General features: G+C 38.9%; 1 protein-coding gene and 2 long non-coding RNA genes across 6 annotated transcripts; all 3 read left to right on the top strand.

Moving 5' to 3' along the window:
* Nucleotides 1-6,259: 6,259 nt before the first annotated feature.
* On the top strand, nt 6,260-18,980 carry LOC139591396 (uncharacterized). The gene is made up of 5 exons (XR_011679633.1): nt 6,260-6,578; nt 7,747-7,838; nt 8,008-8,115; nt 11,257-11,390; nt 18,897-18,980. It is a non-coding gene; the product is annotated as an uncharacterized lncRNA (long non-coding RNA).
* A 39,396-nt stretch (nt 18,981-58,376) lies between these two features.
* LOC139591395 (uncharacterized) lies at nt 58,377-70,630 on the top strand. The gene is made up of 4 exons (XR_011679632.1): nt 58,377-58,434; nt 64,219-64,289; nt 64,369-64,446; nt 70,201-70,630. It is a non-coding gene; the product is annotated as an uncharacterized lncRNA (long non-coding RNA).
* A 4,823-nt stretch (nt 70,631-75,453) lies between these two features.
* On the top strand, nt 75,454-240,279 carry GADL1 (glutamate decarboxylase like 1). Of its 4 annotated transcripts, XM_071429423.1 has the most exons (16): nt 75,454-75,663; nt 79,210-79,343; nt 169,714-169,883; nt 170,696-170,822; nt 172,495-172,585; nt 173,204-173,310; nt 174,394-174,509; nt 181,112-181,191; nt 181,305-181,359; nt 184,684-184,800; nt 190,926-190,990; nt 191,227-191,308; nt 198,201-198,400; nt 202,618-202,669; nt 205,701-205,790; nt 237,590-240,279. In XM_071429423.1, exons 3-16 carry the CDS (start codon nt 169,734-169,736, stop codon nt 237,761-237,763), a joined length of 1,506 nt encoding a protein of 501 aa, XP_071285524.1. In that variant the 5' UTR covers nt 75,454-75,663; nt 79,210-79,343; nt 169,714-169,733; the 3' UTR covers nt 237,764-240,279. The 4 variants fall into 4 exon arrangements, with proteins under 4 accessions (XP_071285524.1, XP_071285522.1, XP_071285523.1 ...); XM_071429421.1 differs by lacking the exons at nt 75,454-75,663; nt 79,210-79,343 and adding an exon at nt 158,066-158,161; XM_071429422.1 differs by lacking the exons at nt 75,454-75,663; nt 79,210-79,343 and adding an exon at nt 158,317-158,604.
* Nucleotides 240,280-250,774: the final 10,495 nt, after the last annotated feature.

The following is a 250,774-nucleotide window of genomic DNA, read 5'->3' as shown; positions in this document are numbered from 1 at the left end:
TAGCAGAAGTGTTCCAGCCCTCCGATTATTTCCGTGGGCCTCCTCTGGACTCATTCCAACAGATCCATGGTACTGCTGTGCTGGAGACCCCAGAGCTGGATGCATCCCTCCATTGAAGTTGCTGCTTTAGGGGAAAGATCTGTTCAACAATCCTTAGAGAATGTAACTATTTTTCCTCAATCCCTGCATTAGCCAAGGGGAGTGACTTGGTCACTGTGTTTGAAAGCAGAGGAACTGTATTGTCAGGTGTGTTGTGTGCATGTTTTGATCTGAGCACTTTGGTATGCTGTTTCTCCTAAAGGACTCCATTTCACACAGCCACAGAATGAGGCTAAGGAAAACTTCTGGAAGATTTTGAGGTTCAGTTTTGCTGAATCTGGCTTTTAAAAGGCTCAATTTTTGTGAGGTAGGGATTTTTTGTGTGTGTTGGTTGTGGTTTGTTTGTCGTTGCTTTTTTACGCACTGTATTCTTTCTTGCTTAAATGGGCCAATAATATGTTAGAGATAGACATTTGCCCCTTTTCTAGTGTTGTCAGTGAGGCTTTTTTAATGAGCTGACCAGCTGGCATTTCAAGTGAAGGATTTTTTTTTAATTGGTTCATGAACGCAGAGCAAACGCGAGCAGAAATTTGCAACTATCAAGTGTTTTCTAAAGGGTGCTGGCTGATTTTACAACAGGCTCAGTCCTGATCTACTTTTCTGGATTTCTATTCTGTCAGTTGGCATCCTGTTTTTGGTAACAGCAGTTCAGGCTTAACGATGCAGCAGAGGAGCTGTTTCAAATGGCAGTGTTGGACGCTGAGAGAATACCTTTGTGCTTTCTTTCCTTCCTGACCGTTTTTCTCGATGTTAAGGAGCCAAAAAGGACCGATGATTCATATTAGCTGGGGAAAAAATGTGTATATCAGAGTTTTTTTTAATGTATAATTTACTACCAATGTTAACTTTCCTTGATTTGGAATCTGATTTATTTAAAAGTTATTGCAGATCATGGTGTGGATAAGGTTATGTGATGTTTACTTTAAATTTCAGTGCTATAACTTTTACTTGCAACAGGGAGATTATATCATTCTGAGTGTACTGTCAGAGTTAGATCAGACAATTTTTTGAGCACAGACAAGCCCAGACAATGTGATTTATTTGAATGCTGACTAATGGTAAAGTGTTTCTTTGTCATTGGTAACAAATTATATTGTTGCCTATTTATTTTCAAACTGTTCAAAAGGCTGTACTCTTGAATATCTCAGAGCTCGGGCAGTGAAATTTAGTGGCAGCAAAAGCATAGTCCTAGTAAAAACTTTATTAATGTTTCTGTAAATTTATTGTTTGAAATGAAGTAAGGCTTAACAGTATTATGATAAAATCAATCAAACAAATGCAGACAGATGGAAATTAAGAGATTTCTATAGGTAGATGGAAGGATTCAGTGGGTTTGGTACTACATGGTCATGACAGCAATGGAAAGTACATTTCTGTAGAGGAGATGCAAATGGTGCCTACTGGAAACTGCATTCAACCCACACTCATTGCTTGATAGGCAAGGACATTTTCCATTTCTCTCTTTTTATTTTGTCTTATTTTATTTTTACTTCCTCCATCCCCCATCCTGTTCCCCCCCCCCCCCCCCCTTCTTGTGTTCTTTGATTTGTTTCAAGGTAATTTGGTTTGATTTGTTCCACTGTGTGTGGTGGTGCATTCTGTGAAGACAAAACCCACAAAAATGTCCACATTAGTGACTGAGAAGTTGACTTTGCATACTGATTATGAACCATTTTGTGTATAGAAAATCAGTTTCCTATTCTGAGTGTGTAAAATAATGGCCAAATGCCTTAAGGAGAGAAAAAAGTCTTTCATTTCCAAGTTCCCTTAATAGTGGAATTATTCAGGGGATAATGCCAAATGCAGAATTCATATTATGGTTGTACAAACTAGAAAATCTTGAAAGCTGTGGATCTGCATATAGGAAAATGTCAAATGAGAGCTTTTCATTCCTCAACAAGAGCTACCATGTGTCAGTACTGCTGAAAGAATGACAGCAAAATTCCTGCAGAAAAAAAACTGCACATGGACACATCCAGGAAATCAATTATTACTTAGAAGTACAGGCTCATGGTTCATATTTCTCACCAAACTTCATTAGCAACAATTCAGCAGTGTTTAGTAACAGGAGTAGACACCTTAGTTTAGAAAGCCATTTGAAGAGCTGTTCAGGTTTGAAGGAGTAAACAAGTCTCTTTGTGTTCCTGCAGCTGAACAAGTTGTTAAGATATTAAGATATTTTGAGGATGGCTTTAGAAATTAATGACACAATATCTCTTGAAATGAAGAATATTAAAATAGTACAGTTAAGCATAATTTGATGTGGTGAAAGATACTTGATTTCAGCTATGTGCTCAGATGGTCATTGATTTAAAAATGTTCAAATGAGAGAAAACATAACCCTATTGCCTGAAATTATCTTTGGGAACCTGAAGTTTAATACACTTAAAAAATCACCATCTATTAGTCTCCATATAGACAAAAATGACATGAGTTTACTCTAATTGTAAAATGGATTTTATTCAGCAGCTGCAACCCTTTGTGGACATGTGTAAATCACTTAAGCAGTGATACAAGATGGTCTGTAAAGAGTTTTGCACCTGTGTAACTATAATGAGGTTTGTAATTGATTTGAGTAGAAATTGCATAACTGGTGTGTTTAGACAAGGCCTTCATCTGGCATTTAATTCAATAACAGGAGAATCTCAAACCTTCCTTCTTTTCTTTCCAATAGTTTAAATGTGTTGATGTTGCTCCTCTGCTTCTTCTGTCTTAATTATCCTGCTTAATTTGCCTTTCCCATGACCTGTACAGTGGTAGAAATCACTCCAGTCTGCATGCACAGATCTGCTTTTTTGCTCTCCTTAGCCAAGCCCTGACATAATCATCTGCCACCGTAACCTCTTGCATCAACCTGCCTTTACTTCTTGTAAAAAAAGCGGGGCTTTTCCATCTGCTGGGCTGGTGCCAGCCCTGCTAAATCTTCATCCCTTGTTAAAAAACTGAAGCAGAGACACACACTGGGCCGTTCTTTATAGAAATGAAAAATGCCATATTCAATGCTCTACATGTGTATTTTCTAACCCACATACATAAATGCTGTACAACATTTAAAACCTGTGGACCTCTGAAGTACCTATCTTGAAACATGTTTTGTCATCTGTAGTGTTTGCAAGCACCTTAACCAGAATTTAATTGTTCTTGGCAAATCCTGCACTCAAGTGTCTTTGCAAAACTTTCGTTTTATTCATTCTATTAAGAAGGAAAGTACAGCCTTGGGGATGATCAAAAAAGAGTTTTAAAAAAGGCCATTTTCTTCAGGGACATCAGTAAATGGCTCATCTGAAGAGTGATGTTTAACATGTAAATGCTAGGTACCTAGGTGTTGTAGATAGTGGGTCTTATTAAAATGTTTTGTTGGAACAGCAAAGCTGCTCAGGGAACCAGCTGGAGGGTAAAGCCAACCTCTGGGGAGTGGAGTAAAAGTTATATTCAGTTTAAGTATATGAGATCTCTCACTGTTTAGTCGCAATTAAGGTGAATTCTGTTGAAGTGAGAGGGAAGGGCGGAGTACAGGAAAGGCATTCCGCTGTTTGCTGTAACACCAGCTGCTGTTACAGCATCAGGGTAAGATGTGTGGAAACAGCAAAAAACAGAGGGGCAGAGGAAGAAAATTTTTAAAGTAATTTAAAGCCTATTGAAATCAATGGGAGATTTTTCTTCGTAGCATGTTGATCATCCTGGATTTGAATTTTTCTTCATCGCCTCCCTCACCAGAACATTCCACGTAGTTTCTGGTAGAAATTGACTGTAGGGGAAGGGGGAAAGGATTTTATTTGCACATTGTCTGTAAAGTGTTGCCATAATTCATTAAAGCTTAGCTCTTCTGATTTTAGTTTGGCTGATAAGTTTGAGCAACTTGTTTAAGTTGGAAAATTATTCTGCAGTATCAAAGACTACTTCAGTAGGTGATAAAAAAAAATCGTATAGTAAAATATCAGCAAAGAATTCCCCATGCCTGGAAGTTTCACTCTAAGTATTGTGCAGTATTTTTCCATAATTGGGTTTATAGTCTAAATGTGAACAGCCTTGAGGAAAGAGAATTTTGCAAAAGATTTTGTCTAGTGCTTTTCTCTTGGTAGCAATTCAGACTAATTGTCTCCATGCTGTTTTCTAGACTACTTTTAGGTATTTTTCTGGTCAACTGCTGCATTAATAACTGTATTAAAATTGTAAAAGAATTTAAGTCACATTGTTGTGGAATAAACTGTGCCAAAATGCGCTATGCAATACAAAATAGGAGCTTATGGGTGCTTTGGGATAGTGTAATTTCAAACCATCCTTGCATGTAGATCTGAAGTGAGGACTCCATCATTGTCAAGAAGAGAACTCAGCAATGACTAGTTTGACTTTATATTACTTGAATTTCTTTGGCTTCTGCAGTGGCATCAAATGATTAGAGGATGCAGAAGTGAAAAACTGATGTATTGAGGTGAAGTTACTATGAGGTTTTTACTGCCTTCTGTCCACATATGAACTGAGACACCACGTTCTGTGATATATAATCTGTAGGCTTCAGGTCCCCAGCAATCTCTTTTTGCAAATGACTGTAGTGCCTGAATCCTAGATTTATTGTTATCCAGTTGAATTTCTGGTTTTTTGTTGCTTTTTTACCCCCCTTATCATATGTGTTCTGAAACAATGAATCTTAATGTTTAAAATCCTCTCCTGGGGAAACTGACCCCACAGTAATTAATCTAATCCTTACTGCTAAACTCTCTTCTTATGCCTTCCTTTCTTAAATATTTGTTCCACTTTATACATCTTAGAACATTGTAATCCCTATTGATACTCTATGCCATTTCCTGGTACATCCCCCCCGTTTATTACTGATACTTGCTCCCAGACATAAAAAATCATAGTATTTCCAATTAATTTGCATAGAATGGATTTCTAGTTGCTAAAGGAAAGCAGCCACATAAATTTGATGCAAAAATAAAGATCCTTTTCTTATTTGACTGTAGCAGAAGTACTGATGCAAAAACAGGACCAGGGAACAGACTCTTCTGCCAAAGCAGCCAAACCACTGTTCAAGGCAGGGTTCATTCTCCTTTGACATGGCAATCAGCAAGTAATACAACATTTATGTAACAAGCCATGCCATACCTTTTAAAAGCCTCTTTGTTGTCTTCTGATGTGAATTCTGTCCTGTAAAAGTTTTTCCTAGTTTTTGCTTTTGTGGTCTCTGTACTTCTGCATTTAGGGACACTTGGGAGGGAGGAGGGGTTGCATGAGGTTGTCTTAAACACAAAGATACAAAATTGCCTTCCAAATGCTGATTTAGTAACTCTGCTGCCCTGACACATGCATTCAGCCTCCCTGGTCTCTTCCTTCTCCCATCTTGTTTGATATTGTGCCATTTATTTTTACATGGAACCAGTGTTGCTTGAGATCATCCAGAATTGCCAAGACAGGTGTAATAACCCTAATTTCAATACTTTTCCTTTCTGAGCTAGAGCAGATGCGCTTTGGTTTTGCATGAAGGACTACACTCAGTATTGCTTTGGCTTCTTTGTGCCATGGATTTTGTGCCAAATTATTAACCTTCAAAATTATAAGGGTGAGAGATTGGAAAAATCTTCCAACTGTTCCCTGTACATGTGCCTCAAGTGTGGACCTTTATGTACAGTATTCAAAATTCAACATGAGATCCTTTCCAGTCCCATAAACTACTGCAGGGATATCTGTCATGGAGCACTTCTTCCCCTTCCTTCTCCTTCTCCTTGGAACTTGGTGTTCACTCTGTTGTTTCTAACTCTTTACTAACTCTTCCTCTTCCTCTCTATAGCTGATGCCTTGTTGTATTTCTTGGATATATTTCAACTTGGCTGTTGGGCTCAGCCTTGATCTTTAGTGGATCCACTGTAAAGATTTCTGGAACCACAAGTGTCTGGCACAGGGCAGTCCCTGACCTCTTCCCACAGGTTTGCAAGTCCACAGAGGCAAGCTGGATAGGGAATATGACCAAGCTATCTTCATCATGATTTTTTTTGCTGGTTACCAGGATTTTTTTACTTTATTCAAATGTCTTTTTGTTACATACTGTTCTGTTTATACAATGTCATGTATTGAATATTGTGTTTGAAGGCTGTATATATTTATGGAGTCATACAACTTTTGAAAAAATCCTATTTCTTAATATTGAGAATAAATTCAGGAGTTTCTAAGGTAATGGCCTCTTTTTTGGAGAAAATACCCCCATTATCTTACAAGGTTCTTTAATTTGCTGAATTGGTTCTACTTGCATCTCCTTCATGCGACTTCCACCTGAAGCAGAGATACACTTCATGATTTTTATTGCAGGCAGATGGTAAGATTTGTGTGGAGATCCTAGACAATTTTATTGGACTGTTAATTACTAGCATTTGAATTATTAGTATGGAATTATGCTAATATTTTGTTATTTCTGCAACAGTTACCCTTCATCTGGAGAGAAACGTGACTTGTGACTTTCTTGTTTTCTTCATTAGCTCATTGTGGTAGGTAACAATAAAAAGAAGACAGTGTTCAAATACTCTTTCAAAGGCAGTAGAGTAATTCTGCCAGGCTTAGAAAAAATGCAGTGTCATTTCACTGCAGTCCCACCACCCTACTGTGACCTATGGCTTAATGTACACTGTCCTAACCTGGACTGTCAAGTATAAGTTGTATATGGTTTCTTCTAATGTGATAGGAGAAAAATTTTATTAATACAGGCAGCACAGCTACTCACAGCTAGAGACTAGAAAAGCTGTGAATATTCAGTACAAAGACTGACCATCTTTTACTTAATTCTCTGTTTTAGTTGAGAATGACATATGCCTCTGAAGATCAGCCAGGTCCTCCAGAGTATTATAAGCCCTGTCTGTCAGCTTATATATAATGCAATTATAAAACAATAAACATATGCAATAAATAGTTTTGTTTTGGAGTCCTATAGAGGCTCCTAAAAATCCAGAAATGCAAGGTCAAACCCTGAGTGCTTTTAGGCATACAAGCCTGAGTCATATAAATTTGTGATCATAAAAAGTTTTCTCTCTCTGTTACATGTTAGAACAATCTAAAGAATGACAGATCCCCAGTAGGATGAAAAGATGAAATATCAATATTTTAGTTACTCTGCCTCCATATGGTATTATTATCCTTTTACTCATACACCCAACATTATGGCAGCTTGTTTCTTGAAAAGGAAGCAGAAGCAATCAGCTTCCTAAGCACTAGTGCAACATAGGTCTGTAAGGAATGCCTATGCTAAAGGATGAGAGATATAATCATGGCTTGTTCCACCCATCCATGCTTGAGAAATTAATACCTCTCAAAGCAGCTTTTTAATTTGGTAATTAGACATTCTTGTGCTTGATCTTAAGTTCATTTTGGAAGTAGTACTCTTGTAATTTCTAACCATCACTTTTTATTAACTCTTGGGAAGCCACACTTCTGTGTATTGGGAGATTAAGTGTAATCAGATTCCATCTCACTAAAGCACTGCTGTATAAACCACTTCACCTTCTGTTTAACTGAGAAACTGAACATGGAGAGGCTTTATGTTAACAAGGAAAGGATGAATATTTAAATTGGCCAGAATGGTATTATGGCTCTTCTGAGCCTCTTAGTACATAGTTACTGGTATTGCCTCGTTGCCTATGCTTATGTTGTCCTTATTTTCAGGCATCTGCAAGGATTGGGAAATGCTCTGGAGTTATGAATAATACACCAGTAGAAGAATTGGGATGCTAAGTGTTCAAAACAAGCTCATCAGGGTATGTGTGTCATGAGCAAACAAACGCTGCGTTCTACCCACCTTTCTAGTCAACTCTGCATTTTTGGAAAATATAGTTTCTGAGGCCTAACTTACCTGTGGCAGAGCCTTTTCCCACTGGAGGAATAGAGGCCAGTTCTTTTGGTAACAATTCTGTTTGCAATTTTCAGACTGGTCAGTGGACCCTCATAACAGCTGCCTACAAGGAATTTGCCAAGCACCCACTCCCAAGGACCTTTGACTGACTGGAGAAACTGCTCTTCATTGGAAAATGAAAGGTGAAAAGAGCTGAAGACCATTATTCTGTTGCAGTGATTATACTTTTGGTCTAGTGCAGAGTATCCTACTGTGAGCAAGGATCTGCCCAAGTCACGTCTGCTGATGAACAGAATTTAAACTTAGAGTAAAAGAACTGTAAAGATGTGGTAGTGTATTTTGCCTTTTAGACTCTGTTTGAAGTGTCTGTCCTGAAACCTAATAATATCTATGTTTTGTAGGGCTCTGAAGAACAGTAGTACAGATTGGCAGATGTTTTGATCTGATGGGAGCTGAAATTCTATTCTTAAACCATTAATACTAAATAGACCTTAATTTCCTGCACTTCAGCTCTGTTGCAAGAGAATTGATTGTGATATTTGAGACAGAAAAGAAAAAAATTATGATGGTAGTTGTTGAAGATTGTACTTCAGTTTTAGAGAAATGTAAGAAATATTTTAAAACCAAAACTTTTATCCTATGCTTGTGGTGGAGTGAAAAGAAAAATGCCTGTGCTTTAAGGAGCACATATGAAATTATCAGCAGGAGCATTCTTGGTGCTTAGCTACTTGGTTAATCTAAGAACTTGCCCACTGTAACAGAGTTAAATGTTTCTTGCAGTGAGTTTTCAAATTCTTTTGAAGATAGAGTTGCTTGGATTCTGATCAGACTGAATCTGTGACAACAGAACTGGGACTATGAGATGAGAAAAATTGGTAAATTTTCCTACAAGGATTTCTATCTAGGTGCTGTGAATTGTTGCCAGAGCACACTTACAGTGATGTATCTGTTGGACTTGTGTCTTTTATTCATGTCCTTCCTAGAAGCCAGGAAGATGCTGCTGCTACTGGTGTTAGTCAGGATCAGAGTGATAGCCTCTTGCAGAAGCACTTTGGCTTAGTTACTGGATCAAAAGCCATCTTTCTTGGCAGTGTTATTGGCAGTTTTCTAGGTATATTTTTAAAATATCTTTTTTTCCCTCTAGGATAGTTAATAGATGAGCTCTGAAAAAAAATTGCTGTACTTCCTCTAGAGATCAGGATGTCTTGGACATTTGTGTTTTGGTTATTTATCAGGGTGCAATTTCTCTCTAGAAATGGTGAGAACACTTGCAGATTTTGGGTGATAGGGAGAAGTTTTCAATGAGTTGGGAATATTTTTATAAGATCTCTTTTATAAAATCTATTTTTTATGTTTTACTTGAAGACAATAATTTTAAAGTCATTAAAATGTATAATTCTTAAGTTCAGCACTTGAGCTTGTATTTCTCTTTGAGCATGTGAATAACCCCAATAAAGTGCACAGAGGTAATCTTATGCTGAAGTATTTTCGCTGAATTGTGTCCCTAGAAAACTTGATATATGCAAAGAAAAAACATATCTAAATATATGAGCATTGTTCCCAGATTTGGTAGAAATGTTTCTGCTTTCTATATGTACTTATTATAATAAGAAGTTTCCTTTGAATGCAGTTTGAATATAATTTTGCTGTTCAGCAATCCTGATGCAAGAAACATGCCATAAATATCTTGCCCTTCTCTCCCTCCCCCAAAGTTGCATTTGGCAAGTGTATCATGCTATATGTTGATGTTACTATTTTATAAAGAATTTATAAAATTTTGGACAGTAATGACATTTTTGCACTGTTCCATAAGCACAGAGAAAATGTAAGACCACTTACTCTCCTACTCCAATCCAATATAATATTAATCATGATGCCCAAGAAACTCTATTATCACTCTGGAAACAGGATTAAACCACCCTTGTCCTTAAGAGTTATTCATAATTCATTTAGGAAGAATCAGCCTACTGGAGTGGATCTCAAATTTTTAGGTTTGGTGACTGGGGTGAATAAGCTCTCAAGAAGGTGCACGAGATATATCCTGAGGGGGGTAAGTTTATGAGGAACCTGATGTTGCTCAAGGCTCACCAAGTTGTAATAAAGAGTAGCTGATAGGTATAGGCAGTGCACAGCCCAGTTATTACTCTTACTGTCCAGTAGGAAGCTCTGTATGGTTCCAGGATATGACCCTTTTATTCCCTGGGGAGAGGAGAAAGCCAGAGCTGGATCTGTGCATCACAGGTCTCTGCTGTAAGAGTTGAGTAGCTGGGGTCATGCAGAGCAGTGTCTGCTAACATTTCCATGGGAGGATTTGAAACTGGAATCCCAGGAGTCCTTTTGAGACAGGGATCAATGACTGGGACTCCCTGTTCAGTCTGTTTTCCTTGGGGTTGTAGGTAGCCAGAACTGCACGGCAGAGCAGCTCTCTTGTGAATGGTTGTAGGTGGATCTCCAGGTGACAATGTTAAATTTAGGTATTTTGGTCAATATCCCAAGTGAGGCTGGAAAGACTCCAGGCCATTGTGTCATTTCAGGAATTCTCACTGATGTGATCAATCACTGATGTGATTGCTCTAAACAGACCAGTAGATTTACAGCTCCAATTTGGCTTAAATACCTGTGGTGTACCCTTTGTTTACCTGTGTGTCTTTGCTCTGGGCACTCACAGCAAATTGTGTTGGACCATGATCAAATGTAAATGTGTCAGAGTCATGTTTTAGAAGCAAAATTATGATACAGTACAAGTGAAATGGTGCTTAATTATAAATAATTAGTTTTATTTTGTTGCAAGTTTAGAATCATTAGTGGACTTGTCTGAGTTTTCAACCTTAGTGTCTCCTGGAATAAGGAAGGACAGAGTTTTCAAAAGGTGTTCTTTTTATTGGTTAAAAAAAATTATCAGTCATCCTCATTTACTTCACGAATCATGGGATCTAGAGATGGGAAAGACTTATTACTTTATGTAGTCCATTGCCTTTCTCAGCAAAATGGTCTTCTGCCATAAACTTTTCCAGTGCTTTGGGCAATTTAGTTTTAAATATCTTTGCAAATAAACAGCATTTTCACTGCTTCTCTAGGTAAGTTATTGAACACCTTTTTTTTTTTCCCAAGCGATTTCATTATGTTTTACTTTATATTTAGCATACATATATAGATAGCTAGATGGATAGAGATATCTTTTAAAAGACAGAAATTTGTTATCTGAGATTTTCTGGGTTAGATAGAGAAAAAAAAAGTTCTCTCCAGTCCAATGCTGTAGGTACCCAATGCCTCAGCAAATGCTGAGGTTTTGCAATTATGTTTTCATATCTATTTTGTTGCAGTAAGGATCCCCTGAAGAGTGAGAGAGGGTATACTATTGAAAAAAATTCTTTCAAATACATCCTGACTGAAAAAAAAAAAAGGGTCTCCTATTACCATGACTACTTATCACAGCCATTGCTGATTGCAATGACAGGTAAGCAAAATGAGATTTGTAAATTATATCTCTGTATTTTAAATTAATGACTACATCTTTGCTACTGTCCTTAGTAATTTTTGCTCTCAGACACTGCAAATCTTTGTAGGCATTCCTTCTGAACTAACACTGTTGTTGTTGAAACAAATTGCGCCGGTCGTCTTCTTTTAATCTCTCTAAAATGTTAAAGATCAAGTAAAGAAAAACATTATAGAGGCACAAAAATCTAGCATTCACTTTCATTTTTTTTCGCCTTTAATCTAACTGTAACTGCTCCTGCTAGAAGTGTTTTTGTAGCACATCTATTTGTTCAAAAATGTAATGATTTGTCACCTCTTTGGAACAATTTATGTGATAACAATGACTTAGTGTGTAAGACTCTACAACGAGGGCGTGATTAAAAGGAATTTCAGAACAGAAAATGTTTCTTAAACAGGTCAGTTTAAGAAAATAAGCCTAAAAATATAGCCTGCTAAAACAGTTCATATCAAAATAAAGATAGCATCCTCTATTTTAAAATTTATATATATCTTTAATATTTAAAGTTTTAAAATATTATTTTTATTAATTTCCTGAATAGCTAGAATCCAAATAGATATAGGTCTTCCAATAATTTTATTCTTGGTAATAGAATCATTCATGGTTAGAATTGGCAGGCTTAAGTTCCTTAGTAAATGGTATCTTAATAAAATCACATGATTGACTATGTAGCTGTAGATCAGTTCATGACCAAAAAAAGGATTTTTTATTATTGCCTTCATCCCTTAATTTCATACAACAAACTTCTGGTATTTCCCCTCAGAAATGATAAAGTTCTTAAGAAACTGATCTGCTGCCCTCCCTTCCCAAAAATATTGTTGGGACTTACATGCATGCCAAAATGTTTGAAGTACTGAATGAACTTTAAATAAGTTGTATCTGACTTTTGTATACTTTCTTTTCCAAGGATTTTAGCTTCATCTATAGAATATCTATGGAGATATTTGCTCAAAATAAAACCAAAAATGAGGTAGAAATGAATCCATAAGGAAGTAGTGCTCCCATCTGAGTTGTCATTTGCTACCTTTGGTTGTCAAAATTGCTGAGCAAAGTATGCAAATGAGCAAGCTTGTTGCCCAGAAAGTTAAAGATAGAAATCTTCAGAATTTTTGCATTCCTGTGAGAGGCCTTTTGGATCAGTTTCTTGTGAGAAATCTTCCCACCAAAGTTTCAGATGGAACTGAGGAAACATAATGTATTTAATTGATTAGGAATTTACTGGATAACCAGTAGTGGTGAAACCTCTAACCATGAGTAAATGTGATTAGATGCTAAAAAAATTACTGAATTTTCATTAATTAGACTTTATGTCCAAATGCAATTTCCAGAAAGTAAAATCTTATTTCCTTTACAAATTTGTCTTTGTCTCTTTCTGCTCTTATCCTGAGCAATTTTTAATTTCCAAAGCTGATGAATATCTGCAGTCATCTCTCATATCATACATCTACACTCCAGTCTAACAATGTAGCTATAGCTCCTCAGGATACATCTGAGCTGGCTTTAAAACTGCTCTTGTGGGTACCCAGCACAGTGTAGCCAGACAGGGGCTTGGGGTTTCATTTAGGCTGTTTGATTTTGGCTTTAACAGTCTGTGCTGGGACTCATCCTGCCTTGGGATGGACTTTTGTCGTCACTAAATTGGTTAGATAAGTCAGTTTGGATATGTACATCCAAGCTACCCTGCCTAGTGTCATACCAGCATATTCTTGATTCCACTGGAAGTTGTGTAGGGCAAAGAAAGGTCAGTGTGTTCAGATTCCTGTGGAGGGAATAAAGGGATTTGCAACATCTAAGTGGCCTGCAGTAGCTTCAAAGTGAAAAAAATACAATGCAGGAGTTACATCATTGCCTTGAGTGTTTATAATATTTGATTTCTCTCCCCAGTAGATGGATAAAAGACCAAACTCTGACAAGAGTAATGGATTTGAACAAATCAACCTTAAGAGAAAATATTACAGTCTAGAGTATTCGGTCCAATCCCCATGTCATTTAGCATAAAAGCTATCAAGCAAACCAGTACCAATTTCTTATATTACTCCCACCTTCCTTAGATTACTTGTCTGAGATTTATTTTTGCAAGTTTCCACTTTATAGTATATTTTTATTACCAGTGATAGAAATATATTTATTTTAAAACAGGATGTAACAATATTGCAGTGTGTTGCCCTTTGTTCAGTACCATATTTTACTCTTTTCTTCTTCTTAGTAGTAATGATAATAATACTTAACAATTATAGTACCCCATGTATTGAAAAGACCTTTGCTGCCATCAACTTGGTGTCTTGTGTAGATTAGTTAGATATTGTATCTCTATTTTAGAAATAATCTGAGACAGGAGATCTTTAACAACCTTTGAAAAGTATTCCTAATTGTCTCTCACTGCGTTCTTGTATGTATAACTCTAGTTTCCAGAGGTTCCTGGCCTCTTCTGTTACCTTCAACAGGGGAATAAACTATTACTCTAAAAAGAGGAACCAAGGAGGAGAATTGACAGTGTGTCTGCAGTAGAGTAAAATGCTGTTTCCTCTTATGTGCACTCTCCTTCAATCTCCATGGGTTCCATACCACACCCAGCATATACTCCACCCCTCTTGTAGCCACAGACCCACTGCTGCAGAGCTCAGTCGGCAAACCTCAGGCTCTGGAGACTCTAGAGAGTCTCTAGTTACAAAATTTTTCCTTCTCACTTTCTGTTGATCAATCATCTCAGTACTCCTGCATATTATCTGCTGATTTATCCATGACTTCCCTCTAATTGTAGTCCCTTCCTACCATTCTGTTCTCACATTCCTATGCTTGCTGGAAAGTGGCTCAAAAATCTTAGTGGTATAATTGTCATGGATTTATCCATCCAAAGGCATGTTAAAATTAAGAACAGTGTTCCAACATATGTTACTCCCCACACTTGCTACCACCATCTTTTGTATGCAGGAGTTCACATTTGGTTCTGCTTTCCTTCCCTCCTACACTTACATTTCCTATACATGCACACACACACACACAAACATCTGCTTTCCATTCTCCAATCAATAGTATAATTTAGCTGCTTAAATAAAACTTGGTATATTTGGGGTCTGTAGATGTAACATTCAGAATGAAAATATCATGTATTTTATCTGTCCACGGTAAATTTTGTAAAAGGACCTGCCATGAGAGTATTTCTAGTCCAGGAAAAGAGCAGAAGACAGCATGAAAGGCTGTCCTGTGGGACTTTTTGGTCTCTGTACTTATATTATTTTACAATGTAAGGCTGATGACTTTGATATGTTATCTTTAATATGCATTAAAAGTTTATTTTAAAGTTTATTATTTAAAATACTGTAACAAAGTATTCTTAGGATTTTTGCACATGCTGCTTATGTATCAATGTATTATGTAGGATAGCATATGAGGGTTTTTTATCATTGAGGTTTCATCAAAACTGGACAGAAAATAAAATTGGATAATCCTCTTTTTTCATTTGGGGGGATTTTATTTTGTAAATAGTTCACCTCTTCCAGTGTTGGTTTAAGCAAAAAAAATCCGATCTGAAATGGGCTTTTGAACAAAGGTCTAATTTAAATATAGATAGAAAAGGGCAACATTTTTTCGTTTACTGCATTTTGTGCATGCCAGCAAAGTCTGCCAGTACGTCTTGATGATTATTTACAAATAAGTTTCTGTTTCTATCCACCAAAATATTTTCCATCTTGAGAACATAGGCTTCCAATAACAATTTTATGGTTAAAGTTGTAAACCAATTTTTTATTAAGAGCTTTTGATGCTGACTTTCATAAAGGAAAACTGTTTTAAATTTTGAAGTGTGACGTGTAGTCAAAAAGGTACTTGGAAAGGACTCAAGTTTAACTGCACAAGCTGTTTTTTGAGAGGATGGAAACTGTAAAGAAATTGTTCTAATTTTTACAGCAAGAAAACCTTTTCTTTTGATAAACCATTGAAAAATGTCTTGTCCAGAGACTCAATACTCTTGACTAGCGTGAGAAAGAATTGCAGTTATTATTAAGTAGGCAGGTCTTTCCCTATTAGATTGTGTTCAATGCAGTGGAGGTAGTAGAAATGCTTGAACATAAATTAAAAAGAAATGTTTCTTAAACCTTACAAGACCAAGCAGCTCTTTTTAGCAGAACTGTACCCCTGGTCAGCAAGGGAAGCGAAAAGGGCAGAGAGGCTTGCTTGTTTTCATATGTCATACTTGGGTCTTTAAACCAGCAAAGAGATGAGATCTCTGAGCACATCCAAAAGTTTGACACTGCTGAAAGGAGGATTTCATGTTCTGTTATCCCTGCTTCCTCTTCCACTTTCCCTTACTTCTGCCCCAAGGTCCAACTTTTTTTTTACAGCCACTGTTACTTGTTCAACCACTCATGAGTGGATCCAGCTCGTTAAGTAAGCAGAAAACAGGGTGTTTTTTGCTGAACTAAGCAGGCTTTTGCAATTTTACTTGTTATATTTGTCATGAAAAAGTGACTACACATAACAAACAAACAAACAATCACAGTTCTGAAAAACATACAGTGTTTCATAAACCAGAAGGATTACTTGTGTGCTTAAGCCATTATGAGTTCAAAACCCGAGAATGAAACAATTTATCTTTTCTGATGGAAAATAAAATCAGGATATTTTATACCAGAACCAAAGAATTTCTGCAGTTGCTATCACCCCGGAGTAATTGAGAAACAAGGTTATTTTTTTCATTTAAAGGTCTGCATGGATGCTAAGATTTCACAAAGACTAAGTCAAGGTTAAACTGGCTTCCTCTTCAGTTTTAAAACTGGCAAACTTTGCTCCTCTTAACCACTCTGGTTTTAGCCCCTTGTGTTTTCCAGAAAGTTCAGAGACACATTCCATTCTTGTTTGAAAAGATTTTTGTTGGTTTGTTCAGTGCTCTGAAATAAGCAGGTTATGTTTCCTTTCTATTGAAAATCATGATGTAATGGGCAAAACATCAGGAATTTGTAATGAAAATTCTCAAGTTCTTCATTCCATAAGAGAAAAAATTAAAGGTGCCAAACTAAGCTCTTCTATAAGCTTTTTAGGTTTTCTGCTTCTTGAACAGCTCTGAATGTTTTTAGACCATAATTAATGAAAATAATATAATGTCTTTGGCTTTTGGTACAAAGTCTATTTTTCTTTTATTCTTTTAAGTGAGGAGAAAGCACCAGATGAATCTTGTTTTTCAAAACTTGGTTTCAAGTGAATCAACATGTAGTACTTTATTTCTGCAAGTATCCTAAGACTTCAATAAAATGGGTTCTGAAAATAGTTACCCTTCCAAAAGGCCAAAATTAGACATAACATCCTTGTAAGTGCATGTGTTCAAGAGCAGGGTATTTTAAGACCTGCATTTTAATCTAAATGTGTTTGCTATCAGCTACAAAAGTTAGGCCTTCACAGATTGTTCTCTGCACAAGGAAAATCAGTGATTTTGTTTGAGGTATAATATGAGTGCTTTTACCTTTACTAACCAACAGTGGTGAATAGAAGAGAAATTGAACCAATGGTTCAGCATATTTTAGCCTGGTTCCAGCCTTTTTTTCTCCCCCTGAGTATAGATATACTCTCTGAACTGCAATAACTACAACCCACCTACAAGTGTTAAGATGCTCATTACTGCACATGTCACAAGAGGGATTTGAAAAACTATCTCCGTGTAAGGAAAAACTATTTATGATGCCCAGTATTAAAATTTAAGTGCATATACTTATATTAGCTCTCTTGAGGAAAAAGAAATCTTATATAAGGGAATGAAGTTTTATGTACACCCTGAATATGTAATAGCAATTTTTCCATAGGCAGAAAAATCACAGAAGGAATTCTAGATGCACAATAGAAGGATGACAATGATTAATTAGCTGAATTTACAACAAAAGAATTGTTGCACAATTTGACTCAAATATCAGTAATATAATGGAGCTACGTAGTTCCTTCTACCCTGGATATAGGATATTGAACAAAAAGCAGAAAGGTCAGTAATACAATTTGTCCCATTGGCTTTCTGATACAATACAAGAAATAGATTGGTTATGAGTTTTCAACCATGGATTGCATAGATTACAGAAGCAAAAAAAAAAAGTGAGTTATGAGGGATTTTTTTGTTCCTTTTGCCTCCAGCAGTTGAACTTGGAATGAAAAACAGAAAAAGGATACTCTCTTGACACACCAGTAGTTTCCAGCTCTTTAATTATAAATCTTAACTTTGGCCTAAATGCCTTCCAAAATGTTTAGAATTTCCTAAAATCTAAAATGTTGTTTTAGGACTTGCAGAGCAAGCAGTTTTCAATCTGAGAAATACAGAAAAAGCCTCAGTTGGGCATTGTCACAAGAAGACTTATTTGAGAGCCTGTTACTAAATCTTGTCCTTTGGTATGCAGATCCAGAGTCATTGTGATTGCTATTGCCTTTGCAGATGAACAAGCTGTGTTGCAACTGTTTTTAGGAATGTTTTGTTGCCATTAATTTAGCAGTCACTTTTCTTTTTATGGGCTTTCCTCATTTCAGAACTTGAGACTTATCTACATGGAGCAATTTGTGAAAATTAATGTGAGTCAACTAAAGATGTGACTTAGAAATAGATCAGTTAAACGTCATTAAAACCCCTAAGGACCTTCTTATCCAGAATTCAAGTGGTCCTAATTTAATTTAATTTACTTCATCAGTGAAGTTAGATCATTCAAATGTAGTTTCTAAAGGAGAACATCCACATTAGGAATTAATGTAGTTTTACAGCTTCTCTTTAAAGTAACATTTTTAGTTAATTCACTTTCCTGATTGTCTTCATATAAATAAATCCCTAATCCCACAAGTGTTTTTAGTTCTGGCTAATCCTTGACACTACTTAATAAGGGACTGCATAATCCAGATAGTGTCTATACCAATTGCTCTGTTGGAAAACATCCAATTTCCAGTCTCTGCTGCATCTGGTAAGACTCTTCTCTGACTTTACCAGCAACTATAGGGCAGTTGTAAGGCAGGCTAAACCTACAGCAAGAGGGTTTTGTTCCCCAAAATCAATTAGCTGATACTAATACAATGAGACTTCCATCTATTAGCCAAGCTAAAAAGCTTTTAAGCTGATCTGCAGGGGATATCTTTAGCATCTTTATCCAGACTTTCCCTGAGGGGTGAACCATTTTCAGTTAAATGTCATGCTTGAGAGGATGCTTGAACCTTGCTGCAATGCTGAGGTGCAATTGTTGAACAGAGATGGAGAAGTCTGTGTAGGGGGCAATTTAAATTCCATACTGGATTTCATGAGTGTCAGTCAGCAAGGGCTGCATAGGGAATGTATAGGATCAGTATATTTTCAGCAGGCAGATCAGGCATTTAGGTAATTTTAGGTGCTTTGCGTAGATTATGGCATTATATATTTCTCTGAAAGAACTTAATGCTGGTAGGAAATTAGACCATTTGAGCTATGTTTTTAAACCAAATCTGAACTGCTATGCTTTTCCTTTGTTTGCTTTACAGTGGACCTTTGAAGCAAAGACACAGAGATGAGTAAAAATATGGATAGTGATGATACCGTTGAAGTAGAGTAGTGTTTATGGTATGTAGAGATGTGAATTTCTGCCTTGTGACAAACTGTATGATTGATCTTGCTATGCATGTGGGCTGGTTTGAGCTGGGGTAGAGATAATCATCTTCACAGTGGCTCTTGTGGGCTCTGCTTTGGATTCCCCATGAAAACAGAATTGATAATAGATGTTTTTGTTATTGCTGAGAAGGGCTTGTGCCCTGAGTCAAGGCCTTTTTTGCCTCTCATACTGCCCTGCCAGTGAGAGGGCTGGGGGTACACAAGGGGTTGGGAAGATGCAGCTGGAACAGCTGCCCCCACTGACCAAAGGCATTTTTCAAACCATATGGAGTCACGCTCAGCATATAAAGAAGGGAAGAAGGAAGGGGGAGACATTTGGAGCGATGGTGTTTGTCTTCCCAAGTTACCATTAGATGTAATCTAGCCCTGCTCTCCTGGGGAGACTTGTAGCACCTGCCTGTCCATGGGAAGCAGTGAATTAATTGCTTGTTTTGCTTTCCTTGCATGTATGTGTGTCTTTGCTTTACCTTATTGATCTGTCTTTATCTCAACTCATACATTTTCTCACTCTCTTTCTTCTGATTTTCTCCCCCATCCCACCAGGGGGGAATGAACATGTGACTAAGTTGCTGACTGAGGTTACACCATAACAGCATGCATCCCTGGTCATTTGGGTTGAGTAGTTGAAAGTAATGAAGTGGGTGGACAGATGCATCCATCATTTGTATAAAATTGGCCACAGAAACAGTTCTTTTAACTATGCTGGCCTTATAAGCTGCCAAATTCAGAAGAGACTTTTGAGCTGAATTGCTTTTGGATTCTACCAACTACATTGATCAGTTCTCCACTGGCTACAGTGGGAGTGAGAACATCTAGCTCACATGTAGAACCTGATTTTTAGATGTCTAAATCTAGAGGTAAGTCCTGACTTTTTACTAAGCATCACATGGGGCTTTTTGATCTTTGAATCTGTGTACAAACACTAACATGATGATAGAGTAAATTCCACATTAGAGCTCCTAATCTTGGATGGAAACCACCCTGGCCACGGGACAAAACAATCCCACTCACATGGCTAAGTTAGACTTCTCTGAAATTTTGTGGTCGACTAGGTTTGCTCCTGCTGACCTTGTGCCAATTGGCCATGGATGGTCTGTATCACTCCAATTTTAGGGATCACTGAAATAGGAGTACAGACATTTCCCCTTGTGGGGAAAAATACCCGCAAAACCGCAACTGAAAACCAACACCCCAATAATCTTTTGAAATTCTTCTGCTAATTACACTTGTATTTTAGGTCTTGGTCAAAAGAAGACAGTTTTAGTGACTAGGTACCAATTGATTTTACAATAGTGCAATAGTATCGTCGTTTCTTCCTTGGGAACCAAGTTTTCCAAAAAGGTTTCCTATCCACATGTTTAAAAAGGCCCTCAAACCTAGCATCTGAGCTCTGATAAATCATAGCCTGAGGTGGTCTGGTTGGAAAATGAGAAGCCACTGAATAAGGAAAATGCTGAAATTTCACTCTCCATAGGGATTACCAGTTTCATTAGCCTCGGTGAAAACCACATTTCACTAAATTTAGAGCTGCAGCAGAGCTCAATACAGATAATGCATTTAATGTATGCTCTGGGCAGTGAAGTTGAAACTATTTTCAAGTAATTTTCTTCAGTGCTGGATGCAGCCACCCTGGAAGTTTCCTGATAAATTAGAATTTTTCTTTCTCAAAACAGCAAGTGACACTGTTCCAAAGCACCTAACATATTCTGTGTTGGTGAAGGTGTACCATCATTTCCCATAGAGTCATGTTTTATCACCACCTGGTAATATAATGTCACAGTATGATAGCACATGCAATTTAAAGATATGGTTTTCTCCCAGTTCTATAGCCATGTCAAACTAACTTCAGTAAAAAATGCAGAGGCTTTACTTTTTTCCTTTTTTTTTTTCGCACAGGAATCTTAACTCTACCAAATTAAAGACAGTTTGGGTTTGGTGGGGAGGCAAAAACCCCCAGTATATTCTCCTTAGAAAAATGAAGATGTAGAGATGGTGTATTTATACAAGGCAATAGAAGTGTTCAAATAAGAAAAGTGATGATATGGGAGACAAAGCATAATTCTATGGCAGAAATGGTTTAGTTTTTTCATAATATTGTTAACTGTGGAAGAATGCCACTGTATTTTACTGTATTATGGGCAGACACTAGACATTTATCTCATTTTTCATACCATCAACTGTTCAGTTTTCTGCCCTGAAGCCTTTAAAAATTACCTTTGACAATGCACAAGTAAACTCAATTATGTAGTAAATATAAACTTTTCAATAGTTAAGATGATGTGACTTCATGGCCCATGACTATGTCTCATGGTGACAACAGCAATCAAACAATACTAAAATGAAACAGAAGTTTATTTGGATGTTTATGTTGGTTCTGGGGAGATTATTTTTAACAGCAGGATTTATACTTCTTCCAGATCAAATCTACAATTTTCTAGGACAAAAATTTTTGTCTTGTAGTAAGTTTTTTTGGCTATACATTTTAATAGAATTGTCTAGGTGGTAGTTTACCAATATTTAAGAATTTGGAGATCTGAAACAATTCTTTGATGGAAAAGACCATGTGCTATTAGAAAGAAGATGTTATATGTCCCATCCATGTTGGATGGCCACCTTATGTGCTCTTTATTTCAAAACAGAATAAGTGCAAATACTTGTACAGGCTTAAGACATAGGGGAGCCTGGCCAGGTAGAGTTAAATATGTAGTGATAGAATTAATACAAGGTGATAGAATTAATGTCTTGTGAAAAGACAACTGTTTTCAAAGTTATGTGCTATGTTCTACATGGCTGAGTAGTAACTAAACCCTTCAAGCCTCTTGCACACCATTTCTCTAAAGGGCATGTATCTCTGTAAGAGATTTTTAACAGACTTGCAGTTCTCAGCAGGGCTTTGTGTTCCTTGTGACTGGAACAACAGCAAATTGCAGTCTTTCCCATATTACTAAACAGGCAGGAGTATTGCATAGAATAGAGCTCTACTATAGGAAAGTTGAACTGATCTACTGTATTTTGCTTTATTTCTAGTGGGCAATTTATTTTGAAAGGCTCAAGGGTAGCTGGAATTAAAGGTCTCAGAAATAAATGTTTTTGTCCTTGTTGTTCATTTAAACAGAGGGATTATCTGAAAATTGCACTGCTAGGGCACATACCAGTTTTTTAATCTTTTTCACTTTTTTCCCCTTGGTATGAAGGAAGTGGTAGCTAACAAATTAAATTGTATTAAAAGGATTCCCATGAAATATATCATAGCAGCAGTAAGGAAATCTGTGGTCAAACTTGGAATCAGATGATACAGATAAACATTCATGAATAGCTCTGTCTCAAACCCTGTAATTTATGGTTCACAGGAATTCTGAACCAAATAAGCAAAGCTGAGGCACTGTTTCATATTAAAATCCTGACTAAATCCAGAGGGATGAATTTTAAGTGTGAAGTCTGACTCTAGGGATGGTGAAGAGCTGTCTAAGAGTGAGTAGGTTTTTGGGGTGGCACATGCAATCACTGTTTCCATAAGACCTAAACACTGAGGAGTGCAGAGGCATACTACTGAGAATTATTTGGCTTTTTTCAAACTTGATTTAGTGGCTGAAAAAGTGTTTTCCAGATAATTGCTGAAATGGAGCCAATGCAGTGTCTACTGTGACCTCCATATGGTAGATTATAGACTCTGCTAGCAAAGGCATTCCTTAAAAGATTTTTAGAAGAGGAGCTCTGTATTCTGCTCTAGTGAATTGCTCAGGAGAGAGTTTTTCTTGCATTCCTTGACCTCTGTAGAAGAGTAATGACATAAGGGAAAGAAATACACTTCTGGTTGTAAACAGGTGGATCACAACTATCTTCCTCTTGCTGGGAGCCCAGTAGCAGCACCTTTACTCATTTAGCAGATGTAGGAAAAGAAAACCCCAGTCTGCAGGGTTGGGAATTACCTGCTGCCTACTAAATTCCCCAATAGCTTCAGTTTATTTTGACTTTATTTTGTCTCCTAGATTGTGATGGAATGTTACTCATTGTGCAACAGGTGCCCTTTCCCCACTAGAGCTAACAATGTAGTGCAGTGTAGAGTTGTCATATCTGTGGTTTTCTTCCACAGGTGGCTGACAGGTCAGCTAAATGTTAATGAGCTGTCTTTGCCTCTGGATCTAGGCCCTCTCAACTGCACAAACTTTCCACATGCTGTTCTATCAGACTATATTTTCTTCAAGGTTTTACAGATCCTTATTGTCTCCTCACTGCTTCCTTTCAGTCAGTCTGCTTGCCTTTACCCTTCTCTCTATTACTCTAGTATGGAACCTACTCCAGGTGTGAGCTTGGAAGGATGAGGACAAGGAAATGAATCTTCTTGTCAGGAAGAGAAACACTTTGGGCATGCTTTTTCCTCTTTTGTGGTTCCTCAGAGGCATCCCCACTTTGATAAAAGCTTTGGTTTTTAATTCCCTTGCTGAAAGGGACTATAAAATGCAGCTTTCACCAAGTGCTGTGAGATGCAGGTGAGATGAAGAGCCAAGTGATTTTAGTATTGGAAGAGATAGTTAACTGCCCTTCTTCAAAAACAACATTTGTCATTCTTTTATGTAATGGACTTGTTTGTGCCTCTTGAGAAAGAGGCACTAATAACCTACCATCTTTCTTAGGAAGCCAGTTTAAGGAATTGTTTTCAGCATCTCTCTGAGTGGAGTTGACTACAAATTAGTATCTTTCGTCCCTGAAATGGATGTATTTTCTATTATTATTCTGTCACACCAGAGCCTGTCTGGTACTTGCTGTGATACTGCTAATATTGTGGCACCTTCATTCCACTGCTCTCTGGAAGCAGTTACCACTTGTCTACAGTGTTAAGATGAATAAAAGAGAAAGCCTTTAATATGGTGTCTAAGGATAATGATCACCAGAATATTTTTCTTCAAAGACTTTTTTTTTTTGCTAGCTTTGCCAGCATTTTTTATTCAATCCCACTTTTATTTATTAATAAAAAGCATTAGTTTACAGAAATAAGTAAAGACAGCTAAAGATAATAATTGTTGCAAGGATATAGTGGTGACATAAAAGTATTTTTTCCAGAAAAATAATGAAACAGAAATGAGATTGATGAGGGTTTGCAAGTAAGCTTGCTGCCTCTTGAAATGTTAAGCACTATTCTTTGCCAATAGTGCTGACTGTGTTGGTTGATTCTGAAGGGAAGATGTGATTAAAATGGGCAACAGCTCATGTCTAACTACCTTCCCAACTCCAAAGAAGAAAACAGAAGAAATGAAAATAATAGGGGCCAGAGCTACGGACTAGATGATTTAAAATAATCTCACATGTTTAATACATGGAAGAAACGTTTTGGAGATTGTGTAACCTAATGGTTTTGTGTTGCCTTTTTTTTTGTTGTTGTTGTTTGTTTTTGGTTTTTTTTTATTTGCTATTAATTACAACAAACTCAAATACCCCAAAACCTTGGACAATAACAAACCTGTGCCACAAAACAGTCAATTTTCCGAACAGTGTTGAATGCAAGGTTTTGAGTATTTAATAGGATCCTCATAATAAGGCCTTGGAATTCTTTGTAAAACTCATCCTTAATCACAGAATGAGTTGAGTTGGAAGGGACCCAGAAGGATCATCAAGTCCTACTCCTGGCCCAATATAGCACCATCCCTAAGAGTCACACCATGTGCCTGAGAGTGATGTCCAAATGCTTCTTGACTACTCTGTCAGGCTGGTGCTGTGACCACTTTCCTGGAGAGCCTGTTCCAGTGCCCAACCACCCTCTGGGTGAGAAACCTTTTCCTAATATCCAACCTTAACCTTCCCTGACACAACTACAGACCATGAAGAAAAGCAACAAGCTAAGATAGGATAAATGCGTGGGTAGCAGTTATCAGAGCAAGTAGAGCCATATTTGGCCATGTGAACTTCTCATTAGATACTTTATGTAACTTAGCAGGTAGATACAAAGACATTACAGCTGTTAAAAGCTTCTGGCTGTACCTGCACATTTCATGTGAACTTCATGGCCCCAGATACTTTGAAACCTTGAAATTGTATGTCTCTATTACAAGCTGCAGTAGGATTGAGTGGGCCTCAGAAGATGAGTTCATTTTGCTGACCTCCATGATAAGATGCATTCTGAGGGCAAATCAGTCCCAGTATCCTGCAGCACATCCCTGAAGAAAGCTTATGTGCTCTCAAAAATACATGGGGTTTCTCTGCTAGATGCACTAGTCATGTTGCTGTAGAGCTGACCCTTGAGTAAGCTTTTGCAGGGAAGTGCTGTGAAAAAGTGACTAATTCAGCTTGAGTCTGAGATTTAGGCTATTTCTACACAGTTGTTGAGATGTTATCAGTTAGCTGACAATTTATTCTCTCACCAAGCTATAAGTAAAGCAGTAATTTTGAAGTTCATAGTTTCTTAAACCTTCTGATTCCTCACATCATGTTTTTCTTGGCATTCCATTTTATCTCTTCTGTTCAATACTGTCCTCTTCTGTAATGTTATTGTTCTGTGCTTTGCTTGTTCTCTTTGCTCTAGCTGTGCCAAGCAAACCCCTTGCCATGACAGTTCACATTAATGTTAAAAACTGACTTCCAAAAACCTGAGGTTTTAAAACCCACTCTTTATTACAAAAGTTCCTTCCTAGTTTATAATTTAGAAATCAATTTCCCTATAGTGTTATGGACACTCCAGAAGACAAAAGAGAAGGTCTATCCATAGAGCTAATGTGTAGGCACACAGTTTGTGGTAATTGGGAGTGGGGCTGTGGCTGAGCCTCATCTCTAATGGGCTACAACTGTGAAAAGCAGGTGAACAGCATTGAAAGCAATGAGACATGGAGTGCCCAGATGCACTGACCAACCACCAAAGGGAACAGAGGGCACACAGGTGCAATGCATGAACATGAGAGGTATAAAAGGTTGTGCCAAAGAACAAGAAGGGTGGACACTAGCAGCCTTCTGAAGTGATGTTACTCTGTATGGTAGGGCCTTAAAGCCTTCTGAAATTGTATAGTGATGCTCTGTATTTTATTGCTGTTTTAACTGTGGTGTATGCTGCAACACTGATGGACACCAAAATCAGTAAGAAAAAAAAATTGTCTGTCTGAATGTATATGGATGTTGATAGTATTTACCTGATATTGCCTGCTTAAAACTGCTCATACTCCTTTGCTCTCATGACAAAAGAAAACACTGTGATCAGTATGACGATGGAGTTCTGTTGCAAAACATTTATTTATTTTTGAAGAGCAACTGTTCCTTTTTAAATAAAAATCTGTATGAACAGAACACATTTTAGGATTATGATAAACAAACAACCCTGAGAATTTATTTTTTTCCTCTAGTAATTCACAGGTTGAATGTTTGCTCATTCAAGCTATGTGTCTTTGTCTGCCATTGGTTGCCTAGTGAAGGGCTAAGTGTAGTCAGTGTGTGTCATGCCTACCCAGTGTAGGACATGTGTGTCCCTGTGAAAAACACATCTGTTCTGGGCAGGGCTCTGCCCAGTTCAAACAAGGTGTGCTGCAAGCTATGCAGCTGCTGAATATGGTGCATGGTAGATCATCCTTTAAGAAGATATATTTTGAACAGTGTTCCAAAGCTTTATGTTTTCATTATGTTTCTAATTGACTCTTGCTATCTCAAAGCCCAAATCTCTTAAATGTCCTTTTTACTATTTAGGCAATTTGGCTGCTTGGTATTAGGTATCTATAACTGAAATAGTTGACATGTATATGCTTGCTGGAATTGCACAAATGAAAGGAATTCAACATTTTAAAACCATTCAGCAGTGATAAAATTGGATAGATCTACAATAAGCTATGATATGTATAGATTTCATGTTTCAGACTTCATGCTGGTGCTCTTTTATTGCTAAGATGTTTATACCTATATAGCTATCATTTTAGCAAACACCTCTTGAATTGTATAAGCTCTTGGGTAGGAAAGCTAATCTGGCAGAAAGAATGAAAATATTTGTATCAATATCTATATTTATAAAATTTTTACTGTTGGAACTGAGAAGCTTTCACATTTGTTTATGTTGGAGAGCTGTAAAAAGTTTCTCTCTCCTGAGAGAGGGAAATAGTACCAGGTTGTTACTGCCCTTCACAGAAACACTGCAGGGAAATACTTCTAATACTTCATGATTCAAGCTCTAAAAGCAGTTTTGTACAAATAGGCAGTCTGGTCATGGATCTCCAGTAAATTAAAATCCCAGAAAAATGCTGGAAAATAGAAATTGCAAGTATGCAGTGTGCAGTGCACACTTCAGTGTGTCCTTACTTATAATTTTTTTATGACCTGAGGTAATCCAAGTGAATTTCAGATAATGGTATACGAAATGAGATGAATAAAGGTCTGCTCTTGGAAGGTGTTATTCATCAATCAATTAACTGAGAAAATTTTTAAAAATTCTCATCCTCCTGCTTCAGCTATGCTGGAATAAAGTGTGACACCCAGGCAGTTAAATTTTCTCCTTGAAATATATACCTTGATACAGTGCTTGAACATCCATATGCTTTCTGAGGTGAGCAGATGTGGCCACTTCTGCAGTGTGAAGTAAGGAAACATGCTATGTCTATTCTCCTGGAAAAATACAACATGCCCTTACATACATACTAATTTTTAAGTAAGATTGAACATATTTGGATGAATGAAAAACAGCTGCATTTTCTCAAAAGGCAATATAGTCTTCTTTTTGTAATTGGTGCTGTATCATACATTTATAGCTGTTTGTTTAATTTTTTAATGTGAAATGAATCTTTAATTTCTGGCTTACAGTGAGTAACACAGTGATTTAAGCACAAGGTCTAAAATGCCATATTATTTCAGACTGGCCTGAATTATTAGGGGACATTTCTAGATTAATAATTTAAGAGTCCTGCACAGTAGAGAATGCATTTACATGGTCATGTTTTAATGCTCTATTAAAATATTGTGATATATTTTGCTATGTTTAGCTGCTTGAGTCAAACACTAGAGGAAGATCTTAGAGTTTATTTTTAGTAAGTATATGTTTTAGAACATCTCTATACGCATTTCAATTTAGAAATAGTAATGTATAAATATTTAACCTAAAGTAATTTTAAATGTGCCTTTTATCCATTTCTTGGTGATACCATCATAGTCTATGATCAAAGAATAAATTTCAGTATGCTAAAGGTTCTTCCATCAGCATAATATACTGCTTTATCAGGCACAGTCTTTTTGGATGTCCCTGATGGTTGACACAGTTCAAGTGAGATAAGATCTAAAAAGACAGTGATGGATTCAAGTAAAGCTTATCAGTTCTCAAATCTGCTTATTTTATCTGTTTATTTTTGTATTATACATGCAACATGAGCACAAAGTTTCCAAAATTTAGTTTCCTAGGAAGTAAATAAAGTTGTGAGAGCTAGTAATTAAAATTGGCTTGTTTGAAAGGAATTCTGTTTAACATAGTTTCAGTCTTGCTTAAGTGAGTATGTAAATATAAGGTATTTTCCAACCAAGCTGGAAAAGACAGATTTATTGGACTAACAGCTGCCACCACTACTGATAAGTGCTCAGCATCTGACTTCTCTAGCTGCTGTTAAACCACATACAATTCCTTAGGCTGGGAAAGTAAATAAAGATAACGGAGTGCAGTAATCTGTGTGAAACCAGGGGAAAGAACATGGGTTGCAGGGAGCTCTCAAAGACCACACATAAGCTAATCTGCATGCATGTGGCTTTGCTGTTAATTGCAGCCTCAGCATCTGTGTAAATAACTTGTTAAAAAGCCAGGTTGGTGTTATAAACATGGAGTCCTCTGGTACTGTTGTCCAGTACATGGTGCAGAAATGTGTCAGCAGCAATAATTGCAGAGAGACACACCTTCCCCTTCAAATATTATTAAATGGAAAACAAAACTAGAAATAAACAGGTGGTCAGGGGAGACTTAAAAAAATTTAACGGTGACTTTCCAGACAAAATTACCTACACAAACTAGGAAGCGGTTAAAATGCAATTGAGCACGTGCACAAAGGAATAAAGATGAGAAAATGACTGTAAAGGTTTTCTCTGCTGTCTTTCAGGGAAAAGATGGAAAAAGAGGCAAATAAGATGCTGTTGTGTCTGAAACACTGGGAAGACTGATAAAAGTGCTTATTGAGTAGTGTGACCCCACAGAAGGAGATCATGGATAAGAGGCTGTTGTGCATCTTGTTATTTTCTACTCAAAGCCAAGTGGAAGAGGAAATTATAACAGGACCTGAGAAGTCTTGTAGCTCCAGAAACTCTGGAAACATTAAAGATTCCTTGCTAATGACATATTTGTATATGGCAGACGAGTTTCTTATGAGAAAGACTGTCAGGGAACATATATCCTGTGCAGCAGAGCTACTTTCACTAACCACAACCATGGCAGTCTCCTGGGAAAGTATCAAAGTTATAGTGGCAACTAGGAAAAAAGCCCAAACCAATCAACTGGCTCACAATAAAGAAAGTGATGAACTAGGAGACATTGAGGCTGATAGTGTGGTTTAGGGCAGACATCAGAAAGCAGCATGAAAAATAAACAAAACAAGTGCCCACTCTGTGGACAGGCATATAAGGACTAGAAATACTTCTTATCCTGAAGCTGAAACTAACATCATAGTGGTCAGCAGCAGTATGGGTAATGAAAGGAGCCTATTGAAGTGATTGCCATGTGTACATGATCCCCAAACTAATGTATATCTGTATTCATGCCAAATAATGTTTGAAGATCTGTTATTAGACTGGCAGCCAATTACATTCCAGCTGCCTTGTAATTCCAGCTGAGCCTGAAAAGTGGTTAGATTTAGGAAGAATGCCTACAAAGTGATCAAAGGTAGTAAAACCTTCCTGAAGTCAGTGAAGTGAGTACATATTGTCCATGAAAATCCACCCTCCTCCAATGACAAGTTATTTTTTAGAATTTCCAGTAGTCCAAATGGGACTGTACCTCCCACTGTTGAACAGCAATGAAGTCCCTGATGGAAAAGAGAAATGAAAATTGTCTGGCAGCATGCAAATATATTTCAAGGAAAAGGACACCTACAGTGCAGGGTTGTTTTAGAAGTATACTCCCATGTTTACTGTATGAGACAATGAAATGTTTTTAAGCTCTCCATAGAAAGGAATTGGCAAACCAACTACCACACTATGTACAATAAGTATTTACAGCAGACTACAGTGGTAATGTAGTTCCACAAGAAATGAGGGAGGTAATATTCAGATAATATCAGAACCTGTACTGAAGTAACACTAAAAATAAGTCATTAGCCTTATCCAAAGACTGTGGGTATAGGATCTGTTTTATCCTAAAAATACCATTTTAGGTGGAATGAAGTACATGTTTTGATATAATAAGGCAAGGCAACTACCTTTACTGTTAGCATTAGGCTGACTGCAAGTAGCTTTAAGTATCTGTCTGCCTTCAAAGGAATTCTAATGTTAGTTGAAATATGCACAAGAAAAATCTTAAGACCAGGACTGATGACATTCTTGAAGGTGAATGAGGCATCAAGGACCAAGCAACACATAATGTGAAGGCACAACAAATTATGAGCGAATACTGTGGAAGGTACACCAATGAAAACCTGGTCAAGGAGAAGGTGAGAAGAACTGAGCTCTGTAGATTTCTAGGAAATAATTTTCAGGCTTTGAGATGCTATTAGGAATATGTAAGATTGATGAGTGTGAGGGAGGGCAATAAGGATGAATAACTGTCTTCCTAGATGCTGCATGCTCTTAGAAATAGCCTTTGATACAGGTTTTGATATGTAGCAGTCCAATGTAAGAAGAGTTGTGTGTCCAAGAACAAACATTTGAAGAATAAAAGTAGTATAGCCAAGGTATTTGCCCAAAGTATTTTTTCTGCTGAAAGGCAAGGATGCTGTGGTTACTAAATGTACTAGCATCAAGAGACACAAAAAAATTGCTTCAAGAAGGAGTTGTGGACCAAGTAGTTTGCAAATAAAGGTTTCCATCAGCTCACCTGAATGTGCCAGCACTGTGAGCATCCCATCACAAAAACTGCATTCCAAGTTGAATGTTGTATAGACTGCAGAACTATGTAGCATGGAGCAAGAGTCACTGTTAGTAGCTGACACTGAACTGGCTTTCCTGAACACAATGCACACTTCTCTGAGATGGATTCCAGCAATGGACTGTACTGTTCTATTTGCTTCTTGAGAAATGGATGTGCTCTCTCTCTCAACATAATTCTATACCCTAAATGGGGATTAAGGAATAAAAGAGTTTATACTTTGGCATTGACCAGATTGTGAGGACCACATGAAGCTATTTCTTACATGACATGATGGGTGTACTGTGTGGTGGGGACATTTTTTTAATAGAGAATTGAGTCATAATCATAGGAGTTGGCATGAAATGGACAGCAGTTCATATATGAAATGAGAGACATCACTAGGTCTGTTCAGAGAGCTGCCTGCTTGGCAGACATGAATATCTAATTTAGGGCATGTATATTACTGGATGATGAATTCAAAGACAATATGTGATACAGTCTTTACTAATCTCAGTTCTGGCAGGAGGTGAGAATGGATTTGACTTCTGGTAACAGTCACCCATAATACAAGACACACATTTCTGAGAAGTGCCTGATGAAGGACATGCAGGCAAGAGCTCTGCCTAGGGAGCAAAACACCCCAGGGGTGTTTTGAAAGTATGTGTTTGGCCTGAGATTACTGTACTCACGCAACAGTCCACACTGTGCTACAGCTGGATTTAACTAAATTGACATCAACAGGACTTGGAGCACAAGGGCACCTTCTTCATGGGTAGCACAAAATGATGGTACAGCACAGTTGGTGTGCTGTACAGACAGGCAGGAGACTGTTGATTTAATGCAAAACAGAAAGGAAGGCAGACAGGAAAAGATCCTAACAGATAAACTAGAGAGTCTACGGGAGCAGATAAGGGAATGCAAAGCTAAACACAGAACAGTGAAATGGGTGAGTGAAGGTCTTGTTGTGCCCAGATGGTCAGGTTTGGATTCATGCAAAACAATGGCATAAGGCAGCAATACAAGATATGATGGGATCCTAAATATTTGTGTAACAAATAAAATTGAAAAAACCCCAGGATTTTGGAGCAAATCAGGAAAAAGTTGTGTTGACATGGGAGAGACAGAATAAGTTAGTAAGAGCAAAATGCAGAGAACACCACGGTGCAGAATGCAGAGAGCTACTGTTTGGAAGCCTGTAGTCCAACAGTAGCTGATAAAATAAGAAAAGATTAGCAGACAGTGGGGAAAAAAATTATTAGACCCGCTTGTTCAGCCTGAGAAATCCTAACTGATCAGCAGCTATATTCAGAGAAAAAACTATACTCTTACTGTGGCCTTCCTGTTGAAAACACCTACATACCCAGGAGAAAAAAAAAGAAACTATCCTGAAACAAATCAAATGTATTATAGACATCTTACATGAAACAATAGTAACCTTCCATTTGGACTATTCCTTCAGTTTGGTCACTTAATTTCACTTAGGCCAGAAATGAAACAGGAGATAGAGAATAGTAATGAGAAGGATCAGAGGCATGGATAGAGTTCCATACATGCAGAGATTAAAAAGATTAGGGTATTTACGTAACAACAGAGATGAATAAGAGGTGAAATGAAAGAGGTGTATAAATTATTAATGGTTTAAAGAAGGTCGAGGAGGTGCACCGATTTAACTCTCTCAGAACTCAAGAACAAAGGGTTCATGATAAAATCACAGCCTTTCAGTTTTAAACTGATAGCAGAAAATCCTTTTTAGACAAATGTGGCATCACTCCCTCAAGATCTGAGGCAGTGAACTTCATGGCATTAATAAAAGGGGCAGAAAAAAAAAGAGCAACGTTTCTTGCTAACTTGGTCGATCATCCAATAACATTTGATCTGAATATTTAAGAATCCTTAATGTATTGATCCTTACAAAATGCAGAAAATGGCTTCTAGTGCAGAAAAGTATTATGCCACTAATTGACTGAACAGAATTGGCACTGTGGCAACACTAGATGATTTGCCTCGGACCACAGACAGAATCTTATGTAGAGCAAAACTGAATTTTAGATTGGTACTTTAATATGTGGACAATCTTTATTTTTGCCATTATTTATTTATGTTGGTGGTGCACAGTTGTTCTGATACAGCTGGCTGCACAGCTTCCTATGAAAGCACCTGGGTCATGTGTCACAGTGCTTTCCATAGTCACGTGTCCAGCACCTAATGGACTGGAGGATTTGCACTTAAGTTTGATTAGTCCTTGTGGAACTGGGCTTACTGAACATGCCCAAATCAATGAGGTTGGGTATACTTGCAGGAAGTGGTGCTTCCCTGAAGCAATGGAAATGTTGCTGATTCTCCATGCAGCATATGTTTGTCCGTATCTATCAAATAAAGCTTTGGCTGTTTTTCAATGCCACCTCCAGAATCACTGATTTATCCCAGTCCCTGCTGTTTGCTTTCACAGAAGCCTTTCACTGACATTGTCTCATTTTTCTCTGACCAGCATGTGCTGGGCTGATGGAAAAGAAGACTGGGCATAGTGCTCTTCAGGTGGCTGGCAGCTCCCTCCTCACTTGTGCCTCAGGAAAAATAAGAGAAGAGAGTAGACAGACTTGATCTGTTTTCACAAGTCATATATAGTCCATGTTTCTAGATGAGTATTGCCAGTTAACAGTGATGTTTAGTGTATGATGACAGTAATATAGCTTGTGTTAAAAATATTCAAAGAATGACTACTATCTGGGATCTAAGTTTTCAGGTTGTAATCTAACTTCTACCTACCAGAGGGGAGGTAGGAACTTTATGCATCAGCATGGTATCAAGCAGCTCCTTATTAAGGAATAAAGTTTAAACTGTTGCATGAATTATCTGCCCATGGCTACTATGGAGGACAGGATAACAGATTTAACAAACTGTTACTTTGATTGAATGCAAAAAACCTGAAGTATAGACTAGTAAAAATGCAGCAGTGAGCTATTTGGAAGTTAATGGTTCTTCCCTTGAGTGTAAAATGGTACAATGCACCCTTTACAGTGACATGAAACACAAACAATGCAAACAGAGTTATTTTGTTAATATATATTCTATGTCTGTGTTCTTGGTTCTGCGTGAGCGTGCAAATATAAATACAAAGCTTTTCTGAAAAAGACTGTTAGGATATCTGTGCTCAACTGAGACAGAAAAACCCCAACCCCAAAAATCCCAAAACCCTGAAAAAAAGCAGCGAAGCAAAATCACAACACAAGATTTTTGCTTCTAGTTCAGAACTGTTGCTTTGCTTCCAATAGAGACAGACTAACAAAGGCTGCAAATTCAGCCCAAGGAATAGGGTTTGGCCAAGACCTGCAACTTTAGGTTCTGAACTCTGCTATTACACCAACCATAATCTTGTTTCCTAGTAGCTACTCTCCACTTGATCTTCCTTTTATTTAATGGCAGTACAGAATTTCACTGGTTACCAATGCCAAATAATGACACACCTGGTTCTCTGTGTCCACAGAAAATACCTCAAAAATTCATCCTGATTTTGCCTTCATTCTTGTCACAGGCTGGGGGTCTATTTAGCTGAATATCTGAAATTGCATCACATGCAGTGGGAGTGTGTGCTATACTTCTACATTTATCCTCAGAGAAATTGTGGTCCAAGAGAAGAAGATATTCTGTTTTTCTAGTAAATCTGTGCCTCACAGCCAAGATAGATCCTTTTCTTCAGTTATTTTTCACTAGTAATTTCCTAAATTTCTGGCAAAACCACTTGCAATTAGATCCTCATGTAAACAGTGTTTTAGTCCAAGTTCTTCTTTCCATTACTCCTGTCCTCAGACCATTCCAATTTTAATCTGCAGTGACTTAATTTTGTTTTGTATTGACAATGCTTCCTTGTTTGAGTCATCATACCACTTACTTATACGCCATGATCATGAAAGAAAATTTTGAAACAACTCACCCCAGAACTGATCCTTGAGTAAGTACCATTAAGCCCCTTCCATTGTCAAAATGCCCCTTTCAAACTGTCAGCTACCCAACAGTCTATTTCCATTTTTCCTTTCCATCTAACAGTTCCTCTTTTACCTGTTTCTTCTCTAGCGTTATTTATTAATTTCCCACAAATTTCCCAAAAAACAGCTGGACCAGCTGTTTTACTGTAGGCTGGACAGATAATGTCTAAGAATTTTCTTTTAATGCCAGTTCTCTTTAAGAAAGGAATGCTGACTTATCCACCCTTGAATTCATTTTGTATTTATTTCTGATAGCAGCATCATCTATTTGAAAGCACTGTGTTCTACTGAGGTCCAAACAGTGCAGTAACTGGATCACTTTTTCTTTTTCACTGCTTCATAAACACAATAAATGCTGTTACCTGTTTGTATGACAACTTGAGACATTCATTAAAAGTATTTTTTGTGTGAATGCATGTGCTAAGGCTTTCAGAATAGCAGCTTGGAAATTGGTAGATGCTGCAGAAAACCCCTGAGTTTTATTTCTACCTCCTCTGTGGTCAGTACCATCCTACACTTGCATTCCCAATATCCAGCTTTGCCTCCAGGACAAATTCAGTGCGCTTTCTGTAGCCTGAGGAAGCATTAATTTAGTTTTGGATCTATTCATCTTGTTTTTCACCCTATGTCACAAATTTGGGAAGCTGCTAATCTTGGGGACTTTCAAGGCTGTTCCAAAGGATCCACCCCACTGGTGCATTGTCTCATAATATGGTAATTTTGAGAGCATTTCAGCCAGATTCTTTGTAATTGAAGACTTGGAAGAAAATCTTTGCCCCAGGAATAACTTCCAATAATTCAAGCCAACACACTTTAGCTTTTTGTCAAAGCCTCTTTGGTGCTCAGTGCATATACATACATACATATATAAATAAAATTAAATCCTCAGTTCCTGCGAGTCTCAGCCAGAGGCCTCCTGATTTTTAATTTTTTTTTTTAATAATTTGTTGGAATTTAAATAGTGAGGAGGTTTTTCAAAGACATGCCTAACCTACTTTTTTAAAATCCATGTATCTACGTCTACTGTCTTGAGCAAGGCTTTAGCTGCTAGCACACCTAAGCACTTTTGCTCATTCTTGTCTTGGTCTCTTCCACTGAGCTCTGAGTCAAACTTTCCTTCATGTCGTTTTCTGTGGTGTTCTACTGCTCAAGTGTTGTCTGTTGTTTCTTGTGCTTTTTTAATGTTTCATTTCTGTCCTGTAAGTTCTTTGTGGTCTGAAATTGGTGTGTAGATAAGAGCAGCTTCCTGCATTGCTAAAAGGACTGAGCTGGGGGACTGGCTTGTCATGGCAGGATTTTACCTCATCAGGCTCCAACTCTGCCTTTACAAGCCCTGTTCTGAGTTCAATATTCCTATCAAAATAAGCAGCTCAAATAAAGGTAAACCATCAGAATCTTAATTGACTTGGCTGCCTCTGCATTAGTCCTGTAGCACTGCTAGTACCTTGAATGTTGCACCCTTCTGTCACCAGAATTGATGCATAAACCTTTGCCTACCACCTGCAATATACATACACATCTCTTGTTAGCAGAAGCAGATCTCCTTAGCAGAAGAAACTGGATTTTTTTTTTGACTTGCTGGCCTGGAGATCATATCTCTCAAAGAAACATCATTCTTCACTGTGATTTAGCACTTCCATGGGGGGCTATGCTAAATGACACAAGACCTCTGTTGGTGCACTGGCATGCATAGTGACATGGTGACCAAAATAATAATAATGTTGTGGGAAAAACTACAGTGTTACAGAACATGAAGTGTTAAGTGCAAGGGGTACCTCATGGATCTGGGAAATCCCACAGCATAAAAACACAGATAAGATCTCCACCAAAATAACTGAATTTCTTTTGTAGTCAGAGGGACTGACAGTTGTGAAGAAGATTAGATCTTAGATGATCAAATAGGCATTCATAGCAGGTGTACAAGCCTCATATTTGCCAACAGGAAGTCATGATATGCAGACATTATACAGGAACAAACATTTCTTTTGGTGACTAATTACTCCAGGATTTGAAGTGAGTGTGGGTTTGTGTCGTGTGAGTATAAATTCAGCATCTCATGCAAGGTTAGCCATCAGATCTTTTGGATTTTGCTTTAGAAGAGCAATGACCACTGATTGTGAGCAAAGATAAATGCCTGAACTACATTTCAAAGGTTTGTTTCAAAAGAAATCATAAGTCTATAATGACTGCTTACTTGATAAATTTCCTGTTTCATTCTGAAAACAGATCCATGGTTAACTGAGAGCATCTACATGTTTTCATTTTGGTTCAGATGATGCTGTTATTTTTTGTTTAGAGGTAGAGGGGGAAAAGAAAGAAATGTAGCTTTCAGCTAAAGTTTACACTGTAAAAGTTATTCTCATTTTGGGACCAATTCTTTATTGATGTGACTCATTAAGAGGACTCTTTTCACAAGTTGGGATTATTACTCACTCAAGTAAATGAACTAAAATGAAGGCATTATCTTTTAAGATTAAATGATAAAATCTATGAATTAGACACTTATAATAGAACCATTAACAATTTTTAATTACAGTACAGATACCAGCCATAGCAGTAGTACATGGTAATACCTACTCATTCTTTTGCCTGCTCTTTCACCGTGACATATCATTATGGAAGGATTATTTAAGTCCTATTTTTAGATTTAGAATTATGCAGACAGAGAGCAACCAAAACTGGAGGTGCTGTGTTCACAGCTCACATGTTATTTCAGGTGGTTTGAGCAAAAAATAAACACAGTAAAAAGTAATTATGCTCGTGCTTTTGTGCTCAGAGGGGCAGTTTATGAGGCCCAGAGGGACTCAGGGTCAAATGCTTTGTGGTGTGCAGCCAGAGAACAGTCTCTGGACTTGTTAAATGACATTATAATCTTAACCATTCAAACTTGGTGCCAGAAAAGGATTTGGAGGCCTCTGGTGGATCTTTGACAATGAGAAAGTTATGACAGATTCAGTATATATTTTTAAGGTCTGCAAGATTTGTTTGTCCATGCAGCCTACTCAAAAAACTGAGAGATCAGGTTTGGGACCGTGTTGACCAAATTAAGCACTGCTCCTAACTCTCCATCTACAAACTGTGTAATGCATACTGTGGATAATTGATTGCTGCTCAATATGGATTCCTAGGCAGGCTCCTAAGTCCTCTTTGTGCACTGTTATCATGTTCCCTAAAAGTGTTTGTCTTTCTGTCTGTCTCAGGTAACTGTTTTATTAAGAAGATACTGCAATCTTTCTGTGGAAGGACCCTAATGAAAAATAGTATAGGGAAAAAATACCTCTATAAGGATGCTCAAGAATTTGGGTAATGATTCTCTGATGAAACATACTTTTGCAAAAAAAGGGGTCACTTAGTAAAACTAGAACTTTCTGCAGAAACACACTCATTTTCATGAAGTGTCTGCTGGGTGAAAGCTTTCCAGGTGCAGAGACAAAGACTCAGCTCTCCCATCATCAGTTGATGGCACTTATCTGAGATATGAAAGACTAACAATTCAGGGGCATAAGTTGGTTTAATTATCAGCTCTATAGAGCTGTAAGCTATAGTAAAAGCTCTATTACCTTAATTGGCAGGATGTTGATTGGGAGGTGCTTTTCCTTGCATGCTTCTCTTTCAGAATTCTGGCTTCTGAATATGGTGTAAATTAATGATGTTGTAACTTGTGCAGAAAAAATACTCACTTCTATGACATCTGAAGTAAAACACCTGATTTGTTCTTGTTTCTAAATACCAGCTATTTTAGGTCTGATACAGAAGTTGTTTCCTGTTTTCCATTTTCTTGTATTATTTTTTTCTAGTAGATTGTGTGGGCTTTGAGTCTCAGATGATCCAAATTATTTTTCATTTGTGTTGAAATGAGAATATTCTTGCCTTGGCATTATCAAAAAGCTCATAAAAAAGAATGCATTGAGATATTTGTTTAAGGTTTTTTCTCAAAATATAAGAAAGGTCTTGCTGTCATAAGATGGAAAGTAGTTGGAATTTTTTATAATAAACTCCTCTTTTGTGTGCAAGATGTAAAAAAAACCCTGCCACAGCCTTGTATAAATCAAGGTTGTAACATTTATTAATATCTTCTGAATATCCATGGTCATTTTTTCTGTGGAGGTGTCTTGATATGATTTGCCTTGACACTGTTCTGCTGAGGAATAAATAAGAGAACTGAGAAAACACAGGATGATGGAGAATCCGTACAGCATTTAGGACACACAAAGGAAATCATTTAGTGCATTGAACTTCTAAAAATGCACTTTGAATTGCTGTTTATTTTTTAAGATACAAATTCACCTCTTCTAATATGGGAAAACTAAAAAAATAAAATTATTCTCCCCTCCCATAGTTCCCCATAGAGCCTTAACCAAACCTCTCCATTTGTGAATTTCTACATTGATAGCCTTTATAGCTCTATTTTCTAATTCCTTATTATCTGGGCATCAAAATATGTGCCTAGATCTGTTAAGATCCATGTAATTCCAACTGCAGTGCACTTCAGGATCTGTCTTTTTGGTTAGGTGAATGGCTAAAAATTATAGGAAAGCAATGTATGTGGGTGTGTTAATCTTCTACATGTGTTACTGAAATGAAGAATTGATATAAAGATTAACAGTCTGACATTAGTGCAAATAAAAATTTGGTATAGCTTTTTAAAATACAGACCCTTTTGGCTTTGGTTTATGAGACCTGTCAAAACTTTACATTATCTTTAAAACAAATCAAAACAAAACAAATCAAATTTCCACTGAATCATTCTGATATTACTTAGCTCTTTTGCAATACAAAGTAGCTACCAAAACACATGATCTATAGGGCTAGAAAGAACTGTGTGTTCATCATTGATGGTAGGTAAAACCACTCAAGCAATAGCATCCGAGTTGTACTGCGATATTCAGTGTTCAGGCTGTGCCAAGCATCTCTTATTTTTCCCACTGTGTTTTGGACTTGTAATTGGGAAAAAATGCACAATCACGTGGATCTGGTGTTGTTCTTGTTGCTTAGAAATACATGACATTTTGGAAATAACAGAATTGTGAATTTAAAGCTACTTCCACACAAATGTCACCTGAACAAGCAGTGCTTCTTCAACAACAGATTGGATTCATGCAAGTGCCATTAGATTTAGGAGTCACATTCAAATTAAATCAAAATTCTTTGATTGTTAAATAAACTACTAAATTCAGGGTAATGGTAACAAACAAGTTAATAACCAACATTAGATGTGCCTCATCCCTTATCCTGTTTTAAAGATAAAAACAGTGACTAATACCATATTAAGCAAATTTTCACCTCTCTTTTAAATTTTTTTTTTATTTCTCCTTTTTTTCTATGGAAATATCTCAGCATAATGCTAGTGGATTACTCTCTTATGGTTCCTCTTTAGAGAAGCCAGTCTAGGATGTTGCTGACTGTGTTGCAGTATTGCCCTGTGTGTAGATTACCCCATTATTAGAGATGTGGGATAGAATATGATTACTTCTCACCTTGGGATGTAATTCTATAGAATGGATCAAGTCCTGCACTAACTAAAAATTAGTGCATGTAAGCATTCACCTTCTTCCTCTCACTTCATTATCAGCCACATTTTTAAACTAGAATTTAATTTTATCCAGGTGATTCTGCTCTGCAGTTCTTCAAAGAATTAAGTCTTTCTGCACAACCCTGTTCACACTTGCCTGCAGTAACAAAAGCAGGTAAGAAAATGAAAAAAAATTTCAAAATTTTATCTTTTTATTTGTTCCATATTGTATATGATATGCATTCCGTTACTGAGGTACTGTATTGACAGATTTAAAACTTCTTTTGTTTATCAATGTAAGGCACAAGGTGATCTATTTTCTGGCTAGACAGTACTCCCCAATGGAATGCAATCCAGCAAGCAAGGCATCTGACTTAGGAAAAATTTTCAGTTATGTTTTGAAAACAGTGGCCAAGCACAGTGGCCCTGAGCTAAAAGTTAACCTTTGTGTGCCTTTTTTTATCTCTGGAATGAAAATGAAACTGTTTCCTTGTTTCCAGATAAATTATAATGCTTACATCTACATCAATATTTGTACAGTTTTCTGAGATCTTGAGAAAGAAGTTGCCTGTGTTGTTATTATTTTATTACTCTACCTTTTGAATTATGTAACTGTACTGCTTTTTACCCTCTGAAAGATGGATTTTACTTTGAGATTTCATAATTGTCTCCTATGACAGTCCTGCTTTGAGAATTAACATCTTAAAAAAAGAAGGAATTTAACTCTTATTCTAAAGGAAGCTATTTAGAAGTTTTTGGATGTAAAGAGGTGAATAATTTGTATACATACCTAAATTTGAATATGAAGTTTGTCTGAAAGACAGAAATGCACTGGGATAAAATATGTAATTAATATACAGATTGAAGTTGCTCTTAATGACTTCTCATTTGATATATGGTTTCCGTTGTTTTCAGTTAGTTCTGTGTCAGCACAACTTTGCCATGTTTTTTTTCCAAAGGACCCCTTGGTTCATTCATTAAACAAGATGATCCTGATCTGGGGTTTATTCAAAGCTAAGTAGCAATGGAGGCTGTTGTCTCTGAATAGTCTTTTATTGTGTCAACATTCCTTCTTTTGTTCTATTAGTGATTTTAGCTGTTCACGTCCTGCTCTTTTGTTTCTTTTTTTCAAGGACTGTGGGGTACAGGACATTCCAATTACCAGCCCATAAGTCTCTGTTCTTTCAGACATCTCATAGACACATCCTCAAGGATATCTCAAAGAAGTGAATTTATAAAGAAAAAAGGTTAACAAAGTAAAAAAGAAAGCATGATCTTGGTTGCTTAGGTTTTTCTTGCTCTCTCTTCCCAGTATTAAAGGCTGATTCCTGGGCTAGTGTGTAAGAAGTAATGAATTACTGTTTTCAGGGGCAATGAACTAAATGATAAATGCCAAATGTCTAACCTACTCTCTATTACAAATGTTAACCACAGCACATTGGGAATATTGATGTGTAAATAAACAATAAAAGAGTGTGAGAGGAAATCATGACTCTGGTACACTTAAGAGCAGTAGATACTGTATACCTTGACTTCCCAGAGATGCTCACTGAGGAGCTGAACTGTGGGCTACATGAGCAGGCAATGAGGGGGATTAAAAACTGAGTGGATAGCTGAGCCCTGAGGGTTGTGGTCTGTGGCACAAAATCTAGTTTAAGGCCAGTAACAAGCAATGTGTCCCAATGATTGATATGGATCCAATACCCTCCCTTGAAGTGTTTATATTTTTCTCTTGACCTGCTGGCAACACACTAATTCAGCCCAAGGAAATGTTACTTTTTTTTTTTCCTGCAAGGGCACACTGCTGGCTTATGTTGAACATGGGGATGATCAACTCCTTGCACCAAGAAATTCTGGGGGCCACCCAGCTGGCAAGCAGCTTGGAAGAAAAAAAGGCCTGTGAGTGCTCATGGTATCCAAATTGAACATGAGCCAGCTATGTGCCCTTGCAGCAGAAAAGCTGCTTTATTGTTGGGATGCATTAGGCAGGTCAAGGGAGGTGATCCTTTGCTGAGGCCACACCCGAGAGTGCTGTGTCCAGTCCTGGGCTCCCCACTGCAAGAGACATGGAGAGAGTCCAAAGAAGTGCCATGAAAACTGTTAAGAAACTGGAACATGTCTCCTGTGAGAGAGCTGTGAGAGCTGTGACTGTTCAGCTCAGAGAAGAGAAAGCTGAGGGGGATCTCACCAGTGTATACAAATAATCACAGGGAGAGGGCAAAGAGGATGGGTCCAGTCTCTTTCCAGTGGTACCCAGTGACAGGAACAGGGCTGATGGGCACAAACTGAAATGCAGGAGTTTCCCTCTGAACATTAGAAACCCCTTTTTCTCAGTGAGGGTGACAGCACCAGCACAGGTTGCCCAGAGATGTTATGGAGTCTCACACACTGGAGATACTCAAAAGCTGGCTGATCTAGGGCAAATTCTCAACATAGTATAGGAGGTTTTTAGGATTTTCATTAGTGTGTGTGAGAAAATGTCGTTATATCTTGAAATGTCACAGAGTAAGTTTACCTCTAAATATGCTGTGACAAATACAATAAAAAAATTCCAGACAGATGGATGTCAGAATTAGATATATTCTTGTGTAGAAAATGAGACTGCCCCCATGGAGACATTTTTTGTAAAGAAAATTATAATAAAAATGTGAAAATAATTGAAAACTGAAATACAAATTCAATATACATTACTTCTATTATTGAAACTTCATGCCCTTTAACTCAAAAGAAGCTTTATAAAATATTATGCTGAACTGTGGCAAGACTGAAGTTATTAAAAAGGACCATAGTAAAGATACTTCTGCATTAGGAATTGAATATTTTTTGTGGGAAATATGGACTGAGAATCACTAGTGATAATAATAGAGTGGACATGTCAAAGTACATTTGGACACCCCTGATATCTGAGCACAGTTATGCAGAATAGTTAATTCAAGCAGCACTGTTCTTATTACTAAAGTAGAACACTTAAAAAATTCTAACTCTGCAGATAACAGAATTTATTCCAAAAGTACTCTTTGATGTATAATTAGGTAGATATAATTTTTTTTCCTCTGTTAAGGTTCTTAAGATATCTTATCTTGAAGTTCGGCTGACTTTATAATGATTCATTGTAGCAAAAGAAATTATATCATGTAGAAATATTTTTACTGTGGTAAAAAGGTCTAAAACTAGTCTCTTTTGCTATCCACAATTCTCAGTGAAATCCTCCTCCTGAAGGGAAGTAAGAAATATAGGAATACATTGTTGACATATTCAGGAGAAGTCAAATGAAAGCCCTGGAAACAAATCTTGCATCTGTTTCCTAGAGGAAGAGTAGAAGTATAATTTTTCTTCGTAAGGGATATTCACAGCTATTTGGAATATCACCTTAGAGGATTCTTTCTTTCTGTTCTTGGGGCTTTGTTTTCCATGATCCTGCCTGTGCTAGAGCAGTTTGTCTGCTAGCAAACTGTATCTAGTAAATCAGCTTGCTTCCCATGAGCCACTCTTGCACCATCGTTGTCCAGGCCTGGTGCCATGAGGTGTTGGAAGTTGGAAGAAATGAAAATCTGATCCAGTCTCCTATTTTACCTTCTGATTTTTCAGTAGGACTGCATGATTATTCTCTGTAATGAATGCACATCTGTGCACCTTCTAGAAATTTCCACAGAATCATGGAATTGTTAAGGTTGGAGAAGGACATTTCAGACCATCAGGTCCAGCTGTTTAGCTCTGCTTGCCTTGCTTACCTCTGTTGAGTTTCTACCTTGGGTGAGCATGTGCTAAGCAAGCCTCTATTGTATTTGTGGGGATCCCCAGACAATGGAAGGAATGATCAATCTGAATTTGTGTTCTCAGAAGGCTTATTTATTATTTCATGATACTATATTATATTAAAGAATGCTATACTAAACTATACAGAAAGGATACTTACAGAAGGCTAAAAAGATAATGAAAACTCGTGACTCTTTTCAGAGCCCCAACACAGGTTGGCCTCAATTGGCCAATGAGTGAAAACAACCCACAGCAGAAACCAATGGAACAATCACCTGTTGGATAAACAATCTCCAAACACGTTCCACATGTGAGCACAACAAAGGAGAAGCAAATGAGATAAGAATTTGTTTTCCTTTTTCTCTGAGGCCTCTCAGCTTCCCAGGAGAAAAATCCTCAGCAAAGGGATTTTTCCAGAAAATATGAATGCCACAAGCCCCTACTCCCTTCCCACCCATGTCACCTCTTGGTATGGCCTTTATACCTCCTGGTCCCATGTCAGGGCACCAGCTACCTGACCATGCTGCACAGCCCATAATTCCTTGAGGAATTATGAGGTATGTGCAATGGAATTTAAGGTTAGAATATATGGACTATTCCTACTGCTGTGTGTTTATGCTAGAAAGAGGAGAAGGTGAGAGAAAGTCAGCCTGCACTTGTGTGCTGAGGTTTGGATTGCTCCCAGAGTGCCAGCTTGGATCATGGGATTGAGTTAATCATCATGTAAATCTTGGAATTTTGTTGATCTTTTAGACACCCTGACATCTGGTATAACTAGGACTTCATTTGTTACCTGTTGAGAAGCAGCTTTCAGGTGAGGAGAATGGACTGGATGCACCACAGCACGTGTTTCAGAGGGAGCAAGCTGCTCTTCTCTGTGCCAACTGGGATTTCCAAAATGTTGGATGGTTTGTGTTGAAGTACATGGAAATTGTACACAAGTCAAGGAAGGTCAGAGACAGAAATAAATGTGGCCAAGGTCCTCTTTTGACAGAATGGGATGGTGCTTCTGAGTCAAGCAGATACAGTAAAAATTGTTATTCAGTCGTCTGCCTTAAAAATGGGGCAAGATCCATGGAGCAGTTCCAGTCCTAAATAAATAGTTCTGCCTGTATGTCTTTGGCAATAAGAGACTGTACTTTGATTTCAAACTCTTCAAAGCATTTCTCTATGCCTACCAGCACAGTTTCCTCCTTCAAATAGCACTACTTATCACAGTCAGGAGTGGATCGTCCTCGCAGTAGTGGTAAAGCCATGTGGTGAGAGATAGATGGTGTTACTGATTTCAACAGAAGGTGCCAGACTCTGAAAAATCTGAAAAAATCTAATAATTATATGAAAATTATGAAAAACTATATAATTATGTCTGGTTTGATATATGAATATGGGCTTAGGAAAGTAACTATATGGGCCAGTGTTACAAAAAAAAGATTATTTATTCCTTTGTTTCCTAATGCTGTTATGTTTGAAGAAAGTTAGTTTAAAATAATCCCTTGGGAAATAAAAAAAACCCAGAGACACAGAAGCAACCTAGCTTTAGTTTGCTCTTTTGTACAGCTTGTTCATTTTGATTGTATCTTGGTATAAATCCTTGTCATTAAGTGCTCCTATACCTTACAGGCAGCTTTTGATGTTTCCTTCTGAATGAATTGGATCCATTCCAGTAGCAGATACTGTAATACTTATAATTTACTTTGACAGTGGATTATGTGGAACTGAATGTCCTAAGGCATGCAAGTAAATCACATCAGCCTCAGGTTCTCAGCCATTGTGACTCTTGCTCCTTTGATACTGGTGCTATGGATTCCTTTGCTTGTTTGGTTTGACTTGATTGCCTTCTCTTACCCCTCTCTTCCTTTACACTCCTACCCAATCACTGACTAATTTCTTCCTTGAGTTTTAGAATTCAGTGGCACCTCAAGGAAAGTCAGAAATGATTGAGTGCAGGAAAAAAGTAAAGAGGAAGAGAGGTCCCCTTGCTGTGTTTGCAGGCAGTGCAGTTGCAGTGCTGCTGATGAGAACTAGAAAGTGAAACTGTATGGAAATGTGGTTCTTCTTTATTGATATTTTTCTTCTCACTACCGAAAGAATTAATTAGTTGAAGGAGTCACATGGGACTCTTTATCTGGACATCTGTGCTTTTACCTCTTTTTTAATTCAGCATCAGGGCCTCTCAGTTCCTTGAGCCTCATGGAAGTTCACTTTTTTCACACTTGACAAGTATGCCCCTGCTGTGTCTCCTTGTGTTCTCATTCAAGAATAAAAAGATGGGATGACTACATCCACTCATTAAAGCTCTTCTAAGTTCTTCAGAAATCCTTTGATTCACCTTTTTCTTTTGATAGCCATGATCATATGAATCCATTTTCACCTGCTGTTGGTGAACATACTCCTCTTCATCGCTGTACCTGTGTTGTCATGCTGGGCATGATTACGTCAATTGCAAACTAGATTGAAAAAGTGCAGAGGCTGCCTTCAAAGGTTTTCAAGTATGTTAATATACTCCCCAATCCATACTCCAGTTGTGTCAGTGATGCAGGAAAGTTCAAGTGGAAGGAAGGGCACTATTAGTTATGGGTCAAATGACAGAAGAGCAGACAGTGAAGTACATCCTATGTTTACCTGAAGCCAACTGCTAGTCTTAGTTGTGCTGGAGCTGCAGTACAGATAAATGTCTTTGCTGAGGTCCTGGTTTCAAACATCTGCATAGGCATGAAGGAACCCTCTGATGTGTGTAAAAGCCTGTTCTGTAGTTATTCCTGCCTGATCAGATGCTATGGTTCTATCAGCCCTCTGGTCATTTTCGGACTGATAGTCCTGGAACTCCTCACGTCTGTCTTTCAGGAAATAGTCTGATGGCCAGGCATCCTCAATGGCATCTGCACCAGCAGAGGGGGAATAGGTATCTTTTCAGATTTTGTCTCTACACCGTGACATACCTGCCACTCCTACTGTCAGAGTCCTCAAGTGCCACCAACTGAGGGACATCCTCCCAGCAGCCTTGCCGCAGCATACAAACACAAGGAATTGCGGTGTGTGGGAAGTGCCCTGGCAGAGAGTGCCACACAAAACTGTGCTGTCTTATTCACCCAGGATTAATTTGCAGCTGTGGCACGGGCCACAGCAGAGACCACAGTTTAGCTAATAATGACTGGAACAAAACCCCTGGTGTCTCCTTGGGTAGACAAGTCAATCAACAAACATAGGTTAGGGGAGGCTCAGTGCAAGGTGACCAAATGAAACATAATAATAGATTATGATGAAACTTAAGCAGATCGCCTGATCTCATGGTATCCTTTGATTTAAAACTTTACAAAGCCATGAAGTATCTCAGTCTGTTCCCTGCTGGGTAAGTGTCTGCCTTTTGCTTTTCACTTAATGCAGTGAAAATAGGAGAAGCATACAAGCTCTATTGTGGAGCAGCTTTTTAATTTTTTAAAATAAATTAAATTCTATTAAGCTAATGGATGGAAACTGTAGATAGAGTGTGAATTTTTAAGTACAGTGCGACTTCTCTCAATTTTCCCTGCAAATTTTCCAAGGGTAGTATGAATTGCTGAGGATAACTAACTGTGCATCAGCAATAGCTTCAATAGCAGCTAAACTCAAAATGTTGAAGGCTCAGCCTTTATCACAGCACTGAGAAGGTTGCTTTATTTTAGAACCTGTGCCAGCACTTGAATCACAACAGCTCAGAATGACCTTTCACCATAACCAGCAGTTTACATCCTCTGTACCCTCAAGGACAAGCTGAGAAACTTTTTAATGAAAATGAAAGATATTTGGAAGTTTGCCACTAGGAGAGGAGAGAAGAAGAATTTATGGGCTGACTTTGGGGGAATACCTCCACATTAAATTTCTTGGCCCTTCAAAACATTCTTTCCTCCTATGAAGTAATTACCGAATATTAGCAATACAGGTAAAATTATTTCTTTAGATTTTTGGTACTTTTATAATGCCCCCTTTTTTACTATTGAAAAATGTTAAGAGTAAAATAAACCTTGGTCTTCCTCATATCTTACTGTAAGATTTAGAAGGTGCAACTAAAATGGAAAATTGAAAAAATGCAGAAGGGGCTTTTTGTTGAAGTGAGAGGAATTTCTGTTTTCTTTTAGATTTTTAGCCTCAGTCTTGTGAACTGCTCTGAATAAGCCATGTCCTATGTCAATGGTGAGTCTCACTGATCTCAAGTAGTCTCAACAGGCAGCAGTTTCCTGGATCAAGGCCTTGTTTATTCCTGTGTGTGCTGAGATGTTTTGCACTGAAATTTTAGTCTGATTCCCTAACTGTTGGGATTCCTGTAATGGATGAAATTCAGGCTATTACTTGTTTTATTTAGAAATCAAATTGGACATCTTGGACAATAATATTTTTTTCTGTATATTTTGGCACTTAGAACCAAAGCAATAAACCTGATAAAACTCTTTTGAGATGTTCCTGCGTCAAAACATGTAGAGAAATTCTCTTTTATACAGTTTGATCTTAAAAGAGACTGACAGCAAACCCTTTGATACTGATTTGCAGAATCATGAACAATTTACTGGTTTTGTTACTTTAAGCTGGGTTTTTTTGAGTCTTAAATATGCTTTTTTTAATATGAATTGGTTTTAAAGGAGCATTATAATTCAGTCTAATTAGCTATAGTACTGGAATCTGTGGAGCAAAAGGTTTTACATTTTCCATTTGGATTTTTGAAGCTGTAGAAATACTTCATTTCTTCCAAGGATAATAACTAACTATTTCTGAGTTACCTCAGAGTACTTCCTCAGGTAGGACTAAATTTCAGCCATGAGTAAATCAGATATTTATAATAGTTTTGCATTTGGAAATATTTCCACTTTTGGGTCATTTGTAGGTGCAAAAAACTATTGGAGTTAAAAACTTGGCTAAACTTGGTTAAAAACAAATGGAAATATTAGTTTTGGCCTGTATCATGAGAATGTTAAAAAGTATTTAACCCTACAGGTTATTTTAAAATGGGAGTTTATACCAGAATTGTGGTATTATGATTTAAGAATATGTTGGTTTAATTTAAACACATTCCTAATCAGTTTAAAGCAAATTAAAATAATCTTGCTTTAAATGTAGTGGATTGAACTGAGTTACATGCAGTAATTTATAATGCACACTTAATCAAACTGGTGCTACATTTTATAGACATCTCTGTAGGTTTTCATTTAGGTGAGGAAAATTGGCACCAGTACCACTTGGTTTATGCCAGCACAGATCCCTGAAAAACATAGCAGCTTGAACAAAATGCAGTTTATTCCATTTTACCTTGGTCATTTAGCTATTTTTCTTGTGCAAGGCCAGACAAATTTTCTCTGTTCTCCCATTCCTCATCCAGTGACACACCTTGACAAGACATTGTGCATCAGCTGATGTACTGTGACTGTGCACCTGCCCAAGGAGAATGATAAATTATGTGAATCAGCTTAGGTTTCATAGAGAGAAGGCCAGGCTACCTTTGATTACCTCACTATTTGCTGTGGTCTAAGAAAGCTGACATGGACTGAGGCCATGGGTCAGCTGATACTCGGTAGCCTGTTCCTTTACTGCAATTTGTCTGTGTAGCAATTTCTGGGGGTTTCCAGACAGCTTTCTTTGTGTACCTTTAAAACTCCTTTTAAATGCTAGCCTAAATTAAATGGAATCTATTTTCTTCTTTTGACATGCATGTACCCAAATTAGGTTTCACTGCTTTAATCTTTTATTAATTTAAAATACCTCTAAATACTTCTCTTGCTTTACATCACCTTAAGCTGTGTGTTTGCACATACCTCTAGGAGTTTGCAGTGATACAACTGGTTTGATAGTTACTATAGAACTTGTGTTTTGCCAGTTTTTAAAATCTAAATGAGCAAATAAAGAAGTAATTTGATCCAGATATTGTCATAGCTGCCGTAATAACACTTGTGTGTCACCATTGTGTAAAAACCCCACAGTATACAGAATTAGTAACTGTAGATGTAAAGAGATTGGAAATTCTGGTTCATGTTTGTGCTGTAGCCCTGCATGCAAGGTAACTACTAATAATTAAATCAGGTAATTAATCATTGCTATAGTAAAATCAAGATTGCCATTAAACTGCAGAGCTCCTATGATATGCTTGTCTGCTTTTTTTCATAGCTGAGTGTAGTAACTTACCTTATTGCTATAAATAGATCTCAATTCAAATCCTCTTGCACCTAGGTCAGTAACCTGGTTCTCATCTTCTTTTCTTTCCCTTGGCATCACAAATATAAAACTCAAGTAAAACCTTTTGTTTTTCTTTGCTATTGTTTGCAGCTTGAATACCATGAATGTGCAGAAATCATGTGGTTTCCCTAGCAAGTGACTATGATGAGCTTGGAACTGTGTGAACAGCAGTGATAAACAGTTGTTGACTTCTTTGAGGCTTTTTTTTTTTTGTGTCAGAATTGAGATGTACCCCATAGTATGGCTCCAAGGATTTGTTCCAGAGGAAAAGAAAAGCTGAGCCAGTACTGCATTTTTAATGGCTGAGTCATCTGCCTCTGTCCCAACACCAGAATCTCATTTTAGGACTCTGAAATTCAAGTTTGTTTCCACTGGTAGGTCTACACTCTGTGTTAATGTAATTTCTATTATTGTAGTAGCTGATAACAGTGATTTTTGGATGTAATTGTTTGTGAGATTGCATGGTGCCTTTGACTGAAGGATTTCAAAGTATCTTTGAACAACATATTTAATGAATCACTACCTCAGCTTTTACCAGCAGCTTTGCTTGAAGTAAATTATGGTCTGTGCACCTAGAGTGGGCCGTGACCTTCTGGAAGCATTACTTGTTTACAGTTTTTCTCTTCAGCCTGCATATTTGCATTTCTAATTAAGGGAGCGGTATATCACTTTAGCATGTAAGAAAAAATACCTCAGGTTTATCATTGTTATGGCTCACATGGAAGTGATTGCTCTGCCTGTACAACAAAAAGCTCAATCTGAAGAGATTTTCTTGGATCCTCATAAAGAAAAATTGTACAAGTAACATTTGAAATTTACAGAATAACTGCAAATTTTGCTTCAAAAGAAAAAAATTTGTGACATGAAGTATAATGAAGTGGTGTTCGACACCAAGAAGGAGTTGTCAATGCATCATAAAAAGAAGATTCTGTACACTCCTGAGTTGCAAAACACTGTTACTCATGACATCCCAAGGTGTATAAATGTGATTAATTTTTAAGGTTCTGTTTATTACAGGATCATCTATTAGCATTTAATGAGAGTACTGTCAAGACTAAATAGGAAATAGTTTATATTTAAAGGGATGATGCAATTTTAAACATTTTAAAATTAATAATTCATCTTGCTATTATGTCTTGATCCTATAACTTGTCCTGTGCATACAACTTTTCTGTCTGAGGGGAATCCCACTAGCTTCAGAACAGCCCACTGGGGACAGTTGGATTTGTTTGTCTGGGATGCCATCTGAATCCAGGCCAAGAAACACGGTCCTAGCACTCCAGGCTGCTTATTGATCTGGTGACTGTGTTGGCTGTAAGAAGGGAAAAATAAGTGCTTTTTTTTCTGTAGGCTTTAAGTGTCTGTCTCCCTTGCTGATTGCACCTCTGAAAATTCAGGTCTTTATCATTGTCCAAGAACAACTGTCTCCTTTTTCTCCTGAAAAGCTCATGACAAGACTAAATGAGGATTTAAGAGAACTAGGTTCTGTTTTTAGCTCTAATAGTAGCTTGTCAAATCTTGACAAAGCTTTTTGCCTCAATTTCCTAATCTGTAAAACAGGCATAATGATACCAGCATCTTTCTTGTGGTGCTTTGAGATGTACTGATTAAAAATGCTACTATGACCTTTTCTGTAGCTACTGTCCCCTTGTAAAAGGCCTGATTCTGTTAGATGTTACCTGAATGGTAATGAGACCACCTCTTAATGCTTAGCAATGTTCAGCCTGTGCTCAGTACTGTGCAGAAGCAGGTCCAAATAATGATCTTGGGTTTTTTTGCTTTTTTGTTCGCATCAGGCTCTTCTTTATTTCACCCCATTACAGGACTGTGTTATATTTTCTATTTAATGTTTTGTAAGTCTTCAGCTAAACTAACAGGAGGGCATTAGTTTTGCATCCTGTTCAAAAGAATTAGGAGTGCAGCTAAGCTGATGCCACCACTGTTTCAGTGTTAAATGACACATGCTTTCTCATTGTTAGAGGCTAAAATATCTGTGAGTCCTGGGCATAACAGTTAATTCTGACTGCAGCAATGCTCACTAATACTAATGAGTGTGGGTCTGATGTATGACAGAATGCTTTTCTGCCAAGAAGCCACTCATACCTCCTGCAGCTGCTGTTCTTGCTGTTCAGCCTGGAAGGAATTTTATAGACCTGTTCTTCTAATTCCCCAGAAAAAAAAAAAAAAACCCTACCCAACAGTGTTTCAAGAGAGAGGAGGCTGAAATTAATTCCAAGTAAAAATGTTGACATATTAACAGGATCCTTTTGATAGCTTCTTGAGGTGAAGAAATACTAAGACATGAATGTTTGATTTCTTTCTCTGACACCTCCTATGCCCCATCTTCCAGATATGCTTTACTTATACTTAGTTAAGTGCACTTATTTGGTATCTTGCTTCTCAGTTTGTACTCCATTTAAGCAAATTACAAACTGCCCTCTAGTCACAAAGCTTCTCAGCTGAAGCGATTTAATAATTCTACTATGGAGAAGGTAGAGTGAAATTTCTCCTGTCTTGTGGTAAAGGTAAAAGTTTATTCCTAGATAATATTGTTTTGTTGATTGCTTATGAAAATAAGGCTCTTGTATTTTTTCTGAAGTTGTGGGACAAGGTGACCACAGTAAGGAATCCAGTATTCCACCTACTTCTTATAGTTGCAGAGATAAAGAAAAAGTAAGACTGAAAAAGGCAGCAGTCTGATTAGTTAAAAGTGATTATAATTTGTTTTGCTGTAGGTCAACAGCTGTCTAAAGGATAAGATCAAAACCTCTTCTACTTTGCTTTCTTTGGTCTTGTGTTGAAATGGTTTTATTTTTACTACTTGGCCCTTTTCCCAGGGATTCTTGGGAATTTAGCTTGAATTAATTGGAATGCTTTTTTTCCCAACTGAAGAGTGAATTGTTCTAGGTGTAAAAATTACACTTGCTTTATTAATGATTCCTTTACATGGCAGTGTAGAGCCTAAAGGCATCAAATCAAGACTCAAGTAATCCTGTTTAGAACTTGGCTGTTTGATGAAGCTGCAGCCCTTTTTGTAGAAGTGCCTAATTTTATGAACCAAGAAAGTGAGATATTTCAGGAGGTTTCCAGAATGATTTCTTTAGGCAACAAATTAATGGCAAGAGTCATGAGAGTCAGCAGCAAGGAATGGAGGCAATTGGTGCAGGTATTGAGCAATCTGAAAGGAGCCAATAACAAGGTGTAACTCAGAAAATAATACATAGAGGGTGCAAATATTTTCTATGTAATTAATAGACAAAGATATAATTCTCTACGCTTAAGGAACTGATTTGTTAGTGGGGAGGGAAAAGAAATTGTGATGTTCAGATTACAGGTTTTGTGAGTTGTGGTGTGATCAATTTTTCAGAATTTTATTCTCCAGTCTCATATGTGGCCACCTCTGAGCATGCACAAAATCTTCCTTAATTGCTTCTGACTTGCTCTTTGGTTTATGTCTTATAAGCTGATCTATTTGGTGGTGACTGATGAGAAGAGGAAGAAGGGGTTATTTTAATTTAAATTAATCTCTTTGTGACAGCAGGGTTTGGCTGAGAGGATCTATTTATTACTAGGACCAGCAGGTCAGGTGGCTAAGAGTGTTTCAGTACTGTTTTAAGTAAAACACTCTTTAAAATACACACAGCCTGAAATTCTGACTTCATGATTGATTATATAGCTGGGGGCTTGGATGTTTGGTGAGTTGACCTCAGCACCAGATCTGCAGAGCTCAGCTTCAGACAAGGTTCAGTTTACAAGGTGTTTTAAAATTAGCTGGGACCCACATTGTGGCTGCACAGAGATTTGTGAAGGCAATTGACAAATGAAGAGCCCAGGGATAAGTATTGACTTCTTGTTTCAAGAAGGAGTATTGGTGTTCTCTAGCCTGAAAGCCCTTGACAATATCTTGTGAAATTATCTGTTTTATGGATCATTGCATTAGAGAGGCTCCTTATGCCTTAATTTCATGTTTGTATTACTGTGCTGATGAATTATTGTGTATGACAATGCTCTTTGTAAGGAACCATTAGCACAAAATGTTTTTTTTTTGACTGCAGGCCCAAAGGTAGAGATGCTCAGGTAATTGCATGCAACACCCATCCTGCTCCCCTAAATTCCAATTAGCAAAAGCAGGGAGGAGCAGCAGTTTGATGGCCAGAAAGCACCTGGGCAGTACCACACAGGGGTGCCACAGGTGGCTGACACTGAGATTGGAAGCAGCCTGGTGCTGTTAGGATAACAGAGGGCCTGTGCTCTGCTGAAGGAGCTCTCCTTCAGCAGAGTCTGTTGATTCTCTGGTACAGAAAGACAGGAGCAATGGTGTGGGGAACATGCCCCTGTCAGAACAAGAGCTTCTCTTTGTTTTATGAGCATCATTTATGACTGTGACCTTCACTGTAGAGGAAAAGTATCTATTTTATGGTAGTGGTGAATGCATCTAGGAAGCAGTAAGAGGCCAATCAAGGTCTCAGCAGATGTTTCTATTGTGGTAGAATAGAAGGGTTGCTACTAGCAGAATCACTGATTTTTATGTGAGCTCTGCTCAGCTGCTGATAAAGAAGGAGAGACAGGGACAACATGGGAAAATTTCAAGTAGATGATGAAGGAAAATGATAGTGCTCCAATGCTGTAAAGGAGATATATCTGTAAAAGAAAAGAAGGTTAGTCCAACATCCTTCTGCAAAGGAAGGGCTCAGAGTGAAATAAACACAGGCAGGGGACCTTTCTCCTTTTTAATGTCTTTATTAAAAGCGATCAGCTCAGCTGGGGAGAACAGACAGGTCCATGCTCACACTGCTGCTGCTCCCAGGAGTGACTTGGAGGAGCACAGCTTTGTTCTCTGGTCTGTGGGCACAGCTGGCATGGTCTCTCCTCACAAGAGCATCATGAAATTCCTTTGCTTTCACTTCAACATTCAAGGTCTTCTGTCCAGCTGACATCTGCGGTTAGGGTGAGGGGTGAAAAGGATCTTAGCAGACACTAGATTCTGTTCCTCACACCTAGCCATCACTTTGATTTGTCACTTTTGTGTTGGCTCGTTGTTTTTAGGGGTTTCTGGCTAGGTTTGGTGAGGGGTCTCTCCCATTGCATGCTGGTTCTGAGGTCATTTGCATGCCGACTCGATGTCCCCTCCTCTTCACCTTCTGGGTGCCATCCTCCAGGGAGCAGCAGGGTGTCACTTGACAAAAGGGGAATTCTTAACCATCAAGGACAGGTGGTTAACGAAAATGACAGGTGATTACAATAACAAACAGTTAGAACTCCACCCTGGCAGCAACTGGCCCAACCTGTTAACTCTGCAACCTTTACAAAAATGGGCAGCTTTTCTACTCATAACAGGAGGAATATGTTTTTACAGTATTTTCAAGTATTTGTGGGGTATTTTTTGCAAGTGTTGCAATGCTCTGGCACTAGCTAAAATTGAAGTAAGTGTTTGTAGAAATTCTATTGAATGATTTGTTTATTAATTTATTTTTATCATGAACCAGAACAGCTATGACTAGGTGTAATTCTGGGAAACCATGCCTATCAGCAGACTTGAGTTGGACCTTACCACTGGTTCCTGGTCCTGAGCTTCAGGACTAAAATATCCCTTCCAGAGAGCTTTAGAGAGGACTTCTGTATCCAGAAATTTTCCAGAAGACACCCAGAGTAAAGGCAGTATTTAGAATCTTGCCAGATTCAGCTGGCTTGGAAATGTGTGGGATGGAGCTGTTGGGTCCAATTACTGCAGATTGATGATTCCCTGTGAAAGGGACTCAGCCACGATAAGATAAATAGTAAATTGAATTTCCTTTACATTTTTTCAAAATCTTTAATAGGAAAAATTATATATATGTATGCAAATATTTCCTAAATCCGTAAAGAGATGGGGCCATAAATAAAAAAGATGGTATGTTCTTGCATTTATTTTTCCATGGGCAAAAAGATGTTTCCGTTCCTCTAATATTTTTCTGCATTTCTCAGTTTTTAATAATTTCAGAATGGAAAGAGAAGGGAATCCTAAAGTGATGTTAGAGATGATCAATTCAGACTTCTCACCATTTGCCTGTCATCCATCTGTCCCGGTCCCCAGAGCATGCTGTTTCTTATTGATGCAAATGGGTATGTTTCCTGCAAGCACTTCAATTAAGACAACATGTTTTCTTTTTACTTGCATTTTTCTCTTTAGGAAGTCAGCACTGTAAATTAATTTTTAACACGTACCGAGAGTTAGCATTAAAGGAGGATTCTTTTAGTTGATATGTTTGTGAAGTACATTTTTTGAAATTGAAATATCCTTAAATAGATTTGAACAATTTTCTAAAGTTTCTATTTTTTTTTTACTTATTCACTGCTGTCTTTGAAATAAAGTGGCCCGTGCTCCTTCAGTGATCTACAGTTAATGCCTTTGATCCCAGAGGGGAACTGTGCATTTTTCATTCTTTTTTTTTTGGGAAAACTTAGAGGTTTCTACCTTTGTGAAGGACCTATTTATTCTCCTAGAGAGCTCAAAATCTCTGCTAAACTGGATCTTCTATTTAAAGGCTTAGAGCCTTGAAGTTGTTGTCTCTGCTCAAAAGAACAGTATCTCTGCCCTTATGAGTCTTCCTAACGGTGGTACATTTTACCAGCTAGTGAGTCCTCTCTGATAAACACGACCATAAGTAATAATATTTTGTATTTTTAATTGGTAGCTGTTGGCAGATTCCATTATCTGTTCTTAACTTCTTGGCTATTGTCAAGCTAGCTTGGATTCTGATGTTTTACTGCCTTGCAGAGTGACTTGGTTTTATTGGCTTTGTAGAAAAAAAAAAAGTTGTAAAATCTATGTTGAAAAAGCAGTTGGGAGGAAAAGAAGTTGTTCAGTTTTCTAAGAAAGCACGTGTTTTGGGTTTTTGAAAGTGTGGTTCTGTCAAACTTCTTGGAGCAGGAGACATTTAAGTGTACTTAGTACAACTCCACATATATCACTTAGGCAGGCAATGTGTGAATTCTTATTCATAACTGAAGTGTCTGTCATTAGACACTGATTTGTAATATAACGTCAATAGTAGATAAAATTGGTACCTGGGCTCCTATTGTATTTTCAAGGCTTGTTTTTGTCTTTATGTAGTACTGATGACACATCCATTTAGGAAAAAGGAATTTTTATTAGTACTCCTTCAGCAGAAAGGAATTTTGGCACCTACATCAATGCTGATAGTAGAGAGCATCTGCACTGTTTGCTGTGAGCATGCAGAGAAAGAGTTGACTTCGTTTCTACAGCAGTTATGTCTATAATTTCCCTCGATTGCAGTCTACTTTCATTCAATTTGTGCTCAAGGGCCCTTCACATAGAATGATTTCTGCTGGGTGAAAGATCTTGCTACAGCTGAGAGGTCACAATATAATACACTCTATTGATTGTAATGAATACTTGGTATTTGCTGTATGCAGGATGCATGGAGGAATCCATTTTTAATCCAGAAACAACAGTAAGATATAGATTGATTGTATCTACAGCTTGCAATTGAATTCACGGAGGCTTGGTTTCAGTTTTGAGTGGTCTGTCACCAGCTTAACTATACAAACTCTTTGGTTTTTAAGGTTACCTTTGTATGACAGCCGTTTTGTGGTGTTATCATTGCCAGCTGTACATGTAAACAAGGGCCTGCAGAGGAGATGGTTGTGTGACCATTAGTTATTTCCCAAATTCCAGAAAACAGGTAATTTAATGGAATTTGAGAAACAGGATTATAGTTCTCATAAAATAAAAAAGTATTTGCTAATTCTAACATGAACTCTATCTTTCCTAGCAGACAATAAATAAAAATAAATCAGTTCTATTTGGGAAAGAAATCAGAATCTATGGGTGCCTTCCCAAAAGACAGAGGAGGATGAGGACAAGACTATTAATTCCTCTCCTTTCTTTCTTTGTTCCCAGGACTTACTGGACCATCTGTGTGCTTCCTGTCTACACAGGTCGCAAGTGCTCAAATTGTTCCCAGGTAAAAAAAAATCACAGCTTCTGCTTTAAATTCCCTTCTCTGTGCATTTGTGAAGGAAGGAAAAGATGCATTTATGAGTGTTGGGGAAGGCTGCAGGTGGTCAAAAGCATTCTTAGTGATGAAGTGTTCCTTACGTTGAGCAATACAGCTGGAGACAACACTTCTCAGTTTTGTTTGTAGGTCATGGCAGCACTTGGTGAAGGGGAAACAACTGTGCTGTGAGATCTAGAGAACTTACAGATTAGGCAGTCAGGCACTTACAGATATAGAAGATTCCTGGCTATAGTACTGCACCATACTGCTTGAAATTACTAATGTGGCCATCCCAGAAACAGGGCATTTTTCCCCATGTTTGAATTCAGTCTCTTTGCATAAAACCTATTTGTATATTCAGGAGTTAATATGCTAAAGGAAACAAAATTGTGTATATTTTTTTTATTAAAACCCAATAAAGTCCTACTTAAAAAGGAAAAGGACTGCAATAAAACCTCAAAACCCTTATCCAGCCAAGCTGGGACAAATCAATAATGATATAAATTATGCCAAATTGTTGACTTCAGAGTCACGATACATCTGCATGCTATGGGTGGAATTTGTCTCAGAGGATTTACCATACCAAATTAGGCTTGATATCAATCTGCTCTGCAAACTTGTCTCTGAATGTGGCCAGCAACAGATGTTTCAGAGGAAAGGTGGAGGGAACCACCTGCTTCATATAGAAATGGAGTTAATGTGTTCTTTGCATTAGGTGCCCTTCTGAGTTGTGGTTAGATACAGATCTTAGTCCAAAAGCAGAAAATGTATTATTACTATTATAATCATCATCACAAAATTTATGGAAGCTAGATATTTTTGCTGGTTTTATATATGCAAGTTTGCTTATAGTTTTGAACAAAACTCTTTCTTTAAAAGCTGTTTCAGTATCAGTAAGTCTTTCATTTGTGGCAAGAACATAAACCTGTAACTACAGAGAAACTGAATTTCTGACGTAGGCTCCGCAACAAATAGCAGTAGGAGAGGAAGTGACAAATTTTGGAGCTCTTTTTAATGGGATCTCATATGTAGGAAGAAGGTTTGAAATTATTAATTTAATGTTTTACAATAGCTGAAATACATAATGAAGCCCTTTACAGAGTTTCTGAACCTTCTGCAGCAGTCTTGCTTATTTTCATGCTCAACAGAATGAATATGAATTCAGTTAGACTATTGAGTTTCAAAGTGCATTTCCTATGCTTATGATTCAGATCAGGATGGATGGAACTCAGGTATCCATCAAATGCTATGTAATAATTAGAAGTGTATGAAGAAATTTGGATATTCATTGTCTACATGAAAGAGTGATTCTTAATGCATAGAAAATAACAAAAAGTTACAGAAATGCACTGTTTTTGCTTCCAGTTTAGCTGCTCACTTGAGCAGGAGTTTTCAAGAGGAGGAGTAGGGAATTAAGTGTGCTGGTGTGGGCTGCAGGATCTCAGAGCTCAAGGTCAGATTGTCTCAGAGGAGCAGTTGTGCTGCAGCCTCTTTAGACTGAGATGAATGAGTGTTATGAGGTGGAGAGCATTTTCCAGATTGTTTGAAGTTTGTGGCTGAAGGACAGTTGTGAGCTTTGGCTCCTTCAATGTTTTAGGAAGTTGCTGGGTAAATGCTCTTGGCTAAATTAGTTCTGCTATTTCTGTCAGTTATAATTCTTTTTTCATTACAACTGTCTAGCTGTGCTTTACCTAACAAAGTTACATCCCTAAAAACTACATAGCAGCACACACAATGTCAAGCTGTGGTCTTCCAACATGAACCTATTTACACAAGTAATATCAGGTCAAAAGCCCAAGACACCTAATATTTTTCTTTTACAGAGTGGAAAAATAAAATACATCTTAGAATTTTAATAAGTAAAAAGAACCATCACATGAGGTGTACAGTATTTAAATTTGAAAAAAAGAAAGAAGGAAAAAAAAGCCAGAGAATATCAGGTAGAGTGGCAGAGCTGAGACTGATTCTTTTCCTCTCTTTCCTTGTGCATTAAGAGCAAACTGATAACAGCAAAAGCCACATAGTCCACTGGAGTTTCTCTTGTGCCGCCAAAGGCAGGCTGGCTTCTAGGACTGCCTGGAATTCATGGTTGATGTGACTTTCACAGTGACAACATGTTGCCACGAGTGCTAAAGAATCATAGCTCATCAAACTCAAGAGATGGTGCTGTCTCAGGATTTTCAGCCTGATCTGAAACCATTGGAAACCCCAGGTGGCTTTTGTCCAGGTGATGACAACATGAGGAGTTTTCTTATCTTGTATCTTAATGATTTTTAAAGAGAGAATTAGCAGCATTAGCTAGGAAGGACCTAGCTCCCCTGTCTGTTACATGTACATTGGAACTCTGAGTTCAAAAATTGGTGTGTATGCCAGTCTTCACAGATTACAGAAGAAAAAAGTCTCACTAATAACTAGTTCTAACTTGATTTTAGTTCTTAATTATTCCTAAGGTGCTTAAACTGAAAGATAAACAAAAAATGAAACTGAAACTTCAAGGACAGATAATATTTAAATTTGGCTTAAAAAAAGGGACAAAATCATTGTACTGAGGCTTTTCCTCCTTAATGTTTAAGCTGCCATTTCTTCAGTTGCTTTTTGACTGTTGGATATATTTATAGCCAACTTATATAAAACTAAGAACAGAAAGTCTGGTCCTCCTTTTAAGAGGCTTTTTTCGTGCTTCTTTTTTTTAACATTGGGAAAATGAAGTCTGGTTTTTAGTTTTTATATTGGAAGGTATGGTTTGGGTCAAATTTAATGATGGCCTTGTAGTCATGCAGGAATCCCATCCTACGCTACATCTAGTCTGATTTTTTTAAGCTCATGGCTCCTGTTGTTTTTGATTCTGATAATTAGAAAGCTCTTTGCTGTAGATGTCAGAAAATGCCTCCTGTTTTTCTCTCATATCTCTCCTTAAAACTGTCTATTTTAAAGCAATATCCCCTAGGACCTCTGGCAATATATTGGCTACATACATAAGGAGCTAATGTACAGGAAAATAAATGCTTGTGGCTCTCATTGTATGGTCAGCAAATGTTCTTATATGTGTTCTTGTCTCACAGATTATAAGCAAGGATAAAACTGGTAGGCAAAGAGGAGATGGTGGAGACACATGATACTAACTGGTGTATAATGAACACAATATGAATTGCTTCAAAGTGAAACACTTCTAAGACATGGAAGAGAGGTGTTGAGTTTTGACTTTATTGGAGATTTGTCACAGATTGAGTTCTTCAGTGTAATAGTCCACTAGAATTAGAGTAAGTTAAGATGAGCTGTTACATGTTGGTGAAGATTGAAAGTTTTATTCTTTCACATTTATAGTGTGGTTTTCATTGAAAACCCAGTCAAAGGGTTCATAGGCCTGAATTCACCTATGAAATTGTAGTCATTCATCACAGAACAGAATAATCTTACTCATATTCTGCTTGAACAGAAAATTGGTCCTTGAACATGATGAGGGCCTGCACTACCCAAGCCTTTGAAGGAAGAGATCTCTTCCAACTCACAGCTAATGAAAAGCAGAGTTGAGCTCTATTTGTGGGCTAGCTGGTCTTCCACTGCTGTGATCTGTGGCCCAAGCTGTTCACACAAACACTTCAGGGTAGCAGACCTGCCAGGCAGCAGGTGGCCTGGTGTAAGGTGCTTGAGTCCCAATAAATAGTTGTATCTTTTCGTATCTGCAATATCTGATGCATTAACCCACAAATAATGAGACAAATCTTTCTTATCTCATACAATAGAGCTGAAACCCAGACAATAAATACAGCTTCAAATCTCCCCATCCCCCTTTTACAAAGTAAGCTTCATTTTTACACAGAAATGAAGAAAGTCATTTGCTGCTGGCTTGGGTACAATGCTCTTGTTATCAGACTAGAGTCATAGCTGCAATAGCCTAGTGTAGCAGAAATGCATGGAAATATTATTAACTTCCAAATTAAGCACAGTATTTGTGAGTTGCAGTTGGGAGCAGAGGATTTTTAATTAGAAATCTTGACAAGGCTTAAATGAATTGTTTTTGTCCCAGTAAAAAGTGTGGCCTTGATAAATTTCTGCTACTGAAAAGCAAGTTAATTTCCCCTGTTCAATTCTTCTTTTAGTGGCTGTTATACATCACAGGAACTAATTTATGGGGGGAACCACTGAGTGGGAATTGATGATTATTTTAAGAACAGATCTGCACAAAACTACTCACATGAGTAAAGCAGGCTGGGATTTGGTTCCCCATTCATACTCCACAAATGCTATTACCAGATGCTTCAGCAGCTTGAATCCCTTCCCCCCATCTTTGTGGCATATAAGAATGTAGTGTAACCCAAGGGTCTGCACTTCGTTCTCTTACTTGCTGGCTCACGGGAGTGCTGGCATCAGTTTTGTGCTCTATTGCATTAAATAAAAATAAATAATTAGTACTCTTTTACCAGTTTTAAACAGGTTAACTCTTAAACCTAGAGAGAGGTGCTGTGTTCTGCTTGCAGTAGGAAGCAGATACCAATAGAAGCTCATGCCACAGCTGCTTATCACCACCCTTTGTGGTGTGAGATGCTATCACTCATTCAGGGCTGCCAGCAATGCCTAACCCTCTTCTATCAAAATGAATCCCGTCCAGCTACATTTGCAATGTAAACTGTTCATGTTCAGGTGGGTGTTGTGGCCAAAGCAGGTTAGGGAATGCATAAACAAGTAGATGCAGGGGACAATCCACAAGCAAGGCACAATCGGCTTGTTTCTCTCTTTCTGCTGGATTCTGTTATCATGACCACATTATTGTCCTTTCCTAATAAAAGCTGGTGTTTTTCCAATCAGTTTTCCCACCTCAGGAAAAATGAATCCTGGTGAAAGTCTACAAGGCATCCACTTTTTTCCTTGTAAAAAGGCCTTCTGGACTGATACCTGTTAAAGCCACATGGCTGCATGGTCAGAAGGAAATGTTCAGTGGTCTTTGTTAGAACTAGCACAGTCACAGACCATGGCAGTGTTTCTCTAATGTGTTTGGTTGTGATTTGAAAATGCCACTGTTGCAGGAGAGGCAGAGGAATCAGAAACTCTGCTATTTTTCAGTGGAGCACCTGCCCTGTTTGTGACGCTCTCTCCAAACCATGGAGAGGTGCTGGGGGAAAGCACAGAACAGATATCTGGAGAATAGACCATTTCTGTAAAGGATGAGTTTTTTTTTCAAATGCTGTACATGTTGAAGGCTTTGTCAACAGTCCCTGGGAGGGTGTAATAATGATGGCTGGCTCCAAAAGGCCAGCCCAGGCTGCTACATTTATGCAGACATTGCAGATTCAGCCTCTGGAAAAGTCTGTGGTCTTCTGAACACACAAAATTCCCAGAGCAGTCAATGATTTCAAAAGCAGCATTTGGCCTCATGCTGTCAGCTTCAGTAATTATGCAATTCAATTAAATTCAAGTGGGAAAGTCACTCAGGCAATTTTGAAAAATCATACCTTTAATTAAGAAGAAGGAGGAAACAAACATTTTTATCTATCTATAAATATATAATGTACATACAGACTGTAGTATATGTTGAAAGTTTTGCTACTAAGGATGATTCCATTTTCCCAAGCTGTTAGACTGTGCTCATCCCTGTGGCACATGACAGCCTTCTATTAGTGCATTAAGCCATATATCTTACTTGTCTCTGACATACTTATTGTCAGGTTCTTCTTCTAGGAGACAAATCTTGTCCAATTAGGTCTCTTATTTTGATGGACCTGAGGGATTTTATTTATTTGTTTTCTTTTTCAGTTTACATGATTCTACGTAAATATGCAGATCAGGGAAGATCAAAGGATTTTGCCTCGCGCTTGAAACAGAAGGTACAAAGGTCTGCCAAAGGCTCATTAATCCATGACTGATCCTGGGCTTTCCAACTTATCCTCTCTTGCTTTGTCATAGGAAGCCTTACACGGGGCACTTGGAGTGCAGAAGGAGTGTGCCCTGGCTGCCAGCCAAATGAAAGGAGACAGCTGAGAGGTAAGTGCTAATGCTGCCGAGGGCTGGGGGATCTGAAAATAGAAGGAAAATAATTGCTGCTGATGCGAATTTTCCAGCATACAAGTGAGAATATGAGGATAGAGCCAAATAAGTTCAGAAAGGGTTTTCACTAACACCTGCCTGAAACTCAGCCTCTGTCAGGCACAGAGGGTCTGTCTTAGTTTAGATCAACCATTCAAGCACTTTAATGCAGCATCTACTGCCAGGTCTCCTCCACAATCCTGTTGAGTTTGGGACTCTCTCCCTCTCTCTGTGTTATATTTTGGCTCCTTCATAGCAAAATTATTCTAACTTTAATCTCTAACTCGTCAAAATTCCGATGCTGGTTTTCAGCATCAGTGTCAGCATTTTCTATAATGCCCAACCTGGGGTAAGATGAGGACCTGCACAATTATCAGAAGACCTCCTTCTCTCCTGTGCTGTTTTAAAAGTAGCACTTCTTGGCATAACCTAAGATGTGTCCTAGGCAAATACTCTGTCCTACCTTTATTTACATGCACTTCACAGCATTTTGTGCTGCAGTGACAATTTTAAAGGCAAATTATTTACTCTCTCAGGAGAATAATGCCTGAGAAATTCTGCCTGAGAAATCTGGGGTCCCTGCATCATTCTAGGCAGTTGCACAGTACATGATTGCTGTGATGTTGAGTAGGATTATCAGCTTTTAGGAGTGTGTGACCACCAGTGGAGTGCATGGACTTGCATACCAGCTTTTAAAAAGAGTGAGTGAGCAGCTGGTCAGCTTGACTCTGGTGCTCTACAGGGCAGGTAGGTAATCTGACAAACTTGACATGATGTGACACACCAAAGGTCAGCACAGCAGTGGGAAGATTGAGGAAATCTAAAAAATGGTATCTGACATATACAGATACAACCATGTGAAGTCTTCCTTCCCCTGCTTCAGCTCATCATGATGCCCTCTTGGAAGGGTTTCTCCAGTTGGCAGAAACTTGCTAGTTCATTTGGGAGAACTCCATCATGAAGCTGCAGGGATTTAGAACTATAAACTAATATAAACATATTATAACTCTTTCCCCTCCCAGCTGATGTAGACTAGCCTGCAGCCAGAATGACTGGATGGACAACTGAGTTCTCCTGGTTTGATCTAATTCCCCGGTCTTAAAAGACAACTACTTTGAGTTAACCCAAAGTAGTATATAACCTGTTAACTTTGAGTTAACCCAAAGTAGTATATAACCCAAAGTCTGTATATAACCCAAACTTCTCTTTTATCTCATATGTAACAAAGGCTTTAAACTCAAGCCTTTGTTACATATGTGATAAAAGAGAAGTTTGGGTTATATACAGATTTTTGATCTGCAACTTGATTTAATTGTGGTATAACGACAAATGATCTCTTCCACTGTATACAGCCTGAAAGAGTCTTACACAGAAGACCATCTTTTACCACTGTGACTTCTGTTGTGGAAGAAGGAGCTTTGGCTGGAAGGGAGTGAGAGCCCCTGGCCACTTTCATTACACAGGTTCTGGGCCAGGCTTCTAAACAGAGGAAAAACGACAAGGGTTTATCAGCAGCATTTTTCCTGGCATGTTTTTTCAGCTGTGACTTATTTCTATTGCTGCTCTCAGCTGGTGAGATTTATGAAAGAAATATAGCTAGGCTTAGGTAGTACTAGACTCAAATAAGTATACACTGACTTTGTTAAAGTTTATGGTATGAGCTTGGTGCTACTCTAACTTGGTAAATGGAGATTTGGTTCACATCTAATTCACATTTTCCCAGTAATTTTACTTTACTCCATCTTGCTTATCCTTAGTAAGTCAATATGTTATATGTACATATATAACAGGTAAATGCTATCTGTCTGTCAGACATGAAACACTTGCCTTCCCCTAGAACTGTTATAATGAGATATATTTGCCCTCAATGTAACATCTGATGATCTTGAAATATCCTAACCATATAATTTCACGCAATTTAGCCAAGACGACATAGTTTATTTTTGAATATAATTTATTCTCAAGCAGTCAGTTATTAAAATCTACTAGAGAATGCATTTAGATCTGTTTTAGCAGTTATTTCTCTTCCACACTCCAGAAAAGATTTAAAACATTCAAGTATCTCATTTCAACTCCATTATACTTGTGCTGCTTGCTTGACAAAAAATGCACTTTTCATAAACACGTTTCTCTTGTGTCAACATTTAGAATTGACTGGGAATCAACAGAACAGAACTGGCTGCTAAGGCCTCATGTGAGCCACAACTCCTGAGAGCTTGTGCTTTGAATGTGTATCAGCTCTCCTTCAGAATCAGCGGGGTCACTGCAGTCCCCAAAGCAGTAACACAGGGCCATATACTGCCTTTTACCTCTTCTGAGTGTGTAGGAATGCCAATCAAATGGCATCTCCTGAGGGATGGAGTGGTCAGAGGATACGTGTCCAATTAGGCTCCCCGGCACTCACCAGCTGCAGCTGCTGCTGCAGCGCTTTCTGTGCTATGAGAGAGAAGAAACATGGTCTGCTGGCAGCTGCAGCCTAAAGGATATCCTTGGGACATCCCCCAAAATGTTTCTATTATTTTCAGCAGGTTGTTACCTGCCGTAGAGTCTTTTTGGTATCTGGGATCAGGATCTCCCTTTCTCATGCTTGGATTAGATGATCTGAGATGGACTTTTCCAAGCTTGATAATTCAATGATTCTAATTGATTGAAATAGGCTCTCTCTCTGTGCTCCTGGAAGTGCAGGCAGTCTATGTTCCTACAAAAATATAAGGTTTGAACACTTAACAGTACAGCTCAAAAAAACTTTTTAGTTTTTTTTTAATTTTTTTTTTTTTATTTTCTTGAACTCTGAATAGATAGGGAAAAAATGGAAAAAGAAAAAGGAATTCTACTCTACAGACTTGAAACATATATGGGCATGATATTCATGAGCTTACTAATGTGATTGTCATGTCCTCTACACAAAAATCATCATTTGCATTTCCCATTTAAGAAATTTATATTCTTTATAAACTTACTTGAATCCTATAAAGAGAGCTGACAGTTCCTAAAGAGAAAAAAAGACCACATTATTATTATGTCACTTCTAGAAATGCTAATGGCAGGATGTGAAGGACAGCATAATTATAGTGTTGCTCTAGTGATTCTTCAGTAAAGGCTTTCTCAGTACTTTAATTATAAACTACATATTTCAGCAGTTTAACTTTCTAAATTCTCAGTCAAACACCCTTTGGGTTTGAGTCACACTCTGTGGTGTTTGTTGTTGTAAAAAAGCCTCTTCTACTCAAAGGCAAATTCCCGTGCAATTGGGAGCAGCCACGTCTATGGAGGACAGCTGGGCTGAAGAGGAGGGGCAAGGAAAGAGCTCTTTTTCTGTGTAAGAACAAAACTGTTATTGAGAAGTAGGTGCACTGAAGTAAACAGAGGTGATAAAACCCTTGGAAGAGAACCCAGGGAGAGTGTTAGGCATATATCAAGCAAATTTGACAGGCCAAGCTGAAAATCTGCAGAATATGTAAATGAAATCAGATGAGGTCAAAGCACAGCAAGAGTAAGAGATTTCTGCAACTCTCTAGACAGCATTATAGGGACCTGCTACCTCAGCATATCTAAACTTAGGAAAGGAAACTTAACACAGGGAAAGAACAAAACCTTCAAAATAACACCTTCTGAGATGCTTGTCCAGCAGGCAGAATTCTCCATATTCTAGAAAATTATTTTTTTAGTTGCTGAATCCATTTGCAAAGCTTTGGTGGAGGAAATTTACTTTTCAGGCAATGTATACTGAAATTCCATTGGGATTTGCATGCAATATTTTCAGACTCATGCCTATGAATTTATGAATAAGAGCTGACTTACTATGTGACCAAACACTTTCCTGAAGCAGGGCCAAGAGAAGGGACAGATAGTTCTGTTCAGCTCTTTAAGAAAGAAATCTAAAAGCAGATAATGTAATTTGAACAACACCCGTGAATTTCTGAAAATTGGAAAGCACAAATCCAATGATTAGCAAGATTCCTTTGTTCAGAGAACAGCAATTTGAGAAGCCTGGTCTGCAAAGCCTCAAAGACCTCATTAGGAGCTTGTAATCCTTAGTTTGTTTATAGACTCTTATAAGGGCACACTGACAGTTTTGCCTTGAGAGCTGCTTGTCCTTGGTGGGGGAAGAGTATGAAGGTCAGAGTTTTAACTTTTGTGGTAAGACAGTGTGTTGTGATTGATTTCAGTAATGATGATATGGGAGCTGGGGAGAGGGATTGAGAGAGGGAGCAAACACCTGCTGTTCTGGAATAACTTGCAACAGTTTTTAAATAAGAATGGGTAATACCTTGATTTCCTCTTGTTGCTGTTACAAGCCCTCCCACGCTCACCTATCTTTCTACTTCAAGCGAAGGATTTTTGAAAGTGGGAGGTCTCAGAACAGTTCAAATATTTAATTTCCTGTAAAAATTTTATTTTTGCTCCTTGACAAGGAAGGTAGAGCTGGCTTCATTCTGAGAAACCACAAAATTCATGGGAAAGCTGAATATATATCAGCTTTAGAAACATTCATTTTCTGAGGACTGTGCTACAGCTGGTTTTCTCCCCCTTCATTCTCCTGCTGTGAGATGCAGTACTCTACTGTGGAAATGGGAGTGCATTTATGTGCCTGTGTGTGGGGATATAGCCAGCATTCAAAAAATCTTAACAAAGATTTATGAAGCAAATTATGTTGTTTGTTAAATTCCCAGATGGAAAATCAGAAACTCTGAAATGGTGAGTAGAGAGGGTATCAGCAAAAAGCTGTGATTCAGGCAAATAGAAAGCCTCATTATTTAATTCAAGATGAATTGGTATATTCTTTCACTAATAACAAAAAAGGTGTTTTGCATTGCATGTGTCCCGCCTGCTGCCACCCTTCCTGGAGTCATGCATTCTCCATTTTTGTTTGTTTGCTACTGGTGTAGGAAGTAGGTGACTTAGGGAGGGGCAGTACCTACCTAGTGAATCTATAATAATGCTGATAATAGGAGGGATATGCTGCCACAAATTGTTGCAATGCAGTTGATTTCAGTCTAGGAATTAGTAGGCTTGGGGGGAAAAACTGGCGGGATGGGACTTGTCACAAGAGAGACTCACAGGCTGCCAGAAGGCTGCAGTACAGGGTTCAAAAGTGTTAGATCCCTCCCTCCTCTCTTCTTTCCTCTCTTCCCCAGACCTGTAGGTCCTCCCAGGCTCACAAGGGTGGCAGCACTGATGTTCTTCCTGGGCAAGGAAAAGAGGGGATCCAGTTAACTGGGTGGCAGAGCCACCCCAGTTCCTCCTCAGCTGTTTGCTGATCTGCCACTACTACCCCAGGCTTACATGGGGCAGAAACAGTTAGCACTGAATAGAGACACCATGGCAGAACCAGCAGCTATAAATTTTCTAATTATGTGGTGCCACACATTTTTGAATTGTGATACTGCTGTGTCAACAAGTCCTGCTTTGTCAGTAAGGTCTTTGTGCTGTGACTAACTGCTGCCTCATGAAGCACAGGGGAGCTGAAAGGCAGTGTTATCTGAAAATTTCTCATTTCCAACATTTTGTTTTCAGTAACATTTCAGTCAATGTTTCTGAAAATCAGATTATTCTTCAGTTCAAAGGTTTTCCTTTTAAGTGCTGCATATTGTGTTTCAAGTAAAAATGGTATTCACCAGCACGCATCCTTTTAACTAACCAAGATGCTTCTGGAAATGCTGACCTACCTCTTCTGTGTACTAATAAGAAATAATAATGTTTTCTTTGCAGGAATTCCAGCTGTTATGGGGAATGATGCTGCAGAAGGACTGCTTAGTTTGGAGCATTTCTATTCCAGTGGTGCAATGGCAAGTAAATCAACAGGTTTCAGCAATCTGTATTTGTTAGTCTAGCCCAGCAGTGACAGGTGGGTAAACTGCATTTCTCATTGACCTGTCTGTTCATGCTCTGCTCCCTCCTATAGACAATGGTTTTGCATCTCAAGTAAACAGAAAATTTTAAAATTGAAAAGCAAACAAGTCATTGCCATTGCAGGTGGGAGGCATTCCTGGTCTAGACAGCTACAGACAGTGGCTTTTTTTGGCTCTGTTTCTCTGTAAATTGAATCCAGGGTGCTCAACACATATGGAGTTACCAACAAATTTGCAGTATGTGGGCAGCAAATGACAACCCACAGCTGTATTTTATTGCTGCTAAATTTTATTGCTGCTGTGTGCTCTGTGTTTTCTCCATGGTATCTACTTTTACCTAATTGTAGCTATTAAATCATAATATCAGATTAGATATTATCTAATAATTATCTATCAGATAACAAGACCTTTTTAGAAGACTGAATGGAATGGCAATTGGGCATAATGCAGATGACTCTCTTAAAGTTGTTTCTTTTTCTCTTCTTCCTCCTCTGGGAAGTGTCCATCATGAGTAGAAAAGTTCCAAATACTTTTCATTTGATGAATCCATAGTTATTGCCCACTTGTTTCACCCTGCTGTGCTTCAAAGTGAGAGTAACTGAAATTCTGTAGCAAAACAGTTTCATCAGAATTTTAAAGAAAAAAAAGTGGAATATTTTAAAGCTCATAAATTATACAGTATGAGGATATTCTCTAAACTACCTTTGTATACTCTGATAAAGTTTCTTACCATTCAGAGCTGCAGTGGTATGAGGCCACTAATGGAGCAGATGCTCTGTTATGACTAGGAGGAAAAGAGGCTGAGAATTCTTCTCCTGCTGTGGTGCAGGTGGAAGTGTGACAATACAAGCTGCAGTAAAGGACAAGACTAGAAATAAATGCATTATTTGAGAGAGAAGGCAAGGCATTAAAGACATAAAAAAGGCAAGGCATAAAAAAGTCCTGAAACACCTAGTGATGTATTTGTTCAGCAGAGCTTTTAAAAAGTGCACTAATGGCCCATTTTATCTATCATCCCAAGTCAATGAAAAACGCCCATTGACTTAAATAGGCGTTGGTTTGAACACTGAGCTTTTACAAATAATTATACTCACTATACTGAACTTACCAGTATTTCTCTTCAGGCTGAATGCTGCTCCCTCCTTTGTGTGCCCTGACTTCAAAAAATAAACAAGCATTTCCTTTTTCCTACCTACATGAACTGAAGCCGTGGTGCTCTCACCACTACTCCCAAACCAGCTGGCAGATGTTGAAGCTTTTTAGATTGAAGCAATAGTCTGGACCCAGAAAACACTGCTGGTGGGAAAACCATGTGTAAAGTATGTCTTTGTTGCATATCATACTGGAGCACAGTTGGTGGCTTTGGAAACCATGGGACTTCTGAAGGTGAGTTTTCACTTCTTGCCCTCAGGCTGTTGTTATTTTGTCCCCAAAACTGCCCTAATCCACACTTCCCAAGGAATCACTTTTAAGTACAGTGGCAAAAAGTGTTCAGTCCAGTGCACTGCCCCCTAACCTGTTTTTTTTTTTTTTTTCTCAACTGTTTGAGCCCTCTCGTTATTTTTTTCCTTAGTGGTTGGGCCATTCTTGGTTTTCTTTGCTACTGTTGTCCATTTTGATATATATTGAAACGCTCAGCAATACATTTTCTCATCAGAAATCTGTCCAAAAATTCTGTAATAGCTGATGAAGAATAAATAAGATGGTGGCTGGGAACATAACTGGGTTCCCTCCAACCTGCTGTGCTACTTCTGCTACTAGCACTAGTGACAATAGTAACAGCAATAGAAAAATCCCAGTTCAAATTCTTGCCATCCTCTTGTCTCAGACAAAGGCATGATGATATCGAAGAGCATAAGCTGGTTCTGGAGGGCATGAATGAAGGCACTGCAATGTATCCTACAGCTAAGCATCCACTATTTAAGTTAGTAGAGATGCCACCTTATCTCATGTGGACAATGAAAAACTCACTCTGAAGACTCAGTAAGACAGGAATAGCTTACTGAGGTGAAAAAGGACCTGTCCAGGCTTTCAGTGTTAGGAGATTTGTGTGTTATCTGTGATGATCTCCTGGAAAAGTATTTATACCTGCACTGTACTGCCTTTTGGGAACCTGAGTAATTTATAAGTTTTTATGTTTATATCTGCTCAGGACTGATAAGAACAGAAACTGAACTATTTATCCACCTGCTCTGTTTTGAATTTACTCTTTCTTAGGAATATAATCCTTCTCTCATACATAATCCAGAGGTGTAAACTAATAAGTGAATGAATTACAGAGTCACAGATTTGGAGAATAATTTAGGTTTTAAGGGATGTCTGAAGCTTTTCTAATCCAACACAAAAGATATCTGGTTTATGTGCTTTTTCTGTCTCTTGGTAAAAAGTAGAGCCTCATGGGTCACTAGGAATGTCTTTTTGGATTCTCTGTATACCTATATTTCAAAGTCAGGAGGGAAAGGTTTATAATTTAGAAAAACTAATTTAGAGCCTCCATACAAAAATCAAAATATTATTAACTGGGCAAAATATTAGGGAAAGTTTCACAGTGCTTGCAAGGAGGAAAATGATATGTGAATTTTTTTTTGTTGTTATTTTCAAGATGGAAAACTTGATGCACAAGGCGTTATTTATACTTACAGACTGGTACTTAAACAAATAAACTGATCAGAGATCTCCAGCTTGGAGATGAGTTACTGAAAATAAGCAAAGAACTAAAAAGAATCTGTGTGGATTATACAAATACAGAAATATCTTTGTGAAGTGCTCTACAAAGGTATGTGATAAAAGAAACTAGCACAAGGTATTCAGAGGTGAACCTGACAGCAAATAGACTAAAATAACTTTTTTTTTTTTTTTAATTTAAACTGATTTGAACCCAAGGAACTCAAAGGTCTTTGTTCTCACATTAAAGATTAAAAAACCTTGGCCATCTCTCAAGAGCTGATGTGGAATGTGACAGTCATTTGCTGGCAGGCTCACACAGGATCATGAGATGAGGTGGTGAATATCATCATGAAGTGCAAACAGTGTCATGTTAGGATAGGCAGGATATTATTGTGTGATATATAACTGGGCCAGCACATCTGATTTACTTCAGGTGGTATCAGAACAGGTGCTTTACAAACATCCAGAGCTCCTGCTCTCTGTATCATGTGTGCTAGTGGCTCTGCAGCCACCCTTGGTGCTCTACCTGTCCTGCTCTCTTCCTGGGTCAGGTGGAGGAAGGTTTCTTACAACACTCCCTGAAGCATAAGCATGGTACTTAAAAAGCCTTGCAATCAAAATAAAATAGTGTTTGCTACTTTTGTCACCGAGTAGTGCTTTATAAGGCTCTGATACTTGGCTCCCCTGAGCCATCAGAACTCTGTGGAGCCTGACACGGGTGGCCAAAAGTGTCAGGCAGCTCTGTGGAGTCTCTTGAAGTGATGTGAAGTTGCCTTGACTGTTGGCAGTTTGGAAAAGAGCAGCCTGCTCTTCAAAATGCTGCATTCTGCAACAAGAATTTGAAATAATTTTCTTTCTTCTCAAGTCCCTCCTCCCTTTCAGGCAGATATGTGCTTAGTTCCTAGGAGCAAGCACCATTTCTTAACCTATTTCAGAAGAGCTTGTTTTGATGTTCCTCTCAATGCTCTGTTGCATGAAATTAAAGGGAAACCCTACTGTTACTTTACAAAAGAAGAAACAAATATGTTCCTATCTGAAGATAAAGAAAGCTGGCATTAACAGAGTAATTATTACAGGTATGTTAGACAAAATTATTAACTTCTTTATAGGTGATTGTTGCAAAGGAGATGTCTGCATCTGCCTTTCCCATTTTCTATGTTATGAGAAGAACTGAAAAAACAACTGTGCAAGTCCAGTGGCAGCTTCGGAGGGGGCCTTTGCCACCATCTATTGGTGAATGAGGGGAAGAGGCAGAGTGAGCTGACCTTGCTGATGTTCCCTTCTCTACCCAGTGCAATATTTGTTTCATTTGGGGGTTCTGGGGTAACCAACCTGTGTTTTCTTCATCTTTCTGTGTGAGAGAGTGCAACATGACTGTAGTTATGCCCCCTGACTGGAAAACTGTCATAGACAAAGCTTAACAGCTGGCCTGTTGTCCCACACACCTCTGAATGGAGCAGAAGGGAGCATGTAAGTCACAGAGAAGAAGGATTTTCTAGTGTCAAGTCTCTTGTTAAATAATTTTGTCCTGGTTTCTGGCAATGGAATAGGGCCTATTTTCTCTGCTGGTTTCAAGAAAAATCACGCTGGAGCTTGAGTAGAGCCCCATTGCTGCTGACAAAGCTTGGAAGAGTGCAAAGCTAGAGCAATTGCTGGCATTCCTGCACAGTCCACTGAGAGAGGAGCTTGTGAAAGGACATCCTGCACAAATAAAATGTTTGCAGAATCAGTCCATGCCCCTAAAAAGACAGGCAAGAAGAAAAGTGAAGAGGGTCAGTGCCAGAAGCTGAACCAAAAGTAAATCTGCAAAGTTGTCTCTGGATATGAAATCAGTCCATTTTATTGGATTCATCAACACTGCTTGCATATGCAAATCCCTCATGAATGAAGCTTTTGTAGTGCAGGCTCCAAAATGAATTCAGGTAGAGTCAGTGACAGCAGTGGATGAGCAGAGAGACAGTTTAAAGGAGTTGCTTAGTTTTCAAATCAACAAATTGCTGTGATTCTACTTAATCCATCAAAAAAAAAAAAAAAAGGGAAATAGAACAATCTGGCAGCCAGGCAGGAAGATAGAATAGTAAAGGACATAATGTTCCAGCTATTTTAGGATCCATTGACACTGTGAAACTGATGGCATCAGAGAACAGTTGTTGAACACATTTGGGGAACAGCTGTGTTATTGCTGAAGTGTAAAGACAAAAGTGTGTGTAGACCTGTCGGGGTGCTCGAGAAGAATAGTCTGGTGGTGGTGAGGAGAGGCTTCTCTTCATTGTTAAACCATGCTCTTACTCATTTTCCTGTGAGTAAAGAAGGACTGGCAGAGTCAAATGACTTGATGAACACTCTTTATTTCCATGAAAATGACAGTTATCATATATAATAACTTTGATAGCTGTATCAATCTTTCTTAAATAAGATTAAATAACGTGGATCAAAAATGTGCCTTCAACATTCATTCAGAGATGCTCTGGTCATTGTTAAAGTATCTCTGTTCCTTGAATAAGACATTTACTTTTCCTTTCTTTTTCCTTTTCTCTCGGTGGGGCTGCTATTTTGCTTGAGCTTCAGAATGGACCCACCACAGGGAAATAAATTGAGTAAAGAAATGTGTCTCATCTCAAGATGATATGAAAGATACTTCTGAAGTTATCTTAAGGTAAGTTTTTGTTCTGGAAAAGATTTTTTTCACTGTTTCACTCACTTATCAGAGCCTCCCTGCCAATTCTAACCTGCATGATGTGTTTGAAGTCTGTATACATTTGTTACTATTGGATGAATTGCTTTGCAGGAATTTTAATATATTTCACATTGGCTTATCTACCTGTTCGCAGCCACATACATGTGCATGTACAGATGTTGGACAAGGATTTGCTGTAGCCAGGGAATAGTGAGCAATCTGTGGTGGTGAAAAGATGTCACTTCAGGTCTGCTGGAGCGCAAGGGCTCTCAGAACTACTTTCAGAAATACAGGGTCAAACAATCTCTGCTTTTCCCACTGTCTCAGTGTGAGAGATATGACTGTCATCTCACTACTGTTTTGTATCTGAAAAATTAGTATTTCCCCCTTACTGGATTATTGGTAGTTTCTGAAAAAAAGTGTTAAAGTAATGTCATTGACTGCGTGCAAAGCATGAGAAGTATAACATTGATGTGGAAGTTACTTAGTAGCAGTTTCTTGTAATTAGGGTGTCTTTTGTGTTTTCTTGTTGGTAGCACAGTTGCTTGCACTGATTGTGTGCAGGCATATTGCACATTTACTACTCTGCTATGTGAATAAATGTCCAATTTACATTAACTATGATGTCCTTTACTAATGCAGATGAGAGCTCAAAATCTTCAGAGGAGCTGAAATTCAATTTGTGAAGATCAGAGCAGGTGTTCCATCTCTCTTTAGTCTATATTGAGACAGCCAAAATGCCACTACAACTTAATCTTGACTCATATTTCTTGCATTTACAGCTATGCAGTCTAGGACAATTTATATCAGCCTTTTATTTTTTGTGGTGATTTAATGTCTTTACGTTAGATTATGGCTTTAAATTCAATATGTTCTTACTGTGCTATAAATTCAAAACACAAACACGGTTCTTGTTCCTGAAAGCCGACAGATGAAAGAGAAACAAAATAAGGAAAAGAAACTACCTGCCAAACTGTGTGGGAAGAGAGAAACAAGGAGTATATATGTTAAAAAACCACAAGAGAATAAAAAATGCCTCTTTTTAAGAACACGTGGATGTAGCACTAACAGAGGAAAGGAATCTTAGTAGGGTTATTATGACATTAGTCCTTCAAAATTTACCATTCTTCTACCTCTTTGCAGCATTGCACCTTTTCTCAATTGGAATGCTGTGGTGAAGAAAGCTTTTAGTGCCCAAAAGACTTGTGGGACACACTCAGGGGGCATGTTTGCTTTATGCTGGAGAATCTGAGTCATTCATTTGCTGTTTCTCACAGATCCTGTTTGCTCTCTTTCTGGGGAAGGCAAAGAGTTTAGCATTCCCTGGCTGCAGTGGCTCTCAGGTTTTACTATGCTGATATTTACCTACCTTAGGTAAATATATTTGGTTTAGTAGAAGAAAACAGAATAAGGAATGGGATACTTGTCTCTTTCCATCAGTCCCTCTCACAGATGCTCCTATGGGAAGAACAAATTCTGCCTGAATAAATTGAATATGACCTACTATGATTTAGGTTATAAAAGTAAGAATTTCAGTAGTATCGTTGATATTACAGGAATATCTGGGTCTATTATGACTGAATTTGGGGTTTTCTAGCTTACCTATGACATTTATATAGGCAAACACAGTGGTGTTTCATTGTTTGCCATTCACAGAATCACGGAATGGGTCAGGTTGGAAAGGATCAAATTGGGGTCATCTACTCAAGCTTCCTGCTCAAGCAGGGCCATCCCAGAGCACATGGCACAGGATTGTGTCCAGGTGGTTCTGGAATATCTCCAGTGGGGAGACTCCAGGACCTTTCTGGGCCACCTGTTCCAGTGCACAGTCACGCAGCCAGTGAGTTCTTCCTTGTGCTCAGGTGGAACTTCCTGTGCATCACTTTCTGGCTGTTGCCTCTTTTCCTATTGCTTGGCACCACCAAGAACAGCCTGGCTCCATCCTCTTGGCAACCCACCTTTAGATACTGGAAGACAAAACTTCACCTTGTTTATAGATATTTTACACTGTTGATACATTGTCAGATACATTATTGACAACATTTTAGAGCATAGTTCTATGGAGGCTTTAGTTTGTTTATGTTGTCTTGAAAAAAGGTTTCGTCAAAACACTTGAATATGGAACATTTAATTCAAATCAGTTATATTTTGGATTCAAAAATATTTCCCTGTTGGCTCATATTTTCCTTTCCTCATAATGGGACTATGACAGTCTCATCCCTTGTGAGAGAAGATCTTTAATGATGGAAGAGAAAATGCAGCTAGGGAGCACAATGTGTGGGGGAGAATGAGAGCATTCAGCAACCAGTGGATTGCCTCCATGGGGTATTGTAATAAAACAACCACATAAAAGAGTTATATTTCCATATATAAAAAAAAAATGGAGACCTTTCCAGCTTTATAATGTTTGTTATATTTTGCACATGAAGTAAATATTTTTTAAGACAGGAAATTGTTTAATGAAAATGCTGTGTAGCTGCTAAAATATAGATTAGCATCACAAAAACTACATTTAGGAACTGGAAGAAATTTGAAATAAAAACTGAGAGCATCTTATCAAAACTTTATTTCTAATTTTATTCATTTTTATTTTGGTCTATTAGTAGCAACAACACATAAAGTTCCTTTTCCTTGCAAGGGTCTAATGGCTCTTCCTGGTGTTTCTACAGTTTTTGTAGGTTTCTTAGGAACTCCTAAACAGTGTTGCTGCTTATTCAGTCTGTGGGATACCCTCTCATCATCCACAGGACTGCAAATCAATTTGGATCTTCTTTGTATGCTATCACCTCTGTGAAAAAAATCATGTTTATTTCTGGGTCTTTGAGGGATATATAATTATTGAGGCAATATTAACACTATAACAAGCTGTAAGTTTATCAGCAGTCCAGTCATTCTTGAAAATCCATCTGACCTGAGACATCCAACTGGCAAAGGTGCTTGGAGAAATCATAGCCAGAAATGAAATAAAAATAATGTTCTAAAGGGAAGGTGCTTTTCTGATCAGCAAGAGGGGGATTAGGAACAAATTAGAGTTTTGATTTCCTATAAGAAAGTTAAATTAATAAAAACCTTTAGATTCAGTGGGTTTTTAATGTGTTACACTCTGCCTTGTTCAATTGAGGCTCCCCCACACTGTAGTTCTGACAGTTCTAGCCTTGACATTTCTAATAATGCTTTCAATACCTCTTGAAAATTCCTGTAAAAAAGGATTTATGTGGTGAGTTAATCAAAGCAGACTATATAGCAATGTGTTTTCCTCCCAAATAAATATCCATGTTCTGTTACTGAAGTTGATAGAATAGTTGATGGACACTGGTGACTTGCTTCTTACTATTCCTATGCTACTGGATTTTTTTTTTTTCATTCAGAAATGCATAAGCAGGATATGTATTTGGTTTTCTTCCTAATCTTGCAGCTGATTGTCTAAAACCTCCCATCTGTGGCTTATGCTGGTTGAGCATACAAGCACTTGCTTTGATAAAAGAGATGCTGCAGAGATTTGATGCAAATGAATTTTTCATGCAGACTGTTTCTGTGGGGCTGCTGGCACAAAGTTCCCAGGAAAAGCACATGCCTGGCAGAGCTGTTGTAACCCAAAGAAACCTAGATGGTAGCTGGTGAGGAACAACACGTGCTAAACAACAAAATCTTGTTCTAAGGTAAGGCTCACATGGAGAGTGGTGGCTCTCTATCCAAGATGGGCAGCTGTAGACTGTGAGATAAAAACCTCAGTTATTTTCATAACCAGCTAGTCCAAGGTGTCTCCCACTGTATATATGAATGTTGAAAGATCACACAATGTAAACCAGGACAGAGACTACCATGCTAAATCCAGTGGCCTCTAGAGCAGCAGCTCTTGCCCCTCTTTCTTCTTGCAATCCCAGCTGATTAATCTGCAGTACTCTGGAGGGTTCAGTAGGAATTAGTATGCTGAGAAACAAAGGCATTTATCACCACTGAAGGGAAACAAGAAGTATCAACAGTTGCTTCTATTAACAAACAAAGGTTGGTTTATAGTGTTACTAGTAAAGCAGTGTAACCATATGATTTTCAGAAAGGTTACTTAGGTTACGTCAGTATTTGCCTGGCTTCTTTTAAGCTGTCCCTAAATTATGGAAGCAGGGAAAAGAAAAATAACTGGAAATTTCCCAGATGTGATGCCTCAGGCTTTGCCTAGAGTCCCAGGTTACTGCTCATCCATCTGCTCTTTGCAAGAGAAATGCTGATTTGCATTTGCCACAGGGAACACATTTTCCAAGGCTTGGCAGTAATGGTACCAACTGCAAATCAGGGTCATTAACAGTGTAGCAAGAAGTACCTGCAGCACTGGGTCTCCTAAAAATGCCTTCAGGTCCACAATTGTCATTGTCACGCTACAATTTTTACTCTGCTCAGTTCAGAGGGTTTTCCCCAAGCCACCTTTAGACAGCTTCAGACAAACTCAACCAGCCAAACAAGGCCAAGCAAAACTTAAGGCCATACATTTTTGTGCCAATATGGAAGGAAATGTTATAAACAGACACACAGACAATCCAGTTAGTCTAAGTAAGTGGGTAGCCACACTTATCTTTTCTCTACCAGAGGAGCCTAAATGTGTCTGTGTTCTGGACAGTCTCCCTCCACTGTCACTCCCCACTTACTTTTACTGCCTCAGCTTCAAAGTTTGCACTGACTAGCAAATAGGACTCTCATCCTCTTCCCTGCAGGAACTTAATCTACTCTCATCTTTTTCAAAGGCTTGAGTGTCTTCAATCCTCCATGGTCTATATAATTGAGAATTGAGGCTTGGAATATAAATGTGGGGGCTTGGTGTCTGGATCTGGAGACAGACAGGGGGGCCAGCTGGCTGGCTAGCTTCTCGTCTCCAGGGTGGGCTGAGGAATTTATATTTTAGTATCCTGTGGGAGCTACTAATGTCACATATTTAGTGTTATAGAAGAGATGAATTACCATGCATTCTCTAAATTCATGGTCTCCAGTATATTACCAGTTTTCAAAGGAGATTTCACATGACACATCAGTCGTGACAGTTCCCATAGAAAGATAAATAGTCCAGTACACATCATCCACATCTGCCTTTAGTGTCTGTACCTTCAGTGACATACAGTCCATCTCCCACTCATTCCTAGAGAGCCTCTGACTGCATTTGCTCAGGGCCTCCTTTTGGAGAACAGCAGCTTTGTCCAGTCAGCACCTTTGGCAGAGAGCTACCAATAGAGCTGCTCATTGGAATTAGTGCACCATCTGCTCTCAGTTGGGTTACTTCCTCATGTGGATGGTGCCACCCATTTGTGGCACTTGATGCTCTCAACCCTGTACTGAATGAAGCTGGAATAATTTTTCACTATCAGCATCTCTATTCTATATCCCTAGTGAGAAGGACATGGATGTGCTGGTGGATGAGAGGCTGGACATGAGCTGGGAATGTGGGCTTGCTGCCCAGAAAGCCAATCCTATCCTGGCCTGCATCCAAAACCATGTGGTCAGAAGGACAAGGAACAGGATCCCTTCCCTTCCCTTCCCTTCCCTTCCCTTCCCTTCCCTTCCCTTCCCTTCCCTTCCCTTCCCTTCCCTTCCCTTCCCTTCCCTTCCCTTCCCTTCCCTTCCCTTCCCTTCCCTTCCCTTCCCTTCCCTTCCCTTCCCTTCCCTTCCCTTCCCTTCCCTTCCCTTCTTTGTAGGATTTTTCCTACATTGCACAAGTTACTAAACCTTTCAGCAGTGATATTATTTACAATCTTCCTTCATCCTCCTGTTCACCCTTTGCATTACCTTTTTAAGACTTAAACTAACCAGGGAATTAATGTTGTGCAATTTTTTTATAGAAAGCTCTCAGTAATTATTGGACTAACCAAATAATTAAAGTGTTAACATGTGTCTTTATAGTATTTGATCTAGCAAAGCATTTGAAATGTGGGAAGTATCCTCTTGAGAAGTGCAATATTCACTCAAGTATATGCTGATTTTAGAGTCTTCTCTTATGAACTGGAAATTTAAATGTTGCTTGAAAAGACCTCCTAGTGAATTTATTGACCTGTTGTTAGGAGTTTGACGTGAGGGAGATCACCTCCAATTAACTCAGAAATTAAAAACTGTTCATAGCATTTCCGATCATGAAACTTTATGCAAGCTTCTTAAAACACACAGGAAGGATTTAATTATGTATCACAAGCTGAGAAGGTGTATAAGTGTTTGCAAGATTGGATTTTTGGATAATAAATCCTTCAAGGCAGAAATTTTATTTTAAAGTACACATTTGTACGTGAAAGCTGTTTCAAAACAATCTAGAATGTGACTTTGAAGCATGCCAGCTATTTTTGCACCAGCTCCTCATGTGGCCATTCTTAATCCAAACAGAGAATCTTTCTGAAATTGCTTCGAGCTAGTTTGGAAGTGGATTAGTAGAAAGGCCTCCTTGCTGGGGCATTAGAGTGAGCACAGGAGGAGAGGGCCCATGGAGCTGCTTTTGTGGGGAAACTCTGGCCAGGCTGTTTTCCCACATTGACACAGCTCATCACAGTAGGGCCCTGATACTGACTGGAGCTCTTCTCTGCTCCTGCACCACATAAGCATTTATGATTGACAGCACTGCAGACTATTGAGTTGTTTGAGCTGTTTATAGCTGCACTCTTTTTTGAAACATAAGAGATATCTCTTTTGGGTAGATTTCCTCCTGGTAGCAAACTGTCACTTCCCAGGTTTTGTGCTGCAGTGAGATGAATGCTTAGAAAGCAGGATATACTTGATTTTATTCATAAAGCATTGCTCATGTGATGGAACATCCTGGCTCCGTCTAATTAAGCGATAATTCACCATGGGCAGGAGTGTCTTTCAAAGCGGTTATTGACTGCCTCAGCTGGATACCTGAAGGGCTCCTGCTGCAGGCCACACACCTGGAAGAGCATTAGTCTTCTGGGAATTTATTTTTCAGGATGCTTTACTAATATTAAGTAAGTCATTTTGTCCTGTGTTAAGGTTTTTCTGCTTATGTGGTGTTTATAATCTACACTGAGAGTAATGCCTGGCTTCGTGGAGCACAGCAGTGTCTGTCTGACAGTGATGTGAGAGCCAAGAGTGCAGTCATTTCCTCTTCCAGGTGTGTTACCTGAATGGGGTCTGTTTGCCCTCCTTAGAGGCTAAACTTTGCTGAAGGATGTATGGAGCTCTGATCAGGGCTTTACTAGTGCTTGCTCTCTTTTCTGCCTTTTGTTTAGTTTTTGTGGAATGAAGCTTCAAAATCAAATGCAAGAGAGAAAGTTCAGAGTGTAGCATGATTGGAGAACAGAAGCATACACAGCCTCTGAGAGAGAGGAGAAAAGGGCATATTGAACCATTTGTGAAAAGATAAAGAAGAAATTGTAAGTAACAAAAAGTGCAGAAGAGAAAAAGGAGAGTGAGGAAGCAGGTAGCATCTTTAATGGAACACCGAAAAGCTGAGGATAAAGGAAATACAGTTGCAAGAGATGCTGAAAAAGGATTGCTGGGCCATGAGAAGGTGTATGATTGGTATGATTTGTGATGGAAGGGAGGAAGTCTGGAAAATATCTGGTTAGAAGCTGTGTGGATAGCTTTGCAAATCCGAGATCTAGAAAGGCAATGGAAGAAAAGGCTCAGAAGCTCCAGTGAGTTTAGGCACAGGCAGGAAGGAGCCTGGTGGCTGAGGGGATTAGGCATTTTGGGGAGCTGATCTGTTGTCCTTAGGTTATAGGGAAAAGTGCTAAGGCTGATTAAAGTATGAAGATAGGAGCTACTGCTAAGAAGGCAGAAGGTAACTAGGAATGACTTTTTCATGCAAAGGAGCTTCAATGTCATCCAGGACTTGCACTGAGATTTGATTCTTGTTCATATACCTTGGCAGCTGCATTTTGGCTTCATAGGCCTGCAGAGGCAGGTTTTGTGGCAGTAGTGAGTAACTTGTGTTTTAACCCTTCCCTTGAAAGAGTGCAAGAAAAGTATGAGAGAAGATATTCTTTTGCATTGCTGAGCCCAGTGCCTCCACAACCATAGGTCCTGTGGGCCTTCAGGCCTGGCACAGAAAAAAGCAGCAAACAAAAAAATCTTTGCTTTTACTCAACAAACTCAAAAAATCTTGAGTTTATATTCTGTTAAATTTGTGAAAATCATAGCATCTGAGTTACTTAATGTAGCAAATTCCTGTGTACCTCTCTTGCTTAATGGGGTCTTAGTATGAAATCTTGTATTGCATTATGTTGTCAGGAAATATCTTTTATATGTCTACATAAAGTGTATTTGAAAACATAGACAAATTGTGGGTGACAATGTACATGGTGAATTATCCACCTGTAACAGCACTTTTGAGAGTCATTCCTCTTCCCTCACCTTTATTCTTTCTCATGGAAAATACCTTCACCCTTCTTCTCTCTTGTGCAGAAGATAGAGAACACCAGACTTAGAAAATCTTGTTAATTGCAGATTTCTTCTTGCTCTTTTTCCATCCCAAAGCTAAAGGAGATGGGCTGGAGATTGTCAAGGCACTAGAGGGTTATGGAGATAGTCTGTTACCTGTCACTTGCATATAAGTACAGCAATATCTTGCTGTAGCCTGCTGTAGACTGCAAGCATTGTTTTCCTGTTGTCTGCTACTCATGGTGGTCATTCAGGACAGGAAAAGTGAAATGTTGCATGGAGTTATTGGGCAGCAAAGCCAGCTTGGGTCCTGTCACTGCTGCACTTGCATTTCTTGTATGGCTTATCCTCCATTGATTCAGCTGGTTCCTGCTACCACACAGCCACTTACTAATTCTTCCCCCACCCAGTGGAATGGGGGAGAGAATTGGAAGAGTAAGAGTGTGAAAACTCATGGGTTGAGATGAAGACAGTTTAATAGGTAAAGAAAAACTGCACACACAAGCAAAGAAAAGCAAGGAATCAATTCACTGCTTCCTGTGGGCAAGCAGGGGTTCAGACATCCCCAGGAAAACAGGGTTCCATCACATCTAATGGTTACCTGGGAAGACAAACAACAATGCTTCAAATCTTTTCCCTTTCCTCCTTCTTCCCCCCTATTTTTTTGTATGCTGAACATCATGGCATACAGCATGGAATATCCCTTTGGTCTCTTGGCTGTATCACCAGCTGTCCCAGCTGTGTCCCCTCCCAGTTCCTTGTGCACCCCCAGCCCACTCTCTGTGGGGGTGGTGTGAGAAGCAGAAAAGGCCTGTGTGAGCACATCTGAGCAGTAGCAAAACCACCCCTCTGTTATCAACATGGTTTTCAGGATAAATCCAAACCCCAGCCCCACACTATCTAGTGTGAGGAAAATTAACTTAACTGCAGCCCACTGCTGTAACTGACAGTCAGGTAATAATATGATTAAGACATAAGATTTTATTTCTCTATTAATCACAGAGTTTGGCTTTTATGGTCAATATATTTTGTTTATAGGGTAGGCAAGGCTCTTATTTTGTTGCTTTAATGTCAGGCTAGCAGAAAATGTGTCTCTTTCTAAGTCAATAAAGAAACCCCAGCAATAGCACGTGCTTGTGTGTGTGTAAGATAGTAGTTTTTGCTGTCACAAATATTCTTTAAAATAGAAAGTCTTTTCAGTGCTAAATTCAGGGTTTTGCTGTTGTAGAAGTTTAACAATCTTGGAGAAGGCTACACCAAACCAAACCAAACTATATCTTTTCCAGGCCTGGTACAATCTTCTAGAGTTAACTTCCTAGATGAATAAGTGTGTTTACTTTCATTGGTTGGGACAAGGTCATGATGGCTTTAGTTCTGTGGCAACTGGATGTAGCCAAAAAGTGTTAGAAAAAATGTATCAGTTGCATCAGTTCTGCACCTTCAGAGGGTATCTAGGCAGACTCTGCAGTGAAAGAAGGTGCTGTGCACATTCAGCAAACCAGGAACAAGGCATCTCCCTGGCCTCATGATGATCTAGGAGCTCATAGTGGCATTAGAGGATTTCTCCCATTCAGTCTGTCAGAACCACACAGGCTGAACAGTGATGTTTTTATCTGGCAATGTTCAGATAGGACAGACACTGCTCAGTCTCTAGTTGAATAGGTCCCACACCCCTCTGAGTAGTGAAATGTGTCATTAGTTGTGTTTTGGGCATCAGCTCATTGGCTCTGTGACATGGTAGGCAGGCTGAGACCATCATGCCATGAATGGGTTTGAGACAATTTTCCTGCTAAGAGTAGATCTGGTTTAGTGTCTTTCCCATATCCTTGTGTTTTTTTAAGTTTTGTGCTGGAATCTGCACCACAGATGAAACAGGTTAAACAGGTCCTCTGGAAAGTAAAGTGGCTTGGCCCCAGCTGCACCCAGTCCTGCCTTCTGGGGTCAGTGAAGATGTAAGGCGGTGAGAGTAGAAGCCCTTCCCTGAGAGGGCTGGGAAAATGAGAAATGTGGAGATATGAGTGCTTCCAGAAGCATTTGCATGTGTAAACTACAAGTAATATTTGGGCTGGGTTGGCTAGAGTAAGGCTGTTGCCTACTTGTTCCCTGCAGCAAGCTTGTGATACCTGGCTGACAAGTGTCACAAAACCCAAATGAGTAACTGCAGAAAGCTTGAATTCAGCATGCCTTTCCTTGAGTGAATTTCCATTTGCATTTGTGTCACTTGTTCAGATTTCCCCTAATCTAATGGTAATTTCCATCCTCTGAAGAACGGCAAAATAATCAATCTATTTGACCTTCCTTCAGGTGATAGATGGAAAAGCTTTGAAAATACTGAGCAAGGCACATACCTGCACCAGGTGATGTATTGCTGCCCCAGGGCCACCTGGAAGTTTCTGCCTGAGACTATCTATCCTGTTTGCATATCAGCTGCTCTAGGAGAAACTCTTAGAAACCTGATAGGAGGCCAATATAAAGGAGGTGATTGTAAAGTCAGAGAGGAGGTGAATACAAAGTCAGAGAGAAATGTTCTATATTTTCTTCCTTTGAGGTCTGTTTTCAATATTTTCAATGTACCAGTTCAGCTGATAGAACAATCTCACCCATAAAAACTCCAACCATTGTCAGCTAAAATGGACCTTGAGCAACAGAATATCTGTTGCCTGCCTGAAATGAGTCTCTTGTGTTTAGTGTACACATGACCTGTTCTGTAGACTACTGAAGGTGATTAATCTCCTTTGTTCTGCAATAGAATTGTATTAAGATCACAGAATTATTTAATGAGGTTTAGCCATGGAGATACTAATCTGTATCTGGAATGTGCTCCTTAAGCTGTTCCAACTAGATCTTCAAGCTCAGACTCTGACAATTAAGGTGAAAATGGTTTTGTCTGCACAGGACAACTCAAGAATTGGAAGTAATTAATGGATTTAATAGGTGGATTAGTTAAAACAGATTAATTCCTGAACTTCTTCCAAAGACAATTAAACTAAACCAAGTTAAGGCCACTTTCATTCTGAGTAAAAGCATCCACTTGCCAACTTAATGCAGTTTAACTAATCTTATTAAAAAGTGAATTAGGATTACTTTTCCTGAATACTCTCCCTAGTTCCTTTGCATTAAAGCATAAATGACTTTGCCTGTGCCTTCTTCAGGGTTTCAGGGCTTGGTTGAACCTGACACAAAGATTAGATCCTATGATTAATACTCAGGAAAATATCTACATGGCTGCTAGGAATAAAGTGAATAGATTTTTATGAAGTTTGATGTGCAAAATTAGAACATTGCAAGCTATGCATCTTCCCTTTTTTAACAGTGTTTGTACTGTGGAAGCTTACATGCAGAGTGACAAAGGCATCTAATTTTAGCAGCAGACTGGATGGAAGTAGCATAAGGGGTGGGCAGGTTGAATCACCTGAATTCTTATTCTTCTAGGATCAGAGTACTCAAAGGTGTTATGATCCTCCTTATGTAATCTGATTTTCTGCTATTCAAGGTTAGCAGGTGAGTTGTACCTTAAGTCCTGCTGAGTGCTGAATGACTGGGAAAGTTTTGAAGTTCTTCTCTATTATGTATCTTGACTTTGAGCTGGTGTCTGCTCAGGTGGAGAGATCACTCTGTGTGCCCAGCTCCCTGGCTTTTGCATGAGTGTGGCAGAACCTTTGTCTCCTGCAGTTTCACTCTAAGGAGTGTGGCTTGTTCCACTTTTTATAGGTCTAGTCCCAATGGAGACAAAGTACTTGGAACTTCTGCATTTGATCTGGCCAGTTTGTGGCAAATCTGGCTTTGCTTAGCAATGCTGTGGTTAAAAGAAAAATACAGTGCTGTTTTCATTTTATTTTGTATTTGTTTGTTTCCTCAGGTTAGTAATAAAAAAACTAGTTTTCTCACTTTAAAAAGAAGACATATATATTCAGTATAAAGTTGAAAATTACACTATCAGCTCTTTAGCACAGTGTGTATGTAACTATAAAATGCTAATTGTTGAAAACTGGTGTGCAATGCAGCTTACTGACTAAAGGTCAGGATTGCAGAGAATCATTACCACTATTTAAGATCACAGAAAAAAAGCATTTTTAAAAGCATGAGGAGGCAAGTTATTTTCTTTCTCTGTGTATTTGCTCCTGTTTGAATATCCTACAAGACTGCAATATGTAGCTCAAATTCAGCAACTGGTAGCACCAGAGTAGAAAGGGGGCTGTGAAAGCACATCTATTGATTTTTAGTGTGACAGTGTGTAGTCTCAGCAGTTGGTCCATGTGCTCTTGTGTGGGATATCAGTGCTTAAAATCCTTATGATCTTTCTGATTTTGGCGAGAGTTGTCATGTGAAGAAGTCGTGATTCCCATCAGCTGAATTATAATGCAAAATTATGCTGCTGCTTTTTTAGATCCTTTAAACCATGATTCTCAAAATCATCCTAAAGCTGTCCTTGCTTTATTGACTTATGTCTCTCTTGATGGAAATGGATTATTTTTGATTGTAAGGAGGTTTGAAAGAATAAGAAGGACATGTGCCTTGTGAAATGTTTGAGAGAATGTGTCATGCTATGTTTGAGCCAGTCTCAGAAGCAAGATGGGCACATTGTTCCAGTGTGGTGCCTGAGCTCACCAGACACATCTTCTTGACCTGAGCTAGTTACCACACACAGCTCTGTGTCATGCTTTTAGATTCTCTTCCTAGAAACTCTTGTGTGTTACCTCATTGCATGGTGTAGTTAGGCCTGAAGGAGACACACCAGCTCCCAATTAGGTGTCTAGAAAATGTTTGAGTAAAGATTTGTGAAGATGGGAAATGACCCTATCTTAATTAACACCATGACCTCTTTACATCACTCAAGGAATGTAGAATGAATTTAGAAGGAAGGAAAGTGTAGCTCAGAATTCCACAGATTTCTCTTCTCTGTTACTGGTGCTACAGGAGGGCTTTGGTCTAGAATATTTTTTGGTTCCTAGACAAAAAAAATCTTCTCTACAGTGCATGTTAAATAAAATCATAATAATTCTCTCTTAACAGACAGTCCACAAACTGTTTTCTCATGCACCTGTGGTTTTTTTACATGACTTTGTTTGAAAGGACAAAATGGGTATCAAAATATGAAAAGTTTTCTTCCTTGACAAATGGCCAGGTTTTACTCAAGAGGAAGGCAATGCACTTTAAATGGTGATCTGTGGCACTTCCCCTAACTGGTTTGATCTGATCTGTTACTAAATCCCAACACTTTGTAATGCAATAAACTCCCATTCTTTGATTACATCTGTCACCATCAGCAGAGCACTGATCAGAAAAATCTCACTTTGATTTCTCTGGGTAGTGGATCAGATGCAGCAGTCGGACGGAGATAAAGAATAAATGAACAACACAAAAAAGTGAACTTTTCATCTCTGTCCACAAAGACATTCTTTAGAACTGCAGATATTCAGTTCGTTTTTATTCTTAGAGTGAGCAAAACCTTTCTCTATACAGTAACTGAAAGTCACAGAATAATATGAAATATCTTTTGTAAAAAGTATGTATCAATGCATACATGGTGATAGGGTATTTCCAGTTGGTCCTTCTGGTGTATAACCCTCCATACGCATGCATCTGCAGTCTCCTAGCCTGTTCTTAAAAAACAGATGCAAGTTGCAAATCTGTTCAAATGCCAGCATCCTATCTATCAGTCTTCTGCATTTTAATCTGATTAGAGATAGTTGAAAAATTTCAGACTCTTAGATCTAAGATTTCAGGCACTACTCATATCCACAGACCACCTCTTGGCATGCAAATACCATATAATCTCTGGTGTCTCCATTCTGAGATCAGTGGTTTGCACAACATAAGAACTCTCAGTCTCAAAATATTGCTGGTCCCTCACGCTTCTGTTGTAACATGGACAAATTCCAAACTCTTTCTTCGTCTTCAACACTATGGAAGCTCTAGCTATGGTATAGGTATCTCAAGTGTTCAGAGTAGTTTCTGTCCAGAATCCCATCCCACCCCAAGATCTTCCTCTTCTGAAGTTGATATAATTGCCTGTGCATGTCCTGAGCTCACAGCATATTCCCATGCCAGTACAGGTGTAACAGATTTTAGGTGCCTTAGTCAACTGCAAACTGGAATAGGATTTGCAAGCTCTTAATCAATGAATGTTTTAAGAATAACATGAAGAAATTGTGTATTCCTCTTAGCTGTACTTTTAAATAGAAATATTTCCTTGAGTTATGGATTTGAGCTATAATTTTTCATGTTGCCTTCCATATGCATGCTGTTTCTGTGATTTGGGTAAGTGATGATTAGAGCTATTCTAAAAGTAACTGTTTTCATATCAGTAGCAGGGCTGAAGTGAGAAAGGACAGGCACATTAATTATACAGCACACTTTATTTCCAATGCCAGCTCCTGCTAGGGCAGGAAATGTTTCTTGTTACTCCAGAGCCTCTTTTGGCTCATGCACCTTTGGAGATGGAAGCCGAGGTATTTTAGGAAGTTTCTTGTTCATTTAAAATAAAATGTACAGTAATTAGACAAAGCAACCAGTGCCAAATGCAGTGCATCACATATGAAATACTTAATTACAGAGAAAAGTTATGTGTTCCAATTGATAGAGTAATCTGTACTCTAATTTACTTGTCTTACAACTCATTACATCTGAGATATTGATTTTCCAGTAGGTGGCTTTACAGCATTTTATCTCTGAGTCCTTGGTTTGAGTCTGATCTGTGAAGCTCTCTCAAATAAGCTTGGGAAGCTCAAACCTCTCTATTAGGTGGTGCCTGTGGAATAATCAAAGTAGACAAACTTCAGTAGTGCTGGTAATTTGTAAATAAAGGGCAGGCAGAAATGAGTCACTTAAAATGATGTGTCTTTTGAGACTTATAAGATGATGTCCTAGCAGGTAGCTGAAGTGAGCAGTGATTACTTTTTAATTATATGTACCTTGACTTTCAGGGTTTAATATCTCATTTATTTCAATTATACTGTGTGAAGCTTCCTACATTAAGCCGAAGGGGGTAGAAAAACTGAAATCATTAAACCTTGTTCTGAACTTTCATAAAAAGTTGAACACCTTGAGAGTGTGCTTCACTACATGAAGTAGTAGCTCAATTACAGATGAGATCAACTGCTAACCTTGGTGGGGGAGACATGAGAAACTATTAACCTTTTTAGCAATTAGCTAAAGCACTGCATTTTGAGGAGTTTTTATAAATCATATTTTTCAGAAGTTTTCATGATTTGTAGGTCTTGAACATATTGGCAAAAGTTATTTGTGCTAAGCAACTCAAAGCAACAAGACTTCATTGATATGAATCATGCTCCCTATATTTTCTTTGTGGGAGTGTTATTTGTTTGTTTTGGTTAATTTCCTTTTTGAAAAACAACTCACTGGGATGTTATATTTTGCATTTAGCTTTTTTTTTTTTTCCCTCTGAAGCAAATGGGTAATTTCCAAGTTAATATTTCCAAATTATTCTAATTTATTAGTGGACACATTACACTATTAAATTTCCCAAGTAACACTGGGATCTTGACCAACCTCATGATCCATTTAGAGCTATATTTCCTAAGACCAGCAGTATCCAAAACTGCATCTTTTAGAGAAAGATTAGAATCTAATCTTTCATTGGAAGATTTGCAGTTATATCTCAGTGCACACTGATATCTGAAAGCAAACAGATTGGTGTTACTGAAATGTAATTTTTTCAGGTAGCTTCTTTTTGATCCTAGTGAAATCTTTCTTTCAATAATATCTCGTGGAACTGAATTTCACGTGTTTTATCAGTTTTAAAAATCTCTTCTGTTTTAGGATGTTTCCTTATTAGCTAGGATCCAGTTACTGCATTTTTTTATACATTACTTATTTCATGGATATGTTATATTCCCAGGTTTTGAGTTCTTTTGCTTTTCAAACAAAAACTGTATTTCTTTTTCTTTGTTTTCAATCTTTCCAAAATGGAGATATTTCTGTGTATTTAGTTGTTTTTATTGCCCTTTCCTGTTCTGTACTACTTGTGCTTTGGTTTTGGAGATATTGGATGACCAGAAAGCAAATGTGATTGTGCTGTTGATTTCATATAATGGCACTTTGATGTTTTCCAGATTGGTTGTTATCTGTTTCTAAATGAAGGCTAAGAGGTTATTTGTGATTTTCATACTGCCATTGGACTTTGTGCTATTCAGAAAGATGTCTAATTCTTTTTCTAAATGATTATGGGCACAAGCCATCAGAGCATGCAAGGAGCTCATCCTGTTCCTTTCATTATTCAGCATTCAACTCCATTTAAGATGCATTTGCTACTAGGTCATTCAGTTCCCTAATTACATTAGGTTCCTTAGTCACGGATCATTCTGTTAAACATGTGAGCTAGAAGAAAATAAACAGGTTCTCTCTCTCCTCAAAAAAGACCATTTACTTTCCCCAGTACCAAATTTCAGATCACTTGCATTTTTTAATATTTCTTTTCAATCTTATAGTCACATGGGAGGACACCTGCCTTTTGGGAGTGCCATTTCTTTTCAAGGGATGTCCTCACTTAAAACCTTAAGAACAGGGAACAGAGTGCAGGCTGAGAGTCCAAATGATTCCAGTCCTATTGATTATTCTTACATATAACTTATTTCTTCCACAGGATTTTTGTGACAGGTTTGAACTAGTTGTGCCTTCAACATTTTCTTTTTAAGATGAGATCTTTTCTGAAAATGTTGCCATGAGGCTAAGTGGAATCTGGATTTTATTTAAATTTTGCCTCTCTGTACCACTTGGAACATTGTTTAGTACAATGGCCGCCAATCCTTTTGGATCACTGCTATATCCTGTCTGAGTGCTGCCTTTCATTCCCCCAATATTTAGATTTTTCCTTGCTGTGTGGTGATGAGAACCATCTGGCACCCGAATTAGGTAGTCCCAGCAGAAGAAAAAGGTTCTTATTTATCAAAGGAAATCTTGCCCATTTAAAATGAGGGACTAGCACACGTTTCAGTTTCTGACTTCCAGAACAAGACAAGTGGTGTAGTGCAGGCCTGAGGTACGGCAGCCTGAATATTATTTAACACACAGAATGAGGCAATTTTCTAATGAGATCACTGAGGATATCATAAGGATGTGTCTGTGAGATCATGAGTTACTGGGCTACTGGAAGCAATATAGCAACCTTGGGGTATAACTTGCCGAGAGCTGATTAGCCTTGCTGGTGTGTCTAAACAAAAAAACTCATGTATTCACTCACAGCCTTGTTTAGGGCTGCATGAGCATGTCTGCAAAAGCTGTAGCAAATTTCTGCTTTAGGAGATCTAGTTCATCACTTCAGTTTGTGTCTTTTCTTTCCCATGGTTGCTGGTTTCGTCCTACAGTAAAAGTTTATTAAAACTAAGAATTGGGAGCAGAATAGTTTATATTTAGAGTGTAGAAAAATCTGGAGCTCATTTAAGTGGTCTTGCTCAGAAGAAGAAAAACATGTCTGCCTTTCAACCAAACACTTGTAAATTATTATGGTTTTGATTTATAAGAATTCTTTCTCATTTTACACATCATCATGTAAAGCTGACCTGCATGCCTAGGTGCAATAGACCAGAAAAACTGAGTGGAATAATAATAAGAATAACAGAACTATAAAGCTTGTCATGTTGGTATTTGTGTTCTCAGTGTCAGTGCTGCTTGGCATCATGACAACCCCATTTTTATCTGTTCATATCTAAAATTGACTAATTGCCAGTTTTCAGCAGTATGCAGAAATTTAATGCATCATTAAAAGATCACCTAAGAAAGATTTTTGGAAAGTGGTTTTTCTTTTCATTTATGCCTCTAAGTCTATCAGGATCTTAAACTTTAAACTTGTATCTAGTAAAAGTTTCAATTCATTTTGGATGATAACCGTAAACAGTCCCTAATTAAAAGTGAAAACAAAATAACAGCAAAAGTATTTGTTGCTGTGTCTTCAAAATCGCTGCAGAGGGCTGCAATGCTTGGGCACTTTTTGTTCTACCTTTTGTTGCATTTCTGACCTCGGTTTTTGATTAGTGCGAACGGTGTAGAAAAGTTAATGATCTTTCTTGTACATGCTAAGATTGTGGCACTTTATAAAATTTTTGCTTTCTCTCTAATCTTTACTGCTCCACATTCCCTCCAATCAATTAGTTCTATGAAATCTACTTCAACATCTCTATCAGTGGTGAGAAAAATATTATTGATTTCAGTGTGCAATCATTCCAGTAGTTTCTTTATGAAGCATTAAGCTATCAGAAGCTGTGACCTTGCAATGAGAAAGCAAAATCTCAACAAGACATGAATCCTGACCCTGTGTGCTGTTTCCATAACAATAAGGTGGAGCATGACCTTGACCTTATCTCAGAAGAGCTGTTTTTGAACTTAGATTCAAACAGTGAACATAATAAGGAAGTTAATAACATTCGTTCTCTGTTAAAGGAAAGGAAGACAAAGGCAGACATACTGTTCTTTTTTGTCTTCTTCCTCCACTTTTAAAATGATGGATGTGGGCTATAAACAAGTCCCTATCCTACATTTAAAAACATTTTTTTGGTCAGCTTTTGTCTAGAGACTTGCTAACAGCTATTTAGCTTGCCCTAAGCAGATTAGAGAAGTCATACAGTAGATCTCTCAAGTTCTCTATGGACCTGTTCTTGCCTAGACTGTGGATAATCTGCTGTCGTGTTATTTCTCTTATTCCCAGCCTGTACCAGGTGTCTCTTAGAGATTACCTATATGAGGAGTTGGTGAGAAGATTGAGTGAAAAGTGCTATAGGCATGCCACGCTGTCTCTGTGAGACCACTCCAGTGTGCACTAACAGCACAGCTCATATGAGCTGGTTTATGTGAGGTGGAGAAGGTTACCTCCTGCTTTGTGCAGCGTGTCTGTAGAGGCAATTAACCTGAGTGGCTACTGTGCTGAGAATTTGTGCCCATTGTGCTGCATCCACTCAGAAAAGCCCCACTTTACTGACAAGCATTTTATTTGGTGTGAACTCAGTTAGAAACTTCATTGTCACCAGCACAGAACAAGATGAAACACCTAAGAAAATGGAGCTGAGATTGTATCTGTACTGCATGCTGTATTTGTGTGTAAAATTAGAGTGGCTGGATGCTTTGGTACTCTAGATTTTTCGAATACACAATTGTATGGGGTGGTGGAAATATTTGGTGAAAAGCAAAATGACTTGCAGGGACTGCATGAGAAGCAATACCAGAAAAATGAAACTGTATTGTTTCCACTGTATAATGGAAATTGGTAACACAGGTACTGATAGAAAGACACAGAGACACATTTGCATAATTTTATTTTGTTCCTAATATTCTCATAACACTTAACAGAAAATATTCATGTCAGAAGTTGAATGGGAAGCATTGTTAAGTGGTTGGAGTACATGCAATGTCCTTGAAAGTTAATTAAGGATGTTTCTGAGTCTTGGTTAACTGTGTAGTTGAATAATCCAGAGCATCTTTCTTTTGAAAAGAGGTATCTAATGATTGTCAGGGATCTAATCAAGTCTTTGCAGTACTGACACTTGGGAGACTGCTGGATCCTATTTTATGGAGCTCACCTACTGAAAGCTTTTGTCTCTACAAATGGACTGTAGTGTTGTTTCTTCCCTTGTGTCTCTGATGACTTCTTATCTTAGGTCTAAAATTGGCCATAATATCGCCAAACATTTGTGTACGTCTAGCACCCGTTCTCACAATTTCAACTGCAGATGTAGTTGGACCATAATTCCTCTGGGAAGTTGAGGTAAGTGCTCTGTATGTGCCTTTTGGAAGTGACAAGTACCCTTGATTGCTTGGGGGTTAAAAAAGAGCCAGAAAACAATAAATCCTGGATATGTTTCTATACCTCGATTTTCTTACTACTCTGAAATGTATTTTGGACTCTTGGATCTGTCCCTCTGGGATGGTCCAGAATTGCTTTTTGTAGTCTGTCTGGTCTCCCAAGCTGCTGAATCCTCCCAGTTTAGCTCCTCTTTAACCTCAGTCCTTCCTGGAGCTAGACCAGCATTCCTGCTAGAAAAGAATGTTCCTCTTATCTCCTTCCCAGAGCTCTCTCTTCTTACATTACAAACCTCCTTTGGTTTCTCTTTGGTAACTTTTTTCTCTTTCTTCTTTGGTAACTTTTCACTGCCCAGAATTCCCATCTTACAGATGGATAAGTATAGCATTAAGCATCCTCCATTAGTTTCCTCAGTAGGGAGAAATACATAAAGACACAGAGGCCTTTCGTGAGGCAGTGCTTTTCTTTGCACTGGATTCAAATTGCTGCATAGACTGTTATGTTTGGATTTTTCAGATAGATCCTCAATGGTTTGGGTTTTTTTTTTTTTTGTTGTTGTTTTTTTGTTTGGATTTTTTTCCCTCCTTTTTCTTTTTCTTTTTTTCCCCTCTTTTTTGTTGTAATATTTCTTAGATGTTTCTGAACATAGGATTATTAGCAGCCTTTACAAGTGTAGTGGTCCAAACAGGGATACAGAATGCTTTTATGGACACTTTGACATCCTGGCATCCTTGTTTGTCTCATTTCCTTTACACAGAGGGTGCCTGTACACACACTTGCTGTAATGCACTTACACACCCATGCCAGCTCCAACCACTCTGTGCTTGTGTGTGCACCCAAGATAAAATGAGGGAGGGTCAGGTCACAGAGAACACAAATCACTAGAAACTCAAGGTATTTTAATCCTTACCATCATATTCTCAGGAAAGGTCCCTGGGTTTTACAGGTCATATTTTATTGGATTATTTCTACCAAGTCTGAAAACAAGATGTGATCTCTGAATAAAGTGTCTGGTTAATAGGAAATTCATGATTTTATCTATTCTGAACCCTTACATTTAGCAGTCCATGGGTTTATTAGTGTTGAGGTCCTGATACATAATTTGTTTCCTGTGCCACTTTACAGCAATGTTTTCATGGCTGAATATCCTGTAGTATATGTGTCTGTAGCTTTCTGTTTCTTACCCACGTTACCTCTATTTACATAAGAAATATGAAGTCACCAGGTTGGCTTACCACATCATAAATGAGCTTTGACTGGCATCATTGCATGTCCAATATGTAGGCAATCCTAAAACTCCTGTGGCCCTCTAAAAACTGACCCACAATTTTCCTCCTGTAGCTCCTAAAGAGCTGGGTACACAGATGAAACAAGGCTGTAACATGTAACATTTTTAGCTTCTTAGACAGACAACTCACCATCACCACCAGCACACACACACTCAAACATGCTACTGACCTCTTCAGTAATATTTTGTTTTCCACAGCATCTTTTCCTTTTGTTTCAGGAGGGCCCTGAAACACCTTTCAAAGGACTGAAATATGCAAAGATGCTGCTCTCTGCTTTTCAGTTGTTGTTCCTGACTTCATCCACCATAGAGCAGAGTGAAGCAAAGGGGCAGTGTGGCATTCTATCTTACTTCCCCATATCCATATGCATCTGGAAGATATTATTTTAGGCCTGTCAGCTTTTGCAGTGATAAGTTAGCAATATAGATCACATATAAGCTGCATCACAATGATTTTTAAATGAGATTTATTCATTTAAAGTGGATGATAAATGGTTTTCTTTTATCAGACTCTGGCAAATGAGATTAAAGCAATGTTATTTTCCTGGAGTAAGAGAACAGCTGGCACAAAGTTAATGTCTGTAGGTTGTACTGTGCTTGCCTGACCTTGCAGAGATGTGTAACAACAATGGGGAACATCCAGGTAGTTTTTCTGCTTCCTAAATCCTGTTTATGTTTTACAACCAGGTGCTACCTGGAGTACTGGTAGGCTGTGGGTTATGTGAGCACTGTGAGAGGCTTTGGCAGGAAAGGCCAGCGGACAAGACAGCACAGTCTGCTCCAGCTTTTCAGGGAATCATGTATACATGCCAAATCTCTCCCAAAACTGTGGGAAGCACTGCTCTGTGTTTCTTCAGCATTTTAGAAGGTCTAGCATATTGTACAGAGTATCTTGAGTATGCTCCCCTCAGGGTTAGCTCATCCTGCTGGGCACTTGGTCTTGGTCTCTCCTGGATTCCAGGAAATATCCTGATATTTCCCCCCTGATTCAGATACCATGAAGCAATGTAAGAACTGCATAAATAAGCCTTACAGTCCATTGCAGTTCTCAATTTGTATGATGGCACAAAGAATTTGTGTTGCATGCCCTTAATATGACATGAGTGGATAAAGGGAGCCAAATGTATATGGACTTGTCAGCATTACTTTCACAGAGTAGCTCCTGAAATGAACTCTACTGAGAATTTTTTTAGGAAACAAGTTGGTTCAGTCTGGGGCACTGGGAGAGCTCATTATCTGGGAGAGCAGTGGATTTTTTCCCCTGGATGAATTCTCAGTCTACAGGATAAAACTTTTCCTGTTGGTCTTTATTGCGTTCAGGAAGAGGTCCTGTCCTTGTCCCTGGAGCTTTCTTGGCAGGAGGTTGGCTGTACTGAAGAAGATAACAAGGATTGCAGAGGGTTGCCCTCACAATAAAGAAAAGTACTGGAGAGGTCAGGGAAGAGCTGACAATGACTGTAGAGTTCTTCTGTTCCACTGACTCCACAAATTTCTTCCTGTCCCAGAACTTTGCAGGTGTGCGAGATGGAAGGGAAGATTTGCAAACTGAGAGTGATTCCTCTCACATTGTGTTTTGGTAATACATCTATGTTTCCTTCTGGTGATTTTGCTCAGAGGAGCTATCCTGTGGTACATTTATCTGTAACTTTCTCTTTCTTGCCTCTATTTCCTCTATTGACAGAAGAAATAAAGTCACACAGTCGGCTTACCATATGTCATTGGCGAATGAGCTTTGACTGGCATCTACTCCAGGGAAAAAAAGACTTTGTTATGCAGAGTACATGGTTTGTAATCTCCTGTTTCTCCCATGACACTTCTCTTCAGCATCTCTCCTATGAAAAAGAAATCCAATTGCCATTGCTTGATTTTTGTCCTGCTTCTCAGATGTTATTTTTCTAAGAATTCCTAGCTATGAGTCTGTCAACAAAGTCTGTAGCTGATGGCATTTTGCCCCATCTGTCACAACTCTGTACACTTTGATAAATTAGCTGTATTGGATTGCAGACTTAAATTGGAAAGTAGTACAGAGTAATAAGTTATTTTATTGGTTTCTTCCTTTTGATCTTGGATTGCTAGTCTATAATCTACTCTACACCTACTGATCTGAGCATTTGCTTTGCTTAAAGTAGCTGTCTATTTCAAAGTTTTGGGTTTAGTCCAGTGTTGAATATCAGGCCACACAGTGGGCAGGAGAGGAAACAAATTAATTCCCTGTTTTATTTTGAGGCAATACTCTATAAATCTCCAGTTTGAGAAGTGAAGTCACTTTTGCACACTCAGAACAGAACAGAAGACATGCATTACTAGACCCTCTAGACCTGGTGATGGTTCATCAGTTGTCCCTTGGCATCCCTTTGGGTAGTCATGCACAGCACACAGGACAATTGGAGACATGAGGTGCAAGACTGAAGACTAATTCAGTTAAATTCTCATGCAAGATCCTCCTACCTCTTGCAGTAAGTTCTTATACATATATAAAAAATTATGTTGGGGCTTTTCTTCATTCTGGGGAAAAAGGAAAAGGATGGTCCCCCATGAAATGGAAGGTTAGTAAAACATCTAAAAGCACTAGATATTTTGAAACCCCTCTGTAGACATATGTATATAAACAGGCTCTGAGAACTGTTGAGAACAAATCATCCTGCTGTGCTTCTGTGCCTGGTGCCTATAGAAAGAGTTCAATAGGAGTGGTCTGTGTTAATCTTTTGTGCTTGGAAATCTGAACTCTGATGTTCAGCTCCTCAAAACATACGAGAAACAAGGCATATTAGTGATTCTACTGAGCAGACAAAAATCAAAGCCTGAACAACAGAGAAAAATGTTCTCTCTTTTAAACCCCTCTTCAGCTTTTCTGGAGAACATCACTACAGGACTGGCCTAGAAAGAAAAAAGCAATTGGGGATTTCAGAGTGCTCAATGTCCTTGCAGTGTGTATGAATATTGCCATTAAAGGCATGCTGAAAATAATCTCCTTTGAAAAAAAACATTGTTAGCAATCAATAGGAATTCATGAGTAGAACATTTTATAGATCAGAAATTGAGATTAGAACAGGTAAAGGTTATAGGTCTCATATGCTCATCAGGCTTGGTAGAATTCAGTTTTCTTCTAGGTTGAATAAACTTTATTTGGGACTGTCTTATTTTAATAAAAATTAAAAGACATAGTGAGAAAGTCTGAAGAAAAAGTATGTTGTAATTTATGCTTCAAAATAATTTCTAAGAAATTTATTCAGACATAGAACTAGTTCTTGCTCCATTTATGAGATAAAGAATGCACTGGTGGATATAAGATGTGAAACTTAAAATATAACAAAATATAAAATAGGAGACATCGAGTGTAGTACATTTCTCTGTATACTGACCCCATTCTGTTAATTTTTCCTGTGTATGTTTTTATCATTATATCTATAACTGTAATTTGTGAGGTGTTTCCTGTGCACATGTGGAGGGCGAAACACAAGAATGAGAACACCTCATTCAGTGTGAGATGATTTTTAATCTATTTTGCTTCATCTCATTGTTCATTAGTGATACAAATTGAACCCAATCTCCAACTCTGATGTAACTTTGCATATTTAAGTTGGCCAGAATTTCATCGCAGAGAGCCTTGAATTATATAGCTGATTCCAGTAGACCAATCTAACCTCACAAATCTGGCCAGCTTTGTGCAGGAGTGTGTGTGTGACTCTGTACATAATTTTAATCTTTGGATCATAAATAACTTAGTGGAGCATTACAATAGTTTGTTTTCTGTAATTCTAATACTGCAGCTCTTTTATGTTGGGTGCTTGGCCTCCATCCTACTGGGTGGATAACACAAATAAGCAAGCACCTTTAGGTACTTCAGTTTCTCTGAAGGGAGGGGTTTCTTCCCCAGCTCCTTAGGTCCCTGTCAATTAAAAAATCTTACAGGGTTATAACTGAGACCTATATTGCTTTGAAATGAGCCCTCACTTTTAAATGAGATGCCTACCCTTTTGATCTTTCAGTTTTAAAGTCTTTTCTCTTCACCCTAATTCTAGACCGACATCCTCTTTCACCTTTGCTCATGGAATAAACAAACATTATATTTTCATTGCTTCTGAGAAGGAACAGGGAGACAATGGTAGAAACAGTGTTGTGGCTTCTCACAGGTAAAAGAGAAGGGCTGTGTGATGTTAGGGTAGAGAATTAGGGCATGGCAGAGAGGAATTAATCCCCAAACACCTGTAAAAGGTGTTTAAATACAACAATCCTCGCTTCAATGTATTTGCAGTGTGAATTAGTATGTGAAAAGTGAGCTGCTAGTGGTGACAGAGGAATTCTGGTTGAACTTTGCCTTTTTATGTGGCAGAACGGAAAGGGGTTATAAAAAGCAGCTTTATGGGGTGGAATATAAAAGTAATAATTCATGTAGGTGAATGGACAGATCTTGTTAATTTTGAGGCATTATTTTAGTTTTCTTGTCTTCTATATGTGACTGTTATTTTAAGTGATGCAGAGAGAAAACAGCAGATGAGATGGGTAGATGGTGGCAGTAGAAGGGATATTTGCAATAGGATTAGGAAGAACAAATGGTGCCCTTTGGCATGATAGAAGGGATTTAACATTCTGGGCATGAGGAAGTGTAGAGAACCATTAGGACAAATGGCCCAGAGATTGTGGGTTTACAGAGAAGGACAAACATGAAAAAATATTGTGAACTACAGGATTTTTCTGAATGCACAGAAGTGCATTAAATGGAAAGAAATTTTAAAAGATGGTATTGTGAAAACCATGATACAGGCAGGCAAAGCAACCTTAAAATGGCTGAAAATTATAAAATTTGTTCTAGTTGTAGAATGGGACTGTCTGAGGAACTCACAAGGGGTGGTGAGCACAACTGGATAGCAAAGCAGAGAATCTAATTCAACAGTACCAAGGAAAGCTTGATAAATGCCAAAAGAGCTTGTAGAAAGCATAGCTATGTCAAAGATGTGAAACATTCTATGATTGTGATCATCACATGAGCTACGGTTCATTTTTTCTATCAAGCATGTAACACTAAATCTTCTGATTTAAACCTATTTCAGTTTGTATATAGCTATGACAGATCTAGAGAAAAGTGTAAAAATTGGTGTCTTTTACGGTTACTATCATTAATCCTTTGGGGTCAGGCAATTCTTTTGTTTTGTTGGGTACCAGGTCACCACTTGTACCAAAATTTGGTTTGCCCATAGGTTATTGCTCTACTTAAATAAACACAAATTTATAAAATACCAGAATTCTATGTCCTAAAAAAGGCCTGTGATGAGCTGGATAAGTAACAACTGAAGCAACTTTTCTGATGGCAAATTGTGATTTTATATGTCAGCTATTTCAGTGAGAGGGCCATTCAGATGAAACAAACAGCATTAGCTTACATGTTACAGCTTTCCATTAAGGATGCTCTCATTGGTAGGCATACTCAGTGCATCATTTACCATTGATGTAATTAACAAAGTATCTTCGCATGTTAACGACTCTCAAAGCTCATTTCATGGCACAACTGATTTGACAGCTGTCTAAATTACAACAATGTGTGTTAATATTATATTTTCTTATAGCTGGAATTAAAGTTTGTCTTTGAGACCAAAATTACTGTCTCAATCTGTACTTCACAACACTAACTTTGACATTGATAGTCTGATAAATTGCTCAAAACAATTTTCAACCAGTCAGAACAGATATGATTTTCTTCACTTTGGATGAATATCAAAAGTGTTTCGATCCCCATCCAACTGTTTCATCTTACCAGATATTACTTGATAACACAATGTCATTTTGTAGTGACAGACCATAATTTTGTTCATATTCCAAACATTGCCCTTTATAGGATATAGAAGCAATGCTTGAATGCTGAAGTTCATTTCACAACTTACAATCTAAAATAGTATCATAAACTCTCATCACATAGAATATCCTAGTGAAGGGTTATTTTAGGAATAGTTTCAGAAAATATGGTGTGATATCACACTTTTTAGATCCAATTTTTAGGTTACATAAATTCTGACAAAAGAGTCAATCACAAACAGAGGTTGAAAATCCACTGAAGCAATGGAACAAAACTCTTGGGATACGGGTTTCAGTATCAGCTAGTGATAATTCCGAAGGAAAAAGATTTTCTGCAAGTGCAGTTTTCTAGGATTCTGAAATGAATCAGCACAACTAGAGATCATTAAAATATAAATACAAAAGGCCAATTGTCAATAATATATCCTATACTTGACAAACATGAAATCCCTGACATCCTGTCAGGTGTATTTTAATTTCAGTCTTTTGTGTTAACCAAAATACCTTTTTTAATGAGTCAAGGTAAAAATGCTCATGAGTCTTGCAAACTTTTGATAAGATTAAATCATACCATATTTTACATAGTTTAAAAATTTTCTTTTTTTCTTTTTTTTTTTACTTCACCTTTCTTTTTTCTTTTTTAATTTTGACTGACATTGCAGTAACATTCCAGAGCATACGTTTGTGCTGATGACAACAGAAAGTCTATACAGGAAATTTTTTGAGCTCTCTAAATATAGATGACAGGATTTTAAACTACTTGACCACATGATTTTCAGAGATTTGAAGGGGATCTGCCTTACTGAGGGGGGGGGGGGAAGTTAAAGGAAGTTGAGTCAGAATCATGCTGATATATTTTAAGAATCCATATTCCTTTACTTCCCAGTCTTTTGTCTAAGACATTTGGTCACATTTATCTCATTTTCTAGATAGAGAAGACAGTGATAGGTCAGTTTCTTGAAAAATTTTCTCTGCTCTTTTGTGTCGACTGTCAAGAGTATATTTTATAGTAGTTACCATTCAGAATAACATTTTCTTAAATTTTGTTTAGGATCTAAAAATTACCCCTGAAGGCATTTCTTGACTATATTTTGGAAAAAGGAAATACTATGGGGCAAGAACAATAATTTAAACAGTGGGTAAATTTTAGGACCTGCTTTCTGTTTTTAATGGATAAAATAATATAAAAGCCACCATGTAACTGTGGTATCTTCACACATCAAGCCTTTGTACTGCAATCACCAGTCTAAGAGATTCTTTCTCTACAGCTGCTACATCTTGTATCTAAGCCACAACATTTCTTATTATGGGTAATTTACAGGATAACTTAATTAAATAGGTGGCATTTGATAGCAAAAGTTGACTGTTAATCAAGGCTAATGCGGTGCTTAAATGAACTGGACTATCTTGCCAAGATGTGCTTCAGTCATATACACTGTGAATGTTCCTCAATACTCACATTGCCTCAGGGCTTTTTCCTTTGTACACAGTTTTACCCTGCCTATACTGGTGACTACATGGTGATCCTGTAGATCCAGGAGTTTACTTGCAAAGAACAGGGGAATACCTGGAGGAAATAATATGTACAATTACTCCTATTACAGCAGCACAAATGATCACAGTTCTTCTGCAATAGGTGCGTTATATATATGAGGGTGGAAAGGGTCTCTGCCTCAAATGGCTTGCTAAATAAACACAAGTAGGAAAAATTAGCTATTATTGTCTTCACTAACTAGAATTGAATAAAAGAGTAATTTACTGACTGGCCCTAGGTCATGCAAGAAGCTGATGGTAGTGCTGCTGATTAAATGTAAGCATTCTCCGTTCCAGTGCAGGGCTTCATCCAAAAATAAATCCTTATTTGTTAGACATCTGAGTAAGAACATCCTGATAGATATCCTGACTATTCTTTCTCTAGAAAACATTCTCATAGTGCTAGGTTTAATTTTAACTTTTTTATTTCTTTTAAGACCCACAAATCTTTAAACTTATATTAAATTATTGGAAGAAGGACTGAGAAGTGGTTAAAGGTGGTGTATACACAATAACTAAAATACTCTTGGGATTCAGCTCAGTTTTATTGCATTTAGTCGGCTCAGCCAAATAATATATATCTAGTTCCAGGTATTTGCTTCTTGTCTCAGTTTGTATAGTGTTGGTAGGAAATTGGTACCATAGATATTCTTTACAAGAAGAAATGATGTATGTCCCTCCAAAAAACAATTTTGAGCAGCTCACAAAAGCTGAGAAATGCTGGCTAATTTTCCCTTTGATTTTCTCCAGTGCTGAGGAGTACCCAGGGTACTCAGGGATACCCTGAGTTCTCAGGGTATTTGTTGGCTGACCTTGCAACCTGGAACATCACAGTCTGGTTTTATATCTTGCAGACCAGTTGACAACCTCAGTTTGGATGTGCTATAAATGTGCGAACACCATCTGTATGTGTATTTTAGTAAAGCTCTTTTGTCTTCTCCCTCCAGCACAAAGCCTTAAGGCTTTTGATTATTCCTTCTGTGGTTTGCTGCGGGCTTGATAACTGAAGGATGATGTTAAAGTTCCAGTCTGAAGAGGCCTGTCAACACAGAACTCAGCAGTTTGCTGTGAGGAAGGGATGCATGGAAGAGAAGCTGCATTATGATTCAGTGTATTACCACAAACACCTTTTGCTTATGAAATGAAATACTCCATTCAACCTAATAACACTTTTACAACATTCACAGTGGAAGATGTAGTCTGCTGCTGCCAGCCTTGATAGAGCAGATGTTACAACTTTCATCAGGTTTTCATGAGGAATGTCACAGCCAGAGCACCTCAGCGTGGAGCATTACCTGCTCTGCCATTTGCCAGAGCTGCTACAGAGCCCAGGCTAGAACACTCCTACAAAATTTGTTTCGGTTATGCAAATACCTGAAAGAACTGAATGAGAACTGAAACACTTTTTTTTTTTTTGCCACCTGTTGGGTGCAGGGCTTTGCAAGGGAAATTTACTCATGGACCTTGTAGTCTTTGATCAGCTTGACTGACTTTTCTTGACAGGAGAAGCAGTTGTTCCATGCCAGTCCCACACTGGACCTCAGCAGCGGCTAGGTGAAGAACAAATTGAGTTATTACTGTCTTCTGCCTGATTTTATGGTTCTTCTAATGTGCTGATCGTTGTTTTATCTCATCACTTAATAATTTGAAAAAATTAGCAGCAACTACAATATGGATGTTAGCAGAAGGACCGGGATTCTTGCCTTATGAAAAAAACAGGGAGTAATGCAGGTCATTCTCTGTTAGTTATTGGATTGGAGTGATTTGTAGGTTCTCTTGGATATATATGAAAATAAGATTGCCCTAAGGACAGCAAGGATATTTAAGAATATTGTCTAAATCTATTTACAGATACTGAATTCTAAGTTCTGATGCTTTATCTCTATATTTTGATATGATGAAAGCAAGCTGTCTTCAAAATTTTAAGGAAATGCTATTATACCACTGTATAAATCCTCATTAGGCTTGGATCTTGAATGCTTTAAACAATTCTGGTTCCCCTGTCTCAAATAAAATGTAAAATAGCTTAAAAAGTTAGTGAGATGAATAACAAAGATAATCATGGGTATTGAAAAATTTCCATAATATGAAGTTAAGTATGCTAACACTGTTTAGTCAGGAGAAAAGCTGGCTAAGGGACAACAAGCTAGAAGTCCCTGAAGCTTGACATAAAGAAGGTAAGAGAGTTCATTATCCTTTCCAGTGCAAAACATGGAGATCTGAAATGAAATTAGAAGGTGTGAGTTTCACAGCAAAAAGAAACCTTTCTGAATATAATGGGTAATTCAGCCAAGAAAGCTATCAACACAAGATGCTGAAAAATGTTAAGGTTTTATAGAGCAGTTGATAGATTCATGAAAGAAAATTTAAGCAAGGCTGCCTAAAGAAAATTCTTACATCTGCCTCAATAAACTGCAGGAAGCTGGGGAAGTATTGTGGGTAAATGTTTATTTTCTTACACTCAGGTCTAGGCAGAGTGGTAGTGGCCAGTGGCAGAGTTGATGATGTGGCAGAGATCCAGCATGGTGCAGCTGTTCTTTCCATTTCTGTGTCCTGGAATCAATATCACTGCTAGAAATGAGAAATTTACTCCGTTCCTGAGATGAAAAGTTCTATCTAGATAAAAAACTCCATTTTCTAAAAATAATATATTCATGAGGACAGATGCATTTTTTATAGCAAACTAGGTAGCTGTTGAATGATTGCAGAAGAAATTAAGGCAAAAGTTTAAAAGGCTAACGTTTTGTTTTCAAGTAGTTTGTTGCGATGTACAACTGAAACATCAGCATTCAGGGCTGCCTCTGCCCCAGTCTGGGTCTGCCAAGGCACCTGGATGAGTTAGGCATCCCCTTCTTGCTAAGGTTCTGCAGAAGTTGGCATCTTTTTGTTTGACCTTCTAGAAATCCTTGACTGAATGCCTGTGCACAGTGCTGCATCTGCAAATTAGAGCCGTATTATTTGGGTCACATGTAAGAAAACCTGGCCAGGTATCTTAACAAGGCAGATTAACATTCATCTGACACACACATCCTGGAATAGTGAGCGCTTCTTCCTCACAGAGATGCAGATCTGAATAGCAAACACTTCCTCCTTTTGTTTGGATTTGCTGTTCACCTGTGCTTTGATTTTATGTTCTGTAAAGATATTCCAGAAGCATTTTTTCTTTCTAATGACTAGATAAATATAAAGAAAGACTAAATTTTGAATCTTTCATCTAAACACCAAGCTCTATCTCTGATTATATTTCTGGATTAAATAGCTTTTTTTCCCCTTAGAATTTGTTTTTTGTTTCCCAGGCTTACTAAGTCTTTTGCAGTAATTCTAGAAGTAAAACAGCTACTCCTAGCCATTACTCCATGATACTCCTACCCATTACTAATTTTCTACATGGCCAAGAAATGTTGAGGATTTAATGCTCAATGTATCTTTGGAGTTCAATTCAGATATAAAATAAAAAGAATACTGGTTTACAATTGATTTTACTCAAGTAACTATTTCCTAAGCACCATTATTGTATACAGTAGGAAATAGGTATAGCTATTTCCTTAGAATAAAGCAAGTTGTGAGGTCTATCATAAAAGGCTAAGAGAATGCTGCCTTTGCTTCACATCCCTTTTAACTGCCTCTATAAAATTTAAGGAATTGCAATAAAACTTGGGAAAGTGCTTTGACTGGTGAGCATTATTTGACAGCACTTATGAGATTACTATGTGCACAAGGCCACTTAGAATGTTTGAACATAAGAAATTATTTAAAATTATATTTATTTTCTGATTTTTTCTTATTTTTACCTTTAAATATCTCTCAATCTGCCTTTTTTTTCCCTTTCCTTGAACAGAAAGATCTTTAAACAGTTCGCTGCCTCCTTGGCATTTCTTCATTCTGCTTTTCATTTCATGTGAAGTCTCCTGGGCTCTGACCAGTTCAAAACACAACTTTGTAGTTTTCTGTGGTAAATGACTGACAGTGTTGGAAATTATGCTCCTTTTCTGACAGACAATTGTATTCACACTGCTAAGCAGTGTTTGGACTGAACTTTTAATTTAACCCTACTGGCTTTTTTTTTCTCCTTCTTTCAGCATTGTCTGTATTGTGATTCCTACCATGGCATTGTATCTTCTGTTTTTGAAGCAGCTGCAGTTTTTTTTGTGATTCCAAATGAATCTTTGGTGAGCAGTTTGGGGTCTGATGAAGTATTTGCTGTTGTACAGAATAATCTGAGACATTCATATTAAAGCCAGTGAAAGGACGGCTCCTGCCAGTCTCTAGGAACAGAGACTGTAATTTTTTGGTGTCTGGTAGTGACTGATATGGTGTCAATCAAATTAATAATAAAAAAGAAATGCTAATAAGACTAAGAGTTTTGTGAAAACTGTAAACAAAGCAGCTGAAAGATGAACATAGCTGGAGTTTGAACAACTCTTTTATGTTAGCGTCTCTATGCCGAAATTTTGGCATGTCCATGAGAAGCTTAGGGAATTTTTTGATACACTATGAGTATCTTCCTGATATTTCACCCAGAAGAGAGCTATGCATAGATCTCATTAGTTCACATGCTTAAAATTCCTTGTGTATTTTGATGCTTCCAGTCCAAAATATGCAGTATAGTGCTGCTGGCTTTGTGAGTGTTGGATTTGTGGGAGTTGTGAGATATTTCCATGAGGCTAACCAATTCTCCCTTGGAAGAGGTGTGCAATAGCTGTTGGGGCAGTGTGTTTTACTTTGCTGGTCAAACATCTGTACCAGCTCAGGGCTATAATCTATACTGCACCAGCTACCTCCATAGGAAGAGAGAGGACAAAGTATGTGTGGCCTCCACCTCTACTGCAGACTCAGACTTACTGCCAGGATGCAACACAGAGATATCCCAGCTTGTGAAGAGGTTCTCTAACTCAGATCTAGCCCCAGGCATTGTTATTTTCAGGCCATCCAGGCCCACATAAAAATGGTTGATGCTTAATAAAGAACGCAGTCCTAGGTCCTGTGTGAACAGTCTTGGCAATGTATAACCTTTCGTAAGTAATGTATTTACTTTAATAACTGGGAAACTTGGAAAGGTAGAAACCTTTTAAATTAGCAAAGTTATGAAATATTTGTGTATATAAAAAATAGAATTAATTTAGTATCTAGCACAGACAGTATGCCATGTTTTCATTCCAATATAAGAATTTATGTCATTTGAAAGAAATTATGCTCTTATCCATATGTCTCTTTTCTACACAACTCAATTTTGGGATATGTGTGTATTAGAGTCTTAAAAATGGTATTATATTTATATCAGTTTTATTTGTGCATACTGCAAGTGGGTGTATAAATGTCTTCTGAATGTTATTTGTTACAGGTCATCCCTTGCTTTGAGATGAGAAGTGCACTAATAAAGCTTTGGAAGTTCAAGTTCAAATACGCATTTTACAGAATGGTGTTCCAAGATGCCACAAACACCATTAAAACCCCAACTTTGCTTTTCTTTTCCATCTACTCACCTAAAGGCAGTATGACCACAATTCTCACATTTACTCATGTTATATCAGTGCACTTCTAGTGCAAGTTACAGAATACCTACACAGTGTCCTGCAGGATGTGTTTCTCCTGTGTGTAAAAAGATGCCTTACTTTGTTTCCATCCATCTAAAAAAGAACTAGAGACTTGACCATCCTCCATTATATTATTATTTTGTAGTTAAAAGATGACAACATATTCCACTATACTTGTCTGTACTTGCATGGTGTGCAGAATTATTCATCCATGCTGCACTATAATTAAGCAGAAAGGCCAGTTTATCTTGAGGTGCCTTTTAACTATAAGTGGTAAATCTTCTCAGAGTGTGGAGTGCTGTGGTCTGCTCGAGATTCAAAGGTCTGTGAGGAGTCCAAAGAGCAAGAAGCAAAATTGAGATTGTAGTTTAAAGCAGCCTCAGGAACATCCTTTCCAAGCAAACATGAGCAGCTCAAAGCAAACACTGATGTCTGGAACTGGGTGATATTCTATTTATAGGCATGGTTGCAATATAATATATGCTTATCATACAATTATATAAATACTGTACTTTTATAATACAATTAAATTGAATTAATTTAGCATATATTAATAGTCATACTAGCTATAGTCTCCTATATTAGCATGATCTAACTCTCTTTTTATATATGATCCTGATAAGGACTTGCACAAACAGAACAGTTTTTTGCCTATATGGATAATTACAGTAATAACCACTAAATGCATTTATTAATCACACAGAGCAGGTGAAGGCTAGCTCCTTTTGTGTGCAGCTGCTCTCATGAGCCTTCTGGACACAGAACAAGAGGGAGGTTGTTAAAGAGCTCATGGACTATTTAAAAGGATATTACCCTTTTTCTGTATATTGCCTATTGTAGAGTTCACACACCTCAGAATGTGCTATTGCTAAATAACTTATTGACTCTGAATAAGGCACTTTGATGCACATGTGAGTCTAAGTCTGATTTTTTTATGAGGTGGTTCTGAAAAAGCAGTGTGATTTATGTATCTATGTATCCAAGTCAGTGGAGAAAATCTACAGTCCCACATCCCTTCCTGTAATGATTTAAATTCAAAAGTAAGTGTTTCAAAATTTTTTTTTTTTGCATTTCTGCACGTACAATTCTTAGCTTCAGCTGGCCAAGTATTAATGTGAAGAATGTCCCTATGCACCCTGTCTTTCAGATTTCCCAAGTAACATGATGTATCACATCTGTTTTCTAAGCAGCATCCTACAAAGAATGCAGAAGCTACCTTAGATTTGAGAGGGTTCATGGGAGCGATGACAACAGTTTTTAGAGTGATCTTTTAGTTTATTATATGCACAGAGCAGACACAAAAGGCAATCTGAATTAAAGAGGATGTTGGAAAAGTGCATGAATTTTTAAGAGTGGGATAAGCTCACCCACCTTTTGTTTTCATGGCCAGAATTTTTCCCATTATTTAATTTATTCCATCTCTGGCTTCTCACTTGTTCTTTCATTTTCAAGATGCATGTATTTAATATCTTAGCTGCGGTAAGATTCTGTGGACTTTAAAAGATTGAAGCATTTTTAAGACAATAGTGAAGGACAATGACTGGAGGTAGAGGGTATTTCAAATAAGCAAAACTGTGAGGGAAGTAGGGATGATGGAGATGATAAAGAAAAGAAGAGAAATTTTATAAATCTCTTTAACTGCTGCCCATGTTCACATATTTTCATTATGAAATTTTGGCACTTCTTTCTAGCTTAGTCTTGCTGTTCTGGTTGATATTTAGCCCTGGTCCTTCAGGCCTCTTGGATAGTCAGTGACATTTTTTCCAACAACAGAAGAAATGTCTCACCAGCCTTCAGTTCTCTCCATTCAGCTTGCGGCTGCAATTGGGCCTCACATGGGTGTGAGCCCATAGTTTGTTAAGATAATTGCACAGACTCTTTCTTTGCCTTTGCTAATAAACTGGCTTCTACAACCTCGCTGCTTTCCCCAAATCCCACAGCTGCCTGCAGTTCCAAAGACTCTTTTGAATGGCAGGTTGCAGCATCCCCTTGCTGCACAGAATGCAGAGCATGAAGCTTCTGCTGTGTGTTGACTGGTGAGCACCTCCCTGTACAAATAGCACGATCATTTCTGGGTCATGCTCAGCTTGCTCCTTGCTGCGTTCGTGGCAGAGTTTATGGGTGGAAATAGAATCTAGAGCCACATTTATTTCTCTCACTTGACTTCAGCAGTTGTTGGTTGTGGATTTCTTTTTGTGAAATAACAAAGCTTTTGATTGACATTATTATGCTAGGAAGACTAGGACTGTATTTATTGTGAATATGCAAAGCTATAGACAAAATATAGAGCATTTTGACTGTTTTTCATGATCTTTACACTCCCCCATCCTTGAAGAAAAGTAAGTAAAAAAACAATGGACTTCCTTTGGAAGTTGTAGGGTGCTCAGATTCTATAGTGCTAAAGACTTACAACTACACAGAAAACATAAAAATGTATACCTACAAACATGTCAAGAACTTTTTCTAAAGTAATATTAATGACACTTTTTAATATTAATGAACTGCTGAAGATAATTCTTTTGTCATATAAACTTATGTATTACTACCATTATTCTGATCTTAATTGATTCTCACATAAGAATTACAGTTGCTAATTCTGTATTCATAGGAAGTGAATTTCTTCATTAATAATTATTTTATGGCTCATTTTAGCTGTGAAAGGACAGTCTCACTACATTTTCTTTACCTTCCTATTTCTATCTTTTCAATACCACCAATATGTAAATTCAGCATGTCAAACTTCTGGAGAGCTCTGATTTTTGTCTCCCTCTTACCCTTCAGTCTGTTAGCCAGCCAAATAGGATTCAGAGGTCATATTTTTAACCTGCTGTTGCAAAACTAGACTGAAAGGTGCTGCTAAGCTACACATGTCTAAGCAGGGAGGTTTGCAATGTATTGAAATGATGTCAGAATTTTTGTTAGCACTGATTTCTGCATCTTCCACAGGAGAAGTTAGTGACAGAAAGAGCAACTGAGAGGCAGTCCATGAAAAACATTTAATTATACTGAAGTGTCTCTTTTGGTAAAAATGAGGTCCTTCTCAAGTAAACAGGGAGATGTACAGCATCTAAAACTCCTAAAAGCAGGCACACTGACCTGCTCACTGAGAAATTAGTGCAGGGTTGGTGTCTACTATTTCTCTCTATTGAGGGTCATTTTTTCATCACTATGTGGTGGTGGTGAAAGAAGAACTATAATTTTCTGCAGCTGATATAAACAGGTTTGTTTTAAGGGGTTGATGTCTGCCTGACATAACCCAGAGGACAAGCATTCATCTTTTTTTTTCAGGATGGCAGGTGAAAACATGCTTTCCCTTGCTTGATCTAAGTGGATTTGTTGCCCTTGCCATGTGTGCAGTACTAAATGAAAACAGTGTTCCCTGAATAATAATGATGCTTTAAGCTAGTAAAGTTTGACTATTTTTAAATTATTCTTTTTCTCTGCCTAAATCTGTATTTTTCATCCCCTGAAAGCAAGAGCAAAAATCTGAAACATTTAGCTGATTGTGATTTTTAAAAATGCTATCTAGAAAACAGGTTCCCTGACACATATGTGCAATTATACACCTCTGGTAAACAGAACCAGATCATCCACATTTCAGTTCATTTTTTCCAGCAAGGAGATTTTTGAAGACTTAGTGAGTTGAAAAGAGCAGAGCAGGCAAAGCAAGGGATTGCATTATCCATCCTTTTCACACTCAGCACGTGATGTTTTTCTGAGAAGCAAGAAATTTGTTTTCCAAAGACATTGTCAAGTTCACTGAGATTCGCTGACTCCTGGTAGCAATGTAAGCTTGAGACAGCAATGACAGGCTTTATTTCAGGACACTACATATCGTACAAAATAAGCTTCCTTCAACTGGAATGATGTCTGACTTACAGCACCACCACCATGAAAATTAACAGACACATAGATCAGCCAGGCAGTAAGTGTGCAGGATTTCTGATCATGCACAGACATCTCCTCTCAGCTTTGCTGGTGATACTTTCCACAGGCAGCTTCTGTTTGAGGGGTTATCCTGCATGTGAGCACCCCGTGTTCCCTCTCCAACCTGTCCTTCCAGGAACTGCAGAGAGAGCAGAATGCTGCAGCAATATTCGGGCACTAATTATTTTTGCCAGCAGGAGCTCATTTTGGCCTTTGATTTTGAGCTGACACTTAATAGATAGGGCAGTTTCAGAATTGGGTGTGTTTTACAGCACTTGGCAAATGACTGCCTAAATCACAGGTACAGCTTGCAATTGCAGTGATATAAAGCATCTCTCTGTTTACTCTCTTTATTGAAGATATGTATTCACAAAGAAGATATATTTTTTCAATACAATGAACGGTATATTGGCATTGATAAGGTGAACTTTATGGAGAGAAATTGAGTAAATGTTATTATCATTGCATTACAGGCAGAAACTGAGCTTGCATTTGGCTGCACAAGACGTATGCCTACAGGGAGGGGCAGCCTGAGGCAGCCCTGTACAAGGTAGAGCCTACAGAATGGGCCAGGGCAGCTGGAGTGTGTAGGGATCCAGGGCTGTGTCTCTACTGCAGGAGAGACTAGGGACAGGAAATGTACCCTTGGGGCTGCTAATGCTTGTTTTGCAGTCTGGCACTGTTTTGTGTTGTCAGGACCAGTTTTGTTTTCCTCTCTCCCTAATGATATCCTAAGATGTTTTGCAGCTTCAAGGCTTCTGTTAAACCACAGATAATGCAACCTATAGCCTGCATTTTGTACTGATAAAGTGTTGTTTTGATGAGTTGTGACACTGCCATAGCATTATTTAAAATGCTCTGAATTGAGAATAATACACAATTAAATAATGTTTATTAAATCAGGCTATGGGGCAACCACAGGTGACCAAAAGGGGGACTCTTGGCAAAACATTATGCAGAGTGATGAGGCAATGCCACACAGCTTGAACGTTATTTAGCAGTGTGGGTAAGGTCCCAAACCTTAGCTTGGTGTATCTGAGCTGATGGAAGGTGCTGTCTGCTACTAAGGGTGATATCTGTGGTTATTTTCTAGCAGTCATCTCATTATCCTGTGTGGGAGCAAGAACTGAAATTAAAGACCTCTGAATTTCTAATTCTTGTGCTCCTCCTCTGCAGAAAATGCTGCACTGAAATACAGTAAAAGAGTAAACAACACCTAAAGAATGTAAAATGGCGGTCCCTGATGACATCCAGTTTTTGTCGTCTCATCAGTTCAATGGAGAATTGTCAGTAGAGCAGGAGTAATTCTTCTCTCTGAAGCCCCTGGGAGCTCTGACTTTATTTGCAGTAGAAGTTGGATTGAATTCTGAAGTAATAAGTACTTTAAGTCAAATGCATTACTAAAATTATGTGCTACGGATGCATGAGGGATTAAAGAGTTTAAAAATAATGATTTACTCAAGTCAGCCTTGAGGATCAAAGCTTTGGCTTCAATGCTGTCTCAAGGTGGACTTCAGTATCTCATGGGATAGTTTCATGGCTCAATGCAACACAGATAATTTGGCATTCCGAGCTGTCAACACCATGGATTAATAAAGCATTTAGAGTATCTTTTAAGTTAATATTGCAAGCCAAGTCTCATGCTCTTCCTGAGTGCTACTGTGTTTGTTTCTGAAATGCAGATTTTTGTTTGTTTGGTTTTGTTGTTTCTTTTTTTAGGAAAATATCCTTGAAATTGAGAGTAGGCGATTAAAACCAGCAGGAAACGTATAAGAGAATTCTTGGTGGTCTAATAAGGGATTTAGGGACTCCAGCAGGGGAAAAGTATTTTATAAATTTAATATGAGGGTAAATAGTATTATCTCTGTTTTGCAAATGCAAGAACTTATTCAAGATCATTATTCATAGTCCTTAAGCTTTTGTGTTTCTTTTCTTAGCTAACTACATCATGCCCCTGTCTCCAGCAGAAGGGCAGGAGGATGCATAGAAACTGAACTTAGCTGGGATTATCTCATAAAGCAACCTTAAATTTTGGCAGCAAGTCAAAGGTTTACAGCACATCAAGAAATGAAACATGAGGACAGTTCGTGGTGCTGCTATCAACTCTCGCTCTATCAATGTCCAACAAGCAGAGGTCAGAGTAATTATCTCCTAGTCACTTTTGGGGTCTTTGTAGCAAATGAGGCACTCAGATTGTGCTATGGAAGAGCACTGCAATGCTTGGGTAGTTTTGGCACAAGGCAGTTGCTCTGCAAGGCTCCATGGCCCTCTCACAGCAAGCTCCTGGCCTGCTCTCAACTTAGGAGGAAAGGATCTGATGGTCACTGTGCCTGGTTCCTCCCACTGAGCCTTTTCCAAAGTGGGAAATATCTTATTTGCTTCCTTGCTGTGTGCTTGTTGGAGCAGAGTTCCAATCCTCTCAAATGGACCTCTTAGGAAATTGATACAGTGAACGTTGAGTCCTTGTGCTTTGCACAGGTTTGGTGCCTTAAGCTGAAGGTTCTATTGACAGATCAATGGAGTAATTGAGAAGGGTTATATAGATAAAATTAACTGCTAACTTCTAATGTAAATATGAACATTTAGACAAATTGGGAAAAAGGGCAAAGTGACTACCTAATTATTATGAAAAATGGTATTCATGTTTTGTACAATTATGGCTATATTAAGCCTATTTCAAGCAACTAATATGCAGATCTGATTCAGAAGAGATTAATTGGTGATATGAACACTTAAGCTATATAATTTACTCTGATTGAAGAGGCAATACTAAAATGTGGCATTAGCAGATGTTGGATGAATTTTTGCTCTGAATCCATCCACTGAAAATGCTAGGTAAATCTCCCCTTATTCTAAACGATTAAATACTCTAATTTCTGGATTTGACTTGCATCTCTGTTTTGTTTCTTTGAATTATTAGTCAAGAGTCGTTGCTGTGGCAATAGCTGGTTCTGTGATGAAATGAAGCACATTCCAGATTCAGCTGTTAAGGTCTGTGGGGGCCCTTTGGCAGGATCCAGCAGGGTGCTTATTAGAAAACACCTGCCCCTTTCTGTTTAATATTCAACGCCATATTTTTGTTCTCCACAAACTCGCTGGTTATCAGAGGGCAAGTCTCTGGGCACTCCACTAGTTGCCGTGAATAATTCACTGCCACTCTTCTCACCCTAGAACAGAGAAAACTGTGTTTTGTGTATCATGCTGGCACCAGAAATTCCCTTAATCTAAATTTTCTGAAACAAAAGGGAAGCTGCAAGTCATCTCCTTAATTCCATTGACAATGAAATAGTTAAATACATTTAATTCACTCAAATTCATCGGTTCTGATCCAGAACCAGAATTTCATCTGCACTGTGTGGATGCCCCTGAAAATTGAAGTAAGAGAAGAGAGAGGTGGACAGATTACAAAACGGCACTACCTCAAATACACATCATAAAGCCTGATTATGATTAGAGTTCAATTGGAGGCCAGCTGTATATATAGGGAGGTATAGCTCAGTTTCATTTGCCATAGCACAGAAGTCGCACCTGGATGCCAGTACGCATGCTATGAAAATTTGCCTAAATGCTGTAAAGTCCTGAAGTATTAGCAGAGCAGGATCCTGTAACAACCGTGTCCAAAAAGCCTAACTATGTGCAGCTAACACAGATATTAAATTGAATGCTTCTCTTACTATTATAAATGGCTGCTTTGCTGTCTATGTCAGCAGAGTTGTGGCATTCATCCCGTTGCTAAGAATAAGAATAAGATGACCATCTGCATTTCTGCAGAGTGATGGCTACCCAGAGCGAGTTCAATAAAAGAAAATTATGGCTTTGTGCTTTGCTACAGCTGATAAATCACGAGCAGGTCTTACATTGAGGCGAGAAATGAAAAATAGCGTTATGTGGCAAGACTTTATTGGGTACCAGCTGAGCAGGCACTTGAATTGTAATACCCCCAAAATGAATGTCATGCAAGTGGTAAGTAATGACCTGTTCATGAGGAGCTGGCCATGCTGGGTTATTGGGACACTGGTGGATACATGTCAGGGGCCCCAGTGATTGTGTGAAAACAGTGACAGCACATACGTGCCAGCTATGAGGATGTTTTCCATTTTCTTCCTTCAGAATAAATCTCTTCAGTGCTAGTTCTGCATATAATTCCTCTCCCTTTCTGTGACCTGGGGTCTTCTGGAACAGCCTATTCCTTTAGCCTAAAAGACTGTGTCCTGGAAATCAAAGCTGGGTCAAAGACAGCCTCAGGGACCCCTTGGAGGTGGTATAGACCTTCTTTTTAGGGTTTGAATATGCCTGGGGTTCTCTCACCACATACATCACTCTAAAACCTCCAGATGTCTTACTTCTCAAGTCATAAAAGCCTTTCTCATTGGTGGGGACTCTAAAATCAGCTGAAACCTAAGTAGGAGTTTTTGGTATCCCAAATCAGTTCTTCCTAAAGGCAGTTGATTTTCTGGTCGTGCTTCCTCTTTCAGTTTACTTTGAAATCAGTAGTTAAGGTTCTAGTAGTTTCTCCTTAGTTTAGTTATCCTGAGTGAGGAGTGCATTGCATGCATGGTTTTGCAAATGAACAGAAATAGGTGCTAAATGAAGATGGAGTAAATACTATGGAAAGTGGGTTTCTAAGTAGAGTTTTGACTGTTATCTCATAAATATTCATTGATATCTACAATATAGTAAGGTGTTTTCAAGACAGTAGTAAACTAAATGATCATTTAAAGGCTATTTGTAGCCATTTACTTACAATAATAGGTAAACAACTGCTTAAAGACAAATTCTGATCTGAATTTAGTAGGAATAGCTTAAGGAGCCTCTGATCAAATCAGGTGTAATACAGATCCTACTGTGGCTCCAGACGTGCAGAACTGCACTCCCATCTATTTTCAATTTTACAGTCTCTGCTTAAACACATGGTGATTGTCACTCAAGAAATGCCTCCAGGTGGATTTTCCCAAAGGACTCAGCATGGTGTCAATGGGAACAGTGCTTTAGAAAACATCAGCTTGAACAAATATTGAAAAACATAATAATCACTAAAATTCAGTTATCTAGAACGCAATTCCATGCGCTGTGGAGGGAAAGGAAGAAAAACGAGAAAATAAGTTTTTGAATCTGAGATTATTATTCTTTATTGCTAATTAATAAGTGTTTGGGCTGTATTTATTCTGTAAAGGCCCACTAGATGTCAGCACATATCTAGGCTACCACAACTGGAGCAACAACCATCTGGTAGTAAAAAAACCCCTCTGCCCTGGAATTATGTAATTTAGACAGCACATAGTCACTGGCTCAAAGTGTTTTGTTTGACTTCATGAAGATTTTGGGTACCCCCACTGTAACAGTGACTATTTTGGTCATCAAAATGGGGATTTTATGCATATTACTTTTTGTTCTTGTTTTGCAAAACACTTTCATTGCCACCTCCATTTGGTCCATTGTCTTTCAGGAAGCACTTCTCATGTCTACCAGGTGCAGCTTTATAATGAGGATAGCTAATGGTTTGCTTTTATTTGAACATTTAATGGCCAAACTTATTTTAAACGTGAATATGAGAATTCTGTTTGGAGTGGCAAAACCTCTGAATAAAACTTCAGACATATTTTTCATAGCATAATATGACATGAGGCAAAACCCCCCACACCATGTGTATTACATGTGTGTTCCCCTCACCTGTCTTTCATGTAAGAAATAATGGGAAAAAAATCACTCTATTATGCATTCAGGCTATTTAAAATGCATAGACACAGTTCACTGCTTGCAGTGTTTTAAAGCTAGATCAAAACTCTCCTTGATGAATTTTGCCACACAGTAGCAAGGATTAGTATTCAACCATATATATGTTCATATGCTGTGCATTCATTACTTAATATTTGTCTAGATCCAGTGTCAAAATAAAGAAGAATTTGGGTGATTTTGGCAGGTAATCCATTTTTCTTAACCATCCAGATCTTCGGGACAAATGTGTTTTGGAAAATATGACATATAAACTGGAAACTGTTGTTTGGGTGTTTTCCTAATATGGTGCAGGACATGGTTCTTAGCTGTTCCAGCAATTCAGACCTACAGCTGTTGCTAGCTGGAGTCAGGGGACATCAAGTCACAACTGAATGAGGCTGCACTGAGCTGTAGTGCAACCCCTGCAGCTGGTCAGGTATCATAAAGTGATCCATGCTCCTTGCTCACCCCATTTCATCAGACACACTCAGCTGAAGCACGTGGGCTGAAACATCTAACTTACCTGCAGATACCATCTGAGCTGCTCCCTGAAGGTACAGAGGAAGCCTAGGGATGGGATGCCTCAGTGGAGGGCCTGAAGTTACTTGTGGTGAATCTGGGCCCATAACATGAAGTCATTTGGCCCTTGGCCCTTAAGCCTCTAGCACTAAAGCCTTAATTTCTGCGTTGCCAGTGTGTCTCTGCTGTGGTGGGGGCACTGCACTTGTTCCCTACACTGAGTTATGGATTCCTGCAGGTTCTGAGGTTCTGGGGAGCTGCAGAAAAAGCAGAGAGGCTTTTTGTTGGCTTGGAGTGGCTCCAGCCTGTCCTCAGATGTGACCTGGCATGAGAGGTGTAATCTCATAGCAGTTGCAGCCATTCCATTTGCACTTAGCATATTTTACTAAGTCCCTGTCCCAGCACCTGCCCAGGGTCTGCAGTGTGTGTTTGCAGCATGGCAGAACGTTCATCAGGTTTCCAGGCTAAAGTGCATCGCAATAACTGGCCTCCCCAGGATGCCTGTGTTAGTCAGAGCACCAGCCTGTGTGAGGAGGTGCCTCATCCTTGCAGTAAAGCAAAGCTGATAAGGAGCTGACCAAATACAAGACAGGGAGGGATGCAGAGTAAGGGATAACTTGGATTCAAGAGTGAGATCAAGTCTGCCACCAAATTTTGCTCACAGAAAATACATCCTGCTGACCTAGAAACTTGACTGACCTTATTCACACTATGCTTAAGGCAGGTTGCCTAGCAGCAGAGATCTTAGCAGAATTTAGCCACAAACAATGTCTTGCTGTCTCATGTGTTAATAAAATTTAGGATGCATTGGAATTTCCGTGCCAAAAGTGGAAGAGAGCCCCTGTGGATCTCACACAAGAAAAACAATGCAAACCTAGGTAGGCTGGCTTTATTGTTCCTGGAAAATGAAGACTATTTTGATTGTGCTTGACAACTCGTCTTTTTTTTCTAATATGAAATAAAGGAATTAATATTGTTTTTAAAACAGATTGCTTTGAATTCTGAGTATCTGAGCAGGTTAAAAATACTGGTAAATGGGAAGGAGCTGAGGAGGAGTAATACTTGGTTTAAAAGTAAATTTCATCGTGACTACTTGCATGATTTCCTATCACGTGAATCCTTGAGAAGTCCATGAGGAAACTGGATGAATAAATGTGAGTATTGGAGTTTATGAATGTCTGCCTGGGATAAAATCAGTGATTTTTATGATTTTCTTGATTTAGAAACCTGATCCAAACAGCTTTTTTCCCCTTATCACAATCCTGTGCCTTTTTCATCCAAAGCAGAAGGTGATTGTCAGCAGTGCTAATGAAGGAATGACAGAATCCCTTTAGCTGGTCATTGAGTGAGAAGAGGTTCAGCAAAGGGGAAGTGAACCTTGCAGTTTTCCAACACATTCAATATTCCCTATTACTATAGCATCAGCCAAGGATGAGCAGGGAAGTTTTTGGCTCACCATTGAGCATTCTCTTTCTCAGATTTGATCTTTCTCCATGATGGCTTTTACTTCTAAGGAAAGTTTTTTGGTTTTTCAGATTTTAAAACCAGAAAGACAAATAATGCTCAAGAATTTTAAGTCTGGTGAAAGGTAGGATGGTAATTTTCAGTGTTAATGCAGTACCTGAAAACATTTTAATTTCTGTTTGGTTCTAGAAGATGGGCTATGGCATCAACTGGTGGAAGCTTGAATATCTTTTCTGCAGTCTATGCTGGGAATTAAAATTGGCAGATAATTTTGTTAAATAGCTCTGCAAACTGTTGCAATGTGATGTAATATACACATGTACATTGTTTCTTAGTGTTGTGTTTGGCCAATAAGAGCATTCCTCAAAAGTAGCATACTCAAAATCCATTCTCATGTGTCCGCATCACTTGAATCAGGCCTTCTCTTTGTGGTGAATCTGTACATTTTTCCTTGTTAGCCCTTCATTGGTACTCAAGTGTTGTGTTCAGCTTTGTCCCATTTTGTGAGTAATTGTTGGTTAAAAATAAAATCAAACCTGAGGTTTTCAGTCACTATGTTTTGCTCCTTAGAGGAGAAAAATATCTTCCTTCCTGAAAGAAAAATATTGTAGCAACTGATTTCACATCTCCAGTTCAGACATGAGGTACAAGTACAAGTAATAAGCTATGTAGGGATCTCTTTTGTTCAGTACCAGATATCAGTTGTTTTTCTAGCTTTATTTTTGGTTCTGGAATAATACAAAAAAAGAGAATTTTGTAGTACTTATTCATGATTGTGGATATTGGGATTCAGAGAAATAAGGTATGTCTTTCTAACAAGGAGAATAATTAATCACTGGAAATCATTTATGTAGAATAGTGTTGAGTTCTTGAAAATTTCTAATGTAGAAAATTAGAATTCAATGTTTTCTTTTGAAAGATTTCTTCAATTTCAACTGCACACAATCATTGGTCTTGATGCAGTAACTAGTAATTGGAAATCTTACGGCTTTTAATATTTTGAATTTCATTAATCATTAATCCAAAATAATTGGCTTATTGCTAAGAGGAAATAGTCTAATAACAGTATCAGAGTAAGGTCCTTGCCTCTCAAAACCTTACTATAAGGGGATAACAGGATCAGAGATTTATTGATTAATTCTATACTTTTTAAATGACAACCTTTCTCCATGTAGATTATGTTCTCTTTCTATTTATAGCATTTCACTGCTCTATGACTCTTGCAAAGAGACTTATTTTTTCAGACTACCTTAATCAGTTATCCATCATGACCACATCTTTCTGAACAGGACTTTTTGGGGATGCAGTGCTGTCCTGTGTAAGTATAAACCGTGAATCTTGGTGTGTCATGGCAGTCATAGGCTTAGAGTACTTTCATGTCCTGAACCAGCAGAGGAGCTCTGTAAGCTGGGTGACTGCACTAGTAAACCCCTAGTTATACATTCTGCAGGGGTACACGTAGCTTTACATGATGAATCAGCCAGAATGAAGCTGGCCATTAGAGTGTGCTTGATGTTAATTGAAGCCGTGACTCATTCATTTGCATTTTCCCTTCCCACAAAGAATATTTAACTAAGACCCTTTGCTCCTTATAAGGTCTCTAAATCTGTGTCTAGCTACATATCTGAGAAGCTACTGATCCCCGTGGTTGATCAGAAGCTCTGCTATCACATGGGCATGTACAGCACTTTGAAATCCAACTTGAAAGCTGACCAGGGTTTTTGTGCAACCTGCCTTTCTGTAGCACACTTTTGGGATTCTATGGCCACTGGTTACTCTGCATCTCTTTGCCCAAGACCTACTCCTCTGTCAATTTACTCATCATGAACCCACACTGCTGAAGTAAAAGTCAAACAAAGACAGTTTTTCACATTTCTCTTTTTTTTTTTTTATATCCCTGCTGAAAATTAACTACAGAACAAGTTGCAATGAGCACACCGCTTGCCTTGTTACTGTAAATGCATGCAGTAAGTGACAGTCCTGGGCTCATTTTCAATTTGAATTGACCAGGTATCTGAAGGATAGAAAGGAAAACATTGCAGACAGTGACAAAATTAGTCATATGTTACCCAGCAGGCAGGGTCCAAATAAAGATCCTGTCTCCACAAGGCAGGAATGGGTTGGCTAGAAATCCCTAAATATGAAAGTCTTGCAAAACCAGAATGTCATTATAAAATGTATCCTTTTTTTTATACCCTAAGAATAAAAAAATCCTGTGGTGTTGTGTAGTAAGGATATAATTTTCAACCAAGTTCTGCAGCTTGCTTCAAGAAAGGTTCTTCACAAGATTTTTTTCTGCTTTTCTATTAGATTCTAATGGACTATAAAAACTGGGGATTAATTTGGCACATTAATTGCTAAAAGATTAACACTTTTGTAATTTTTCTAATAATTTAGAAGTGAATTATATAGTTGCACTGCAATCATTCCACTTAATTTTACCTCTCATGTAATTTTTCTCCCAGCATTAATTTTGTCCCTGTTGCAGCATTCAGCTCAGGACAAATCTCACTGCACTCCATTATCTGACCAGTCGAGCCTGCAGAAACAGGGAATCTTACTTAATTAGAAAAATGCACTGATGCAGAAAAGGTACATGTAACTTCTTGCACCAGCTATACCTTTTAAAAATGCATCATTGCAAAGATGACAAACTGCCATCGGTTCTTTGATCTGAAAGATTTTCAGGAGCTGCTGGAATCAGAAAGTAGAAGGACTGAAGCCAAAAATTCCTTTTATGTCATATTATGGAATAGATGTATAAAGAATGACTATATTGGGAAGCACCAGGTGAGAATTTTTAGAAGCTCTTCAAAGCCATCAGTGAAATCTGATTTAAGAGTCCCACTTCATTCTCTGCTTGCTAGTGTTCCCCAGGTAAGCTGTATTCCAATGTGCTTCACAGAGTTAAATAATATAGCTACCTGGATAAATAACAGTAGAAGGAGTAGTCAGCCACAGCAAATTATAGACTTGGGGAACAGCTGTTTTTCAGCTGAGATTTAAAATGAAATGGCAAAATTACAGTGCATTATTCTACTCCACAGTGGCCAGAGGATTTCAGCAAGGTCCACCACACCTGAAAGCTATCAATCAGCTAAGAGGAGTGACTGGAAGAGTTCAATAACCTGAGCCCTACTGACACAACCTCTATTTAAAATGAACCTTGCTGACACCAGATCAAATGTAACATGACATTAATTTTCTTCTTTGTGACCTTGCTTACTGAATGTGCTGGAGCACTTAATTCTTTATGCTCACATCAGAAGGAGCTAATGGGAGAGTCGAGTGGTAGCCAGGCCTTCAATACCCTGTCCAGCAGAGCATTGTGTGAGCTTGGGCAGTTCATTCCTGGAGTAGGGTCCAAAGTTGGACAGTCCTTGGTTGTTGGCAATTGTGATCTGTTTTCCTCGATCCTGATACCAAAGCAGGTTTCCAAGTCACTAACTACAAAGCCAATGTTCTTGTGGAGGTGAAAAGAGCAAACCTGGGCATGAGAAATACAGTAGAAATATCTCAGTTTACACCTACTGAGAAGTATGATAAAGCAGCTGTAGCTGATCAGAGTCTGTATTCTTAGCTCAGACACAAATCATAATCAGAGACAGTTTTAACATTTTGAATAGTATGGGGAGAAAAAGATGGAGATACATGCCATAATATATCATCTGAAAAGGTCTTGTAGGCATAGTCATCAACTGTTTAAAGATTTCACCATTCATATATCTTTTTAAACGGTCCGCTTCTTTCAGAACCTGTACACTTAAGATTTGACACACTTCAGCCAGAGAGGTGATACCACTACAATACCATATCCCAAGCCTAAAGAAACACAAATAATGCTATAAAAGTTACACACATTCTACCAACGGCTCATTTTTTTTACTGCAGAAATGTTGATTTAGTTAGATCCTTAACTGTCTTTTCCCTGTGGTACCCTCAGCATCCCAGTAACAAAAAGCCATCTGCTTTTTCCAGCCTCCATTTAACACCCGAGCAGGGGGAGTCATGCTGTGCCCAGCATTATTTGCACTCATGAGAAAGAAATGGGAATATGTTCAGTGCACTTTTTAGGGTTTGCCTAACAGCTTTGGAAATCAGTGGCAAGATTCACCCTGATGTTAGGAGCTTGTACATATATATATTGCTCATCTAAAATACAATATTAAAGGTGCTTACCATAGATTTCTCCTTCTACCACAATAAAAACCACAAGATTCACTCCACAGAAATTTGGAGGGGTAAATGTCCTACTCTGGGTATGTTCTGTGCTCATTTCAGAGCCTGATAAATGGTGAACAATGCAAACTAATCTGCAGTTATTTTGTGGGAATAATTATTGTGTTAATACCAAAGACTTGTATGGGTGAAGGATATAAATGTTACATTTGATGAGAATTTTACAAGAACACCTATCTTTATTAAACTTAGTCAGTTGGTGTTGTTAATGACATTCTGTGAATCAGAATTTGTGGAAAAGAAAAAAGATCTGTATCTGTACCCTCTGCATTTGTAAATGTTCACTTGTAAGAAACACACACATTCAACATTTGAGATGCTCTGCTTTGTCATTCCTGCAGTACAGCTTTTCTTACTTAGGCCTAATTAATTTTTGGTTTAATCTTTCTGTGCTTGAAGATACATGGGCTGAATTTCGCTCATCATCCCACCCGCTTATGCCACTTGTGTCAGGTTTGAATATGAAAAAGAAATCAGTGTTGTAGAAAAGGGATAGAGCATAATGACAAAAAATACTGTGCAGCAGAGAATTATTTTTTTAATATTAGGGCTAAAAGGACAACTGTTTTGCGGAAATACAATTAAAATTATTACAAGAAAAATGCTCTGCTCAGGAAAATGATAAAAAGCAATTGGGATCAAACAGATAATTTCAAGGGGATAAAAATCACAGCAATGATAAATGGAAATGCCTGCTGAATTTACAAGGAGACTAATTAGGCATATACTGTCTGACATTGCTTCTCATTGCCCAGTATCTCAGAGTATGACATCAGAAAGGTATGAAGAAATGGAAAATATTTGTAACCCATACATTGTGAAGATCCAGTGGGTCTATCACAGGAGAAAGAACAAACTGATGTATTCTAAGTAAGTGTTCCACAGAACTGGTAGCTGAAAAGAAGTTTTTAATCACCATCTGCCAGCAAGCACAATATTGAAATACACATGGTGGTAAACATTTTGGAATCCATAAGTCTTTCTGGGCTGCCTTCCTAAAAAATAAGGAAAACAATTTTGATGTGTATTTAGCTGGTGAGCATTTGGTCACCCACAAAGTCATCTGCTTGAAAATGTTGTCTTTGCATTACTAAGTGCCTATGAGAAGTGAATCTAGCATGGAAGCATGTAGAGGAAGAGAGGTATAGATGCATGGCCAAACTTGAACAACATTTATGAGTAAAACATGCATAAAGCCTAAATTCTCTCTGACATTGCCCTGCACTTTCAAATTCTTTGGGGTGAGTAATGAAATGTAGGTGAGATTGGCCTTTTCCAATTGTGAAGCTTTCAGGAGAGTGACTGTGAGGAGAATAAGACCCCTTTTTTGTGTCAGTGTTGGTGGTAACAGTGGGAGGATATATCTGCAGAGAGCTGTGATACTGTCAGTAATGGAGCTGAACACAGTGCTCACTGAAGCTTATCCAAAAGCCCTGTTTTGTCAAAACCAGCCTGTATGTAAATATTAAATGCATATTGAAAGTATGGTTTTGAAAAACCTTTATTTTTAGCAACAGGAAAGCAGAATAGAGAACTGTGTTGCCAAGACATGATATATGTACTATATACTTCTGGAATGGATTATTATTTTCTGAAACTACTGCAGAAGTCACATGTTCCCATGACTGAAAAGAGAGCACTTTTTAGAATGCTTACACTGAGAGATAAAAGTTCTAGTCCAAGCTTCTGCATGAAATTAAGATAATCTTAGTTCCAGTAGTTCTTAGCCTCCCCATCAACACTGATTTGGCTTTCAGACTGCTGTTCCCTCTTTTAAAATTGATAGCCTAAAAGGATCAAAGTGTTCTGCATGAGTTCAGGAAATGGACACAGAGCTTTATTTTTACTTCTATAAAAACTGAGTCAGATGGGTATGATAGTCTGATTTTCTAAGGACTCCACTCCATAAGATGGATGTCAGCACATGAAGGAAACAAAACCCAAAAGTAGTCTATGACACCAATAAACTTAGTTTCTGGGTTTGCAGTAGAATATCAAAATTGCTTTCACCTAATATTTTATTCTCCTCTGTATATTCCCCTCAGCAAGAAGTTGGCTCGTGTCCTGTGGTATATACAGAAACAATTAAACCAATGATGTACTTTGAACTGTTAGAAGGTTCCCAGCTCTGATTTCACAATTGCCAGGTATGGGTAATTCTGTGGCCCTTTGAAGGCTGAGTGTGGAATGTGCAATCTGGATATAAGGGTGCCAAGGTAACACAGACATTAATTGGTGAATGTGTTGCCAGTGCAAGCTTGAGTTTTCATAAGGGTGCTAATATCCAGGCTCAGGGAGGGGGAACACTCAAACTGACAGTGTGTTAGAAACCCCACATCATCAAAAAAGCTGCTGAAGCAGAGCAAGCAGGCCAACACAGCTCCAGCTCCTGGTACTGCTCACTGGTGTCCGCTGGAATGTGTCAAACAACTGAATATGAATGGGCTCCAGTGGGAGGTATGGCCTTTTCCTTGCAAATATTTCTTCAGCTCTTAAGTTGCCCCGCAGCAATAATGCTTGGCTTTTTATAGAACACTGCCTGATTCATTGGCAACCTTTAGCTATTTTATTGATTTAGCATTTCTTCAGAGATGCAGTGAAATATATGACCTGTGGACAATGTGATTTTTTGAAAGCTGATGCTGATGTCAGGGATATGTTCTCTGGTTCAAGCTCTGCTGCCTCTGGAGTTCATTAGAAGTTGTTTTAAATATGCTTTCTACCCTGTTTATGAACTATATTTCTTTTTTCACACTTGGTAAGGGTGCTGTTTTACACTGCCTTTAGTGTGTATTTCAAATCTTCTTGGCTGAATTGAGTCATTTCACGGTGAAGTAAGCGGAATGCAAGAGAAATATGCCATGGTTGGGACACTGTGGCTTAGTGCATCAAAACCAATAAAGAATGAAGAAGAGGTTGGGAGGACTTCTAGAATCTATTTTATTTATTCATTAGAAGTAATGAAGCAAAATGTTTATTGTTTGTGTCCTCTGAATGTTAATCTGCTCAGCAGTTGAAATCACAGTGAGAGGTGATAGCAGGCTCTGATGGAATTGTGAACACAAAGCTAGTTGGTAGGATACTGAATCAGAAGCTAATGAGCAGGCAGGGCTGGGATTTGGGGTGTGGTGAAAGTGGATTCACCACACAAGGATTTTAGGAACAGAGGCACAGACCTGAGCAGCTAAGTTTATGTTGAAACATGGGTGGGTTAACTGTGAAAAGTTCTGAGCCTGCAAGAGCTGCCACTCACCATTTGATGCCAGTGTCTAAATGTAGCTCCAACTTCGGGTTTCTATTTCTGAAAACTGGCCTAAGTCTTGGGGAGTTTATAATGGTGCTGCTAAGGACAAAACCTAGCACAGCAGAGATAATGGTATTCACTGTCCTTTGGCAGATACTTTGGTCATATCAACATGTCAGGCTGAGCATCCTTCAGCTCCTGTGCATCTGTGTGTATCAAAAGATAATTCCATTAAAGGACGTCCTACTTTTTCCCTCCCCTTCCTTACACTTGCTTTATCTCTCCAGGAATCCTCACAGATATTATGATTGCAGCTGCTGCTGCTCAGCTGCTATTGCTGCGCTGTTCCCATTTTTCTTTTACACTGTAGAGATGGAGCAAGCCTAAAGTTGCTTCTAGTCCATTGAAAGCTTGAGCCAAGAAGCTCAGAGACAATGTAGTATCACAGCACCACTCCACACCATGCAGGGCATAGCTCAGTGACAAAGCTGAATAAGCAGGAGAGAAGCCTGGAGTTGATACATGTGGATTTGGTGGCAGAGGCAGTAGCTGTGGTTGCCACACATGATTAGCAAGATGTGAAAATAGCCTCATCTAGAAGCAGAGGGATTTCCAAAAGTGATGGGTCAGGTTCATGCTAGAGCCAGCGACAGTGTAATACAGAGTGAAAGCAGCTGGCCTTTTCAAATTCTGTCATGAGCTGTAAATCACAATGTCCCTCTTCTCATGTAAACAGACCTACTGTAACAGCTCATCTCTGTGAAACTTTAAATAGCCAGGCTGAAATAACTCCTGTGTCACTCCAGGTTTGTGCTGATGCATAAAATTACACTGGGATGGAAATACCATGGTGAACCAGACTGGAACACAAATGGTTGTGACTTTTTCATGTTTGCCTAAAGCCAGATGATTGCTGGTGAACCAGAAAAGCAGAGTACAAGTGCCATGTTCTTCACCTAGCTTCCTGCAGTGGCCAGCTTTTATGGCTGGTGAGGACTGCTACACTGAATGGTTGGTGTTGGTGGGTGGATTAGATTTCCCAAAAGAAGGTCTGATGAAACCAAAACTGTGGGCCCTCCCTGCCCATCTCACCAGCACAGGCCACAGAACTCAGGGTTTTGTGATTGTGATAGGCAGAAGGTGTTACACGCCCTTAGGAGTGGGTGAGAATTTGTCTGAGGACCTCTGCTGACCTCTGAGGACCTCTTTCCCTTCCCAAAAAAAATGGTGTCTTAGAATTGATTCTGATGTTTTAATCTTTAAAGCAGGAAGCAGTGAGAGCAATAAAATTTAATCAACAGAGCACTTGTTTTATCAAGTAAATGGATAATTGTGACATTTGACATTCTTATGAGGCTCTGTATCTTGAACATTTGCCTAATTATCTCCCCCCTTTAGAGATTCTGGTCAGATTCCTGTTTAGCAGTTCACTGCATGATCAGATTCAGCTTTTCTGAAACATCTTATTGTTGTTTTTGTTATTGTTATGTAGTGCATTCTCTTGGAAAGGTCAAGTATGTTGTCAAATATTGTACTAATTTCAGTTTTCATTGTGTCAGAGCCCTGGACTTTATTAAGAAAACACATACTGTGAGTAGGTCATTCCAGTAACTAGCTCCATCCAAAAGAGCAATGGAATCACTCAGTTGAGATGTTGAGAGAATCCCTGTACAGTTAAAGGGACCCTCTCAGGATTCCTTTTAACTCTATTTTCTGTGTTCCTTGGATCACCCATTTAGAGCTAAGGTGTCTTTGCATTCCAGAAGCATGCTTTTGGCAATGCATCTGTGTCACCTAGCTATAGCTGTCAGAAGTGAGGCTTTCATAAGGCTCCCTTCTAGGTTAATGGAGGAAAAAAACATCTCCATGCAGTAACTCATCCCCAACACCTGCAATAACTAATCTAATGAGGAGTGGAATTTCCCTCTGAAAGCCCTGCTTCTCCCAGCTGATAGAGAAACTGTAGAAAATGGCCCAGACCAGACATTCAAGACTTATACAACAAAAGCTAGGAAAAAATTAGGTCTGCCTGGGCAAAGTGTTGTTCTGTACCTGACAAGTCTGTGCAGGTTTCAAAAGTGACAGGACAAATGCATGGACTAAAAAATAAAAATACATCATCAATAGTTCAGGAAGCTGCATAATGCTAATGCTTCCCATCCATTTTTGGATGGTTTCTCTACATGTGATCTCTGTTTTCTTCCTTAAACATCCAGTTCTGGCCCCTGTCAGAGAGAGGATTCCAGCAGGAAGGACCTTGGGACACATCTGCCATCAGCTGCTACTACACTCCTGAGCCCCACCTACATGGAACATTTCTTAGTGTTCTCTCAGGTGTAGTTACAAGGGATTGATGTTGTGTGTTTGGAGAAATAATACAAGGACTGTGTATGATCTGAGCTCCCTTCCTGCTTCAAATAGTCCACAGACCATGTGCCAGCCCTCGGCGTGAAGTTGGCATTGAGTCCACAAAGTGAGCTGGTTTCCTGAATAGATGAGAAGGCAGGTGGCAAGCCAAAAAAAACTAGTTTAAAGCCTGTGAATGGAGAATGAAAGGCACAGATGTGTAAAGGAATACTCATATTATAGCTCTAGAGAGACATTAATGAGTGTGTGTCCTAACTATCATGCCAAGGTTATAAGCCCCTGCTTACGGGCAAGACAGATCTAGTTTGTCTGGCTCAAACACTGGCAGTTCAAACTCTCTCTTAATTACAAGATTTATGCCTTTGCCTTTATCCAAAGAAATGAAAGAGTAGTTCATTCTCTCAAGTTCCATTGCTTTTGTTCTCATTACCATAAATGTAAAGGTGCCAGTTAGAGTTGGTCAGACATTTTTATAATTAAAGCTTTAAAATTTAATAGTGAAGTGAATGTTTTACACTTTGGCACTTTGGTTGCTCCATCAAATATTTTGTGTGATCTTCATTAGAGTATGAATACAGTGGGGTGCTGAAATACTTCAAATAATTTGTCCTTGGGGTCTCCTTCTCTTGATCTCTGTTTTTGTTTTAAAAATTGTTGTCATGTGGTGGAATGGTTTATGAAGTTTCAGCAGTGTCACCCAGTAGTACAGAGATTAGTCCCAAGTCCCCCACAGGATAAGGAGTCACAGGCGTATGTTATGTGTGGCTGGCACTCCTCTGAATCTGCCAGCATGTCTGTCATTTGTCCCAGGGCCAGTGGAGAGTAAGGATGGCTCATTTAGCATATTGATGGCAGGGCAACTGGAACTTTTCACTCATTCAGAACATGATTTTCCTTCTTGTAAGCTCACTAGTCTGTCAGAGCGATTTCATTTTGAGGTTTCTCTCGCAGCTTCCAATTTGTAACACCAGGAAACATTTTGGTCCTGCTGGTTTTGGTGGGAAGAATCACAAAAGTATTGCAAGTGAAGCTACAAACATCTCTCCTTTTACACCTCTGACCTGGTAGATGATCTTGTCTTTTCTCCTCTTCATCCTCCTGCCTCCTTTTCACATGCCCTCATATTCTCTTGGGGTGTTTCATCTCCCCAGCATTCCCAGGGATGCCTGATGTGCAGAAAGTGCCCACCTGGGGGTGGTTCATGTCTGAGGCATTTGCTCTCTGCCCCGTGTGTCCTGGCAGGTGGAGCTCCTTCTCCAAAGGCAGGTGAGGAGGCACTGCTATCTCTACACACAGAGATCAGTAATTTCCTTACCACAGCAGCAGTGGCTTTGGGGCTCTGTCACTGCCTGCCTGCTGAGTTCAGATCATTGTGTACTTTCAGGGAGACGTGGGAAGAGCATTCCCTGTGCTTTGGAAGTTACTCCTTTTACAACTCTGATTCTTCCAGATAGGCATGACTGTTTATATGAAGAGGATAAATAAACATGTGTTTGTTTTGAGAAACATGTTTGTTTTGACAATACAACATCGTAGAATAGATTTAATTTCACTGCAACATTATCAATATTGATAGCAAATATCTTGAAGGCAGAACAGAAGGGTAATGTATTTCTTCTTCTCTTCTTATCATCTTTGTATTGTTTTTCCTTCAATTTGATCCTGATGCTGCAGTCTGAGAACCTTTATGCAAAGCATGGAGACAACTTAGGCTCTCATCAGATTACTCATTGCCTTGCAAAACTGGATTTTAATGGGTACTTGAGGTCATATTGGGAAAATATTCTATTGGGCTGCTCCATGACAACATTATTTTAATAATTGAATCCTTGAAAAAAATGTGCTTGCATGCTGATTGGGTCAAAAACTGGATCTTGCTTTTAGAGGATCTATGAATCTTTTAAGAATGCCCCACTGAAAGCATAATGTTTGTATGTCCAGCAAAATTAACATAACCTTTTAACCAAATGAGGATTCTCTCTTTAACTGCCCTTTTTTTGAAATAGCACCAGTACCACATGATACTTTTGATGAGTTGTACCACCTAAGCAGTGAAATGGAATAGAAAGGAAAGTCCTCAAGAGTAAATACTAAAAAATCCACATGGCTTTTCTGGCTGTGCCTACCAAGCAGTGAAGTGGCACAGCAGGAGCACACTTACCAGGAAGTATCATGTACACTAAGGGCACTTCTGCAAGAGTGCAGGAATTCACAACACCTCTCTCTTTCACTAAAAGCCTTCATGAAAACAAATTTTTTGTGCTTACCTGTGGCATTTCTGCAGTTTTTCAGAAGAGTTATTCATATTTATCCTAAACTTTTGGGAGGAAATTCAGCTCCATTAATGAGCCAGGAAAAGGTATATATGGCCATTATCTCTCACTTATAGCCTTGTTTTGATGGCTTAAGTGCAATTTTCTACACAGAGATGAATTTTATTCTCCAGTAGTTCTAAGGATGCTGTTAAAATTTGCTATATGTCACACTAAAAGGACAGCTCATCTTATGGTCCCTGTCCTTAACCTTTTTTTACACATACACAACCTATAAAATATCTTTACCTAGAGCAAAATTGCATCCTGGCTGCTTCCTACTTTCTTTCCTTCAATAATAAATAGGTCGTATTTTGATGGTCAGAACAATATTTGAATTTGAGATTAATTCAGCAAATTCTGTTGGCTGCAACAACAACAACAAAAAGCCTAAAAAGAAGCGATGGAAGTGTTGACAAGAACAGTTCTAATACTTTCCAAATGTAAGTATTTTCAGGATTAGAATCACAGAATCAGAGAATCATTAGGATTGGAAAAAACCTCCAAGATCATCAAGCCCAACCATTAATCAGAGATTTCATTCAGAAGGGAGCTTACAACAATAAAGAACGGGAGGTATCATCCCATCCTCCATTAATAGCCCCAAATCCAGTGGTTCTTGCTTGGACTTTGTATGAGGAAGTGTTAAATCTAGGCTCAACCCAAATTACAACAATGGTTCTTACATCTTGAAACAGCACTTGTTATCCATCTCTAGGATGGTGTGTATTGACTCTTCCTGACGTAATATTTTTAGTGTGCATAATACAGAAACATTTATTGCAGGAGATGAGACAGGTCAGATAGCTTCCTTTACAAAAAGGCCTGAAGCGATTCAGAGTGATTTTCACTGTCCCTCTCTGATCAAGCAAATATTTGGATATGGTCTATGCTAAAGATAATATTCAAATTGAAAACAAATAGGTTAGTGTTAAAATACTTTTGCCATTTCTTGGTTTGGAGTCTGAACTGGAAAAAATTGGATTTTCTTTCATTTTTATTCATAACTGGGAAAAGCTTCAGAAGAATATGCTTTTAGTAATGTTTCTATTAATTATTATGTGCTCTGTTAAGCATTAGAGCAGGAAGCTTTAAGCAGGTTAAACAGTATAGACTGCATTATGCAAACACAGCTGTTGCAGTTGCAAACTCCCACCAAAGGAGAGGGAGTAAAATCTTATAGATGTTTTACCACCAATATATAGCTGGATCACCTTAATGAACTGCAGGGTAACCTGGCCTGTAAAATTTTTCTGTGAATCCTTTCCCAGTTTCCAGGGACCTGAATGCTGAAAACAAACCAATAACTAGGCCTGTTAAAATGCTTAAGCTGGCTAAGTATGAACAGCCCTCAGCTCAAGAGTCAGTGAAAATTGTGTTACTGAAACAACAGGCTGGACAGATGACCATTAATATGTAAATAACTGGTCATTCCCTGTTGAGCTGTAGCCCCTTTTCTGGTTTGTCAAGGATAAGATTGAATTCAGTGCCCAAGTAATGGAACTGGTGGTGATAATTATTGAAAACCAGCATTGCTGTTTCCTTTGTAACAATCCTGCTATGTGGTAATGTTTTTTGGGTTCCCAAGTAGTATTCATTTTCATATAGAATTTATTTTTGGTGCAGAATCAATATTTTTCATCTTGTGGCGATGGAAGTCTGCTGAAGTAGGACAAGTTACATGGCTTTCGCTGTTTTTTGTTTCCAGAGGAATGTATCCTGAAAGATCTTCGAAAGTGTGTTCCTTAATATAGGCTAAATTTCTCTCTGCCTCTGGCATTTGTAACACTATATCCATTCAATTTATGATGTTTAAAATTAAACTTCTTCTATAATTTTGGTAGCATGACTCAGTTCTCTTTTGAGATTTCCCCACATACAAAGTTTCCTCTTATTAACAGATGTATCAACTATCTTATACCAGCTCCTCCTTCCCTGTCTGTCACCCTCAGGAAACAACACTAAGGGCTTCTGCTTGGATTGTTACCATTTCCATTGGGTTGCTAAGCACATTTTACATGTAGGCTGTCATTTTTTCCTTTGCTTGCTTTTTCCCTCCTCTCTTTCCCGCCTCTTTGTCTCCAAGTCCATTTGTAATATATTTGTGGAGTTGCCCTTCAGCTTCATTAATGCATTGATTATTTTTTTTTGTTAATTTATCTAATTCCCAGTCAAATGAGGACATGGTACTTGTAAATCATTTAGTTCCTCATTAATCTCTTCCAGTGCTGGTTCCATTTTTCAGCTGTCTTCCAATTTACTATCTCTAGCGAAAAATATCCACTGTTCCCATCACTTGTCACAAGTAATGTCACGGTTGCTGTGGATCCATTGGCCTGAATAATCAACATGATTTTTTTTATTAGAAATCAAAATATTTGCTGCTGCTGTAGAAAGCCAAATCTTTAATCCCATGCAAGGAAGTTCACTAAATGAAATGCACTAAACAGAAGATCTAAAGCTTGGTCTGTTACTTTGTGCCAAGTCCTATTCATTAGTTTTTCTCTAACAATAGCTGTAGAATATTAAGATGCAGCTGAGAGCAGCAGAAACCCCAAGAACTGCATCCTTATGCCTTGATACCTCACTGGCAGAAATCCTGTTGAGATGAGAGGAATAAGGACTTCAGCATTCACTTGAGAGTAGCAGGTATCAGCTTAGTCAGAACCCAGAGATAAAGAATTCTCTGCTCCTATCCTCAACTATAAACATTGGTATCACATCAGGCTTACAAGCTGCTTATGGGTAGATTGGCAAGACAGGCGGGGTGCCTGCTCATACAGCAAACTGGCAAGAAAATAATTTTCCTCTGAAATGGAACAGTGCTTTTAAGGGCAGTAGGTGATACTCCCCTTTCCTGGTCAGCAGCAAATGCTGCCCTAGCAGAGTAAGAAAGAGAATTAGACTGAATTCCCTACTGGAGGGAAGGGAAGGGCTGTTGTTGCCCATAACTGTTTAATCAGTTTTGTTGCTGAGGCAAATCTATCCTTCAGCTGTAGAAGACTTGACTCGTGTCCCCTAACACTGCTCTGGACTCTGTGACAGCTTTGCAAAGTGGCTTTCCCTGCATTTCAGATATTTGCAGTGTACTTTGGTGTGAGCATATATATACTTTGGGATCTTTTAAACATTTATCTCAAACACTGTTATCTTATTTTGAAAAGAGGCAGATTTTACCAGTAGACTCTTGATGTCACTCATCCTGACTTTTTCCATAGCCTTTGTGCAACAGTCACTGAAAACAACTTCAATGCCATGGTTATTTTAGTTGCTATCCAGTGACTCATCTTCCCCTGGCTGTAATGGGATTTAAGGAGCATTTAATGCTCTCTGCTGTGTATAGGGTAATTGCTTGGACAATAGAATGATAAGCATCTTCAGTTTAATATAAATAGAGATGTTAGACTGATGGAAGAATTGAAATACATGGGCATTTTGTGTTTGAGACATCAAATAAAAAGCACTGCCTTTTCAAGAACAGAAGTCCTGCATAGGAAAAATCAGGCCACAGTGTTTCTTCATGTGGCAAAAAAATATCAGAGGAGGTGGAAGAAATTGGTGTAGCTTTGTTTGTAAAGTATGTGCTGGTTAAATTGCTCCCCCTTGCTGATCTGTCTAATCCTCTTAATGAGGCTAGGTAAGCAAAAAGGAGGCAGTAATGATGCTGATGACTCAGAGATTTCTCTGTGTGGAAGAAAACAAGCAGAAGATGATTGTCTAAACAGAACAGCACAGTGACTCTCCAGGTGTCCTTTGCACCTGTAAAATGGTTGCTGGATGGCAAACTAACCAAGCTCAGAGGCTCCCAGTGTTCCTGGGTACAAGTGCTAGAATACAAATTTGTACATTGTGAGAGAGTGAGATTTGCTGTGTTTCGGCCAGCTTTCTGCTTGCAAGATGCATTTTTTCTTAAGCCTAGATTTGTGTTGATCCTTTATGTTTGAAGAATGAGACAGCAGCAAAACAGCTCAGAGGCAACAACCAGCACACAGAGACACTGGGGCACTTTGTTCTGCTCTGATGAGTGGAATGTAACCCATCTTTCTCACTGAAACTGCCCTTATCTGAGGATAAGAGATGGTACTTGTTTGACTCTCCCTAATTTGTTTTGTTTTAGATGTTAGGGGTATGCTTTTTATTTAATGATTCTCCCATGTGAAGTTCTGGGACATCATCCCTTCACCAATGTTGACTGTCTATTGTAACTTTTCATTGCAAAATTTGTAATCACTCCTGTTGACCTGGGACTGCAAACTCCATGGAGAGAATGCTGACCACTAGGTGACAGAGTTAAGTTACTTTCCTTCACTAAATGAGCTTTTAATTTTTCATGCAAATTGAAGCTAACTCAGCCAGAGAGGTTGTAAGAACTTCTGCCCCATAAAACAGGCAAGCACTTGTGGAAAGATAAGTTTTTTGAGGGGCTAGTTGAATCCCATCAGGCAGAGGATGGCTGTAAATGTATGTTTTCACTTGCTGAATTTACCACTAGACTGTGGTACAGAAAGGGGAGCAGGGTTCTCTGCTAGCTGTGCCTCCAAAGGAGCGATAACACTCCTCCTTTAGACACGCTGATAGTCCACCAGCTGGATCACCCCTCAGATGGAACAACAACTGGTGGAACCCAGCAGGGCTTGGCACTTGGCTGCCAAGTGATGTTAAGAAGCTGTGTGCATGGCCAGAAGGTTTCCAGAGACTCAGGGAATACTCACATTTACGCTTGAGTCCCCTGAGGGAATTCAGGGTTTATATGCCAAGAGGGGAAGGAGACAGGCAGCAGTTTTATGTATCCAGGCTTCAGGGTAGGGAGGTAAATACAGAGAGAAGTGAAATGTATATGCCCCAGCCCTTCTGTGCATCTGGTACTTAGTATCTATTTCACTTGAACAACATGGCCTTCTGCCATTGCAGCCTCGTGCCAAGAAAACCCCGGTAATATATGTTTGGTGCCAGCTCTACAAGTTACACAAAGAAAACTACGTAGAAGAAAGTTTAGAAGATCTGAATGATTTCTGCAGGGGATTATTTTTTTTTTACCTGCAAGGCTTAATTAGTAGGATTCCAGATTGTAACAGTGCAGTGCTTGAAAACATGTTGGATTGCATTGAGACAGGTGTTTTTTTTAATGGGATGCAAGTTTTGATGTTATAGTGAAGTTGTTGAAATATCCAGCAGCGCTTCTTCAGACAGCTCCAGCTCATGTGCAGTGCTTTGAATATTGGAACCCATTTTGTTGCCGGTCAGAAAGTTTCACATTTGACTTCCTTCTCTTCACACAGTTCTTACATCAGATTTATTTTTGAATTTGTCACTATAGAAATCTACACAACCTTTACCGTAATCTAGAGTAGTTGTAGCAGGGTCAGTACAATGCATACTCAAATATACAAGGTGGGTGAGATCATCAGAGGCAGCACTGAGCATCCCCCGTGCTTTGCCTGGGGAGGAGCTGCTACCCTGCTATGCACAAGAAAACAGAACAGGCCACAGTGCATTTCACAGTGCAGAAGGCTAACTGAGCACTGCCTAGTATTTTTCACTTTCCATCCATACACTATAAAGCAAAAATGTTGGAAGACATATTTCTAGCAACTGTGAGTTTTTGCACATTGGTAAATACCATAGTTCTCTTCTGCTTGTCAAGATGTACTTCTTTTGAGTGTGGGGCTTCAAAGGAGGCCATTTAGAAACATGATTTTCCAGTCTGGATTGGCAATTATGTGCCCCCCGAAAAGCAAGTCACTGAGACTGCAATTTTGAAATCCTGCTAAAAAAATAAGCATTATCTCTCTCTTGACATGTCTGTGCACTAACTGCTGGAAAACAGTTAAATCAAGGGAATATTTATAGCACCAGTGGGAGAAAAAAGTTGGTCCCTTAACTGTGACAGAGCCCATTTCAGTCCTGTCAGCTGTCTCTGTTCTTAGCTGAACATCAGAAAGCAAGTGGTGGCTTCGTGCTGCTCTCTGCTGCGAGCTGAAGCTTCACTCAATGTTAGTGTGAGTCTCTTATTAGACCCTTCTGTCTATACTGGCTGCAGCTTCCTGCTTTTGATCCCTGGTCTCTTGAATCTGACATCCACTTGTCCTCTCGATTGTGTAGTGCTTCATGGAAGTTTTCCAGTCCATCTGTGAGTAGGAGATTTTAAGTATATGCTAATTTAATTGTAAATTATTGACAAGATGAATTCGGAAAGATCTGTTTGTATGCTTTTGATACTGGAGAAATCTGATCAGATATTTTCCATCAAGGAAGCCTCTTGTCCTGGTTTGTGTGCTTCATTGAGGCTATCTCCTGCTTGGCAAGTGGTCTAAGAAACTGAGAAGCAGCCCCCACAATATCCATAGATGCACATACATGAGGGGTACAGTCAAGTTTAGGCAGCTCAGGCAGACTCATTATGATGCTGTTTGCACCTTTAGCTCTTCAGTGACAATCATCAATTCCTTTCCTGCAGCTTAGGATGGAGAAGCTCAGTGAATGTATTGGGAGACATGCTGAAAAGAGCCCAAAGAACAGTTTTTAAGCCAGTTGGATATGATTAATTAAAACCACAAGTGAATTTCCTTAGCTAAACCTAGCAGCAATCCTTCTTTGACCTTTTGGTTATTGTGGGTTGTTATTAGGATTATTTTTAGGATGTTATTAGGATGATTGTCACTGTGATTGAGGGCCCCAAGCTTTTTTCCTCTTAAAAGGATAACATGTTCTTTTTATTTTACATTAAGGAAATCACAGACCTGTCACATCTTGCAATTGCTCAAAGGCTCCTGCCTGCTCCTGCCATGACACTGCATCTCATTTTTCTCACCTGACTTTACTTAGCCATCCACTAGAAACACCCTGTCCTTTCTCCTGCTTTGTGGAGGCTGGTGATGGAGGATGTGCATGACCAGTGTGACCTGCACTGTGCCTGTTGTGGCACCTGATGTGTGGGTTGGTAGAGAGGCAAGGCCACAGCACTACATGGAGCACAGCTACACCCTCCCATGAGATTCCGTATTCAGGAGCCTTTTGCCAGGGTCTTTCCTTAATCTCCTTTGTACAGATCCCTGCTAATTATCTCTGTTGTAGAGAATATAGTTTATATTTCCATCCTGCAAACTTATCAGACTTTGACATATGAGAGTTCAAAAAAAACTTTTTTTGTCAGGTCCAGAGACTGTAGTGCCGAGGCCCAGAGTTCCTCCAGTTTGCTGCCGGAAATTAAATCCAGGCTCTTTGATTCATGACCATGTCTCTTTCCTATTATACCTGAGCACTGATACCCTAAACACTGAATTCTGGAAATTTGATTCTGAACTTCATGATCTTGGCCTTTCCACCTGTGTGCACATACCCAATGTCCTTATATGCTCTGAACTGGTATCTCTGTTTAGGGATTGCTGTCTAATATTTCTGGGACTTGGAATTTGCTCTTTTAGATTCTTGGCAGAGAGACCTGAAGCTGTCCTTCTGCTTTATTATTTTGGCCTTTAGCCTTTGTAGGGGTATGTTCTTCTTTCCTGAGACTTGCCTTTAGCTCAGCAACTGTGAGAACTCTGTGATTTTTCTCATCTTTTGTCCTCTACTTTTGTATGGACTCTGACCTGGTTGCGATATGCAAAGGTCACTGATATTGCAGAGAATGAGAAATTTTGGTGATTCCTGAGAAATTTTGGTCTTGATGTTCTTTTTTCCATTTCCTTTTCCAAGTACTCAGCATCTTCCTTTTTCTCTTAGCCTTAATTTATCATCTCACGCAACTTTACACTTTGCCAACTTCAGCAGCATTTTATCTACTTGATGATGTTGAAACAAATCAAAATGTCTTGCAGGCCCTTGATTCAGTTGTAATATTAGGAAAAATATCCATATGGAGAACATCTCCTGAAGATGAATCAAAACAAGATAGTGAGATACTGTCTTATTATTGTTTTTAAAACCACTCTATATTCACATCCATTGCACTTGGGCATAGACTGCTGAAGCTGAAATTGTCTTTGTTGGAGTAAACATTTTGGAAAAAATTTACATGAGATCATTAATGATTCCAAAATACAACAGCTGTTTTTATTTCTCTTCCTCCTAAAAAAATAAAAATAAAAAAATTGGTGACTAAACTTTGATTATCTGAACTCTTCCAGTGAAAGTTTTACAGATTCTGTGAGAAGTGTCATATGATTTCTATTGTTGGGAACATGTTCTAGTTTTATCACACCTAAATATATACCTATTCTATTTCAGAAAACTTTTTTAAAAATAGCCCCTCTTGGCCACATGTCAATGATTAAAATTGCTTCAGTCTCACTGAGTCTCCTGAGGAGACTCAATTAGACTGAGCTCAGAGTGAGATCAGAGCCCTTCGTCTGGTAGATAAGCACACCTGTAAGAGTACTGCAAATCCTAAAATGCATCTGAGGTCAGCTTCCTCTCTGACTGTCATTGGACACAACACCAACAAATGCAGAGGGCTTTCCAGGTGGCAATTAGTTCAGCAATTTGGCCTTAGGATGGGCCTCTGCTGCACAGTACTGTGAATATTGTATTGAGGCAGTGTTTCTAAGGCTAGACAAAGCTGGGGCCAGGTAGTGTAGCTTAGCTCATTTTCACATGGCTAAAAACTGCTACACTGTGGTCGGAAAGGACCTCAAGGATCATCTTGTTCCAACCCCTTGCCATTGGCAGGGACACTGCCCACTAGATCAGTTTGCTCAATGTCCCATCCAACCTGGCCTTGAACATTTCCAGGGATGGGGCATCCACAGCTTCTCTGGGCAATGTGTCCAGCACCAGGCCAGCTTCAACAGTAAAGAATTTCCTCTGTCTATATATTACAGTATTTAGTTATTATGATTGAACTTCTTGAGTGTTTTATGTTCCACTGCAACACATTGTAATGATGAGCACTGTGATGCTAGTGCCATAATGAGGCCAATTAGCAACAGGGCTGACCAACAAAGAAAAGAACGTTTGCTATCAAAGCCTAACAATTTCCAGCAATAGTAAGGAAACTTTGTGAAAGTGCGAATACTTAGTCCACTTACAATGTCCATTGTCTTTGAAATGGTTACATGTTCTGTGACTATGCAAGTGTAAGTGGAGTAAGATTGGAAAACATTTGTTTCTTCAAGGGAGAAAAAACTATGGCCCTTTTGCCTTAGAAGTGTTGCCCCACTTTGAATTCCAAGTAGCTTCTTTTTTGGCCAAAATAGTTAATTCCCATGGAAACTCTGCATTTGCACGTCGCTGCTCTGAGCCAAGTCCTTTCAGGCTTTTGTCTTGAGGTTCTCTGTCCTGTACAATCCTGATCATGTGGTCATAATCCTGTGCTTCAGTGCATGCTTTCCCTTTCATCCCTAAAAATACATGGGTTTCATCTCAGTCATAAGGTGACCCAACCAATACATCTCCTGTCACCTCATTTATTTGTTTAATGGTCAGAACAGCCCAGCAACAAATGTCAGACCTTTCACTCTTTGACTTACAATTGCAGAGGGAAGAAGCAGAAGTTCAACATGTGGCATGTCAGGGATGGACAGAGAAGCATAGGTCTAATTAGAATTCTGTAGGTGATTTTCATCCAGATCATTTTTTTAAATCTTAATAGGGCAGTACTCTTTTCATAGGTCTCTGATCTGCAAGACATAAGTGTCAAAATCTATCAGTGTTTTCTTCCTCTGTGTTGTGACTGTTAATTTATTTTTCTGCCTTTTGAAGAATAATGGTCATCCACTCATTTGGGTTAAAATATAAAGTCATCTGGAAATCCCAGGTATTTTTTTTTCTGGAAGACTCCAGTTAAAAGGCTTTCTGATAAAGAATGAAATTGAGAATATATTTGAAATATATAGTTTTTTTGTTTGTTTTATTTAAAATTTTTAAAAAATATTTTATCATTTGGAGGTTAAGTTTTATTTATCCAGGAAGAGATATGAGAAAAGAGCTTTTTATGGCATTGTGTAGTATGTGATTGTCTCTGGGCCCTGCAACTTGATCTTGGCAGAGGGATTTATCTGAGTACTGTACAGAGGCACTTGAGGTCACGGGGGATGTTTGTGTATTAAGTAATGAAACTCAACACTCAGACCTCTGGGGTATGACTGGTCTGCTCTCACACATGCAGATGATGCAGAGATGCTCACCCAGTGTTCTGCAGAGCCCTCCACCAAGCCACTATGCCAAAGAGCTCCTGGCTATGGCTGGTGGACAAAGGGTTCACTGGAGTGAGGCTTGGACTAAAAAGGTTGGTAGTTAGTAGTCTGCAATGTGTCACACTGAAGACTTTTGTAACACAATTATTCCCAGCTGAGTTGCTCACAGGAATGGCTGGTGTTGTCAGATGCATGGGGATAGTCCTGCACAGAGGTTTGGCAGGAGTTGTTTAGTAATAAGTAGCAATAATCCCTTCTGACAATAGGGAAGCTCCTGACAGGCTTGTTCAGAGACTGATGAATTGGTTTACTCAGCCTGTCCCCAGGAGAGCAGAGGACAGGAAGGTGTCCCACTGGGAAACCACACAGTCCTGGTGGTGAGCCTGAGCTGGATGCAGCTTTTTGTCACAGATACCTACACTCAGACCATGGCCAAAGAAATGTGACAGGGGACAACAGTTTATCACCCATTTGGTGAGGCTGATGGAACCGTGTGTTTGCAGTTAAGACTAAGTGGGCTGCTAAGAAAACAGCTGCAGAGGTTTAAGATCTTATAGTTTTCTTGATGATTGCTACTCTGCCAGCAGTTACTACTGCAGTGGGAAACCTGGCAAAAAGAAATGTGTACCCATGCCTCTGCCATTTCCATCCACAGTCAATCATCTTAGTGGAAACAAGTGTCCTTTGGCATTGCCAACTATCAGGTGCGTGGAGACACCATGGGATTTTGTTTTAAACTTTTTGAGCAGGGTTGAAACTAATACACCTCATGCTGAAATTAATTTTAAATTGGCTTAAAATCATGTAAAATAATGCTCTTTCATTGTCAAATTAAATCCTCAGATTCATATCTAAATACTTGGAAATGTGAGCAGTTGTGGAGATTTTTTTTTAATCAGAATTATGAATTTGTTGCAGACTGAAATAATGTACTTTGGTAATTTGCCATCATAGATGCATGCTACTTGAATCTTTATTGCAGCAGATCAAATTCTTCTATGCAAATGGCAAAAAATGAAATCCAAGAAAACTGCCTTCATTAAGGTATAAATGAAACCATTTGCCATACTTACAAGGACATTCCCAACCTGCTTTTGGTATAAAATGTGTCTTTTACAGCTTATCTTGGCACACACATCTTCTGCTCCTAATTATGAATGCCTTGGGGTGGCACCAAATAAGCAATAATTCCAGCTGCTCCTGACAAAAGAAGACACTGCTGCACTGCATTATTTCTCTGATGAATGTATCTTCCCAATAAGCTGAAGCAGGCTTTGCATCAGCAACATCTGCAACAACAGGGAGTTAGAAAGTGGGTCAGGTATATTGATGGTTTGGAAAAGGAGAATGGATGAAGGAGGGTGTGTGTGAATGTGGATCCACTTTTGCCTTTGTATTTTCCTACAAATACCTTGCTAATTGATTCAGGTCCTCTGGTGACAGCCACAGGGGAAGCTTTCAGTATAAAGTGCTTTACTTGGAGCTTCGGTAACCAAGGCTGAAAAATCTGACTCTGTTAGAGTTAGTAGTAATTCATTTTCTTGACTCATATGGGGACAGCATTTCTCCTTGTAATTCCTGAACAGGTTGAGGGCGGGATCTAGGTAGCACATTAATTGTGCTGTTTGTCTTCAGCACTGGCTCTGGAATTGTGCATGTGACAATGACAACTTGAGGTGAAAAAATGTCTAAAATAAGATAGCAAATTTCAGGAGGGAAGGGATTAAAATCTGCAGCCAAAGGGTTACAATCACCCAGTGAAAAAGGTAGATGGAGACTGTGTTTTGAGCCTGGTGTTAACATACCAGGCAGCTGGGCAGGAGGACATTTTGTGGAAATATCTGCAGTGTGATGTTTGATTCCCTGCGGTAAGAAAGGAGATGGTGGAAGCAGCAGCAGCTGCAGTCAGACTGAGAAATCTCTGCTTTTGCTGTTTATTTTAACAGCAATATTGAGTTTATGTTGTGTTGATGGCTCTGGAGACTGTCTAGCTCTTTTTTTGCTGGCTGGGCAGGGTGGGTTTGGAGTATGCTCCCTTTGAGCTGCACAGTAAGTTGCCTAATGTATAGTCTGTAAAGCTGTAAAGACCACCTTGAAGGAAGAAGACTCTTGAAGGAATCACCTCAGCCATCATAAATATAGTCCTTTGCAGTAGCAGGCAGCCCTGTGATAAATGTTTAATACAAGTAAGTCAACAGAAATGTGTATATCCCAGGAGCCACAGAACTTCCCCCAAACTTGTAATAACAAAAGGCCATACTATAAAAGGCAGAAACACAAAAGCACACCACATGACAGGCAAAAAGCAGAAGAGATTGGGGCAATACCAGTGTGTTCAGACTCTAAAGTACCAGGAGAATTTGTCCTTTAAAGAAGTCTAGAAGGTCCTACAAAGTAAACAATCCATCATGTTATTGATAGAGACCAAAACCTTCCAAGCCTTTCTTTCCAATCTAATTTGGAAGGATTTTTTGGCTTCATTCCTGGGGACCAGCTTAACCCTTGGTGCCTGAATAAGATGCATCTTGATTTGGACAATTGTTCATCGTCCATGTCCATTCTGGTTTTTAGTGGCCTCTATCTTCTGAGACAGCTAATTAGATTCTGTGTTAGTATTGATGATCCTGGATACAGTGATAGTGAGACACACAAGAAACTGGACACAGACTTTTAGATGCATCTTATGTTGACCATTAACCCACTCTTAGAGAAGTTGGGTCAAACCTTGTAAAAATAGTATTGTGAAGATAAGCTAACATTTTTTTTAAATGTTTGCTTGTTTTTCTGTTAGATCTTTCTGCAGGGTGAGGGAGAAGGAGCTCATTAGAGACTAGCACAGGAGTGTTGTAGGCTTGTTTCCCTATGTTGTCACTCTATGCATCTGTCTTATTTTTCTTTGTTGTTGTATCACAGATCAGATGGAAAATCTGTCCTTTCCTATACATTTTTTATAAATTAAACTCCTTCCGGTAGAGCTGCTGTCAAACTAGGTTAACTTTTAGAGTCTCTCTCATATACAATGTCTGTTAAAATTACCCTTTGGGGTTTCAGGGCCACTAAGGGCCATATGCTTGTATCCTTTAAACAAAAGAGAAGAAAGCAGAAGTGTTGACATTGTAAACAAGAAAACAAGTGAAAGCTTCAGCACATTCTTTACACCAAGAGTTATATATTGCACTCTGGAGCAGGACTCAGAGAAGAGGAGTCTGTCAAAGAGGCATTAGATAGAAAATGGCACTGCAGCACACAAATCACCAGGTAGTTCCCAAAAGACAAACTCAACTCTAGTTGCAAACCAATGAAAAGTCTCATGCATAGTTCCCAACAGGTGGGAAAGATTTGGTTTATAATGCCTCAATATACCAAAAGTGGCTAGAATCTGGAAATTCCCTGAATGGAGTTCTGTTATTTAACATTCTGCTGCAACATTTTTGTTGAATAGAATTTTTTCTTGCACTGTTAAGGGAGAAATACTAATTAACTCTCTCAATTTTTGATAGCTTGCCTAATTATGAAACAAATTAGTGTCTAATTTTTATTGTTGTGAGGATTAGAATACTGATAAAAGCCTCAGAGTAACAAAATGATAAATACGGGTTCTTCCTAATGATTCTGGACTGGGTCAGACATTTAGGTATTTCTTCCAACAATCTTATATATGCTTTGGAAAGGAAAAGAGAGTACTCTTTGGGGTATTTTTTTCATTAAACCAGTTCTTAAAATTAGCCTCTGAGAAAATGAGAACAATTAAGTGTGCAAGTTACTCAGGGCTGGAATTGTCTAGCAAAAAGTCCGGTTTGCTTTCAACAGAGGTTTTGCTTGAAAACTCTAATGGCACAATTGCTACATCCATTCTAGTACTAAGAATACTCAGGAATTTGTTTGACATCTGTAAAGAAACCAAGGCGTCCAGAACAGAACAAAAGCTCTTATTGTCACTCTGCCCTTGTAAATGAACTGAGTTACAAGAGGCTAGCATTAAAGAGTATATTCATGCATTTACAGAGAAGGGTCAAAAATAGTGGCAGTGTTGTCTTATGATGGACAAACACCATAATGAAAAACAAATGGCCTTAAAGAGTCATCTTGTAAAAGTGGGAGTAATCTGAGATATCTAATTTTGCTACAGTAAGTCAATTTATATTAGGGAGCTATACTATTTATTGAGCAGTTTTAAACTATAGGGATTGACCTTTGAAGTGAAATCAAATATCTACATGATTAAGAACAATTATCTGTGTCAATATATGTAGCTCTATTTTAAAAGACATTATTTTAAAATGTGCTGGTCTAATCTAGTGATTTAACACTTTTAAATACCAGTGATAAGAGAATCTGTTTGTTGTGCTGTTTTTTTTTCTGTGTCTGAACTGCTGCACTGATACCAGAAGTGTATCTAGACAAACCTTTCAAAATGGGTTGCTTCTGTGCAGGACGCAACACAGAGGATGTAAAATCACATATGTTGGTTTTAAGTTGCTCTTGGCATTAAATGTTTGAAGATGGTTATGATGCAGAAGGGAATGCAATGGGTTTAATGTGGTATAGTTGGTTGTGAAGTATAGAATTTAATGGTGTGTTTCTCTCTAAATGCATTTTATATTTCTCTGTACTGCTTTATGTAAGTAGGTACTGAAAGAATATGTTGAAATGATGCATTTTCTCTTTATTTAATTCTTAATAGTGTGTTCATACATCTTGGTTTATTTATTTGTCAGATATTCCCTATAGTTCAGTTTATTTGTAAAATATTACTGGGGTCTTTTCTAAAACAAGGTGGAAGTTCATTTTATTTTCTTTCCATTTCACTGCTGACAGGCCTTGTATTTTGTGACTAATTTGTCTCCATTCCTTCTGATGTACTTGTAGAGTAAGTCTTTGTATTCTTCCATTTTGTCAAGCACAGAAGACTCTGCAGTGTTGTCATCTCTACTATTTTTAGTACAACTGGTTGAGTGAACAGTCACTGTTGGCATTCCTTTACCTGTTCAATCCAGAGAGATCCCAAGAGAAAAGAAGTCTTGGCAAAGAATGCAACTAAAGTTTGAATGGATTATGTCTCAGGAAAAAATCAGTTCTAAATGATCAAATTAAAAAAATAGTATTGTGAATAGTGATTCCACTTTCCTGCCTGAGCAGCCTAATACCAGCACATCCCATGAAGGAGTCTACATATCTGAAAGATCCAGGATTTTAAAACACTTTCCTCAACTTGCAGTTGTTGGTTTTCAGCTAAGTTTTTTCTATTTTTCTCCCCAAAATTTCTCAAAACCACTGTATGAATTTCTGTTTTCAGGAGACCAATTCACAAAATCCTAATATCTAATAGTGCTCCAAAAGCATTTGATGGTGAAAGAGAAATTACAGCACATGGGCTCCAGTTCAGCATTCAGCTGTATCTTTGCCAAATTGAAAATGTAGCTGAAAAACGTGAAAACAACTTTTTATTAAGTATTTTTCTATTTTCTCATGTTTACACTGCCATTTCTACCTAGAAACTCCAGTTTCTTTTTTATTTATATAATGGTCATATCACAAAAGGTCTCCAAAGGTATCCTTGTCAGAAGGATTCAGTCCAGGAATAAAGTTGTGCTATACTTATTAGGTGCCACATCTTGTATTAGCGTCTTCCTCAGGATTGTCAAATCTGTCTCAGGATTGTGTCAGCTCTATCAGCAGAATCATCTGGCACTTTCCATGGTGTTTTCTTTGGAAGAAGTGGTCTTCTGAGTCCTTGAGAAGCAGAAAGAGGGATTATAATGTTTCGGCAACAGGAATTTGTCTTTTCTCCTAGTTAGGAGCTGACATTTCCATTTCTTTTTTGCCCTGCCATCATGTAAATTCACTGACTCATTCCCATGCTCAAAGTGGGAGATGTGCTCCGTGTGCAGGGATGCAGGAGATGGGAGTTCAGATCTTTGACTGCTCAGGAGTATAGTAAACTTTCAGCAACACACTGGTGTTGCTTTGACTCTCCTGTCCCCTATACTGGCTGCATGAAAAGCTGTTTTCTTTAATCTAACAAAGAGGACTTTTAAAGTTATATAAGAGCTTAGAATGCTAAGAGGAGTGAGCTGCTTAGCATAATTCTTGGCCTGAGAGGTGCTTTTATTTCTTGTTTATCTCCTTTGATCTCAGAAAAGATGCTTTGTCACCAACTAACCTTTTCCTTTGCTAGTAAAAAGCTGCTGTAGAAATAACAACCAAAAAAAAAAAAAAAGATTTGCAAATATTACTGACATGCACTGTACAGTGTCCAGCTTCCAGTCATCTCTTTCCTGGTCTTAAGCTTGATTTTTCAAGGTCAGCTTGTTACATGTGCTACCTATTTGCATCAGGGGTACAGCTCAGTGCTGTGAAAGCTGTGTGAAAACCAGATGCAAAGGACAGACTCAAATTGCAGTTAAGTATGTGCCCACTGGAAATAAGTGGTCACTTCTCTTTCTGCATGGGGGACTTAGATATCAGAACCACTTTTAGTTGTCGCAATCACAGTGTTTGGTGTAGCTGTGCTTTTTAACAAAGCATATACTTAGACAAAAAGGAGCCATTGAAATACTTCTGCCTGTGCTAGGGTGAGGGAGCAGACATAGACCAAAAGTGCCTTCTGGTTTCACATAGCTACTACTATGCTGAAGTTATGCCTTTCCCTACTGCTGCTCCATTTCTCCTGGAAGACTGAAAAGCAATAAGCCACTTAACTGAAACCGTCTCTCTAATCAACATGCAGTATTTAGGCTATCTAAAACATTCCACCATTAAAAAACCCCTTTGTTCTGGGTGTGGGATGGTGACAGCTGTTTGCTTCTTGTCTGTTCCTAGTCTTTGTATCCCAGCCATGACATCAACTGTTATAATCCGTGAATGCAGCAATTTCATTTTACTTCAGACTTCTTTATCCAAAACAGGTGTTCACATGAAGAGAAGAAATTGTGCTCATTGCAGTGAAATTGTCAAAGGTCAAATCAGGTTTGAAGATGGCTCAAAGAAGCTTGTTTTTCGGTCCTCAAATGCAGTTTCATGCTGCTTGGTGTATATTGTTTGTACGCAGAATTCTACATTTTCCATGGAAGCGAGAGTTGGGAGTAATTTCATTTGCAGAACCCACAGGCTAGTTTTTGCTAAATAACATTGCTCAGTGTGGTTCTGAAATCGCCTGCTGCTTTGCATCCTTTTAAAATGTTATTTGGTCTGTGACTCGTGTTTTGCAACAGGAGAGAATTCATGTAAAATCTGTCTTGAATTGATACAAACTTCATTCTTTCCTGGAGGTTACAGAGATGGGAAGCTGAAGCATTAACACTCCTTAGCATGGTTGCATGGCTCTGGAAGACAATGGATGTGTCTTTCACTTACAGTCTGGTGTCTCTATCTGCTTCCAAATGGTTCCACATCATGAGCTGCACTGGATGGAGTGCTAGACCTGTTAGAGTGCATTTCTTGGACTTGTTTTACCTTCTGGGGCCTGCGTGTTACAAAGGACAGAAATCTTGATTCTAGAAACCATATTTATGCCTTTTATTTTATGGCTTGCTAATGTGAAAATTACAGCCTTTGCTGCAAAGGTATTTCAAGGTGGCATGTACTTAGCCTTCTCAAAATTTCCCAGTTTAATTTTTTTTTTGGAAAACCAAAAAGGATTTAATTTTTTTAGGTGTGGAATAAACATGTAAGTTACTTTAAGAGAAAAAAACCCAAGGTATATAGGGTTTTCTTAAGATTCTTGACACTTCAAAATGTCAAACTGGAGAGTTGCCCATTCTCTCCTTCATCATCTCTACCTCTGTGCCCTTCAGAGTTTATTGTCTCAGGAATATCTAGTGAAACCTGATTCAACAGTAGCTATAAAAACAATTAGGAAAACAGACATTGTGGGAGACTTTAATTATGATGTAGCTGACTGAGGAGAGAAACCCTGTCTATTTACTAATTTCATCTTCAACTTTTGTGATATTCATGTACGGGTTTTGTCTCCTAACTTCCAAGATAACCCAAGGACTGATCTTAGATCTGTTCAGCCAGCCCATACAATCCTTTGCCACCCTCCTGTGCAAGGCAGCACTCCAGCTGCAGGGGTGTGGGGCTCCAAGTGGGCCACGGGCCAAATACCCAGCCTTGAGCAAGAGTCTGCAGCTTGCCCTGAGCATTGTGTTACTTTTGGTACTTCTTCAGAAATACCTAATCCTACTAATTTAGAGATAGCTCATACAGGCCCACTCTAGCTGCAGTGACCACAGTAGAGTAATATCTACTGTATTTCTCTATTTTTTTTCTATTCCTCTCTGTGATCCCCTGGCTTAAAATAGGTTAAGATTCTTGCATTAAAAATAGAAAGAAAAAAGCTATGTGCATGTCTGTATATTTTTGTTTATTAAAATAAATCAAATACAGACACATAATGAGGGTGAAACTACCTTGCTTTTTTAAGCTATTTTTCCCCTACGCTTTGCTGTCTAGTGAAACACAGTGAAATAGGCAAAAATGGGTTATATGTCTATGAAAAGATTTTGGTAATATTGTAAATCATAGGAATGAAGCTTATCTAGACATTTTCTTTGTAATCAATGAGATCTTCAGATAAAATTAGGGTCTTATTTCTATATCCTCACTTTTTTTGCAATTTTCAACTGTGATTTCCTCATTGTGCCTGTTCCCTCTTTGTCTGATTTAAATGGCAAACAGAAGCCTTGCTCTAATCGGTTGCTCATCCTATTTTTAATTTGCAGGAGCATTTTAATCCTTCTGAATTACAGAAGGGGCAAGCAATTCCATAAACCTGAGTAATGAGATTTGTTAAGCATTTTTTCACCATGAAGATGTGAAACTGTATGCTGATTCCCAAACCTTGAGAGGTTCCTTCTCCTACGACATTTTAAATTCTTTTACTTCCCACCAAAATCAACATAAGAGAAGGGATATGACATGATCTGGTTTGCCAAGATTGATTAAAGGACAATGTACAAGACATACCAGTTATTAAAAAATAGTATTTCAATTTTGAGATCAGGCACTGTAGGCAGTCTACTGTTTAATAATATATGTTGCATGGCTGCTTTTATTAAACATGGGAATAATAACAGATCTCTAATTCTCATTATGGACTTGAATGAACAGCAGTCAGCCTTGAAAGGTTTTAAACAGACCTATTTGGATTACTCTACTTTTTTTTTCAAGAAAATACAGATGTGATTTAACAGATTTAAATGCACAACATGGGTATCTGATCTGGGTCTGAGAAACCACGAAAGATTTGCCAGGAGATGGAGTAAGTTTCCATTTGAGCAGCAAGTTGGGATAAAGCTAGCAGGATGAGGTTGCCACAGGCTTGAGCAGGATGTCCAGCCCATGCCTGCAGTGGAATGCTGAGAAGTCCTTCCAGTGCCTCTGGAAGTGCCTTCCAGTGCCTCTGGAAGAGCCTTCCAGTTCCTCCAGTCCTCTGACTCTTTTAGGCTGCTGTTTCCTGCTCATCCTGCCCCTGGCACCACCAGCAGGGACAGCGCTGAGTCCTGGCATTTGTCATGCCCTTGCCCTGCCTTGTAATGATCCAGGAGGTTTTGCTGTTTGTGAACTGCTCCCCATCTTCCCTCCATCCAGTCTTTATTATATTTGTGACCTCTGGGCAGCTGCAGATGTGCTGTCCAAAAGAACATGTGGCCTATTTTTGTGTCAAGGGAATGACATCTGTTAATCTCCAATTTGCAAAATATCATCTCCAGAAAGAGTCCTGTACTGCAGCTTAAATTCAGTACTCTCAAATTCCTGCTGGCTTTGTTGTCTTTGCTGATGCCTTGAGGGTCCAAACCTTGGCAGCTGATGTTTTGTTGCTTTGATGTTCTGAACTATGTGCTTTGCCAGCCATCTAATGCCATACTGTTCCTTCGAAGGCATCAGATGCTGCAACTTGAGAACCTACTACTTCTTCACTTTACTGTGTAGAATGATCAGTCTTCACCTTTGGTTGGCCTCCACTAGCACAGCAACATTATTCCCCTAGGCATCAAAAAGGTAATGAATGCCCTTCAGCTTCTTAATGCTTTTTCTTCCCTGTCTCAGTTACCTGCACCAGGCTACTACTCTTTGAGTTCCATAGGTGATGTTGACACCAATGGAGGTAACCATGACACTTCAATTATTAATGACCTCGGATCTGGATCTGATTTTCACAAACTCAGGGATCCTGCAGCTTTTTTTTTTTCCCCTCCATTTGTAGTTGTGAATTCTTTTTCATTCTAAAAATGAAGCCCACATCTTCTTCTGGGGAAAAGGCAGAGGAAGAACTGAGACCCTAATTTATGCACCTTTCAGGTTAGATTTGGGGAGTATATGGTAATTTTAAAAGCTTCAATCTTTAAGACCATCTAAGGACCTGGCATTTTTCTAAGTAATTTCTAAAAGTCAGGACCAGTCACATGGTATTAGAATTTGCTTACCAGTATTAGATATTGCAAAATCTTTGAGCCTCTTTTGGATAATATTAAGTTTGTGTTTGGAAAGCACCCTTGTTCTGAATTTTGGAGTGGAGAATTTAAAAAAAATTACGTCTGATCTCCAAAATGAACTTTCCGTCTTCAACAGAATTCTTTCTTCCTTCAGTAAAGAATGAATTGTTATTCTAATCTTCTGTGTTAACTATTTGTTTACAGCATTTGGGTTGTGCATAGTTTAGAGGAGGTTCCTGACTTGTTGAAAAGGTTTTGTGCTCAGAGAACAAACTTCAGGCAGGGGGACAGGTAACGAGATCAGAAAGGCCACTGAGAGCTTTCAGCTTTGTAACATCAGCAAGTGTATGTTGTAACTTTGCCATATCAGCTTGGTAAGCAGCAGAGAGAAGATGCAAGTTCACATCCTGGCAAATAAAACAATTTAAGAAGAACATTAGTTCATTAATATTTTAATGCAGTTCTCAATAGTTTATGTGCAACACAATTCAGTTGTGTGGTCCTGGCTGCTTTCAGAGAGGTAGACATTACTAGCTGTGTCAAACCTTTTTGTCTCCACTGCATACCACAGATCATTATGGGGGATCATAGCTTCAGGTGAGGTAACTTGATTCATTTATGCACAAACTGGGCAGGAAATCCATAAATATTTAAAACTGAAAATGTATATTTACCAGTGCAATATTGCATATTGAATTAGTTATCTGGTTTGCCTGCCAGCATTTCAAAGTTTGTGTTTAATTACCACGTTACCTAAGTCTGATGGCCAATCTGTTTAATGGATTCATACTGCTGCCCTTTCCTTCAGCTTCTCCTTAAGCTCTTCTGAGCTCCTTTTTGACACAAATGAATTGAAATCTTGTCAGCTTAGTGCACTGACAAATGAAAATAGGTGACTAATGTTGATTATCTTTTGGTATTTCATATGCTGCTTGCCAAGAGTGTCTTATGTACTGTGATCATTTAGAATCCTACAAACTCAGGGCAGTCATTTTTTTCAGACTGATTGCAGTCAGTTGACAAAGAATATCATCTTGAGCAGATGCTCACCAGTAGCCAATCCTTCTTTTAATTACTTAGCATAAGAAGAAAAAATTAAATAAGACACAGAGGACCATTTAGTCATATGGTCTGATGTCCTCTGTATCCCGTGACATTAAATTTCACACATGTACAAGCAGTGAGAGCAGTAGCAGTAGCTTGCATTTGGCTAAAACCTGTCTTCCAGAAAGGCACTTTGTCCTGGTTCAGGGACATACAACCATTAAAAATTTCTTGGTGCCTTTATTAGCTGCTCCAGTGATGTGTTGTCACCTTAAAAAGAAAAAATTTGTGCTACATTTGAATTTGCCTACATTTTGTGCTACATTTGACTTCAGTTTCTACCACAGCTTCTTGTTATGCCATTCTCCACTAGATTAAAGAGCCCTTCAGAATCCAGTATTTTTTTTCTGCATCGAGGTACTTATATGCTGTAATCAAGTCAATCATTTTGATATGATAAACAGATCGTGCTCTTTACATCTCACTTAGCAGTATTTTTCTTCAACTCTCAAATCACATTTTCAGCTCTTAATCTGCCCCCTTCTACTATTTTTCGACCTTTTTTTTCAAAACATGGGCAGGAGCACAGTATGCAAGATTGGTATAATCAGTGATATATCCAGAGAGTTCCCTATGTTCCCTATTTCCTACACCCTTGATGCAGGTCAATCCTTCCTTTTAGCAACATCACAGTCAGTGTTTAGGATGAGCTGGTGACTATGGCCCCTAAATTGCTTCCAGCGAGTGCCATCACCCTCTCAGTGCACAACACCTACAATCCTTCAGGTTTATTACAGGGATTGTAACAGGGATTTAGCTACAGAAGATGCATTTTGTTTGACAAGATACAGTTTGCCACTCAATTCAGACTCCTTCACTTGGTTGCTTGGCACCTTTGCCATCTTTTTCTTTTTGGGGTAATTTTCAGAGAAAAATACCCATTGAAAGAAGGTTCCTTTACTTTTTGTTGCTTTTGTCATCAGTTGACTAGGCCTTTTTGTCATCAGTTGACTAGGCCTTGCCTAGTCAATTTAACATCTGCTTTAATGGTATCATGGGGCACCATGTTTTCTTTCAGACTTAAAATCTGAACCATCAGTATGCACATAATCAAACAAGCAATCTCATCGAAGAATGAATTTAGAGAAGTTGGATTAGACCTGGTCTTCATAAAAAAGACTGGAATTATTTCTATTAATTGCTTTGAAATATTTTTAAATGAAATTATTCTCCCTTTATTATTTAGGGTGCCAGTGTTGGCCTGTATTTTCTTCTCATTGCACCTGCCCATTTTTTGACTACTGGTATAAGATTAACACCCCTATGTAATATCACAAATCATGATTTTCACCTTTCTTAATTACTAGTGGGTTGGAGCAGTTCTTCATAATCCCCTTGAGATACATCTACTTGTTTCTTTTGTAGCACAGAAGTACTTATAGAACATGTTTACATTTTACACATCAGCACAAAACCACTAATGTGGGCTAGTACCATCACTAGGTTTCTTTTGTTCCTAACACACTTTAAATTTCCTATTTGTCTTCAGCTGTCACAACCGTGGATATTTTTTCTTCCCTATTAAATTATTATTTTCTGATATGGTAACTTGCAATTTATAGCAACTGTAATTTATATAATTTCTCTTTGTTTTCCATTTGCTTTGTGATTGCCACCTTTGAATTTTTATGGTAAAGTTACTGCTCTCTGTGATTGCAAAGTCAGTCTTTTGGCCATTTAATAGATGCTTTATGAGAGCCTTGCTTTTGACATTCACACTAAATATGGTTTTTCTTGTCAGTTGTCTCTACTGTTATTCTCAGTTTGGGGAAATTAGCTCTTTGAAGCAGCAGAAATGCATAGTTTTGGTTGAGGCTGTCTTTCTTTTACCCGTGATGAATACAATCAGACCACAATTGCTTGTTCCAAGGCAACTACAAACTCTTAATTTAGCGATACCAATCCCTTTTGCTTATCAAAATGAGGTTCAAATACTTACCTCTTGCAGTGTAGGATATCTATTGGGCTGCAAAATTATCTTCTCCAATTGTACAAGTTATTAATGGCTTGGTAGAATCTGCTGTTAAGCTACAAAAGGGCTACACTTGTTTCCCAGCAAATAAGAAAAATTAGGATACTCCTGTGAATAGATGTTCAATTCACATGTGAATATTTCACTACTTCCAAACATCTCTGTCAAATATTAATCATGATCCAATTTTAAGGGGAGGCATAACATTTTGGGGATATTGGTTTTTAATTTTTGGACACTTTCAGGCCTTCCTGTTACAACAGTGCTCAAAACCAAAGCTTGTTTACCTTTTTCTTTTAAAAGGTAGCAATTAGGAAGAAATTTATTTTAAGAGGCAGTAATTAGGAGGAAATCAAGGGACGAAGATTAAGAAGGCCTGTGTTATGCTGTGCAGGGCATGTGTCCTGGAATGAACTGGAACAGCTCATTGAACACAACTCATCCAGAGCCCTTATAAAACTTGGTCTGTTGAGTTTGGAGAAGTAGAATGAGAGGGGACATCACTACAGCCTACAGATTACTCGTGTGGGGAAGCAGAGGGGAAGGCACCGATCTCTCCTCTGTGGTGACCAGCAACAGAGCCCGAGGGAATGGCCTGAAGCTGTGTCAAGGGAGGTTAGGTTGGATATTAGAGAAAGGTTCTTCACCAGAGTGTTGTCAGGCACTGAACAGGCTCCTCAGGGAAGTGGTCACAGCACCAGCCTGACAGAGTTCAAGAAGCATTTGGACAGTACTCCTGGGCACATGGTGTGACTCTTGGGAATGTCCTGTGCAGTGAGCGGTAAGAGTTGGACTTGATGATCCCTGTGGATCCCTTCCAACTCAGAATCTTCTGTGACTGTGTGACAAATCCCCTGGGCGGGCGGCGGTGGGCAGGACGCGCCCTGCTCAGGGCTGCCGGCCTGCCGGGGAGCCCTCAGCTCCGGCGGGGGCTTTGAGGCACCGGCTCAGGCTTTAGGGGCAGCGAAACAATCCCGTTGTCACAAGCAGCGGCTGCCACAACCCCTCGCTTTGGCAATGAAGGCAGCCCGGGGCCGTGGCCGGCCGTGCGCTCGCCCTGCCCCGCGGGAGGGGCGGCCCGGCCCGGCCCGGCCCGGCGCGGCGCTCCGAGGGTATTTATAGCGGCCCCGGCAGCCCGGGCACAGCGGAGGCTGCGGCAGCGGCCAGGGCACAGCGGGGCCGCCCCCGCTCCTCTCCGGTGCCAGCGCGACGCCGCGATGGAGGGTAAAGGCTGGGGACGCTGCCCTTGTCCCTCCTGTGGCCCCGCTTCTGCCGGGCTGCGGGCGGAGGGGCTCGGCGCAGGCTGCGGGGAGGGAAGCGGAGCGCTCTCTGCCCCGCTCGGCGCGTTTAACACTTTCCTCGTCCTGCGGGGCTCCTGCAGCCTCCCCATCGCCGGTAACCCCGGGCTTGGCGGGGAGAGGGGCCTCGGGGCAGGGGGAAAGGGCAGGGCCGGTTCGCAGCGCAGGTGGAGGGCTGCCTGCCTGCTGGGCATCCTCCTGTAACCTCCTTTTGTTACAGTGCAGCAGCAGCGTGGCCAGGATGGCTTAATAAGGTGCAGACTTTGCAACAGTTGTCATAAAAACATTGCAGAGCAGTGTTTTTTGTTGAAATAAGTGATCTTTAAAGAGTGGTGCCTTTAATTTAAATTTTTAATTTTTTTTCATCAGGCGCCAGAATAACATAGTGATATACAGCAATATAGGGATTTGCTTTGGAACAAAAGGTCTCAGTAAGGGAGAAGTTAATCCTGTTTTGTAAAGGTGTTATCAAGTTCTTTGCCCGCATGAAGAGGAAGGCCTTGCATCATTTATGAAAAGTGAACGTTGACCATGTATTTATAAAAGCTGGGACTGTGGATGAAGTATGGCTAATACAAAACACTGCTGGAGGAGCTTAGAAAATGCAGAGATTAAAAAATTAAGAAAGGAGGAAGTCCTTGGTGTTGTGAATGGAAGCTGATTGCTAAGTCAGAAAATAGAAAAAGTGTTTGCAGATGGCTCTCCCCCTCTCCCACAAGATCAATATTCTTGATAAGAATTTCTTAACTTATCTCAAGTTGTAACTCTCTTATGAAAACCATAAAAATAGAGACCTAATAAATGTCTTTTATATTTTACTCTAAACATGGATGAAACAGTGAAAAAGCTTTTATTCCGAGGTTGAGAAGTCTCTTGCATCCGTGGGTCATCCAAATTATTAGCACAATATTAGTTAAAAACATCTCTGAACAAAATAATATTTTTGAAAGAAAACTGCATAAACTTAATATTTTAAAAACAGTGGATCCCCTTTTTCTTTATTTGATGTAAATTGAAGGAGCATTGTAAAGTTACATGACAGTTCTGGTGTGTAGTAAGTATGTTCTGGTGCCTGTAGTAGTTTCAGGCGGTACTGTAAGGACAGCTGTACTATGTGAGTAGCAGGGGTAGTACTGTATGAGTGACAGCAGCTCCCAAAGTCATTTGCTTCAGATGCAGCTTATATTTATGTCCACTGCCAAAACAACTGCAAAGATATGTTGCCAGCAGTCACTAAGACTGAGATCCTGGTGGTTTAGCTGGGTAGTAATGTTCTTGTTCAAATTTTGCCTATTGTATGCTACCAAAAGTACTAATTTCTTTCCTAGTTTCCTTCCAAAACTATTGGCTTTGGCTGGTAAGACAGAATGTGTCTAATGGTAATGTGATCTCCACCCTTGTTGCTGCAGGTTTTCCAGTCTCACCTTATTCATGAGTAGCATCTGTTATTTCTTTGCACTTTCCCTCTCATGAGGAATCCTTTACTCTCACAGACCTCTCTTTCCTTTGTCTTCAGTGATTTGCTGTGTTTTCTGCCAGGTTCTATCTGGTGAATGAGCTTCTCCCAAGTGGGATGGTGAATGAGGTTAGGCTACTTTGTAGCCTTCTCTGGAAGCTCAAATTACTGTAGAAATTTGGCTTTGTGGTTCTTGAGGTTGTACAACTTTGCTGCCTGCTGAAATATTTTTTTTTCATAAGCAGATGTGAGTCCATTGTTAAAACTAGACCTTCTGAGCTGATCAGTGCAGTTCTCCTTTCAGTACTGATATTATGGGCTCTTAGCTTTTACAGTCCTATTGGAAAGCCCCTGGGAGAGAGGCTTAAGGCACCTGCCTGTTGCAGCACTAGCGTTGGGTTTGCTTGCACAGCTGGAGCAGCTGGAAAAGGAGAGTGGAGACTTGAATGTGCAGAGAGTTAACACTTGCAGAAGCTGCTGGGGTGAGCACAGCGGGAGCACTCTGAGGGGTGGCACTCTGGGTTCTTTTCCTTGTTGTATTTTTTCCCCCCTTTTTTAAACCCCCTCAATGTATCTGAAAGTGACCATTTGAATTTCATCTTGCTGATTGCTAGTTGAGCCTAATTTCTCTCAGATATCACCACTGTCCACAGGGGAAGCATTAATGACTATGCATGGATGAGTAAGAGGATTTTTTTTTGGCTATGCTTTCATTCACACAAAAGACAGCAAAATCCCATTAATGAGAGGGGGCCAAGTTGTAAATTCCTACTCCTAGCTGCAGAAAGGGATCTTCACTGCATATATACTTCAGTCATTTGGCATCAGGGTAGTTTTCCAAGGTTGATTTGGCATGGAGAAAGCTTGGAAAATTCTGTAGTTGGAGAAAAAAAATAGGTGAGATGTTTTCTCTGGGGCATAAGACTCAGTGTGCTAAGCAGAGTTTCAAGCAGGTTGCTAGCTCATCAACAGATTCAGAGCTGGCAATCACAAGAGGAAGGGAGCAGCCAGCATTTGTGCAATATTCTGCCTTTAAACTTCTGAATTGCTGGTGGCTCAGCCTGTAGTTGGAATGAATGGGGAGTTACGTGGTTTTATACCACCAGCAGACCGGGGAGGTGAGCTGGCAAACATTTTGTGTAAGGTGTTGCCATGTTGCCATCTCAAGGAGCTGTAATGTGAAGCATGGTGAAACACCCTGGGAGTTAGGGAGACTTTAAGGCGCTGGTAATGTGACACTCAGGTTAGTATTTTGGTCAGAGCAGAGGGATAGGATCTCTCCTGTGTCTTAAAATCTGATCTGATAAAAGAGGTACTTGGATCTTTCCTAATATCACTTCATCAAAGGAAGGGAGACATCATTTTGCAAGAAATGAAGCTTGCATCAAATAAAGCCATTTTGTGTGAGTGCATCCGTGGTGCTTTAAAATTAATAAGAATTTTCTTGGCAGTTAATGAACATTTAGTGAAGAAGCTTAATTTGACATTTGAGAAGTTCAATAAATAGCTTTTCTTTCTTGATTAAGGCGTCTTTTAAACTGTCACTTATACAACCAGGAATTGTCACTTTTTAATGCATTATGAGATCTTCTTGCATATTGATTCAGCTATTATTGCCTATTAAACAGTTTAGATTTCGTTTGCCTTAATTTCCCTGCTCTTGACTATTTTAAGCTGCCTGCTTCTTTAAAGATCATTTCTATTTGCATAAGCATTTATTACGTATTCAAGACAGAAAAAATGGACACACTGAAGTACATGTCTGTATTTCTGACTTCCTCCTACTCTGTGGTCTAGTTTGAAATAGTTTTTCATGCTTATCCCAGATGTTTACCTCTTCAAGCTTTGCAGAAATCAGAAGTTAGATTTCTTGTGGCTTTTTTTGCTTTCTCTCATGTCACAAGCTGCAGAGGTTGTAGGAGGCAGTTGTTGAAAGCATTGATAAGTCCAGGATACTCATCAGGACATGGCTAAGTTTGGGCCACTTCCCCCTTTTTGTTCTCCCATCTGTGCACACAAGTAATCTTATTTTAGCATTACTGGGGTTTATACATATGCAATGAGGGAATAATAAATTGAAAAGGCAAATTGTTCTTGCCTTGTAACGCATCAGTAGTGGTTATTTCTGTTAATAATTATTGTCAGGCCTCATCTAAGGGTAATAAAAGGTGTCTTTGACCTGATTCAAATGTAAGAATGTCCATCTCTGTTACCATTTCTTGAGTATATGTGATCTTTATTTTTTTAATGAAAAATGTGTCGAGTGTCAGCAAATAGAATTGTCTTTCAAAGTAAAAGACACCGGACCAGAAGCTTTTCAGTATCATGAATGTCACGAGAAAGGTGGTTCTTAGTGACCACAGTCTTTTGTCAGCAAAGTAGCAATGACTCTACAAAGTGGTTGGTTAAATCTAGATAATTTGGAAATGCTTGTGTCTCTAAAGCTTAGCTATCTCTGCCCTATGTCACATCTCATCTTACGTATGCTGAAAAGCCTTATAAATATGATCTTGTCCATTGGCAAATGTCAGGGTTTCAACAGGAAATCTTGTCTTTAAGTGGCTTGGCATCCCTCTGCTGGTTACACTGCAAGACAGCTTGCAGGGTCTGACTGAGCTGCTTAAACTAATTTTTCGCAAGCAGCCCTACTCCATTGTTCAGGGATTACTGAGCCCTCTTTGGGGCCAATATATCACGTTAAAAAGCTCTGGCACCAGCCTGAAGGGGAAAGAGCAGGTGACAAATGCTGTATGTACCTGGTATTTGGTTACAGTGCTAATGCTGAGGTCAAATGACTGATTTAAGTTTTGGCATGGTCCCAACAAACAAACCCCAAACAAAATAAGGTATCCATTTTCTGGGATCAGTCAGACTACAGGCAGTGTGGTGGCTCTCTTTGTGTCTCTTTCAGCTTGCCATTGCTGAGCCCTAGTGTGCACAGCAGGATCAGATCTGGGCTTCCACCAGGCACCATCCAGACTGATGCTCTAGAAAAGGATTGCTAGGGTCTTCTGCTGGCCCCTGCCAGTGCCATGCAGCAGCCTGGCCTCTTGCAGCTCAGGAGTGTTTTCCCAAAATCAGGTAGTAAACCCACGGTGGGCACAACCTGAAATGGTGTGTCCAGAGCCCTGCTGGGTCCCTCATCTGTGTGACCAATCTCTGCTGCTGTGACCAACAGCGTTATAACAGCCTGGGCAAGGCAGCTTGCTCCATTTTGAAAGTGCATTGAGCTACTTTAAACTACTTTTACATTGAATTGATAGGCTAATAAATTATGAATATCTATGTAGGAACTAGTTCAGAGAACCTAGTGGTCTGGAAAGTTACATTCTGATTCACTATGCACTAGCTTCCCCATGCTAGTAAAGAAGGGCATATCTCAGAGTTATGTTGTAGGCATGAGTTATTGAACAGCAGCTGGAAATCCTTTGTAGGAAGCAGAAAATATGGAAGTGTTTATGATATGAAAAAGTGAGAGGAAAATGCTTGTTTTGACTGTAACTTGAATGTGCAGGTAAAACTTCCGAAAATGAAATTTAGACTTTTCATCGATTTCTACATTTTAACTTGCACTGAGTCCCATTAAACTCAGTTTTGGTAAATTACTGCCTTCTTAGTTGATTTTTGAAAGACTGGACCTGAAAGTTGATTTTATATTATGATTAAAAATATAGTTCTTGCATGAAATTGCATGCTGTCAGGAACCCTTTTAAAACAAGTTGTAGAACTTCCATTTGGATAAAAAAACTATTTGTGTTTTCATTTAATCCTTTTTTTTCTACTGAACCATAAAAGTGTCAGGGATTCTGTGTGTTGTATGTGGGTCACACCTGTATTCATCATTTCTGTTTGAACTCAGCCTCCTGAAGTTAACTCTTCTATACAATACACAGTGGTTTGATTGAATGTTGCAGTTTCAGTCACTTTTCCACTGAAAAAGGAACATTCATTAGATGTTCACCATCAATACACAACTTTTAATTAAAATGAAAAGAGTTCTGTTTCTCAGATACTTCCTACACTGTTAGCTGGTGTTAAGTGTTAGAACATATGAGAAGGAATCTCACTGGGGTCAGGGAGTTGGGATTTCCATTTCATAGTTGGCATTTGCCGTTTCTTGGTTTTGCAGCAAGGTGAATTCCAATTCTCCACAGCCTTTCTTCCTAATTGGAAATGTTACAGCACAAATCATTCCTGCACTTATTGGTTAGGGCATTGCAGAGTTGTTATGAAAAATTAACATCAGTTCCCAAGGACTGGCTGCATAAAAATGTCTGAATCTTATATTTTAACTTTTACTTGCCCTTTTCTTTTTTTTTTTTTTAAGCAAATCCTGCCTAGGACAGCACAACAACAACATGTTGTGAACATCTGACTAGAAAGAGTCCCTCCTCAGAACTCAGGAAGTTCCTCTGAAAGCAGGACCTCTGTCCTAGCATGGTCCTCACATTCCCTGTCAGATATTCATCTCTGTCTCTCCTCATTTCATTCTCCCAACCCTTTCTTTAGGAAAGGGAAATTCAGGTGTGGGATGGAGAATAGGATCCATTTGTAGTGCTGTTGCTGTTCAGAGCTAGCAGTGAGCTCAATGAGTCTATTCAGGGGTTTTGGAGCCCAGACACAAGCACTTTGTTTTCCTTGGGTCCTTCTCTATAAAGGTCACATTTGCCTTTTCACAGTCAGAGGATTCCTGTGTGGGGGTGCTGTTGCTGGCCTTCTGAGGGGAAGTACCCAACTTGTTCTCTATCCACAGGCCTGGTCCATAAATCTGCAAAACAATTGCATAAGCCCTACCATACACGTGCCTACTCCTTTTTTCCCTATGGATAGCTTTTCCAGGGCAACAAGTAATTTTATATACTGGATTTTAAGAAAACTGTATCTCCTTTACTTGGTAACTGGCCTGGGAAATCAGTTTATGAAGAAACAATATATTTTTGCCCTAAGACTGGAGTGGTTTTACGTTATTCATATGTACAGAAAGCAATGATTAAAGAAACAGAAGTTGCTTTAAAGATTGTTTATACCAAGGGACTCAAATAGCTGCATAGTGTGGGACAAGTATGTTTTAATTCTTTGATACATGATCTGGCACCACAGAAATTCATGAAACATGGTGGAGTCTTGATACTGAAGGCACTTATTTTCTTTTGCTGGACACACTGATAGAAGACCCATGACTAGATCATACAGAATGAGAAATTTAATTTTTTTTTTTTTTGCTGATTAATGCTGGCAATTACTACTGCATTTGTTGCAAAGTAGAAATAGGCCTTTGGTCGAAGCCAGATTTTTGCATTCCCTCAAATAGTCAGTGGGCCTAATACAGTATGAACTGAACAGGATTTGGCTCTGGCATTCAAGCATACGCCACTCTTTCACAAGAACTCCCTTCTGTTTCCTCATTCACCTTGTGAGCAGTAAATCTTTTTGATAATTTCATTATACTCTCCCAAATATTGTTAGAATGGGCCAAGTACAATGCTTCAGGTTCTTTTTATAGTGCAAGGATTGAGCAGTCAAATATAGAAACAGATGAAGCTTTTAAAATATATGTAGTACTTACATAAAGATATAGAAACATCTGAAAAAATGTTTATTTTTTTCCTGTACATTATTCCAACTCCAATTAATTTATGTTTGCTGCTGGGAAAATAATATTGATCATAAAAATGAAATGCTGGTTGGAAATACTTAGGCTTCTGTAATAGAATATTTCTTTCAGGATGAAATATGAGAATTATGTGCTTGATTTTTCTGCTGCTGAAGCCAGTGGCTGAATGCCCAATTGCCTTCAACTGGAGCAGAATTGAGTCTTCTCTTTTGCAGAAAAATATCTTTAACAGTCAGTAATTCTTAATCTCTCTGTTAAAGCACTTCCATTTGCTAAATTTTTAGTTCTGTTTCAAGCCTGGAGCCATTTGGCTGAAATTGTATTTGATGTATTTTCTGGAAGTCTGTTTTCTGAGTCTGCTTCAGAGTATGTTTCTGTATTCTCAAATAGGAAAGAACATATTTATTACAGTCACATCTCTAGATGGTTTCCCTATCATATTTGAAAACAAAAGAGGTGTATGTGACAAGATGCTGTTTCTATGAAGTGGGCTCTCCCACTTCAAGGAAAGTGATGTTCCTTTAGTGCAATCTGATGCGTCTGACACAGATATATAAAAGGCCCAAAATTTTTGGAAAATAATGTGAGCATTTGATGAATATTTTTTTTTTTTTAAAGACACAATATGTATCATCAGCATAGTGTGTGTTTTTTAGCTTGGATGCTGAGCTCTGAGAATGTGTTAAAGGCATCTATTCAATTGTAACATAGAAAGTGAACTGGAATATTTCTGGAGGTTTATCTATCTAAAGCATAATAAATTGATCATTGGCCTCTTTAAAAAATGTGATAAAAAGAAAAAATATTGTGGAATTTCAGATGTTTATCATCTACTTAGTTTTCCTCTTCAGGGTTTTACTGCAACCAAGAGGACACACATTAATTTTTTGATAGGGAAGAGTTTGATCATCTCATAAGGACTCCAGAAGTTGGATAACTACAAGTAGAAGATTAAGTATCATCAATTGCAGAAAGATCATGAGGGATGAGAAGAGTGTACGTATCCAGTAGTGGTTTCTGAAACCTGAAGACTATCTTAGAGAAATGTGTGTGCTTGGGGCTTGATTTAACACCTGATTGTGAAGTAATTGCTAAATGGTGAAGTTTCTGCTAATTTCAGGTAATGGTTTTATGGTATATTCCAGGGCAGAATTTGCAACAAATTCAGATTGAAATGATAAGTGATAACAAAAAAATTATTGAGGAAGTGGTAAATAATTGCAAGGAGTATTATTCAATGAATTAAAATATGGGCAGAATTACAAACTCTTTGCTGGAGCTTTGCACAGGTGAAATGCTGTTGAAATGAAGTCTGTCTTCCATCTCTTCCTTCTAAGCTCTTTGCTTTGCCTTTTTTTCATAGACTGTGCCCAAATTCTGAAACAGATGTGGGGATTAAGAGTAGACAATCAACCATTTTCCAGATCATATCTTCCTCAGGATCCACAAAGCATCCTAGGGAGACTGTAAAACTGTGTGTAGAGGGGAACAGACCTGCTTCAAACAGGAAGCTGTTACACCTATGACTCGGTTCCCTAAAGACCTGGTAGAAAAAGTAATGTAAAGTTCTGCTGTTGCAGAATTCCTGCAAAAAGATCATTGTAAAGCCATGGAAATATTAGTATCTTATCTCTGTGCAAAAGTGACAGGAATAGGGCTAAGGGAGTTACCAATAGAAATCTTTTTCACAACTCTCTGCTTCTAGCAGAGAGTTTATGGAGAACCAAAAAACCCCAAACCAAACCACTATACAACAACAAAAATACCCCAAACCAACAAAAAAAAGGAGTTAAAGAGTTAGTGAGTTCTCTTGCTCTGCCATCAATTCTGCTTGTAACCAAAGGAAGTATCAATATCTGTGCTCTGCACTAGATATTAATCTCCCATGGAGTTCTTTTTTAGATCCTGTCCTATTTTTCATAGAAACAAAACACCTTTGGCATACATAGAGATCATAGACTCTCCAGGTGATGTAAAGATTAAAATTCTTTTTTGTATTTATGTTAAACTCTAAATAGTACTTGTGGCAGATATTTATGCATCAAATAACTAAGTCTCAACACAAAATTAGTCTCTGTTCTCTCTGCCCAAAGCCCTGATGCCTTCAATTTCCTGGTAATACCCAGAGTTTTAAATCTTCTAAAGTTGACCTACTAGCTTGTGTTTCCAGAGATAAACATCTAAGACTTTTTCAAAGCTGCAGTTTCTTTGCAGTGCCTCTGCTGTGGTGTGCTGGAAAGCATGATGAGAACTGATGTTTTTGATGTCTGTGATTTTCCCTCTTTGCCTGTTGAAGATTTAATACTCTTTGCCTGCTTGTTCTCCGTCTGTCCAGTAGGAACATTTATGCCTTTCCTATAACAATGGGCTGAAGGCTACTCTGTTCAGAAAAAAATTTAGTATGCTGCCCATTTGGATTAAAAATAGAAGTAATTTCAGATAGGCGAGGGGAGGGGGTGTGTGTGTGCTATTTTTGTTGGCAGCATTATGAGAAGTGTGAGGTCCCATCTCATGTTAGAATTTTGTCTTGTTTGTCATATCTCCCCTGATAAGTCAAAGTGAACTGAATGGTTTCTCTGAGTCACCAGAAAATAAAAGCTCATGGGATTAGCTGGGTTTCTTTCAATCAATGGAGCTTGAAGTGATGCACATTTCTAAGCATCACTGTTGTTCTTCTAAGTCCTCCTGAGCATGAGGAGCTGTAATTATGATAAACATGATGAATGTGTCAGACTACAGTGCCTGACAGTCCTCTGGAAATTCAGTTGTTTAGACCTGTGAAAGAGCCACCTGTCTTCTCTACTTTGCAAGTGGAGCAAAAAGTAAAGCAATAAGATAAAGCTGTTTTGGGCACAGAACATACACCCATTTCTCCATACACCCCAGCCTTGCCTCATCCTCACTGTAAATGAAGACATCCCATGGTGGCAGTGCTGCCTGGCTCCATAGACCTCAGCTATTCTAAAGCAGGATCAGTGAACAGATAGTGCCTGTAACCCAGATAATTTGGTTACAGTAGTTACCGCTTCTCCTTTCAGCGTGATACTGTTTCAAATATCTATTCCCTCCATGTCTTCAAATGTCTCAATTTCAGCTTCATCCTCATGCCGGTGAAAAACAAAGTCCTGATCTTGCCATATGAAATCAATACATGAAAGAGATACGTAGTTGCCACTGTTGGCCAGTGTCTTACAAGCATCTTGGATGAGCTCTCAGGGGTAATGCAAAGGTGGAAGTAAAAATGTGTCCAAGGAGGAAAGTATGTCTCCTGGGTAAAGGTGAGGGAGGGGAAAGAGATCATCACTGGAGAAAGGAATAAACAGAATAAACAAGATAATCTGCCCAGCAGATTATTGTAATTAATGACTGAGGGCACTTAATGGGATAAGGGCAGAAAGAAGTACAGTTATGTGGCATTAAAAGGGTTTTTTTCCAGGGAGTGTGGGTCAGTGAAGCACTCTGCAAAGAATACAGAAGACTCTGAGCAAGGGGACTGGCTGGTGGGAAGGAGCAGCAAAAGATACAGGAAACAAAGCTGAAAGTTATTTCATGAAAAATTGGGAGCAGAGGGATGGCTTGTGGAGGGAAACATTTTCAATTAAGAAAAATGCCCATTATCTTTCTCTGTATTTCTATTTGTACAGCTGTAACATGTTCTAAGACAGAACTGCATTTTCCTCTGTGTTTGGAAGGTCCCTTGCATGCTTTTGTATGTTAGAGAAAGCAGTAGGTACAATACAAGTAGGCTATTATTGCCTGCAGAATAACTGTCTATGTTTGAAGTAATCTGTTTGGGTTTTTTTGTCTGTAAAGATTCTTGCACCAAAATCTAGGATTTTTGTATGGGTAAAAAGTCCATGTGAGGTTTTTCTGAAGTTGACTAAATCTCCAGCAATGAAAGAATATTTTTTTTTATTTTATTATTTGTTTATCCTTGCTTTAATTATGAGTTATTTCTCTTACAGTTGGTGTTTGCAAGCAGGAGATGCTCCAGAAGAAGAATGCTGTTTTGGTGGATGGGGTCATCCTAAATGGTCCAATAATGGACTCAAAAGCAGGAGAGAAGTTTGTGGAAGAGGCGTGTAAGATTATAATGGAAGAAGTTGTACAGAAGGCGGATGATGTAACAGAAAAGGTAAAGCCACAGAGTGTTGTTGAGACTTTGTAGTGAAGGTAATGAACAATAAATCAATTTTTTATAAGCTCTATTTTATTGCACTCTAAGTAGCCTCAAAATTGTTTCTAGTCTGTGCTTGGCTCCAAAATAAAATACAGCCTTACAAATTTATAAAGAATGTATTATAAAACATAATTCCAATAACATAATTACTATACATATCTACCAGTAAATGATGGTTCTTTGTTATTTTTAATCTCTGAATACAAAGGTCATTTTCTTTGAGATCACAAATGACTGTAGTGTTTTTCATGTTTGGAGTGGGGTTGAGTTATTTGTTTTCTCCTCAGAGGCACAGGCATTGGAGAAAGAGGAAAGTGGGTGTGGTACCACCATGAAAGGACAACATTATAAGATTGCTGTGGGTTCTGCAGAACCTGCTTAAGAGGCTGTATGGGAAGAGGTCCTGCAAATAAACTGTGCTTGCCTTTGGGCACGCACTGCTTGCCCCCACTCCTTGGCAGAGCAGCATCTGAAATGCTGTGATTACAAAGCCTTAGCTAACAACAGAATTTGAGCTGCAGGCTTCTTTCTTTTCTGCCTTTCAGCATTTCCCACTCTAATGTTCATGCTTGAGTGTTGCCTGAGACATGATTAAACCAATATCCCGTGAGGCCAGCTTACTGGATCTATTTTCTGGTGGCACGCTGCCCTGCCACGGGAAGTTTTGTGAAAGCAGAGCTGAATGGGGTGATTACTTTGTACTCTATCACCTCTTGCTCCTGGCTGGACTGTTCACTGATGGTGTCTGCCCTGCTCCCCATCACTAGGTCTGTGAGTGGCAAGCCCCCGAGAAGCTTAAGCAGATTCTTGACCTGGAGATGAGGGACACTGGAGAATGTCATCAGAAGATCCTGAAGCTCTGCCATGATGTTATAAAATACAGCGTCAAAACCAGTAGGAATGGGGTTTAAGCACTGTTGCTCTGCATGCTAACTTAGATGGGATAATCTTTACAAACCTCTGTCACCTTTTAGGGAACTGGGAATGTGAATGTTTGTTTCCCTTCTGCCTATACAAGTGTGCAAACAGTTGCTTAACTGAATTCTGGTCACCATAGGCTTGACTAATACATGTCATAATGGCAAACTAATCAAAGGTAATTAATGTAATGTCCTTTGCATTAATAGTAGATTCTGTCATTTTGATGTCTTGGGAAAGTCACCTAGACAAATGATATAACAGTCTAGCAAAACAGGCAGGAGAAGGACCTTTTGGTGTGATTTCCTGCTGTCTGAGTGATGAGATTTGGAGTGGCCATCATTGCCCTCATATGTTCTTAGTGATGATGACCCTCCATTTATTATTGTTCTATTTGAGCAATAGTCTTGCAGGTTGTTAATTTGCTGATAGGCAGTAATTCCTGTTCCAGATACCATGAGAGGAGAGCCTGCAGTGTTTCAGAGACAGTACACCACAGCTCTGCAGGATTAGTTCTCTATAGCTAACCTTTCTGCAGCGTGTGCAGGGTAATTCAATCTTGGTGAAAAGGGATGAACAACATCTGTTCAGGAAATGGCACTGTGAATCAGTAGCTCAGGATTTTAGATGTTATAGGGCTTAGGCTGTATTTTGTTAAATAAGAAAGACATTTGATATAGTTTGTTGTGCATTTCTGGGCTGCATTCCCTGCTACAGTCACTGCTGCTGCAGAATAAAACTGTAAAATAATTTTGAGAGGGAACTTATGATTTGAAAACCACATCAGAGTAGTGATACTGATCTGCAGGGGTAGTGTACTAATAATATGCAGATATAATTACTGAGTTAGTGGAAGACATTTTGTTTATATTGCTTTTGCAAATTGCCTTTAGATTATAATATGTCGCCTTAGAAAGGACATGGTACATAAAAATATGCTCTGCAAATAGTCTTTAATTTGAGTATAGACATTTATTGAAGCCCTAGTTATAATATAAATGGAGCCATACTGTTTACCTGGTTTTGCATGGGAAAATGCTGTGTGCTATGGATTAAAATTTAGGTGGTGACCCCACTGTTGAATGGAGTTGTTTTTATAGTCAGCAGTAGCATAGAATTTTCTCAAAATTAGTAATATCTCAGTGTTTAAAGGAGGGTAAATAAATTCTCTTAACTTCTCATTCATTTTAAGTGTGCAGCAAAATTTTCCAAGCTTTTAGACTTCCTCTCTCTCTCTCTGTGTTGAAACTCTGGAGGGAGAAAAGGCACAGCTGCTTGGGATCCTGTGTTCTATGGCTTAGCAAAATTTGGCTGAGCATCGACTGTGGCCTCTCAAAACCACTGTTTGAAGGCACTATGTATACTCAATTGTCAATACCTTTTATTTTTGCTTTATAAAACTTGTGAACAACTCACGATTATTCTGTGCACCACTTGCATTTCACAAGACATGTTTTGAAGCTTCAAAGTACTTACTAAATTTACTTTCAAAGGAATGTCTAACTTTAGGAAAGGACAGCAAATCCAGAGAATACTGAGAGAATGGAGTCAATTGTGGTTTGCAACTATCAGCATTCAGCTGAGAGGGAGTGTGATGTATTCCCTTTTCTGGTATATCCTGTCATTTGCTTTTCATCTGTTTTTTCAGATCATCCAAGATTTTTCAATCAGCTGTATGCTGGAATAGATTATTACTCATTAGTGGCTCGTTTCATTACAGAAGCACTGAACCCCAGTGTGTAAGTGTGGTTCTTTGTCCTCTTGATGTTGAATTAGTATGCTTTTTGGAATAACAGCTTTTTTGCTTCCTTGCTTCTGATTTCTGTTTTCAGTGTTACAGAAGAGGTGGGAATTGTGCAAGACTTTGAGTGAGGGAAACCCTCTGATTTTGATTGGCTGAAGTTGGGGTTTATGAGGAGAGAGTTTGTTTTTTTTTTTTGCAATGCTAATAAACTTAGACTTTTATCTTACTTAGTACATAAAAATAAATGAATCAGACTTAACGTAGTTGTTCATTCCTTTGAGGCATTCTGCACACAGTTGAGTGCAAATGGTTACCTGTCTACTGTTTACCTGCAAATGTAAAGCTGAAATTTAAGCATCTGACCTACATTAATAGAAAACTCTGGTGTATTACTTTGAGAGTGGAAGTGTCAGTGAGATGCTGCCAGAAACTAAGCAATTGCTCTATTGTATCAGATCCATAATGTTTTTAGTTTGGATTCCTACTGCTGGTGGTGATCAGCTGCTGATAGATTAGAGAAAGGTGCAAGAAGCCTTTATCTAGTTTTAGCAATGCTCTGTGCCACGAGTTATCTAGTTTTAATACCAATTACCATGCTGTTATTTCTCTTTAGATACACATATGAAGTATCCCCTGTGTTTCTGTTGGTGGAGGAAGCAGTCATCAAGAAAATGATTGAATTCATAGGCTGGGAAGACGGCGATGGTATATTTAATCCAGGTAGGAACATTCAAGCGGAATCATTATAAATGGTCTAATACCATTAATTCTATAAACATTGGAGTCATACAAATTGCATATTTGAAAATGCATGCAGAAGTGTAGTGATAGCCAAAACTATTTTATTTTTATTTCTAGGCTTATCTTATGTGTTCCTAGTAATAATTCAGCAATTTTGACCAGTGAATGAATGAAAACACTTCTACATTAAATATAATTATATCGAATTATTTGAAATTAATTGTTTGTAGCTGATGCCCTTCCTGACCTTATTAACAATACCAACAGCCTCCTTGGAATGAGTCAACTGAGCTGACAGACAGGGAGATGATTTATGTGCTAGATGCCAATCCATGGTGCCTGAGGGCATAGATCTTTGTATCCTGCTTATGAACTGTAGGAGCAAGAATTTACATGTTCTTAACTCCTCCAAATTTTTATAATTTTATTAAACGTTATAATAAGGCAGGCCAAACAGATATTTCTAAAGCTGCTTGATAAACCATGTTTTTCAAATGCCCTTGTTTTGGCTCTAGTTTTATGTAACGGTTTTTGTTACTGCTTTGGCTTTGTTCTTCTAGGTGAATAAAACTTGTCCCGAGTGAATAAAACTTGTCCAGATCTTACCTTGCAGATCTTTCAGTTCCCACTCACTGTGTTTGTTTTTGTTTTTTTTTTTTCCAAAGACCTTTTTTCTCCCTTGGTCCTCTGAGACCTGGTTGCCCAAGAGATCTCCAAGGCTCTGAGCTTGGTGCAGGCAGCTGAGCTTGTTCTGCTGCAGTGTAGAGGGGAAGGTGCTGTGGCAGGGTTTTCTCTGTTGGGAAGGACTGCTTGGGCACAGCTCTTATTCCTCAAAGAGGAAAATATCCCCAAAGAGCATCCAAACAGGCTCTGCTTCCATGTCTGCTGCAGAGCCCAAGGTTCATTTTATGGATGTAGCCTTCAGGGGAGGAAATAAACTGTGATGGATGCATCACTAGGATGCCTGTGGGGTTTATTTTTCCCTTAATGGGTCAAGCTCTCAGATGCAGGAAAGGTACTCATACTATGGCTAATCCAATATTTGTATGTCTCTTTTTGCAGGTGGCTCTATTTCTAATATGTATGCCATGAACTTAGCAAGGTACAGATTTTGCCCTGAGATAAAGGAGAAAGGGCTCTCAGGTCTGCCAAGACTAGTTCTGTTCGCTTCGGAAGAGGTAAAATGAAAACAAAGAAAAGCTTTTTGAACTTTATTTTTTTCAGTAGCTGCAAAATGATATTTGCATATCTGATGGAGCACTGGTAGAATAGTTCTGACATCAGTATATGATGTGGAATATTGGAGCAAAGTGGGGAAGTCTGATGGTAAATTTCCCTGCAGAAGCTTTCTTGCTTTCAGAAAACAAACACAGATGTTGCTGCTTTGAAAACTGCTGATACAAGAACAGGTTGTACATGGGGTAAACCTGAAGCAGAATGCATGTGCTGTATTGTGGAGGTCTGCAGCATTTGATTTCCCACAGCATAAAGTCTAGCAGGAACTGTAGGTGGGTTTTGGATGTCAAAGGTTTTTTTCTGCATGTTTAATTTGTACTAAACTCAGTACTTGTGGGCCTGTGAGATGGCTCTCTGCAGCTCCCATTTTGCCCTATGCCTGAATATACAGATTGGTTGTGGTACAGAGTCAAACCCACCATATGCCTCTCAGAAAAAAAAATTCTGGACCTTTAGACATTTTTTCTTTAAATAATTGAAAATACCTGGCCAGTTTTTAAAGTTTTTGAATAATATCAATCCAAAATGCCTGTGGGATATTGAGTTACATCCATACATTTATTTGGAAGGTAGATTTTGGCGGCTTTTTTCTCTTCCCTGTCCCTTCAGTTTTGAGAGCTTATCATTTGATTAGCGTAGAGTTGTTATTAATTCTGACTCTACTATATAAAATCCCCAGTGGAAGCCTGCACAGAACCTTGTTGTATTAGAAAATATGGACTTACTAGGATAATTTTAGCTCAGACGTTTATGCTCCAAACAGTTTGCAGTGAGAGGCTTATTTTGAAGAACCTGAGGGATGAAGGCATTGTATGAGTTTTCCAAGATAACATGTCTTTTGGAACTGAGCCCACATGTTCTAAGTAAAGGTGGTTTGTTTGTTTTTTTCCCCCCAAAAATATTTTTTCTTGTTTGCTTTCTTTTCTTTTTCTGAAAAGTGTGTGTATGGAAATACATGCCAGTTCATACTTAATCCCTCCTGGTACATCTTCAAAATAGTTAAGAAGGAAAAAATGAGTTTGAAGCAAGTTCCATAAATGCTTTTGAAGTAAAGCCCATGAAACTTTCATCATGAAGTAATGTTTTATTTCATTGCAATGGTTTAACTACAACATATTTTCTTACTCTGAAATAAGCAAACATTTTAATTCATGTCAAAAGAAATTTTAATTGTCTGCCAGAATAAATTTATTTTTATGTCTTTGCTTCACCAGGAAAACATAAACTTGACCAGGAAAAATAAATTGGTAAATTATTTGTAAGGCCATGCTTTTGATCTCTAATACTTTGCTTGCTTCAAACAATTACTATTGAGTCTTTAGCACTCAATAATCATTTACTGTAAAACTGATGCTTTTAATAGCTAGGGTGACTATTTTCTAAGATCACTAGTGTTTATTCAGTGTTATGAGGGAGGAAATGGGCATATTCATTTATAATTATTTTAGATCCACCTGTACTGAGTCCAAGCTAGATGACTTTTTGGAAAATTTTGTTCAGATATGCCATGTTGAGAATATATGTAATCAGTAGCCCACACTTGTGACAAGTATGGAAGCACTGGTGTCATACAATCCTAGTTCTTTTATTATTGTTTTTATTTTGAGTTTTTGAGTCTTATTTAACATTTTGCACCTTTTAATCACAGAACCTAGAAATCATTTAGGTTGGGCAAGACCTCTAAGATCATCAGGTTCAACCTTTGACTGACCACCACCTTGTCAACAAGAACATGGCATTAAATGCCACGTCTGGTTGTTTCTTGAACACCTCCAGGGATGGTGACTCCAGCCCAGGACTCCTTCCTGGGCAAACTTCCAATGCTTAACCTTTCCTGTGATTAAATTCTTATTGTCCCCTTGAACCTCCCCTGGGACAGCTTGGGGCTGTGTCCTCTCATCCTGGCAGTGGTTGCTTTGGAGAAGAGCCTGACTCCTCCCAGGCTACACTCTCCTTTCAGGCAGTTGTAGCGAGCAATAAGGTTGGTCACCATCCTTTTCCCAGGCTAAACACCCCCAGCTCCCTCACCCACTCCTCACAGGGCTCACTGTCTAGATCCTTCACCAGCTCTGTTGCCCTTCCCTTGACATGCTCCAGCCCCTCAATGTCTTTCTTGTAGTGAAGGGCCCAAAACTGAACACAGGATTTGAGGTGTGGCCTCACCAGTGCTGAGCACAGGGTGACAATCACTGCCCTGGTCCTGCTGGCCACACTACTGCTGATACAGGCCAGGATGCCATTGGCCTTCTTGGCCACTTTAGCACACGCTGGCTTGTGTTCATCTGGATGGCAACCAGCACCCCTAGGTCCTTGTCCACTGGGCCCCTTTCCAGAGATTCTTCCCCATGCCTCTAGTGCTGCCTGGGGTTGTTGTGACCCAAGTGCAGGACTGGGCACTTTGACTTGTTGAGTGTCACACCCTTGGCCTTGCCCGTTAATCCAGCTTGTTTAGATTCCTCTGCAAATCCTTCCTATCCTTCAACAGATCAATTTCCCACTCAGCTTGGTGTCATCTGTGAGCTTCCTGAGGGCACACTCAATCCCCTCATCCAAACATCCTCCGTTTTTGTTGGATTTTTTTGTTTGTTTTGTTTTAACTGAAGAGGTTCCTGGAGAAGCAAATTGTCAACCCTCCCAACCAAACAAACTTGGAAAAGTAAAACAAAACTTGGAGAAATTAACAACCTGAGTTTATCTTCATCAAAAATCAGGCATGAGCATTGGCATGGAGAAGCCATGAGGTTATAATGAACAGTATTGATAAGGAGTCAAAAGACATGACTGTTCATTCAAGGCCCTTGTGCCATTTTAGGCCTTGGCTGAAATAAAATGATTTTTACCTTGATTTGCTAAGTCTCTAAGTTTCAGTTTGGCACTTGTCAAGTTGAAAGAGTTGCCCTGCTGCAAAGCAGGGGAATGCACAGACTTTCAATGACTTATGTGATCTGGGGCTATGTATTTTTGGTATGTCCTTGGATAATATAAAGATGTATATTTAATGCATGGCCCACCCAAGGTCCTCGCATATTCTGCTTGGCCTTCAGGAATAAAAAGGCTCCTTGTTCCTGTAAGCAAATGCTTAGATATTCAAAGCTGTGGTGATATGCAGTACGCTGTTTATGCTGCTACTCTGTAATACTTTTTGCTGGACCATAGCAGTATGATTCCCCTTGAGACAGGAGCAGCAGAAGAGTAATTGTTATATCCCACTTTCTGGAGGCATGATTTGTGGTTCTGTAGGAGATAAATGCTGTTCTAGTTATAGGTATCAGCCCACCTTTTTATTCCCTTTTGCTATCTGAGTCCCATCTAAACTTTATTCTGGCACAAGTATGTGCTACATTGATCTGAAAGGTAGAAATCTGATAAATTTGAGGCAAGTAAGGGTAGAAGAGGATGTGTAAACAGTTGAAATGTACATGCTGATGTGAGCAGTTTTTTTAGATTAAATGAAACTAAATTCCTCCCCAGTGCAACTTGATCATGAAAGTAGCAAAGCAAGAGAACACAACATTAACTTATCATGTTGTCCCCTGTTGAAATTACAACAGACAAAAATGAGTAATAAAACAATCTCATAATCAGGTAATTGCTTTATGCAATCATGTTTCTAGGAAACTTTTTAAAATCAAGAAAATACAAATTTGTCTTCTGTTTTGATGAGCACAGGTAGAAAGTACCTTGTCTTTACAAACATCATTAGGAGATGAAAACTATGCCTAGATATAGGTAAAATAGTACAGCAGCGCATCTTAAATGCACCAATGTTCCAATTTGATCTTGTGCTCTAAGATGGTAATTTCTTACTACAAAATGGCTACAGCTTCAATAATTTGTCCAAACAAATTAAACTGTGAAAGACATGCCAAGAGTAACCTGAACTCACAGTATTTAAAATAATAGTTTTAATCTGGATATTTCTTTCTCCTTTTTTTGGAAAGGGAACTATGAAAAGTGGATTAATTGGTGCTCTTGTGACTGTAGCTGCTAAATGCTCTTTGGTATATTTTTTCTTAAAATGATGCAATGCAGTTTAGCATAATGGCTTCTAGTAATGAAGAAAGGGGAAGAAATTCTTACATGTTTTCCATCAACATAACTGAAAGACCTCTTTTTTCACCAAAGAAAGCATATCCTAAGTCTATGTAGTATTACGGGTCTTGTTCTTTTTCTGTCCTAGTGAAAGACAGAATTTTCCAAGTAGTACAGAGGTTCTTCTGGAGGAAAAATAATTTCTCTTGCAGCCTGTTTGTTTTTGTATTCCCTCTGTTCTTCCTTCTCTTTTTCTCAGCTTTTTGGTATAATCTCTCAGGCACTCAGGCCTCTTTTATCTTTCTTCCAGTATCTCATACCATTGTTTATAATAAAATATATATTTTACTGATTGTCTGCCTACTAGTATTCTGAATTTGCAGGTCTTATTCAGTTTGGAAGGATCTGATTATTCTTGGTGATTCATACCTTTCATTTGAAAGTAATGGCTAGAAATCAGTGATTTCTGGCAACTCGTATTTGAAGTGATTCACTCGTCAGTCAAAAACATCTCCAAACTTCTGCTGAACAACACAAAGCCACTTACAATCATTATTACCTTTATTGATGTAATGTAAGACTAATTATCCACCTATGTATGTTATTATTCTTGCAACAGTCTAAATGACTGAGCCCTAAAGGCCTTGTGGATGTGTCATGTTACAAATTAAGCTTTCTTAAAACTACTCAGTAGCATCATGTCATTCTATGCCTTTGTTTAAAAAGTGGGTGATGGTGGGGGAAACCTCTTTGTCATAAAGAAAAAGAGCCCTCTGAGATCATCCATCTCATCAAAATAAGCGTGACAGGCTTTAATACCCTTAATATATTCATGCCCACACATTAAAATGTTGTACATTTTTCTTAATTATGTTCTGCAGTAACTGCATTTGTGTGAACTCTCAGGAAGAAAATGGAATTAATTAACCACCTGGCTTCACCTCCTGTATGAAAAGCAGCAATTCCAGACATCTTTGTGTTTGCTGGAGTATGCTTCATTTTAACCCTTCAGTAATAATGTGTAAAAGAGACAATCTTATTTTTGTGAGGAGGGCAGTGATAATCCAAGGGTTGGATGGTCTTGGTTCTGAAAAGAACTCTCTAGTCCTATGGGATGTGGTGTACTCTCAAAGGTGACTCCACTGCTATAAGTGGGTAGTTTTGATGTCCAAATATCTTTGGGTTAAGAAGTTTACTGTATCTTGAATTCCCAGGCTAATCTTGAAAACAAATTAAGCAGAGATCAATGTGCTCTTGTTCTGGAATAAGCCAAAGTGTTCTTGTGCTGGAATAAGAGTATCCATAGCAGAGCAGGTCCTTATAAAGGTGAACGCTGGAAATGTGATTAGATAAACCATTAATGTTTGTTGAAAATAAAAAAGTTTGTAAAAAGTGTATAGTGGTCTGTGGGCTTGAATAGCATTCTCACCTTAGTCATTTTACCACATTCTGATTAAATAAACACCCATTTCTAAAATCCTCCTTTGCACTCCACAGGCTTCATAGACTGATGCCCTTTATTCAGTGCAAAGTGAGAAGTGGGCTGCATGTGTCTGTGTACTCATTCAGATATGTCTCTGTGATGAGACCTAGCTAAAATTCTTTGCTAAAATAGTAACTTAATTTTCTGAAAAATGCAGGCTGGTCCACACTGGGACCTTTTGCAAAATTCACAGTAAATTATGAAGATGTGCTAGGTCCTGTCTAAGATCTGCTTGCTTTCACAGTCATGTGAACTACACACCACCATGATTTCCAGATCTTTTTGCAGTGATAGGATGTTGAAAGCCTTGCAAATCCCCATTATACCTCATCAGAAGCTTTGGTAGGTCTTTGGAATTGAGCTCTTTGATCCTGTGGACATGGGTTGCTGAATTAGACCATGGGCCAGTTTAGCAGAGTATCTTGTCTCTGGCAGTGGCCATCAGCTGGGGATTAGAGAAAGCATACAGAATTGTTACAAACATAGAGTAGTAGAAGCTTCAAATATACATCCTAACTAAGGGTCCAGTTTCCAAGGAGTGGTGCTCTTGGACTTTAAGACCTAATTAATTGTTTCCAGGCTGTTGAGTTAAACAGCCTTTAGACCCTTTTCCTTATGCATTTCCTAACTCTTACACTCATGGATATTTTTGACTTAGTTCTATTAAAACATTTTGAAACAATTAATAATTATTCTCTGATGACACTTCAAAGTTTCTACTTTTCATTCTAATGCAGAATGAGCTCTAAGAAAAATTGTATGAACTAGAGCTTCCAATTTTTTTCTTAACCCTACATTTTAAACATGGTGCACAACTTTTTTTGTTTCATTTTCTCCAGTTTTCTGTGTGTGTTAAGTGCAAGATGGGCTTTGTGATATGTACCTTATCAGTTTGCTTTTTGTGTTAGAATATGCTGTTGTCATGGCTGTTAGATGCTGTTGTACTTGCCACTGTCCCCTATGTTAAGGAATTTGTTTCTCTTGTTTAACTGCGTGTGTACTTTTTTTTTGTGCCTCTCTCATTTACAGTGCCATTACTCCATGAAAAAGGCAGCCTCCTTCCTGGGAATTGGTACAGAGAATGTGTACTTCATCAAAACAGATGAAAGGTAAGAAAGCAAAAGCCATGACTGATCTCTGAGCCTTTGTAAAATGCAGTAGTGCTGTACATAACTAACCTGTTTGAATGTAACTGAAAAAGTTTTAAATCTGTGTCCCTTAGAGGTAAGATGATACCTGAGGAACTGGAGAAACAAGTCCAGCGGGCCAGGAAAGAGGTGAGAGGGGGAGAGAGAGTGTGAAGGAGAGAGGAGTGTGTGCAGACTGTGTGCTTGTGTCTGGGTGAAAGGAAGGAAAACTAAGAGTGACCAAAATCTTAAAAGTAGGGCAGTTAATGTAACAATGTCTTTCTTACAGGTGCAATCTGTTTGCCCCAAACTTGTGGAACAAGCCAAGGCTTATGGGTTCTACACTCTTAGAAGGGAGGAAAATTCCACAGGGTGTTTACTGCTAATGAAAGTCCCGAGTACAATGCTGCTCTGAAGTATTTAGCACATTTCTTATAGGATTTCTTTTGCCCTTGATCGTTTTCTAAATGGATGCAGTATGTTTTCCTAAAACGGTTTTTCAGTTAATTACAGCAGCTATTGCTCTATTGCCTCTGCAGTGAGCAACAACTGTAACATGTGGCTTAGTCTCTAAAACTGTCTTACAAGCTTCAAGTGCTAAATTCTGTCCTTTCTATTATTCTAGCGAGAGTGCAGAGAAGTGCCTCTTTTCCCCTAGGGACTTTGCCAAGTAGGAAGGTAAAGGCAAGAATTTGGAAAGGCACTGATGTGTATTTGGACAACATTAACACACATTCCCACAATCTGTAAGGCAATCCTTACCTATAGTCAATATAATTTATTTTAGAGAGCTTGAAGGACTGACTGTGACTTCCAAGAGAATCTTCTTTTGTCTTGGTTAGCTCACACTCTTTCCCACTTCTAGCATGTGCATCAGAGCAGTAAAATTCAAAGCTCAGCCCTTAGTCCATGATGAGTGAATACAAAGCAGCTAGTGCAATGTTTATGGCATGGATGATACTTTCCATGGAATTCTGTCTTGGGAAATCTGCCTTTGTGCCTGCCAAGGCAGCCCTGTCCTGTCCTGCACTGGCATGGCCACAATAGCTTACAGTAAGTTCTGATTTGGATACGTTTTCTGCCAAACAACCATCTCTTACTTGAGTTTCATGCTGGATAGCATAATTATTGATACATGGGGGCTCTAATGACCTAGCAAACTCTCTTTTTTGCCTCTTTCTCTACTTTGCATTTTCTGAGAAAGACAACCTGTACTTTACTCATTTGAGCAAGCTGGGGGGAAAAAAGGGACTGAAATAAAATAAAGCAATGGGAAGCAGGCTTGCAGGAGAATCATCTTTGCTTTTGCAAAAACAGTATTCTTGTTTGTTCTTGTAACAATACATGTAATGGTCATTTGAAAGAAATCATCTGGCATTTGTGATTTTTTTAAAAAGGTCTACCTTAGTATGGTACCCCACAATTTAAAAATAAAATGCTCTGCTTGCAGGAAAACATGATTTCACTTGCATTTTAAAGGAAGTTACAGGTGTATTGGAAGGTTTTCATTTAATCAGAGCTTCAGTGTGTCTGTCCAACTGTGTCTGTTACAACTTTTACAGAAGGACACTTCAGTAAATTACTGTAAATATTCTAATGACTCTAGACAACAGAGGATATATTTGCTGGTGATTGAAGCACAAAATGATCACTGAATATGAAAGGCAAGAGTCTTCTCTTTTTAGAGAACTTAGGCAGGAAGACTAGATTAACTATATTGTCAAGAGTAATAAAAATGTAATTCCCTTCTTTGTGGGAAAAGTATGATGGTAGCAATTACTGGAATTTGTAGATATCTGAGACTTGTCCCTGTATTCAGTTGTGCTACCAACTGGCTGCTTGAGAACCTTTGACTTTGATGAAGCTGTGGGGCAAAATTGCTGGGAACACTAATAGAAAATAGATGCATTGGATACATCTTTGCCTCCCTTGCAAGAGTTCTGTACTCAAGATTCAGGCTGATTTGTAAGTTTGATTAACTATCGTGGTAGCTTGTACTCAGAATAAATGGCCAAGAAGTGAATTAAAGGCTGGTAAGTCTTTGTGAATGTATGGGATTCATTTAAGTTTATTCCAATGTTACTTTTCACTGCTTTAGCCATTTGTAAAGAAAATCTAAAATACAAATAAATCATAATTATGTACCATTCTAACATTCCTCTACACTGTAAAGAAGGATAAAACTGTCAGAGTGTAAATGTGATATAAGCCTGTCCATCTCTGTAGATGCTTAAAGTGGCAATATTAAAAAAAAAAGAAAAAATATATAGTATTTCAGCTGGGTGAAGATACATGGAAGACTTGTGTGGAGTTAGATTTTTCAGCTGATGTCTGATTTCACTAAAGCTCCATTGAGTTACACACTTACATCATCTGAGAGATCTAATTCACTGCAAAGGAACTTCAGTGATCCCAGCTTGCACAATTCAGTAACACCTTGAGTGCCTCTGCAGTAGGTGTGTTGTCCTTCTGCAGGCCAGGTGCTGAGCTGTGCAGAGCAGCTCTTTCAGCAGGCACTTCCCAGCAGTGAGACTGCACAGTCACTGCTGGGGCAGAAACCCTCAATTTCATGGAGCTGCTACAGACTCCACCCATTCTTTTTGTTGCTGCAGTTTCTGCTCCTAAGAAGACCCCACACAGATCTGCAAGGATCTGTGAGCTGGAATGCTGCTAGCTGAAGGGAAGCAAAGATGGATGGCTGTCAGTGGCTGTCTGAGACCCTGAGAGCCTGACAAAAGCTTTCCTTATCCCACCTGACTGACCTGAACACCATCTGAGATTTCCAGCAGTCTCTCTCCTAATGTTCAGTTACTGCCTTCAGCCCTTCTTCTTTCCCAGACAGGAGTGGGAGCAAGGGAATAGCACTGAGCTGCAGGTCAGGTGTGGGATCAGACAGCAGTGACTGTCCCTGTCATGGTGTGCACCAACGTGGCTGAAGGCAAATCACCTTCCCTAGCTGAAGTTTCCTCTTCACCAGGCAGAGGACAGGGGTCTTGTAGAGACAGTGCAGGTGGAAACCCTAAAGGGATGAGCCCTTTCCTTGCATGGGTAGTCTGCTGGCTGAGCTAATTGCTTTATTTTATCACTCAGAATGACAGCATATATGGTAGTGAGATGTGAAAGACTGAGAATTGAAAATCAGTGTATAAAGAGAGATGTCATATATCTGGTATGTTTTGATTTTGACAAAACTAGCATATGTCAAAACAGTCTGAAGCTGCAGAAGTCTGCCCTGGAATGGTGTTAAGTAAAAATGGAAAACGCCTTTTTTTAAATGAAAAAAAAAAAAAAAAGAAAGAAAATGAGATCCAGCACTATTAAATGCAGTGCCTTCTGCTGGGAAACTAAAATGTGGATTGTCACATCTTTGTCCTACATTCCTAGATCTTTTTATACTTTAGCTCTACAAGTATACAAGGAAGAGATGAACAGCGCAAATGTTAACTTTTTTTTTTGTTTTGAATCCTATTGCAGGGGTCAGCACCATTTCTTGTCTGTGCTACAGCAGGCACAACTGTGCTGGGAGCATTTGATCCTCTGGATAAAATTGCTGATATCTGTGAAAAGCATGGCCTCTGGCTTCATGTTGATGTGAGTTTGTATACTGCATGGTTTTGTTTAGCACTGCTTTTTTTATAATTGCTCTTTGACTGTTGATATTTCTTTTTTAGAAATTGGGCTCTAATAACATTTCTTTTTCCTTACATAGGGACCAGAAATGTGTTCTGATTTGACTCAGTTACATATGCTGCAAAGCAGCAAATAACTTGGTTCTGACAAGCAGCCAAAGCCATTTTGTTATTGTTGGGTTATATTTCAAAATTATTTTATAATCAATTTCTTCTTCTTACTACCTCCTAAAAGTGCTTCAAGAGTGATATACAAACATAAGTTTTGATTCTCCCCACATTCTTTTGGGGAATAGACACATTAGAATTGTATGTAAGGTTCATACAGGTTAAAATAAAGATACGCTTTCTGACTCAACCAGTCATAAATTATTCTGTTTCATATTTGCAGATTTGAATTTCCTGTATATATCCTTACATTTTCCTACACTGTTCAGAAATTTTTCTCTTTAAAAAAATTCTTTGTAATTTTAGGTTTGGATATTAAAATCCTGTAATGAATCTTTTTTGAATAATCACTGTGCCTTTTTATGACTTGAAAGAGTTAGCTGTAGATGTATTTTTCTAAAGATAGGCCACTTCATATTTTCTAAAATTGCATTCTCTTTTTAATTGCAATGCCACAAATCCAGAATTATAGTTGGCTAGATTAAAAGTTATGGAGCAATAAGAGAATCTGGAGCAATATTTGTGGAGATTTCCAGACCTGCTCTAAATTTCTGAAATGTTTGTATAATGTTGAGTATCTAAAGAAAGATCACGTAGGCAGTGATGCATGTTTCAAATAAATGTCTCACAGTGATTAATAAATAAAATCACTGTATGTATGAGTCAAAAGAGTTTTCTTATATTCTTGGAGACAAAAATGCAGAATTTAGGCCTAATATTTAAAATGTCTGCCAAGCCTCATGGCTGCGTGCTGCTGGGAAGAACTCATCAGATTTTCAGCAGGGGGGCAACACTGCTGTTACACAACTCTCTTGTGTGTCTGTGTATAGCTGGTGGAGAGAGGGATGTGGCTGGAATCTGTGTTGGACCTTAGGTGAGTCAAACAGATGTGGTTGGAGCCATCTCCAGTGGCTGTAGGAGAGCAGTGAGCAGTCTCTCTGTAGCTGAACTCAAATATGGTGGGATGAGCCTGGGTCCTGTTCTGAACCTTAGTGAGTTGTTAGTCTTTTGAAAAGAAATAACTTTATTCTTCTGATTTTGCCTCATGTTAAACTAAGGTAAAAATGTCCAGAAATATCTTTTTTTTCTGTTTTGAAATGACTATAGTTGTCAGATATTAATTGTTTCCCAGTAGAAGGATAAATGTCCAGTAATAAATTTGGTTTACAGTCTGGAATATAAATTGTTCTTTTAAGATGTGATTCATGTTGTGAGCCTCTCAGTGGTTCTCAGAAGTTCTATCAGTATTTTCTCTATTTTTTACACTATATAAAGGTGGATGGCTGCTTCTCTATTTTTTTGTTGAAAGTTTTTAGCTGTATTTATAAGAGGACAGGATATAGGGAAAGACAAAGCTTTCCACAGAGGTGACAGCAGGCACACATGTACATACAAGTGTGCTATGGTAAAATGAGCAGACAGTCATTCTTAGTGTAACATTTTTTCCCTCACAGCACCACTAGAAAGAGATTTACTGAAATTGTATCTGAACAGGTACAGTGAGACTGAGTCTCTACCATATAGAAAGACTATAAGAAACACAGAGAAGGATTGCTTTTTTCCTTTTACTTTTTTATTTAATTTTTTTAGCAAGCATACATTTTACCACAATAGGATAGCATGTAAAATTTTTGAAATTTTTGAGAATCTACAATCTGCTGAAAGGTCTGGCTTCTTGTGGAATGATTTACACATTATGCAGTCTACAAAGTGTTCTGCTGTTTAGGCCTGCTGTAACTTTGGAGGAAAAAAAAGCACAGTACAATTAAAACAAAGAGTAAAACCCAGGTTAAGTGCTGTCTAATGTTCGACTTTTCATGTATCATTAACAAGCATCAGAATTATCTACTGCAAGTGCTCTCACAAGCTGTTACTAAGGATATCTTATATGAATGTCAGTGGTGTTTCTTCCAGATTTACACTGATTTATCTCATTTCAGAATATTTTCTGATCCCAAAAATTGATGTGTTTGCCTTAGGGACACTCTTTTCATTAAATATGAAATGATAAAGCTTGTGATTCTTAGGAAGGGCAAAAGGGAGAATGTCAACAGAAATTCACTGAGCTTCAGGAAGATAAATTTCAATAAAGCCAGAAATGGTAGATAAGCTCTGACATGAAGACAAACCAGAGAGGAAAAGCGAGTTCAGGAAAATGTTTTAAGAAGATAATACCAGTAGGTCCAAACTGCCCTGGCAGTCAAGCTGTTCAGTCAAGCCTAAGAGCAAAGGCTATACCAAGCTTATTTTGTTCACAGTGCAGCATTCCACTTGCTTATTGTATTTTAACCTCCATCTCTGATGCCTTTCTTAATAACTTGTTTTGTATCATCAATATGCCTCCAGCATTTGTGTATGCCATGTACTGTCTTCACGTAGCTTTAAATGCTATGTGTGAGTATTTTTTCCCTGGTGGTCCTGACTGACTATTTTTTTTTCTCCTATTATTAGGCCTGTAGAGAAAATCAGGCTTGACCTCTTAGCCCATGGTTAGGTAATTAGCTTAATCAGGCAGTGCACACTGTGATTTCCATCATTTAGCTGTAAATGATTTGTTGCATATGAAACAGAAATTTTCTCGTACCTTGTTACCAATTACATTGTGTGGGACACAGGTTGATAAGGGCTGTGTTTTGACCTACCCTGTGTGGATCTCAGTTGCATTTGTCTTAAACAAAATGTGTCACTATAGTTTGATCAATCTGCCCTCCTTCTGTAGTCCCTTGGATGGAGGAGAGGCAGTCAACCTCACCTGTTGACTTTGCAATATCTCATCAAAAAGCCAGAGAAACCTGCCAAGCTGCAGTTCTGGTAGTGAGTGAAAACCTGGCTGGAAAACCATTCCCACAGTGCAGTTACCAGTGGTTCTTTGAAGGGAGAAAAACATTTGAGCAGGGTTCCTCAAAGGTCTGTCTTAGGGTAGAAATTATCTGATATTTTTGTTAAACCACTTGGATGAAAAAGAATGTGCTGACAAATTTGAAAATGACATAAGACTTCTGACAAAGGCAGTGGGAGGACAGGATTAGAAATCAAAGGGATTTTGACAATTTGGAGAAAAAAGTGGAAAAACTAGGCTACAGTTCAACAGAGATAGAATTCTAAGCTGCAGTAATCAAGTACACAAAGACAGGTTGGGGAGTGTTGACTAGATAGCAAATCTTTACTGTAAAGCCCAGATATTTTCCTAGTTCACAAATCAGTGATATTTTCAAATAGAGTTAAATACCTTTCAGAATTGAATAAAGGAGGTACATAAAATGATTCTTTCTTTCTGCTTCACATGCCATCTGCTTTATCTAAATTTTGTCCAAATAAAAAGATGCAGTTCAAGAAGGCCGTACAGGAGAAAGATTAGAAAATGGGAAACCATGTAGATAAACAGAATCATGTTTAGAAATTATGACCAATGAGGAAAGATGGAAAGCACTGATGTTATTTAAACTAGAAAAGCAAAATAAACAGAACATAATAGTCTACAGAAGCTTCAAAAGGCGCTGCTGAAAGAAAAGGACTAATCTGTTCCCTGACCACTGGAGGTGTGACAAATGGTAACATTGCTTAGGACTGACACTTTAAATTAAAAAGGTGTTATTCCTGTTACACACAAATTAAGTGGTTTAACTGTGCAGCCTCCATCGTTAGAGAGGCCTTTAAAACCAGACAAAGCCAGTGATTTGCAGTATCCTTAAATGCCTTCTCCTTCATGGTGTTTTGTGGTTTTTTTGGTGGGTTTTTTTGGTTGATTTTGTGGTTTTTAGGTATTTTTGTTGGTTGTTATTGTTGCTGTTGGGTTTTTTTGTTGGTTTTAGTTTGTTTGTTTGTTTTTTTCCAGCCTTAAGCACTTCTCTTTGAATTGGGTAAAGAATCATGGATCACAAATTCATCTTGTATTACTGTGGCTCAAGTAGATTAATATAATTTCTCTCATCTAGATCTACAGTGGTATTCTTTTAAAAAAAAGGCAGAGAGGAGGGCCAACAATGCTGTGGAGGCAGCAATTGCTGGTCTCTCTCTGCACTATATTTTTCACTTCAGTACTAGCTACATGTGTAATTGATTCATTGATTAATAATCTCTAAAAAAGATGTAGTTGAGAGAAATGAGAGGAGTAGGGCTGATCTTGCCTTTGGAGTGGCACACTGTTGAGATGACCTCTCAACTGCCTTTTTAGTCCTGTTTTTCACAAACAGTGTGGGAATGTCAACTTTTTCAAACACAGAAATTTTGGATGCAAATTTTTTAATAATGTATTATATTTTAAAGAGTTGTTTATAGGTTCTGAAATTCAGGGAATAACTTAGTGACTGTTTTGACTTAATGGAATCATAGAATGAGAAGAGTAATATTTGTCTCTTGTATTAGTTTGATTGTCATCCCATAGCAGGGCAAATTTGGACTACCTGGAGAAAAAAAGTTGCAAGTCATCGTGCTGCAGGATTACCATGAAGTTTGAGGCAAAATAATTTCCTACCTTAGGTCCTACCTGTAGTCTGTGCAGCAGCCCTTGTCTCAGGAAGGATGCTGTGAGCATGACAATATAAAATATGATTTGATCTATTAATGTGTAGCATTAATGAGGATGACTTTTTAAGACAAGTTGATAACTTTCATCTCCCTTGTGAGCCTTTGCCAGCCTGTGTCCCAGAGATAACTGATCTCGTTCCCAATGTATGGCCTGTGAAGCAAATACCAATGACAAACTCATATATCAGCTATCACATATTTTTATTTCAAGGAAAGAAGAAAAAAACAAAAACCAAACAAGCATATATTTTCTATGCTTAGGTCATGAATCTTTACATCAGCGACTTTCTTTTTCTTTAATTTTTTTTTTTTTTTTAAATAAACTGAGTCTAAATGTTTTGTGGACTGATGTCTTTTGTGTGTCTCTGAAGAGCTTTGCTTCCTTCACAGGTAGTTTGCTTAAGTGCATTCTGCCTTCATGAGTATTGAAAATAATTTTATATATTTATTTATCTAGCAGTAACTTCTCAAATGCACTGTGTGACATGTTTCGTGTTTGCATGGTCTCCTCACCTTTCCATTGTGGATAAATGTTTTTGTTTGAGAGCTGAAGGCTCACAGACCTGATTCTTTCAGAATTCATGAAAAAGTATCACATTCCCTAATTCAAATTGTCCAGAAATTAAACACATGTAATAAAAAACTAGTTGTCTGGGTTCCTTCTATAGTCCCTGGAGAGACACATCTGCCAAATGTATCACCCAAAGATGAATGTCTAGGTTAGATGGAAGTAAAAAAGGAGTTTCAGTGAAGAGCTCCTCACTACAGAGAAGGTCAAAGTGACTCTTAGAGCACACACTTAGTTCTTAGATGAGCTGAGGGACTCTTCAGTAATTTTAAGCTCATTTGGGTTGCTGGTGACAGAAATGCTGCTATTGCCCACTGACAGACTTTGCTTTTCATATCTCTGCAAAATCTGAGCCTGGCCTTTGCAATTGCCAGAGAATATCACTGCTCACTGTTTCCCCTGTGAAATTCTCAGAAAGGAATTGGCTAGCAGGAGGAAGATGTGCAAAGTGGGGCTTTCTGCTGTCACTCAGAGTTTAAGGCTGGGGGAAAGGAAGCAGCCACAGCTATCAGGTATTTTTGGTATCAGGAGTGAGTCTGGTTATGCAAGGACATTTCAGTTCATTGCCTTTGCTTACACAGAAGGGCCACTCTGGTTTGTGGCTCATGTTCTGGCACAGACCACAACCTCCTCTATTTCAGGCATAGCCCCAGGCTGCTGTCTTTATTTCAGGAGATGTAACTAAAGGCAAAATTTAGCCCACTGACCGTGTAGTAAACAAAGCTTTAAATGAGATAAGACACCTTTAGAAATTATTAGTTGAAGTATTATCAAAATAGCTTTATACAAATAATATTTTCTTGTCTTGATAAATGTTCCAACAGGCTTCTTGGGGTGGCTCAGCTTTGATATCAAGGAAGCATCGCAGACTTCTTCATGGTATCCACAGGTAAGTCAATTGAATCTATTTACTAGGGATTGAGGTGGAAGTTATGTGGCCTGTTGGCTTCCATAAGTGCTGCATTTTTAAAAATATTTGGAGAGATTTCTGAACCTTTGGTGGGTGTGGGTGTATGGGAAATCTGATTTGTCTGCTTGGATTGTGTTTGGTCTCTTTTGATTCTTAAGTACCCATGATTATAGATGCAATTTTCACCTCCCTTTCTCCATTTATGATTTTTGCAGAGCTGATTCTGTTGCCTGGAATCCCCATAAAATGCTGTTGGCAGGAATCCAGTGCTGTGCTCTTCTGGTGAAAGACAATTCTGTAAGCCCTCCTGACCTTTTTTTATTTTGTTTTTCCTTTTTTCCTTTTTTTACTTTTGTATTCTAATAAGCTGTCATTGCTGTAATATGAAAGTGGAAATAATTAGGAAACAGCTGAAAGTCAGTTTTACTATACTGCAGTACAAAGGCTGAATTATATTTTTTTGAATTTCACCACTTAATTAATAAAGAGTGAATAAAAGAGAAGGGTAAAAACAATCCAAATCACTGTACTCACAAGTGGTCAAATTTTGCAGCTGGTGCCCTTGCCAGTTAACTTCTGCACATAATTTGCATTCAGAATGGAGTATTTTGTCACCTGGGCCTGGCACACTCAGCCACTGAGCTCATCAAAGCCCTCAGAATAGCTGCCATCCATCGGGACTGCAGCAGTGCTGCGTCTGCTTAAGGCAGGCAGAGCTCATCTGCACCTCCCCTTGCACGGGAGGGAGCGCCAGACTGGGACAGGGATGGGAGTCAGAGCACATCCAGGTAAAGGTGCTGAGCCTTCTGTCCACACTCTGCCAGTTTTTCCCCATCAGCAGGGTGATTTAGATTGCCCAAAAGCCATGACTAATTTAAAGGTCTAGCAGGAAAACAGCAGAGCTCTGATCCCAAGATGACTCTGCGATGTAGCAAAAATCCCATCTTGTGTCTTTGTGGCATTCTTTTATCTCAAAAAAAAAAACCCAAACAAATGGTAAGAGGTTCATTATTTCAACCTTCATTTAAAAATCAGACTTGCTAAAATTTATGCCAACTGCCCACCATTATGGTTGAATTTTACCTTATACTCCATAGGTTATTACAGACTGAACCTCACAATGATATTGAACCCCTAAGGTTTGCATCACTATTTTGTGGCCGTGGTTTGTAAATTGCTCATATAAATCTCTGTCAAAACAACTGATATTTTCTATTCAGCTGCTGGGGTTATGTATCCATGCAATTTGCTATGAACTTCTTTTGTTAAGAGCTGATGAGGACCAAAGTGTGTACTTGCTAATCAGCACTCTCTTGGAGCTGATTCCTCTAGGTCAGGGGTGGGACCTGGCAGGACAGCAAGAAGAAGTGTGCCACCTCATTTCCTTACATTAGAGCCTGTGGGATTGAAGAGGATTAGATTTCAGGGTTACCATGCATCACTTTATCTTTATTGTGAGCTGAAAAACAAACAGAATAAAGTTATTGACTAAGATTAATGCAGTGTCTTAATTGCAAGCTTGGGAAGATTTCAATGCTGTATTTTTAACTAATTAGGCCTAGTACATAGATATTGCCCCAGGTAATGATTAGGCTACTTGGACTGAAAAGTGGAAATTTCTCAGGAAGAAAAAGGAAAGAAATTTAGAGGATTGGACTGTTCTAGCTGCTCTAGCCTTTCAAGTCACTTTATGAACACTGTTCCAACTTCAGGGCTCTGGCAGCCTTTTTGTGGTTCCCTTCTGTGCAGTGTAAGGTCTGGTAGAGTGATCCCATTCCCCTTTTAAACCACAGCTAGGCAATACTGTGTTAGAAATACTTGTAAAGTTGAATCTTGGGTCTTTAAGGGGTGACAAGAGAAGTATTATGGATCACAGCATCAGATCCTGTTGCAGAGTGAGACACGTTCTGGAATGCAGAAGACTTGTCAGCATTGGGAAGAAAGGTTGTTTTACTCTGTGTCTACTTCCTGGGAAATCGGCTCTTACTCATTCTGTGTATGTGCCAGTGAAGTCTTTATATGCAAACAGACACACATACAGATTTGAGTACTTTCTTATTAACTAGCTGGAATATAAATCCTTAAGAAAAAAAGATCAAATGCATATTTGAGACACTTTGACAGAGAAGTGTTGCTTCACTTTGATCCTCTCCATACCAGAAGAGGCAGCTGAATCCAGTTTCCCATTAAAAATGCTATTTTTGCACCAGTAAGAGAAGGGAAAAGTACAGGTATCAGTTTCTCACTTGGGAGCTTGTTCCACTTCTTCTGAAGCACATAAATACCCATGGCTAAGATGAAGCACACGTTTATATGTGAACATAATTCCTTTACACCGTGGTTAGGATACATCAGTGGGAAAAGGGTGCTGAGATGTGAGCTGGAAGAGTCTGGCACACACTGCTCTGTGAGTGAATGTTCAAGGAACCTCAGGTAGATTCTGAAGTTCTGAATTCTCCAAGAAATCAAAGCAGCAAAATGTTAATTATGAACGTTAAGTCCCATTTATGGATTACCCTATCTCTGTTTGAAAGACGGATTAAGGAAGCTTTGTTAGCCCATCTCCGCATTTACTTTGAGGTCCATTTGGAAATTTTGAATACTTCAGAATTAGACTTAGTTGATGATAAGTGAGCAAATTAATCCCCTTCAGTTTTTCTTCTTCTCCTTCATACTTTCTGTATGAAAGATAATCTTTAGAAGATGTCATCACATTTCAGTTGTTCTGGTAACACTTTAATTTCCCATAAACACAAGTAATAGTGGCCTTTTTTTGGTTTGGGTTTTTCTTTTGACATGTTTCTTCATGGGGTTTAGCAGTGTTAGTATGTTTAAGACACTGCAACTGGCTTGTTAGAATGAAACATTGTAATTAAATATTTTCCTGTACAGATTAAAAAAAAAACTGAAAAAAAAGATTAACTGCAGTGAAATGCTGATAAAAGCATATTTCCCAGCTTTAGTGAAACAAAATTGGAATATTTCCAAGGAAGGTAGACATACAAAAGAGATATAAGTGTTTGGCTTGATTAGAAGAGAGAAGCAATTTCACCAAAGGGAAAGAAAGATTGGCTAATCCTTTGTAAAAGCTCAGATCAATAGCTGTAGTTCTTTAGTGCTTAAAGTACTCAGGAAGTGCTCAGCAATTCCTTTTTCACTGCCATGCCCCGAGTAACTTTCATCACTTCTCCAAGATAGTCTTAGTCAGAAAACACTTGGATTGCTGAATCATGAATTGCAGTGACTCTTTAAATGCAAAGCTAGATAATCTCAAAACAGTGGTGAAGCCAGCTTTGGTCTTATATGTTCTCAAAATGCTAGGAATTGGTGTTGGGTTGTACATACTCCCTTAAAAACCACAGAGCCACTCCAATTTGTCCTTGCTGTCATCCATATCTGTGTGAATATTATCTACATATTAACAGAGAACTGTTTATCACCAGTGCCAAAGTTCTGTGACTCGTGAGAGTGAAGCACTAGTTTAAGTAATTCAGAATCAGTTCTAGGTAATAAGGAGAATTTTTACATATTAGTTAAGAATAAAGTCTCAATGTAGCTAATGAAATCTCATTTTAGTGCAGAATATAATTGATTAAGGTGATGATGGCAGCCATCCACATGTAATCTTTTCCTCATCATTAGCAATATAGAGATATCTACCTCCCTGATTCCCCTCCAGAGCAGCTGCAGGAAATGCTCTGTTCTCATTGCTTTTGCTTGGGTTTAATACAACTGAGAGCTCCTTCTCACCTTTCAAAACACATTGCTATAGTGTCCTTTTACACTACACTGCTCTTGACAATTTTCAAGTATGCTATTCAAAAGATTGTCCTTATTGCCTCAGAAAAGGCAAATCAGGGAGAAGCTTGTCTTGGGGAAAAAGATATTTTATTAATTAAATTGAAATTCACTCTTAACTAGCAATGGAAATGGAAAGAGATCAGAAGACTTGCTGTAGGTAAGTCTCTTCAATGAGAAAAATATATTGAATTATGAAACTGGAGCTCTTGCTTTCAGTATCAATATTTTTCCATCAATTTTCTATTAATTAGAATACACAAAAGCTCTTCATAGACTTCATCAAAATCAAAAACTCTTTGAAACTTCATAGTGGACTGGGGCCTCTATGAAAATAGTATTTCCATTTCCTAAACTTTAACAGACTGACAATAAGGCTGAGAACTTGCATTAAAAAGGGTAGAAAGATGAAAGATGCTGAAGAAAGAAACTCCAAGTTGTCAATGGGGCAGTTCTAATGAAACTTTTGCAATTCTTCTGAGCAGATGTAGCAGCTCAGTTACTGTGTGGAAAACTGTTGGGACTGAGAACCCTGAGTTAGAAAGCATATTTAAAGCATATTTCTATCTTGTGTTTTTCCTTCTACTTTTCCATCGTTTGACTTGGAAAATTGAGGTGACTTTTTTGTCTTCTGTTCTCTTTCTTTTCCCTTCTCTTTCTCCTCCACCTTTCTTTTTGAATATTTCTCTCTTTCTCACAAAGGATGATTTTCATTTCTTTTCCTCTCTGCTCTAGTGACATGCAGGAGGATGTCACTGTACTTGCCTCTGGAGATTGATAGTATCAGTATCTTCAGCAGGATTTCTTCATCATTTTGCATTCTTAGTAGGATAAGCAGGTAGAAAAGGATCATAAAACCACATGTATTGTCAGCTTCAGATGCACCAGGAGATGAAGACAGTACCTGCCTTTTTTTTTTTTAATTTTATAATGAACTACATTACCAACAATACAAGCTGACTCAGGGCTGTTAAAATATTTGTTGCATTTTCCTTCTAGAGCATTTTTTTAAAGCTATGTATTCTACAAATGTCCTATGATCTTAAGTGATCTTCTCAGTCTGTCGTAATATTGCCAGCTTGTGATAAACAATGGTTACTATTTATCAGATGACAGCCATGAGGGGAACTAGTATTCTGTGACATCCTCTATTGTGCAGCTGCATTGCATTCTGATAAGGCAGAAGATAGTGCCTCATTGATCAACCCTGCTGTACACACACTGCAGATACATCATTAAACATTTTAAGTCAGTAAGAGACAAAGCAATTAGCTTAGATTTGTGGATGTTGCTGCTTTTTTGCTTGTTTTTTTCTTTTTTTAAACACTGTGTCTAGTAAACTTGTTATTCTCCTGGAAGTAAAGGTATGAAGGTCTAAATGAATGAAGCACAATGTCTTGACAGAATGACTCCTGTTTCTTGTTGTGCAGCTGCTAGCCAGAGGAAAAAAAGTTGCTAGCCAGAGGAAAAACACTCACTGCAAAAGTATGGATGCCTCAGCGCTTGACTATTCTGTCGTTTCTTATGTCATCTTGCCTCTCTTTATTTGAGAAAATTGCAAAGTAGGTGTTAGAATCTTATATGCTGCAAAACACAGCATCCATCATTGGCTTTCCAGCTGTGGCTACCCTGTGCTGCAGCTGCATGTTATCACTCTGCGAAGGGAGAGCAGACACCAAACCCTTTTTTCCCCCATAAGGGAAAAGCAGAGCAGACACCAAAACCTTTTTTCCCCCATAAAAGGCTGTCATAAAAACTGCCTTTTCACCAGGCTGAACATGCTGCTCCTGTGACTTAAGAATTCAGACCAAATTTGCTGTACTTTTATCAAATGTTACAATGGGATTGTCAAACCCATACAGATGCTGTGGAGAAACCTTGGTGGTCTTTTCCTTTAGTGCTCTATTAATAGGTGTAGATGGAGTTTTTTATTTGCTTTGCTTTTTTGGAGGGAATTGAAAAGTCTAGGAGAGAGGCAGAGTTATTCTGTGTATGCCAGTTCGCTAATTTTTTTTTTTTGTCTTGACCTTTTTACTCCATTTTATTGCCAGTCCCAAAGTCATAAGTAGGATATTGGAATGTAGAACAAGAACTGTACCTCTGTTGTGGGAATATGACACTTTGATCAAGAGTGATATCAGACACGGTCCCATTTTAAAATCAGAATTGCAGCAGATGCAGAGAAAAGGGCAAAATGAGAAATGCTTTTTTTGTTTGCTCAAGTTGAAGAGTGAGATTGAGGTGGAAAATGAGTTGTGCTCTTCTTAGCACTGACAGATCTGTGTTTTCTGTCTCCTGGGCACCTCACAGGGCCACGCTCCTCTCTGTTCTTGTGACCTGCTTTCTGCCAGCCCTTCTCTCTACTTCATAGTTTTACAGAGTATATTTTGGTATTTCATTCTTCAACCAACAGCCAGTCCTATGTCTCTTCTCTTCCTCTGCACCTTTAAATCTGTAGCAGCCTCTGTGCTTTCTGTTTCCCAGCCTTGTTCTCTGCTGGAACCTGCCACATCACTCATTAATCTTTGTCTATTTTGTGCTGCTCATCTCTGCTCAGGTTGTCCCTCAGAAGCTGTAGGTTGGAGATTGCTGAATAAAAATAATTTTATTTAGAAATCATGATTAGCATATATGAAAGTATATTTTCTTAACTTTATTTTCTGAAATGTGAAAGAGAAAATGTCACATGTACTAATCTCCTTGTGGTTTTTCTGCTCAAACAGCCAGCCTATGCTAAATCCACAGTGACTTTTTGGTGGTAAGGGTAAAACATTTATTTCTTTGGGCTAAAATCTTCCCTACTTGCAACTAACTAAAGCTGGAATAATGGATTGAGCCATTTGTGGATACGTAGGAATTTCCATTTGTGAACGTGTAGGAAGTTCCTCAGGAGTTGTTCTTGATCATGGTGCTTATAATTCCAAGACTGTGGGTACAGTCTCTGTATGAGCCATTCACGTGGATTGGACTCAATGGTCCTTATGGGTCCCTTCCAACTTAAAATAGTCTGTGATTCTGTGATCTAAAGACTGGTGCAGGTGTCTCCTTGTTCTGTCTCTTTAACATCCATATATGTTTTAGGGCAACTGTTTCTGTAGTACCCACTCTCATGATTTCTTCAGATCTGAGTAAAAATTCTGCTTCCACCTACCGCTCTTCCATGACATTATGAAGAAAATAATCATAAATAAATATTGGTTGTCAGTGTGAATTCCCTGACTTTAGGCTCATCCAGGCTTCTTAAACCACACCATAAACTTTGGATGTTATCCTGCATATCCCGATCTGTTTGATAAGCGTTTGATACAGACAAGAAAATAAAGGATTTGGCTTGTGAGGAGGTTTGAAAATGCTCATCACCAATGGAAGTCTCTATTGTGTTTCTTCACAGGGCCTCCTGAAGAAGTGCTACTCTGCTGAGGCTGCCTACCTGTTCCAGCAGGACAAGTTCTACGACGTCAGCTACGACACTGGGGACAAGTCCATTCAGTGCAGCAGGCGTCCAGACGCATTCAAATTCTGGCTGATGTGGAAAGCACTGGGAACTACAGGCCTTGAGGAGAGAGTGAACAGGGCACTGGCTTTGGCAAGGTATCCCCTCACAGTTTTGAGTATGTCTAGTCTGTTTGATTGGCTGAAATGTTGTCACTGCTCATACTCCATATCCTGGAACAGACCCCATTGTTACATTTTGCCTCTGTCCTTTTGTTTGTGTATAATAGGTGGAAGTAATAACAATAATAATTAGTGTTATTACATTTGATACAATATTTAATAGTAGTTATTGCTTTTAGCAATAAGCATAAATGTTGGCAAACATAGAAGTCAAAATTAGGCTATCAGTCTGTATTGGGGAGCATTTATGTTACCTGGACTACACACATAGGACAGAGTTACTAAGACACTTTCTTCTAGTTCAACTGTGTGTTCTGGTGTTGGTGTAAAAGAAGTTCTATGCACCAGAATCCAAGCTGTGTCTGGCAAGAACCAAAGTTTCCTGCTCACGTCATTCCTCGTGAAAGAGGAAATCCAAAAAACGGATCATGGAAAACTCATATGAGGACACTGTGTTAATATTAGGATGTATCTAAACAATATTGTTCTGACATACTGAGCAGTTTTTCTCAAGTTTGCTGAAGTTCTTAATGCTTACAGTATTACATTTACAGTATTACATTTCTGTTAGGGACTGAAACAGCTTTTTCTTGTGATCTTCCCCACACCTGTCCTCTTCAATTTCATTAAGTTTTTGGTCTTGCAGAACTGAGTTTCACAAGTGAATTCAGCAAAATTCTTGGTAGAAGGTATTTATAAAGTGATGGTGATGTCCTTGTTTCTGGGAAGAGACTCCCACACACAGGTGGTTTTCTCTTCTCTTAGAATAAATAATTTTGACAAGAGATAATGGCCCACTAAAAAAAGTTCACTTTAAGTAAAATATTTGTTCAGAATTTTTACAAGACAAAGCACAATGAAAACTACACCAAGCTAGCTACACACTGCTTTAAGTCAAATAATTGGTATTGACATTTTACTTTTTATATGAAATAACAAGTAGAAAAGTATTGACTATTTACTTCAATCAAAATTCAAGGAATAGTGTGATTCTAATGAAGTTACCTAAAGAGAAAATAAAAATATAAAAATGCCCCTGACCTAAACCCATAGTGGATTTGAGAGGACTAAAAAGAAAGAACCAAAACTAGTGGAATCAAAAAAAGTTGTGACTTTTTCCTCTGCTTTTTTTCTTTAAAGCCACTCAGTTTTTTGGCTACTTATGTCTTTTTTAATATGTTCTGGTTAAATTGCACCTTGTTTTTGTTGCAAAGCATTGTACTGTTCTTTGTCTGTTCAGAGTAAGTAATTATTTCCACTATCAGTAGGAGAATTCAGCCTTATCAAGGTCACTGGCCAAGGTCATTTGACTGACTGTGTAGTGATTAATGACCTTTCTGAGATCGATATTTCTGTTCAACATTAGGATTCAGATGGTAACACTTCTAAGGAGTGACTGGTTTGTCTCTTCTGGTTTTTGGTTTGTTTTTCCATTAGGAAGAAATTTAATTTTTAGACATTGTCTGATTAAATAGATTCTTCACAGTGGTGACATTGCCATCTTGAGTTTGCATGGACACGGGCACCATACCAGGTTTACCAACTACTCAGCCATGCAGCCATTCAGCCTTTCTCCTCATTTGTTACATTAGATGTTACTTCAATTGCAAGGGCAGTATTTCACTGCTCCTGAACAAAGACCTGGATTAATTCTGGAATTAGTCCATTGACTATAGAATTTAAGGGCAAGATTGGTCTTTTTTTTTTTTTGGGTTTTTTTTTTTTTTTGCTTATAGCCAGGCAGAACTGCAAAAGTTTTAGGGTAATTGCAGGTTTGTATTTCTGATGCAGCAAACTTTGCCTATTGGCTATTCCAGTAGTATCTTCTTGTTCTGGAGATGAATCATGCTTTCAGGGTATTAAATATCTCAGGAACATTGTGATGCTGTCTATTTAGAAAGGCTTGCTTTTTAAATATGTAGAGTAGAGCATCCCGCTGATTGCTTCAGAATTTTTTTGTGTATTTTCTTCCCCCCAATTATCTTTGATGTAGGGATGTTGCTTTATAAAGCAACACTAAAAAGAAAAGAGACATAAACTGCTTTTACAATACAGCTATAGTTACTACATAAACATCTCTGCATTTTATGCTTCATCTTCTTTGGAATTTTTCTGCCTGTTTCCTCTTCTGACACCCACTGTTAGCAGACATATGTCTACTTCCATGGCAGATCTCCACCCCTGATTTTCTGCAAGGCTTAATCACAGCAAATGACATTTCTCTGTGTACTTTGGTCTTCACTAAGACTCAAGCCCCTCTAACATACTACAATTGTGACATGATAATAAAACTTCACTGTCAACTGTGGAGAGATGCACAAAGTAAATTGCTCCACTGCCATCAAATGATCCTGGCAAGATAAATCATGGGCAATGGATTTTCTAACAGCTGCCTTCTTAGGTTATTGGCAGTGTAGTTAAGAACATGATTAACAGTGCTGTGAACCTGACTGACACCAGGTAGCCTATGTCAGATTTTATACCTAGGTGATATAAAATAAAGGCACTTGAGGTAAGAGGGAAAGATATTAGCATTGCAAAATTGCTCTAACAATTCAAGACCTTAAAAAAAAAGGAAAGTGATTATGGATAGGTTTCGCTTGCATAATTTATTAAAAGAAAAGGATTAATTGAAGGCCACTGCCATATGAATAGCCTGCTGATGTTGTTGAAATTGGTTTTATGGCACAGACAAGCATCTTGTAATAAACAGGACAAGCAAGAAGCAGCAAGCTTGTTTGACATAAGATAATTACCTTACAGATAATCATGTCTCTTGACCTAAGCAGCAGTGTGGACATTAACAAACAAGTGCACACAGGAGGATCTGAGCAGTGATGGCAGAAACGACCAGAACCGTGACTTGTTCCAGGGAGAGAAAACCCCTCCCCAGTGCACAGCACAACAAGAGCTGTGCTGTGGGCACTGGCCCTCCACTGCAGCAGTGCCTGTGCTGGGGTGTGTGCTGGGAGGCAATGAGTCACAGGCACAGCACTTGATAATGATAAACAGCGTGACAACTCCCCAGGTGCTGTTTGGAAAAGTGTGTGCCATCCAGGGTATTGCTTATTGCTCGCCCAGCCAGCCTGTTTCTGCAGCATGTCTGCTGAGGAGAGGCAGTGCAGAGTCAGCTGTGCTAGGGGTGTCCCTGCTGGGAGCAAGTTTCAGGTGTGTGCCTAGGACCAAGGAAGGTTATTCTCACAATATTTCTCACCAAAAAGAATTACTGGTGTGACGACCAGTAATGCAGCTTCAGACAGATTTGTGCACAATCAGTAGTTTAACTGTGTCAAGTTTATTAATGTTAGACAGCAATATCTTCAGGTAAAAGACTAAAATTTTGTTGGAATGGAAAAGCAGTGTGAATTTGCAGTGAATTTGAAATTTTTCTTTGTGAGGCTTTGAGGGGGGGAGAAGAAAAGAGAATTCCCATCTACATCCTCTTTGCTTCAGAATTTCTGTGTGATATGTGCCATGGCAAAGTTGTGGTCATGTTTTAAAAAAAATTCTGTAAATTGGAGCTGTTTGTATCCAAAATTTTGATTCAAACCCACCTCTCCATTGAAGGTGTCTGTGTTTTCCACATGTGGCAGGTGAGAAAGAAAAGAAATTCCCATTTCAATACCCTGTTAGCATAGGAGGTCCAGGGATTGTTGTACATAAGAAATGGCCCACTGAATGGAAAGTTGTGCTGTTGTACTATGTGGAATGTGGGCAGTACTGGGAAAATTGCTGAGCTTGAAGTAGATTAAAAATTTTAAATTCTGGGCTGAGCTAAGAGATCCTGGTGGTAGTAAAATGCAAGAGGTGTCAGAATGACAATGAAATACCATGGCAGCCCAGCACTGGCACTTGTGAACAAGGGATGGAGGTATTAATTTGCAGTGGGAAAGTTCACAACCTGATGCAAATAGGATCAATTTGTGCCATGTGGCTCTGCTGAAAATCTGTGCCTGAGGACAGAATTTGGCTTCTCCTTAGTGCTCCTTGGCTGGCTGTAGCCTTCTTTTGTTTCCAGGAACTAATAGCTATTGCATTTTCACAGCAGGTAGAAATGAGGTTTAACTCTGTTGTTTTCTAAATGTGGAAAAAAAAAGAAAACCAACTCAAAAAAGGAATATGTGTTGGTTTTTTTTTTTCTGTTCTCTGTGTGTATTGTTCCATGCTTTAAATCCCTATTTTTTTAATTACAGATATCTTGTGGAGGAAATTAAAAAAAGAGAGGGATTCCAGCTTCTTTTAGAGGTAAGTGAAATGAGAACTGAACTGTTATTATTGTTAGGAAGCCTCAATTGTTTGATTTTGTTGCTTTTAGTCAATTACCAACTTGTATTTAAAGTATCTAATCTAGTCAGTTTATCTATTGGAGGTCCACAGATATGATTGAACATACATAACATGGGCTGTGCTCCCTACCATCATTCTACCTAATTTCTTATCTTCTGGTCCTGTATTGCCTCAGGGGGCATAGAGACCACTTTTCTGTGAGAGCGAAGAGGCTGGCTGTAAAAAAAGCAATGCTTGCCAGACTTACAAATAAGATTGTGTGCTGGACGGAAAAATAGTTTGATCCTAAAAATGGATTTTTCATTGTTAAAGTCCATGTTTTTTCCCCTAGTTCTGCTTTGACTCCCATCTTCCTAAAAGCTACCCAAAAGTTGTGTGTTTCACTTGTTTTACTAAACCTGTCAGCTTATTTCCTGTTTGGAGAGCTTGTTTGGGGGAGGGTGGGTGTAGGGAATAGAGCTTGAGTACTGCTTTTCCACCTGTCCTCAGCTCTTTGGTTAGTGAGGCTGATATTGGGGGATGTTGCAAATACCTGTCATTTTTATAAAACCCTTTGCATTGTTGGAAGTGTGCTTGTATGAAAGACAGGCAGCTGTGTGGGGTCAGGAGGAAGAGAGTACATGGAGGAGGATGAGAGATGGAGTAAGTGCCACCATGAGCATTCCAGGTTAGGCTAGACAAAATACAAAATATGAAAAATATTTTATACTATTCATACAATATGAACTTTTCTCTTTAACTTTGAAAACTGCTGATTAGTTGAAGAATTTTAGGCCAGCAGCACAGGATGGGGTCAGTAAAGTGGCAAGTCTGTTAAAAGGTGTCCATTTCTTGTTATTGTGGACCTTAGCAGAGAGCCCAGATCTGCTGTAGATGTGAAAACTCTTGCTAAGAGCAGAGGCTGCTGTGTAGTTCCTACAGTAATGGGGCATCTGGATTTAAAGTGGGTTTGAGAGGAGTGTTGTAGTATGGACCATGAGAAAGAAGTTGATCTTCTTGAGTCCTATGAGTTTTTCTGTGAGTTGGGAAGTTGAAAGGATTAAGAAAGTTTTCAGGAGTGCAGGGGATAAGCAATGAGAATTCAAAGAAAAGATGCTATGAGGCAGCAAGGCCCAGCTGTGCAAGGGAAGATGGGCTTCAGACAAGGATCTTAGGAAAATGATCCTCTGATACATGCAGCGAGGAAAAACCTGTAATGAGAATTGCTCTGTGGCCTGGAAATGCCAACTTGTGCTTGAGTCATCTTGAACTCTTCTGTGGTAAAATTGCTTACCTGCTTGAGTAACACCTGTGACAAGATACTCAGAAATAGAGTGTGAAGCATGGCTGGGGGTTGTTTTCTAGGATGAATGGTGTTTTCAGAGGGTAATGATATGTTTGATGTGTGAAAGGAAACTGAGATAATCAAGGAGGCAATATAGGCAAAGGCAATATGGTAATGTCTACCATCTGTCTGCTCCTGCCATCTGATTTTAAATAGTTTTGCAGTAAACCCCGTAACACTGAGCTAGTCCTTGTTCTTATGGAGAAGGCACTGCCTTTTCAGAGTCTGTGTTTACATGTGTACTCAAAGCAAGCTCTTTGGGGGAAGAAATGGGACTTTAGGAACTGGTCTTTATTCCATTCAGCAGCAGCACACGACAGGTTTGCAGCTCAGTTCCTGCTGACAATGATATTCTTCTTGATGATTTCACTGTCTTTAATGCATTCTTTGAATGAAGCAGAAAATGGTATGAGCAGCTCTCAGTGGCCTTTCATGGAAGAACATCTCAGTTGGTGGGATCTCCTCATTCAGGAGAATGCCTGGGATTATAATAGCAGCCACATCCACAGCGGGGCAAAGAGATCGGGTTGTTCAGCTACCAAGCTCCCTTTTGGGAGTGATTTTTTTCTTTCCTCTGGTGATTTTTTTCTTTCCTCTGGTACTGATGAGGATGGCATGTGGGAGAGGAGTGGGGTGTGTGAGTTCACAATCCAAATATGGATTATCATAATCCATATTAAAATCTAGTTGCCATCTGAATGCTACGCTGCAAGTAGGGGAGGTCAAGATTGACTTAGTGATTTAAGGGTTGTGTGAGATGGCATCACAAAGTGTATCTATTCCTCATATTATTGTTCTCTATACAGGTAAACAAAAAAAAGTTCCAAATTAGCAGGAAATGTATAGACATTGGACCAGCCTGCTGGGAACATTTTCTCAATCATATATGATACAGAAACCTCATAAGCACAAAATGCCTTATTTTATAATGCGTGGTGCACAGCCATGGCTGGGAGCCTTGCAGGAAACTCTGCTGAGTTTAAAGGCAAAATTTCCCTTGAGAGAAGCAGGCATGTGAAGTCTCAGTCTTTGCTCAAAAGGCCTGCTTAGATATTAGACAGGCTACATACAGGATATGGTGCACACCCTGCAAGGGATCTTGAGGTTCTTATAAAATGTGGAAATCGAGAAATTCAGCATTAACTCCAGCCCTGTATAGTGTGCTCTATGATATGAGAGGAGATTGGCATTGTTCAGTAGAAAAATGATGAGGTGTGAAAGTGTTAAATGGTCACAAAATTGATTTTTTGTGTTTTGTATAAAAGGCATAATTGGAAATTTCCATGTAAAAACCCCAAAACACTAAAAAGAAAATGTATTCTTTAAAGTTGCTTCAAATATGAATTCTGTAACTTACCTTCTGTGCCTCTCTTACACTTTTTCTAGCCAAAGTTTTTTACTGAGTAAAACAGAGTTAAAGATGGATATAGGAAGAAGAAATTAAAAAGCAGCACCTGGCAGCAGGAAGAGGAATGGATGATATGAAAAATTATTTCTAGTTTCAAAAAAAAAGGAAACCAAAGGTGACTTGGAGGAGGAAGCTTTAAAGGAAAGGGTATAAACTCAAAGGCTTCACCCTCACAAAAAATAAAGCAGAACTCTTTGAAAAGCTGTGATACGTGTCCCTATTACATCTTATAAACAATCACTTGTTCTCTTGTTTAGCCGGAGTATGCAAATGTCTGCTTTTGGTACATTCCACCCAGCTTAAGAAAAATGGAGGATGGACCTGAATTTTGGCAAAAGCTGCACCAGGTGAGTGTCCTGTGTTACCTGAGGCTTACTGATTAATCTGTGTGCCAGATAAGAATGGGAAATAGCCCTCGGCTTTGCTCACCATTAGAACCAGTCAGCAGACTGGGGATTTAATTCTTAGATGTTGGTAAGATTTAAGTTTTTTATTAGTTTAGACAAATCTAATTTTTTTTTCTTAGTATAAGGGATGTAAGCATTAACAAGTATTCAGCTTGATATCCAAGCTTTTAGCAGCTGGCAGAACTGAGAGAAGAGGAACAGTGTTGGAGCATCTCCTATCTAGACAGATTATTCATTCATTACCTGTTTCATATACTTAGTGCTGTCCTTGGAACTTGGCTTGCATTATCTGTGATAATCTATGATAATGCAAGCAAGGAAGTGCTTTAAGAATATATATCTGATGTTGAACATAAATGGCAACAGAAATACAATGGGAAAATTCTGTGGGAAAAGCTTCACAGATGAGTGTCTTGGTAACTCTTTGCCATGCTGATAGAAAATCATGAACGTCTTGGAAAAAAAAGCAGCAGTAAAATTTTGAATTTACTAGTGGAGAATCATTAGTTAAGACTTAATTAAGAAACCACTAGACATTGTGGTATTGTGTTTTACTGAATTCTGTGAGGAATTGAATTAAATTCATTTTTCGCTCATCTCTGGAAGAGCTGTGGTGTTCTGTGCTTATTTTTTCACAGAATTTGCTACTAGAAGTTTAAACTAGAAGATAGATGTGTATATCATCTGCATACTATGTAAACAGGCATACATACTTTATATACATGCTTCCTGTAACATCTGCTCTCATTTCAGCAACTTTCACAGGAATCGCTTTCAATTTTTGCTGGAGTGACTTTAGGAGAGAGATCTTCCTTAACCCCCTCTGTATTGTTTTGGAAAGTATACTTTTGTAGCCCAGATCCATGCATAGCCACAGTATGGAGGCAAGGGCTTGGCATTTACCATCCTTTCACAAAGTTGTGTTCCTTTTGTTTGGGGCTTCCCGTCCTCTCCTTAGGGTGGAAACCTTATATGTGAATATGTGTGTGTATATATATGTGCATGCATGTATGTATAGAGTGTATACAGAGCTTTATAACAGCTCATCTACTCATGGAGGAGTGAGGATTTGGGAATGAGCAACTGGAAGGCATAGAAGAAAAAATGCTGCAAAGGTCACTGTTTGATTAATGTGGCTACAGATGGGACCAAGGAGGGAAAGGATGAAGCACAGCAAATGGCTTTGAGCATGTATATTTGAGTGGCTTATGGAGTGTAACTTACTGTCTCTTTGCTCTGTTACTCTATGGTGCTTCTAGTCAGGGTTGGGAATAGATACCTGCCTTTATTTTATGTACCAATATAGATAGATTGATTCTAGAAGTACAGATTTCCTAGCAGTGTTTTTGGAAAAGAACTTGGAGGGAAAGAAGCTTGCGTGCAATTTCTTCCAAGAACTGACCACTGCTGCAGATCTCAACCACTCTTTTCATGGGCAAGGTGACATTTTCTTGATTCTTATATCTCCTCTGATGAAAACCTAAGAAATCCCAAATTCTAAGACACAAACTATTTCTCTCTTCCCCATAAAAGCCTGAAAAAAAAAAAATCTAGTGCAAAAGAGACAAAAGCTTCCTAGGAAATGGCACAAATTTCTCTCCTGGAGGAAACAAAAAATGATTATTGTTAGTTGTGTTATTTTAGACACTGCTGGGAAGTAGTTTGACACTACAGAAGTGAGCCTGTTTCACAGTGAAAACATGTTATTTCACCTTCCTGATTCTCTACAGGGATAGGTCTGGGTTACTCTACTTTTTGGATGCTGAGGGCCAGTTTGGGGCACAACATGTATCAGTGAGCAGATGAGATGACAGCACTTGATCAGAAAAAATAAGACTGACTTGACTTTTTCAGCTAAGATCAATTTGTTTTAACATTGCTGATGCAACCATCATGGTTATTATAATACATTAATCAATACAAATATATTGCTGGACAAGAAGGAATCCATCCTGATCAGCAAGGTGTAAATGATAAGAGCATTAAGGCTGCAGAGGTTGTTACATGGTGCTGTTGATTGACAGATGGGGCTGTGACAGTTTCTTGATTGCAAGCAGTTCCTGAATGTTCCCATAATATCATTAAATGAGCATTAAAATGCTTTCATTCACAATTTCTCTTTTCACACCACATTTTAACATCCCAGTTATTCTGTTTATCCAGAAATCAATCTTCCTTTTTGTAGACCTGCATAACTGACAATAATTAAGAAAACATATGTCTTAAAAATCCCTAGGGCAAGTAATTAATTTTATTAAAGTACTTGTTCAGCAATATTGTTCAGAATAACATGCTGTCTTCTAAAACTAGTTACATGAGTTTTAGTGCTGGTGAAAGTTGATAAGCAGATGTAAAGTCCTCAGCTTTGTGAAGAATTTGCATAGTCCTATGCAAAATAACCTTGGAGGTTTTCTGCCGTACTGGCTCTTCTCCAGTTTCCATGGCCCATTTTATATGGAAATGTGTCAGGACTGACTGGATTGTGGTGTGATACCTGAATCTGATGTCAGCCTTCTTGTTGTCCTACATAGAATGTGTCTCTCAGAAGCTTAATTTTTTTTTTTTTTTGGGGCTGTTTGTTTGTTTGTTTGTTTGTTTGTTTTAAATTCTTGAGCCTTCAACTTTAGCTGTGAAATTTGGGCTCTTCAGAATCTCCTACATTCAAAACAGAAGGGTGATAGAAGCCTGAAGGATTTGGAACAGTCACTAGCTGGTCATTTGATTCATCACCTGAACGATTTAGGGAGTGAGAAAACAACACAATGGTCGGGGAAGTAAAGAACAGCATGAATGGCACATTCCTCTGTTATGAGTGAAATTGGGAATTCTGTGCACATCCACAGTCTGACACTGCTTTGATCTTTTGGGATTACAGCAGCAGTTGGCTGTGTAGTGAAACTAGTTCTGTAAAGAGTGCAGCAAGGCTTTGGGTGCAGTCAGCTGGTCCAAGGCAGTCCGTGCCCTGAGCACTGAGCAGCGTGCTGAGGCAGTGCCCACGGTATAGCCCATTACCGACCCAGTGTAAAGTGTTTTCCAGTGCCATTCTTTACAAACGAGGAGAGATTTTTTCTTGTAGAAACCCTGCAAACGGGCCCTCTGTGGTAATTGAGGAGTGGCTGGTAGAGCCAACTGGAATTATATGTCAGTGGTGTTATTTTGTCATTGCAGACTGGGGCCTGCTGTCTCTGACCTGGAGCTGACATAATTGTCGGGATGAAGGAGCGATGGCTTTGCCAGTGCTGTATGCGCCCCCCAGTGGGAATTTCGCTCCTTTTCCTTGGTGACACAGTGGGATTTATTTTGTTTACTGCTGAGAATGGTCCGTGTATAACGGGGTCACGGTGAGAAAAGCTGAACTGGAAAGTGGAAGGCAGAAATGGGAGTGAGGGAAGAAGTAAAAGCACATAAGCAGATATAATTTCAATTTTCATATTTTCTTCGTACCTACAAATATCTCTACACATTCTTGCAACAATCGTCTCTTTAGAAAAGTCAGCTTTCTCAGCTTATACTGAAATGCATGAAGATAATTTAGAATTGTTAGTGATAGCATCTCTGGAAAGCCTCCTGGCAGCGCAGAGGATGCTAGGGCACAAGGAGGAGTTTGGAGGGATACATTTGGAACTGTTCTGTTGCCGTCCTGCTGCTAACCCAGTCAGCCAGCCATGTCTTACTCATTCTGGATCAGTTTGTAGTCTGGTGAAACTCAGACATTGGTCTTGCAGACAAAACGACAGCACAGAAGTAACTGTTTTAACAGACCCCTCCTCCTGCAGGACCCTGGCCTTGCCAAATGATCCTGGAGCATGACTGTAGGTAGAGTACTATGTAATGAATACTGCTCAGTAAAGAAGGCTAGTGGTTTGTTGCTAAGTACCACTTTAGACCTCAAAATCTAGGTTCAAAAAGCAGCAGTATGTTTCTAGTAAGCCTTTTGTGATTTACTAAACTTTGCCTGCTCTGTAGTTCTAAAAAAAACATATGCTGGAGTATTAGATTTCCAATGGTTCAGTAAAGCTTTTATACACAACTGTTAGATTCAGTAACTCAAAATTCTAGAATCTCAGTCTCAGACTCCACTTCTGTGATGCAGTTGGTGTTTTTTGGTTTTGTTTCCTTCCTTTCCTTTTGAGGATTTTTGGCCAGGTAATACAAAATTTATTGGCTGTAATAGAAGGCTCAGGATGCAAAGTCATGTTAAAGTAGTAATGTCCTACTAAAGCCTGTATAGCTTGGAATGTCATTTTGCCCCTCCTCTCTTCACCTTAGTGAGAGGTAACCTTATTCCAGCCTTTCTCTCCTATTTTAGAGAAGAATATATCTGTTATCTGAAGGCATATTTGCAAAATAGCCTGTCATCCTGAATGGTGTTGTGATACATTTGCCTAATGAGAGATTTCATCTCAAAGCATAAATGTAAGGAGGTTGAAGAGGTGTTGCCTTGGCAACCTCTGAATCTTGTGATCTTTGTAGTATAAATAAAAAAAAACCCCAACCTAATCAAGAACCAGATTCAGCCATATTTATGTATTTAAAATACCTATTGATTATGGTACAAGATTTGAATGGGAAGGGAAAACAAGACCTCCAGTTGGTTATATTGACAAAGTTTGTTCTCCGCATTTTGGAAGAACAAGAGAAAAACTACATGAGTTATAAACACAGTATTGAACGCAGTGAAATCAGGTCTATGCATAAGAAAGGTCCTAAATATGTCACTGCAAGGTATTTCTACTTGAATTAGATTTGTGTGCAAAATGTTATTTGATTTGCTGGCATCCCTGTGTTTTTCTTACTCTTGAAGAAGGAAACAATTAAATTATTATTTTAATGTGTGTGTTTGAAGAGTAATGGCAGAGACAGGGTTCTGTGAACTTTCCTTACATAAAATAAGTAAGGTTTACAGTAGCAAGTAGCCTACTGCCTCTAGCATCTAGCTCAGTTTGACACCAGTTTTGGTGGAGGGCTGCAACAAATGATAAGAAAAAAATGGTAAGATTTGCACAGAAATATACAGGAGTTAGATTGGCCAAATCATTGGCTTCCATGACAAGGTGACCAGCTTAGTGAGGAAGGAAAGGCTGTGGGTGTTGTCCATCTAGACTTCACTAGTGCCGTCCTTCAAGGTCTTTGCTTTCTCTTAAAGCACCCTTCAAATCTGTTGTGGACTTCAAGAAACAAAAATCCGCAGGTGGAAGAGATTGCTTTGGCAATCTTCTTTTTAGACAGAGGATTGGTTGATTGTCATTTCAGCATATCAGATGGGACCTCTGAAGGGGTTCTTTGAAGAAATTTGATTTGTCAGGAGAATCAAGGTAAATAAAAACTTCAGATTCACCCTGTAAAACTTAAGGCACTTACCCAGGCAAGCTGCTTGAGGAACTGGCTGGTTTCCCACCATCTTTAACATGGAGAACAAGAAAGGGAGCTCCCAGATCATGACTTAGGCAACCTGCATTCAGAAGCACCCTTGGGAAAGAGGTAATTATTCAGAAGGGGAACCTAAGAGGTGCCATGATCCTTGATTGGCTGCATTCTTTCTAAATACAGGTAAAAAGAATCTAACACTAAATCCTTAGCATGCTGTGTGCTGTTTTAGATTTCTATTTCACAGGCTTCTGGAGAGAAGGGCTGCAAATCTCCTCCTGATTGAATGGACCAAGCTGCATTCTCAGTGTTGTGTTCAAGAGGGGCAGAAATGCAGCATTCCAGGAGAGGTGAGATCAGGGGGCCCCGTGGAGGCAGGGCTGCAGGCAAGGACCTTAGGGGAGAGAGGCTCAACAAGCACTGAAGCCACAGAATGAGTAACAAGAAAATAATCAGGATTTAGTTTGTAGCATCACCTTCTGCTGACCATTCCTCAGCAGAAGGTGATGCTTAGAAGTTTAATAATAAATAGGCATTAATTTTTTTTAAGTAGCAACATCTCTTATTTTGCAACTAATACTGCGTAATATGCATAGCAGGTGAATAAAATTTTTGTAGTTTGGCTGCATATAAATGACTGTTATTGTTAAGAAGAAAGTTCTAAGCTTTGATAAATGAGACAAAACAGTACAGTATAATATAATAGCAGAGAAAAATTATAGCAGTGTTTCAGTACCTCGTTAATGAGGGATTTGCACACTTTCCCTTTTAATATGTGTCTTCTTCTGCAGTTTTATATAACTCATCAGTACAAAAGTAACTGTAGCTGTTAATTAAACAGGGTATTTAACATTACTTTGTTTTACATGTATTCTCCATAGAATTGGGTTATAAGAATACAAAAATAATGTTGTTTTTTTTTAAAAAATGTTAATTCAGAGTAAAGTATTTTGGTTTCTGAGTGTGTATCTGATTATAACTGGAATTTATGTTTTTTTTTCTCTTTTGTATTTATTCTTGCATGATTACTGAAGTAGTAGTGTTGTCTAAAGTTCTGAATTGGCTGGTGAAGTCTTCATCAGAAGTAGGAGTCAATGCACTTGACAGTGCCCATTTCACCTTAGGACTCCACGCAGGTGTTAGGGGAACTTCAGTTTATATTTTACATTGGTGAGGTTGTACACCTGCCTAACTTTCAGCCACATATAATGGTGTGTGAGAGTGACCTGATCTCACACTTGCTCTTTCATGGGATATCTGGCATATCAAGTGTGTGTATGGGGCTAGAACAGAGGTATATTTCTATGACTCTATTCTAACTACAGTAGATGTAATAAGGTAAGACAAGGCTGCGAACTGCTTCCAGCCTGTGCTTTCCATAATAGTCCTAAGTGATACTGCAGTAATTCATGACATGACAGTCACATTTCTGTTCTAGCTTTCTATTTTGTCCCTTATTGCAGACTGACTTTTCAGGGCTGTGTAGTATCAGTTGGGCTCCAGTGAAAGACAGTCCCATTCATGCAGAAATCTTTACATATGTTAGGCCAGTTGTGCTTGTCTCAATTGATGCAAATAGGCAACAATCAATGTCACTAAATAATACATCTGGCAGCAAAACAACTCTATTTTAAAAGCATTGCTGCACAGCTGCTAAAACTACACCTCAATCCTTGGGAGGAAAAAAAAAGAGAAGGAACCCCAATGATTTTGATACTGAATGGTTTACTGGATGAGAGTGCAGGGCAACCTTTGTTAGGGACTTAACATTGAGCTGTGCATGTTCAAGGCACACTGGGGACTGGGGTCTCTGGATCCCTGGTGCTCAGCCTACAGAAACAATCAAAGCTGGTGGGAGGGAGTCTGCTGCAGCTCCATATGTTGCATTCAAGCTGAACTAGGATTTAATCTTCCCCAAGCCACCTGCAGAGTAAGATTGCTCAGATCTCCAGAGATGAAGTAGGTTTCCCACTAGTCATTTCTTGCTTGAAATCCTTTTAAGGATAACGGAGGGCCCAATAATTTCTCCATGTGGTAATACACATAATGGCATGAAATGAAGCTGGGGGCAGTAGACAAAGTGGAGAGAAATATTGTTAGGAAATAAAATCACAAGAGACCCACAGATTCAAAGTAAAGGACCACACCTTCCAAGGAGGTGACTGCAAGGTGTGTTTCCATCATGGTATTTAATGCTCTGTGATGATACCTTAGCTGGCTCAAGTACCAGGAGCCACATGGCCACAGGCTAAATCTGGTACTTAATTCAAGTTTAAAAAGGAACAGTTGACATGACTGTTCTTTCAGGACCAAAGCAAATCACCTGTGCTGGTGGTGGTATATGTTTTGTGTAGGTGTACTCCTTTCCTACAGGGAAAACATGGGTTCCACTTGTCCAATATCTTACAATTTTTGCAGGCTTAGACCTGAGCGTCACTCTAGCTTTCAGTTCAGATATTGAAATGAGCCTGTTTTCAAATCTTTGCAGTGCTAAAAGCTTCACATATAATGAATCTTTCTGTTTCTATACAGGAAGGTCCAAAAAGTCTTATTTTGTGAGTGATAGGTCGACAGAGGTGGTGGGGATTCAGTGGAACTGCATTCTCTGCTTTATTGCAGACTCAATTTACTAAAGGGCACTTAAGCACTGCATAAGAGCTCCTTGCTATTTTTGTGTGAACAAAGACAGTAATTTTTAATTTGTATGGCTTTCAAATAGATACAACCTGTTACCCAGAGCAGCAGATGCTTTGCACCCATTGTTAAGCATCTCTTAAACTGTGGAAAGGCCAAGAGGGTAAAACAACCCCATTTCTTTTCCAGAAAGGTGAATGTTTGGGGGGACTATGTGAAAATGGTGCAATTCATAGAAATTAAGCAGCTAGTTGGCAACAGAAAATTGTTTTCTCTGTGTTTGGGCACAATTGAAAAAGCTAATCTGAAAACTATGTCAACTATGACATTTTTTGAAAGCAAATGTTAAACTATTTTCTGAGTATAGAAAAGAGAAGGGAATTTATAATGAATGTAAGGGTTTTCATGTCTCTTTGTTTGTTTGTTTGTTTGTTTGCATTAAGAGCACTACAATGTCATCCTATTTTGTACCTTTCATCATTTCCCAATAGCATAACAAAAATAAGTACTTCTGACTTGGAGTCATGTTGCTCCACAGAACAGTATTGCATTTTTGTTCATTACTGCTACAGAAATGAAAAAAAAAAATCGTATTTTGTAATGCAACACTGTGAAACTCTTTAGAACTGTCCATTTGCAGTGTTTCAATGCAAATGCACGTGTGTTCCTATGCATACACACGTATATGGGTGTGTATTTACCCCCTGGGATCATATAAAGGAAGATTATTATTGAAAGGGAGAGGATGGAACAACATAAAGTATTACTCACGTAACTTAAAGTATTACTCACGTAACTTCATTGTAAAAAAAACTTGTAAAAGGAATCACAGAACAGTTGATGTTTGAAGGGAGCATTGGAGGTCTTTGAGCTCCTGACACCTAGAGTCAGATGTCCAGGACAATGTCCAGGTGACTTTTTACTATCTCCAAGGATGAGACACTCCATAACCTCCCTGGGCAGGTGTTTCATCACCCTGACAATGAAAAAGTACATTCAGATCCCTGACTACACAGCACTTGTTTGCCCAATCAGCATGTATTTTCCTCTGCTTAAATGGGACTAATTACACTTCCTTTGCTTCATTTTGGAGTTAGAACATATTGGCTAATATTTTAAATGGCCTTTTGTGCCTCTCTGGGAAGAGAGCTGCTTTTAGCAAGAAAGCAGAGTTTGAAGACACTCAGCACATTTTGTTCTGCCTGACCTTATGCACTTTGTTCTCCTAAAGCAGCACTGTGCTCCTGAATATCTGTGCACCCCTTCATTCTGCTCTCTCGGTGCCATATGCACATTAATAACCAATGATAGAAGAAAAAAAAGTTCGAGTTACAGGTTGAACTCCAAACTACTGCTTTTCTGAAAGTATCATAGATCATGTTTAATAGCCTGTGGATCAAAATGAAACCCAGCATATATCACAGGGGAACTCAATAATTGAAGCATTCTGGGAATGTCTAAGTACTGGAGTGCTGAGGTCCCAAGAAGCTTCATTCTGTGCTGTTTTTACCTGAATAAAAGCCCTATCATCTATTATTTTATAACAAATTTTAATAATATTTTAATGCACTGACTTAGATTATTTTATCTGACATTCAGGGGAACAATAAACTCCTTTTTTAGCCCCTTCCAACTCCTAATTTTCTGCAAATGAGAAAAACAGTCCTTGAGAGACATTAGCATTTCAGAGTATCTCCAGTACACTTGACTCATGGCTATCTCATCTCTGTCCTGGGTGTCTGCAGAACAGTCCCTCAGGAGCACTGAACATGTTCTCTGGGTCTGTGAAGCTGATCTATCTGTCTGCCAGCTCTGAATTTACTCCTTTCATATGAGAAGCCTCAGGGGCTCTCTGAAGGATCCTAACTGGTCTCCTGGTGATGGGAAAGCAATAATTTGCAAGCCTGAAGCTGCACAGGTGGTACTGTGTGGGTATGGTGAGGATGTATAGTTTTGTCTCAGAAAAACAGCAGTAACAGAAGGGTTTTGTGGACTTGCTGCTCTGCGGTTTGCACAAGGGATAAATTCTTTTCCTATTTAAATGTGGTAGAAGGAAGGTTGACTTTTCCAGCACCCAGGCAGAGAAAAAAAACTTGGGATGAAACTGTAGGAATCCTGGCAAGATTGAAACCCTTGAAGCTTTCTTGACTGAGTATTACAGGGCTGGCGTGCTGGGGCTGCAATGTGTGCCTGTGCCAGAACTGGGCTGGTGCAGGCTGTGCTGGCTGACCTGGAGCCCTCGGGGCTGGGGCAGTGAGGCAGCCCTGCAGCCCAGGTCACTCCCCTCTCATGATATTTAATGGTGCTCCTCGAGGACCATCAGGTTTGCACTGCATTGTTTCACCCCGTGCCTGTAATGCTGCTCCTAGAGCTGCCTTCCTGCAGCTGCCCAAGCTGTGCCTCCCTGGCCCTGGGAGGGTTTTGGGATGCAGTTCAGAGGGTCTGTACAGCGGGAGTTTGAACTGAATGGGGTTGATGACTGAGGTGATTTTTAGGTGAGCATTTTAGGGTGCACTAGGGACTGGTAAGGGAACTGCCCACCAGAGCCACTGGCTGGATACATGATGGCTATATATATTCCTTTATGATGGTTATATGTACTAATTAATCTCACTAATAATTGGTATTTCAATGCTGAAGGGTAAGTGTAGGATAACAGTAATATCTACCCCTCCCCTTGCTCCTGAGCATAGGGGGAATCTCACTGAGAGTGAAAGTAAAGAGCATGGCCAAGCAAAAATTATTCTGAGTAGTTGTTAATTGTTAATGCATGATTTATCTTGCTTTTGCACTAGTTAAACTGCAATGTGGAATGGAAGGCACCATTTCTTGGTGCCTTTCCCTCTGCAAGGGTGTGGTAACAGGACTTTCTCTGAGTGCTTTAGATATAAAGGTACTTGAATATCAGAATTTGCAGGTGGATAAATGAACAGTGAGTAGTAGTGTGGTCTGTTGGTGGTGATTTTTTAAATGAACCATTTCTACACTACTCATTAAAGTTCCTTCTGGTTACAAATCTTTCTGGTGGTATTGGTGGGGGTGCCAGCCCTGCCAGCTGGTACCTGCTGTGGTTTCTGAATGAAACAAGTGTCTTCTAGCATTCTGTTGTGTTTGACATGCTCAATAAATAACAGCAGTGAATTGACCATAGTGCAATAATAGTGATCATAAGATAAATAGCATAGTGATTTTTTGGTGTCATTTTCTAGTGAGTTGGACAGAAGGAAAATAAAGTCTTTGAGTTTCACCCTTAATTAATGGACTGCTACAACATGAGTTACTATGTGTTTGATGGAAAATAAGATTTTTTTTCCTATTTTATCAGCCAGAAAGGAGCAGCTGCTGAACAGAATAAGTCTTTATTTTGCCTCACAGTAAACTTCCACTGTAGTCTGAAACATGGGTGACAACTTCACCACTGGCTTAGCCTATCTGGGGAAATATTCACTCTGTTATATGAGGCATAAATGGGGAACTTTCATGTCAGTGGAGCTTCAAAGGATGTGGGCTATTGGGCAAGTGCAGCATCTCTAAAAAAGAATTGCAATTCTTTTATTAATTTATAGTTCACAAATATTCAATAATAGAATGGTTTAGAGGTTGTTTTAGGGTACTGTCATTGTCTACTTGGCCAGCTCTGTATTTTGGAGACTCTTCTCTGGGTAGACCAGTGACTTTTGTATAAGCACATCTTCTAGAAAGGCATCTATTCTTGACAGGAAAACATCAAGGAATGGTAAAACTAGCACATTCTTTGGTCCCTCCTTTCAATAGCTAATTAGCCTTCCTGTACAAAATGGTGGCGAAAAAATACTTATCCACACTAAAATAGCCTTCTCTAATGTGTTTTTCCCTTTTGCTCATAAGTTATCATCAAGTCACCTCTCATTCTTCTATTTATAAACTAAATAGATTCATATCTTTAGGTCTTCATTAGACATTGAGTTATTTCTGTGGCTGTCATCATCATCCTTCCCATTTTTCATTATTGTAAAAAACCCCAACAAATATCTGAACTATGCCAGCACCTCTGTTTCCACTACTGTATGTGGAGATAAAATTGTCTCCCTAATAACTGTGCACTTGTTTATAAAATTGTGGATCATATTACATTTTTTCTTCTACTAGTATTTCTTTGGGAGGCTCTGTAAAAAAAAAAAAAAAAAGGTGATTAATGCTGAAATGAAAAGTTTTCTTGTGTGCATAAATGACAAATTTGAGAACAAAATAAATTCTCAGGACATCTTGGGTGGTTTGGGGTATTTTTTCCATTGGCCTGTGGAAAACAAACTGACATCCCAGATAAACCAGTGGTCCTATGATCTGTGAATCTTTGTTTAAGAGCAATCTTGACTGTTTTAAAGCACTCACATAAATGACCTAATTACAAAACTTTGTAGTCTGCCTCTTGACCGAACTTTTAAAAGCTGATTTTGGCTTGGGTGTAGAGTGGAAGCAATTGCAGAGAAGTCAGTTTCTTACCAGGAAGGATTTTTGGCTTCTGATATGTGACCTGGAAGCTCATATGAATTTTGTTTTATTGTTGACTGCTACAGTCTTTTCAGAGTCACTGTTTTTGGGGTAGTCATCCATTTTGAGCTGTCTCTGGGTTTTTTCTTTGCATGCATAACTTACCTTTTGAGTGAGTTTGAGCAGTCCAGGTCTGTGCAATGGCTTGTCTTCCTCATTTTTCTCCCTTTTTGAGTCTCTCACTTGCAAATGGTATCAGCTGTCATTTATTGACTTTCAGAAAACCAACAGTGAGGATCAGCATCAGGGTTAATCCTGATCTCTGTGGAGTCTCGCTAGCAGTAATGCTTGATTGACATTTGGTTTTTCCTGTGTAGGGAGATATGCTAGTTATTCAAATCTTGCTTGGTTCTACTTCATTCCTATTGTGTGGCCCTAATTTTTTTGTGCTGTTCCTGTGTGAATTGTTCCTGCTATTTTTCATTTAAATGGCTTGTGTAAGGCTTTCCCATTAATGCTCTAAGTGCAAATAAATCATCAGGAAAACTTGGAATATCAGCAAAATAATGAAGGTGGGCTGACCCAAAAAAATGGTGCTTGGCAAAGATATAAATATAACTGAGCACAAAAGACTACATTTTGAATCTGTTTCTATAAATTTTAGAATTTCTGTGTATTCTTACCCTTTAACTCATTATAAATTGAATCCACCATGAGCTTTTCTTTTTTAACTTCAGGTTCACCTTGACTTAAGCAATCTTATTTCACTCAGTCTTTCTCCTTACCACTTCTAATAGTAGTGCTTGTTTTCTGAAATTGCCACACTATCCTCAAAAATTGCCCACAGTTTCAGTGAACTGTTTTTAATCTTAGCCATCCAGGCCGACAGACCAAAAAATTTCTCTGCAGTAGATCTTTAGCATCCTGATGGCTGCTGATGGCTTGGAAAGCTCATCAGATTTGTGGTAGGAATCTCTCCTGGCAGAAAAACAAAGCTTATTGAACATTTCTGCCTTGCCTGCATTTGTACTGATTTAACCATGCATAGGGCTTCAGCCATCCCTAATGTATGTACTAAACTGCTTATTCTTTCCTTAGTCCTGTCAATCAAGGTTTTCTTTTCCTTCTGATAAATTTTCTTCATGTCACATCTGTATTGATTGCTATCTGATCTGCTTCCCTCTTTCAGCTTGTTAAATATTGCTTTGCTGTCCTTCCTTTGCCAATAAATCGGGATGGGCTTTTAGATAAAGCTGTCTTCTTTCTTGATTGAAGGATTGCAGCTTTTGGCCATCTAATCTCTTCTTAAAGAGCTTTAAGCCTTCATCTATCTTTTCCACCTGAAGTTTTTTTGAAATTAAGTCTGTTAAAGCAGTCTTTGTGATTGTGACCATCTTTTTCCTTAGGCATCGCTGAGTATAGTTAAGTTGTGATGATTTCACAGGGGGAAGAGCTGATTTATAGACCAGTGAGTAATTTCTTTGAGCCACAATATGGTTGGAAATGAAGATATATCATACTGGGTCTGCTGGTCAGTTGGGACAGGGTGTGCAAAACTGATTGTTGTATGAATTAGAGTCTGTGGATGTGATGGGTCGATGTGTGGTAACGGGATGGGGGTGACTGCTGGGGAAGGAAGGTGAGAAGAGGCCTGTGCTGGGTATCCATGTGTCTTGGTTGCTTGAATGATGCCTTAATTTGATTAATATAATGTAGATTTGTACAGCCATCCCATCCCTGGAAAGATTCCGGGTCAGGCTGGATGGGGCTTTGAACAGCCTTGATGTAGTTGAAGGTTTCCCTGCTTGCTGCAGGGTTGTTGGACCAGATGACCTTGAAAGGTCAACTCAAACTATTCTGTGTAGCATTTGTGCTTGTGAATCAGGCTGTTTTTCACAACCAACAACAGCTATGAGGTGGTTGTGTTGAGTGCACTGCCCAAGCTGCCAAGGTGCTGTGCTGGAAGTGGTTAGCACCTGGCTGGAGGACCTGCCCTGGATGCCCCGCTCTGGATCCCAAGGATGGGAATTCTGCTGTGTCCGTCGCTGTGTCAGGGCTCAGGGCTCGGGTCCGGCTGAAGAGCTACACGAGCAGTTGGGGGTCCCCTCTGGAGCGCGGCTTTTCCAGGATTTCCATCCGCAGGCAGTGCTAGAGCGCGGTGACCATCGGGGGGCACCAGAACGACAGCAATGCGCTCAGGCTGCTCGTTAGCGCTCGGGCTGCTCATGTCCCTTTGGTGCTGTCACGGAAAAAACCCGTGTTTGAGGGGGGCAAGAAATTCCTTCCACTTCTTGAATCAACATAATTTCCTCAGTAATACTGCAGGCTCTGTTTTGAAGGCATGAGCTGTTAAAGAATAAACTATCAAGCATGAGTTATCTCCCACTTTCTCGGCAGCACTGGCTTTTCTTTTCTTTTCTTTTCTTTTCTTTTCTTTTCTTTTCTTTTCTTTTCTTTTCTTTTCTTTTCTTTTCTTTTCTTTTCTTTTCTTTTCTTTTCTTTTCTTTTCTTTTCTTTTCTTTTCTTTTCTTTCTTTTCTTTTTTCTCTCTTCTCTTCTCTTCTCTTCTCTTCTCTTCTCTTCTCTTCTCTTCTCTTCTCTTCTCTTCTCTTCTCTTCTCTTCTCCCTTTCAATCCTTTGTTTAAAGTTATATCTTGATTTGCAAGATTTAGACTAAAAATTTACCTTGAATAAGATGTATTGAATAGTTATCATTGAGAGATCAGTGTCTAATAAAATGTGAAACTTGTGAGGATTTTACAGTTCCTCCTAGGCATTGGAGTGCCTTATACGGAGTCTGAACACAGTAATACTTGAGGAGTTAGTATACATTTTTAACAGTACTTGAGTGCTATTTTTTTTTTTGTTTTGTTTTGTGGGGTTTTTTGTTTTGTTTTTGCTTTTTCTCTGAGAGTTCAGCTGATGGTCTGAATTTCAGATGTAAAGGGATACCTATAGACATTATTTCTGGTTTGTTGCTGTATGAGGTTATTAGCATGGGTAGATATTCTATAACTACTAGTATCTATAGGCTACTGGTAAGTCATGGTGTTGAAGCATCTTTGAGTGCTCCTTCACCTGGCCTCATAAGAAAATTGGGGAAAGGAAGCATTTTTTCCCTTAAAAAGAAGGCTATTCTGCTCTCTTCAGGCAAAGTCTTCTTCCCAGTGTCTCCTGAAGCTCCTGCTAATTTTTCATGGAAATTCACAGTATTAACATTTAATATTGAAGGTATAAGCCTGTTTTAGTAAAGATGTATTTTCTGTTTTGATCTTTTAAAGTAAGTTCCTGAGGGTGAAGATACTGAGTTTCTGTGGGTGGTGCCACAGTATGACTTCTGAAAAGCGAGTCTCTTATCCAAGAATTGGCCTTGGTTGGCCAGCACTGCCGAAAAGTGTAGTCCAAGTTGTCCTGAGTCATCTACAATGGTCAACACCTAAAGCTGCCAGGGGCTTTTATCCCCAGTGGTACTGATAGTCTTCCTCTGCCCAGTCATCCTCCTGGTTTACCAGGCTTGAAGTCCTCCCCATTGCATGGATAAATGTTGAAGTACAATCAGAATGTGGGCTATAGGTGTAACAATGGACACAGTTAATTTTTGTAAGTGAAGAATTTTGCAAATAATGTGTCTGACTTGACAACAAATCAGAAAACAATGAAATGAATGTAGCATTTAAGCACATGGAAGAGGCTTGGTGAAAGGATTCCTTGCTTGAAACCATGTTGCTCCTTCTCACTAGGTAAGTTGGATTGATAAAAACACTATTTCACCATGCAGGTCCTGCTTTCTTTATATCCCTAGACCATCGTAGTCAAGACTACTAGAAAACAGAATTTTCATGAAACAACTGACTTTCATCAGGCAGCTAGGGGCATCTGGAAATTCCCGCTTTTTCAAGTTCACTAAGCCTATTTGAGGTCTTCTAGAAATGATGAAAAGAATTGTTAATCCTGCTGCTGCTTAACTTTAAATCAGTAAGTCAGTCCTTAAACCTTTGCAGTTCTTTAATTTATGCACTAGATGGTGATCAAAAGCAGCCCAAGTTGTGTTCTCCCCAAAATCACAGCTGACATTGGAAAATGAAAGCACAAGACTGACAGATCTTCCTGCCAAGCTTTTAAACTTTTCTGGCTGTCCAGTAATGATAAATTTATTTAGTAGAATCATCTTAGAGATTAAGCTAGAGGTGCTGCTAAATTCATTTATCCTGTTCTAACTGTGATTTTTTAAATCAGTTGTTGGATAAAAGTGTAGGAAGTGCTTCTCTCTGTCAGATCGTAAAATATTAATCAAACATTCCATAACTTCAAGCTGGGGTTAGTGTTGTTTCCATAATAAGGGAATTCAAAAATACTAGTTCTTGAAATAATTGCTATGGATTGAAACTTAAGTCTCTGAATTTGCAGATTGATTACCATTGGCTAAGACAAGGTAGTAATGAAAAAGCCGGGGGGCATTATTCTGAAAACATGATTACAGTTTTTTATAAGATTAAAAACAAACCAAGGGAAAACCATTTCTGTACTGCCCACCCTGAAATGATAAAACCTGCTCTAGTCCTGCACTTTCAGATTACTACTGGCTTCAAGGGAAGATTGCAAGATGTGTTTTGGATTCTGTAGCTGGAAAAAAGGCATTCCACTGAAGAGAATCAGTCAAAAATATTCTTTTACTGAAAAAGGCAAGGTATAATATTCAGGAATGGAGGCTGATAGGTGGACCCAGACATATCTGGGACAAGGGGAAATCTAGTACAGTACAGTGCAGAGTGACTGTAGGTAGAATATATCAATGGTGCAGTGTTTAGATAGCAAGAGGGAAATGTACAAAACACAGGACTGTAAGATGACGATGTACAACACACACTGGAATGTACTACAGCTATTATGGGCCAAAAAAATATAGTTCAAATAAACAGATAAAAGAGGGAGAGCATCACATGAACAGTAAATGTTAATAGCAGGGAAAAGTTCTTTTTTGTTCTCTGTATAAATCTGTAAGAAAGCAGAAGCCTGTCTTGTGACTAGAGCTCAGAGCCACTCACATGCATACATCCTTCCTCTGGCAAGGTTAAAAGCTGGTGGAAAGAACCGTAATTCTGCTCCAGTGTGGGAGGAGGTGCCATGGGTGATGGCTATGGCAAAAGATGCAGTGCTCTGGAGCCACCTCCATGTATGGAAAGATGGATGAGATCTGATGGTGCATGGAGCAATGGCATGGCTTAAATTAGGCTTAAACAGAACATCTGGGTTGTCTTTTCTTTTTTTCTTTTTTTTTTTTTTTCTCCTGAGGCTTCTCTTTCACAGGCACTGAGTGCAGAGTCTTTAGCCTAGAAGCTGGATATAGAGATCCCCCTTGGATTTAACCTCAGTGTAAATATTTGTGACTCTTTGTGACTTCTGTGAGGCAGGCAGTGAAGGCACAGATCATCAGTGGTTAGGAAGCTGGATAGCAGCAAATACGTATCTGCTCACAGGCAATTGTAGGGTTAAAAGAGCAAAAGGAAATTTGATGCAGCTACAACATGTTTTACACTGATATCTGTGTAGCAACGAGGAAATGCATGGAAAAGCAAAATTCCAGACAACTGAATTGATGATATGATTCATACACTGACTTTTTCACTCAGCACTCATCCCAGTCATAATGAGAATCATCTGAGTGGAGTAAAATAACCACAGTTTGGAGCTTGTAGGAGGGCAGTAGCCTATAGCCATGCTAGATGGCAGAGTCATTTGCTCTGTAGCCTGTTGGAGAACTGTGTCATGTACAAGATGGAGCTTTTCCTTTGACTTGTTTTTTGTGTTTGTGTTTTTTGGAGGCATCCACTGCAACCCTGACTTTCATTCCAAAGTGGTCCTGCACAGCTGCATGTATACATTTATGTAATATATGCATGCACATAATCTGTGCTTTCAGGAAAAATTAATCTTTGCATGTGCACATGGCCAGCTTGGCAGCAGTGCACCAAAAGAATTTGTATGTGCTAAATTTATAAAAACTGGCTCCAAACATAGAAGGGAAATAGCGTCAAGAGAGTTGAGGCACACCCTTAGGATGGTGTTTGCACGTATTCTCACAACTGTTCTTGGTTAAAGATGGCTCTTGCTCAAACAGCATCAGAAATGTAAACCTCACATTGCCTCATTCTCTACAATTTAAGTTTTTGATCTTAGAGAACTTAACATGTGAAAAAATAATGAGGTAAAAACATATGTGTATTTAATCCTAGTCTGAAGTTGCATTTCAAGTTAATGCCAAATGAAGCTTCACCCCAGAGTTTTCTAATGGTCAGTGTGCATTTGTGGGACCAATGGGATGCCCCTGGGATAAAATGTGAATTGTTTCTTATATACAGAAAATTATTCAAAGCACAGATCCCTACCATTTCAGTGAAAACCACAGACTCACAGAATGGTTTGAGTTGGGTTATCAGCCATGGAAAAGACTTCAGAGCAGAGGCAATTCGGTATAATGTCAAAAGGTGGCTGGCCTTGGGGCCCAGCAACATTCCTCCTTTTTCAGCCCAATAGGTGTGAGAGCACTGTGGTTCCCTGTCCTCAAGTCCAGTGAGTACACAAATTCCAAGAGGTGCCCGTGTGCACACATGTGTGCATGCACGCACAAACACACAAAAAACATGTGATATACACACAGCTGTCTGCAGAGGTCAACACAGAGAGCACTGGCTTTACCGGCATGAACATCCCTTTGAACACATCTAAAATCATGTCATACAGACATGGGCACTGCAAACAATCATATTCTCTTCAGCTGGTAAGGACTGAAGTCTTGAAATATATGTACATTCCTTTCTCTCTAGTAGCTGGTTTTGGAAATCGTAGCTGAGTCTCTCCAGTTGCTGACGCCTTGGTTGCAGGTATTCAGACCTCCTGTCCTGCCATCTGGCTTGTCCATCTTGGAGTTTATTAATGTTCACACACCCACACAGAAGAAAGAAATTTGATTCAGTAAGAATTAAGGATAGTCTGCAGTGATTAGGTGTGGGATTGAGATGGGTAAGGGTGCTGACCATCTGTCTGTTTGTATCTGCCCTGTTATTCTTATTTTCCCTGTATTTTCATGTTCAAAATCACTTAGGTTGGAAAAGACCTCCTGACCTCTCTCTGTTCATGCCTTTGGTTCTGCACCTAAGCATCGCATAATGCATTTTTCACACTTGGTTCCCCTTGAATCTTCTTGTACTCTGGATATCCCCCCTCTGTATTTCATCCAGTGCAGCTTTTGGGTCAGTCCACCTCAGATTAGAAACAGCAGAGGAACGTGGGTTTTAGATAGCTTTGATTCAAGATGAAATATCTGCATGGACTTCATCTCACCTTGCTTTAGCCAGCTAAAACTTAGGCAGAGGTCATCCTCTGAATCCCATGTGGGAGGAGAGAAGCTTTTCCAAACTGAGCCCATCTGTCTTAAGGCCTGTCTTTTTCTAGGACGAGATGAATCACTCCCTAGCAGTGCCTCTTTTTCTCCCTTAACTAAAGGCAAAGCCTAGATGGCTAGCATAGGCTAGATGTCTAACCTTTACACTGCCAAAAGGATGGGAATAGAATCCTACTTGCACATTTTATCCTCAGTGCTGAAGGCTGTGTCTCTGGGTAACATGTTGTAAAGTTCAATGTACCTAACACTTCCTCTCAAGCTGTTGCTCCCCTTATGTGCGAGGCTCTTACAAAAATAACCAGCTGCAGTCTGTAAACAGAGTGGGTCCTGAAGGAAAAATACTGTCAAAGATCAATCTAAGTCAATATACAGAGGTGGAACTTGGGAAATTGTAGTCTGTGTTAGTGATGTGTGTGGTATAAAGAAGATGGAGTGACCAGGATTTGATTTTCTGTGATCCCTCACTGAGCCTTCACCAAGAGTGAAGCTCACATCAGTCAGCAGCCCTGGGTGTGCACTGTGGCAGAGCTGGCATCTGCACTGCAAGGGGGGCACTCTGCATCGCATTCTGCTGCTGCTGTTCAGCTGAGCCTCCTCCAGAAAGGAAACCTCTTTGACCCAAATTGGATGAGTTTATGTGCATTCTGCAAGAATGTTTGCAAGGCCAATTTGCACTAAAAATACCCTGTCCTGCTCACTAATGTACCTGAGTAACGTCTAGCTTGGGCATAGAGTTGTGATTAAGATCTCAGTCATTATTTCCTTTCTATGTGACTCAGTTCCTTTCAGAGATTAAAGTGGAGATAATAGTATTTCTTCTTATCTAAGAAGTACATTGAAATGTGAGGATAGAAAGCACTGTAAAACTCCAAAATAGAAGGAAATTTTCACTTATAGCATACTTAAGAGTATGGCTCGTTTTCCTTTTCTCTTTTTCTTTTCCCTAGCAGTAGCTACGTACTGATTTGTGTCTCTCCTTCTTACCTGCCTAGAGCATGACAAGTAGATTGTTGTGGCCTTAAGAGCATCAGGTTTTTAAGACAAATGAAAAAGTTTGAAATATGGCATAGTTAAACAGAACCTTTGATTCCTTAGCTGTGCTGGTCCTGGCAGAACAATGTAAGAAAGGTCTATAGTAGCATGAAGGAGAACCTAATGAAATGCACAACAATATGGTCATGATACAGGAAAATAAATATTTCTATCCCCATATATTTAATTTTATCCAATATTATATGATTTAATTATCAAAGCACAGTAATAATGACCCATGCAATACTAATGACTATTGGCAACAAGGCTCAAGAGGACACACAGTCTAATTAATTTTAATAGGATGGATTTAATAATACATTGGATTAACATCTGTTAGAAGGAAGTATAAAGATTTATTGTTCTCTGAATAAATATTGACCTCTTGCTCTCAGGTCAATAAATCTTAAGCTTGTGTCCACTTAAATTAGTATCTACTTATTACGTTAGCACTCTTCTGTTTCCTATCACCAACTTCACTAGGAGGAGAGGGGAGCTGCTCTTCTCTCCTGCTGCATCAAACACTTCTTTCAGGAACTGAAGGTAAACATTGAATTTGCAGATAGAAGAAAAAAGGTCCTTTCTTCACATAAAACTGTCCTTCCTTGCTGTTGCTTCATAAGAAATTTCAGAAATGTTCAGAAAAAATCAATTACTATTAATGCCGCAGAAAAAGTGTACAGCTTGCATCATCTGTGTGATTAAACAGTCTTTATACTTGTGTGATGTGAGTGGTGTCAAAAATATTTTTGGGGATGAGTGGGAGGAAATCCTGCCCCTTCATGTGTTGTGAGATACAAAGTTGTTTATAGGACTTTGGATTTCATTTTGTGCTTCAGATATTTAAGTACAGATTCCTTTCTAGCTGTAAGAGTTTCAGGAAGAAAGAGATGGAATGTGTTTCTTTTTCATACATACAAGGGAGGGGTTTCTTGTTACTCTCCAAAGGGGTCAATATGGTTAGAAATATCTACAAGTCTAAGAAAATTATAACTGAGAAGCATTTCTCTAATCTAGTTGAAACTTGAGGCTGATATCCATTCAGCATATCCATTCAACATATATTCAGACCTTCCTTTCAAATTTAATAGATAATTTAATGAGTGATATTTATAAGGAAACATGGGTTAGTCTAACTCCATCACAGGTGAATTTAGCTATAAAACTCCCTGTGACTTCAATGGCAGAATTCTGTAGGTGAATGTTGATTAATGTTGAGAACTTTTTCTAGGCAAATTGACCAATCAGAAAACTTCTAAATTTTTGTAGGATGATTATTTGTATTTATGGAGTTCTGCAGAACTTTTTCAATAAAGGAAGTGGAATCTATCAGACTTTAATGGATAAGTTTTGTGTAGCAGATCATAATTGCTTTCAAAGCTCAAAACATTGTTCTTGCTCTCTCTCCTTCTCTGTAAGATTATTTGTGCTGGTGCAAAACCCTGACAAAAACATGCAAGTACTTCACCCTGCTTTTATTTTCTGATTGTGTGTGATTTATAGGTAGATGTGGCACTAAGGGAAATGGTGTCATTTACCATGGTAAGTAGGGAATACCTGATCAGACTGGTGAAAGAATACAGTCCTCAGAGCAATTTGGTGTACAGGAGCAGAAAATTTCATCTGTGCCTCTGAATACTGAGCTATATCTATATCTCTAAGGGTTTAGGCCCAAGGTTAGCAGACCTTTTATTTCTGTGTTTTCCTTTGAGGTAACAAATCCTTGGAAAATGGTTCCTAAATTTTGTGCCCAGTCTACTGTTCCCCCTTCAAGTGACCTTAAATTATCTAGGGATTGACTGCAGTCTAGCTCTACTTACCTCAGACTGTTATTAATCATCATTACCTATACTCTGAGTGTTTAGTTTGCAAATACTCATAGGTGCAAATCATTATTTTTCCTTTCATTTTTCACCCTTTCAGACTGCAATAGAATTGCACATTTTTGACGCCCTAGAGATTCTGCTTTGTTCTTTCAGTTTCCTGGTTGCCCATGCATTAATCACAGAGGTTTGTAACATATGTTGGGTTTCAGTTGGGAATAAAAAAAAAAAAAAAGATAAAACAGCTCACTGGGAATGAGGAGAGGAGCAAGGTTGAGCTAGAGTGAACATTGTCTGGGGGCAAGATGTACGTGGGAAAAATGTTGGGTTGACTTTGATAGGGCTCAGTGGCTTTTATTTCATAGCCATATCAGGCTTCACAAAAAGGAGTCTCAGGTAGAAAAATAATTTTGATAACTGACAATTATTGGTCTTGTATTTCACTGTGTGGAGGGGCAAATGGGATAATTTACTATGTTAAATTAGGTGAGTACCTAATTCTTAATTTAGACAACTACCTTGCTTTTGTGTTAGCATTTTGGGTCATGGTAGACACCATCCCTTCATGCTCCCCAAGGAATTGTATGCAGTCTCTGAGAAAGTCAGTATGATGACTTTAAGGAGAAAAAAAGAAGGTACGAAAGTTACCTAATTTTGTTGAAATACACATTTTTCTTTAGGTCTCGTTAAAGAATATGCATTGCTGGTCTGTAATTCTTACTGTACTGAAAATAAAGGTGCTGGTATCTTATACCAGAAGCTGACTTGTGCTGATAGTAAATAAGATCTTAACAGTGGGGAATAATTCCAAGTTTCTGAAGTGACATTCCTTTTTTTACACTAGAAGCATGTTGAATTTTTGAACATGTGTCACCAGATAATGCAACTGTCTCCTTTTGTAAGGTGTCCCTCCCTGCCCCAGACATTCACATTGCACTATGATTTCTTTATTCCCTCAGGGGAGTAGAAGGGAATCTCAGCCCTGTGCATGCAAACCAAAAAGGATAGATTTTTTTGTTACTCATGCTTTCAAGACGACATGATACCCTTTCATCCTGGATGGAGAAGAGGAGCTTAGTCACTAAAAGGGGAACTTAATAAAATGGTGCACAAGGAGCCTTGTGTAAGCTGTGAAGCTTTTTAAATAATTACTTCTATAAAAACATTAGTGCTCAACTCTTTTGAACAGATGAGAACACTGGAATCATAGTGTTGTGTGCTAGCTTCTGGAGTTTTCTTAATGCCTGCACTTTCTACATGGCTTGTTAATAAGATCTTGGTAAAGCAACACAGAAATGACAGAAAAATAATAAGAATTCCATGTGAATTGTCTTGAAAAACCACATATGCTCAGACAGAAGCAGACATGGGACCATGCACATGGAAAACCATGTTGTTCACCAATGTACTTTTTAGCTGTAAGTAAAAACACACACAAACTTGTTCAAGTGCTGATTCTTTTCTGGGGGCTGTTTGTCCTGGCTCCTCCTTTTCAGAGGCCAATGCTTTGTCTGAAGGCTGTTTTCTCTTGCCTCTTTATATATAAATCTCTTTATAAATGACCATCCTAAAAAAGTCGTTGAAGACAATCAAAATCTGAAGCCAGCCCACCGTCTCCTATTATTCAGGTAGTTTTCGGGGATTTGTGGGATTCATAACAAGTCCTCTGGCAAAAAGCAGTGGATGGGAAGGTGATGTGCAATATATGGTAATGTGGACATACTGTGCAGCCCTGAGTGTGAGTCAAAGGTGCACAAAGAATGTTAGTTCTGGGACAAAAATGCAGCAGCATCTGTTCTTTGGTATTTTAGTTGCCCAAAGAACGTGGAAGTGGTTACTGCTATTTTGACAAATACACTTATTTCTGCTTTTGTTGCGTGGTGTGGCACAAGGGAACACTGGCGCAATAGTGTAAGGCAATAATTTATTAGTGGTTTAGGGATGTGGGCCCAGAACAAATTCTAGACAAAAGAAAAACATGTTTGGGTTTTACAGAGAGCCTTGGCTACAGGAACAAAGCTGTGATTGGGTGTGCAAATATTTGGTATTTCGATTGTCCTGGTTGCTGTGACAGCTGAAAAATGGTCTGAGTTTGTTTTTAATTATCACCAGGAGGGGAAAAGCCTGTTTTAAAGCCAGCAACTGATGTTGCAGCAAAAGGCAAGAAAAGATATTTAACAGTGGGGAATATATTTTCTCGGCATTAAAATATGACAAAAGCACTATTATTTCCAAATATTTATAGTATTTAGCTAGGTTTGTGATTACAGCCAACCAAGAAAAGTGTTTTGTTCATTTGTATTGCATCCAGTGATGGATATTAAAATGTCAGCTACTGTTCTTACCTGATACTGACTGGTATAATTGATATTAAGCTTATCTTCTGCAGCCATGCTGGGAGATGCAGCAGGCATGTTGTGGCAGGTATTTGTGAGACCTGCTTAACACAGAAATTATAAAATACATATATCATACCTTGTGAATGCTCTGCCCTCTTGTTTTAGAGTGTAGTGGGTTGGCCAATTGCAATAGATAGAATCACAGGATCATGGGATCATTTAGGTTGGAAAAGGCCTTTTAGGTCATTGAGTTCAACCATTAACCCAGCACTGCCAAGTCCATCACTAAACCATTGACATGACTTTTAAATACCCACCCAGGGATGCTGATTCAATCACTTCCCTAGACTCCTCCAGTGCCTCACAATCCTTTCAGTGAAGAAATTTTCCAATATATCCCATCTAAACCTTCTCTGGTAAAACTTGAGGCCATTTATTCTTGTCCTATTGCTTGTTACTTGAGAGAAGAGACCAACCCTCACCAATGTATGACCACATAAAGACTTCAGTGTTTTGAAGGATTATATAGGAAAAAAGAAGTCTTACCCAAAAGAGATGTAGTCATTTGTCCAAACAGCCTCTGGCAGGGTTTGGGACCAGTCCTGTTTGTGGAGTCTGTGTCCAGTACTTCAAAACCCTATTCTATCATTTAACCAAGATAAGAAACTGTATTGTGAAAACCCCCTGAAATTGATAATCATTATGTAAAAATTTAAGATTGTGTCCAAATACTTCATAAATTGGGCTTTTATTGTATTGACCTTTTTTTTTTTTTTAAGCAATTTTAAGCTGTACAATGGTTGTTTTGTTATGAAAATGCTTGAATTCAAACTGGTAATTTCTAGCAGGAAAAATAACTTGTCAGATTTTAAACAGCCAATAGTTGCCTTTTAAGTAAAAATCATGAACTTCCAAATGAAAATTTGCCCCTTCTGGGGGAGACAAAATAGATTTTTGTGGTCAGATGAGAGGGACTGTTCTGTATAAACTTGTCTTCCATTGCAAGGAACAATTTAGACAAGAACACAAAATTTGTTTCCCATATCTCTGAAATCGTGAGAATGTGATCTTTCCATTTTTTCAAAAGGGCAGCTTTTTTGTTTTTTAGCTACGAATCTTCAGCCAGTTCCTCACGTGGTATTCTGTACCTTGGAAAACTTAATCAAGGCTGTATTTGAGGAAGAGAAATAGTTTGAGCTGCTAATATGCTCCTGTTTTTCCAAAGCTGTCTAGCCTGCTTTTATGGATCCCTAGAAAGGTTATTGATTTACTGTGAATGTGGCTTTCCGTAGAAAAAGCTGAAAGCTGTTTGCAAACTGCCACCTGAAGCAGAGGCTTAGGCAGGAAATTTAGATAATTGCATTCTGCTTCCATTGAAGTCTGTGGCATTTTGGAAATTAATACCAGGGGAAGCAGAATGGGGTCCCGTGACTGGGAGTTACTGCTGCCAGCAACTGGAATAACTCTTCAGCTTCGTGTTGCAGAGATGCTCAACCACCTGGGAACTGTTCAAAAGATTTGGAAAAATGATTCTGATAGCAGTTGCCAATATTAACACTAGTTTTTGTAGGCATTCTGTCTTTGTAGTCCTTGCTGGGTCAGCACATTTAGACTCATCCACACTACTCAAAGCTATTCACATGGGAAGTCCAGAGAGGTTTGGCCAACAGAATGGGTAGTCCCATGAGTTTTCTCATACTTTCTTCTCTTTTCCAAGGGACAACAATTCTACAGATGTTTTATTTAAGCAGTGTCAGCTTATATAAAACATTTGATCTCACATACTTATGGTTTTACAAATAATGAATTTCTTTTTTGCTTGGCCATTGAATTGAGAAACTGGAAGAAATTCTTGGGTCTAGTTGATCAGAAAGTTGTTTTCAGGCAAGCTAAAATGAAGCAATTTGCATAGTTTAAATTTTCTCAGTCCTTTTCTATGGGTTTAATAAAAATGGGTCAATTTTCAATTGAATCTAAGTTTTAATTGAAAACAGTATTTTGAAACAAATACTCAAAATATGTTTGTTTCCAAAGTTTAGAAAAAGTTTAGTCTTTTCTGGTTTCTCTATTTTTCTGGCTGATTATATCTTAGCCTATTTTTCAAATTCACTTTTTTTTTCTTCCCCTGAAGCAATATATTTTCATAAAATCATTGCTTAGCAGAATACTTTTACCCAGCATTGTTAGCAATTTTGCAACTCACTCCTTTTATCTTCGTGTTTAAACAAAAAAAACCAAAAAACAAAACAAAACAAAAACCCCCAAAAAAACCCAAACAAACAAAAACCCAATATAATGTTGCTTTTAAAGCTTATAGCCTCTAGCCTACAGTTTGGAACAAACTGTTGTGATATGTAGCATCAGGCATGACTGGAGAAATCCAGCTGGAGTCTGTGAGAATGAGGGCAGTGCCTGGTGGCATGCAGGTAACAGATGTGTCAGGGGCATGGAATATAATTTGTGATCGGACAGTTTGAAAATACTCAATTAGGTCTAAAATGAGGTCACTTACAGATTAAAGGAGGGTACTAGAGAAAGAAATTTATAATCAAGGTTGACGTGGTCTTCCATTATCAGCAAGCCAGTCTGCAGTTGTCAGGTTGCTGAGCTTTCTTGCACTTTCAGCATATCTGTTAATTGCAATTGCCAAGGACAACATTAGTGTAGGAAAGCAGGGGGTTAATTAAAACAGTAGGTGCTGATTTCTTTGCTTCAGAGAAAAAAAACCCAAACAACAACAACAACAAAAAAACCCCCAAGATAGCATATTTTGGGGAATTCTGCTTCTCTTTAGGACAAGTTATTTAGCTATCTATACCCAGCAGCACCAGTGCAGTTGGGGCTGGGGGCTCAGTGCATTTACCTTGTATGAACAAAGGAGCCAGATAACTCTGTTCTGTTCTTTCACATCAGAAGGTATCTGCTATTTTGGACCAAGTGTACAACTTGAACTACAAACTGGTGGTTGTGGGGTATGTATTTTAGAAGTCAACGAGATTATATGCTTTGAACAAATTAAGCACTTTGTTATCTTGTGATTTTTCTTTTTTGTTTTGTTGTTAGAATAAAATCTACAAACCAGTGCTTACAAATGTCCATAATGTTCACCAAAAGGCAGCTAATGGTGATTGACTTCCAAAGCATAATACTCTGCCATGACTAATGGAGTCATTACCTATTCAATGGAGAACATAACCTATTTAACAGAGCTGCTCTGCCTGTTTCTCTTTGCACAACAAACCCATGTGCTTGAGGGCTGTTCTTGGCCTAAGAATAAGGCTTGCATAGCTTGACCAAGGTGAGAATAGTTTTGGAGGCCTTGCTATTTGGAAGAAGAAATTTTCTCAAATAGGACTTTTGTCAAGTCCTCTAAATAGATTTTTATGGTCCAAATTTGGGACCTAACTCTTGGAGACACTGGGTATGGGATTCTCCTGCTGAGAATGTGCTCAATCCTTTTGTTGTCAGACTGTAATGGTGGTTGCTGAAGTTTGCTATGCTGTTATAACCTGAGCCTGATGGAGATTCTTAACGTGTTGGAGAAATTCGGATTAAATGTCATTGATGGATCAATTAGCAGGACACAGTGGTTTAAAAGTAAAAAAAAAAAGTTGTGCTTTGGTGTGATTGTGCAGAATCACTTTTCTCAAGGATACTTGAGATATGGAGAAGGACATCTGTTTCTCTTCTGGTCCCTGTGGAGCACTAGATACTTCAGCTGTAGTGTCTCAGCTGATCCCAGCTACTTATCAAACTGCTCTGTGTGTATATGTGCTGGGAAGAAGCATTGGCATCTTCCATGTAAATATGCATGAGGATCAGCTGGGGTCTGGACTCTTGATAGAAACAGCTTAAAGTTTAGGGCCAAAACTTTTTATTGTTGGTAGTGTTGCTGAGTGCTGGCTGAGAGTGGGAAAAGAGATTACCCTGTCACTCAAGTAGGTAGAGAAGGAGCTAAACTACTCTGCAATCTTAGTTCTGTTTTAAAAAGCTCTGCTATCAGGAGTAAGGGAGGTATGAGCTGTTACAGCCACTGTGTAGCTCTGCACAGATGGACTGTGATGCACCCATCAATCCTTAGGCAAAGCTCCCTGGGCTCTGGCTGCACAGTGCAGTGTGGGAAACTCTGGTGTAGAATGGCCTTGCACACATGGCACCTCCTCCCCACATTCTGAGGTGGAAGAAGAACCTGTCTGATAGCTTTTATTCTGCTGTAGTGAGTGTTTGAAACAATAATCCCCAGGGAAAATTGGCAGGGGAGACTAGCAGTGGGAAGGAAGAGGTGAGGGGAGCAAAGGAGAGAAGAGACCTTCAGGTTTAGGATATATTACACTTAAAATTCTGAGACTGCTCCACAGATGGGCCACATAAAGAATTAGATTTGCAATTTGAACAAAGTTCTGTAGGAAAATAATTGGACTGGTGAAGCAATCTCACTCTCACTAAATTGCTTTCGAAGGACCTTATCCTGAATGGGGCTGTGCAGCTCTTTCTGATATTTGAGCAACCTCATTTCTCATTGACTTCAGTGAGAATTAAACTCATTGAACTCCTCACTAGGCAATTAGTTTCTTACAGGTCCATTTTTTCTGCTGCAAAGTGGTAGCTGCCTTTCCCTTCTGTTAGCAGTCATACCCTGTGCCACTCAAGCCCAAGCCTCAGCATGCAGGTATCATTTAATGGTTCTTTTGTGAGACATGTGCTTAAACGTTTGAACACAGATTCCATTCCTTATTGTTTTCTGTGGATAGGATCCTTGACAGTTTTGTTACACTGACTGCACCACTTTAACGAAAAGAACGTGCAAAATATGTGATGGAAAGTCTTTCCAAAACCAATCCCATCAAAAGCTTATAAATCAATTTTTTGTTTTGTTTTATTTATTTAGGAAGATTTTGTTTTGCTTTCAAAAAGGGAGGGACACATTTCAAATTAAGAGGACAGGTTCATTAGCATGGAGGATGAACGAGATAATAAAGGAGATCATGAAAGTGAGGTTTTTCTACCTTTCCTTTCCACGAGAAAAGACCTACAGAAATGCAGTGTATTTACAGTCTTCAAATTACTAAAGCTGTAAATGTTTTTGCTTTCATGGCCTCTGTTTGCACTACTGCACATTTTGGGATGATGGATTATGGAGCACCAGGTGTTGGGATGAAAAGAATCAATAGTGTGATACAAAAGATGAAATAACTGTGATGGAACATCAATAAAGGCTAAAAGCTGCCATAGGGATTTGAATCTTAAAAAAGAGCCTGAGAAAGTGTATTAAGAAGAATTCACTTCTCCCCTTGCACTTGTAGTGTCTTTATTCCATGAGCAGAAGTCACCTGGGGGCTCTGTCAAGGACAGAGGTGGAGGAATTTTTTCTTTTCTGTGTGTACATGGTGCCCAGCACACCACCTGGGGGGCACAACATCATAGTGTCAAGGTAATGTCAGGACACAGCTGGTGTAGGTGCAGTTTGGAATATGTTTGCTCTGAAGTGGAGAGGATTTTATTTTATTTTTTAAGAAATAAATTAAATTAAATTTATTATTAATTTGCACACTACTCCCACAAGCAAACTAGATGAATACATTTAGAAATAACTAGTTGCAGTTCACGTCTGTGCCGTTGGGATGTTGTTCTGAGGAAATGGCAGCTGCCTCTCTGCTGCTGTGACCCCTTCTCAGGGGGCTTGGCCACTAAAGAAACACAGCAAAGCTAGACTGTTAGTGTTGAGAACTTTATCTAAGCAAAAAAGTCTACTGAAATATGTAATGTAAAAATAAAGCTATTAGGTAAGTTCAGCATCATCATTTTTCTTTTGCAAATCAGGCACAAACTTTTATTGCTGAAATAAATTCATGCAGAAAGCAAGGTTGTCACACACCTATTTTCTTAGCTCAAAATCAAACCATCACAAAGAGAAGGAGAGGAACTCACTCTTCTGAAATACCTTGGTGTTATTACTAATACATTAAAATGCAAGATCTTTTAAAATATACTCCTGTCAAAATACTTAGTTCTGCCTTCCAAGGAATAGTCCAGAAATGCATTTAAGCTTAGGACCTATTTCAAGCATGACAATGCAGAACTACTCACACGCTTTAAGCTATGCACAAGATTAATTGGCCAAAGTTAAGAGCCCTGCTGGGATGAGATCAAATGCTCTTCTATAAGGACCTGACTCTGCCAGTCTCACTCATGGATTTTTTTCTGCAGTAAGATTTCATCCCATGCAACACAAGATTGGTGTAGCCAAAAGCTACTCACATCGTAAATCTATGAGATGAAATCTCACACGGCAGGATCAGGCCTTGTCTTTAATATTGCATCACACTGAGTTTTTTGGCAACTTGAATTTCACAGGGTTTCAATGCAGAATGTCCTCTAGGGACAGCTGCTTTGCAGATGTGGTGGAGAAGGGTCATCAAGGACAACAAGTCATGCTTAGCCTGGTTAGCACAAGGAGACAAACCCTGCCTTTAACTAGCTGCAGCTGATGTTCTTCCTGAGTTCAGACCTTTAATCTAAAGCAGGAAGAGTGGAGACCTTCACCCAGCCTTTCCCATGTCACTGATCAATGCCTCAAACACCAGGGTTTAGATCTTGCTCCAATTCTTTCAGGAACTTGCTGTATTTCTGAATGTGACATCAAACCTTTTTTTTTTTTTGTCTCTACTTTCAGGTTGCTCCTATAATTAAGGAGAGGATGATGAAGAAGGGCAGCATGATGCTTGGGTACCAGCCTCACAGGGGCAAAGTCAACTTCTTCCGCCAGGTGGTTATCAGCCCACAGGTTAGCCGAGAGGACATGGACTTCCTGCTGCATGAAATCGAGCTTCTTGCTAAGGACTTGTAGCTGCAGCTCCACAGCATCAGGTGCTGCTCACGTGTGGTATTTATGGAGAGAGTGGCAGCAGCATTCTGGTGCTATTTTGTGGAAAGTAGTAAAAAGCTTAACAAATAGTTTGGAAACTGTAATTTTATAGATTGGTGTTGAGAACTCTGCAGGTAGAACACCCCTTCACAGGAAAGCATTTGCTGACAGGGGCTGGGGGGCAGGCTGGTGCTTCCAGCACCATTGCTGCCATTCTGGGAAGTGTTTCCCCTGGGAATGGTGGCTGTGCCCCAGGAAAGGCAGCTATTTACTGGGTGCCTGTGCACAGTGTAGCTCAAACTGGTCACTTATGCATGCAGGCAAAATTCCTCTGAAGTTGCTATTACGAGTGGATTTGTCAGTAAGCCTTAACATGCTAGTTAATTCTCTTATCTACTCTGTCAATATTTTAGTTTGGTAATTAACATGATAAGACTGGAAATTGTGAAGTTATGTGAATTGATTTCCTCAAGGCCACCTAACTAGGTGCATTGCCCACGGTGAGCACAGGCAGACAGTGCAAGGAGGCTCAGTGCTGTCATCACACCAGGAGGAACCTCCTGCACCAAGCCCTGAGTAACCAATATTGACCCTGGTGGGAGCAGGTTGAACCAGATGACCTTTTAAGGTCCCTTGCAGCCCACAGGATTTTGTGATTCTATGAAATGCAGTAATTTGGTCCAGTCAGTGTTTGCCAGTGTTGCCCATCCAAAATATTACCACTTTAGGAGAGCTGAAAATATTGGAATAACATTTAGAACTTCTTGCTTCTTTGTCAACAGGAGTTACCTATAATTTCTGAATTGCCGTTCACCTTCATTTATTTTTAAAGTGTAAAGATTTATTTAGAAGCTTTTAGATGCACTTTAAAATTTTAACAGAGAAAAAATATATATTTACCTGGAAGATATATATTTTTTATGCATGATTACTTTATATTAATAATATAGCAAAACTGTTTATTTGTCATTGTTTGTTTGTATTTTCCTACAGATTTGAGATGACTTGATCTAATGTTATCAGTGTATAATTTGTAATTTTACTCTGCTGTTACTGTAGGGTGATCAGAGAAGGTCTTCCTGTGATTTTAGGATATGAATAGTTTGAACAGTTTTGGTCAATCTTAAATTACAAAATTAAGTTCTGTGCTTTGTCTTTGTGGTGAGAATTAGACTATACTTTTCATCTGTTTTTTATTCCATAAAAATAATCCATTTTATAAAGATAGGAATGTATTTCTTGTGATGAAGTTGTTACAATGGAAATAGCCATGTCTTTCACCTTGTAATCAACATCTGCTCAACGTTAATGTTTTGCTGTTTGCTCCTTATTCTGTATTTGAGGTAGCACTGACCACTATGAACCTTCCTGCTATAATGTTTTCTGTCCTCCTGAAAGCTGTCTATAAACACAAAGCTTCCCTGTTTTCATTTCCTACATTGTACTAGGATCCAACATTGCATGAAATTCCTACTTCCAGTCTCCAGGATGATGGTGAGCAAAGCTGAACAAGGTCATGATAACCAGGGGGGTCACACAATCAGAGCAGTAGTTAAAAGCAAGGGTCATCTGCAGCCCTTGACAGGTGCCCTTAACAGTGTTCTGGAAGTGGATATACTTGTGCTATCCTACTGGACTTCAAGCAAAACCCATTTGATAATAAAATGAATATCACAACGTGGCCCCTGGGTTTTGCTCTTCAATACCACAAATCACTCCATCATTTGTTGACAGAGTGTGCTTCTGGCTATACCAGTTATCCTGATCTTGGGAAGCCTAAATTCAGGGCCCATAAGGCTTTTTTTGCCTCCCAGTCCCTCAGGGTGGAGTGCAGAGTGCACAAGGAATGCTGCATGAAGGGGACAACTTTGCTCTTTCATCTTGAGTTAGACAGGACCATTACCCCTTCTCCTTCTCTTTTTTTGACCTTGAAGGGAAAGACAGAATACAGTGTCAGGATGTTTTGTTTATGGTCCAGATTCTTGGTGAGTACCTGATTTTTTGATTCATGGAGAGGTTATAACACCTTTCATCAGCTAAGAATTTGGTCTGTGGTGTTTTGTGGCACGACCATGATCAAAAAAGTGTTACTGTCTTGTTTCTCTTTGTGTTCTCCAGACACTGTGGCACTAATTGCACATGTCAGGCAGAAGTAACACAGTTCCTTTCTGTAGCAGTAGTGGCTATAGTATTTTTAAGCGAGAGTAAACTGGAATTTTTTTCATAGTTGCAGAAAATAAGTCTCTGATCATCACATTCACTAATTTCTTTGAAGCTATAGGTTAACCTTCCAGTGTGATGTGAGTACCTTATCCAATCTCCATATATTTTCCATTTTTTCTGACCCTTTACCATGTCCCAGGTGCACAATATGATGGTTTCATTTCAGGACTAATGTAATTTTCTCATAATTACTTATGTTGGAGTAGTATGTACAAAATGTCTATTTTGTAGCTGGTGATTTTAATAAAAAGTGAAGTAGATGACACCCTTATAAATACAGGCTGTCTTTGTCATTTGTCAATCTAAAGCTGCATATACAAACAAACAAAGAAGGTACCTCTAAGCACTCCAGATAAATAGCACTTCAGCTTTAAAATGTGAAACCTAGTTTAACCCTGCTTCAGGATGTGGTTTATCTGTGTGCTGTGCCCACATCATCTTTGATAAACATTTTGGGTGAAAACATGTCACGATTTATCTTACTCCTGCTTTCAAATGCAGAAGCTAAATTGTCTGTGCAAAAAGATGTTTAATTTTTATTATTTTTTTGCTATACTAGCTAGTTGGGATTGACCCATGAGCTTCCTCTCATATTTACTGGCAAGCTCCATCAATCAGGATGCTAAACAAAGTTCTAGAAGTAGTGAGGTACATGCATAAATCACTATAGAAGCTGATCCATTTGTTGTCTGTAATTTCTTGGGTCTACCTCTAATAATTTTTTGAACAGAAAAGGAAAGAAATATTTAGAAGGGATACAGAGGTAGATTTTACTCTTAGTTGCATGGCTGCATCTTGTGAAAACTTTGAGCATTTTGTGATGGGTTCATGTGCAAAATCACCCACATGAGTCATTGTGCCTAGAGCCAGCAGTCCCTGTCTCAGGATTTCTCAGGATTTCTATTATGATTTTCTGTAATAAATGAGCACTAATCATCACAGTCTGGTTACATATGATTTTAGTTCTTCTAACTCCCACTGATTTAACTGGAAACTTGCTGGATTGGACTCTGAGTCATATCACTGGGATCTCTCATTTCAACACCAGTTTGGCCCTCTGAACACCTCAGTTTATCTGTTTTATGTTTGTGCCTAGAGATTCAGATTTATCTTTGTTTTGTGAGACTGAATTGAAGCATACTTTCATTTGTATCCTTCAGTGATGCATTAAGATGCTTTTCAAATATTATTTGACCTGTCCTTAGAGAACAAGAAATGTTCTTTAAGAAAAGCCTAATCGAACTGCTTGAGTTACATTCCCAGAATGCCAAGTAAAGGTATGTAAAAACCTGTTACGTGCTTGTGGCTTCCTCATACACACAGCCCACAGTACTTATTCATGCTCAAGTGATTTTTATTTTTAAATCTCCAAGTGTTGTGATAGGGCTTACAAAACTGATATGAAACACTGAAGGCAGAGGAGAGTAATTCAGAATTACTAAATGTTGAGTTTGATCTCTTCTGTTAGGTCACTGAGGAGTTGTGTGACAAGCCGAAAGTGAGCTAAAAGTGACATTTGAGTCCCACATTTTCTACTGTGCCAAATCTGCCCAGCCTCTCTTCCCCATTGGCTCCTTTCCTGGTTTTTCAGTGGCTGAGTAACATGTGGAAAATCAATTGTTGGAAATCAGATGTTGCAGGTACAGCCCACTCATTCCTGTCCTCCTTTCTGTGGTGTAACTGGTAAATGCTGCTAATTATTTGAGCTTATGAGCACTGTTTCTAGTGCAGTAACTGCTAAATATTGCTACTGTTAAATCCTGAAATAATACAATTGCACAGGTTAATTTTGTCTTAATTGCTCATGCTAATTGCAGGTTAGATGCAATCAAAGCCACACTGCCTGGCAAATGCACTGTGCACACCACAAGAAACCCTGGTGGAGGGTTTTTTTTCTTTAAAATGAATCTAGTCTCCCACAATTACATGTTTTTTCTTCAGATGTACAATTAGATGTTATTACTCTAATTCTGTAACTGCACAATAATCAACCAAAAAATTACTTTGAGAAATAAAGCAAAACAAGGAAATTCGCTCTGTAAGAGGAACAAAAAAGAGAATGTCAGAGGTTTCAAGGCAAGCCCACAGCATGGCTGTGTGAATGATTAACCTCTGCTAAGTGAATTGCTGTGTGCCTGTGCTGCAGGAGTGGAGCAAGGGAAACTGTTCCAGTCATGGAGTTATCAAAGGACTTGTGCATGCCTTGGCACTGCAGCAATCTGCCCCAGCATGCCATGGCCCATCCAATATCCTAAAGAAGCCCTTCCAGAAGTCTGGACACTTTGTCATATTTTGATGATTTTTGTATATATCAAGCTATAGTTTGTTTTAAAGCAGTGACACTGAAAGGGTAATCTTTAAAAAGTCCAAGAGAGAAGACCACTTTCAGCCTTGGTAGCTCATGTACAACTAAAGAACAATAAATCGCATTTCTAAAATTCATTAAAGAAAACTTGTAAAATCTTTAATTTTATTAAGGATGAAGGCAAATAATAGAAAGTGAGAGGTATGGACTCCTAATAATTCTGTCAAACACAGATGTTCTGATTTGATGAAGTTATTTATTTATTATAACTTGTACAAAGCTATTTAAAAATGGAAAGTTTGATGAAAGCACTTGCCATGAAATAGCACAGACCCATGGAAAGTAACATTTTTCTTTAGGACTGTGCACAACACCATTCTTCCAAGAAACTCACCCAGCTTGTCATTCTGGGAAGTGATTCCTTAAATCTGTCAGGCACTGACACTGGCAGCTTGATCCATCCTTTCTTTTCATGCCAGTTGATATGGATTTTTATTCTTTCTTTGTTTCTGTACCCTCTCTCATGCCTCTAAAATTATTTTCCAGAGGGGTATTTTCAGTATTTGGAGCTGTAGGAAAAATGTGAGAGTAGCATAAGGGCTACAATTGAAATTTGAAGCAAAAGTAGTGCTCAGGTTATCCTGATGGGATGTTTTGCCTTCCTTTTTCCAGTAATGGATTTGTCCAGATGCTCAGATGATGAGCAGCCACAGCTTCTGCTGAAACTATGGTAACACCAAAATCAAGACTTCACATGGGAGACCAGTTTGGCCTTGAGAAACTGAGTAAGACAAAGAGTGGCAGAGAGAAATATTACTTGTCCTCTTTTACAGATGAATGATACACAAGGAACTTAAAACTTCTTTTTTTGTAAAAACTTGTACCATAGCGTTAGAAAAATTGTGGAAGAAGTCACTAACAGGAGACAGCAGTGAGTGAAAAATGGGGCATACTCTGATATGGGCTTAGCAGAGAGAGTGTTGCTAGACTAGCCAGAGAGTTTTATGGGAATAAAAACTTGATTTTCTAGACTAGACTCTTCAGGTATTTGCCATTTCATCATTTGGGACAATCTACATAAGATGGGAAGCAGGACTGAAAATGTAAAGTGAACAGGACTACTAGTGAAAGGTGAGTAATGGGGGCTGGATGATACTTTGGTATTGATTCTGAGCTAATCTAACTTCATACTGTCATCACTATCCTTTCCAGAAAGATCAGACATATGTTCACAAAATTTGCTGATGAAGTTTTCTTGGAAATTTTAGAGTTTGATGTGCATGGAGAACTAGGTGATTTCTAAGTATGTGTGGCAGAGGAGACAGTAAAAAAAAATGTGCAAAATCTTTGGGGACTTGCAAAAAGCAGCAAGCATTTTTTTTGTTTAAGGTAGGACAAACTAAATCACCTGCAAAACAGAAAATTATGAAGATAAGTATAACGATGGCATAAAAAGCAGTGTTAAAGCAGTCATGAGTTAAGTCTAAATGATATGTAAATAAAGTCACCCAGCCAAGAAATTCAGTGGTCATCAAAAGAGACCTATCCTCTCATCTGGAGAACAGCAGCAAGGAAACTTGAGCTGGGCAGCAGGCTCAGTGCCTGGTCCAGCTCTGTTGTACCTCAAGCTGTGAGTAGTGAACAGTGAAAATATTAATTGGTGCTACAGAGCCAAAGCATAGCTCTGCAGAGTGATGTGCTCCATCTGCTGGTGTGTCCTCTGGTAACCCACTTGTACCACACCCAGGAGGTCTTTTCCAAAGAGCACTCCTGGACCTCTCACAAGTGGCAGAGGAGGGAATGGAATAGAAAGATCTTGGGATTTTTTTGGCAAAAATGAATTGTCAGAAAATGTTGCTTTGATTTTGGCAGTCTCCTTTAAAACCATTGCATTTCAACGGATTTTGGGGAAAAATATGCAGACCTGTGATTATTTGCCTTTATCCTGCCTAAGCAGTGACCAGAATGCCATGTAATCCCTTATGACACTGGTGTATTTGAAGCATCCAAGATTAACAATTGAGAACTCATGGCAACATAAAAAATTCATTTCCGTGATTCTGAGCCACCCGGCCAAGCAGTAATTCCTTACCCTTGCTTTTTATCAAGGTTAAAAAAAGGAGTTCAGGAGTGTATAAACCACTTTTAAGTTGTAAGGCTTCAGAATGCTCAGTCTCCAGGCTTGATTTTATCATAGAATTGTAGAATAAGCTGACTTGGATGGGTCATCAGGATCATCAAGTCCTACTCCTGGCCCATCACAGGACACCCCAAGTGTCACACCATGTACCTGAGAGCGTTGTCCAAACACTTCTTGCACTCTGTCAGGCTTGGTGCTGTGACCTCTTTCCTGAGGAGCCTGTTCCAGTGCCCAACCACCCTCTGGGTGAAAAAACTTTTCCTGATACCTGACCTAAACCTCTCCTGAGCCAGCTTCATGCCATTTTCTTGAGTTCCATCCACAGGTCATGAGAGTGAAGAGATCTGTAGCTGCCCCTCCCCTTTTCTCTTGAGGATGCTGAAGACCACAATGAGGTCTCTGCTCAGTCTCCTCTTCTCTAGTTTGAACAGACCAAGTGACCTCAGCCACTCCTCACCAGGCTTCCCCTACAAACCCTTCACCATCCTCGTGGCTCTCCTTTGGACACTCTCTAATAGCTTAATGTCTTTATATTGTGGTGCCCAAAACTGCACCCATGACTCCAGAAGAGTCTGCACCAGTCCAGAGTAGTGCAGGACCTTTACTCTGAAGCAATCCAAATGTCAGGGTTTTTTTTTATATTTTCCTTTCCGTGAGAAATATCAATGTTTTATAGGGAGTTGCAAAAGAGGATGTCCTGCCCCCATGCTCCAGAACATTTTGCAATTTCCCACAGAACAAAATTTCCAGCTTCTTGGCCACTCTGAACTCAGACATTTGGAGGCACTGATTGAACACAGCCCTGGAACTTCTGTGGCAGGAAAAGATCTCAAGATCTCATTGAGAAAATATGACCTCCATTCTGAAACAGAATCAGTGATATCAGAGAACTAGTGTCCAACCTTTTTCTAGTCTATAATTCATGACCAAAAATTCTGGAAAATCTGCAGCCCTCCCTTGAGGTTTCTGTAATGGATGATTCAGATTTTTTCTTACGTCCTTGATAACCGCCATGATTACAGCCAACAAGTATTTTCCCCCTTTGTGTTTTCTACATCTTCAAAGATTCTAATCTTTTTAACCCCTTAATTCTCTTCTTGTCTAGTCCTGCATTGCAGTAATTGCTCTCATGTTTAGAGGCCATGTTTTAAAATCTTCCGATTATTCTGTCCAAAACAAGACAGATGAGCTTTCTGGAACCTTACCAGGTTTTACAAGAGTGGCAGGATCACTCTGTACATCTCTCAGCGACCACTGCTGTTTATCCATCACAGTGTGTTGTTCACCTTCTTTTGAAACAGCAAGACATGATTGATTCTTACCAGGTTTGTGATCCTCCCTGGGCAATAGAACTTCTTTGGCCAACTGCTCTAAGTGGCTTTTCCCCATTAGATATCTGTACGTTTAATTAGTCTTTAGTAAGTGTTTCCACTAAAGAGAATAATGTTCTCTCGAAATATTTATTTAATCTGCCAAGAACAATTTGAATTATCAGTCTGTCTGTCCTGCAGCACAATTTCAGCCTCTCCCAGCATGATGCAGTTTGCAGATTTTTTAAGCTGGTATTTTTGCCCACCACCTAGACTATTACTTAAAACAATGGATAGGAACTAGAGTCACTGTAGAACCATATTCAAATGCTGCCTAAATGCATGTTGTCTCCTATTCTTCTCTTGTTGATTTACAGTTGTCTATAAATAGTTTGATACTTCCTACCCCTCGTATTTATCTGAGACACAAGGGACTGAATGGGTTCCCCAGCTCCTCTTGCACCCTTTCAAATGACAAGTGCCAGCTCTGCCCTTGGACAACATGGGGGCAAGACCTGCAGCTGCACATCTGGGGGCATGTTGCAGCTTGGAGAATTTGTCCCTGAAGTGGTTGAACCTCAGATTGGATGTGGATGGAACTGAGGCTGGCAGGTGCAGGAAGGCCTATCGAGGCCATGTGCCTGGCTGCTGACTCCATGGGAAAGCAAGAACGTGAAAAGGGGAAGATGAGGGAACACTGGAATCTTGCCTTGGTACAGAGTTATAATGTGGTTGGGACTTGCATCTGGATTTGGAGCCAGACATGTACTCTCATTTTACGCAGGAAAGTCAGAGTAGTCAAAGAGAAGTGTGGCTAGGTATGAGATTGTGAGAATGCATTTCAACCAGAGCGGTCATGCTGAAACAATAAAATACACTAAGTATTCTTCACCTTCTGGTTATCCTGTGCTATTTTGAAAATTAATCTTTTGTTGTCTGATTGTAGGTAGAGAGAAGAATAATATAGCCAAACAAGTGCAAAACAGTTTGACCTTTCCAGATACTTTTCTCTTTTTCAGTTCTTCCTGGTGGGTTTTATTTTCTGTGTGTTTTTGGTTTTTGTTTATTTTTTTATGTTTTTCTTCATAAAGCATGCCCTCACCATTTAGTTTGCTAGGCTTCTTTAGAACTTGAGGATGAAGATGTTGCTCTGAATCCAGAATGCTGAACCTGATGAGACAATCATGTAGGAGATACGGCATTCAAAAAAAAAAAAGCTATTCCCCTTCCCAATTAAGAGCTCTTTCCCCATAATTACTGTCTTAATGAAAGCACAACATGCAGCTCACAATACCTATGATTTCATTTTAATTACTACTGGAAGACAATTAAAGCAGTCATTTAAAAATGCAATTCTGCACACCATGGATGAGACTCATGCTGGAGCAGTTTGTGAAGAACTGCAGCCCATGGGAAGGACTCAGGTTGGAGCAGGGAAGGACTCCTCTCCCTGAGCAGTGACAGGAACAGCCTGTGGTGAACTGACTGCAACCCCCATTCCCTGTCTCCCTGAGCCTCTGTGGGGGATGAGGTAAATCCTGTGAAGGAGGGAGGAGTAGGAAGAAGGTGTCCTAAGATTTGGTTTATTTCTCATTATGCTGCTCTGATTTTTATTAGTAATAAATTAAGTTAATTTCCCCAACTCGAGACTCTTTCACCTGTGATGATAATTGATGAATGGTCTCTCCTGGTCCTTAACTCATGAACCTTTCACTGTATTTTCTATCCCCTGTCCAGCTGACAAGGGGAGTGATTGAGCAGCTCTGGTGGGTGCCTGGCATCCAGCCAGCATCAAGCCAGGACAGTTTAATAGGGAAAGCGAAAGCTGCACACACAAACAAAGCAAAACAAGGAATAAATTCACTGCTTCCCATGGGCAAGCAGCTGTTCAGCCATCCCCAGGAGAGCAGGGCCCCATCACATGTAATAGTGACTTAAAAAGACAAACACCATCACTCCAAATGTCCCCCTGCTTCCTCTTCTTCCCCTACGTTATAAACTGAGCATGATGTCCTAAGGTCCGGAATATCCCTTTGGTCACTCTGGGTCACCTGTCCCAGCTGTGTCTCCTTCCAACCTCCCAAACTGCACTCCCAAATTCGCAGCCAGTGTGGCAGTATGGAAAGCAGAACAGGCCTTGGCTCTGTGCAAACCCTGCTCAGCAACAGCAAACACATCTCCATATTATCGACCCTGTGTTCAGCACAACTCCAAAACACAGCTCCACACAGGTTACTGTGAAGAAAATTACCTCAGCCAAACCCAGCACACATCCTCAAGTTAATAATTTTATGATTGACAAGATATGTGGCTCAAGCAGGAAGTGTGTTGCTATGATGGTAAAGGGAAGGCATTCACTTCATAGCATTCATACATCCCTAATGCTAATGTGTTGGCTGGGCACACGGAAAAGGAGATGAAAAAGTTGAACATCAGCATTTGACCTTTCTGACCCTGTAGCCAAAGTTTATTCCATGCATTTGTCCATGAAAAAAAATTTCTATCTCTTCCAGAAGCTAATATGATTGATTTTGAGCATCAGGGCAAGTAGTGCAAAAAGAGAGAACTCCAGCCTAGCCATCCCACATGGCAATCAGGCCCCAGCAAGCGTTGTCAAAATGCACATTGGAAACTTGAGAGACAGAAGTTTTTTGTAAAAACCCATTGTATTTCTTGCTTGTATTTTTGAGCTAAATACTTTGTATTATCAGCACTAACGTGAAGGCCCCTAAAAGATAGAACAACCAGTCTTTAAGCTATTTTGTGAGCACTCTCCATGTGTTGGTGGGCAAAGCATGGTGTCAGAGCTGAAAACCTGCCTGCGAGCCATAGACACGAGAAGTCAAATTGCTGAAGTCAAATCTACTGACCTGAGCAGTGTTGGTGAAGCAAAGGGATGGTCCCAAAGCACACCCATGAAAGCACAGAGAGCAGGCTTCTCCTCTCCAGGCTTCAGCTGTGGGACCATTTGCTGCCCATGCTCAGGCTGCCCCTGGCTCCCTGCACAGCCCTGCTCCAACCTGGCCACAGGAGCCACGTTTGGGCCAAGCTGTTGACGTGGTGGGGATGGTGACACTGCTGCATCGCCTGCTTGCTCTCAGGACATTTTGAGACTCTTTCGCATTGAAAAGCAAACCTTACTCTGCCAAAATGTTTTCATCTAGACCTAATAAAAGCAAATTAGACTCTTCCCCAGATCAGGAATTAATTTTGTCTGGTTGTGTGTCATGGGTAGAGTAAACAGTTTATACTCGGGCAAAGGCTGTGTTTAAGTATGGCTGGATCCTGTTTGGTTTACTGTGATTAACCTAAACAATTGAGAAATGTTGAAACAAGTTAATTTAAATTCTTTCTTCCATTTCCTACAGCTTTCATAAGGTGAGGTTCTTAAAGCAACTGTTCCAGAAATTATTTCAAGGCAAGAAAATTAATGTTAACATTCTTACATTAAAATGAAATTATGGCGGTTCCCCCCCGCCCTCCTTATTTAATAAGGCTTACATGTCCTTTCCAGATGTACACAAGCTAAACAACCTGCTGCTTAATGGGAGATCTCCTTATGCTCAAAACACAGGAGCATTCCACTATGGCACTCTAAGCATTACAAGACATACTTGGAATCATAGAATCACAGAATAAGCTGAGTTGGAAGGGACCCATGAGGATCATCAAATCCAACTCCTGGCCCTGCACAGAACAGCCCCAAGAGTCCCACCAGGTGCCTGAGAGTGTTGTCCAAACACTTCTTGAACTCTGTCAGGCTGGTGCTGCGACCACTTCCTTGGGGAGCCTGTTCCAGTGCCCAACCACCCTCTGGGTGAAGAACATTTTCCTGTTCTCCAATCCCCTGCAAGCTGCTTTTGCAGACTCTTCCTCAGTGTGGGGGCTGAAGTGTCAGTGATGTCATGTCACAGAAACACTGCTCCTGCTGCTCACATGGAGATTAGATGAGCAAAAGGGGTGGTAGCCAAAGTACATGAGTGAGTCTGTGTAGAATTGTACAGGACTTACCAACTGGAAAATAAAAGTCTTGGTATGAGATTTATGTCCTGTCTAAATTTTTTTAGCTACTTAAAGATATACCCTATTTTCTTCTGCCTCCAGAAGCACCAGATGGCTTACGGAAGCAAGTATTTTTGTTGAAGAGAATCAGTAGCTTGACTTTAATTTGATGAAAGGAGGAAACCTCATCTTTCCAGAAATGTCTGAATTCAAGTATCAGCAGTTATTATTTTTAACTTGCTTAGTGCCTGTCTTATTGACGGTCTGCTCCTGAATATGCTGTCTGCTAACCCATGTGCTGTAAATTGTAATTCTCCTTGGTGGCAGCAGTTTTGAGCAGATGGGCTTTGTGTTTTCTCTCACTGGATCCTTTCCCTGACAGCCTTTATTTCAGTTTTGTTGGATCAAAGATGAAACACTGGTTTTTGTCATTCTAGGCATGCAAAAAGCTTTGCCTTTTCACAAAATAGTACTTTACTTTAAATGATTCTCAAAAAGTCATGTGAGAATGCTCTGAGACACCCCAGAATAAGCCTTGTATTTCCATCTCAATCACTGAAGCAACAACCCTCGGCACTTCTGGTTCTGGGGAAGCATTTCTTATACGTTGCCAAACAATGTATTCCAATTTAATATGGATATCTTTCCAATCCTTTCTTTCTGAGTAGTCATAGCATAGACAGCCTTGATCAGGGAGTGCAGGGCGCTCACACACATGTATAAGGAAGTCAGATAAAGCCCAGCCTTAAGAGCTGAACATTTGCAGCCACAGAGAGACAGATGTTTATCTGAGGAGAAGTTTATACTGGCTTCAGTTTGAGAACTAGAAAGACAATTTTCACCTTCAAGCAAAATCACAAATTAGATGCAATCAATAGATTCTGTAAAAAAAAAATTATAACCTTAAATGGTGTCCTGAAAGGTTGAATCATGAAGACCCTGGCATATTTTTAACAGAAAGGAATCTCTTTAAGGAGCTCTTTGTACGGCACAGACTTTATTGAGGTGGGGGG

This window comes from Agelaius tricolor, unplaced genomic scaffold (assembly GCF_023055355.1).
Source record: "Agelaius tricolor isolate 1412-34295 unplaced genomic scaffold, bAgeTri1.0.p SCAF_6, whole genome shotgun sequence".
Lineage (NCBI taxonomy): Eukaryota > Metazoa > Chordata > Aves > Passeriformes > Icteridae > Agelaius > Agelaius tricolor.
This window is presented reverse-complemented; position numbering and strand designations above follow the sequence as displayed.

Excerpts from the sequence above, each read along its gene's own strand:
- GADL1 (XM_071429421.1), top strand. Across the intron at positions 172,586-173,203 it reads GAAGCACTGAACCCCAGTGT|ATACACATATGAAGTATCCC; the intron begins GTAAGTGTGGTT and ends ATTTCTCTTTAG. Across the intron at positions 190,991-191,226 it reads CTTCTTCATGGTATCCACAG|AGCTGATTCTGTTGCCTGGA; the intron begins GTAAGTCAATTG and ends TGATTTTTGCAG.